The sequence below is a fragment of the Diabrotica virgifera genome, chromosome 3, assembly GCF_917563875.1.
Source record: "Diabrotica virgifera virgifera chromosome 3, PGI_DIABVI_V3a".
In the NCBI taxonomy this organism is placed as follows: Eukaryota; Metazoa; Arthropoda; class Insecta; order Coleoptera; family Chrysomelidae; genus Diabrotica; species Diabrotica virgifera.
In genome coordinates, this window is record NC_065445.1 from 132958504 (window position 1) to 133230936 (window position 272433).

A 272433-nucleotide genomic window follows, 5' to 3' on the forward strand; every position below is an offset into this window, starting at 1 on the left:
TTTTGTAGTCTAGATATAATTGGTTTGGGGAATTTTTAAACTGGCCGTTAGTACAGGTGGCCAGTAACACAGGTTGTACTGTATATCTAGGCTACAAAAACTGGCAATAACGACCACTTTTCTATATCGGCCAATAGTTCTTTCATTTTAGTGGCCGTTAGTGACAGGTTTGACTGTATTTCATTAACGTAAAGTTAACGCAAGTTAATATTTTATTGAATTATTTTGCTATTTGATCTCGTAATTGGTATAATGTGTCCAATATAAGCGTTCATAAAACGTCCGTATTTCGTCCAGTATGGACGTCCAAAGTCGGACGTCCAAAGGACGTCCATATTTATTCCGTCCGAAGGACGTCCATATTTATTCCTTCCGAAGGACGTCCAACATGGGACGTCCGTTTATAGTCCATGGACGTTAGGACCAAAAATGGACCTATTTTGGACGTCCAAATGACGTCGTGTGCTATTAGGGAATTGTCCGTATTTCGTCCAGTATATATACGTCCATATTTGTTCCATCCGAAGGACGTCCAACGTCGGACGTCCATTTTTATTCCGTCCGAAGAATGTCCAACGTCGGACGTCCAAAGGACGTCCATATTCATTCCTTCCGAAGGACGTCCATATTTATTCCTTCCGAAGGACGTCCAACGTCGGACGTCCAAAGGACGTCCATTTTTATTCCGTCCGAAGGACGTCCAAAGGACGTCCATATTTATTCCTTCCGAAGGACGTCCAACGTCGGACGTCCAAAGGACGTCCATTTTTATTCCGTCCGAAGGACGTCCAACGTCGGACGTCCAAAGGACGTCCATATTTATTCCTTCCGAAGGACGTCCAACATGGGACGTCCAAAGGACGTCCATTTATAGTCCATGGACGTTAGGACCAAAAATGGACCTATTTTGGACGTCCATTGGACGTCGTGTGCTATTAGGGATGGCTATCTATAGCCACACCAGGGGGTGTAGTGGAGATTGGTGTTTGGTGTCATTGGATAGATTTTTAAAAATGATTAAACATGTTATTTACATTGAACATGATATTTAGTTTGCGAAATATTCGACCATTCCGCTACTTTTGGGACACCCTATATATTAAATTTCGCATTTTAATTTTGAAACAAGATATGCTTTTTCAAAATGTGACATATACACATGCAACTAAGTGGAAACCATATGGAAAACTTTTTTATTATTAACTTTGTGAAAAAAAAAATCATTCTTTATCAAATGCTCTGCATAGTCTAAGACCTAAGATGCAATCATCAAATATCAAATTTTATCAATAGTGTACGATGTATGTTAAAAAATATATTTCGCTCAAGAGTAAAGTACCTTTATATTTCACAATATCGAAAAGTGTTATTAAGAGCAAACAGTAGCGATCAACAGGTAGCAACAAACGCGTTCCAAGATTGCGGCTCTAATTTTGAATATTTTGTCGAGATATTTGGCATATATATTCGTAATATAATAAAGAATGGCGGTACAGAGCCCAATTTCAGAAATAAGTTAGTATGTGGAAATTACTCTACATACAACTAAATAAAATATTGAAAAAAGGAGCCTGTGCCGCCATTAAGAAAGACAAAAAAATACACTTTCTTCCAATAAACTTTTTTTATCCCGTGCCTAGATTTTGTGTCACTGGAACTACTAAAAATCTATTTTTTTATAACAAGAAATCGAACGTCACTGACTAGGCAACATTTCGCTCCTATGTGTATCAAAATTATTGTTTTTGGTAGTATAAACGTCACTGTCAGTGTCGAATTACCGACGCACTGTTGCCTCACTTTCGAAAGTTCGCAATCTTGGACCGCGTTTGTTGCTACCTGTTGATCGCTACTGTGTGCCCGTAAGAAAAGTTATTTGGAATTAAAAATTATGTTATAATATGTAATTATATTCTTCTAATTGAAAAAAATAAAAAAAATTTTAATTTTTTTCAAATTACGGATATTCTTGGATATCCTACGGATATCTTGTTTAAAAATAGTCCTAGAATTTTTTGCTATACACCGTTTTGAAGAAAAAAATTAAGCTTTTTTTATTCCACAATGTATATACTTAAATGTACAAAAAAAGTCATAATGAGACATTTTAAAAATATCAAAAATTATTAAAAGTATAAAACCTTGAAAAAGCATCACTTGCTTAAAAAGAGCCATAATAGCCTTATACAATAAATTAATAGACCAGGGGTCACCAATTAGTTTCCCTGAGGATCTGATTCGAAAACCTATGATACTTCGGGGGTCCGGATTTATGCTGCCTGTGTCTGACTGTTCTGATTCGGTTTCTTTGTGGATTCTTATTAAATCATCTCCTATAAACAAATCAGAAGAGTGCCGGGCGAAATTTTTGAGCAGAAATTGTTTAATATTTTTTAACAAATTCAAAACATCACTTTTTTTGCCCGCGAAAATATGTTTTTAGCATTTTTGGGTCATCTTAAATAAAAAAGATGTTTTTGCCAAACATTTTATTAAAACTTCAGAGTGTTCAAGCATCGCAAAATGCATATTTTCTCGAAACTATCAACTTTTCAGAAATATGACAAGAGACCTTTATTGTTTATAATACCCAAGAAACCTAAAAATACATTTTTCGAGGCAAAAAAAGTAATTTTGAATTTGCTTAAAAAATTGTTTCACCCGGCACCCTTCTGATTTGTTTAAAGGGGACAATTTTGAACAGGAATCCGCAAAGAAATCGAGTCGAGAAACATTTTTCATACGAAAGTGGCCTCACATGGACTAATATGAAAAGGAAAACTAATAATAACTGATTGTTTTTTGGTTACTGTATACTTTTCTGTAAGTTTTCCGGGTACAATAAATATAAATTCATTGTATATTGTTTTGATGTTATTATCAGTATATTTTGAAAACAGCAGTATTGTAAATTGTTACTGAGAATATTTTAAAAATTAAGAATTTATATTTTGAATGCTAATATACCTGGATCCCGCATACCAAAAAAAGTTGATTAATAGCAAGCTGAAAATTTGTTAATAGTATGATAGTCCAGGATTACTAGGGCTATCTTCTTCCGGTAAGGGTGGTTAACCCTTATCCGAGGGGTGGAATGATTAATAGTCGTTTCACTGTTGAAGTTGTTTTATTATACTCGCATGAGTACAAGCTAGTTAACTACGTAACGTCGTCTCGCGGAGTGTAGATGACACTATCTTTTAATGTGAATAATCTTACATCTAATAAAATAGAATGACGAACGTGGAATGTGTAATGAGGATTCCCTTATTATGTTTTGGTTGTATAAATATATTTAAAAGTGCAAAGTCAGCGTCGACCCTGAAAAGTGTTTATAGTGGCTGTATGTATAATTACACCTCACGATCTAGGTCAACAATGTTTATGTAACGAAAGAAGGTTGGAATTGTTTATGATGACATTTAAATAACCGAAAGAAATTAGCGTAGATAATTAAAGGGTGTTTTTAAAAGATATCTAATGAGTACAGATGAATTCTTGTACACCTTTCCCTCCTAAGAATTTTCTGACTACGGGCAGAAAATTTTGCAAGTAGTGCTACCAACGCATACTGTGTTGTAATCAATACAAAAAATTTATTTTATATACAAACTTCCTAAAACTACGTAAATACATAAATAAAAATAAAAATGTTCGTTTAACAACATTGTTTCATCACACTTGTCACTCACTGTGTTTTCGGATTGTAAGCATATAATCTATTCTTATGTATTTCCTTGATTTTATTGTTTTCTATTCTGATTTTACAATTAACGTTATTTACTTCTGTTATTGTGAAAGGACCTACATAAAGACTATCAAACTTACCATTCTCTTCCCTTTTTACCAGGACTAGGTCTCCTATTTTAAAGTTTTGAGGTGTTGCTTTGAGCTTATTCTTTTCTTGCCGCTCTTTTTTGTGTTTTAATAAGAAGGTTCTGGCTCTCTCGTGTGCGCTTTGTAGTTTGTATCGTAACTCATTGTAGTAGGCATCTATATTGTAACATGGTTGAATCTCCTGTGTAAGGTCTTCCGGTATGTTAACCTTCCTGCCATATAGCAGTTCGAACGGTGTGTATCCATGATACGCGTTAGGGGTTGTATTGTAGCAGTATGTGAACATTCTGCAACACACATCCCAATTTTCTCTGTCTTCATCTATGAATGCTCTTACGTACTCGTTCAACGTTCTGTGTAGTTTTTCGCAACTTCCAATGGACTGTGGGTGGTATGCCGTTGAAAAGTTGTGCTCTATTTTTAATAGCTTTGTTAATTCCTGCATTACTTCGTTCTTATACTCTGTGCCTTGGTCTGTTCTTATTTGCTTCATGAGTCCGTATGTTGGTATGAAATGATCAAAGATTCCTCTTGCTATTGTCTCTGCTTCTTTATTGCACACTGGTATGCTGACCGCGTATTTTGTCAGTTCACACAACATTGTGATACAGTATCTATTACCTTCATTACTTCTAGTGAATGGACCTATTGTATCTATGTATACTATGTCCCATGGTTTGGAAGATGTGTCCGATATCACGAACTCTTCGACATGTGTTCTTTTCGGTTTGTTAATTTGACATTTGTGGCATTGTTTAACGTATTTTCTTACGTCTTTTTCCAAATTTTTCCATCGGAATCTTGCCTTTAGCTTCTTTATTAGTCTATTATTCCCTACGTGTCCTCCGAACATCGGGTGATTATGGTATTCTTCTATTAATCTGTGTTTTTCTTTGTCATCTTTTATTGTTTCTGGTACTTCACATATGTATATTTCTATATTCTTCAATTTTTTATTTCCTTCTTTAATAAATTCATCAATTGTGCACAATTTAAAAATAATATCATTTACGTATATCTTTACTTTACGTACTGCATTCTCTACCGCCAGCTTATCAAGCTGTGCCAACGCTTGGTTTAAATCGAAATGATCCAATCCTGTGGCTATGCTTTTGCTGCATTTTATTTTGTTTTTGGCCCTAATGCTCAGTCTTGGTGAGATTAGTTCTGCTCCAAAGGACAAAATTGGTAGTCTATGCGCCTCTAAATTATTTAGTACCTTCCTTACTGTCTGTTTGGTGGCTTCTGGCTGTAGTGCGAGTTCACTTTCAGCCTTTGTTTGTCTTGCTTCCTTCTCCTTTTCTCTTGCTTGAGCTCTTGTTATAGCTAGTATATGGGTGTTGTCTATGTATAGGTTCTTTAGTTGATGCAATGTTATTCTTGAAAGGCTGTCTGCGTAGTTACTTTTCCCTGTTATATACTCTATTTCGAAGTCATATTCTTTTAGGTCTAATCTGATCCTCGTGAGTTTTGAGGTTGGTTCTTTCATTGCAAATAGGTGTGTCAAAGGTTTATGGTCTGTTTTTACTTTGAATGTTGGTGCTCCATATAGATAGGTAACATTTAAAATAATTAATTCCCCAATGAATCGCTAGTAATTCCTTAACGATTATAGGTTTATTACATTCTCCTTTACTAAAACTTCTTGATGCATATGCTATAGGTAGGTCTATTCCGTTGTAATCTTGACTTAGGATTGCTGAACAACTCTCATTGGATGCGTCTGTTGTTAGGATAAACTGTTTGTTGAAATCAGGATATTTTAAAATTGGTGGTTTCGTCAGAGATGCTTTAAGCTTTTTGAATGCTTTTTCACACTCCTCAGACCAAAAAAATTCTACTCCTTTCCTCGATAATCTGTTGAGTGGTCTGCATATTTCCGCAAAATTTTTAATAAAACGTCTATAATAGTTGCAAAATGCTACAAATCTCTTTGTTTCTTCCGCTGTCTTAGGTGTCGGATATTGTTCAATTGCTGCATACTTCGCTTTGTCGGGTGATACTCCCTCTTGAGAAAGATCATGTCCTAAATATGTTACTTCCCTTCTAAAAAATTGACATTTTAATGGGTTAAGTTTCAAATTGAATTTTCGACATGTCTCAAATGTCTTTTTCAGGTTGTCTAGGTGATGTTTTTCGGATATTCCAATTACTACGATATCGTCCATGTAAAGAAATGCTTTGTCTGGTGTTAATCCTGAAAATGCTATTGACATCATTCTTGAAAAGCTATTCGGGCTTACATTTAATCCAAAAGGTAATCTGGTAAATTGAAATGCTCCGTTTTCCGTGCTAAACGATGTGTATTTCCTCGATGACTTTTCTAATGGTATTTGATGAAAACCTGACATTAAGTCTATAACTGAAAACCATTTTGCTCTTCCTAGTTGATCTAATATCGAATCTATTCTTGGTAATGGGAATTTGTCTGTAACTATCTTCTTGTTCAATTGTCTAAAATCTATGCATAATCTCCATGCTTTTCCTCCATCTATAGCTTTTTTCGGTACCAGTACTACTGGGCTGTTGTACTCGGATGTAGATGGTTCTATGATTCCTTGGTCTCTTAGTTTTTGTACTTGTCGATTTAATTCCTCTGTTTGCGCATGAGGTATCCTATAATTCTTGATATATACCGGAGTTTGGTCTTTAACTCTTAGTTTCTGTTCGTAGAAATTGTTACAGGTTAACATATCATGCTTTAGGGCGAATATGTCTGCATATTCTTCGCATAACGATACTAAGTTATCTCGTATATATTCTGGTATGTCTAATTTCAGTGATTCTCGTAATTCTTTTTTCCTATCCTTGCTGTCGTTGACTAGTCTATATATATTGAATAGTTTAATGTCCAACGTCCTGATTGTGCTTGCCTCTACATTTACTGTTTCGTATGTTGTGTTCAAAATTTTGATGTATGGATTATTACTTGAAATAATTGCTCTTGCTATGAATATTCCTGGTTGTATTTCTTGTTGCTCCACTATCCTGTCGTTCCTTAGCGTTTGAAAAATTTTGACTATTCTGTAAATTTCACATCGGGGTGGTATTATTATGGTGTCATTATCTATATTATCCAGAATTTTCGTACTAATGTAACAATCGTTGTCCTCTTTAATGTGCATTTTAAGGTTTGCGTAGTCCAGTATACATTGAAAGTTAGAAATAAAGTCTCTCCCAATGATTCCGTCTGTTGGAATTGGAAAGTTAGGTTCTACCAATTGAAAGATGTGTTTTCTTATCGAGTTCCTTTTACTTCTAGTGTTGTCTCAACTTCTCCCATTGTTTGCAACTCTCCTTTAGTGACTCCTTTTATTTTCGCCTTTGTGTTTGGTTTCACCTGTTTCTTCATAAAATCTTGTGAACATTTTAGTATTGAAATATCAGCTCCTGTGTCTATGATAAAGGTGCTTGTGTTTTCAAGGATTCCTGTTTTCATTCGTACAAAGTTCGTTAGGTTCAGGTCGAAGTTGTAAATGTTATATTTTATTTCTGCCTGTGTGCTTCCAACTTCTTGTTCATTCAAAACCCCAACTGCTGGTTTTCTTGTTCTTCTTGACTGTCCTCTATCTCTAGTAACCTTACGTTCCTGTTACGTCCTCCTCTCTGGTTTCCTCTGTATGTTTGATTGTTAAATTGTCTGTATTTTCTGTTCGAATAATTTCGTTGATTGTCCGTTGCTTCTCCTTCGTTCCGTTGTCCGAAGTTATTTCTTCTTCCTCTGTCATATTTGTTATGGTATCCTCTTCTGTATTGCTGCTGTCCTCTCCTATTCTCGTAGTTTGTCCTATAATTTAAGACTCTTCCTTGTGCATTTTCTTCAGTCGTATCGATCGATAAAAATTTAGATACTACTTCCTGCGGTGATGTAAAGTTACCTGCTTCCAGTATTAGCTTAGCTTTCTCTGCATTAACGTTTCGTTTCATTGTTGTTACTACTGTTTCCGTCGTATATTTCTTCGCTAACTCCAGTGGCATTCCTTCCGCTATGTATGCTACTTTTAATTGTTCTGCTAACTCTTCCACTTCAGATGCGTACACTGCTGCATCTCTATGCCCTTGCCTTTTCTTGGCTAATTTGGCTATTAAATTCTTCGGATTATCACCTCTTAGTTCTTTCTTCAGTGCTTCAGCTATCCGTGGAATCGTATCTTCCGTGGTTATTAAGTTCCTAGCCTTATTGGTAAGTCGTGTTTTTATTAGCGTTACAGCTGTGTCTTCATGACCTTCTGCCAATTTTCCAAGTAGTTCTAATGCGTCCAAAAATGGTTGTAATTTCCCTGCGCTTCCATCGAACTCGTTGGGCAATATCTTGCTTGCGATATTCAAAAATTCATTGATTGTCAGAGCCATGTTTAATATTGTTATATCTTGTTTTATGTCACCTTTTTCCTCTTTTATTTCGTCGTTAATTATTTCTTCTTCTACTTCCTCGTCGCTTTTTCCTTCTTCTACTTCCTCGTCGCTTTGTTCCTCTTCAACTTCCTCGTCGATTGGTTGATGTATTGAATTTGGAACCACTGTTCTTACATTTACTGCTTGAAATGAGCGTATAACTTTGTCTCTGATTTTTCCAAAATATTTGTTGCACGCTTCCCTCTGTTTGTCCGAAAGTGCTTCCCAGTTTTTCTTAGTTAAGTGCGTGAACTTGTTATAGGATTTAATTAGCTGTGTCGTTACTTCTTCCTGTATGTCCTTAGATTTCGGTACTTTTTTCTTTAAGACCCTTCTGCTCTGTCTTCCTACTTCTTGTGCAAGTTCCTCAACTATTTTGACAAAATCTTCCCAAGTAACTTTGTTGCTACTCATTTATACATAATTTTCTATCCTCAGTTCCTGCACTTCTTAGCGAAAATATAAATTCGATAGTCTTACGGTGTATATAGATATGTAGTGTTGTTCTGAAGCTATTTCCTTGTGGCATTTTTATAATTACGTATTTTTTATGGGAAATAAGCCACAATTTTACTAAAAAATGAATTTATTAACGTTTCGAAGCCCAAATCGGGTTTCGTTGTCAAAATACAAAATACTATTAAAATAAAACAAACATTTTGTTGCTAAGTAAAAAAATTCTTCTAATAATTTATTTAATCTGACTCATTTATATTGGCAATTCAGACGTATATTATACATTTTAAAGTAGAAGACTTTAAAATGATATCGCCAATATTTATGAGTTGCGTTCCTGGGACGACTTTACTAAAAGATAGTTCATTCGATTACATGAAATCAATCCCAACTCAAGAATATCCGTCGCAAAAAAAATCATAGCATGTGATATTCTTGAGTTGGGATTGATTTCATGTAATCGAATGAACTATCTTTTAGTAAAGTCGTCCCAGGAACGCAACTCATAAATATTGGCGATATCATTTTAAAGTCTTCTACTTTAAAATGTATAATATACGTCTGAATTGCCAATATAAATGAGTCAGATTAAATAAATTATTAGAAGAATTTTTTTACTTAGCAACAAAATGTTTGTTTTATTTTAATAGTATTTTGTATTTTGACAACGAAACCCGATTTGGGCTTCGAAACGTTAATAAATTCATTTTTTAGTAAAATTGTGGCTTATTTCCCATAAAAAATACGTAATTAGATATGTAGTATATAGATATATAGTAAAAAATAACGAGATAAAATAATACGTCAATATATGGTAAAAATATGTAAAAAAAATTGCAATAATAATAAATAATAGTTCAAAAATAAATAACGTTATATTAACCCTTGTAAATAAGTAGTTAGAATAATAATGTAAATGTATTATGCATATAGCGTATATTTGTTATATATTTATATCGTATATTTATATTGATAGTGTATATTTACGATAGCAAATATTAAAATCATAAAAAAAAATTGCAAAAATGTACCCTCGTAATAAATAATATAAATAATATATACCTCAAATAATAATGGTAATATGCCATGTGAATAACTTTAACATGTGTTAAAAAAAAATTCCAATAATACCCATAAAGATAATTAAAAATAAATAGATAAAAATACTAGAAATATACCTTACATTACTGCTATATCATTCATTTGTTAAGAAATGTCGTGGAAATACCATAAGAACAAAATATAGACTCACCACTTTAAACGCTTGTGTTCGTATCACCAAAAGTTCTCGATCCACGTTCCATGTCATTGTCCATTGTCCCACGATGTTCCATCTCCATACCATTGTCCATTTAGCTCCATGTCAGGCCTGCTGTCTCCATCCTTTCTACATACCACACTGTATTCTAGGGTGGTCGAGGTACCAGATCCTCAGCCATAGACGTTTTTCTTTCCATTTCTCGTTCCAGTTTACTTCAGTTTCTTCCCTGGTCTTGGATCGCCATATGATAGTCCAGGATTACTAGGGCTATCTTCTCCCGGTAAGGGTGGTTAACCCTTATCCGAGGGGTGGAATGATTAATAGTCGTTTCACTGTTGAAGTTGTTTTATTATACTCGCATGAGTACAAGCTGGTAGCAACCTACGTAACGTCGTCTCGCGGAGTGTAGATGACACTATCTTTTAATGTGAATAATCTTACATCTAATAAAATAGAATGACGAACGTGGAATGTGTAATGAGGATTCCCTTATTATGTTTTGGTTGTATAAATATATTTAAAAGTGCAAAGTCAGCGTCGACCCTGAAAAGTGTTTATAGTGGCTGTATGTATAATTACACCTCACGATCTAGGTCAACAATGTTTATGTAACGAAAGAAGGTTGGAATTGTTTATGATGACATTTAAATAACCGAAAGAAATTAGCGTAGATAATTAAAGGGTGTTTTTAAAAGATATCTAATGAGTACAGATGAATTCTTGTACAATAGCTTACCGGTGTCTAGTCGGACAAACTTTAATGTACGGGAATACTGGAACAGGGGAAGTTTTAATTGTGGAACAGTTTAAAAATTTGGAACGTAAAATTACGAAAACGTTCTATGTATTTTGTCGGACAGAACTTCCAATTGATTTGTTACCGTTTCATTAAACTCTCGTGCAAAAATCGGACTGGTGTTTATCACCAAGTGAGAATTTTAATAAGTGGAACACGAAGAACATATCAAATGACAAGAATCATGTTGGTTAGTAATAGCAGTCTGATTTTTGCATGAGAGTGTAATAAAAGGGTAACAAATCAATTGGATGTTCTGTCCGACAAAATACATGGAACGTTTTCGTAATCTGACGTTCCAAATTTTTAAACTGTTCCACAATTAAAACTTCCAGTGTTCCCATACATCAAAGTTTGTTCGACTAGACACCAATAAGCTATTAACAAATTTTCAGCTTCCTATTAATCAACTTTTTTTTGTACGCGGAATCCAGGTCTATAATGAAGTTTTTAGATATCTTCAATTTTGTAGAATGAACAGGAATTTATAATAAATAATCATAGTACAAATTGCTAATTAACATCTTATCTTTTCTACATTAGTTTCAATGCAAGGTGTTTGTTGCAAACTTATTAAATCTGAAAATTATTTTAATTAAATGCACATCTGAAAAGTACCCCTACTTAACATATAGTAGAAAGGAAATGAATATAAAAAAATGCACATGACAATTTTATATTATAGCTTACTTAATTTCAAAATTAATGATTAGTAAGTATAACAATAAGGGGGAAAACTCTTTACAAAATTAAATTATCAGAGAGAAAAATGACATTTTTTTATGTACAACCTGTACGCTTGCAACCAAGCGGCTTCGCACACATAAGTTGAGCCAAACATAGTACACAATTTCATGGCCAAACATTTTCAAAATTGCCAAACACTAGGTAAGTATATTCTGAATTTATTGACGGTCCGCACAAAACTAGCTCACGGTTGGGATGCGGACCGCGGTCCGCTAATTGGTGACCCCTGCAATAGACCATGTTAAAGGTATGACTTCTCTTTCTACTAAATGTACCATTGCATTACTTAGAAATGCGTAGAAAAATGTTTACGAAATAATGGAGAAAATGGCCCAAAAATGCTGTGAGCGGCGAACTTTGAAAAATCCTATATCGGAAACTAAATCCTATAGACTTTTTCCAAACTTCATTTTAAGGCCATTGGTACATAATTCGCAATTATTTTACGGCTATTCCTACCTTTTTTGTCTTTACACGGCAAATTACGTGTAGTAAAATTCACACTGGTATGGATATGTAAACATTACTAGAATGTCATTCTACTTGAGAATGACATCAATAACTTGAAGAGATGGCTTTTGAATGTTCTTGGATAACTGTTATTTGTATAATTGCAAATTATTATTTCAGTTAATAAATGTGATAATTTTTTCACTAACTTCCTATTCAGTGATTGTAATAATTTATATGTACAACAAAAACTAATACTCAATCGAGAAAAGAGGAAAAGTGTTAAAGTGATTTTTTAATAATATATTGTTACTATGGAACGCTTACAATTTTGAACATTTTTAACAACAAAATACTTGGATCACAGAATATATTTTCCTCATGTATTCTCTGCTTGGATCTTCCACAAATAATACACAATAAATAACTTTTTATTAAGTTCACGTCTTAAATCAATTATTTATCAAATACACTATATTATCAATATTATTTAATCAACAACTCAAAATATTCCCGATTCATGTCAAATATTTAAAATTGTCACTGATTGTCAGTGTCTGACTGACAATATTCTATTCGACTGAGTGCGTTGTAAGACAAAGATAGATTTGGAAAATATTACCACGGACATTGTGTTCATTTTTTTCGAATCCTGAAAAAACCAATAAATATTTTTGAAAAATTTAAACGCAGAATGAAAGACTAAATTATTACCGAGGGCCGAAAGTCCCTTAGAATAAATAAAAAGTTTATTTTGAAGGAGATATTTGAAATTAAAAATCACACTAAATTTTCTCTTAGTTTTTCAGCCCTGTAACTTAATAAAATAAACATTATAGAAGTTCTCAGGGACTTTCGGCCGTCGCTAATAAAGTAATCTCTTTCATTTTGCGTTTAAATTTTTCAAAAATATTAGTTTTCTCAGGATTCAAAAAAAAATGAATCCCCATGTGAATAGCATTGCAGCCGAAAATACGTACCCATCCCCTTAAAGAGGAAGGATGGAAGTTATTTTTAGCTGAAGCAATGCATATACCTATATCCCTGTTGAAAAAAGTTATGGGGCAAAAAACAAAATTGCTTTCTTTCGTGTTTTTTTCTTGCTTTTCTTTTGAATATATTTTGTACCAAAAAATATTTTTGAAGTTAAAATGCGATATATCGATAGTAAATTTAACCTGGAACAATTTTCCTGTAGACGTGTTTGTACCAAAAGTGCATAGAACTCACCCTAAATTACCCTGTGCCTAGGGACTAATTCACCCATTTAAATGGTAGCACTCCGCGTTTTTTTCAAATTTAGAGGTCTATTGACCATATGAGACAATAAAATCCCTTTAACGTTGTAGTTCCTTTTAGCTCTTATTTTGAACATAATCAATAGCCTAATAGTAGAATACTAAGATCCCGTGGACTGGCCGAAGCACAAATGAGGAGGTCCTCAAAAAAATAAAGAAGAACTGAGAGCTACTGATCACCATCAAATCTCGAATGTTATAATACTTCAGACATATTATTGAGGTCCAGGAAGAAGAACGTCCTGGTTAAAGAACCTCAGAAGCTGGTTCAACATCTGTGCAGCTTTTCCGCGTTGCTGTAGATAAGATAAAGATTGCTATGGTAATCTTCAACATTCGTCATGGATAAGCACATCAAGAAGAAGAACGTAATATGTAAATGCTTCTTGATGTGCCTGTCTGTGTGTATGTTGCGATTATCGTGGCAATCTTTATCTTATATGCAGCAGCGCGGAAAAGCTACAAAAAGGTTGTATTGAACCAGGTTCTGAGGTTCTTCAACCAGGATGTTCTTTTTCCTAGACGCCGCTCTCCAAATACGTTTCCTTGCAGGATTCATTTCGCATAATGTGTCCGAAGTATTGTAACTTTCGAGATTTTATGGTGGTGTTCCGTTGGTGGTTCACGGAAACAATTATGAAATTAAAGTAAGTGTAAAACAACGAACAGTTATATATTTATTTATTTTGGGTAAACAAGCGTGCTTCGTTTATATCTCGTAAGGGTTTGTTATTTTAGCGAGGGTGTGACTGAACTGCGTGCCCGTTGTGACGTAATGACCGAGACCACAACACTATTATGTCATCATGTATGCGGTTCTACCATGTGGCCAGAAAAGGCGATAAATTACTAAATCTGGCGTTTTAAAAGCTGAGAACCTTTCTGTAGTTTTTAAGAAGTTGACATAAAAAGCGTGGCCAATCTGGCATCGTAATCTTGTGTTTCCCTGAAAAATCCATTAATTTTATACAATCTGGTTTTGTATTTTAGGAACGAAAAACACATGTGAATTTAACATGAGACGTATTCTTTCGTTTTATGAAAAGTTAATATTTAAAATTAGCAATTAAAAAATAATAAATGAAGCGTGTCGCTATAGTGGTAAGTACGGTTCTTCTTCATTCTTCCGAGGACATCCCCACTTGTAACTAGATCATGTCACGGGATTTTAAGTAGTCTCCGATATAATATTAATAAATGCTAGGAACTGCTAAGTATGTTTGGGCGTAGTGTGAGAAAGTAAGGGATGTAATAAAAAGTAATAGCCGCGAGGAGGCCAACTCTTTGGGAATATATAATTTATAGACTGATTGTTAAAATCTAATTTCCGACACTACTGATATGTAATTTCAGTTTCTTACTCATAGAGTATTACGAGCTCATATTCTTGAATATGAGTTTCTATTGTGTACTATTCAAACCATTTGTAGAGTACCGTTTACGGCTCTTCGATATGGTCAACGCCATTGTTGTTGGACCAGTTCCATAATATGTTTCTTAACCAGAAATGTTTTCTTCGTGGGCCTCCTTGTACCTTTCCATGCAAATTTAGTTTGAGAATGTACAAGAAATGTAGTATTTACTTCGCCTAAGAATATGGCCAAAGTAGGAAATTTGTTTTCTTAACGTTGTTGAGTAGTTCTAATCCGCAACCTGTAGTGCAGCGCAACCTCTCCTTCCATTAACTTTTAACAGCTCTATCCTTCGTCCCACATAGTTTTCATTCGTACGTATTCGCGGTGTGCAAGTATTTGGAGGGGATACGAGAAACGATCGTGCGTGAACAGCGGAGAAATCTTGCAACTTTCTTAAATAATTCATATTGTAAATTGAAATTGTCAAATTGACGTATATTTCATACCTACTGTCATTGAAGAAGAAAAATTATATGTTGCTCACAATATTGCTATGATATGCAATTATTATATAAAAGTACATTTAATTAATTGTATTTTGCTTGCAGTACTGCAATTTAATTGTTAATTTTATTTACTACATAGAATTGTTTACCTTTTAATAACATAACCTAAATCTTAATTTTTCTTCTTATAATTTTTTTTGGCTATGGCCTTGACAATTATCCAGCAACCAGGACTAATATAATTGGCCAACATAATTAAAAGTGCGAAAAATGTTGCCGAGCTATGAAACCAGGTGTCGCTTTTCCGAACTTGCACGGTCCCAATAACGTGACCAAACCATTGCAGTTTTTGTTCATTTCTTAGCTCTCTTCTACTAACACGATATCAACAGCAAAGAGCATTAACCAAGGAGCCTCCTCCCTTAGTATGTGTAATGTTTGTACATATCATGTATCAACAACCTTGTCGATGGAGCAAAGTTTCCGGCCTAAGGCACGGCTGACATTGAACTAACTAAATAAAAACGCGGTGATGTAAACATACAAAACGATTACCCTAAGTTGTTATGAAGCTATTTCTTTGTAGCATTTTTGTAATTAACTATTCTAATTGGGAAATAAGCCACAATTTAACTTGAAAAAATAATTTTATTAACGTTTCGACTTTCAATTCGGACGTCGTTGTGAAAATCCAAAATATTAATAAATTAAACAAAAATGTTGTTGCTCAGTAAAAAAGTCTTCCAATTTAATTTAATCTGACTCATTTATATCGGCAATTCAGACATATATTATACATTTTAAAGTAGAAGACTTTAAAATGATATTGCCAATATTTATGAGTTGCGTTTCTGGACGACTGTATTGAAAGATAGTTCATTCGATTACATGAAATCAACTTTAACTCAAGAATATCCGTCACAAAACATTCTTAGCATATGTGATCTGTCTTTAAAAAGACAACCACATGCAACAGTGACAGTAAAATTCTCGTGTTAGTTTTGAGCAGTGGCGCACCCAGGGGAGGTTTGGGGGTTAAAACCCCTCCCAGGGCATATAAAAAAGAAATATAAAGAATAGTAGTAAGCGAGGAAATAAAGCATTAAAATCGCCTAAACCTCTAACTTTTTTAAAGTAAGACGGATTATAAAACCTTTTGCATTTGATTCGGGAGAGCTTCAGGAAAATTCTTGAATACTTGGCATGAGGGAACAAATGAAAATTGCATTCTTGTAGGCGGAAAATGCATTTTTCAAAGTGCATCTCAAAGTGTTCACAAAATAAATATTCACAACTCGGAAAATAATCATGGGAATGAGTTCAATTTTCATATTCGGAGGATTTTGAGATCGCTAAACAGGAATATAGGGGCATAAAAGCTCTACAGGAGGTACCTGGTGCCAGGAATCTACGTCATCTCGTGGAATTTTATAGAAATTCGCTATGAAAATAGTTGAATTTTATTATCTCGGCGTTTTGAGATCGCTGAACACGAATATTGCAACGAAGATGCTATACGAGATACCTGGTGCCCTGTATCAACGTCGTCTCCGGGAATTTTATGAAAATTCTTAATAAAATTTGTTGAAACTTGTTATTCCGGGGTTTTTAAGGCAACTAAAAAAAATATTAATAGTGAAAAAAAATTCGATTTATTTTTTTTTCATAGTTTGCGCTCTGAACTAAAACAACTTACTGTTATTGTTACTCACCGTTGAATTTTATAACGAATTTCTATAAAACTCCAGAAGACGAAGTAGAGTCCGGGCACCAGGTAACTCATACTTATACAGCATCTTCCATACAATATTTATTGCAAAACTCCAGGAGATAATATAGATACCTACCAGGTAGTGTTCAGCGACCTCAAACACCTCGGAATAACAAGTTTCAATGATTTTCATAATGAATTTCTATAAAACTCCAGGAGACGACGTGTCTACCGGGATACCGGGCACCAGGTACCTCTTACAGCTTCGCCGACCCCATATTTCTGTTCAGCGACCTCAAAACCCCCCGAGTAGGTATAAACATTGAACTCATTTCCATAATTATTTTCCGAGTTGTTAATTTTTATTTTTTGACACTTTAAGAAGCACTTTGGAAAATGCATTCTCCGTTTACAACAATGCAATTTTCATTTGTCCCTCATGCCGAGCATTCAAGAATTTTCCTAAAGCTACCTCGAATAAAACGCAAAAGGTTTCATATCGTAATGCTTTATATCCTCGTCTATAGGAAAATGTAACTTGTTTTTCACAAACAATACAAAAAAAAATTCGGTGTCCAAGCCAACCCCTCCCAGAGGAAAATTCTAGGTGCGCCACTGGTTTTGAGAGTAAACTAAATGTAAGACCAAATACTTACAATGTCGGGATAGTATCACGAGGTTTTTTCCTGGTTTTTACTCGTGATTTACTATGGAATCACTAACACGAAAATTTTACTGTCACCGTTGCATGTGGGTTGTCTTTTTAAAGACAGATATATTACATGCTATGAATTTTTTATGACGGATATTCTTGAGGTAAAGTTCATTTCATGTAATCGAATGAACTATATCTTTCAATAAAGTCGTCCCAGGAATGCAACTCATAAATATTGGCAATATCATGTTAAAGTCTTCTACTTTAAAATGTATAATATAATATGTCTAAATTGTCGATATAAATGTGTCAGAACTAAGCAACAATATTTTTGTTTAATTTATTAATATTTTATATTTTGACAACGACGTCCGAAGTAGAAGTCGAAACGTTAATAAAATTATTTTTTCAAGTTAAAATGTGGCTTATTTCCCAATTAGAATAGTTGATTACCTTATTGTACAAGTTATTATTATACCCTTAATTATTTCCCAATAATAAATTTTTTCTACGACCGTTTAATAACATGCTCATTATTCGCTATTTTTTCATAGATAATAGCACCCATTACTGTATCCGTGAGTAATAATTCATTACTCACGGGCTGAAGTTAGATTCAAGTGGCGCATGCCACTTTTAATAATAATCGTATATAAACTGCAAATAAAATTACTTAAACTTGTTTATTTAATACAATAATTATTGTATTTTATACCAATAATTAACTTCGAAAAATTTTTAAACAAATTTTAACTGTAACAATTTAGAAATTTTAACTGTAACAATTATATTTTTTACGTTTATATCTTGTTTACTAAAAATTTTGACGTCTATAATTTAATTTAGTGACAGTGACATTAGCGCATTTTGTTTATGGTTATAACTATGTGGAATTTATAACTAATATTGTGTTTATTTTTAAGTTATATTGTGTTAAATATGTTATAACATATTATGTCTAGTTATATTATTATATTATATATAGTTAAATGTAAATATACATTATAACTATATTATATATGTAGGTATATGAAATACGTCCACCGACAACAGCCATTACATATTAGATTCACTGCATGCCCCGCTAACTCTAATAAAAAATATGTAATCGTATTTATTTTCCTTCCGTTTAGTCAGAGGCGCTGATGTCGGCATTGTGATTGGTGGAACATGACTTTTGACAAATCCTGCGCTATCTGTGAATCTGTAATCTGTGTTCGTGTTCGTTCGTTCGTTGTCGTTCACTTATTTTATATGGTCGGTTATGTGAGTTATGAGATGTTAGCACCTCATTGATCGAATTTCGTAAAAATAATTATACCATCCTTTTGCTCACGGTTTGTACAGCAATGATCACTAGGTTTCAGATTTTGATCACCTGTAGTTTATTTTTTATTAAGGGTTTAAAATTCAAGGACGAAAAAAAAGATGTTGGCACCTCATTGATCGAAATCTTTAAAACAAATGACTGTATTCGATAGGAAATAAAGCGCTGAGGAATGATCACCTATTTTGAACATTGATCAGGCTTTTTTTTGCACTGAAAATAATTATTAAAGTTGCAATAACATTACCACGCACGCGCAGTCCATTAAAAATTTTATATCTAACAGGAGCTCTGTTCTTTATTTGAAAAATTTTCAAGGACAGTCACTCTTCGGTCCGAGTAAAATTATTCTGTCTAAATCTTGACCCGAGGGGTAGCGGCGTGTAATTTGGGTTGCCTATATATTATATAAACATCGACGAAATTTGAGTTATTTAAAACGCTGAAAAGACTAGTTAGTGAATAAAAACCGATATTTACTGCGGTTACATGATATTTAATATTAAAATATTATTGGATGTGGTAGAATGTAGACTCTTTGTATAATTACCAATTGAACAGTGAAGCTGTTAGATCAATTTTCCGATTCAATCATTTCTACTGTTTACAGTTCTGTGTTTGTGTTTGCTTTTGAGTATGTATTTCATTTTCTTGACATCGAAAATGTTAGGTGTGGAAAGAATTAATAAGTGCGTGAAATGCGAAAAAGTGTATAAACATAAACATGATTTAAAAAGACATGTAAAAAGTTCGCATCCCGACAAATTGGATGCAATTGCCCCTTTAAAAGTGCTTAAAGGCAACGTCTATAAGTGCACACATTGTGATAAACAATTTAGATATGTCAAGTTTAAACTTTCATGTCAAAAAAGTGCACACAAATGTATCAGTTTCTGCAGAAACTAAAACATTTCATCATAAATGTTCTCTGTGTAATTATCATGCAACTTTTAAAAAGGACTTTATTAAACATTATGAAACTTCTCATAGCATTCCTATGCAATGCGATACAATAGAGTTTTCCAACCATGATGACTTTATTTCTTGGAAGAATAAAATAGAGCTTGAAACAAATGCTAGTGTAGTTTTATTGCTGAAAAAGTGAACTACATAATTGCCACCGATAATAAACAGGCCATTTCGCGATTTAAGGTTATCAACACAAATTACATGCCGCTAATATTCGGGTCAGGATCTAGAATCGAGTATCAAAATTGTTGCAAGCTTTTTACTCATCGAACGAACCGTTTTCTTACAGTGTTGCGCGATTTTGAATAAGTAATAAATTATAAGTTCTGACCCAGAAAACTCAGAATTGATTTTTACATTATAATCAAACGAAGCGGTTATAGTTAAATTTGTTGCTATCTAGAGAATGTAAAGATTATTCGTGATAATAAGAATTGTAATAGATTTCTTTGTTGTGGATATTAGGACTATTTTATTCCAAGGAGATAGTCAGATCACACTATTGGCAACTGAGCATCTTAGAACATGTCTTATTATATGCATTGTTGTCAGGTCTAAAAGTTACTTTTTCTCTTAAAGTTTTTTATACCTACCTAATAATATTAGTATAATTATTATATTATATTATATTATATTAGATTATATTATATTATATTATATTATATAATTATATTATATTATAATAATTATACTATCATTTTTTAAAAAGGAATTTCTTTTTTAAGGAATGATAATATTATATAAAACTGGTGATTTTTTCCTTCGCCATGCGACGGGGGATACAATCAATTGCCATGTACAGTCGCTGTACTCAATTTTTTCTGGCATCCTCTAATTTTATTTGACAACCTCAACTATAAGAAAGACTGGATTGATTTCGCTAATTTTGATTTTGAAATATTTTTAGAAGTCATGTTCTCACCATAGGTATAATAACACAATAGATTAGGCCAGGTCCGAAAAATAGCGTAACGCGGAGCAGTTCGGGTCGGTGGTCTATCTATCTCTCTTTACCGGCGCTTAGCTTTCTCTCTCTAGCATATGATGGCTGCAGCCTCTGTGTCACTCAAGGTTCATAGATAGTATGCAATAATCTACCTTGTGTGTCACTATCGTTCCATTACTCCCACCTCTTGGTAGATACGCTCACACTGGCACGACAGACAAAGATAGCTAGACCACTGTACTTAACCCGCGAGTAGTCACGCCGTTAGATAGAATCTCACATTTTATCCTTTTTCGCGATAACTTGATGAAAAATTTTGAAATTTTGAAAAAAATTCGTAAGTGCCTCGAGGAAGGGTGTAGTAATACGTAGGATTTTTTTATTTATTTATTTATTCTTCTTCTTCTTTTTGTGGAATTTATGGCTATGGGGACAGCCAATTCGCTTTAATAATTGTTAGAAATAATATAAAATAAAAATTTGTTGTAAATCCGTATTTAAATTCCAATTTTGAGATAGAATCTAACACGCGACTATTCACGTTACAGAAGTGAGCGCGACTACTTCCGGGTTAATATTGGCGTTACACCCAGAGATATGTCAAGAATAGATCCGGCTAGGGATATGCTAAATAATGCATCGGGGTGTAACGTCAATATCAAGTACGGTGGTCTAGCTATCTTTGTCTGTCGTGCGAGTGTGAGCGTATCTACCAAGAGGTGGGAGTAATGGAACGACAGTTAAGGCCGCGTCCCACCATCAAATAATTTGATCAAACTGGTTTGAGCAAACTGAAAGTGACAATTAGTGACGTCACATCCTGAGTGTTCATTGTGGATAATGAAAAATTTTAATTTTAAATAAAGTACAAACAAGTTAGACAACTCAATACACAAAATTTGATTAAACTAGACTGATAGTGAGAGCACAGATTTTTAGAATTTCAAAAAAACTGCAATTGTGACGTCACTTTGACGTACTTCCGGAGTTTGCTCAAACTGTTTGATCAAATTATTTGATGGTGAGACGCGGCCTTTACACAGAGGCGGCAGCCATCATATGCTAGAGAGAGAAAGCTAAGCGCCAGTAGATAGAGATAGATAGACCACCGACCCGAACTGCTCCGCGTTACGCTATTTTTCGGAGTTGACCAAATCTATGTGTATAATATCTTTGGTTACCCCCCGATGCCACAGTATAGGAGGCCGATGCATTGAGTAGCATATCCCTAGCCAGATCTATTGTTGACATATCTCTGGTTCTCACTATCAAATAATGAACCGTGATAGTGCGACGTCAAAAGGTCCAAAAAGTTTCCAAACAAAGCAAAGGTTTGACGTCTGTGAATTGTTTATACACGTGATTTGTGTAATCCATTTTAATTTTATTTTATTTTAACAATAATCTGCACATTTTTTCTTAAGACACAATCCTTGTTAGTCATATCAATCATATTGCTTTTAATTGTATAAATGTCCTTACACAAAATCAAGGATTTACACACTACATAGTACTTACTGCTCTTCAGGTTCTTAACCAGTCCTATATGGAAATATGGTGGGAAATATACTATGAGCATTGATTACAATCACGGGTACCCACCACCCAACACATTACCATTTTGTAAAAATTAAACATCTTACAATAAGCAATATATTCCAATTATAAAAACCAAAACAAACACCACGTGTGAATTTTTGCTTTGTTTGGAAACTTTTCAGAGTAGCCAACATTGATTTGACGTCACGACTATCAAGGCCGCGTCTCACCATCAAATAATTTGATCAAACAGTTTGAGCAAACTTGACGTACTTGAGGAAGTACGTCAAAGTGACGTCACAATTGCAGTTTTTTTGAAATTCTAAAAATCTGTGCTCTCACTATCAGTCTAGTTTGATCAAATTTTTTGTATTGAGTTGTCTAACTTGTTTGTACTTTATTTAAAATTAAAATTTTTCATTATTATCCACAATGAACACTCAGGATGTGACGTCACTAACTGTCACTTTCAGTTTGCTCAAACCAGTTTGATCAAATTATTTGATGGTGGGACGCGGTCTTTACGGTCCACTTGATCAAACTGGTTTGAGCAAACTGAAAGTTAGTGACGTCACATTCTGAGTTTTCATTGTGGATAATAAGGATAATAATGAAAAATTTTAATTTTAAGTAAAGTACAAACAAGTTAGACAACTCAATAAAAAAAATTTGATCAAACTAGACTGATAGTGAAAACACAGATTTTAAAATTTTAACAAACTGCAATTGTGACGCCACTTTGACGTACTTCCGGAGTTTGCTCAAACTGTTTAATCAAATCATTTAATAGTGAGAACACGACTTAACGCTCGGTTTCATAATCAGATAAAGTGAACTTTAAATTTTAAGTTGGTACCTTTATCAATAGCTAAGGCCATGATACTATAAATAAAGGCTAAGGCTAATAAATAAATGGCTAAGGCTACGCCGAGGCCGGCGTAGCTAAGCGGTAGTGTGCTTGGCTCGCGTGCCGGTGGTCCGGAGTTCAAATCCTACCGCCGGCAAGAACAACTAGACATTTTTAAAATTTTTATAGGCCCCAGGTCGACTCAGCCTGAATAAAATGAGTACCTTGGGTAAAACCAGGGGTAATAATAGGCGGTTGAAGCGTGGCACGCTGTTGAAGGTGGTTGAAGGTGTTACCTTCCTTGTATACCGTAGGCCCTAGATATTCGCTCTGAGCGTTAACAAAGTGTCAAAACAAAATCGACCGACCTGCTCATGGTGGCGGTTTTTTGAAATTTTATCAGGACGCTTTGTGTATGTTTAAATGAGACATTTAAAAAAAATTCCTTGTCACGCTAGTGATATTATGTATTAATATAAACAGAAAATAAAAACGCACTTAATCTGATATAAATTCTTCTATTTCCAATATTGATTATCAGTTTGATTTTGTATACATAACCTCACTATCGCAGTTTATGTCAATAAATCTTTGTTAACGAAAAAGAAAATATTTTTGTTGCACTATAAATTACAGTATAAATTAATAACTAATGAATTCTAACAATTGTATTCGGTTATTATCACTACAAAATAAAATATTCAAGTTTAACAAAATAATCCCATAAGACTCAATGTTAAAACGTCCTGACAAAATCTGACAGTGTGTCACGTGACTGTAAGTAGAGGGGAGACGCACGGAGCCAATAGCAGACTACCCTGCTATACTCCCAAAGCCACGTGAGCGGTATAAAACGGGAGACTATTCATATTACCTTTATCAATGCAATAATTCATATGGGTAAATGTCAACGTTAAAGTGAACTTTAGTTGATGTTTAACACTTTAAAATTGACATTTACCCATAGGGCTTTTCATCGATTGGCATTTGTTTCGAGCTTCTGTCAGATGTTGTATAATCTGTGTACAATATTAATATACACGGATTATACAAAATAAGACAGAAGCTCGAAACAAATGACTGTGAATGAAAAGCCCCATATGATAAGGTTACCAACTTAAAATTTAAAGTCCACTTTAACTGATTATGAAACCGCACGTAAGGAGGAAGATCTCTATACCTACTCTATACATTGAATCTCATCAGATATCAAATGCGTTATTAGTTGTATAGAAAGTGTCTAAATAATGTGCTCCTTGTTCAAGAATATCTCTATTTTTGACAATATCGAAAATTAATATACGGAAAATATGTTTATAAATAAAAATAAGTTTAAAATATTGTTTATTTATTAGGTATAATAAAAAGTGTTTTTCAACATTTACTCTGCGATAAAGTTTAAAATTCAAAACCTTCCAATGATTGACAGACGCCTAAAAAGACTTTGGCCAGAAGCAGAAGACCAAGCTGCTAGGTCAATTCCAGAGAGTCGTCAATGGACGACACCTGCCACAAGCCAAGAATTTATAAAATATTCAGTGATGAGCGCGCTAATAACGGGCAAAATAACGTAAAAGAGAGAAAAGATAACACGTTGTGAAATAAAAAGAGATGACACTAGTAGAGATGTAAAATTATCAATAGGAAGCTATACTTAAATTTATATTACATAGTTTCTCACCTTTAGACGTCTGTGACAGGAGAATTTTATAAAATTGTGTAACAGTGGCACTTGTCATACTCCTTTCATACTAAAATTGTCTAAAGATGGTGAAGTATGTAATGTAATGTAAATTTATAGGTTCCTATCGATAGTTTAACACCTCTGCTAGTTTCAACTCTTTTTATTACACAACGTGTTATGTTTTCAATCTTTTGCGTTATCATGCGTAAGCAAGGTTTGATAATTGAATTGAGTTGAAGCTAGTTTCTATAATAAGAACATTGAGGTGGGAAATTATCAATAGACATCTATAAATTTACATTATATTCATAGTTTCTCACCTTAAGACGTATCGGATGAGTTTGGCGACGTATAGGAGTCAAACTGTGGCAGGAAAATTTTATAAATTCTGTCATAATTTGACTCCGATACGTAGCCAAACTATCAATATAAGGTAAATTTCTAGGTTTTTATATATAATTTCCCACCTCTACTGGTTTCATATCTATTTATTTCACAACGTAATATGTTTTCCGTTATTTTGCCAGTTATTAATGTACTCTTCACCGTATATTTTTACCACCAAACTCTGAACAATGTTATCTCGTTCAAATATTTTAATCTGTTTGTCCTTTGTCCAGTGTATGTTATTTGTATCGTTAATTTTAAGTAAATGTCTTCATTCTGGGAAGGTATACTTAGATCGAAAGTATGCTTGGGCAAGATAATATTAATAAATAACTATGCTCAATATTTGCATTTTATTTTTAAAAATAAAAAAATATACCTATATATAGGTGCATATTTGCCTTTAATCGGTTTAATAAATACATATATTATATGTTCGATAGTTAATTTGCAAGTAAGGGGCTTATTGTTAAAATGTTAATAAATGGTGAACTTATATCTAATATGGAAAAAACATTAATCGAAGCCATCGAGATAAACTTCTAAATATTTACATTTATATGTAATATTTCAACCAAGTTCGTTGATTTAAATAAATATTGAAACTCAGGCAACACTGCTGATGGTAACAACAATTTGCATTAGAAGTAATTTTTTTCTCTCTCTGTTAATAGTTCTATCCCTTCTACTGGAGTATTATGAATGTACAAGTTGGCTAACTTGATAGACAGCTGATTATACAGTGTTGCCTTGTTGCCTAAGTTTCAGTATATATCGTTAAACCAATTATAATTTACTATTTTATTTGGCTATCAGCCACAATTTAAGTGTGAAATTAAATTTATTTGGCGTTTTATCCTAAGTTGCCATAAGAAAATAGTTTCAGAACAATACAGTATAAAATTGTTTGAAATAAGTTACGTTTTTAAGTAAATATTTATAAATAATATGTAATAATTCATCTCGATGGCTTCCATTAACGTTTTATTCACTTAGTAGGTATAACTTTCAGCATTTATTAACATTGTAATAATAAGCAGCTTACTTTGAAATTAACTATTGAACTTGTTATTTGAAAATTATCAATACAATTCTGATTGAAAACAAACATATTCTGTAACAAGTTGCTTATTTTGGAAGCTAGCTTATTTTCTGGGTTGCAAATTGCAATGCAATTATCAAACCTCGCTACCGTATCAGCGATTTAAAGGACGAATCCTGCTTTGTTTTATTTCTTATATTCAATCTTTTATATTTTGAAACAAGGTGGATAACAGAAAACAAACGTAATTTTTAAAATGTGGTTGCATTAAAAAACAACGTGTACTACTTATATAGGTATTTATGGACAAACTAGGGATTCCAAAAAGGTAATTTTCATGATAATAATGACGATTGGGTACGTAGATCTTATCAAACAAGAAAATACAGAACGATATTAAATATATAGATAGAGTGAGATCGACAGACAGAATAAGTCATGCCCTGCGAACTCAATGGAAAAAATTGGTTCCATATATATAGTGAGCTTCCGGAATTAGAGATGGCGACACATAATGTGGATCGCTAATATATGTGGTACAAGGCTAATTGAAAAGAAGAAGAATATTTGACAATTGAATGTCGAGTTGGACAGTTGTGTTTATTTGGTAACAGCGTTGCCACATTCAGCAGATTTCTACTTTTTTAATAGATTTTTGATACATATTTTTTTAATTCTAGTAGGCAATATTTTTTAGTAGGTTTTTGGTATACAGTGATGAGCACGCTAATAACCGGCAAAAAAGCTCAAAAGATGGAAAACATAATACATTGCGAAACAAAAAGAGATGAAACTAGTGGAGGTGGAAATTATCGTTATAAACGTACTATTAATTAACATTACATTACATAGTTTTCCAACTGTAGACGTCTGTGACAGCTGTGACAGGAGTATTTTATAAAATTCTACTGTCACAGTGACAGTTGTCATACCTCTTATACGTTAAAGGTGGGAAACTATGTAATGTAATGGTATTTTAGACGTTTATAACGATAATTTCCACCTCCACTAGTTTCATCTCTTTTTGTTGCGCAATGTATTATGTTTTCCATCTTTTGAGCTATTTTGCCGGTTATTAGCGCGCTCATCACTGTATATCAACATTTTCTGTGCTATGCATTATGACTAAAATGAAATTAACTCTTTAATAGTATTTACATTTGACATTTTGTTACAATTTCCTAATGTCATTACCGAAAATAAGATTCAGGACGTAGGTATGAATACAGAGATTAGAGAAATAAATGAAACTGGTGTCTTGATACCAAACTTTCTTGTTTCAAGCAGCAGTGCAGTAGTGTTTCGGGTAATATTTATATAAGTAATATTTATATTTAAGAGTTTTGACATTCGGTGAGGCTATTAAAATTAAACTAACGACGGAAAACTAAAATATGTATGTAAAATGTAACTTTGCAAAAATAATGTGTTTACCCGTTTCTATTAACGTAAAATGAAAAAGATTTTTTTCCGTTTTTAACCGTATTACAACTGATGATCGCAATAAACTTTTGAATAAATAGTTATTTATGATATAAATGTTAAAAGTACACGTTTAAGGCAAGCATGTGAAAGTAAAGCACATGAGTGCTTTAAAAATGTACTTTTTAACACGCATATCATACAATATTTTTTCTACAAACGTAATTACAGGACAATATCTACAAAAACTTTTAGAACTTGACTGACATTCCATTTTTATATTTTTTTGACATTACATCAAATTGCCTATACGGTCAATACGAACTGCAGTGCCTTAAAAATTTTAAAGCACTAGTGTCTTGAAGTAACATTTTTAACGCTCGTATGGAGTGCTAAAAATTGCATTTTTAACACGGTTGTAGAAAAAATGTATTTTCATGATTATTTGTCAAAGAAGGTATGAATGAGGTTGGGAATTGTACCAAATTTGATCCAGACATGCATAATATGTTAAAATCAATGGATGACAAAATATTAAATATAAAACTGATAAAAATTAATTAAGTACCTAGGTCATTTTGTTTCCCTGTTAACATGTAAAAAAAGTTTGGTTTTTTTACATTCACGTTATATTTATTTCTAGTTAAGTTAGCTGCTGTTTTTATTATAAAAAAACCTAAATTATACTTAAATAAGTTAATAAAGTTTTAGTTCTTGATTTAGTAGATTTTAGCCAAACATGCAATATATTTCCTAAATAAAATATGGCAACGTTGTCTTGTATTGAATTAAGTGCGTCATTTTGTAATTTTTGTGTTGTGTATGCGTTTTATATCAATTTTATATTTGTGTATTAAGTTTTTATCCCGTACCCAAGTGATTAGTGAAGTGAATGTTTCAAATTTTAGTTACTAATAGACATTTTTTCAGTGTATAAATTATTTTTCTTCCCTCAGCTGTACCTAGTTGTTTCAAGGTAATGTGAATAATTCCTAAGGTAGAAAGACATTTTACATTATGTTATGAAAACAATGAATTCATGTCAAGATTTATATAAATAATAATTATTACTGTCATTTGTTGGTTTCATTATTGTTCTTACATTGTCCATACATACATACTTATCATTTTTTAAATATAATCGCTGCTCATGCTAAATTCTATGCTTGTGCATGTTATTAATTTTTTGTTTTTGCAATAATTATTTTTATTTTTATGGTTTCTGTAATAAAAATATTTTATTGCAAAAACTAAAAATTAATAACGTGCACATTATAGAATTTGGTATGCCTAGCGAAGCTTCCAAAACGGTACAGATATCTTCCAAAACGTTACAGAGATCTTCCAAATCGTTACAGAAATCTTCCAATTTAAAACGCTTAGTTGGCTTCCAAAAATATCGATGGTGTTGGAATACGGGACCAGTTCTGCCTATAGAGTTCCCTTTCTACCCCACCCACTCTTCTATGGAATAAGTCTTCTTAACAGACCTTAAGCTGCGACAGAAACATCCTGTATCCTGTTATGGCTGTTACTCATCTCATACTAATGGCACCAGTGGCGCACCCAGGGGGTGGTTTGGGTGTTAAAACCCCTCCCACCGGCCACCAGTACATACAAAGAATAGTAGGAAAATGTAAGTTGTCTTTAACAAACATACAAAAAAATTGCTGTGTAATATGTAAAAAAAGTAGAAAGAGGCTTTTCATCGATTGTCATTTGTTTTGAGCTTCTGTCATGTGTTACATAATATTAATATATCTACGTCATACGTCTTTGGTTTGTATCATTGGCAATACCAATAACGTATGACGTAGATATATTAATATTATGTGACACATGACAGAAGCTCGAAACAAATGACTGAATGAAAATCCCCATGAACGATCACATCAATCACTTATTTTGTATTTGCTGTCTTTTTCTATAAATAACAAACTTTTGTTATAGAAAAAGACAGCAAATACAAAATAAGTATTTAAGGTCAAATGTCTTATTCTTTTTTTTCTCAAAATGTCATTTTATGCGATTTTACATGATTTGGGGCGATTCTAATTCATTTCGACAGTCGCAATTTCATTTCGACACCGCCATGACAGCCGCAGAGTATAGCGATTCTTATTCATTTCGATATTAGTTACAACTGGGGATATTAACCTTATCATGTTGAGACTGCTCAGAATTTGGGTTGGCGCTCCGGTTTATTGGAATTTGTTAACGAGAATAGTCTGGGAAAATTATCGAAAAAATGCCATATTTGGGAAAAATTATTTACCAGCTATTTTATTGCTAAAATCGAATCTTAAGATTGCATATATTAGTAATATGGGTATGACAAGTCCGCAGAAAGTGTGTTATTTTATTTATAAACAAATTAGCACTCCTAAATCTTCTTTTTTTTTTCAATTGGTGGTCTGTAACTCCTAAAATTTTTCCTTTGAGCCAAAAACACTCAAATAAAAATTCACCCTAATTTAGTTCTGCACAAAGTTATTTTTTTTCCGATTTCCTTCAAAAAAATTTTACTCAGAAAATCCGAGTTTTCCCAAAAAATCTGCAATTTTCAATTAAAATTTTAGGGAAGTACCTAATTATTTATCAATAATTAAATAATAATTGATGACATGAAAGATTTATTATAGTAGATTATACAGAGGGGCTAAATTATAGAATAAATTCATTTCTTTAAAACGGACGATTTTGGAGCAAAATCCCGAAAGAGGTCGATTTTTATTTTTAAATTACAATTTTTTGGCATATATTTCATACTAGTGACGTCATCCATCTGAGCGTGATGACGTAATCGATAATTTTTTGTTAATGGGAATAGGGGTCGTGTGGTAGGTCATTTGAAAGGGCGTTCAATTCTCTATTCAGTAATATAAACATTAATATCATTAGGTATTTATACAGGGTTGCCAAAAAAATTTTTTGAATTAAATTAATTGGCGCAAAAAGAAGAATGTATGTAATTTATTTAACTCAAAATACATTGTACTGCTGTCAGAAAATAGAAAAAAAGGTTTATTTCACAAATAAACATTTCTTTTCGCTTAAATTAAATCACAAACAGCCTCCCTCTTACCTATTGGCAGTTTGAACATTTAATTTAAGCTAAAAGCAATGTTTATTTGCAAAATAAACATTTTTTCTATTTTCTGACAGCAATAGAATGTATTTTGAGTTAAATAAATTACATGCGTTCTTCTTCTTGCGTCAATTAATTTAATTCAAAAAATTTTTTGGCCTCCCTGTATAAATAATGATATTAATGTTTATAATACTAAATAGAGAATTGAACGCATTTGTAAATGAGCTACAACACGAACCCCTATTCCTATTTAAAAAAATAATCGATTACGTCATCACGCTCGGATGGATGACGTCACTAGTTTGAAATATATGCCAAGAAATTTAATTTAAAAATAAAAATCGACATGTTTCGGGATTTTTCTCTAAAATCGTCCATTTTAGAGAAAATGAATTTATTCCATAATTTAGCCCCTCTCTGTATATCAGGAGACCGGCGACAATCTAACCAATAGTTTAGCAATAATTAAAATGTTAATTAAAAAATTTCGGTCGAAATAATAACCAGCAAGATTATGATACACCAGAATAACTATGATTTTCGTATAAAAAAGCACTATACCTATTCAACGTACCTTACAGGATTGAAATTGGACCATTTGAGCGGTCTCAGGAATGTTATAAAGAATCAATTTTTTGGCTTATAAACAAATAGAACCCCTCAGAAAATATTAGATTAAATTAAATTAAGTTAACGCTGTTGAAAAGGGCACGGCTTCTGTGTCCTTTTCGAAGAAAAACAAATTGAATTGCGAGGACTGATTCCAGGTATAGCCGGTCAAATTTGACCGGCATTTGCGACCGAGTTATAAACAACAGGATTTTAATCTTTGAACCATTAGATACCTTTTAATTCCGGTCCTCTTTGTACATACAAATTTTCATATCTTCAAGACACTCATAACAAAAAAGATTTATGTCACTGTCACCAAATTATTTAATTATTGATAAATAATTACTTCCCTCAAATTTTAGTTGAAAATTAAAGATTTTGTTTGGAAAACCCGAATTTCCGAGGAAAATTTCCGTCGAAGGAAATTGGAATAAATTATCAATGTGCAGAATTAAATTACTGTCAATTTTTATGTGAGTGTTTAGGTTTAAAGTTAAAATTTTCGGAGTTATAGGGCTTTTTATCGATTGTCATTTGTTTCGAGCTTCTGTCATGTGTCACATAATATTAATATATCTACGTCATACGTCTTTGGTTTGTATCATTGGTACATACCAATAACGTACGACGTAGATAAATTAATATTATGTGACACATGACAGAAGCTCGAAACAAATGACTGTGAATGAAAAGCACTATAGAGCAATAATATAAAAAAAGATTTCGGAGCGCTAATTTGTTTATAAACAAAATAGCACACTTTCTGTGGACAGCTATATTACTAATATAGGAAACCTTAAGATTTGATTTCAGCATGTCCAGCAATAAAATAGCTGGTAATTAATTTTCCTTGTTTTTTACTAATTTTCCCAGATTATTACCTTACATCTTTCATTGAGTTGATGATTCATGTTGTGGACATTCTTAATTATTATATTTCTAATTTAATACTATTCTACCTAATTCCTCAAAACAAGCAAATTTCAATTAAACCCAGCTATATTATAATACCTTTTGCTTTAGTTTTCCTTGCAAGAAATAAACAAAACACATCTAAACTAAACCTAACCTCGCTTTTGGCCATTCATTCATCTCCGTGTCAAATAATTTCGACAGTCGAAATTATAATATCAACACCCTTTTTAAAGTCGCTATTAATTTCGATAGTCGCTATTTCATGACGTCACTTCGTTAGTTCAACTAAAATCCACAAGGCTCGCACAATCGCATTTCAACCGTCGCCATATTGAAAGCGACTTGTTTTTGGTCGAAATTTGATTTAGAATCAGGGCCTTGGTGTTTATTTAAACAAATTTGCATTTTACATCGTAAAGTATCAATGAAAAAAAATATATTTTAGTAGAAGGGACTCAAAAATATCATTATATGGCATTATAACAAGTTATTTTGATGGAAAATCAGTTTTTGATCAAATTTTATAGTGTATAAAACGTTTAAATATCGTTTTTCTACAACCGTGTTAAAAATGCAATTTTTAGCACTCCATACGATCGTTATGCCACTTTAAGGCACTAGTGCTTTAAAATTTGTATGGCACTGCAGTTCGTATTGACCGTATAGGCAATTTTGATGTAATGTCAAAAAAATATAAAAATGGAATGTCAGTCAAGTTCAAGTAAAAGTTTTTGTGGATATTGCCCTGTAATTACGTTTGTAGAAAAAATATTGTATGATATGCGTGTTAAAAAGTACATTTTTAAGGCACTCATGTGAATTGCAGAACTCGCTTCGCTCATTCTGAAAACTTTCACATGCGTGCCTTAAACGTGTACTTTTAACACTTATATCATAAATAACTATTTTTATATTTTCCTCCATTCCCAAAATACATTATAATCGATTTGGCTGAAAATATGCCCACAGATAGACTTTAAGTGGTTAGAATGATTTGAATTAGAAAAGAAAATAATCGTTTTCGTTTTGATTCAATTCGAGTCTCTTGCCATCCTCTGACACCGTGTTTCGGGGTCTCTACCCCTTATCAAAGAGGCTATGCAAGTAGACTGAACTGAATCAACTCGAAACGAAGAAGAACTGCATATATTAAAATATCTGCAGCAGAGTGTGGTTAGACTATCCTCTAACGGGGAATGACAAAATGAATAAAAATAAATTTCGACCAAGAGTCAGGATTCTGTTAACCGAGATACGATAGTACACTTCGCGTCAAAAAAAACTGGTACAACTCTTATAACCGAAAATCGTGTTTTTCAAGTTGTGTAAGTTGATCTTGTCACAAGTGTCATTCCAATTTCTAGGGCAAAGTTGCCAGTTCAACGAAAATATTATATCAAACTAGGTAAAAACGGGGCTGTGCGACAGACCGCATTTTTTAATACACTAAAAACTAAAACAATTGTAATTTTCCGTCATCTAAATTAAGTATCCATACATTGATTCGGTTTTTATTATAATTTATAAAAATATTTCAATTCAAAAATAATGATAGATAATAAATCTTGGCATGACTTTAAATTATTATGTTTAATGTCAAATCGAGAGGTGTGATTGGTTTCTCGTAAATTGTAGGACAAAACTGCATTAAGTTGTGTAGAATACATAAAACACACTGGAAAAATGAAAAATTTAATTTGAAATTAATACAAAATGAATAACTTTTACAGTGAACAAGTGTGTAATTTAAATATATGTATTACAATTATTCGAAATATACATTTTAAACGTTATTTTTTTGTATTTAGATTTAGTGCAATTGCGTTATCTGTGATGGCAACAACGAAGTGATTCACGAACAATAATTGTCAGTCTGAACACAGGTTTACATTGGGAAAAAAAGTGTACCAGTTTTATATGACGCGAAGTGTACCAAGCGGCGCCGCTAGGAGGAGCATTGAATTACATTACAATACAAACTCAAAATACTCAAAAGTATAATTAGTCCAGTCGGGATAGCATTTGACCTTGCATGCCGAGCTGCTCAAAATTTTATTTTTCTTATCTTTAGGGGGGTCAAAAGTAGTCTAAATTTAAAATCGCGAATGAATTCCTCCGTTACGTTAGCCACCATCTTGATTTTAAAGGAGAACCGTTTTTGTACAATATCTCCGCCATTTTTAACTTTTCCACAAAAATGGTAGAAACTGAAATTGTTAAAAATAAATCGTATTTACAATTATTACAATTTCTTTTTAAAAATTTTTGTCGTGAGGTCGATATTTTCTGAGTTAATTATACTTACAGTAACCGCCTATATTTTTGACCATGATATTGCATGTAACTTTTTTATTATTGTAATATAATTCAAATCCTTCTAACCACTTAAAGTCCTATGTTTTGGCTATCTGTGGGCAAATTTTCAGCCAAATCGATTATGATGTACAGTCGAACCCGCTTATTAGAATACCCCTTAAAGGAATATCCCGGTTTAAGGAATAGAAATTTGAGGTCCCGAAACATTTATAGTAGCAACCAATGATCGATTATTAGAATATCCCGGTTATAGGAATACTTGTACTTGGCACAAAGGCTATTCCAATAAGCGGGTTTGACTGTATTTTGGAAATGAAGGAAAATGACGGTATTTTCACGATTTCTACACTATAAAATTTGATCAAAAACCTGTTTTGAATCCAAATAACTTGTTACCTATACCTATAATGCCATATAAATGACATTTCTGAGTCCCTTGTATTAAAATAGTATGTTTTCCATTGATACTTTACGATAGAAAATGCAAATTTGTTTAAATAAATACAAAATCACTATAAAATCGCTTAAAATAACAATTTGAGAAAAGAAGAAGAAGACAATTCGACCTTAAATGTTTTATTTCTACATCTCTCAGATGCTATATATATACAAATTTTCAGACAAATCGGAGATCCAAAAGTTTTTTTGATCCAAAATTGAGTGATTTGAAATGGAACCACCCGTAATTATATGGTATAAGTTCTTGGCTTGTGGCAGGTGTCGTCCATTGACGATTGACGACTCTCTGGAATTGACCTAGCAGCTTGGTCTTCTGGCCAGTCTCTTTAGGCTTAGGAGTCTGTCAATCACTGGAGGGTTTTGAATTTTAAACTTTATCGCAGAGTAAATGTTGAAAAATACTTTTTATTGTACCTATTATATTATATAAACAATGAAATATTATTCTGGTCCAGATAATAAAAATATTATTTATAACAATTATTAAAGCTAATTGGCTGTCCCCATAGCCATAATTTCCACAAAAAGAAGAAGAAGAAAAAAAATAAAAAAAGTCCTACGTATTACTACACCCTTCCTCGAGGCACTTACGAAATTTTTTCAAAATTGCAAAATTTTTCATCAAGTTAATTATCGCGAAAAAGGATATAATGTGAGATTCTATCTAACGGTGCGACTACTCGCGGGTTAAGTACAGTAGTCTAGCTATATTTGTCTGTCGTGCGAGTGTGAGCGTATCTACCAAGAGGTGGGTTTAATGGAACGACAGTGACACAGAGGCGGCAGCCATCATATGCTAGAGAGAGAAAGCTAAGCGCCGGTAAAGAGAGATAAATAGACCACCGACCCGAACTTCTCCGCGTTAGGCTATTTTTCGGACCTGGCCTAATCTATTGTGTTATTATATCTATGGTGAGAACACGACTTTTAAAAATATTTCAAAATCAAAATTAGCCAAATCAATCCAGTCTTTCTCATAGTTATAAAATAAAAAAAAAGTACGAGTCAGAAAACGTTGGTTGTCAAATAAAATTAGAGGATGCCAGAAAAAAATTGAGTGCAGCGACTGTACAGGGCAATTGATTGTATCCCCCGTCGCATGGCGAAGGAAAAAATCACCAGTTTTATATAATAGTATCATTGCTTAAAAAAAGAAATTCCTTTTTAAAAAATGATAGTATAATTATTATAATATAATATAATATAATATAATATAATATAATATAATATAATATAATATAATATAATATAATATAATATAATATAATATAATATAATATAATAGTTATAATAGTATTATTAGGTAGGTATAAAAAACTCTAAGAGAAAAAGTAACTTTTAGACCTGACAACAATGCATATAATAAGACATATGTTTTAAGATGCTCAGTTGCCAATAGTGTGATCTGACTTAGTCTCCTTGGATTATATTAGTCCTAATATCCACAACAAAGAAATATATTACAATTCTTATTATCACGAATAATCTTTACATTCTCTAGATAGCAACAAATTTAACTATAACCGCTTTGTGTGATTATAATGTAAAAATCAATTCTGAGTTTTCTAGGTCAGAACTTATAATTTATTACTTATTCAAAATCGCGCAACACTGTAAGAAAAAGATTCGTTCTAAGAGTAAAAAGCTTGCAAGAATTTTGATGAGATTGAAGAGTGACTGTCCTTGAAAATTTTTCAAATAATTAATACAAAATTATCTGCTAATGACTAAACCCTGGAAATGTGTGGCCTTTCGTGAGCACTTTGTTAACTTTCAGATGGTATAAATATATTTCAGAAATACTAGCCGTAACATAGTAATTTAGCAAAACTCGGGAAGGCACTGATTTCACAGTAGGTTTAAAATTTTTACCGCGCTAAAGAACTGGGCTCCTGTTAGATATAAAATTTTTAATGGACTGCGCGTGCGTGGTAATGTTATTGCAACTTTAATAATTATTTTCAGTGCAAAAAAAGCCTGATCAATGTTCAAAATAGGTGATCATTGCTCAGCGCTTTATTTCCTATCGAATACAGTCATTTGTTTTAAAGATTTCGATCAATGAGGTGCCAACATCTTTTTTTTCGTCCTTGAATTTTCAACCCTTAATAAAAAATAAACTACAGGTGATCAAAATCTGAAACCTAGTGATCATTGCTGTACAAACCGTGAGCAAAAGGATGGTATAATTATTTTTACGAAATTCGATCAATGAGGTGCTAACATCTCATAACCGGTTATGTGATGTGTTTGGTGTTTGTGTTTAGTTTGTGTCACCATAAAAAGCTGATATTCAGTCGTGTTTTTTGATATTTTTGTTATTTCATAATCGAGTACCTTTTTAAAGGTAAGTTTTTCTGATTGTAGGTACTGTTTATCCAACAGTTTTAAAATACACATTTTATTTCGCGTTTTGTTGTTGGGTCTAATGGCCGATCAGCTGTTGTGTGCAGCCGATAAATTCAACAAGTAAACATATATTTAATCGAAATTAAATATTCATATTTCTATGTAAAATGTCACATTATTGTATAAATAAATAATTAAGAAACAAAAGTTGTTTGTGTTTTACCTTTACTGTCCACTTGAATAAAATAATATTAAATATTGGAAGTACCGTATGGAGGCTATGGTGTACCTAGCGTGGAGGCTAGATAACGCTACCCTTCCTATCCAATCAACAGCAAGAACGTTTAAAATTTCACACCTATCATGTCGAAGCTACAGACCACTTATGTGGAGGCCAGATTTGTAGTATCCTTCCAATTTTCCAGGTGCTGAAATACGTGACATATTTTTTGAAGGGTAAGATCGCATTCTACCAAATCACACAACACTTTTTTCTATGATTCACTGACAGTAGGTACAAAAAGCTTATAATTTCTGGGAAACGAATAGAACTTATATTGGGTGCGTTCGGACGACCATAGCGGCTGGCTGCCAGCAGAAATCGGCTGAGTGGTTGCATCCAGCCGTGATAGGGAAAGCTTAGTAAATCTCTCAGCGGCTGGCTTCCAGCGGTGACGTCTGACAGCTACTGCTGGCTCAGCTGTCCAGCCGCTGTGGTCGTCCGAACGCACCCAGACTATTTCTAGTTGTATTTTTACAATAAATAAGAATTTAGTAATAGTAGGCAACCAATTATTCAGCCACGTACTAGGGGTAAATAGCATTTAGGTATTTTTGTAAATTATTCTAATTTAAATCTCAAGTAGTTGATAATTAAATTTTTTACTAATTAAAATAAAAAAGGGTCGTAAAAAAAGTATAGTATTCTACTCGCATGTAATGGCTATTACTCACTCTGAAACTTCATCATCGTGAGTAATAGCCATCATTACATGCTCGTTGAATAATATACTATTACGCACACACGTGTATACTATTTGTGTGTGTGTGTGTGTGTGTGTGTGTGTGTGTGTGTGTGTGTGTGTGTGTGTGTGTGTGTGTGTGTGTGTGTGTGTGTGTGTGTGTGTGTGTGTGTGTGTGTGTGTGTGTGTGTGTGTGTGTGTGTGTGTGTGTGTGTGTGTGTGTGTGTGTGTGTGTGTGTGTGTGTGTGTGTGTGTGTGTGTGTGTGTGTGTGTGTGTGTGTGTGTGTGTGTGTGTGTGTGTGTGTGTGTGTGTGTGTGTGTGTGTGTGTGTGTGTGTGTGTGTGTGTGTGTGTGTGTGTGTGTGTGTGTGTGTGTGTGTGTGTGTGTGTGTGTGTGTGTGTGTGTGTGTGTGTGTGTGTGTGTGTGTGTGTGTGTGTGTGTGTGTGTGTGTGTGTGTGTGTGTGTGTGTGTGTGTGTGTGTGTGTGTGTGTGTGTGTGTGTGTGTGTGTGTGTGTGTGTGTGTGTGTGTGTGTGTGTGTGTGTGTGTGTGTGTGTGTGTGTGTGTGTGTGTGTGTGTGTGTGTGTGTGTGTGTGTGTGTGTGTGTGTGTGTGTGTGTGTGTGTGTGTGTGTGTGTGTGTGTGTGTGTGTGTGTGTGTGTGTGTGTGTGTGTGTGTGTGTGTGTGTGTGTGTGTGTGTGTGTGTGTGTGTGTGTGTGTGTGTGTGTGTGTGTGTGTGTGTGTGTGTGTGTGTGTGTGTGTGTGTGTGTGTGTGTGTGTGTGTGTGTGTGTGTGTGTGTGTGTGTGTGTGTGTGTGTGTGTGTGTGTGTGTGTGTGTGTGTGTGTGTGTGTGTGTGTGTGTGTGTGTGTGTGTGTGTGTGTGTGTGTGTGTGTGTGTGTGTGTGTGTGTGTGTGTGTGTGTGTGTGTGTGTGTGTGTGTGTGTGTGTGTGTGTGTGTGTGTGTGTGTGTGTGTGTGTGTGTGTGTGTGTGTGTGTGTGTGTGTGTGTGTGGGTGTGGGTGTGGGTGTGGGTGTGGGTGTGGGTGTGGGTGTGGGTGTGGGTGTGGGTGTGGGTGTGGGTGTGGGTGTGGGTGTGGGTGTGGGTGTGGGTGTGGGTGTGGGTGTGGGTGTGGGTGTGGGTGTGGGTGTGGGTGTGGGTGTGGGTGTGGGTGTGGGTGTGGGTGTGGGTGTGGGTGTGGGTGTGGGTGTGGGTGTGGGTGTGGGTGTGGGTGTGGGTGTGGGTGTGGGTGTGGGTGTGGGTGTGGGTGTGGGTGTGGGTGTGGGTGTGGGTGTGGGTGTGGGTGTGGGTGTGGGTGTGGGTGTGGGTGTGGGTGTGGGTGTGGGTGTGGGTGTGGGTGTGGGTGTGGGTGTGGGTGTGGGTGTGGGTGTGGGTGTGGGTGTGGGTGTGGGTGTGGGTGTGGGTGTGGGTGTGGGTGTGGGTGTGGGTGTGGGTGTGGGTGTGGGTGTGGGTGTGGGTGTGGGTGTGGGTGTGGGTGTGGGTGTGGGTGTGGGTGTGGGTGTGGGTGTGGGTGTGGGTGTGGGTGTGGGTGTGGGTGTGGGTGTGGGTGTGGGTGTGGGTGTGGGTGTGGGTGTGGGTGTGGGTGTGGGTGTGGGTGTGCGTGTGGGTGTGGGTGTGGGTGTGGGTGTGGGTGTGCGTGTGGGTGTGGGTGTGGGTGTGGGTGTGGGTGTGCGTGTGGGTGTGGGTGTGGGTGTGTGTGTGTGTGTGGGTGTGGGTGTGTGTGTGTGTGTGTTCACAAAGAGGGGATGGCATTAGATAAACTTTTTGCCACAGATATTTGAAAGTTGAAGATGTCATATATTAAATTTTTATTTTAGAATCTTTAAGAAATTGTATGATAATATCATTAATAGTTTTGGTGTGGAAGCTTAGTAGGTGTGAAATATTCAGTGGTAAACTTACATTCTCCTCCTGAAGTCTAGCAATTAGGGCTTTCGTATGGTTTTTATTAAGTTCACAATTAAAGATTATATGATTTAAATCTGCAGTAGAGTAGTTATCACATGAACAGAGAGAGTTGATACGCATTTCTATTTTAGCTGAATGTGCAGGAAAATTGTCATGGTTTAATCTTAAGCGACTTAGGGATGTGGAATAAAATCGAGTAACGTGATAATCAAATATATGTGGGATATTTTGTGGAAGTTGTGCCAAATAGTTTCCCATTTCTTTCTTAAATTTTTATGCAATTCTGGAATATAATCACTGGAGATTGTCAAATGTACTATTTCATTTAAAGTTGCTGAATTCTTTGCCATTTCATCCACTATCTCATTTTCTTTGATTCCGGCATGCGTACCGTCACTTTTTAGTGGCGCATCAAACTCTCAACTTACGGGATAAATAAATTAAAAGGTATACCCTCCCTCACTATCAGAATTAAATTTTTTCATTTTTTAAGTTTTATGTGATTAAAAAATAAGACTCGAATTACACGCATAGTTGAGGCTTTTACAAAACATGTCTATTTTTATAGACCCCTAGGTTGGGTTGGATGTGCATGTGCATAACCTCATTTTTTTTATTTTTTGAAAAAAGTGTATAACTTTTTTTGTCTTGTGTATTTTATCAAATGCTATATTTATAATTTTTTCAGATTTTTCCGTAAGGTTCGCCAACTTCAAAAATCCAAAAAAACTGTTTTTTATGGGGGTTTGAACGTGTTTCTCCCATTTTTAAATGTTCTAAACGACTCAGTTATTTCAATTTACATATAACCTATAAAAACATTGATTTGATCTATTTTTAACTCTACAAAAAATAGGGAAAATCTCCAATAACCCCCTAAAAAACATAGTTTTTTGTATTACTGAAGGCAACTGAAGGTGGCGAACCTTTCGGAAAAATCTGAAAAAAATTAGAAATATGGTGTTTGATAAAATACAGAAGATATTAGGTTTGTTCTAGCATCAGTTTCAAACGGTTTGAAACCATCAGCGAATAGTGGAGCAGTGCGAGTAGAGGGGATAGCACTGGTGACTGAATTATGTTCTCTCACTGACCAACTGTTTGCTGATGGTTTCTGACTAGTTTGACTGTTTGCTAGAACAAACCTAATCAAAATTTGGACCTGCAGCCATCCCAAAAAAGAAGTTATACTCTTTTTTCCAAAGTAAAAAATTTGTTTGAGGTTATATACACTCAACCTACGGGTTTATACAAAATAGTCATGTTTTGTAAAAGTCTCAATTAGGCGTGTGAATTTGTTGAAATTTTAAAATTGATTGCATCCCACCTAAAAAAAAATAAAAACGAAGATTTTGATGGTGGGAAAAGGGGGTGGTGGGTTAAAATTGCGCTGAAGGCGCATTCTCACGGTTCGATTTTAGTTGAGCAACTTTAGTGGATCAACTAAAATCGAATGAGAATAGCTGTGAGAACATATGTTTCAATTTTAATCGGTCAACTTATTAGTCCAGGGCGGATCTGTTTTGAGATGGACGTTGAGAGGTGACTCAAATTTTTTTGCAGAAATTGCTTGAAAATAAATCAAATAATAATATTTGAGTTATCCTCCCTCTCAAAAAGCTCCGGACATTGTTTAAATAATCAAAATGTCAAGAATTGAAGGAAAAATTCGATTTTTTCTTGGTTTTTTGATTATAACCTTAAAAGTATTCATTTCCGAGAAAAGTTGTACTAACATAAAAGTTGCATAATTTAATTTACTACAATATAGAATTGGTTAAAAATTTAAAAATAGTCACCCTAGTTGCAAAATAGCAATAATTGCGAAAAAACCATACAAAAACAAGTATTTGCATTTTACGTTTTTCAACCATTTTTGCTAGACTTAGAACCTTCATATTTCACCCAGAAAAACTTTATGATACAGTAAAACAATACTGTAAATTTCATTAAGATCGGTTCAATAGATTTTGCAAAATAAATTTTGCAATACAGTTTTCGCAAAAAAAAATTCATTTTTTCAAAATGTTACAGGACTGAAAATAAAGCAGATAGCAAGTTGAATTTTTATTTACTTATAGAAGTGTACTGTACCTTTCATTTGAAATTTTCAAAATTAAAATCGATTAATTACCACGGCGTCAGAAAATTTTTGAAATAAACAATAATTTTTGGTGCTACGCGCAGGACAGCGGTGTTCGATTCACACAGGTTGATTTCAACCAAAATTTCTTCCAATCTTTATCTAATATGTTATTTTCTTACTCTATATTTTGTTGTATTTTAATTTTTTAATTCCACAAAAATCAAACTAATTTTATTATTGTTTTTGAAATATTGTTTAAACAATTGCATATGTTTAAAAATAATAAACTTTTATTAATTTAATTAAAATATATGAACAAAGAAAGTTTTTGCTAATAAAAGTGTTATTTCAAAGGATAGAGTATGTGTTTTTATTTTGCAATAAACAAATTTATTTATTTATATCGAAATGTCATAAAAATTAAAATGTATCAATCATTATCAAAAGACATTGGAATGCCCAATCAGAGCAACCTATCCGCTGTCCTGCGCGTAGCACCAATAATTAATGTTTATTTAAAAAAATTCCTGACGCCGTGGTGTTAAGCGATTTTAATTTTGCAAAATTACAAATAAAAGGTACAGTACACTTCTGTATGCAAAAAATTTTCAACTTGCTATCTGCTTTATTTTCAGTCCTGTAACATTTTGAAAAAATGAATTTTTTTTACGAAAGCTGGATTTCAAAATTTATTTTGCAAAATCTATTGAACCGATCTTAATGAAATTTACAGTATTGTTTTACTGTATCATAAAATTTTTCAGGGTGAAATATGAAGGTCCTAAGTGTAGCATAAATGGTTGAAAAACGTAAAATGCGAATACTTGTTTTTGTATGTTTTTTTCACAATTATTGCTATTTTGCAACAAGGGTGACTATTTCTTAAATTTTTAACCAATTCTATATTGTAGAAAATTTAATTACGCAACTTTTATGTTAGTAAAACTTTTCTCGAAAATGAATACTTTTAAAGTTATAATCAAAAAACCAAGAAAAATATCGAATTTTTCCTTAATTTTTTGACATTTTGATTATTTAAACGATGTTCCGGACCTTTTTGAGAGGGAGGATAACTCAAATATTATTATTTGATTTATTTTAAAGCAATTTCTGCAAAAAAATTTGAGTCACCTCTCAACGTCCAAATGTACTAATATTTTTACAGATGCGCCCTGGTCTATATGTCGATTCAACAAAAAATTAATCGAGTCAAACTTTATCGTTCAACTCGACATTTTTCAGACAAGTTGAATCACGTTTGAAGCCTATGAACATTTGTTGGTCGACTTGAATCACTATTATCTCGTCAGTCTGCGTAAAAGTTATCCTTCAAATCAACAAAATGAGTTTAAAGTGGTCAGAGAGTGTTATGTTCAGATTTTTATATCCTTCTCTAGTTCTTTTAGCAGAGTTTCTGAAACACCACATCCATTTCTTCTTTTAATGCAATTTCGTATCCAGAAACGACGTTTGTTATGTTCTTTATTCCGTCTTAACATAATTTTAATGCAATTTGAATATATTTGTTAATGTAATTAATAAAAGTCACATTTTTATTATATCTTTTTTGAACAATAAACATGATTGGTTAAAAATACTGTTTTGTTTGCTTCTATTCCGAATTTTCATAGTTCATTTCTAAGATTAGGGCAAGACAAACACACCTTTAGAGACTGAGCTAAACTAAGGGTGTAGCGATGGCTATCTTGGATGATTGAGGTAATATTTTCGAATAATATTTCAATTAGCTGGGGTAGTCCATCGCCTATTTCGTCACCATCACCTAGAGACGTAACTTGCGATATTTATGCATGCTTCATTGATTACCATAAAGTGTTCGATACAGTAAAGCACGACAACCTGATGGAGATACTAACCAATATTGGAATAAACACCTGTGATTTAAGAATTATCAGCAATCTGTACTGGAATCAAACATCAACTATCCGGGCAGAGGCAGGAGGATCTGACGATATCAAAATCAAACGTGGGGTCCGTCAGGGATGTATATTATCACCACTGCTGTTTAACATCTACTCTGAGCAAATCTTTCAAGAAGCAGTGGATGATGTTGAAGCCGGAATTAGAATTAACGGAGAATGTATCAATAACATAAGATACGCAGACGACACGGTGGTATTCGCTGACAGTTCTGAAGCCCTCCAGGTGTTAATGAACAGAATCACAGACGTCAGCAAGAGATACGGACTTTCACTAAACACTAAGAAAACAAAATGTATGATAATCTCTAAGAAGGAACAGCAATCTGGACGAATCAGTGTGAACGGTCAACAAATAGAAAGAGTAAAAACATACACCTACCTTGGTACGAACGTCAATGAAAACTGGGACCATTCTGAAAGCAAGATCTGCATTTCAAAAAAATGGCTAAGTTATTCAAATGTCATGATTTATCATTGCCCATAAAAATCAGGTTACTGCGATGTTATATCTTTCCTATACTGTTGTACGGAGTTGAGTCGTGGACTCTCGCAGACACCACCTGCAAGAAAATTGAGGCTTTTGAGATGTGGCTTTATCGTCGAATCCTGAAAGATGACCACGTTACTAATGAGAGTGTTTTGCTGAGAATGCAAAAAGAAAAAGAGCTGTTAACCACAATAAAAGCAGCCAAAATCGAATACCTCGGTCACATCATGAGAAACAGCGAAATATATGGACTACTGCAACTAATCTTGCAAGGAAAAGTGGAGGAAAAACGAGGACCAGGAAGGCGAAGGATTTCCTGGCTGAAGAATCTACGCACATGGTTCAACACAACAACCACAAGTCTTTTTAGAGCAGCAGTGTGCAAAGTACAGATTGCCATGATGGTCGCCAACATCCGAAACGGATATAGGCACTACAAGAAGAACATAATTTTCGTGAGTTGCTGAATCAGTAAACTACTAATAATATTTATCCTTTTATGTATAACTACACTTGGCGGCATTTTATTACAACTAATTGCTCCAATTTTGTTTGAAATGTGTGAAAAAAAACTTGAAACCTGGGAGTGAGAGAGGGTACCTTTTAATTTGTTTATCCCGTCCATAAGTGGAAAGTTTGATGCGCCACTGTCGACGCATGTACCACTAAAAAGTGACGGCACAGTGTTCCATGGTTCATACGTTTTCTTTTAGGTTTTACTATTTAAGTTGTAGACTCTTATCGTGCCTAAAGTGATTAGCAAATTTCACCTATAGCGGCTCTTAGTCTAGTATAGCCATTACACATTATTTAACTTAAGGTACTAATACACTTTAGAAGACCAAAAATAATCATTTTTTTCTCAGAACCATTATTAAAAATGAACATAAAACTTTTTACATATTAATATCTAACTCTTAGAGAGTACAAAAAATATATCTTCTTTCATTTATGCACGTATACTAATATTGTAGAGGGCGCAAAAGTCGAGTCCCCGAAAAATGATGGCGGACAGTTAATCTCAGGATTGGGATACCTGAAACAAAAAAATCGTACTGCATTTGAAAAAGGAAGGTTTCTTACGTGACAATTTACCACAATTTGACCAAAAAATAAAAAAATTTTAACCATGAAAAACTAAAGGAAAACGGGGGATTTTTTCACAAATTTTTTTCAAATTTCGGTAAAATCTATTTTTTTGCGGAATTTTTCACTAACGGTGGTAAATTGTCACGTAAGAAACCTTACTTTTTCAAATGCCGTTCGACTTTTTTGTTTCAGAGATCCCAATTGTGAGATTAACTGTCCGCCATCGGAACTACTTTTTTTTCGAGACGACTTTGCCGCCCTCTACAATATTAGTGTACGTGCATAAATGAAAAAAGAAATATTTTTGAAGTTATACTTCTTTACCGGCGATATGAGGGTGAATTTTTATATGTTAAAACCTATGATCCCGGCGCATGCGCATTATAACTTTGTTCTGATTGGATGTTCAAATGACATGTCAAAAATTATTCAATATGGCGGCTGTGGTACAGCTGTAGTTTGATTATTTATGGTTGTTGCGTTTTAAAATTTGTGTGAAAAGAAACAACAAACAAAAGTTAGTTAATAGTTATACAGCCTTTTTAAATAGTTTTCATATACCTATACTTTTGGACTATTTTGGACAAGGAAAACTCATTCTAATTTGGTAAGTAGTTTTTATTATAATCATATTGTAATTATACATTTGGATTAGGTTGAAATACAGTAGATCGTCGATTATCCGAACTAATTGGGGGACATAGGTGTTCGGAAAACCGATTTGTTCGGATAATCGAACTATATTGAATATATTGATACATATTTATAGTCATACATATTTATCCACAAGTGAATAAAAGCCATATTTATATATACCTACATATTTATTTATATCTTGATAATGACAACTAGCAACTAAACAAAAAAGTGCAGTCTTTGCAACAACATAATTATTTTTGGATACAATATTGAAGAAAATTGAAGATATTTTAAGCGTCAATTACTAACGCTTGTTCGGTATTCGAGTGCGGGACGCGGGAGTCGATAGTTCGAATAAGCGGTCGTTCGGTTGATCGACGTTCGGATAATCGACGCTCTACTGTACATTTATTTTCTCAAGAATGGGGATTTTAGAGAGAAATCCCAAATTAGGTCCGATTTTTATTTTTAAATTATGATTTTTTGGCGTAGATTTATTTATCTAGTAGGTATGTAATGCTTTGATTTACATACTTAATTTGATTACCAACAAAAGTTCTACCAATCTTCATCTAATATATTGTTTTCTTACTGTTTTGTTATATTTTAATATTTTCTTCCACAAAATTTAAACTACATAATTTAATTATATTCAAAACAACTGTCAAACAGTAAAACGTTCAGTTACCCCATTTTTCCACATGACAAATAATGTGGAATTGGACGAGTGAGTCTAGGCTTCGATTACGAATCAAAGCGCCCCGAAAGTCACGGGTTCGATTCCCGATGCAAGTTTTTATTTTTTTATGCATTTTATGATTGTAAGTATATTTGTTATATATATTTTTTTTTTCAGAAAATGCGTATTTAAAATTTTTGCCAACAATTATTATCGTTCAGAAATCATTTTTTCTTTGTGGCATTTTTCAATGTGTTTGTGTGCGTTTTATTCTTTTATTTTTTTAAATGTTTGGTATTGCCTTAAAAATCACATAATATGTAGTAGAAGTATAACTTCTTACGTGCGTACAAAGTACACACACATTCTTTTTTTTGTATTCTCTAAGAGTTAGATATTGATATGTAAAAAGTTTTATGTTCATTTTTAATAAAGGTTCTGAGAAAAAAAATCCTGAAAAAATGCTTATTTTTGGTTTTTTAAAGTGTACTAGTACCTTAAGAATTTTAAATTAAACCAGCTGTTAGGGAAGTATATGGTATACGCTCTGAGCTTCGCTGGTGTCGCTCCTAGCGGATTAGTAATGCAACTTTCACCGGTAATTTTTAAATTTATTATTAAATTGTTATCGCTTAATATTTACAACGCAAAAAAGTAATTAAATTGTAATCGATTTTTTTAGATTTTGCTAATCATGTTGACGTTCTATTGATGAAATATTAATTTCTTACTTCGGATACTTTCACAATTATCGTGTAGATGGCGCTAAGATTAATAGATTAATTTATAATTACATATTACGGAACATTAAAAAAACTTAAATTCAGTATTGAAAACGTAAGTATATTTAAGGTAAAAATATATACCATAGCTTTGACCAACTAATATTTTTTATAATTAATGTTTTTATTTTTAATTTTAAATTAATCACTTTGACATTTATGTCAAATTTCCAGTAAACGTTTACAGCCTTGTCACTACTTTCGCTCGCGAATTTTTAAATATCCCCTCTACGTACGAGCTTACAGCGTATAGCTGCTTCCTAAAAAACTGATACGACTCTTAAAGCGTATTTTGTAGAAAATTGAGCAGTGTACTTTGAAGGAAAAACACTTATTATTTACATACGTCACTGTCACTGCCAAATCTTAAAATTTGTCAGATAACTTATTCTGTTCAACCTCAAATGGGTCCACATGCTAGCAAAGAACTAAATTTATGTAAAATTTTATGTAAAAACTAACATTTATATACTCTTTATAAAATGTAGGAATTCAAAATAATATCAAAATTTAGACCTTATAATTATTACAATTTATGAATTAACATAATGTAATCAGTTGTTTGTTTGTTTATTTTATTATTTGTCTGTCATAATAAATATAATATAATGTAAAATCAACCAAATACACTGCTCGAAATGATCAAATCTTACTAAGAGCCGTATGTATCAGTTTTTTTAGGAACTAGCTGTACAAAGAAGTTTATGAATTTCAGAAAGTAAAAAAGTACACCAAGAATGATACAAATTTTTATATACTTTGATTACAAATACGTGAACATTAAATATAATTAAGTAATGTTCAAAAAATTTTAAGTTTTTCCAATTCTTTGATCCTTTGAATCACTGATTTTTTTCTCTCTTCCAAGTCGTCACAAATAGGTCTGGCAACTTTGGCAACGATGTGAACTAGAGCTAATGTTTTAAATGCATCATTGTGTAGACTACTTAATTCATCCTGAGTGTCATTGTCTTGAATGTCATGGCAATCAACTTCTTCTTGAACCAGGATTTTTGGAAGATTTGCTATTCCTAAAAAATCCAAAATTTAGTATTGTATTGCATTATTATTTATTAAAAGATAGACTATGTTTCAGAATTGCGCGTGTATACTTTCTATTAACTAGGTAAGGAGTTTAATATAGGTACAGGGTGTAACAAAAAGGTAGGTCATAAATTAAATCACATATTCTGGAACCAAAAATAGTTCGGTTGAACCTAACTTACCTTAGTACAATGGTTGCACATAAAAATATGTGCGCATAAAAAAAGTTACTTACAGCCCTTTGAAATTCCAAAATTAAAATCGATTTTTTTTTCGATATATCAAAAACTGTTAGAAAGTTTTTATTGAAAATGGACACGTGGCTTTCTTATGACAGGAACATCTTAAAAAAATAACAGTGAAATTTGTGCACCCCATAAAATTTTATGGGGGTTTTGTTCCCTTAACCCCTCCCTCACCGCAATATATATGTATGTTCCAATTAAATTATTATTGTGGTACCATTAGTTAGACGTAATATCTTTAAAACTTATTTGACTCTTTGTACTTTTTCGATAAACCAGTTTCTATCGAGATATTTTCCATATTTGTAAAATCTACCACATATTTGTAAATGGTTAAGTACGATGATAGATACCTGGTGATAATATTATGAAAATAATATTCTATATAATAATAGGGAACTTGCATAAAATTTTAAATTCGAAAAAAATGGTATAAATCACAACAGAACATAATTTAGAACCTGTATCAAAGATAAAAAAGTTTTGTTTGTCTTTCGTTTGGCCCCTAAAGACGACTAAAAATTCAACTTATACCAGCCACCCCAAAACGCGTCGTGACGTCACGGGGTTATATGTTTACATTCTACACCAATAGGGAACTTGCATAAATTTTTAAATTCGAAAAAAATGTTATAAATCACAACAGAACATAAATTAAAACATTTATCAAAGATAAAAATTTTTTGTAGGTCTTTCGTTTGGCAAATAAATAAATGTCAAAAAAATGTTATAAATCACAACAGAACATAATTTAAAACATGTATCAAAGATAAAAAATTTTTGTAGGTCTTTCGTTTGGCCCCCAAAGGCGATTAAAAATTCAAATTAAAACAGGTGGCCTAAAACGCGTCGTGACGTCATTCGTTTGTACATTTACATTTTTCCAACAAAGTAAACAGAATTTTAAATTAGACGTAATAAACGTCAGTAGAAAATACATTTATTTGACGTTACAAGTGTTTTGATCGTTTGAACTATTCATAGAAAACTGTACTTTTACAAAATGGTTTTATTTTCCGTAGTAAACCTTCTTTCCTTTCCTTCAATAACTATATCAAACTCCAATGTCAACAAACTGGTATATATTATTACAATGACATACGATAAATGTTAATAGAATATAAATATTTTTCCTTTATTTCGCGACGAGGTATACCAAAATAGGTGGAGGCCAATAAACTACAGAAGAAGAAGAAGAATATACCTAATTATAACCATAAACGGAACCATATAGTTAAACTGAGTGACGTCACGGGCCGTTTGACCTATTTTAAGATACCGAAGACTTTAAATTTGTACTTCAGTTATTATGAGTTTTTGAAGCGTGAAATTTTGGAAATCTCATTTTTATACAAAACTGAACATTATTATGTAATAAAAAAAATGTGCAAGTTCCCTATTGTATATATAATTTTAAATTAGACATTATAAACGTCAGTAGAAAATACAGTTATATGACGTTACAAGTGTCTTTGATCGTTTGAACTATTCATAAAAAATATGTTCTTTTACAAAATGGTTTTATTTTCAACAGTAAGCCTTTTTCCTTTACTTCAAAAACTGTAGCAAACTCCAATCTCAACAAACTGGTATATATTATTACAATGACATACGATAAATGTCATTAGAATATAAATATTTTTCCTTTATTCCCCGACGACGAGCTGGCCTAATACCCAAGTAGGTGGAGGTGGAGGCCAATAAACTAAAGAAGAAGAAGAAGAATATACGTAAATATAACCATAAACGGAACCACATAGTTAAACTCTGTGACGTCACGGGTCGTTTGAACTATTTTAAGATACAGAAGACTTTAAATTTGTACTTCTAAGTTATTATGAGTTTTTGAAGCGTGAAATTTTGGAAATCTCATTTTTATACAAAACTGAACATTATTATGTAATAAAAAAAATGTGCAAGTTCCCTATTGTATATATAATTTTAAATTAGACATTATAAACGTCAGTAGAAAATACAGTTATATGACGTTACAAGTGTCTTTGATCGTTTGAACTATTCATAGAAAATTTGTACTTTTACAAAATGGTTTTATTTTCAACAGTAAGCCTTTTTCCTTTACTTCAAAAACTGTAGCAAACTCCAATCTCAACAAACTGGTATATATTATTACAATGACATACGATAAATGTCATTAGAATATAAATATTTTTCCTTTATTCCCCGACGACGAACTAGCCTAATACCCAAGTAGGTGGAGGTGGAGGCCAATAAACTAAAGAAGAAGAAGAAGAATATACGTAAATATAACCATAAACGGAACCACATAGTTAAACTCTGTGACGTCACGGGTCGTTTGAACTATTTTAAGATACAGAAGACTTTAAATTTGTACTTCTAAGTTATTATGAGTTTTTGAAGCGTGAAATTTTGGAAATCTCATTTTTATACAAAACTGAACATTATTATGTAATAAAAAAAATGTGCAAGTTTCCTATTTAATTGGAACGTACACAAAATATTTGGGGAACATATAAGCCAACAAAACCCCCATAAAATTTTTCTGGGTGTTTTGATACCTTTACAAATTTTACTGTTATTTTTTTTAAATGTTCCTGCCATAAGGAAGCCACATGTCCATTTTAAATGTAAAATCACTAAGAGTTTTTTATATATTGGAAAAATCAATTTTCATTTAGTAACTTCAAAGTCATTCATTTAGTAACTTTTTTGAAGTTATACTTTTTTAGGCGCGATTGGGAGTGAATTTTTATTATTCTGCGCGCACGCGCACACAGACAGTATGGCGTTAGTTGCTAAATCTTTCAAGTTATGTATAAATATATCAGTGCAAAAAAAGGTGTGAAAAAAATATATTAGTCTTTTTAGTAAATATATTTATTATAATTTTTGTGTCTTTGGATTTGTCTTCCTCGGGAGTAAGACAAGTATTATTAAAACATTTATATTCATTATACATACTTCACTTCGTCTGTTTGTTACCGTGAATTGTCATTATGTCCGAGATTGTAGAAACTGAGAGCTCGTAGCGTTATTGGTATAGCACTCGGCTAGGGATCGAGAGGTCTTTGGTTCAAATCCGGACTATTCCTATTCTTTTTTTATTTATGGAAAGTGGCAAGCATTAAAATTAGTTTAATATTTAAATAAAATAAAAATAAACTGTTTAAAGTATATTTATTTCGTTAAAATCATATAATAGAAGTATAACTTCTTAGGTGTGTACAAAGTACACACACATTCTTTTTTTATGTACACATTTGTACTAAGGTAAGGTAGGTCAATTGAATTATTTTTGGACTTTTCTGGATTTTACTCTGCGTTGAATAATTTTGAATTTTAGAAAAACCATTGTTTTGGCGACATTTCCGCAAGGTCGCACTTGCCATTGTTAAGTCAGGTAGTTCCACTTCTCGCTGCCGCTTGTGAAGTAAACTTAAGTCATACAGTCTTTCAATTTATGACTCTTTTAATTTAATTAATTATGTTCTTTTCAAGATAACATTTTATAAAAAAAATTGTGTATGGTGCTTCTCAGAGGCTTTTTTCAGTGCGCCACAAGTGGCAGAAAAAAAGGTACGTCCGTGATTATACACATTTATAACATTTATTCTAGTTGTTGATAGATGACGATATAATCAAAAAAAAAATTATTTAGGTACCTATTACATATCTATACGACTAAAATCTAAAGTTCTTCTCAGTCTTTCATTGTATCATTAATTTTGACGTCATATATCATTTTAAGAATGTAGATTCAAAGATTCAAAATTCAAAAATTTATTGACTACGTTTACAAAAAAAAATTGAATTGTAGCAAGTCAATTTTATCCATGTAGAGAATCATTGCATGACATTTTAGTTAAATCAGCCAAATATAAAAAGGGTATTGCAGTATAACCCTTTTATTTGCAATTTGGTATAAAAACAAATCAATCGTGTTTATTGCATTTATAAAAAGGTATGTTCTTTGATTTGTATAGTCGTATAATAGGCCAATCAAGTTAGGTTTTTTCTAGACATAACGGAAAAGACGAGGTTTGACAGTTGAAATGTGTAGTATGAGATATTACAAAAAGACTACCATCTTGGGATTCATCAATTTTTTAGTGGAACATTTTTTAAATAAACAATCAAAACGTCAAACTTAGTTTTTTGCTCATAACTTAAAAACTTGTTTATTTAGAAATTTGACGTCCACAGGTAACTTTTTCAGAAAAAAAAAGATACATCGAATGAGATAAGCTAAATGAAAATCGGTTAATAAACAAAAAAGTTATTGCAAAACGGGAGACAAAATCACTGTTTTTGAATATTGTTAATAACAATTTTATTGTTTATTAGAATATGTTTTAATATAACTAAAATTGAGGCCATTATGGTGTTTGAATGGTGTGCAAAAAATGGTCCAGATCTGTTAAATAGTTTTCGCAAAATTGAATTTGTTTATAAAATTTTTTGAAAAACGAGCTAATTTCTGAGGCTGGCCCAGTTAATATGGCTGAATGTATCTCAATAATCCGGGGCTCATTTCCTTCGTTAAGATGTATACTAACAGCGTATGAAAAAAAAAGTAAAAAAAAAATTACATATACGTACACAAAATTATTTGTTTATTAATAGCAGTTTTTAAGCTTATAAACAATTACAATAATTTCGTAGAAATTAGATCAAATTAAATGGCAATAAAAAATACGGAAAGCTGGTTAAAATACACAACTTGTAAAAAAAAATTTTAGGTCGTACGACCCTTGGGGTCTGAGATAGCCCCTTTTTTTGAAAAAATCACTGTTACGTTAATTAACAACACTAAGATCTGAAATTAACCAATATTTTATAAGAAAAGTCAAAGTTTTTAACAAAGTTTTTAGCAAGAAAAAATGTTAAAAATTGTTTAAACAGTAGTGTTATAAACAAAAAGTATTTTGCGTTCCGACTAAAGTAAAAAATAGCGGGCGTAGTCGACTGACTGAATAGTGGGCGCGGTTGGTGACCGGCAGCAACTCCTAAAATTACGTTATACCGACCACAAAAATCAACTTTAAAGTGAATAACAAATTTTCGTCATTCCTTATGTTTTCGAGGTCTCCGAATCCGAATATGGAGTTTATTTTTTTCTAGAATTAGTGGAACATGTTCAAAAATCAAATTTTATGCCAAAATGCGATCAATCAATTTTGATGATTTTTCAATTTTAAGGCTACGGCTCCACGGGCGGCAAATTTACGCTAGCAGTAGCCGTAAAACGAACTTAAGGTTCCGCGGAACGGAATAGGAATAGCCGAACTGTATTGACTACAGGACTTGTGCGTAGTCGGTTCAGTTCGGCTATTCCTATTCCGTTCCGCGGAACCCAAGTTCGTTTTACGGCTACTGCTAGCGTAAATTTGTCGCCCGTGGAGCCGTGGCCTAACTCACTCTATTTTTGGTCGCTGTAAATATTTCCTTTTGAAAATTTTACTGTGTTATCTTTGAAGCATTTAGATAACAATGAGATTTGTCCAAAATGATTAAACACATTAAAAGAGAAGTTGTTAATTTTTAAACATTTTGTCGTCAGATTTCGTTAGTTTCATGCTTACTTAAAAAAGTTGAGTGACAAACTTTTTAGTTTATAATTTCAACTAACACAGAAATAAAATATAATTAATGAAGAAGTTTTCCAAAAAAATTTAATTTAAAATATGCAATAGGAAAAATGTTATGTGACTTTATAGACGAGCGGCACACTGGCACACCCCAAAAAAAGCTTATTTCTCGAGATACTGATACTAATTTTGGTAATAGGTACTTTATATTTTTGATGGTGCTGAAAACGAAAATTAGGGTTGTTTTGAATTTTACGTGGGGGAACATTATCAAAATCGCAACTTTACCCTAAAAATAAAAATCACGGTTTTTGCGTTTAACTTGCTACAACTCAGTTCCATTGTAATATTTTTTTCTGAAATTTTTATAGTATATATTTCTCACCACTGTGAAGACAATGGGACCTGCTTCAATATTTCTGTCTTGCTACAAAGAAAGTTATAAATTGTTTGAAGTAAAAGGTGCAGATTCTTGAATTGCAAAGTTTAATCGCAAAAGTTGAGTGACAAAATGTGAAATTTAGCTGTTCAATTAATTTTATGTTAAAATCTAGAGTACAGAGAAAAAAATGTTTTATAGAAAAAAGGTGGTGTAACTTTTAATTTTAAGAAAAACGTGATTTCATTTTTTTTATTTTTAGGGTAAAATTTCGATTTTGACAATGTTTCCCCATCTAAAATTCAAAATAAAACTCATTTTCGTTTTCAGCACCATGAAAAACATAAAGTAAGACCAAAATTAGCCATTCACCACAGTGTGGTTAATATCTCGAGAAATGAGCGTTTTTTTTGGGGAGTACCACTCGTCTATAAGATCGCGTAACTTTTTTTCTGTTGCATATTTTGACTTGAAATTTTCCAGAAAACTTCTTCAGGACCTATGTTTTAATGCTGCGTTGATTAAAATTATAAACTAAACAGTTTGTCACCCAACTTTTATAGGTTAACAGAAAACTAATGAAAAAATTGTTTAAACAATTTTCCGGCCGCGGTAGCTCTTGGTACCCTTTGGATTTGTTATAAGGAACTTTTTTTTGAGTAAGTTTGTGCAAAAAATAAGAATCGGAATAATTTACCTAACGGGGTCGACGATACAGCCTGGACTACACACGGATTCAAAATAGAGAATAAAAAATGGCCTATACCTACCAATCGGGTTCTACTGTACCAAGTTTACTATTTTTTTTTATCTATGGTACCACATTCAAATAATAATGTTTATCTTATTTTCATTGCAAAATTATCCAAAACAAAGCAGCTAATGGGATGTATAAACCTTTTTTAAGTGGCCTTTTTATTGTCATTTTTTAAATTTATTTATTTAAAATATAATTTTACTAAATAAATGTGCAAGATAATAATATTCATAAAATGCAAGTTTCTACCAAAATATATAAATATAATATTAAGCTTCAAATCCGGTATACTGTCAATGTTAAAAATGGGCTGCAACGGTCTAGCGCTAGCGAATGGTAGTCCGCGAATTTATTCTCATTCGGCTACGCCCATTATTTTTTTTTACTTTAGTCGCAACGCAAAATACTTTTTGTTTATAACACTACCGTTTTAACAATTTTTAACATTTTTTCTTGCTAAAAACTTTGTTAAAAACTTTGACTTTTCTTATAAAATATTGGTTAATTTCAGATCTTAGTGTTGTTAATTAACGTAACAGTGATTTTTTCAAAAAAGGGGCATTTTTTCAAAACAACCCTAATTTTCGTTTTCAGCACCATCAAAAATATAAAGTATTACCAAAATTAGTATCAGTATCTCGAGAAATAAGCTTTTTTTGGGGTGTGCCAGTGTGCCGCTCGTATATAAAGTCACATAACATTTTTCCTATTGCATATTTTAAATTAAATTTTTTTGGAAAACTTCTTCATGAATTATATTTTATTTCTGTGTTAGTTAAAATTATAAACTTAAAAGTTTGTCACTCAACTTTTTTAAGTAAGCATGAAACTAACGAAATCTGACGACAAAATGTTTAAAAATTAACAACTTCTCTTTAAATGTGTTTAATCATTTTGGACAAATCTCATTGTTATCTAAATGCTTCAAAGATAGCACAGTAAAATTTTCAAAAGGAAATATTTACAGCGACCAAAAATAGAGTGAGTTAAAATTGAAAAATCATCAAAATTGATTTATCGCATTTTGGCATAAAATTTGATTTTTGAACATGTTCCACTAATTCTAGAAACAACTAAACTCCTTATTCGGATTCGGAGACCTCGAAATCATAAGGAATGACGAAAATTTGTTATTCACTTTAAAGTTGATTTTTGTGGTCGGTATAACGTAATTTTAGGAGTTGCTACCGGTCGCCAACCGCGCCCACTATTCAGTCAGTCGACTACGCCCGCTATTTTTTACTTTAGTCGGAACGCAAAATACTTTTTGTTTATAACACTACTGTTTAAACAATTTTTAACATTTTTTCTTGCTAAAAACTTTGACTTTTCTTATAAAATATTGGTTAATTTCAGATCTTAGTGTTGTTAACTAACGTAACAGTGATTTTTTCAAAAAAAAGGGGCTATCTCAGACCCCAAGGGTCGTACGACCTAAAATTTTTTATTAGAAGTTGTGCATTTTAACCAGCTTTCCGTATTTTTTATTGCCATTTAATTTGATCTAATTTCTACGAAATTATTGTAATTGTTTATAAGCTTAAAAACTGCTATTTATTAACAAATAATTTTGTGTACGTATATGTAATTTTTTTTACTTTTTTTTTTCATAGGCTGTTAGTATACATCTTAACGAAGGAAATGAGCTCCGGATTATTGAGATACATTCAGCTATATTAACTGGACCAGCCTCAGAAATTAGCTCGTATTTCAAAAAAAATTTATAAACAAATTCAATTTTGCGAAAACTATTAAACAGATCTGGACCATTTTTTGCAAACCATTCAAACACCATAATGCCCTCAAGTTTAGGTATATTTAAACATATTCTAATAAACAATAAAATTGTTATTAACAATATTAAAAAACAATGATTTTGTCGTCTGTTTTGCAATAACTTTTTTGTTTATTAACCGATTTTCATTTAGCGTATCTCATTCGATGTATCTTTTTATTCTAAAAAAGTTACCTGTGAACGTCAAATCTCTAAATAAACAAGTTTTTAAGTTATGAGCACAAAACTAAGTTTGACGTTTTGATTGTTTATTTAAAAATTGTTTGACTAAAAAATTGATGAATTCCAAGATGGTAGCCCTTTTGTAATATCTCATACTACACATTTCAACTGTCAAACCTCGTCTTTTCAATTATGTCGAAAAACGGCTTATTTTTTACTAACTTGATTGGTCTATAAATTGGACAGATTATATTCGAATGGATAATACATAAATCATTTTTTGTTATTGTTGTTCGAATGCTAATCAAAAATGGAATCAACTGATCATTATCAAATACATATTTAATTACTATTATATTAATTTATACCTCCTTTATTACCTACTTAGAAAATTGATTACAATCAACTGATTGACGTACGAATAAGGGGTGTTGTTATTTGATGGTTGTTAAGGGACTTGATTATAATCAACTTCTTGATTAGCGTCCGAACAAGCGGTCCTAGAGCTATTTATTAACAACTAAAATAAATGTTATAAATGAGTACCTATAATCACGGGCGTACCTTTCTTTCTGTCACTTCCAACTTAATGAGTTAGAAAAAAATCGAAAAACTGTGATGCACTGAAAGAATCATGTAAGAAAAAGTATAATTCCGTTATTTTATTGATCAACTTACTGACGGTTATCTTAGTAAGTAATGAAATTTTGCTATACTTCCTTTGTCTTTTGGTTGTTACATTCCAGCAATTCATTGTTTTTATCTATTCATTAATACTTTGCTTATCACTTAATGATCCATAATAAAAAAAATAAAACTCACCTTCTAAATTGTAATTTTCAAACGGTGAGGGTTTTATCACTAACTCAACTTCTCTCCTTTCAAGTTCAGATGTACTATTGTGGGCCTGGAAGCAAGTTACTTGTATCTGATTCCTACGAGATCTAGTATCATTTTGAAAAACAGAAAAGATTAATCCCACAAATAAGGGATCCATTGTTTGATATGTAGCTTGAGTTCTTATATCTGAAACATAAAAAAGTATGTATAATAAACATTATAATAATAATAAAATGTGTGCCTCCTAGTGGCAGGATACAGGCAAAAAGACATTGGCTTATAGAACAGTCCTTATAGTAGAGATGCTAGACTATACATAAAAATGCAAGCAGGTGTGGGGTAATACGGTTGCATTGGAGGTGTATTGGTTAACTCATGTTTACGGGCAAACCCAATTCTATAAAAATACATTACATTTTTTTAATGGACATAAAGTGTTACATAAATACGTAGTGTACAGATAATAACAATAACATAATGTAATATAAAAAACAGACATACAGAAATATAAATATAATATAGAAGTAAATATGTAATAGGAAATAATAACATAAAAACAAGTTAACTAATTACAGACGTTTCACTCAAATATTGATCCCATGTAAATTTATTTTAAAATGACTGATGGAGTTGTCAAACAGTTGTAAATTGTAAAGGGAGTTTGCTAAATTCAAGACTCTGGGTACAAACGAAAAAAGTGAATAATTAAACCTATGGAAGGGTACATAAAATGTTCGCACTTGTCTAGTGGTGCGAGGTGGTACAAACAGTGTGATCTTATTAAGTAGTTGAGAACAACTGCATATACCATTAAATTTAAGATCTTGAATAATAGCAAAAGGTCCCTTTGTTTTCTCCGGCTTGCAAGAGAGGGGACCTGTAGTTGATGCTGCCATACAGTGTAATCTTGATAGGTATGAAGCTTAAAAGCAATGTAATGGAAGAAACTATTTTGGACTTGTTCAAGTTTCCTAATGTAGACCAAGTAGTGTGGGGACCACACTGAAGAACAACACTCAAGGTGAGACCTGACCAAGGAGAAGTAAAGAACTCTAATACGGGATACATTTGTAAAATCACGAGTTGTTCTTTTTACAAAACCCAACATTTTCATAGATGTTTGAATAACATTGATGATGTGAGTATTGAAACAAAGAGAATTTTCCAGTGTAATCCCCAAGTCCTTGATTTTATTTACAGTGTTGAGCAATTGGCCATCAATGTAATAGTTTGATAATATTGGGTAGTGAGTACAGTTAAAGTTAATTACATGACATTTGCTGGAATTAAGGTTCATACCGTTAAGTGAACACCATACAGATAGGTCTGGATCCCGCGTATGAAAAAAAAGTTGATTAATAGCAAGCTGAAAATTTGTTAATAGCTTAAGGGTGTCTAGTCGGATAAACTTTGATATATGGGAACACTGGAACAGGGGCAGTTTTAATTGTGGAACAGGTTAAAAATTTGGAACGGTCAGACCACGAAAACGGCACATTTATTTTGTCCGACAGAACAGACTTAAACTCTCCGAACAGAGAATAAACTCTCATGCAAAAATCAGACTGCTATTTATCACCTGTCATAATTCCTGTCATTTGACATATTCTACATGTTCCACTCATTAAAACGCCCATTTGGTGATAAATAGCAGTCTGATTTTTGCATGAGAGTTTAATCTCTGTTCGGAGAGTTTAAGTCTGTTCTGTCGGACAAAATACATGTGCCGTTTTCGTGGTCTGACCGTTCCAAATTTTTAACATGTGCCACAATTAAAACTTCCCCTGTTCCAGTGTTCCTATATATCAAAGTTTGCCCGACTAGACGCCCTTAAGCTATTAACAAATTTTCAGCTTGCCATTAATCAACTTTTTTTTCATACGCGGGATCCAGGCCTAAGAGAGGTTAGTCAGTTCTAATTGCAATATGGCAGCATCATTTATATGATGCTGATAGATAGAAAAGGCATTCAGGCACAAAACGTCAATGAAAAAACCTTCTCCACTGTAATGAAAATTATACTTAAATGCTGAGCTAAAATACTCCAGAAGCAAACTGAGCTCCCATTCAGATTTTCGAGTGAGGACTATTTCAGGGGAAACATCATTACAGGTTAGAAAAATTAGGATGGGATCTTGGAAGTCTTACAGGTAAGAGTGTGGAGTTGGTAGATGCACTTAAAAGAAAGAGAGTATCAATTGCTTGCATTAAAGAAACTAGGTGGAAAGGCTAAAGGGCTAAAGTACTAGGAGAAAGATACATATTGTAGTATATACGGAAAAGTAACATTAGGAATTGAGTTAATAATTTTTGAGAGTGAAATGAAAGATAAAATATGAAGCGATATAGGAAAAGGTTCAAAGAAACTCACACCATAACAATAACAGAATCGTGTACAAGACAACCATTATGTCGAAATAAAATATTTTGAAAAGTTAATTGCATAAATCGTCGCCTCAAAGCAATAGTAGGATATGTAAAAAAAATTACTTTTGGGATAACCATTTCAAATGATTGGAAATAAACCCTTCTGTTGAGTGTAACACTAAGATAAATAAAAAGTGGAATATTTTTTCACAATATTACATATCCTTGTGTAGCTTAATTTTTTTTAACTCATATGCTATAATGTAACACTAAGACAACATACATATCCTACTGTTGTGTTTTGTCGTTTACTAATTTTGGTCACCAAATATTAATGCAACACTAAGTTATCTTACGCGCACATCCTACTGTTAATGTAGTTATTGCCGAATTGCGAATATTTGTCTTTGTTTATATTAATTAAACGGCTTGCTCCCACAATATTTATTATCTTCATAAATCTTACCACAGTTCTACTATTACATTCATATTAAAAGTTGTATTGTGAGAATAAAAATGAATAATTCAGCCTCAGCCAATTTAAGTTATAAAAAATCTAAAATATCTAGTATTGGGACCGTGCAAGTTCGGCAAAGCGACCCCTATTTCTTCGCTCTCTACTTTTATTCGCACGTTTAATTATATTGGCCAATTATATTAGTCCTGGTTACTGGATAATTGTCAAGGCCATAGTCCAAAAAAATAGTAAGAAGAAAAAATAAGATTCAGGTTGTTATGAAAACGTGAACAATTGTATGTAGTAAATAAAATTAGTTATTAAAATGCAGTATTGCACTCAAAATACAATTAATTAAATTTACCTTTATATAATAATTGCATATCATATCAATATTGTGGAGCAATATATAATTTTTCTGCTTCAATGACAGAAGGTATGAAATATACGTCAATTTGACAATTTTAATTGACAATATGAATTATTTAAGATAGTTGCAATATTTCTCCGCGACTCGCGCACGGTCGTTTCTCGTTTCCCTTCCAAGTACTTGCACACCGCGAATAAGTCAATATTTAGTCTGCATCCGATGTGACCACAACTAATTCTGATTAATTTTCCATTCTCTTTTGTTTGTCATTTTCGCTGTCGAGTTTTAAAATTGTCGGAAAGCATGTATATTGAAAATAAAAATGTATACCATTTTTATTCAGTTGCAATGCGAAGGCAAAACAATCTTACTTCGTTTTTCATGTATATTGAGTTTATAATTTATCTAATAAAATGTTTGAACAAAATTGTTTTGTTTTTTATAATAAAATGTGTAAAATTTTAAATAAAACTTCAGTACAAATATAAGTTTATACAGTGAGGGCGTTTGCGTTGGAATAAATTAATTATCTCGAGAACGGGTGAATTTGGAGAGAAATCCTGAGACAGTTCGATTTTTAATTTTAAATTATGACTTTTTGCCATATACACCTGGTTCCAAAAAAAACTGATACGACTCTTGAAGCGTATTTTGTAGAAAATTGAGCAGTGTATTTTGAAGGATAAATACTTAATATTTACATACTGTCAATGTCACTGCCAAATCTTAAAATTTGTCAGATAGCTTATTCTGTTCCACGGTTATTAGACTTTATTATTAATCTTTATTATTAATACTTTCTCCGCAACTGAGAGTATCTTATCAACTGTATTGTTTTTAAACAATAGATGATAAAATAAAAATATTGACAGTTCAAAAATGTGAACATTATTGCATTGTGTGTGGCCTAAGTTTGGGCTGAAAACTGAAATGTATTACATTTTTACAAAATTTTGGAATATGTTTAATTACGTAGACCAATTTTAACAGTTGTTTTCAATACAGATTTCAATCCTCTACAAATAGTTTCTAATGTCTTTTGATGTCAAATAATTAGGGAAGCTGGAATTTAACAGTTTAGAATTTTACATTGAGTTAATGCAAAATTGTGACGCATGTCAAAATTCTTAATGTATTTTAATTGTATTCATTTTCTTCGAATCCTGAGAAAACTAATAAATATTTTTGAAAAATTTAAACTCAGAATGAAAGACTACATTATTACCGAGGGCTGAAAGTCCCTGAAAACTTCTATAATATTTATTTTAATAAGTTACAGGGCTGAATTGAATATTAATTTGTTTTGTTGTATAATCCACGTTTACAATAATTATGTGATCTATTTGATGTAAAAACTATCATTTAGATAGTTAATATAAAAGTTAAGATAGATTTAAAATAATATAAACATTTAGACCTTAATAATTAGTACAATTTATGAATTAATATAATATGTAATCAGTTGTTTGTTGTTTGTTTATTTTATTATTTGTGTGTCATAATAAATATAATGTCAGATCAATCAAATACACTGCTCAACATGATCAAATCTTACTAAGAGTCGTATCAGTTTTTTTAGGAACCGGCTGACATCATACTACTGACGTCATCCATCTGGTTGTGATGACGTAATCGATGATTTTTTTTAATGAGAGTAGGAGTTGTGTTATAGCTCATTTGAAAGGTTATTTAATTCTCTATTCAGTAATGTAAATATTAACATAATTATTTATAAAGTGTGTTCAAAAAATATTTTTTTTTATAAAATTATATGACACAAAAAGAAGAATGTAAGTAATTTATTTAATTAAAAATACATTTTACTGCTGTCAGAAAAACAGGTGATAATGTTTATCTCAAAAATAAACATTACTTTTCGCTTAAATTCAATGTTCAAGTTGCTAAGCGACAGGTGGGTGGCAGATTTAACATTGAATTTAAGCGAAAAACAATGTTTATTTATGAAATAAACATTTCTTTTTGTTTTCTGACAGCACTCAAATGTGTTTTAACGTACAGTCAAACCTGTCATATCCGGATCAATGTGGCGACAGACCGATCCGGATATGAAAAAATCCGGATATCAAGACCACTACTTCTTTTGCAGTCTCTGAAACGTTTTCTCCTTCATACATTCCAGTAATCAACGCCGTCAATAACTTTCGTCGATAGACACGTTTTATAGATTCGATAATACATTATTTCGCCATCTTTTAGTTCTTCTTTTAGTGCGTTGTCAAACAGCAGGACTGCCTTTCTCGGTAGATTTCAGTAGATACGGACGGGGCAGAACCGTCCGGATATGGGGAGGTCCGGATATGACAGGTCCGGATATGGCAGGCTGTACTGTAAATGAATTACATACACTCTTCATTTTGTCTCAATTAATTTAATAAACAAAAAAATTTTTTGGGCACCCTGTATAAATAATTATGTTAACGTTTATATTAATTAATAGAGAATTAAATAACCTTTCAAATGAGCTATCGCACCACCCCTACTCTCATGTAAAAAATCATCGATTACGTCATCACGACCAGATGGATGACGTCATTAGTATGATATATATGGTAAAAAGTCATAATTTAAAAATAAAAATCGACCTGTCTTAGCATTTCTCTCCAAATGCTCCCATTCTAGAGATAATGAATTTATTCCAACTCAAACGTCCTCACTTTATAACACATATTTACGGATATCGTTAAAAAACAGATTAACTGTTAGAGCAACAGTAGGACAAGTAACTTTTTTTCCAATTATTTTTCACTTTTTTATGAATTAATATAAATATTTATGCAAGGCCTGTAAAGTTATATACTCAAACAAAATTCCATGTAAATCCATTCAAATATAAAAAAGTTATTAGGTAATGAAAAATTCGTAAAAATTTCAGTTGCGTTTTTCTCAAAACTACAATATTTGACATATCCTACTGTTGCTTTGAGGTGACGAAATGATGAATATGATGGTTGTGATATTTTTAAAAAATCTGAATCTAAAAAAAGAAAGAAGGAAAGGAACTAATCTTCCTTTTTTATTAGTTTCTTTGGTTGCAATTTTAACTAATAGGCCTGGATTCAGCGTAACAAAAAAATTGATTAGTAAACTCGACCTCTTGGTAGATACGCTCACACTCGCACGACAGACAAAGATAGCTAAACCACCGTATATGATATTGACGTTACACCACGAGTGGCAATTGCCCATTGAGTGGCATATCCCTAGCCAAGTCTATTTTCTTTACATGTCTCTGTACAGCCTACACGGTTTATCTTTGTCTTTAAGAGTGTAAAACAAGGATATAGTTGGTTCGCTAAACTCAGACACAACTGGCTAGTGATTTTAGTAGGTAATCTTTTTGTTTTTGGCCAAATTTGCCAAAATTACTAACTATTTAGTAATTATTAACTATTTAGTAATTATTTTTTTGCCAATTTTACGAAATTGGCAAAGTTCCTTACTAAAATCACTAGAAAGTTGTGTGTGAGTTTAGCGAACCGACTATAACTATCAAGTGTCTATTAAGTGTCAAACTGACATTGTCCGATATAAGGTTATGTATGATTTTTGATTCGTTTATTTTTTCTTCTTCTTTTACGGCCTTTGTGAGCTGTGCCCATTTAGCCAGCAACATTTCTTAAAATTTAACGCCTAATTAAACCTACCATACAACAAGACCAGTCAAGCATATGGCAGGGAAAGTGAAGTTGGTGAAAAAATAAACTGTTGTTAAGATATCAACTAAAAATAAAATATAATTTGAAAACAGTAATTTGACATTATATTTACCCTACAATATTAAGACAGACGTCAGTTACCATTTACCATCTGACCAAATATAATAATGACGTCATATATAATGGTCACTACTTCTAGCCAATAAAATGCTCGCTGTAATAGGAATGGCATGTCAAAAAATCTGAGTATCCCTTATATATTTTTTCAAATTCAAAATATGGCAACAAGGGGAAAATTACGTGCATTCCTTATTGTTTGACTTCGAGTATAGCAAGCTGAAAATTCGTTAATAGCTTAACGGTGTCATCCTGACAAGTTTATGATTGTGAAACTAGCAGGTTGTTTTTAAGTTTATTCAATAGAAAACTTTATATAATACATGAATAAATATTTGTCTGACAAATATGTTGGGCATTTTAATAAGTCCAACACGTAGAACATGTCAATTACATGACAGTAATTACGTTGGTGGTAAATAGCAGTCTGATTTTTGCATGAGAGTTTAATAAAAGAGTAACAAAGCAATTGGAAGTTCTGTCCGACAAAATACATGGGACATTCCCGTAGTATGACATTCGAAACCTCTATATCAAAGTTTGTCAGACTAGACACTGTTAAGCTAGTAACAAATTTTCAGCTTGCTATTAATAAACGTAACGGGGTGGCAACGTAGCGCTAAGTGTGTGAATATTAATTGTATTTTGCTCCTGCATTAAACCCGTTTTTCGCGAAATGCAGAGTAAATAAATTATAGCAAACGCATAAAGTGTGAAGTTAAGTGAGTAATCTTTGTGCAGAACGAAAAATAATAGACTAAATATTGAAATTGTGCTCCAAATTGGCAAAAATAAAAGGTAAGCGTAACACATAAGCAAACAAAACGTCATCGATATTACGATATTCGAAGTGGAACCTTGTTCGATTGGAATGCGGCGTTGCCAAGTCGACAGGGAAGTCCTGTAACTAAGGAGGATCGAAATAGTATATACTGCTCAATATAATTTTATCAAAAAAAAAACAGAAATGTAAACATTTTAGCCCTAGGCCTACAGGGCCTGTTGCGCTTAATAAATATGTATTAATAAACTTTTTTTGGTACACGGGATCCAGGCCTGTAAATATATTATATCAATTCTAATTTTTAAATTAAAATATATATTTTAAAATTGATCATTACCAACATGACTTGGCCAAACAGTAATATGTGGGTGGGAATGATACCATCCAAGTACCCTCATCGGTCTATTAAGTTTTTTAGCTAACTGATCTGCATGCATTGAAGCATGACAAAGCTGTTCTGGTGATATTTCCACTCTGTCTGGCTGTTTATCACTTCTATGTAAAATAACACAAGCTGAAATATTGGAAACACGTTCACTTTCATTTACCTACAAAAAATAGTTTAAGGAAGCAATACATGTAAAGTATAAAATAGTGTATAGTTAATTAATGCATAGTTAAAAAAATATGTCAATATCAACTTAACAATTGAATAAGAGGATGCTATACTTCATTTACGTTTAAATTAATTCATTTCAAGTAAATTCTCATATATACAGTAAAACCTCGATATAACGGACCTCTATATAACGGACTTTGGATATAACGGACGAAAAATCTGGTCAAATGTAAAAAAATTAAAAACGTCCTGTTGATATGATACATGCTTAACCTGTCACATGCCAAGATACATTGAATACCAACGGAGTCCCAGTGGACCCCAAATGCTACACCTACCTAGAAACTTTAGTTGTATGTTTTTGCCAAAAATACAACATCGCATATTCAACACATGGATCAGGGAATAATTTTGGAATCCAAACGAATATTTAGTAAAAAAAATTGTCTGTTGGCCAAGATGCAGACATAAGATTAGAAGGGTTGATCTTAACGATCTAATAACATTTATTGATTATTCAGACAACGAAGTTCAACTGTATTATACGCAAGTTCGTAATTTTAGAGAGTTGATTAAAAAAAACAGCACACTTCAAAAGTGCAAACAAAACTTGATTCCTTTTTCAAAGCAGGGTTACCGAAAGCAAGCGTGTCGATATCAAACAACGTCATTTCACGACGAATTTCTGAAGAAAATTAAATAGAATTTTGTTTGTGTTTTTTATTTATATTTAAATATAGTGTATAGAATATTTTCAAAAAAGAAGTTTTTTTATTTATTTTAAACCTATTTTTGTGTAACAAACTTTCGGCTTTAACGGATACCCTGTCCCCCAATTAGTCCGTTATATCGAGGTTTTACTGTATTTGTAAAAAAAATTGCAATTTTAACATAAAATCTGTTAATCTATAACAATTCTGGACCTGAGGTAAACTACACGATGTCATTTCGAACAACTATGTTTAGCGTGTGTTTTCAACAAAGTTTAGAGTACTTAGGGTATTAATAAAAATCTGATATATCCCATAATTGGTTGAAAGACAATATGGCCATATTTTAATAATAATATACAACCAATTTGTATAATCCAACTAATAAAATAAGTAGATTAAAGGAACTTATTTAAAACAAAACCATGTCGATATAGTGTAGTTTGGATACAATTTTTAAAATATATAAAAGTTAAATTGATTTGGTCCTGGGTAGGTGAAGTACCAATAGTGTTGGAAAATTCTCGAGAATGAAAAATCGGAGAATATTCTCGAGAATATTCTCAATATGGAGAATTTTCTGAGAATGAACCCCATGACGCACTTAAGAATATTGTTGAAGATGAAAAATAGGGTTTTAAAAATCATGATCTTATATACAAAATTGTGAGACGAAACAACAGTGTTCTTTGTATATAAAAAAATACAAAAACAACAGAAAACACAAAATTTCTTTGATAAAAAAATGAAATTTTCTTCTTAACAGCAAATAATCGATGTGGTATGATAAAAGATGAGACCTCAGATTCAAAATCTATTTCTATCATTAGCTCATCCTAGTCATCTACAATCTGCATTTCAATGTACTGATGGTCTACGCCTTACAATTTTAAATTAAAATTTAACAATTTTAAATTGTGAGCAATAAAAGTTACCTTACGAGCCCTTTCAGCAGTGAGCCGGTTTCTTTTAGAGGAGAGGATAAAAAAAACCATAAGTACTGAAACTTCTTCAGTCGCTGCACTGGATGAAAGCATGCTTAATAATATATCAACTACTATTTTAGTTAATTTTGTTCCGAAACATGTACCTTTTCACCATATGATTAAGTCTAGTTTTTCAATTGATTTTACAAAGTATGGTTTTCCAAAAAATCCCTCCTTAGACCGATAAAGTGCCAAATCTGTCATTATTTCAGCCGACTCATCACCATATTTTAAAGTTGCTAAATTATCTACAAACTCAGTTTCCTCAACTTGTTCTTCTCTCCTTGAATGAACACCATTCTAAATATTTGCATGTTAATATTGCACTAAAACTATAAATATTGACACTGTCAACACCCTTGCTAGTGGTTCATGGGATTGGCAAAAACAATATATCTACGTATTTTTTAAATTATAGTAATTTGACCCGTATCTAGTTTTTATTTTTGAAAATATAGAAAAATTTCCTATATTTTCAAAAAGAAAATTTTGAGAATATTCTCGAGAGAATTTTCTGGCCAAGAATATTCTCTTGAGAATATTCTCTTCTGACATCACAAGTACCAATACGTGCAATATTTATGTTGTTCTGAAGCTATTTTCTTGTGGCATTTTTATAATCAAGTATATTCAAATGGGAAATTGAATAAATAAATAAAGCAACAACATTTTTATTTATTTAGTATTATTTTGTATTTTGACAACGACACCCGACTTGGGCGTCGAAACGTTAATAAAATCATTTTTAGGTAAAATTGTGGCTTATTTCCCATTTGAATATACTTGATTATAGTGCAATATTTATATGTGTGTATGTATAGTGTTCAGGCCTTTTAGGCCCATTAATGGATGGATAATTTTAGTCGTTTTCTGTTCTTAGCTATTAACTTTGAATCTGATTACCATCTCTCTGACCTCTTCCATTACTACATGTCTCCATTTCGTTAATGGTCTTTCTTTCTATTGTTTGCCCTTACGTACTCTCCAGCCAATATTTTAACTTATCTATTACCTTGTATTCTTTCTACATATCCAAACCATTCTAGTCTATGTGTTTCACTACTTTTGTTATTGGAAGGTTAGCATACAATCGGTACACTTCTACATTAGTTTGCCTTCCCCATTCTCTCTCTACTACTTTTCCACCAACCATTCTAAGGAAGTATCTTTCTTTCCCATGTTTCCAATCTGGTCTGTATGGTTTTGTTCATAGTCCATATCTCAGCAGTATATAGCATTGTGGGTCTAATTACAGTTTTGTATACTCTTATTTTTTTATTATGAAATATATCTTTGCCCTTAATTATTTTGTTCATGGTCTCAGCACATTTGATGATCTTGCTCAGTCTCAGGTTGATTTCAGTTTCTTCCTAAAATGTCTGGTTGATAAGAGTATTTAAGTACATACATTCATGCACCTTTTCGAATTCTACAACTGATCCATGAAATCCTAGTGTTTATTCCTTTTTTGCTCCGATTTTCATGTACTGGGATTTATTCATATTAACTGTCAGTCCGATTTTAGAGCTTTCCCGAATCAGTCTAGACCTGCCAGTTCCTTTCCATTGCTTGAAATGAGAACCAGATCATCAGAGTATACTATGCATTGGTGCTCTTTGTAGAAAAGAGTACTGGACCTATTTATCCCACCACCCCTTACAATTTTGCCAGAACTATATTAAATAGCAAGATAGACAATGGATCTCCTTGGTGAACACTTTTTTCCCCTTTAAATTCTTCTGAAACTGTACCATTGCATTTCACAGTACAAATCGTTTTTCTAATTGTCTTTTTCATCAATCTTACTGTTTTTTCTGGTTCTTGGAATTCTTTTAGCATTTCTATTAATTTATTTCTGTCTATTGTATCATAAGCGGCCTTGTAATCAATGAAAAGTATTTGTGCTGAAATGTTGTATTCATAGCAATTGATCAGGATTTCTTTAAATATAAAAAATTGATTGGTTGTTGATCTTCCCTTGCGAAAACCTCCTTGGTATTGTGTAATATTTAGTAGTAGAAAAGGCAAAAAGCTCGGGATTTCACCTTAGTATTTACTCACAATTATCAAGTAGGTATCTTCTTAGCTTGAAAGTCACACATCTTGAACTCATAACAGAAATACTTTTGTACAACAGCAAAAATGTGCAAAGGCATCACAGGTTTGAATGAAGGACAGACCTAGGGACAGAAGAATTGAGATGAGTAAACTTACGCATATTCTGGTAAGGAATGGATTTAGTAGAACAAGGAAACAATACCAGTAACCAAGAGAATCCTAATAAACTCTATACCTACATTTTCCAATATATATTTTAAGCTCAATTACATTTTTTATAATAATATAAATACCTCTCCAATAAGTAGACCCATAATTTCTTGTTTTTCAGTTGTTAAAGCATGTTGAACACATATAGCATACACATCTGCGGTAATATTTACCCGTTTAAGGTAATTTTCGGAAATCATTTTATCAAACAGAAAAAAAATCTTATTCAATAAAGCTAATTAATCATCAAAAGAGCAAAAACAGAACACGAACATAGTGACAGTTACTGTCATAAGTCATAACAAAAAAAAAGATAAAATCTTCTTTTATTTCAATAAGCATAATTGTTAACTTGTCCAGCCAAGATTTTAAAGTTTGTGTAGGTAGGTCTTTTGCGATAGCCACTTCTTCTTATTCTATAATTGGGCTGTGTCCTTGACCCTTGACAATTTACTAAGACAGCCACTTCTATAACATTCTGTTTTTGACAGATCATCACATCAGTTAACCTAGAGATACATTTGGATTATAATAATAATTCAGATGAATTTTTTTATGGAATTATGAATTTGTATATATTTGTAATAAGAATTTTATAATTCCCTTTAATTACTATTAGTTATGTAAATATGTCCGAATTGGAGTTACAAGAGGAAGAGAGGGAAGCTCTGTCATCAATATATGAAGGAGATGATCTGTTTAAACAGATTGATAAGTGTACATATCAATATAAAGTAAGTATTTCACAAAAATATGTAGCCAAATAATCCATTACACCATTTTTAGTATGGTGAGCATGATACAAATAAATCCTTTGTATTGGAAATTAAATGGGTTGAGCAGTATCCAAATGAGTTACCAGTTATGAATATGGACACATTTTACAATAATCACATGTAAGTATCAACATCGTAATTTTTGTATTTTTGCTAAAATCGCATTGACTTTAATTAATTAATTCTATTGGTTTAATAACTCATAATATGCTAGTCAGGATAACAGTTAACACATTCAAGTCTGCCACTGCCTCTAAGATATTGACCCGATTTCCATAAAAACGCCACGACCGCCCGAAAGGTGTTTGTGTGTGTACCTGATACAATGGTCTATTAATTTGTGTGGCCACTTGAGCTTTGTTTCTAATGAGGCCCAAAGTGTAATGTGTTAAGTCACAAGAAGTTTACTCAGTTTGCTGATCCCAGTCCCAACTGTATTTATTCTTAAATTTAGTAATATTTTTGCTATGTTGGTTAAATTTTGATGATACTGGCAGTGACTGGAAATTCCTATACAACCAACCATAATATGCTAAAGTTCTTTTCATGAGCATTTTTCAGTGCGTCACAGTTTTTCGATTTCTTTCTAACACATTAAATTGTATGTGACAGAAAAAAGGGATGTCTGTGATTACAGACATTTATAACATTTATTCTAGTTATTCTAGTTGTTGATAAAAAGAATTATTCACGAATTATATAATAATATCTACGAATATATTCTGTACAATTTATAGGACTATACAAATCAAAGAAAGTACCATTTTATAAATGCAATAAACACAATTGATTTGTTTTTATGCCAAATTGCAAATAAAATGTGACAACTGTCAGGTTTAACTAAAATCTCATGTTAGAATAAATGTCATAAATGTGTATTATCACGGACTTACCTTATTTTCTATCATTTGTGACGCACAGAAAAATACTCATGAAAAGAACTCTAATAGCCAATATTTAAACAAAAAATATTCACATGCAGTGAATGTCAACAAGGCTCTGGCTCCCTAAATCCCAAATCAGTAAGAACCCTCACTTACTTTCTCAGCAAACTAAATAACCTGTGGGTCTAAGGTTCGAGACCCCATATAATGTATAGTGATAACATATAAGTTAGTTGAACATAAATTTTTAAAGCAAATTGCGTATAGACTTAATATCTTGGACAACTACAATGATGCAGATATTCTTAATATCCTAAATATGGCACCAATCACTGCTCGTCATAAGAGAAGGGATCTCATCACTTTCTACAACATCCTACATGGAAAAATTGGAACTCCAGAGCTTCTTCAAAAAATTAATATTCATGTCCCACTACGAAAACCCAGGGCTACAGTTAGTTTCCATTACCCAATCTACTATACTAACTATGGTCTTAACAACTTCCTCACTAGAACTGCCAGACTAGCAAACCAGCACCTTAACATTGACCTTTTCCAAACTTACAGCAAATTCCTGAGTCAGATTTTAGTAAACATTAAACTAAGTAAGACTTATTATTCTGTAATTTCTTCTTTCTTTCTCATAATCCTTAGTGCCCTTCAGGGCGTCGGATGTCGGGTTCCGCCTTTTATCCACTTCTTCCAATTGCTTCTATTGGTGGCCAGGTTCTTCATATCCCTCATACTGATGTGTCTCCTTTCACCTATATCCTGGATCTGGTCCATCCATGTCTTCCTCGGCCTTCCCTTTTTTCTTTTGTTTCCCATTTTGGCTTCATGTACCTTCTTTGTAAGTCTATTTTGCTCCATTCGTTGTATGTGTCCAAACCAGCTTAATTGTTTGTTTTCAATCTTCCTCATTATCGGTTCTTGTTCCAGCTCTCTTCTTATTTCTTCATTTCTGAATCTATCAAACTTCGTAACTCCGGCTATTCTTCTCATGTATTTCATCTCGGTCCGTTTACCATTGATTCATGTTTCTTTTGGACAATCCATGTTTCCGCCCCATATGTCATTATCGGATTTACTATGCTGTTGTATACTCTGAGTTTAGTTTTGTTGCCTATTTCTGACTTTCCAAAAATTGTATTATTTAAAGAGTAATACACGCTAGTTGCCTTCTTCAGTTTATTACTTATTGCCAAGTCCGTTTTCCCAAATATTCAAAAGTAGATACTTACGTGTTCTATTACTTTTTCCCTTACTATTATATTAGTATTCCTTTCTTTTTTCTCATCTTCATTTATTATCATAAGTTTTGTTTTGTTAAGATTCATTTCCATTTTTAATTTATGTATCTCTTTTTGCCAAATATCTATTAGTTTCTGCATTTTCTCTACTGTGTCTGTGATTAAAACTATATCATCAGTGTATAGAAGGGAGTTTTAGTATCTTTATTGCATTCAAGTTTTTATATCCTACTATGTATTGAAGGTTTCTTGTTTGATCTTTGGTATTTTTGATTAAAGTATCCATGACTATTATAAACAAGAGGGGGCTTAGTCCATCTCCTTGTTTAATTCCCTTATCCCATTTAAAAGTGCCTGATCTTTCTCCATTTATTTTTACTTGGCCTTCTACTTCCATATTATATAGATTTTATGACTTTTATCATCTTTTTTGGTATATTATAGCTTTCCAATATTCTCCACAATATTTCTCTGTTTATCATATCAAATGCCGCCTTCAGATCGACGAACATGAGAAATAGTTCATTCCCTTTACGGTATTGTCTCTGTATTATATTTCTTATGATGTAGACGTTATCGTTTGTTTGACAGTTTGATCTGAATGCAGCCTGTTCGTCTTCCAATTCTTTCTCTATCACTGATCTTAGACGCTTCTCTATAATTCTCGTGTATACCTTGAAGGCGACTGATGACAAGCATATTGCTCTATAATTCTCGCATTCATTATGTTGTCCTTTTTTGTATATCGGTAGGACTATGTTCTTCTTCCAGTCATCTGGGATTTTCTCTGTACTCCATGCTTCCTTGCATATCTGTAATAGCCAGTCCTCTCCTTTTTCACCCATCCATTTTATCATTTCTGCATCTATTTGGTCCTCTCCTGCCGCTTCTGTAATTTAAAAGTTTAAAATCTTAACATAAATGCTTAGCAAGCTTATGAGAAAAATATGAAGACGCAACTACAAGACCGGACTTCCAAGGGCGAACAAAATTTAATAATTAAGTATATTCGTGGTGTACCTCAAATTGTTACAAAAAACTAAGTTTTAACCATCTTCATAAGTCTCCTTTTTCTATCTTTTATCAAAATTGTCGTGGATTGCGCACTAAACTTCGTGTTATTAGAAACAATTCGCAGGGTGTTTGTTATGATATAATTATATTTACTGAAACTTGGTTAAATGACCAAATATTTGACTCAGAACTTGATCTTACTGATTATGTAATATATAGAAAGGACCGTTCTCACCTCACTAGTACTGCGAGCAGAGGGGGGGGGGGGGAGTTCTAATTGCAGTACGCTCATCTATCCCTAGTAGACTGCTGGAATCTTTTCCAGGTATAGAACAAATATATGTGGCTGTTGGCAGTACTAATTGTCCGCTTATTGTGGGAGCACTTTATTTTCCTCCTAAGTCTGCTTTAGAAAAATATATCTCTTTCAATAACAGTATCGATAATCTTTCAAATACATTTCCCACCTCTCATTTCTGTATTGCAGGGGACTTCAACCTACACTGTACTTGGTCTCATGATAATTTTTGTTCTACGGCAATTCCTGCTCCAGACATTCCTTTAATCGAAGAAGATGCTATAAATATTATGAATCATATATGTTCCTATCAAAATCTTTTCCAACGCAATAACATCTATAATAATGTAAACTCATTACTTGATCTAGTTTTGGTTCATGATGAAAATTGCATTGTCGCAGAAGCTGATGAGGGATTAGTTGACCCCGATAGTTTCCACCCTCCTTTATGCTTTAATTTAAACCGCGGAGATGTTTTAACTGATGAAATGAAAGCTGAAGGCTTTTTCTACGACTTTAAATCAGCAAATTTTCAAGGTATTTCTGATTACTTAGACACAATATACTGGGATGAAATTTTCAGAGACAAAAGTTTAGATGATATGGTCAATATACTTTATGATGTCTTATATGGCGCTATCGATGTTTATGTACCAATGAAAAAGTTTTATACCGGCAATTTTCCTAAATGGTATACCCGAGAGTTAAGAAACTGCATCATTGCTAAAAAGAAAGCTCATAAGAAATTTAAAGTGACCAGGTTACCTCAAGACTATAATGAATTTTCTAGATTGAGGTCGATATGCAAGTCCTTATCAGGTCAAGCATACAATCAGTTTGTAGCAAACGTTGAACATACACTTCCTAGTAACATTAAAAGCTTCTGGAGGTTCGTAAATTCTAAAAGGAACAATAATAGCATTCCGAACACTTTAAACCATAATGGCCAAACCAGTTCCGATGGTCCTACCATAGCCAAGATGTTTGCTCAGTACTTTGCTGCAGTATATAGTGAGGACGAATGTCCTATTCCAAATAGTGCAAGGGCTAACACTAGTTTCAACATTACTGGTTGTGACTTATCTATTTCAGAGGTATATACCAAATTATCCCAGCTAAACATACATAAGGGTCCAGGGCCTGATGGAATCCCACCCAAGTTACTGAAATACTGTAGTTTTAATCTTGCTCGTCCCTTATTCTTTATTTTTCAAAAATCATTACAAACGAGTGAATTCCCTCCCGTTTGGAAAGTTAGTTTTATATCACCGATATTCAAGAATGGAGATATAAGCAGGGTACAGAGCTACAGACCTATTAGTATCCTTAATACTATACCTAAACTATTCGAGAGTTTAATATGTGACAAAATTAAGCCTACTATACAAAATGTAATCATTGAACAACAGTATGGTTTTGTTATGGGGAGATCAACTGAAATGATGGTTAAATTATACCTCCTTCTTAAATGAAGCATTGGAAAGTAAACAACAGGTAGATGCGATTTATACAGATTTTTCCAAGGCATTCGATAGAGTCAACCATACGTTATTGTTACATAAGATCGAACAGTTGGGTTTCTCTGATCCTCTGCTTAGTTGGATTCGAAATTATCTATTAGATAGAAGGCAGATAGTTCGTATTAAGAATTATTTCTCTAATGAAATTATAGTTACATCGGGTGTACCTCAAGGCTCCCACTTAGGACCTATCCTTTTTAATTTATTTATAAATGACATAAATAAAAGCTTCAATTTTGCTCAATTTCTTCTACTGATGACCTTAAATTATTTCACATAATTACCTCTGATTTGGATCACTACAATTTGCAATCAGATCTTAATGGTCTTGTGGAATGGTGCTCACTTAATGGTATGGACTTAAATGCAAACAAATGCCATGCTATAACTTTTACTCGACTAAGACACTTTGAGAATAATTCTTACTTTATACGGGACACTAGGTTACAATTAGTTGACTCAGTTATAGATCTGGGTGTTATTCTTGATACTAACTTGAATTTCAACCTACACATTAATAGCATGGTTTCTAAGTCATTAAAGATGCTTGGCTTTGTTAAAAGATGCAGCTATGACTTTACGACTGGTCGTTCTTTAAAATTTCTTTATTGTTCTTTAGTTAGACCACATTTAGATTATGCATCATGTGTTTGGTCACCTCAATATAACTGTCATATTAATAAAATCGAACAAGTTCAGCGTAAATTCTTACGTTATTATGCTTATAAGATGCATCTCACTGGTCAAAGTTATGAGTCTTTACTGCAAATTATTCGACTTGACTCATTACAGAGTCGTCGTCAACATAAAGATCTTTGCTTCTTATATAACTTAATTCATGGTCATAAATTCTGTATCCCACTTTTAAATAAAATTGGTCTACATGTACCTTCAAGAACCACCCGTTCTGTGACCACCTTCCACGAGGTCATTAACCGCACGAATTATGGTTCAAGTTCCTATCTCTCTAAAACTATTAAATTAGCAAACACATTATCTCCGCAAATTGATTTCTTTGTGAACGACTTTACTGCGTTTTCCACACAATTACATTTATACTTAACTTAATAATCTAATTTCAAGACTGATTTGTCAACTACTGTTATTGTCTTTGTTCTAGGATAAGTTGTATTTGTCAATTTCAAAATGTTCTAGCTCTCAATTGTTAAATGAGAGCAAGTAATTTTATTCTTTATTATTGTTTGTTATTGTATTTACCAATTTTGTACCTACTAGATCTTATTTTTCTAATTTGTGTGACATTTTAATTGTATCATGTACTAATGGACTTCGGTCCGTAAATAAATAATAAATAAATAAATAAATAAATTGTATTTGGGCTTTGTCCGTTCATAAATAAAATATGTAAATAAATTAATAGATACCTACACACACCGGCAAAATTAGCCGAACACCTTAAAAAGTGGGACATGTTTCTCGAATTTCATAAACCAGTGGTCCGATTTGAGTGTTTCTTTTAGTATGTTATCGCCTTATTATTTAAGAATATCGTTGTAATAATATTGTTGCTAGACAGGTAAATATCATTTTATACCGGGTGTACCAATCATACTGTGTTTTTTTCTTAAAGTTTGGAACACCCTGTGGAATATTCTAGCATATGTAAAATATTAAAATTAATACTCGATTGTAGACCTAGGCTTTCTTTCCTTTTTGATTCATTTACTTTTTGATTCATTTACTTATGTGAGATAACAAAAAAAGTTATGTGCGTTAACAACTATCCTTGTTTTTCATCAATAAATCCTCATAGTAGGGGAGGAAAGTATACTAAATTTGCAGTTACTCGAGCGTTATGGGGACCTATTGGATTGTGCTAGTAGTGGAGAGTATGTGCTAAAATCAGAAAAAGTTTAAGTTAAGTTTTCCATAAAGTGGGGGACTTTTCATTTTTTAATTTAATTTTCCATTTGAAACAATCATTTTTCTCTGATTATAGCGCTATCTATCCATAATTCGAAAAATGTGTCGAATAAAAGTTGCTTATTTTACGTAAAGAATCCAAATCTGCAATAAAAATTGGGGGCTCCTATTTAAGATTTTAAATTAAATCCCCCACCCCACCTTCGTGGGGGCTCGTGACACCCCACGGAGAGGGGTGAGGGGTTAATTAAAAATTTTAAATACGAACCCTGCGATATTTCGCGAAATGAACATCAGATCGTAAAACTGCAAAATACATCTATTCAATATTTTTCAAAAATCTACCGAATGGCACCAAACACGACCCCCACGGAGGTGGGGTGGGGTTTACTTTAAAATCTTAAATAGGAGCCCCCAATTTTTATTGCAGATTTGGATCCTTGACGTAACAATAAGCAACTTTTATTCGACACATTTTTTCGGTGGAAATGGAAAATTAAATTAAAAAATGGAGAGTCCCACACTTTATGGAAAACTTAACTTTTTTTTGGTTTTAGCACCCACTCTTCACAATCCAATAGATCCCCATCACGCTCGAGTAACTGCAAATTTAGCAAACTTTCCTCTCCTACCATGAGGATTTATTGATAAAAAACATGGCTAGTTGTTAAAGCACATAAGTCTACATTAGAGTTTTAATTTTAATATTTTACATATGCTAGAATATTCCACAGGGTGTTCCGAACTTTAAGAAAAAAACACAGTATGATTGTTACACCCGGTATAAAATGACATTTACCTGTCTAGCAACAATATTATTACATCGTAATTCTTAAATAATAAGGCTATAACATACTAAAAGAATCACTCAAATCGGACAACAGGTTGAGGAAATTCGAGACATCAAACATGTCCCATTTTTAAGGTGTTCGGCTAATTTTGCCGGTGTGTGTATATATTAAAATCTTAAAACAGCCGAATTTAACTTATTTTATACTTTTTAACTTTATTATTTATACTGAACTCTTAATATTTCCACGTAATTAAAGAACATTAAAAATTTCTCATCAATTGCTTCAATATCCCACATACCAATTTTATTTCCAAATTTGGTTAAAGGACTTATTTACAAACTATAGATACATAATGGGGAATACTACTAAACACATAAGAAATTAAATCCTTTTCGGATGAAGAATTACCCTTTTGGGTAGACGTTCAAAATTTAAAATTAGGAGATGGAATAGGTACAAATGTTCAAAACTTTAATAAGTTTTGTTTTAATCTGCTTTGTATTTCACATTCGTCAGAGAATGTCGAAAGAATTTTTTCTGCTATAGACTTAATGAAAACAAAACAGCGAAATTTACTTATACTGAAATTGTTTACGGACTTTTCCATACATAACTCTGTAACGGAGACCAAAACTGTTATGATTTTATAATAGAAAACTACCACTTAAACCGAATGAACGACAGAGCATTATTTTATGTTTGGAAAAGGATTGATGGGAATTATAATGTGATAAGTGGCAAGTACATTTCATCAGTTAATTTTTTTCTGTTGTATAGTCGGTTCGCTAAACTCGGACACAACTGGCTAGTGATTTTAGTAAGTAATTTTGCCAGAAAAAAAAGGTTGATTTTGACCGACATAAAAATAATCAAAGAAATGCGAAAAACTTTTTTGTACTAATACATGAACATTATTTAATGTACAGTAGTATCCTCGGACAACGGATTAGCAAGACTTTCTTTAACACCAATAACTGGATAAGCATCTTGGAAATACAGAAGTACAATGCACACCGCTGGCATGTCCTTTCCAAAAGTATCTGACGATCCTTCTGCAGTACAGGATGCAGAAGAAATGGAGCAAACGTCTTGCCATCATGCTATTGAGGCTTCGAAATGTATAGACCAGGGACGACTGCAAAATTGCGCGATCATCACATTTCACTACCTGGTGATTCCGCGTTCAATTCGATTTTGTAAGCATATGACGAAAAAATAAATACTCGTAACGCCGCTTTTCGGTTGAGTATCGCGCGTTTGCCGAGAAAATAAATACACGTGATGTATTACTACAGCCCCTCACGTGTTTACCCCTCCCCCTTTCGAGCCTCACGTGATTAGAGAGAGAGAGAAAATTTATTGTTTCTAAAAATGAGTTTACATTAATTTATAAAACACAACGTGGTATAGTACAAACACAGTACAAGATACATTAAAATACTAACTATAAAACTTCCATAATAAAAAAATAAAAACGCCATCAATTAGCGCAACTGTACTCAAAAAATTCCTCGATACTATAGTAACGTTTAGATAATAAAAACTTCTTGATTGCTCTTCGGAATACAAAAATATTGCTTGAGGATCTTATATTGAGTGGTAGGTGATTAAACACTTTCTTTCCAGTGTAAATAAATTATTTTTTAATTAGTGTAGAAGAGGGAATTGGAAGTGGAATAACGTAAGTTAGATTAATGGACAGTCTTTAATTTCCTATTGATAAACTTGACCCGAACGTGACACATTGAACTTGGTGGTAAAATTTATTAGTGCATGGTCCAATGTATGGGCCATAGTGAATATGTAGTTTCAACTTTCAAGTTATCATATGTAGTTTCAAGCTAAGATATCAACAGCAGAGATAGTCCTACTTCCTTTGGATATTCATCATCCACCTATATCTTTTGAATTTAAGTGTGAATCATGTGTTAACAACCCTGGACTGACTGGTGACGCTTTTTATAGAGATTTCCATGCGATGAACGTTGTGTAAATACGTAGGATGTAAAAGACGTGAGTAGCGATAAATACGTTTATTGATATAGACGAACACAAGGATATATTTCAATCCCGGGAGAACCGCCGAACACTGTAACTGATAATTGATACGCGATTAGCTGAAGACTGAATGAGAACTCTCTTTTCTAGGCCCAAGAGTCTAGTTTTATAGAAGCTTAAATTGGGTCATAGGTGACGCTAGTCCCCCGTGATTTGTATATCTAATTAAGGTAAATAATTCTACTTTTGTCAGCAGTTTCGTGACATTTCCAAATTATATTGTTGATAATTGACCAATTTGTATCTAAACTAATTAATCTACGTGCGTGAATATAAAATAAATAAATTCGTGCGGTCTACTGGGTGATAAAATAATTCTGTTCAATATCGAATATGAATTCTGAATATTTATTATTGGACATACTGCCCGCCGGAAGCTGTCCCAAGTATCAGTATTCGAGGTTTACAAGTATAACATAAATATAAAATATAACAACCATATCTCCAATATGACAACATACATAATTTATTAATAAGTAGTTTAAGAATAATCAATATTTTTCCAACTGTTAACTTAGCTTTCACCGTCCGACTCTATATTTAGATCAAAATTGGGACTACTAGATGAAAAAGTGTTGAGGGGGATGTCGGCTTTGGAAGTCGACGGGGAGGCGTCTTTCCGGTTACGAGCTAAAGAAGTTACCTCGTGGTCGGGTGTCTGCCTAAGTGCTTTGCCTGAGCGACATTTTCGTATACCAGGACAGTATCTCCACAATATGAGCAGACCAATCACCACAATCGAAGTAATGACCCCGGTGGCCGTTAAATAAGTCCAATGTGACTCATGTATCTTTCGCCAGGGCGTATGCGCTACTTCTTGCTCCAGACTTTCTTCGTCCAATAGTATAGTACGGAATTCATCGCCTTGTGTGTTAATGTGTGTGGGTTGAATCGTATTTAACAGATGTCTTGGCATCGTCAGCAACTGCGCTACAGGAGTGATCGGAGTCTTCAGGTAGCTGGTTATCGCTGTCTCCACCCCGCTGCTAGTGGGGAGTAATGTAATGTTTTTCGTTTGGGCGATGCATCGGGGCGAGAGTTTCAGAAATGAGACTCGCTCCAGAACTCTTTCGTTTCGATTTCCATCACAGATAATGGACAGGTGTATCGGAATCGGTGTGATTATTAACCAAAGGTTGGGTGTACCCATCTTACTCCACTGAGCTTGATGTATTGCCCGGGTAACCACTGGACATGTGCTATTCTTAGATCGCTCATAAATTTCTTCCAGTATACAGTTTGGTTTGGTATCCATGTTAATTACGGCCGTTGGAGAGCACGCTATCTGTGCCCGTGCCAGCTGTAAGCATCTTGCTTTATCTTCTGCGGTCAATTCGAAGTAGTGGAGAGTGTTATAATCTACAATCAGTAGATTTCTTGGGGCGACAAACGAATGCAACACTGACCCCTCGACCTTAAGTGGTATCGCGGTGATCTTGAGCATGCTGTAATTATTTCTCCCTGTCACTATGAAGTAGCCGATGACCTTTATATACTTGTCGTCATGGCTGACCTCTGTTTCTATAATGGGTTGTCGTCGTATTTCCACTCCTTGTGGTAGTATCTTCCCCGCTCTTTCTATTAACTTGGTTATTTGACCCGGCTTTATTATATCAACGAAATGGCCGTGGTTGTAGTGCAGGTTTAATATTCCCTCGTAAAATTGAATATATTCGTTTATGAACTCCGTAACTTGTAATGCTATGGTTTGTATTCGTAACGTGCTATATTCGGTTTCTAGTCTTAATGCTTTGTCTTCTACTTCATTGAGTCCTTTTGATATTTCTTGTAGGCCTGTGAATAGTGCTTTGTTAAACTTGTTCATCTGTTCATTTATCCTCATCTCCGTGTGGTTTATTGACGTTATTGTCTCTAACATTATCTTTGCCTGATGCTGTGACCCCTTTATTAATTCTCTCTGGTTTTTGTCTAGTGTCTCAATGTCACTATAGGCTTCGTCGTTCACTCCAAATATGGAGGTTAATATTGTGCCTAATATTCCTCTTTTTTCTCTTCCTTTTATTTCTACTGTCAACGCTTCACTTATTGACTCCGCCTTCCTTTGTCCTTCCTCTAACTTCCCTATTATCTCCTTACAATTTACGATTTTTGTCTCTTGGCACAGATCCCGTATGCCTTGTATCATACTTCCTATCAGTTGATGCTCCTTTTGAACTCTTCCTTTTTCGATTAGCACTTTTATTCGGAATGTTCCTCGATCTATGTAAACCTCTCCAAGGTCTTCAGTAAATAACCCTGGTTCCGGATTATATATTTTATACAGTTCTGCATTCATGGGTTTCAATAGTGTTAAAAACATTATTGCGATTAATATTTTCTTCCATCTTGATCCTGATGAATTCTTTGGTTTTTCCTGTTTCTCTTCTTCTAATTTTATCAGCTTATGTATAGGTCTTTTTGTTATTTTCCCGTTTGCCTTTCTCACTGACACTACTCTGGTTAATCCCTCCGCTCCAGGGTGTGTTTCTATTACCCTTGCTAGTGGCCATCTACCTGGAGGTGTATCCTCTTCCTTAATTATGACTATTTCTTCTTTTTTTATGTTTGGGTGTGTTTTATGCCATTTATTCCTTTGTTGTAACTGTTGCAGGTACTCTTGCCTCCAAATCTTCCAAAAATCCCTTTTTATTTTTTCCAATATTCGCCACCTTGCTGGCATCTTCAAGTACGTCGTGAGCTCTTCTTCCCGATTCGGTGATACAATTTCTTTCCCTATAAGGAAGTGAGCTGGTGTGATTGCTATTTTTCCTTCTGGGTTTCTGATGATTCACATAATGGTCTCGAATTCATACAGGCTTCTATTTGTGTTAGCACCGTACTCAGTTCTTCATATGTCAGTACTGTTTCCCCTATGATTCTTTTCAGATGATATTTCATTATTCGCACGGCGCTTTCCCACAATCCTCCGAAGTGTGGCGCATATGCAGGTATGACGTGCCACTGGGTGCCTAGTGCAATTAATCCTTGTTTTATCTCGTCCTCTAGGTTTTGATTTTCTTTTTTTAGTAAGTTTGCCGTTCCTACGAATGTGGTTCCGTTATCACTGTAAATGTTGACGCACTGTCCTCTGCGTGCCGTAAATCTTTTGAACGCCGCAATAAATGCATCTGTAGACATATCACTTACTACCTCAAGATGTACTGCCTTTGTTGACAGACACACAAATACTGCAATGTATCCTTTATAACTCCTTTGTCCTCTGCCTTTCGTAGTACTTATTTTTATCGGCCCGGCGTAATCTATCCCTGTATTCGTGAAAGGATGACTCGGGTTCACTCTGTCCTCCGGCAGGTCTCCCATTAACTGTTGTGGTACTTGTCCTTTATACCTCCTACACTTTATACATTTAGTTAACTGACTTTTCACGGTTCTTCTTCCGTTTATTATCCAATATTTCCTCTTTATGTATTGTAATGTCTGTTGTAGTCCGCTATGTAGATTTTTTGTATGACTGTCCGATATAATTAACTTTGTTAATGCGCTGTCCTTAGGTAAAATTATAGGATGTTTTTCCGCGTACTGTAGCTTCGTGTGCCTTAGCCTTCCGGTGACTCTTAGAATCCCTTGTTTATCCAGGAACGGTACCAATGATGCTAATTTGTTCTTCCTGTCTAGTTGCTGTTTCTTTTCCAGTTTATTTATTTCTAGCTTGAAGTTGTTAATTTGTGTGAGTTTTATCACTTTTAACAATGTTTCCTCTAATTCTCGGACTGTAAGTTGTCCTTGAGTTTTGTCCTTCTTTCTGCAGTTGTTTGCAAATCTCATACAATATGATACCACTCTTCTCATTTTTTCTAAATTCGAGAATCTCTCGCATATGTCTTCCTTTATCGTTACCATGTGCGTCGTTACTTTCGTTTTGACTTCCTCCTCATTTGTTTCAGGTATATCCTCTGCCGGTAACCTCAGTGCTTTTTTACTCGTTAGCCAAGTTGGTCCCTTCCACCATAACTCTGCTTCTAATAACTCTGCAGCGGTACTTCCACGTGAGAGGATGTCCGCTGGGTTTTCTTTCGTATCCACTTTATGCCAATTTTCTGGCGCTATAACTCCTTTTATCTCCTCTACTCTGTTGGCGACGAACATTTTCCATCTTTTTGATGATCCCTTTATCCAAGCCAGGGTTATTGTTGAGTCCGACCATGCATATATTGCCATGTTCTCCCTGTTCAATGCTTGTAGGGTTTTCTTCATTAAATTTGCTAATAGTACCGCGGCACACAATTCCAATCTTGGCAATGTCGTTTTCCCTTTCAATGGTGCGACTTTAGATTTTGCTATCAATAGATTTGTTTTAATTTCCGGGTCTAATACCCTAGCATAAATAACCGCTCCATATCCTTTCAGAGACGCATCTGCGAATCCATGTAGTTCTACTCTGTTTGTTTTATTTAAATTGTTCCACCTGGATAATGTTATTCTCTCAAGATTTATTAATTGTGCCTGATATGCTTTCCACCGGCTTTGTTGCGCGCTAGTTAATTCTTTGTCCCAACTGGTCTTTTGCTCCCAAAGTTCTTGTATGAACATTTTCGTCTGAATTACTACTGGTGCTATCCATCCTAATGGGTCATATAGTTTTGCTACTTCTGACAGTATGTGTCTTTTCGTTATTTTCTTTGTCGTCGTTATTTCTATCTTGAATCTGATTGTATCTTCTTTGGGTGACCAATGTATTCCTAACGTCTTTCGTATTTCTTCTTGCTTGAATGCTTTTGAGTCTACATTCCTCATTTCTTCCGGTACGTTCTCCATTATTTTTTCTTCGTTGCTCAACCATTTTCTAAGTGTAAATCCACCTTTCTTAAAAATTTGTATTAGTTCCTTTTGGGCTGCTTCTGCCTCTTTTAACGTCTCCGCTCCTCCTAATATATCGTCTACATACATATTTTCTTTTATTATTTTCGCTGCTGTAGGGAAATTCCCTCCTTCATCCTCTTGTAACTGTTGTATTGTTCTTAATGCTAAAAATGGTGCTGCGGCCGTGCCGTATGTCACCGTCTTCAATTTATATTCTTGCACTGGATCCTTTGTGTTCTTTCTCCAGAGTATTTTTTGATACATTTGGTCTTCTTCTGCCATTCTGATCTGTCTAAACATTTTCTCCAGATCCGCTGAGTATGCTACCTTATGGGATCTCCATCTCAATAGTATATCTGTCAAATCCTGTTGTAATTTTGGCCCCGTGTGCATAATATCATTTAGGCTTACTGTTGATGAGCTTTTACTTGATGCATCAAACACGGCTCTTATTTTTGTTGTAGTGCTGTCCTCCTTTCTCACTGGATGATGAGGTAGGTAGTAACCTCCTCCCTGGACTTCCGCTATTGCCATATGACCTTGGTTTTCATAATCTTCCATGAATTGTCTGTAATTCGTTTCTAACTGTTTGTCTTTTGTGAACGTCCTTTCAAGTTGCATCAATCTGGCGAATGCCTGCTGCTTAGATTCTCCTAACTTTGTGACGTCTTCCTTAAACGGAATTCTCACTTCGTATCTACCTTCTTCATTTCTTTTTACTGTCTGACGATACATTTCTTCACATTCTTGCTCTTCTACTGATAAACTTGTTTCTTGATTCACTTCTTCTAATTCCCAGAATTTCTTTATTTGTATGACCATTTCTTGTCTGGATATCATACAGCATACTTCTGCTTTAGTAGTCTCCCTTTCTTTCGCTATCCCCGAAATTATCCATCCTAGTTTGGTGTTTTGACTTAGTAGTCCATTACTTCTTCTGTGCATCCCTTCTGTCAATATGTAACTATATTCTTTTACTCCTAGCAATAAGTCTATTTTTCCTACCCTGTAGTATCTTGGGTCTGCCAGTAGCACATTCTTCTCGTTGTAATCCTGTAGGACTATGTCCTGTTCCGGTAAATCCCTTGTTATTTTCGGTAGTACCAGTGCCTCTATTTCCATCTCGAAGTCACTTTGGTAATGATTTCCGATCAATAGTTTCATACTCCAGTTGGCTGTCTTTTCCCCTGACGAGCCTATTCCGGATATGGTCGCCTGTATTGGCTGCCTTTTTGTTCCTAGCGCCGTCGCCGCTTGTTCCGTTATAAATGCACATTGTGACCCTTGGTCGATCAATGCTCTCATTATGTGAGGTTCTCCATTCGCATCCCTAACGCGTACCACTGCTGTGGCTAGTAATGCTTCACCTTCCTTATGGCTTGCACAGTTAACTGAGTTCTGTCCTCTTTGCTGTGTGTTGTTGTTTCTTTGCCCATTGTTCCCTTGCGTATTGTCTCGTCTTCCGTTATTTTGTTCTCTGGCGTTGTTGGAATAATTATTTCCTCCTCTGTACCTGTCCGATTGGTACCCGTTTCTTCTACTGTTTGATTCTCTTCCATTTCTTTCCTGTATTTGTTCTCCTCTTGTTTCATTTGTGTTTCTTCTGTTGCCTGTGTTTCCTGTTTCATAATGCAACGTTTGGTGGTGGTCTCCGCCACAGTGTTTGCACCTAACCTGTGAAAAGCATTGTTTCTCCTTCTTATGTGCTAGACAATTCGCACACCATTCTTTTTCTCGTATTATCCTGTTCCGGTCTTTTACCTTGAGTTCCAGAAATTCTCTGCAGTATGGTACTCCGTGATCTCCGTTGCATATCACGCAACCCATTCTTGTTTTCTTACCCGTTCCTCCTTGTTTCTCTTGTCTCTTTTCTGACTCCAGCAGTTCCAGTGTTTGGAATCGTCGCTGTAGAAACGTTTGTGTTGACTTGAACGTCGGTATCTCTCTACTGTCTCCGCTGTGGTTTTCGTATAGTCTCCTTGTCTCATTGTCCCATTTTGTTATGCTAATTCGCGCTGTCAATGGGCTCCACGCTTCCGTGTCTGTTCCCAACCCTCCTATGGCTTCCAGGCACTCATGGAAGGTGTCATGTAGTGATTTCAGTGCTCTAGCGGAAGAATCCTTTACTTCCTGTGCTAGTAACATCCTGTCTATTAGTTTAAACAGTATCATCCTCGGATTCTCATATCTTTCCTTTAACATGTTCCATGCCACTTCGTAGTTGGCTTCGGTTATGTGCAAGTGTTGTATCATCCTGTGGGCTTCCCCTCTTACTTGTGTTTTGAGGTACTGCATCTTCTCTGCTCTCGACAACTGTTCGTTTTCATGTATTACCTTTGTAAACAGATCGTGGAAAGTTCTCCACGTTTCATATCTTCCTTCATACACAGGGATTTTTACCTGCGGTAATGTTACTCCCTCTCTTCTCTGTGTGCTGTCTGGTCGTTGCATTGCAGGCCGCATTTTCTTTATCGTTTCCCTGACCTTCCTCCTTAGCTGATCTATCCTCTCTACTTCGTCACTGTCTATAACGTCTAGCTCATCATTTACTGTTGCTTCTATGATGAGTGTGTTTATTTTCTCCATGTGTTCTTTCAATTCTGCTTGCAGTTCTTCATCGTACTGCAACTCCTGTTCATATTCTTGTAATAATTCCTCGATTTTTTGTTTTCTTATTTGTATCTCCTTTCCTTTTGTTGTCTTTCCTCTTTTCAATATTCTTCCATATTCTTCCAATAGGGTTTTTCCCTCAATATATGTCTTAAAAACCTGCTCGTAGTATTTTGTTTCGAAGTACTTGTCTTTCGTTACTCCGCTATCTAATAATTTCTCGTGGTTATGCCCAAACCTTGTCCAATAATCCTCTAATCTATCCTGACGCTCTTTAATGTATTGTTGATTCTTGCGAGATCCAGGGTCTCTCTTAAGAGACGACACCTGTTTAGAAATCTCTCCTCCAAGCTCAGCTTGCTTGTTCTGTAACGCTTCCATGTTTAAATCCACTTACTTTCTATTTTATGCAGTAATAAATGTTTTTACCGTATTTTTTCGTAACTATTTATATTTTCAATTTACTGTGATTCACCTTTTGCTGAATCGTAAATAGTAATTCTGTAGACCTTGCTGAGGTTTGCTTATTTATCTGTAGGTCAGTGTTATATGTGGGTTAATGTCAATCAAAGTATTATGTTGCACAGTTATAAATAGAATAATAAGAATACAACCTCTGTATTACGATGAGTATTTAAAATAATGCGATCTAAAATTATGTAAATGAAATACCAAGCATTATGAAATTATTAGGGTATATGTAATGTTTTTTCTTTATCAACTTGTAACATAAAGAAATAGGTAGGTAGTAAATATTTGTAGGGCTAACCGTTTATTATTATTATATAGTCAAAGTATAGTTAATATATAAGGCAAATATAGTTAGAATCAATAAATAAATATAGGCAAATATAGTTAACAAAAATAAAAGTAAATAGTTAGTAAATATTTAAATTTATTTGAATGGCAACTATTGTATAGAATGCACTAAAATTTTTGTAAATATGTATAGGTCGAATAATTCGGTTTAAAATTGGAAAGAATATTGCGTTATACGATACGAAATAGTTGGAAAAATGTTAATTTGTTCAAAAACTTACGGTTTTTTTTCTTTTTTATGTTTCTGGACTGGCTCTGCATGCGCACCTGGATATGCCCTCTGACCTGCAGTTTTCTTTCTGGATCTGCAGTAACTCTTCTGGGTACGGCTTCTGGCCTGTAGTTTTCTGGATACGGCTTCTGGCCTGTAGTTTTCTGGTTACGGCTTCTGACCTGTATTTTTCTGGATACGGCTTCTGACCTGTATTTTTCTGGATACGGCTTCTGGCCTGTAGTTTTCTGGATACGGCTTCTGACCTGTATTTTTCTGGTTACGGCTTCTGACCGTTATTTTTCTGGATACGGCTTCTGACCTGTATTTTTCTGGTTACGGCTTCTGACCGTTATTTTTCTGGATACGGCTTCTGACCTGTAGTTTTCTGGATACGGCTTCTGACCTGTATTTTTCTGGATACGGCTTCTGACCTGTATTTTTCTGGATACGGCTTCTGACCTGTATTTTTCTGGATACGGCTTCTGACCTGTATTTTTCTGGTTACGGCTTCTGACCGTTATTTTTCTGGATACGGCTTCTGACCTGTATTTTTCTGGTTACGGCTTCTGACCGTTATTTTTCTGGATACGGCTTCTGACCTGTAGTTTTCTGGATACGGCTTCTGACCTGTATTTTTCTGGTTACGGCTTCTGACCTGTAGTTTTCTGGATACGGCTTCTGACCTGTATTTTTCTGGTTCCGGCTTCTGCTTCGCTCTAGTACTGTTCTCCCGGGCCTAGTGTCGTCTATTTGCTACTGATTTCGATTGGTGTGGACTGTACTTGTAGGCCTCCTTTTTTCTCGATAAGGACCATGTGTAAATACGTAGGATGTAAAAGACGTGAGTAGCGATAAATACGTTTATTGATATAGACGAACACAAGGATATATTTCAATCCCGGGAGAACCGCCGAACACTGTAACTGATAATTGATACGCGATTAGCTGAAGACTGAATGAGAACTCTCTTTTCTAGGCCCAAGAGTCTAGTTTTATAGAAGCTTAAATTGGGTCATAGGTGACGCTAGTCCCCCGTGATTTGTATATCTAATTAAGGTAAATAATTCTACTTTTGTCAGCAGTTTCGTGACATTTCCAAATTATATTGTTGATAATTGACCAATTTGTATCTAAACTAATTAATCTACGTGCGTGAATATAAAATAAATAAATTCGTGCGGTCTACTGGGTGATAAAATAATTCTGTTCAATATCGAATATGAATTCTGAATATTTATTATTGGACAACGTCCTAGATGTGTTACAAGTTTTCTTTCTCAATTTAATTGGGATAATTTGTTTAAAAATAGGTCTCTTGATGACATGATCAGTATTTTTTACGATATTATGTACTTAACAATTTGATCTTTATGTTCCTATTAAGAAGTATTCAGCAAAGAAATTTCCGGTGTGGTTTTCTCCAGATCTCAAAGTTACAATTATTCAGAAAAAGAAAGTTCACAAAGAATATCTGAGAACTAAATCCCCCACTCTCTTTAATGAGTTTTCTGCATTAAGGGCTCAATGTAAACGCTTAAAACAACAATGTTATCGTGAATACATTGCATTAACTGAATCATCTCTCAGGGATAATATTAGAGATTTTTGGAAATTTGTTAGTAATAAAAATAGCAAACCTAATATACCATCAGTTGTACACTATAATAATATCACTGGTTCTAGTGTTCTGCACTAAGTTCTAGTGGAAATTGTTAATTTGTTTGCTGAATACTTTTCAAAAACTTATAGTGATAGAGATTGTGTTTTGCAGGATAATATTTTAAATTCTGGTGACATCAACTTATCACAATTTACTATATCTCAATTTGGCATTTCTATTTCGTCTATATATGAAAAACTTTCCATTTTGGACAGCAACAAGGGGCCAGGTCCTGATGATCTTCCACCTTCTTTTCTTAAACACTTAAGCTTTTCACTTTCTAGACCTCTTTTTCACATTTTTAACCTGTCATTAAAGACCGGGATGTTCCCAGCCTACTGGAAAACTAGCTTTATTACCCCAATACTAAAATGTGGAGATAAGTCTCAAGTGAACATTTATCGTCCTATTGGCATTCTGAGTTGTATTCCCAAAGTTTTTGACAGTCTTGTTTGTGACTATTTGTCAGCAAGTTTAAAATGTTGTTTTATCGACCAGCAATTTTGATTTCTCTCTAGCCGCTCCACTGAACTTAATTTATTGACATTTACCGACTTCCTTGTGGAATCTCTTGAAGGTGGCTTCCAGGTTCGTGCTGTATGTATACACAGACTTTACAAAGGCGTTTGACCGGGTAAATCACAAGATTTTAATCAATAAGTTGAGAGGTCTGGGTATCCAGCGTGAACTTTTAGAATGGTTGTTATCCTACCTATCTGAAAGAATACAAATAGTACGTGTTCAGGGTTTTCAATCGTTTGAAATTAAGGTACCTTCAGGAGTGCCACAAGGGTCACATCTTGGACCCCTTCTATTCAATATCCATGTTAATGATATTGCCTCCTGTTTCCACTTTGCTTTTTTCCTAATGTTTGCTGACGATTTAAAATTATATTTGAAAATCGAGAATGATGGTGACTATCAAAAATTACAATCTGACTTGGATCGGTTGAGCTATTGGTGTGATAGCAACGGAATGGAACTTAATCTTAAAAAGTGTCACTTAATGGTTTTTGGTCGAAATAGAACTCCTACAAATCATATCTATACTATTAAGGATTGTCCTTTAGACTCTGTATCTCAGATAAAAGACCTAGGTGTTGTGCTCGATTCCAGCTTATCCTACATCCCCCATATCTCATATATTGTCTCAAAAGCACTTCAACTTTTAGGGTTTATCAAACGTTGTGCAAAAGACTTTCTAAATATCCCATCCATAAAAGTATTGTATTGTTCACTTGTGAGACCTCACCTAGATTACTGTTCATGTGTTTGGTCTCCACACTATAACACCCATATTCTAGCTATTGAGAGACTTCAGCACAAGTTCTTAAGATTTGTTGCATTTAAACAAAACCAGGGGGTTGATGAAATTAACTATTCTAATATAAAAAAGTCTCTCAACATAACCTCTCTCCAAATCCGACGCATGCATAAGGATCTCACAGTGTTTTATAATATACTACACTCCAATAATTTTGGTCCTCAACTATTGGAGAAAATTAGCCTCCATGTTCCCAGTAGACAAACGAGACTAAATCAACCTTTTTACATTAGACCCCATCGCACTAACTACGGACACAACTCCTTCATGTCCAGAACACCTAGATTTGCTAACCAATGTTCGGAAGGTTTAGATTGTTATAGTTTTCCAAATGAATTTAAAGCTCAGCTTAAAAACTGTATGTGATAACTTGATATCCTTGTGTTTTGTACATTTTTTGTTAATGTTTGTTATTTATTTAATGTTCCTAGTTTGTATGATTAAATTTTTTAAATTTACTTTAGGTTAGGTTATAAATCTCCTGTGATTAATGTTTATACTGTATTTTAATTGGGTGATTGCCCGTTGATAAATAAAATAAACAAAACTTTCTCAGGGAGAGGGGAACATGAACAATAACATTTAAGTACAGTCACGTCACACCAGATTTCCAATAAAGTGAGCTTATAAATCATGTACCATATTTAAATTTTTTCAGAGTAACATCATTAAAGCAGAAGATAGTAGAAATGTTAAGGACTGAAGCTGAACAATACTTAGGAATGTCTATGACTTACTCTCTATTTGAATTTTTAAAGGAGAAATTCGATGAACTGATTAATGATCAGCCTGACGAACCAGAAAAATTAGAAGTTGAAAAATTATGTATTTCTGAAGGGGACCAACAAGTAAGTTCTGAATTAGATATCATTGTATCAATAATAATGGTACATTATGATTCTTCTTTGCTTTTTTCCTAATGCTGACGATTTAAAATATGATCGGTTGAGCAATTGGTGTGACAGAAACGGAATGAAACTTAATGTTAAAAAGTGTCATTTAATGTAATGGTTTTTGGTCGGAATAGAACTCATACAAATCATATCTACACTATTAATGGTTGCCCCTTGGACTCTCTATCTCAGATAAAAGACCTAGGTGTTGTGCTCAATTCGAGCTTATCTTACATCCCCCATATCTCATATGTTTACCCAAAATCGCTTCAACTTTTAGGGTTTATCAAACATTGTGCTAAAGACTTTCTAAATATCCCATCCATAAAAATATTGTATGGTTCGCTTGTGAGTGTGAGTCCCCACCTAGATTACTGTTCATGTGTTTGGTTTCCTCACTATAACACCCATATTCAAGCTATTGAGAGAGTTCAACACAAATTCGTAAGATTTGTTCCATTTAAAGAAAACCAGAGGGTTGAGAAAATTTACTACTCAAATATGGAAAAGTCTCTCAACATGACTTCTCAAATCCGACGCAAAAAGCACAATGATCGCACTATGTTTTATAGTATACTGCTCTCTAATATTTTTGGTCCTCAACTATTGGAAAAAATCAATCTCCATGTTCCCAGTAGACAAACGGGGCTAAATCAACCCTTTTATGTTAAAGCCGGATTTATGTTACGACTGGGACGTGGACGGCATGGGGCGCGTTGAAGAATCGTCTTATATGAAAAGCATTGGCTGGTTTATCTTACAACGGAAGGGGGCGACACCGGGAAGTGTAAAGGACGTGCGCTTTCATCTATTGTTCTACTCGCCGTGCCGTCCACCTCCCAATGTAAGATAATCAGCCTTAAACCCCATCTCTCTAACTATGGACACAACAGTAACTTAATTTTTTAATGAATTTGCCGAAAACTCCAGAAGACGAGGTAAACAGTTGGTACCCTGGGCACCAAGTATTTCAGAGATCGCTTCCATGTCATATTCGTCGTTAGCGACCCCAAAAACCCCCCGAGTAATGATTTTTGACTAATGTTTTAATGCATTTGCCGAAAACTCCACAAGACGGGGTAAACCCTGGGCACCAGGTACCCCGGAGATCACTTACGATATCATATTCGTTTTCAGCGACCCCAAAAACCTCCCGAGTAACAAAATTGAACTCATTTCCGCCGATAATTGACGAGTTCTGAATTTTTTTTATTGTCTGTTTGAGATGCACTTTAAGAATGCATTTTTTGTATGCAGTTTTTCAATATTATCTCATGGCTAGGGGTCACAAAGTTTCCTGGCGCATTCACGAATCGAATGCAAAAAGAATTATTAAGATCCGTCTTGTCGTTTTTTTTCCGAGGTTCAGTGCTTTATTGCTTCGACCATTTACCACCAAATTCCTGTCATTTGGCATGTTCTACGTGTCGGACGTCGGACATATTAAAATGCCCAACATATTTGTCGGACAAACATTTTTTCATATATTATATAAAGTTTGCTATTGAATAAACTTAAAATTAACCTGCTAGTTTTCACAATCATAAACTTGTCAGGATGACATGATCCACAATTAAAATCACGTTCCACAATTAAAACTTCCCCTGTTCCAGTGCTCCCGTACATCAAAGTTTGTCCGACTAAACACCGTTAAGCTATTAACAAAATTTCAGCTTGCTATTAATATTATTTTTTGTTACGCGGGATCCAGGCCTATAAGTATTTTTGAAAAATTTAAACGCAGAAAACTTCTATAATGTTTATTTTAATAAGTTACAGGAATGAAAAAAAAAAAAGAGAAAATTTAATATGATTTTTATATTCAAATACCCAATCAAAGTAAACTTTTCATTTATTCCAAGTTCTAAGGGACTTTCGACCCTCGGTAATAATTTAGTCTTTCATTCTGCGTTCAAATTTTTCAGAAATATTTATTAGTTTTTTCAAGATTCGAAAAAATTGAACACCATGTCCCTGGCGATATTTTCTAATTCGAACATTCGCTATCTTTGTCATACAATTCACTCAGTCGAACAGAATGTGCTGACAAGACAGAGACAAACAAGACTACTAAGTATTTGACTATATGTCTAATTTTAAATTCTGTTTACTTTTTTGGAAGAATGTAAACATTATTTAAACGAATGACGTCACGACGCGTTTTGGGCCACCTGTTTTAATTTGAATTTTTAATCATCTTTAGGGGCCAAACGAAAGCCAAACAAAACTTTTTAATATTTGATACATGTTTTAAATTATGTTCTGTTGTGATTTATAACATTTTTTTCGAATTTAAAATTTTATGCAAGTTCCCTATTTTACTAAACGTAATTTGCCGTGTAAAACTAAAAAGTTCAATTCCCATGTGTCTCAAGCGAAAGGTTTATAGCCAATGTGTTTTGCATGTACAAACTTATGGAGCAGAGACTAACACTGACGCAAAAATCAGCAAATAAACTAAATACACTCAGAGTTACACAACAAGCCATGGAACGTGCAACTCTGAATGTGAGCTTTCGAGACCACATAACAAACCAACAAATCAGGCAAAGATCAGGAGTTCAAGACGTCATCGAAAGGGCTACGGCGCTTAAGTGGAGCTGGGCAGGCCACTTAGCTAGAACACAAGATGAGAGGTGGACATAACGAATCATGGAATGGACGCCCAGAAACTATAAAAGAAGCCGAGGATGACCACCGACTAGATGAACTGACGACATAGAAAGAGTGGCAGGAAACTGGCTACAAGCGGCCCAGTGTAGAGAACACTGAAAAGAACTGTGGGAGGCCGATGTCCAGCAACGAACGCGATTAGCTGATTGATGATGATGATGATGATGATGAATTTGCCGTGTAAAGAAAGAAAAAGTAGGGATAACCTTAAAATATTTGCGCCTACGCTCTTAACTAAAAAAGAGCGTATTAAGTAATGCATCTAGTGATGGATTAAGACAATAGGAAACTAAGCGGAAGGTTTTGTTCTAAAAATATGTACAGTCGAAAAAATCAAAGATTACCCATGAACGATCGTATCAAGCACCTATTTTGTATTTGCTGTTTTTTTCTACAAATAACAAACGAGAGAGATAGATTATTAATAATATTAATAATCTATCTCTCTCGTTTGTTATTTGTAGAAAAAGACAGCAAATACAAAATGTGATAGATAGATTATTAACAATCTATCTCTCTCGTTTGATATTTATAGAACAAGACAGCAAATATAAAGTACCTATGTGCTTGATATGATCGTTCAATCGTTCATAGGTAATTTTTCATTTTTCCGTTTTTATTTTCATTTGATATTTATAGAAAAAGACAGCAAATACAAAATATGTGCTTGATATGATCGTTCATGGGTAATCTTTCATTTTTCCGACTGTACATAAACTTATGTGCATAGAAATCGGTGCACTTAAAAATTTGGTCATTTTTGATGTCTCATATTTCCTAAACCTGGTGGCCGATTTAAGTGATTTTTTGAATATGTTATAGCCTGATTCTTTAACAATGCCACTGTAATAATATTGTTGCTAAACATATAAATATTCATTGTATACCGGGTGTACCAATCAAACTGTTTTTTTCTCAAAGTTCGCATCGCCCTGTGGAATATTGTGGCATTTATAAAATACTGAAATTAAAACCCAACTATAGCCTCAGGTTTTCTTAACATGCTGTTTTTTGATTCAGTCGTTTATGTTGGATAATAAAAAAGTTAGGTACTTTAACAACTAGACATGTTCTTCATCAATACACGGTGTTTCTAAATAAGTGCGACAAACTTTAATGGGCAATTCTGCATGAAAAAATAATCACAGTTGGCTTTATAATAACGATGTCCACAAATGTTTCGTTTACGAGATACGGGATATTGAATTTTTTCTTACAAACTGACGATTTATTTATTGCTTTAAAACCAGTTGAGATATGCAAATGAAATTTAGTAGGTTTTAAGAGATAGTTATTGCGGATTTTCGACATAAAATTAAGAATGTTATATTCGCGCTAATGGTGAATATTAAATTCTTAATTGTATGTCAAAAAATGAGCAATAACTACGTCTTAAAACCCACCAAATTTCATTGGCATAACTCAACTGGTTTTAAAGCAATCAAAATAAGTCGTCAGTTTGTAAGAAAAAATTCAACATCCCGTATCTCGTAAACGAAACATTTGTGGACATACTTTTATAAAGCCAACTGTCATTATTTTTTCATGCAGAATTGCCCATTAAAGTTTGTCGCACTTATTTAGAAACACCGTGTATTGATGAAGAACATGTCTAGTTGTTAAAGTACCTAACTTTTTTATTATCCAACATAAACGAATGAATAAAAAAACAGCATGTTAAGAAAACCTGAGGCTATAGTTGGGTTTTAATTTCAGTATTTCATAAATGCTACAATATTCCACAGGGTGATGCGAACTTTGAGAAAAAAAAAACAGTTTGATTGGTACACCCGGTATACAATGCAAATTTACATGTTTAGCAACAATATTATTACAGTGGCATTGTTAAAGAATCAGGCTATAACATATTCAAAAAATCACTTAAATCGGCCAACAGGTTTAGGAAATATGAGACATCAAAAATGACCAAATTTTTAAGTGAGCCGATTTCTATGCACGTAAGTTTATTTTTGGAACAAAACCTTCCGCTTAATTTATTAATAATCTATCCTGTGGTAGTTTTTTGTCGGTTCTTCTATCAGGCGCGGCCCTCTGCGAATGGGGGATGCTTTCTGGTGTGGTATTATAATATCACCCTGTACAAAATATGTTTAAAACTCATTCAAAGTCATTAATCCATGTAGTATCTGTTCTTGTATCAATAACCGCAAGTAACATTGAATTGTCATGTTTTGTTATTATTTAAATGTGTATATAAACATTAACTCGGTGGAGAAAGATTATTGTACTCAGTATTTAATTAATATAAGGTAGGTCGCTACTGATATACTATGTAAACAGATTGTTATGGTTAGTCATTGATGGAGTTGAGTGTAAATAATATAACGTATTTGAACTAAGAAGAGAGTTTTAATTAATTACGACCTAGAAGACAGTAACATCACACTATTTATTACATGGCGCTCCTGTAAATTAATTGGGAGAATCTTCTGAAAATGGGCGACAAAAATTGGAAACACCGACGGCGGAAAATGGACCAGACCAGGACAGGAAGAATGCAGAGAATGGAGTTGAGTGTAAATAATATAACGTATTTGAACTAAGAAGAGAGTTTTAATTAATTACGACCTAGAAGACAGTAACATCACACTATTTATTACATGGCGCTCCTGTAAATTAATTGGGAGAATCTTCTGAAAATGGGCGACAAAAATTGGAAACACCGACGGCGGAAAATGGACCAGACCAGGACAGGAAGAATGCAGAGAACCCAGTGAAAAAAGACACAAGTGATAAAATGTAAGTAAGAATGTCTATCTTTATTAAAAATGCTTCCCTCGTTTTATATTATTATTGAACATTGAATATTTATCTTTGCTGATTTTTGAATAATTTATGAAGTATCGATTTTTTTTAGAATATCTATGAATTTTGAAACATGAAGTGATTTTTGAGAATATTTTTATCAAAGTTTATTATATATGCTATTACTGAATTTTTATTGAATTTTGAATCTATTGAATTTATTTGAAAAATCTCTATCCGATTTCGATTTTTAGTACGGTTATTTTTGAATATTTTATGGAATATCGAATTTTTTTCAAAAATTTCTATCGAATTTTGAGATATGAACTGATTTTGAATATTTTTATCTAACTTTTGCATATGCTATTTTTGAATTTTTATTGAATTTTATTAGCAGTTGTTTTTATTATTGATATTTATTGATTATATAGATACATTTTAATCGATTTTGTGTTAAATTTTGTATGATATGAACCTGAATTAATAATTTTTGTGTGATTAATGATATATAAATGATTTTTTTTAATGAATAATGATTAGTGATGACATACGTTAATATAAGAGCTTAAGACAAACATTGCTATAAGCAAGAGATTTATTTTTAACGAACCGACCGGATGAGTCGAGATAAGGAATTTGGAGAAGAACTATATAGATAAGAAGAAGAACTAACAATATTATAAGCTAAATATTATGAGGCAACTTGAGACAATAAGAAACCCACTGCTCTTGTCAAATTAGGAAGGTACTAAGTGATTTATAGAAGCTTGAAAGCTTATTAGAGACCCACTCTGTGTTTTGAGAGTACCTATTTTATTCATGATTATTCGTGAATAAACAACGGCCTCAAAGCAAGGGATTGAGGTTGTGATATTTTTAGAAGAATTTGAACCGCATAAAATACCTATTTCGTGTTTTGAGTTAACTATACCACCTTAATGGTGCGTACAGATCAGGGCGAAAATTCGGGTTAATATTGGCGGAGAACTAAGACATCCGAGTGAAACCTCTTTTATTAAGGTAAAACGAAGGTATCGGAGCTAGTATATGAAGTGATGATTATGATGTTATATGAAATGATATATGAGATAAATGATATATGATTGTTATATGAAATATGTATATGAAGATGAATTATGTACACTGTAGAAGTGCTATTATATGAAGAAAAATGAATTATATGAGTTGTAGAACCAGACAAGAAGAAAAGAAAGGAAAAAGAGAATTTTATTAAAATATGTGGGAAAAATGAAAGAAGAGACATAAAATTTGTAAGAAATGTCAAAATAAACAAGCAGAATTAAGAATAATATACTAATCAAATAAGTAGCTAATCATTGAATTATGTCTAAGAATTAAAGTTGTAAATTTTTTTTTTCTCTAAAGTAATGTAAATTATAAATAACTTATTTTTAAATTCAGGTTAAATTTTCGCGGAAAATGGAAGTATTTGAATTAAGGATAGACAATATCTTACAATAGTGTTAGTAGATAGTAAGTAAAGGGACGCAAAAAGTGAAGTTCTTAGAGAGATTAAATCTTTATTATAGGTACAAGAGAGTTATTAGAAGTTTTTAGAGACACATTAGAAGTTTTTTAGAGAGATTACATTTTTATTATAGGTACATTATTTTAGAGTTAGTAAGACATATATAAATAAATCAAAAGAAGACGGAAATAGGAATTATTAATAGAGTAAAGGATACATTTTTTTTACTTATTCGAGTAATATTAGCTTAGCTTAGGACTTTTAGGTAGATACGAGATTTTTAGTTAGGTATTCCCCCGCTTATATGAGATGCCTATAGGCACTAAAAGACTATTTAAAAGTAAGGATCAATTTCATTCACTGTGGACACTGTTTTGATGAAGTGAATTAGTGAACGAAAAAAAAGGACGAAAAGACACGACGTGAAAGTACGTGAACTAGTAATAGGTTATAAAATACCAGTTTAGTATAGGGAAAATATGAACTTTTGTGTAAAATAGGCAAAAGAATATACATGTTTAGGGAAAAATTGATTGATCTGAAATGTACCATGTTACAGTTAGTTAGCATAGTTAGGAAATTTAATTTTTCAAAATAGTATTAGGTAACCATAAACATTTTTGTAAAAGGGAAAGAGGAGCATCACATTTTAAAAATATGTAATTTTAACAAAACGGGGAGGTGTGGTATTATAATATCACCCTGTACAAAATATGTTTAAAACTCATTCAAAGTCATTAATCCATGTAGTATCTGTTCTTGTATCAATAACCGCAAGTAACATTGAATTGTCATGTTTTGTTATTATTTAAATGTGTATATAAACATTAACTCGGTGGAGAAAGATTATTGTACTCAGTATTTAATTAATGTAAGGTAGGTCGCTACTGATATATGTAAACAGATTGTTATGGTTAGTCATTGATGGAGTTGAGTGTAAATAATATAACGTATTTGAACTAAGAAGAGAGTTTTAATTAATTACGACCTAGAAGACAGTAACATCACACTATTTATTACCCAGAGCGTATTCGTAGCGTCAATACCCAGAGAGTAGCAGGGATACTTGCCGTGGAACAAAAACTGACACCTGGCAGTGGGTATAAAATGCACACCAATTAATATGTAGAATTCTGATTTAGGTTTAGGATCGCTGCCTGGGGATCGCCAGGGCACGTCTGGAGCCGGTGCTGGACGTGACAGCATGCGGGACGTCGGTGGAAGGGTGTTGAGGAGGCGGGCCCCCTGTCATACAATCAGATACAGCCCAACCACAACAACCACAAACGAGCCAAACAACAAGAGCTACACCTGCTGAAGGTGCTGAGCTGGAACATCAGCCGGCGCTCACTCAAGCGGGACGACCGAGGCAGCGCATGAAATGGACTATGTCTATTAACGAAAATATTTTGCGCATCTACTACAAGGTGACAAACCTCGGTCAGGAAACAATCGGCTACCGACGACAGCTGTATGCTGAATTTTGCAGGACGTACCCAAATATTCAAGTATCGGAGCAACGAGTATCAGACCAATACCGGGTAATTCTAAGAAACAACCTTATCCCAGATACCAGACGCAATGCCATCAGAAGCGAGGTCGAAAGGGAGATTAGTAACCAAGAGCTAGTTTTAGATCAAGTGTCTAATGAAATCCTCGATGAGTAGATTCCTGAGATCCCCATACCAGAAACTCAACCTGATAATACACAGCAGGAAAACAACGAGTTGCGCGATAGTCTAGCAAACGAAATGGCTCGAGCCGTACAAGAGTTTAATGGAACAAACCCACTTAGCAGACCACCGCTACCACAACTAAACTCTTGTAACTTGTAAGAAACTAGGTGCGCTGTTACAAATTGTGAACACTGAAGTCCGACCCAACTATATCATAGAAGCTTACACGTTAGAATATTTGCATATGCTAATCTACTGTGCAGCAACAGCAATTGCTAATGAAATGGGCGTTAAGATCAGAACACGACGGGGTACTAATAACGGAAGGGCTGGTAACAGAATTGCACCCTGGGAAAAAAGACTGCTCAGAAAGATTGAATTACTACGTAGGGATATTGGTCAAGTCACAGAATACATACGAGGTGTAACAAGTAGAAAAGTCATCAGGAGAGCGGAAGATTATGTAATGCTGAATACCGCAAGACACTCAAGATATGATCCAGAAAACAACACAGCCCAACAGTGTCTGGATACATTAAAACAAAAACTCTCCGTTTATTCAGGACAACTACGGAGGTACAAAGTTAGTAACAACAGCAAAAACGACAATGTACTTTTTGAAAATTCTGAGAAGGCGTTCTATCGAAAACTCAATTCCACTGTAGAACGTGTCGATAAAACTTACCCAAGCCAAGAAGAAATTCATAAGTTTTGGGGAAATCAACTTTCCACACCAGCTGATCTTAACAACAATGCTGGATAGATAGAAGATACGACACAGAACTGCCAACACTGCATTACTACTCTTTTCGAACCCTTCACTACTGAAGAAGTCTCAAATACCATCAAAGAGCTTCATAACTGGAAATCTCCTGGGCCAGACGGGGTTCAAAACTTTTGGCTCAAGACGTGTTGGAGTGTTCATGAATGCTTATCAACAATAATTAATCATGTTATTTCTAATCCGCACGAATTGCCATCATTCCTAATTCAGGGAACCACTTATTTAATACCGAAGGATCAAAATAACACCCAAGATTCAGCCAAATACCGCCCAATTACTTGTCTTCCAACTTTGTACAAATTGGTCACATCTTGTGTAACCCGGCGTATCTACCAACACTGTGCTCTGAACAATATTATAGAGCCTCAAGAGAAAGGATGCGCTAAGGGTTCCATGAGTTGCAAAGAACAACTTATCATCGAATCAGTCATTTCTAACCAGGCATATTCCAAAAAGTGGAACCTTTTTACTGCGTTTATTGATTACAAAAAGGCCTTTGATTCAGTGCTGCATGAATGGCTTATAGATATACTGAAAATATATAAAGCCGATGATAATATAGTGGCCTTTTTAGCGAACGGCTCCACGGTCGACAAATTTACGCTAGCAGTAGTGTAACAAAAATAAGAAAACTTCTGTTGGAGTGAAAGTAAAAAGAAAGATATACTCCAACAGAAGTAAGGAAAAAAAAAGAAGAAAAGAAAAGACTAAGGTAACTAGTTGGGGCCTCTTATGAAAATAAAAATGAAGGGGCTTCAGCGGTTGAGCCGAAGTAGGAAAAATAAAAAATACTACTTTGCAGTAGTACTGAAGAAAGGGGAATTAGAAGGGATAATAAGTAGACGTGGGAAGAGACAGAGGCAAACTGAATAGAGTTGGCTAGCTATAGATGCAAGAGAGCAACTTGACACTCAAGGATGGATACGGCTCGTTTGCATGCCTGTCGAAGAACAGTAGCTCTATGTAGATAGTAATAATGACTAAAATATGAAATAATAAAATAAGAATAATGTACTGAAGAGGAATGAAGATGAATAATTTCTAAAGACGAACAAGATAAATAAATCTAACAAATCATGGGCGCCATGAAAATGATCTTCGATCATTCTCCCAGGTATCTTATACTGCTGTCAGATATTAAATATATCAAACCTGTAATAATGAACATAAAGGAATAATAAAAATAAATGATATACAAAATAAATAAACATATTTATTAAAAATAACTACCAGATTTTTAACAATCTCTGAGTTAAGCAAGTTCATATTATGCTGTGACTCTAAAATGACATAAGTTATACAAGAAGATATATATCTTTTAAAGATAACAACAATAATGTTATCTGTTACAAACTTAAATATAAGTACCTCTTACTAACATATAGGGTACAAAATTACATAAGTCTTCTACCAAATGGTTATAGTACGCCTGCTACGTACAACTAAAGGAAACCGACGAAGATGAAAATAATACAAATAAATAGGCCCAAGCCTCACTAAGAGAAAATACAATACTGAATAAAGCAAAATTAAATATACAAATGAATAAACGTTATAGAAGTGAAGTTAAGAAAAATACCGACAAAATGACCTAAATTAACCGAGCAAATGCAATGAAATAAAGTAACGACGAAGTAACCGAACAAACGAAATAAAGCGAATAAATACAATATTTGGGAAACAAGCAAGTAATGTTACAAAATAAATTTACCCGAATTACATAAACCAATATCAAAGCAATAATAAAGTATTAAAAACCTAATTTTCTCTAGGCTTATTCCTGTGCACAAGAAGTTACCGTAGATACAAAGTTTGGGAACCAAATAATCTAATATACAAATACATATGTCAAAAAAAACAGAGGTAACCTAAATCTGGAAAAAAACATAGTGTATTTAACAGATAGTCTGAAATATAAAAAAAACCAATAGTTACTAAAACTCCTCACTAAATGTTCCCAAACGAGGTTGCGGTTGCATCCTAGAAAATGAGCATCACTATGATGCACCTCCATGCCCCCCGTAGGCCCAGGTGGCAGGACGAAAAGGAGCTGGAATGTCCCCCAAAAAGCTTGTTCCCAAAACATACTCCCAGTTTGACTTGGCGGTAGCTGCAATAAGGTCAAGGTGGCTTCCCTAGGTAGTCAAGGTGGGTACGACATCACATGAGGGTTAGTTTTCTTCCAAACGGCTAAAAACATATACTTCGTTTGATTTCTCATATAAACCGGTAAACAAAAGTAAAGAGAAGAAGAAATAATCGAGGAAAACTTTTTAGAAGCAATAACATAAAAAAACAACCATTAAAAATGGAACAAAAACTAATCTCAGGTAACCTTGAACTATTTTGAGTTTGAAAACATGAACAAATAATGGCATTGCATTTGAAATAGGAATATAAAATATGACTTATCTGAAATAACATGAGATTAAGATAGTAATAGCCATCTACATACATTTTATATACCTTAATGAAATGGTATTGAACCAGACAAAGATAGTTACATGACAATTTATAGATATATTGGACATGAAAATTTATAGATATATTGGATGTTCAATCGGTTTAAAACGTACAGAGAAATGGTAATTATTTCCAATATTAATTTGAGGACTTCAAAAATGTTTGGTTATGTAAAACCAAAAACCCCATTAATATAAAGATCGATATAAAGATAATATAAAGATCGAAATAATCTACATCCTTCACCTAAGGGACTGGCTAAGAACATTTAACAATGAACCAACTATTTCATATATTCAAGGTTAACTAAAAAACATTAGTAGAAAAAACGATTTACCGGTTAATTTTTTTATTCCTCTTCCACTGATGGTACTCCCATCCTTACTCCAGGAAACCCGTACTCCAGGAAACAAGTGGTGGTAACTTTTTACTATACTTCCAAACTTAGTTGAAATAAAAATTAATTTCGAAGAAATTAACCGCCATTTACGGTACTAACCACCAACACCAACCTGTCAACCTCGCAGCCACCGGCCAAGTGCCTCTCATTCCTCCCACAGTCAGCGAGGAAAACGTCAAACTCTCACGGAACACGAATTAAACGACAAGGAACGGTTCAACAACTATGTTCCGTACAGTGTGACGTCACATGAGAAGTCCTTTACGATAAATTAAAGAATTTAAATGGGAGGTCAAGAGAAAATAATTATTTTTTTAAAAATAATTACAGCGCTAAAAATGATAATATAACGGGTGGACCGTTACAATCCCCTCCTACTCGGGAAAAAAAAATTTTTAACCAAAAAATTTTTTTTTTTTTTTAAACTTCAAAATATTAACAACTAAATTTACAATAGTCTAACAATCCACGTTGATTCGCAAGATTACTTCTAAATATAAACTAATGGTCAAGGAAAAATAAATCAATACATGACTCAAACTCATACTAAAATGTTACTATGTTACTCTCTGCTACCAAATATTAACATATATTGCTCAAAAGTCAAAACAAAACTAAATATTGTACTTAAGTTCATAATAATAACTGAGTGTCGAATTGGGCACTAAAACCAAAATTGAACTATCCATGGACATCAGATTTATAAAGGGTATATCCAAGAACGGAACAACCAGGAAAAGGTGTGAGCCAATTTGAACCATATCAAAAGTAAATGTACCAAAGTGAATAAAAAAAATCAGTAACTAAAATAGGTAAAGAATTGAACACTTTATCCAAAACTGAACTAACAATGGACACCAGATTCATAATAGTATATCCAGAGAAGAACAATCAGGAAGATTTATGGAACAATTCTCACTAATGTCAAATAATACCAATAATACACATACCAAAGGAATCCAAAACTCAATAACCAAAATAAATGTGGAATCGGACACTTAATCCAAAGTCGAACTATCAGTGGACACCAGATTCATAAAAGGCATATCCAAAGAAGAACGACCAGGCAAATTTATGGACCAATTCACACCAATACTAAACCACATAACAGATCAGGTCTACGTACACCCACATCCGGTAATACGAACCTATCCAACTAAATACACAAAATAAATGAAGAATCGGACACTTATCCAGAATCGGACTATCAATGGACACCAGATTTATATAGGAGTATATCCAAAGAAGAACGATCAGGCAAATTTATGGACCAATTCTTACTAATACTAAATAAACTAAATTATTGGATCCAATGGTAACTAATACTGAACAAAATAAATAAATTAGGTCTACATACACCCTCATCCGGTAATATGAACCTATCTGAACTAAGTAATCCAAAATAAGTCAGAAAAAAATTACTAACAGACTAAGTAACAGAGATGTAACCAAACTAAATCAAAGGTAAGATAAATACCTAAAGTGTATTGACTAAAGTATTCTAGAAAATACATAACTTAATTCATGCTGGTATTCGCGAACTATAGCATGTTGCTACAACAGATGTATGAGAATAACCAGACACAGATAAGGTACTAATATAAGAATAAGTAAGAAAGAAAACAGAATGAATAGTGAACTTACAAGGTCTATGGCACTATGATAAATAATAGGAAGAAAAAAAAAATGATAAGTGATAGGAAAAAAAAATTGACGAGAACAGGCAACCAATTTTAAATAAAACTGCAAATTCATGCGTTCTCACATACGTGGAATTATTCAGGAAATATTCCAGAATCTGAATAGCAAAACTAATGCTTAAGGAAAGAAGTGGGAATATACTCAAATGAACAACTCATCTGTCTAAACACTCCAAATACTGACTTAACGAACCTACTATGTATAGGGATGGCCTAAGCATTGATTTATAAACAAGTGCGCAAGATATTTATCCATGTTTACTCATCAACTCAAAGTACAAACATACTATGAAGCAAAAGGCCTAATATGAACTAAATACTTTCCTATTAAATTGTAAAAAAACTGAAATAAGTAAACTGATTACAGAAAAATGTTTAGGAAATGTAATGATGAAAAGACATCTGCCTACTCTGCCATGAGGACATAGATTACGAAACCGGACAGCAGTGATCAGTTGCTGAATTTCGAACCCACGTATTCACCAACTTTGAGCATCAACAGACTAAGTAGTTTCTAAGAAGAAATATGAAAGACTCAAGAATTCATACATACTTACATCAAAATTCCAAACTAATTCCAGAATCATACTGTGTAGGATAGAAGGATATAAATTATTATAAAGTGTTTAAGATATTGGAGACAAATAATGTTAATAGAGTAACCCAATAACAAATTAAAAACCACATCTTTCCAATATGGCAAATTCAATAATAAGATATAAATATGATCAAAAAAAAAATTAGTAAGTAATCAAATATTCCAAATAATATAACACATAACCTGAGATAAGTAGTGCATAACATACAGTTCCATAATAATATCCATATTAAACAAGAGTACTTGTATGAGCTTACCTGTCCAAATAAGTATATAAATATATAATAATTCAACAACCCTTCTAACTTAAGGGGTTAGGTGTGCAAAAACTAAACAAAAATACAAGTGAAGTTCTGATTAATTGTATAATCCTACTGACAGGATTAGCAATTAATAACATTGACTCATAATAATAATTACAATGCACCATGCCTAATACCAAAAAAAAAGTTAAACTCATACATAAAGTACTACATAATAATTAAATTAATAAGTAATAAATTAAAAGTCATCAACAACAAAGCCAAAGATGAAATCAAGCAACGTATGTAGGTATCTGCATTATCACATTATCAGATGACAAAAAAAATATCAGACTAAAATTTCTAACCATACTAAAGATTGAGCTAAGCTAAAGACAAACAGAAGAAGAGATTAGCTTGAACAACACTGTTAAGGTAATCTTCTTCTGAAGACTGTTCTATAACTTAGTAGGAAAATAGTATCAATGTTTCCTAACTAATAAAGAATTTATATTTAAATCTCAACCTAAAGTATCTGATTTCTATGAGCATTATATTATGGTACCCACATTGATATAATATTATTATCAACAATAATAAAACTAGAAACTGAGATGGATAATGGAACTACTTTACTATACAATAATTATAATTGTTATATTTAACACTACCAATTAAAGAAAAATAGTTTGGATGACCATCTGTAACCATCCGAACCATGCGAATTCAACGTATCATGTATAGAAACTAATGTCTGGACTGATATTGCTTTGTGGTGTGTGCCTGTCTTACCAAACAACCCAAATATCAAAAATAACAAATATAAAATATAATCTAAAGTTTGTAAGACAAATATACATATGGAGAAAATATTAGCGACACACCAACAAATCAAAATGCCAGCAAAATATATAAAAATCAAATCAATATAGTAAATAAAGTACCTAAATCCTGAAAATAATTTCTAGTTAGGTGTAAAATATAACCGCACTAGAAAAAAAAATATATGCATATAGTCAATAATTAATTGTACGTGCAAACATACTACCATTGGTAGAAGGACTAAAAATCCATAATAAAAGAACATATGTCAGATATGTATACTCAGTCTAAATACACAAATAAGTTTCCAATAAAAATACAAAATTCAAACTAAAATATGAGCTGTACCACTATAACTGAAAATGAGGTATCAAAAATAAACTAACCAAAACCAAAAGAAGCAGTATAAGTCTACCTGTTTATTATTAAAAAAAATTAAAGACAAAAATAAATCAGAAATAACATATATACAAAGATATCAAAAAGTTAATAAAACAGAAAATTCCAATAAAAGAAAATTGAACTAAAAGAACTACTGTCTTAGAACCATAAACGGTTGGCACCACGCATTGGGCAGCCAGTGTAACAAAAATAAGAAAACTTCTGTTGGAGTGAAAGTAAAAAGAAAGATATACTCCAACAGAAGTAAGGAAAAAAAAGAAGAAAAGAATATGAGGTAACTAGTTGGGGCCTCTTATGAATCTGGTGTCCACTGATAGTTCGACTTTGGATTAAGTGTCCGATTCCACATTTATTTTGGTTATTGAGTTTTGGATTCCTTTGGTATGTGTATTATTGGTATTATTTGACATTAGTGAGAATTGTTCCATAAATCTTCCTGATTGTTCTTCTCTGGATATACTATTATGAATCTGGTGTCCATTGTTAGTTCAGTTTTGGATAAAGTGTTCAATTCTTTACCTATTTTAGTTACTGATTTTTTTTATTCACTTTGGTACATTTACTTTTGATATGGTTCAAATTGGCTCACACCTTTTCCTGGTTGTTCCGTTCTTGGATATACCCTTTATAAATCTGATGTCCATGGATAGTTCAATTTTGGTTTTAGTGCCCAATTCGACACTCAGTTATTATTATGAACTTAAGTACAATATTTAGTTTTGTTTTGACTTTTGAGCAATATATGTTAATATTTGGTAGCAGAGAGTAACATAGTAACATTTTAGTATGAGTTTGAGTCATGTATTGATTTATTTTTCCTTGACCATTAGTTTATATTTAGAAGTAATCTTGCGAATCAACGTGGATTGTTAGACTATTGTAAATTTAGTTGTTAATATTTTGAAATATAAAAAAAACCAATAGTTACTAAAACTCCTCACTAAATGTTCCCAAACGAGGTTGCGGTTGCATCCTAGAAAATGAGCATCACTATGATGCACCTCCATGCCCCCCGTAGGCCCAGGTGGCAGGACGAAAAGGAGCTGGAATGTCCCCCAAAAAGCTTGTTCCCAAAACATACTCCCAGTTTGACTTGGCGGTAGCTGCAATAAGGTCAAGGTGGCTTCCCTAGGTAGTCAAGGTGGGTACGACATCACATGAGGGTTAGTTTTCTTCCAAACGGCTAAAAACATATACTTCGTTTGATTTCTCATATAAACCGGTAAACAAAAGTAAAGAGAAGAAGAAATAATCGAGGAAAACTTTTTAGAAGCAATAACATAAAAAAACAACCATTAAAAATGGAACAAAAACTAATCTCAGGTAACCTTGAACTATTTTGAGTTTGAAAACATGAACAAATAATGGCATTGCATTTGAAATAGGAATATAAAATATGACTTATCTGAAATAACATGAGATTAAGATAGTAATAGCCATCTACATACATTTTATATACCTTAATGAAATGGTATTGAACCAGACAAAGATAGTTACATGACAATTTATAGATATATTGGACATGAAAATTTATAGATATATTGGATGTTCAATCGGTTTAAAACGTACAGAGAAATGGTAATTATTTCCAATATTAATTTGAGGACTTCAAAAATGTTTGGTTATGTAAAACCAAAAACCCCATTAATATAAAGATCGATATAAAGATAATATAAAGATCGAAATAATCTACATCCTTCACCTAAGGGACTGGCTAAGAACATTTAACAATGAACCAACTATTTCATATATTCAAGGTTAACTAAAAAACATTAGTAGAAAAAACGATTTACCGGTTAATTTTTTTATTCCTCTTCCACTGATGGTACTCCCATCCTTACTCCAGGAAACCCGTACTCCAGGAAACAAGTGGTGGTAACTTTTTACTATACTTCCAAACTTAGTTGAAATAAAAATTAATTTCGAAGAAATTAACCGCCATTTACGGTACTAACCACCAACACCAACCTGTCAACCTCGCAGCCACCGGCCAAGTGCCTCTCATTCCTCCCACAGTCAGCGAGGAAAACGTCAAACTCTCACGGAACACGAATTAAACGACAAGGAACGGTTCAACAACTATGTTCCGTACAGTGTGACGTCACATGAGAAGTCCTTTACGATAAATTAAAGAATTTAAATGGGAGGTCAAGAGAAAATAATTATTTTTTTAAAAATAATTACAGCGCTAAAAATGATAATATAACGGGTGGACCGTTACAATCCCCTCCTACTCGGGAAAAAAAAAATTTTTAACCAAAAAATTTTTTTTTTTTTTTAAACTTCAAAATATTAACAACTAAATTTACAATAGTCTAACAATCCACGTTGATTCGCAAGATTACTTCTAAATATAAACTAATGGTCAAGGAAAAATAAATCAATACATGACTCAAACTCATACTAAAATGTTACTATGTTACTCTCTGCTACCAAATATTAACATATATTGCTCAAAAGTCAAAACAAAACTAAATATTGTACTTAAGTTCATAATAATAACTGAGTGTCGAATTGGGCACTAAAACCAAAATTGAACTATCCATGGACATCAGATTTATAAAGGGTATATCCAAGAACGGAACAACCAGGAAAAGGTGTGAGCCAATTTGAACCATATCAAAAGTAAATGTACCAAAGTGAATAAAAAAAATCAGTAACTAAAATAGGTAAAGAATTGAACACTTTATCCAAAACTGAACTAACAATGGACACCAGATTCATAATAGTATATCCAGAGAAGAACAATCAGGAAGATTTATGGAACAATTCTCACTAATGTCAAATAATACCAATAATACACATACCAAAGGAATCCAAAACTCAATAACCAAAATAAATGTGGAATCGGACACTTAATCCAAAGTCGAACTATCAGTGGACACCAGATTCATAAAAGGCATATCCAAAGAAGAACGACCAGGCAAATTTATGGACCAATTCACACCAATACTAAACCACATAACAGATCAGGTCTACGTACACCCACATCCGGTAATACGAACCTATCCAACTAAATACACAAAATAAATGAAGAATCGGACACTTATCCAGAATCGGACTATCAATGGACACCAGATTTATATAGGAGTATATCCAAAGAAGAACGATCAGGCAAATTTATGGACCAATTCTTACTAATACTAAATAAACTAAATTATTGGATCCAATGGTAACTAATACTGAACAAAATAAATAAATTAGGTCTACATACACCCTCATCCGGTAATATGAACCTATCTGAACTAAGTAATCCAAAATAAGTCAGAAAAAAATTACTAACAGACTAAGTAACAGAGATGTAACCAAACTAAATCAAAGGTAAGATAAATACCTAAAGTGTATTGACTAAAGTATTCTAGAAAATACATAACTTAATTCATGCTGGTATTCGCGAACTATAGCATGTTGCTACAACAGATGTATGAGAATAACCAGACACAGATAAGGTACTAATATAAGAATAAGTAAGAAAGAAAACAGAATGAATAGTGAACTTACAAGGTCTATGGCACTATGATAAATAATAGGAAGAAAAAAAAAATGATAAGTGATAGGAAAAAAAAATTGACGAGAACAGGCAACCAATTTTAAATAAAACTGCAAATTCATCGCCCCACGTTGGGCGCCAGTGTAACAAAAATAAGAAAACTTCTGTTGGAGTGAAAGTAAAAAGAAAGATATACTCCAACAGAAGTAAGGAAAAAAAAAGAAGAAAAGAAAAGACTAAGGTAACTAGTTGGGGCCTCTTATGAAAATAAAAATGAAGGGGCTTCAGCGGTTGAGCCGAAGTAGGAAAAATAAAAAATACTACTTTGCAGTAGTACTGAAGAAAGGGGAATTAGAAGGGATAATAAGTAGACGTGGGAAGAGACAGAGGCAAACTGAATAGAGTTGGCTAGCTATAGATGCAAGAGAGCAACTTGACACTCAAGGATGGATACGGCTCGTTTGCATGCCTGTCGAAGAACAGTAGCTCTATGTAGATAGTAATAATGACTAAAATATGAAATAATAAAATAAGAATAATGTACTGAAGAGGAATGAAGATGAATAATTTCTAAAGACGAACAAGATAAATAAATCTAACAAATCATGGGCGCCATGAAAATGATCTTCGATCATTCTCCCAGGTATCTTATACTGCTGTCAGATATTAAATATATCAAACCTGTAATAATGAACATAAAGGAATAATAAAAATAAATGATATACAAAATAAATAAACATATTTATTAAAAATAACTACCAGATTTTTAACAATCTCTGAGTTAAGCAAGTTCATATTATGCTGTGACTCTAAAATGACATAAGTTATACAAGAAGATATATATCTTTTAAAGATAACAACAATAATGTTATCTGTTACAAACTTAAATATAAGTACCTCTTACTAACATATAGGGTACAAAATTACATAAGTCTTCTACCAAATGGTTATAGTACGCCTGCTACGTACAACTAAAGGAAACCGACGAAGATGAAAATAATACAAATAAATAGGCCCAAGCCTCACTAAGAGAAAATACAATACTGAATAAAGCAAAATTAAATATACAAATGAATAAACGTTATAGAAGTGAAGTTAAGAAAAATACCGACAAAATGACCTAAATTAACCGAGCAAATGCAATGAAATAAAGTAACGACGAAGTAACCGAACAAACGAAATAAAGCGAATAAATACAATATTTGGGAAACAAGCAAGTAATGTTACAAAATAAATTTACCCGAATTACATAAACCAATATCAAAGCAATAATAAAGTATTAAAAACCTAATTTTCTCTAGGCTTATTCCTGTGCACAAGAAGTTACCGTAGATACAAAGTTTGGGAACCAAATAATCTAATATACAAATACATATGTCAAAAAAAACAGAGGTAACCTAAATCTGGAAAAAAACATAGTGTATTTAACAGATAGTCTGAAATATAAAAAAAACCAATAGTTACTAAAACTCCTCACTAAATGTTCCCAAACGAGGTTGCGGTTGCATCCTAGAAAATGAGCATCACTATGATGCACCTCCATGCCCCCCGTAGGCCCAGGTGGCAGGACGAAAAGGAGCTGGAATGTCCCCCAAAAAGCTTGTTCCCAAAACATACTCCCAGTTTGACTTGGCGGTAGCTGCAATAAGGTCAAGGTGGCTTCCCTAGGTAGTCAAGGTGGGTACGACATCACATGAGGGTTAGTTTTCTTCCAAACGGCTAAAAACATATACTTCGTTTGATTTCTCATATAAACCGGTAAACAAAAGTAAAGAGAAGAAGAAATAATCGAGGAAAACTTTTTAGAAGCAATAACATAAAAAAACAACCATTAAAAATGGAACAAAAACTAATCTCAGGTAACCTTGAACTATTTTGAGTTTGAAAACATGAACAAATAATGGCATTGCATTTGAAATAGGAATATAAAATATGACTTATCTGAAATAACATGAGATTAAGATAGTAATAGCCATCTACATACATTTTATATACCTTAATGAAATGGTATTGAACCAGACAAAGATAGTTACATGACAATTTATAGATATATTGGACATGAAAATTTATAGATATATTGGATGTTCAATCGGTTTAAAACGTACAGAGAAATGGTAATTATTTCCAATATTAATTTGAGGACTTCAAAAATGTTTGGTTATGTAAAACCAAAAACCCCATTAATATAAAGATCGATATAAAGATAATATAAAGATCGAAATAATCTACATCCTTCACCTAAGGGACTGGCTAAGAACATTTAACAATGAACCAACTATTTCATATATTCAAGGTTAACTAAAAAACATTAGTAGAAAAAACGATTTACCGGTTAATTTTTTTATTCCTCTTCCACTGATGGTACTCCCATCCTTACTCCAGGAAACCCGTACTCCAGGAAACAAGTGGTGGTAACTTTTTACTATACTTCCAAACTTAGTTGAAATAAAAATTAATTTCGAAGAAATTAACCGCCATTTACGGTACTAACCACCAACACCAACCTGTCAACCTCGCAGCCACCGGCCAAGTGCCTCTCATTCCTCCCACAGTCAGCGAGGAAAACGTCAAACTCTCACGGAACACGAATTAAACGACAAGGAACGGTTCAACAACTATGTTCCGTACAGTGTGACGTCACATGAGAAGTCCTTTACGATAAATTAAAGAATTTAAATGGGAGGTCAAGAGAAAATAATTATTTTTTTAAAAATAATTACAGCGCTAAAAATGATAATATAACGGGTGGACCGTTACAGTAGCAGTAAAATTACGGCGGAAGAACAGCTGTAAAATTATGGCTCCACGAGAGCGACAATTTACAACGTGCATAGCGCCGCATCTTCGTCTTGTAGTGGCTCCATGCAGGGCTGAGGGCCGGCGATAACGGGCCTACAAGGGATGCACTGCAGACGGGCATCCGTCTGCTACATGACCTTGACGACGCGTCTTTTTCCAATCTTGAGCGACAGTTTACAGCATCGTGGAGCCGCCCAGTATTATCGCTGTTGATTTCATTTATCACTCTTCATTTTACTGCTATTGCTGGCCTAAATTTGTCGCCCGTGGAGCCGTTCGCTTAAAGCATATAATGACAGAGTGTAGGACTAGAATTCACCTTCAAATACCTGGTGAAAATAACATCGAAACTGAAAATATCGCAATCAGCCGGGGTCTGTTTCAAGGAGATTCGTTGAGTCCTCTGTGATTCTGTCTAGCTATGAACCCACTATCTCAGCTATTGAACTCCACTGACGCAGGTTTTAGCATCAAAAATACCAACAATGTGGTGGCGAAGCTTAATCATCTATATGGATGATTTGAAATTAATGGCTTCCACTCGAAACCAACTCGATGAAATGCTAAAAACTGTAGAATCTTTTTCTAATGATATTAGTATGCACTTCGGACTAGACAAGTGCCGTATTTTAAATATATTCAGAAGAAAAGAGCATCGAGGCCATGGGTGAAAACGATATGTATAAATATCTTGGAGTAAAGCAAGCGCAGAAAATTGACCGTAAGCAAATGAAAACTGAGATAACTACGGAGTTTATACGAAGGGTAAAACAGCTGCTTCGCTCACACCTTAACAGGAGAAATTTGTTTAAGGCTCTAAACACCTACGCATGTTCCGCGCTTAGCTATTCATTTGGCATTGTTAAGTGGACAAAAACGGACATCTTCAGCGACAAGTAAGAACACACCTCACAAAGGCACAAAAACACTATCCTCGAAGTGCAGTAGAAAGAACGACATTACCATGGAATTTAGGAGGAAGAGGACTTATGGATATAGGTGAACAATTAGATAAACAAACTGCTAATTTAAGAACTTATTTTCAGTTGCAGGCTGAGACATCTACTCTACATCGCGCTATTTGCGCAGTAGATGACACAACACCGATCACACTGAGGGAACCAGAAATGCGCATAAACCACCTAAAAAATGCGCACCTGGATGGGTAAACTTCTGCACGGGCGACATCCCAATGAGGTCAGCCAAGACTATGTCGACAATACAGCGTCGAACTATTGGTTGACATCAGGAAAGATGTTCCCTGAAACAGAAGGTTCATTACTGGCCATTCAGGATCAGGTTATACCAACCAAAAATTACCTGAAATATATCGTCAAAGACCCTCAGTTCCAAAATGACAAATGCCGGTATGGATGTCAAACCCAAGAAACCATCCAACATCTTACAGGGGGCTGCCAGGCATTTGCTGCAACTGAGTACAAGACGGCATGACGCAGTGGGAAAAATCCTTCATCAAGAGATAGCTATCAAGCTGGGACTTCTCCAAACGGACCATCTCCCATATTATCAATACGTCCCTGAGAGTATGAGGATGGCAACTACAAGCTATACTGGGACTGCACTGTACTCACAGACCAAACAGTGGCACATAATAGACCAGATCTCATACTAGTTAATAAGTTAACAAGACAAATAACACTAATTGATGTGGCGATACCTAACAACAATAATCTACGTAGTAAATTTACGGAAAAGATCTCCAAGTACAGAGATCTGGAAATTCAAATAAGAAGACAATGGAGAATGCAAAGTACCCAGACGATACCTATTATTATGTCTGCTACTGGAGTGATTTCAAAGAACCTCCTCGAAAGCATAAAAAAGCTGGGTCTAAATGAACATCTTTACAAGACCATGCAGAAAGCTGTACTACTTGTAACTGCCAGATGTGTACGAAAATTTTTGGGAGATACACCTGCATACCAAGTCACCTAGGGCTCGATAACACGGAAAGAATCCCACCAGAGCTCAATCCTTTTGATACTAAGGTATCTGGGATGAGTCAATTTTCCCCTCAGAGGGAGTGTGAGCCGTATGGCTAAATCTGGATCTATAGCTCTCGTTTGATATTTATAGAAAAAGATAGCAAATACAAAATATGTGCTTGATATGATCGTTCATGGGTAATCTTTCATTTTTTCCGACTGTATCTAGGTTTTTTAAATCTTATGTTATGTAAGTTACTTCTTCTTCTTTAAGTACCGTCTCCCAATCGGAAGTTAGATATCATCATCACTATCTTTACTCTACCTACCGCTGCTCTGAAGAGTCCTATAGAACTGCATTTAAACCTGTCCCTTAAATTCTTCAACCATGACACTCTCCTTCTTCCTATACTCCTTCCTACTCTTATCTTTCCCTGTGTAATCAGTCTTAGCAGTTCATATCGCTGTCCCCTCATTACCTGTCCCAGATATTGTAACTTTTTTATTTTTATTGTGTTTATAATTTCGTATTCTTTGTCCATTTCTTGCAATACTTTCATTAGTTTTTTTCTGTGTCCATGCTATTCTAAGCATCCTCCTGTAACACCACATTTCAAAGGACTGTAGCTCATTTATGTGTTCTTGCTTCAATGTCCAGCTTTCAAGTCCATATTGCAGTATTGAAAACCTGTAGCATCTCAAAGCTCTTACTCTCAGTTCTAATCGAAGGTCTTTGTTACAGAGAATTGTTTTCATTTTTATAAATTCATTTCTTGCTATTTCTATCATAGCCCTTATTTCTGTTGTTTGATCATTATTGTCTGATATCCAGGTTCCTAGGTATTTGTATTTATCAACCTTTCTATCGGTACACTTCCCAAATGTATGTTTGTTTGTATATTTGTTTTCTTTGTTATTATCATGTATTTGGTCTTTTTTATATGCATTTTTAGTCCATATTTTTCACAGAAACTGTTTGTTTTGTTTAGCAGTAATTGGAGTTGTTCAAAAGAGCTTGCCATAATCACGGTGTCATCAGCATATCTTATGTTGTTAATAGATCTTCCATTAATTATTATTCCTTCACTTCGAGAAAGTAGTGCTTCTTCAAAAATGGCTTCACTATATACATTAAATAGTAAGGGAGACATAATACATCCCTGCCTAACTCCTCTCCTGATTTCAATTTCTTGATTGGGTTCGTTATTTATTACGTTTGTTATTATCTATATCGTTTGTTATTATTCGTAAGTCCTAAGTTTTAAGACATAGACAAACGTTGTCTATGTCTATAACATGTAAGGCCACGTAAGTTACTTAGCATGGCATTATTCTTTTAAACATAAATTGGAATTAAAGTTGTTTACATTTCTGGTATTTACACGTTTATGTTTAAAAAAAATTTCAAAATTTAACTTGTTTTCTAGGAAAATCTAAGGAAAGAAAAAAAGGAACAACTAACCAAAGCGCAAAAGAGGAGGCAATGGAACAGAGTAGATGCCAAAGGGGAAAAACCAAGAGGATGGAATTGGATGGATATTGTAAAACATTTATCTCAAACTGGCCCTAAAGAAGAGCAACCTATTTCATAAAGTGCTATTTATTTTATATGATGTTATCATATTTAAATAAAATTTGTTGTTTTTCTAGATTTTTTTTTTCATATACAAGTTCTTGTATAGGTTCCGTCATTTGGGAAGTCACTAATTTGCATATTATTGTTTCTTTAAATTTATAGTTTCTTTAAAATTAAAAATTTAAAATTATAAGTTTCTTTAAATTTAAATACTCAAGAACAATTTCAAGTGTCAGTAACCAATCACCAACTTTAACACGTTCCGTGCGGATGGCATACATGTGAGCCACATGATGCCTTTCATGTTTCATGTATGCCGGACGACGCACATGTATGCCATTGATTATACACATTTTAAATATGAAGGGTCAGGGGGAATGACGATGAATGTCTATCTGCAAGCATTTTCGGTAAAATGAGAAACAAAGTTACATATTCATTGTTTTCCCCCTTGCGTCCAATCTTGTGACGCGATTTTAAGACGATTATCATCTTTATTTCACCTTGGCCATTTACTGGTTGATAGTACTCTTTCTAAGCTAAGAGATTGCACAAAAATCGGAAAATTACTAAAAATTGACATTTATCGTTTTTCCCTCTGACCCTTCATATGTATTTTTTTGTCAGTCATTGGTATACGTCTTAAGTCTCTCTGAGTATCAGACACCCGCACGCAATGCGTTAAAGACGATTCCTAGACAATTTCTAGATGCGCCATAATATGCAAATTAGTGTCGTCCCCCATTAGACAAGCCCTCTACTGGCAGTGTTGAAATACAACAAACGATGGACAGTGTTTGAGGTACACAAAATTAACGAGGCTGCATTGCTTAAAATCTAAAAAGATGTGGAGGTAGTTCTCACTGCATTCTTACTTTCACATAAACAAAAGAAAAGTTGAAAAGAAGAAAAATTAGGACATTATAGCTACTAGAACTAAACCGCAAGCATTGAATACACAAAACAAAGAAAAACGATAAACAATTTGCCAAAGGGGGCACCACCATATTGGAGAAAAAAATACTAGATATCTTCCCGTTTATCCATTAATGTGCGCCGTTAGGATAATGTGTAGGGGGGTGCATCTGAATATATACATTCTATAGTCCGTCCCACCTTGACTTTACAGTATAGGGAACATATGCAATGCAGTTGAGGAGCAGATTCTCTAAATGCATTTTGTCCATTTTTTGTAATTTTGGCAAATCGAGAAAAACTGCTACGCGTTTGGCAATAAATTAAAAGAAAAACTGATATACCTAAAATGTGGATAAAAAATCATGCAGATATTATACCCATATGCCAAAAATCTAGTATTGATAATGTCCCAAAAAACTTGAAAAAATTGTTGGACAAACTGCATTTAGATTGTCATCCTAGGAGAAAACGCTTTTTGATTGTCTACACAAAGCGGTATGAACGACTTTTGGTAGTAACGATGTAAAAAACTCAAGTAGCTTCATAAAAATAGTCTTTAATTTTTAAATACAAAATAATGTATAAAAATTAAATGAACAATAATGGCATTTTACATGTCCCCATGGTCATCATTGCAATCGTAGCACTCAGTTCCTTCGATAACGTCGTCATCCTTAGTTTCACCGAGGTTAGCTCGATTTTCATTTTGGTAACCAGTGTCAGAAAGAATTGGTTGTAACCTTGTTAGTTCAGGATCGTTGACCCAGTTCGCCCCTGACAGTTCCACTAAGATTTTTTTGGTTTATTTAATTTTTCTACAGCAGGTAAATGTAAAGTAAAAACCTTCTTTTTAACGTTTCAATAACGTTTAGAATTGTTTGAATGGATTATTATTTCTGTAAAACAGCTCGGTCTTAAGCAAAATATTCTTGTCGTTTTGTGATCTCTTAATAATAATTCGTTTGGCAACACTGATACCTTCAATTTTTTAAAGAGGTTAATGCAGTTTTTATGTCATAAACAATCCACCAGTCTCTGCCAAGTTGTTTAACTTATTATTAAACACTACAGATACCTACTACTATGCAACGACAACGATCGCCAACGACAAACAAATCGCAATTAGTCCACAGCGCACGGACAAACTTCGGTTAGTTCGTCTTCCGTCAATGGACATACAGCACATAGAAAGTCCAAGGTATTTTTTTTTCATTTAATTTGAAGACAATAGAATACACTTAGAACGTCTTTCGTGGCACAAAATGGTGGCTCTATACATATAGTTTGCGATGCCATCTTTGGTTGGAAATTTGAAAAAATGGACAAAATGCATATAGAAAGTCTGCTCCCCAGTTATTATGACAGTTTTTAACGCGGTGATGCCGATTTTATCAAAAATAACTTGTAATCGAACATTAAAACGATTAAATTAAAACTGTTTTAAGAAGACAATCTACAATTTTAGGATTCGTATGCATTTAAGTTCATTTGATATACTATAGTTATTACGCATATTAATCCTAAAATTGTAGATTGCCTTTCTAAAACAGTTTTAATTTAATCTCTCTAATGTTCGATTACAAATTCTTTTTGATAAAATCGGCATTACCGCGCTAAAAACTCTCATAAGGGCTGCATTGCCTCTGTTCCCTATACTGTAAAGTCAAGGTGGGACGGACTATAGTAACCAATATAAAATATAGAACTACATGTATAGCGATTTACTTTCTTTCCGGACAGGAGATTTTATTTTTATTTCTTGGTGAGGATTATTTTGATTCTTTTTCTTTTCCGTGACTTCATATAGCTTTACTTCCGGTTTCATAATTTTCCTCACTTCACTTTTAATCCTGAATCCAACTTTTCTGTATTTGTAAAGAATTTTTATTATTCATGTCTTGATCCAATTTTATATTGTGTTGAAGCAGTAGATATTTCGAATTAATCAGATTTTGTTTCATTATTAAGTAAGTATATTCCAGTGGTAGGTGTATAATAAGAATAATGCAGTTATAAAGAATATTCATCAATTTATTAATAATTAATACGGTAAAATTATAAAAAATTGTATATACCTAAACCTAAATCAATATAACAGTTATTGAGATGTTAGTTCAGAGAAATGAGGAAAAAAAATATCCTGTTGGTGACACAACCCCCTCCAGGCCGAACCAAATTTTTTGAGTAGTATGGACATCTATAATAATACCCTATATGTTTCCTGCAGCCGACTTTGATGATATACATAGTTATAAACAAATGAAGATCAAAAAACGGTTTTTCGCTTTTTTCGTCTATTACCAAAAAGTTAAGCATTTTAAACAAATTTGAGAGAAAGAAACTCATAGATCGTATAAAAAACTTCAATATGGTGTTCGCTGAATATGTCTATCCTTATTGGTTGCTTAGAAAATTGCAAAATAAATCATAAATTTTGAGTTTTTATAAATATTCATAACTTATGTAAAAATTAACTTAGAACTTTCTTATTAAACGGAATGCTGAGACTTCTGGTGCTTAAATCATACCCTAAATTTCAAAGCAATTGGTCAAATAGTTTAAAAGTTATTTAATTTGTTTATCCCAAATTAATTTTGCAACACTATAAGTCAGAAAATGATGAAGTTACAGTAATACTTTGGATAGTTTATGAAAGAAGAAGATTTACACTATTAATTTAATTAAAAAAAAATTACAAAAAATAATTCTAAATATTGCAAAATTATTTTGCAAGAACATGTAAATTAAAAAAGGGGGGCTATCTTGGTCCCTAATTGTCCTAGGACAATTGTTTTTCTTTCTACATGTGTATAAAAATTCAGTCTTTCTAAATATGAAAAAATAATTTTTTTACGGGTAACGGTTAAAAAGTTATTCTAATTGTTTATATGTAAGCAAAAATCGACATGTTTTGCAAAATAATTTTACACTGTTTAAAATTACTTTTTTTAAATTAGAAGATTTACACTATTAATTTAATTAAAAAAAAATTACAAAAAATAATTCTAAATATTGCAAAATTATTTTGCAAGAACATGTAAATTAAAAAAGGGGGGCTATCTTGGTCCCTAATTGTCCTAGGACAATTGTTTTTCTTTCTACATGTGTATAAAAATTCAGTCTTTCTAAATATGAAAAAATAATTTTTTTACGGGTAACGGTTAAAAAGTTATTCTAATTGTTTATATGTAAGCAAAAATCGACATGTTTTGCAAAATAATTTTACACTGTTTAAAATTACTTTTTTTAAATTAGAAGATTTACACTATTAATTTAATTAAAAAAAAATTACAAAAAATAATTCTAAATATTGCAAAATTATTTTGCAAGAACATGTAAATTAAAAAAGGGGGCTATCTTGGTCCCTAATTGTCCTAGGACAATTGTTTTTCTTTCTACATGTGTATAAAAATTCAGTCTTTCTAAATATGAAAAAATAATTTTTTTACGGGTAACGGTTAAAAAGTTATTCTAATTGTTATATGTAAGCAAAAATCGACATGTTTTGCAAAATAATTTTACACTGTTTAAAATTACTTTTTTTAAATTAAGTTAACAGTATAAATGTTCTTCTTTCATAAACTGTCCGAAGTATTACTGTAACCTCATAATTTTCTGACTTATAGTGTTGCAAAAAATGAATTTGGGATTAACAAATTAAATAACTTTTAAACTATTTGACCAAATGCTTTGAAATTTAAAATATAATTTAAGCACAAGAAGTCTCAGCATTCCGTGTAATAAGAAGGTTCATTTATGACTTATTTTGCAATTTTATAAGCAACAAATAAGGATAGAGATATTCAGCGAACGCCATATTGAAGTTTTTTATATGAATTATGATTTTCTTATTCTCAAATTTGTTTAGAATGCTTCACTTTTTAGTAATAGACGAAAAAAGCGAAAATTTACCGTTTTTTTATTTCCATTTGTTTATAACTATGTATATCATCAAAATCAGCTGCAGGAAACATATAGGTTATTAATATAGATGTTCATACTACTCAAAAAATTTGGTTTCGGCATGAAGGGGGATGTGTCACGAGAAAAATCTTATTTCTCTGGACTTTTAATGTATATAAATATTAAATGTTTATATTCTGATTATTATTGCACAGTCGGCCATGCAAATTTTATTTGATAGTATGTATTCAGTTCGTGCAAATCATATAGGGCTTTTTATTCACAGTCATTTGTTTCGAGCTTCTGTCATATTATGTCGTATAATCCGTGTATATTAATATTATACACAGATTATACAACATATGACAGAAGTTCGAAACAAATGGCAATCGATGAAAAGCCCTATACATTTAGATTTACATTTTTGAGGATTGTCAACTAAAATTTCCATGGCGCGCTATGTAATACAAATGAATATGGACCGCGTTATGTAATAGCGGATTAAGCGCCAAAATGTAGTTTTGAGATAAATCGGTTTAAAGATTTTAAATTTGTTTTTGGTACTATTTCTAAAATATAGTACTGACATGTTTCATATTTAATATATTAATGCAAATGTAAATAGACTTTTACATGTGTTTAAAATTTTTTAAAAATAATTTATATTTTAAAAGTTATTCGATCAAATGTCGCTTAATTCGTTAATGATTTTTTAAGATATGCATGGGTTAAGATCCGAATACCGGATTAGGAGACATATTTGGCGCTTAATCTGATGTTACCTTACAAAGGATGTCTTTTAATTCGATATCTTTAACGTTAGTAAATATGTTATGGTTTGTAATAAAGAATTAACCGACTATTCGTGGCGCTTGATTCGTTATTACACTTACAAAGATGCGGATTTTTGTTTATGACAATGGATTATGTACCATTATTGGCGTTTAGTTCGATATTACAAATCCTAGTGTGGGATTTTTTTTAAGAAAATAAAAAATGTCGCTTAATACAGGCATTTAAAAACAGCTTTTTTTTTTAATTTTTTTACAAAAAACATATTTTTATACATAGATTTGCACCCTAGCTGCAAGATGGCACTATTATCTCGATTTTGGACTTTTGGCGGTTAATCCGTTATTACATAACGCGGTCCATATTATACACTTGAGAGCAAAATAATCGACTCACTTGCTGAATTGTACACGTTAGAAGGCTCGAATTTCCTAAACCTGTTGTCCGATTCGACTGTTTTTGTAGTATATTACAGCCTTATTATTTAAGAAAAATCGATGTAATATTATTATTGCTAGACAGGTAAAGGTCATTTTATACCGGGTGTAACAATCATAGGGTGTTTTTTTCTTAAACGTATCTAACTTTTTTATTATGCAACATAAGCAAATCAGTCAAAAAAAATGTTAATAAAGCCTAAGCCTACAATTTAATTTTAATTTAAATATTTTTTATAATATGTTAGAATACTCCACAGGGTGTTCCGAACTTTAAGAAAAAACACAGTATGATTATTACACCCGGTATAAAATGACCTTTACATGTATAGCAACAATAATATTACATCGATTTTCTTAAATAATAAGGCTACAACATACTAAAAAAATCACTCAAATCGGACAACAGGTTTAGGAAATTCCACGTGTACAATTATTCAGCAAGTGAGTCGATTATTTTGCTCTCAAGTGTACTAACATTTAATGTATAGTCCATTTAAAGCTAAATATCCTCGATAACTGTGAAATTTAGGTATAGTAGGTAGGTGTATATATCGCTCAACCGGAAAAAGTGTCCCAACTCAAAAAACAACTTCTTTTAGGGGAGACAAAATAGATTTTTTAGATCTTAATTTAACTGTAAGTTTTAAAAGGTGATAAAATTTCTAAATTAAAAACGAAGCATATGGATAAATGAATGTTTCTAATTGTGTAAGAGGCAAAACCAAAAAACCGCGATATCTTATTTAACAAGGAAAAAGATCAAAATTTTGAATTATGTCACTTTTCTTTTAAAATATTGGTCAAATTTTTTAAAATTAAACAAAAATACCTAGGACACTTCTCGAAATACAACGGTTTTTGTGATAAAATAACAATATGTTCAAGTCGAATGTCAGAGCATAACTGAAAAGTGTCATTGTTCCACAATAAAAATATTCATTTTACTGCCAAAGGAATAATGACACTACCGACATCTTCCGAGGTTGGAAGTAAACATCTATGTGACATTTTTCCTGGTAAAAGTATACGATATTTAGAGTCAATTTAACAAGATAACTGGAATTATGCATTTTTGAGTTGTGTCACTTTTCTTCCAGATGGGCGATATATGTAAAATTTACCATACCTTAGCTATCACATTACAATTATTTTCTATGTACAATAAAAAAAAACATTAAGATGTGAAATTGAAAGATGTCGATCTTCTTAAATATGATGATAAATTTGAAGAGTTTTGGGAAGCTTTCAGTCTTCTGCTCTAAAAAAGTAAAAAATTATTTTACAAGCCTATTTTTAAAAAACCAATTACACTTACTGATTTGATTCTGTATAATTGATCTAAAGCATGTGGGAGTATTGGTCGCATTGAATTAATTTCCATAACTGTTAAATTATCTACAGCAGCATAAAATTCACTGTTTTTCACCAACTTTGTCACTGAAGATCTAATTTTTGACATTCTGATATCCCATATATCTTTTATAACAGTTCTTACTTCATCCGCTTTAGGAATATCATCAGATGCACAATCTAAAAGCACTTTTGCTTCTACCATGTAATGGTCACTTGGCATTTTTGTGAAATTTCTAAAAAATTAAAAAGGATAAATGTTTTTAAGAGCGTAGGCGCAAAATTTCAGGCCAATACTTTTAAATGTATTTTTTTTTCGAATTCTGAGAAAACTAATAAGTACTTCTGAAAAATTTAAATGCAGAATGAAAGATTACATTATTACAAAGGGCCGAAAGTCTCTGAAAGCTTCTATAATGTTTATTTTAATAAGTTACAGGGGTGAAAAAGAAGACAAAATTGAGTCTGATTTTTAATTTCAAATATCTCATTCGAAAGAAACTTTTTGTTTATTCTAAGGGACTTTCGATCCTCAGTAATAATGTAGTCTTTCATTCTGCATTTAAATTTTTCAAAAATATTTATTAGTTTTCTCAGGATTTGAAAAAAAAATGATGCATTTAAAAGGATTGGCCCGAAATTTTGCGCCTACTAAATTTACTATTTTTAAGTATTAAGCACAATTTTAATTTAAAATACGTTTATTTTGACTGTTCGATTTCCACTTAGGAAATCGTTCTCAAAATATGAATGAAACAAATTTTAATTTGTTATTCATATTGAAAATTCAGACATACAGGGGGTCGGCATGTCAGGCAACAAACTTGCATTAAGAGAAAAAATGCGGCGTCAAAATGAATTTATTTAAAGAAATTACAAAAGGGATTCGAAAAAAGGTTACTGTATCAGTGTCAAATTGATGACCAGGTTCATCAATGCATTTATTTCAACGTTTCGCAACAGAGAGGCAGGTCCGGCGAATCACGTCAATCTGTCCGCGAAGATTTTTAAATTCTTCTTCAATTGCAGTTCGGAGGTCGGGAAGGGTGCGTACTGCGTAGTCCTCTTGCAAAAGCGCGGTTCTTGAGAAGGTCCCACAGGAAGAAATCACAGAGTGTCCGGTCACATGACTCTGCGGGCCACTCAACGATTCCTCATCTGTCTATTTATTCTACAAAATGAACATTAAGGTACTCCCGCACACATGCCGCGTAGCTCTACGCCCACTTGCTCTCATGACATCGACGACGAACATGCTTTGTTTTAATCTTTTTCGACAGTTTTGCCGGATTTATGCCGACCTCCGTACCTATATTATATATTTTAACATATTATGACCTAATATAAGATAAGCAAATTTGTATTTTGTTTAATCAATTTTTTTTGTGATGTACTTAAACATTATCTTTTATCATAATTTGATACCAAAAACCTCATTATATGTGTATAGACCAGAGCGGATCTGTGAAAAAACGTCTGTTTTTGGATGTGCGAGGTGGCATTCCGATTTTTGTAGATAAAGTTAGGTGACAACTTCAAAAATAATAATTGACTTATGGTCCTTCTCAAATATGCCCGGAACATTAATAGAAAAATTAAAATATTTAAAAATTTTGAAAAACTACTACGATTTTTTTCTACTATCTTTGCTTATAACTTTAAAACGATTCATTTTGGAACAAAGTCATAGGGAAATAAAATAAAGATAATTGAATTGATATGTTGAATGCCATGGCCCTGAATGCATCCAAGTGTCATGCTATTTCTTTTGGACAATCGAGAGACCCAATAGAATATAATTATAATATACAGAATATTCCTGTTGACTGGGTTACTGAAATTCGTGATTTGGGAATTAATTTGGACTGTTAACTTTTATTTGAATCACATTATATGTCAAAAATTTTAAAATCTTTACAAATGCTTGGTTTTATAAAAAGATGCACTAGAGACTTTCAGAATATTGAAGCAATTAAACTACTATATTGTTCTTTAGTTAGACCTCATCTAGAGTACTGTTCTTGTGTATGGTCTCCATCTTATAATACTTACATATCAAAAATCGAGACAGTCTAACACAAGTTCTTAAGGTACGTAGCATATAAACTGGGTATACCTTTTGAGTTAAATCATGTAAATTATCATCAAATTGAAACTCAATTGGGTATTCTCTCATTGCGTGACTGACGAGTAATTAAAGATGCAAGGATGCTTTATGGCATAATTAATTCAACAGTTTTGTGTCCTCAGCTACTTGAGCAGGTTGGTCTCCATGTACCTCTCCGTAGAACTCGATTGAACCAAACATTTTATGTTCCTATCCATAGAACCAACTATGCTTATAACACCTTTTTATCTCGAGCACTAAGATGGGCAAATATTCACCCTGATCTAGATTTCTTTGCACCGAAGTCTGAATTCATTTTAGGCCTCAGGCGTATGCTTGAGTAGTTGTGGAATAGGTAGTCATTATTGTGATATGTAAATCTGTTTGTGATATTTATATTTTATTGTATTATTATAACTATTTTATTATATTTTAACAATTATTGACACTCATAAGTAGATTGAAATATTATTGTGATATATAAATCTGAATTATGTAATTAAGTTTGTGATATTTATTGTATTATTGTTTTACTATTACTATTTTATTGTATTTTAATTATTGACACACGTATTATGTATATTGGAATATATTATAAACTTGTAATCTTATTGGGCTGCAGCCCGTTGAAAATAAATAAATAAATATATGAATTTTGTATGATAAACGACTGGTTAAACATGTCTTAAATTATAACCCTTTCTGCAAAATAGCAATAAATACAAAATAAGGGGGCAAATGATACAAAATAAGGGGAGTGACAGTAAGTGACTTGTTGCGTTTAGTAAATTTCAATTTCTGACTTATCATCAACTTATTTTGTATGATTTAAATGATGACGCACAGGTAACGATTCGCGGACTCAACTGTGGATTATTTTGTTCTAAAAATATTATAAATAATATCACAAATATACTTGTAACTCCAGATCTGGGAAGTGATCACTTGGCTTTGCAATTTGATTTTAATATACATTATGATCCTGACCACATTAATGAAATTAAGCTTCCAAATATAGCAAAATGTAATGTACCAGGTGTCCCAATAAGCATAGGCGTAACCAGGGGGTGGTTTTGGGGGTTATAACCCCCCTTTTGGATGTACTTTGAGCTCTATCCACTTAACACCATTATTATTCCATACCCCCAGAGACCTTCGTAGATGTAATGAAGTATGTAGATGAAACGGGTATTATGACCCATAATATTACCCGTACGCACGCCAATGGTGAATATAAAATTCGTAATTGTATGTCAAAAAATGTGCAATAACTATGTCTTAAAACCCACCAAATTTGATTTGCATATCTCAACTGGTTTTAAAGCAATAAATAAATTGTCAGTTTGTAAAAAAATATTGAACATCCCATATCTCGGAAACGAAGCGTTTGCAGACATTATTATTAAGCAAACTGTCATTATTTTCAGGTGTAAAATTACCCCTTAAAGTGTGCCTCACTTATTTCAAAAAAACCCTGTACTGATGACGAACATGACCAGTTGTTAAAGTACCTAACTTTTTCATTATCCAATATAAGCGAATGAATCGAAAGACAAAATGTTAAGAAAACCTGGGGCTATAGTTAGTTTTAATTTCAGTATTTTATAAATGCTAGAATAGTCCAAAGGGTGATGCGAACTTTGAGAAAAAGCCCATATGTCTCTCTCTCTCTCTGTGATATTTCAATAGTGAATTTAACCTTGGAACAATTTTCCTGTAGACGTGTTTGTACTAAAAGTGCATGGGACTCACTCTAATTCACCCTGTCCCCAGGGACTAATTCACCCCTTTCTCAAAAATGCACCCATTTAAATGGTAGCACTTGGCGGTTTTTTCAAATATAGAGGTCCATTGACCATATGAGACAATAAAATCCCTTTAACGTTGTAGTTCATTTTAGCTCTCTTATTTTGAACATAATCAGCCTATCAGGAGATGATTGTAACATGGTTCTGCCTAGCCTTCTCAATAATGTCAATATTTCTGGTGTGACTTAAATGCCTGTCAGAGACTAGAAGAACTGGTGATTCAGTTGTAGGTTTTGTAGTGCTTAAAAAATGGTGAAACCATTTTGTAAACTTCTGTTGTAATCCATCCTGATGCTGCACATGAAAAATAAGTCCACTTTCATCAACATTGAAAATTATGTTTGCTGGATAGCTGAGTTTTTCAAACTCATATTCAAGGTTGTCAAAAATTGTTAACACCATTTTATTTGTTGAACCCTACAACAGCTCTTGCAAATGAGGTTTCTGTTGGCTTACAAATTGAAAGTCGGCCCTTATTCCTTTTCATGAATAGGTCTAGCCACTCTCTATCTGCCATGTTGTGCTTGGCAAAAGGATGCGTTATGCAATTCCTTTTAGCCAGTTGATAGGCCATGCGCCGAAGGTCTCGCCTAGTCAAACCAAAAAATGTAGATTTCATGACCAAACAATGCTTAACCAACTGTTCTTTCAATTCGGCACCCAAGACAGTAGCTTCCTGCCCTAACATAGGCGTAACCAGGGGGGGGTTTTGGGGGTTGTAACCCCCCCCATTGGGATGTACTTTGAGCTCTATACGCTTAACACCATAGCCCTCAGAGACCTTCCAGTAGTTGTAACCCCCCCCCTTTCAGGTAGTTGTAACCCCCCCCCCCCTTAGGATCATCCTGGTTACGCCTATGTGCCCTAACAGCTGCTTTTGGTGGTTCGCCATATTTTTCCATTGACAAATGCATCAGTGTGGACTTAGGTACTTCAAAAGTCTTATAAGCCTTTTTTCCATCCCATTCTTTTTGTCCTAGTGGCTTCTATAACTTTTATCATATTTTCCTCCAACCACAACCTCTTCTTTTTTCTTTAGTAGTCTTCTGCATGGCTTTGTAATCTACAAATATAACATTCAGAATTCATTTTTAATAATGGAATGTTTTTACTGGTGGGTCTGAATTAAAAGGGGTCTGAATTAAAAACTCCAAGGGGTCCGGATTAGGAAATAACACATGCATATCAAAACTAACCTCACTAAAAAATTTAGCTATAAAATTGTTTCTCCCTCACTTAAATAATGCATCAAATTATTTACTACATACTATGTTGGTATTAAGTTCTTACCTTCTTGAGAACTATCATAGGAAATGATAAGCAGGAACATTGCAAATATTCCAGGAGTAACAAAATTAAAAAACAGTTGTCACTGTCTGAACTGAGTCACTAACTGAACAACGACAGAGCCTCGACATCAAGCAATGCCAAGGAAAGGCTTACCCTGTTTTCCCATTAGCAGCACCTCCCTATAAAACTGCACTAGGTTTCCGAATTATCAGCAGGTGTCCTTCCTTAATTTACCGCGCTTGCTCTATGATCTAAATGTACCAGACAAGGATATTGGAATATTAGAAATACATTACAATGAAATGAAATTGATGAACATTGGTATTGAAATAAAAAAAATGGATTGTGGACTACAGGAATTATAAAATAGGGGTTAAGAAACTATAAATAATATCAACCAATGACTACACAAACAGTAATGCAAAATTAGTAACAATTTAAGCTTTTTCCATGGTATAGCATTAGAGTCTACCAGCTGCATTTAATTATGATAACTTAAAGTACAATCTTACGCTGACTGTTTTTCGTCCTCTTTTATTTCCTCTAACTTTTCCACAGTCATCCAATCTGGGGGCTGAATTTTACACCTCTGTTGTTGTTTTAATGTCACTGCCATCCAAAGGGGCACCCTAGTTGGAATGCTAGCTCGAAATGGGCCTACATCACCAGTTATTAGATGAATGACAGCATTATTAAATGTAGGTATTATTGTAATATACTCCTTTTCTGCTAAAAATTCTATCTCCTCTGGATCCATTGTTTTTGTGCTTTACAATTTTTACAAAATATGTTCCCGCCTCCCGCTATTTATTCGACAAATACGTCAAACACAGATCGATGTCACTTTGGATGTCACTTATGTGTCACTGTCACTGTCACATATCTTTTCCTCTTTTTCATGTTTTCAACCTAGGACAATGGGACAACTACAGAAAACTGAGTTGGTAGCTATGATGAAATTGTTGTAACTACAATACAAATAAACAGGTTGATACAAGTTTAAAGTTAAAAAAGAAGTAGTTGTACGAGTTGTACTCAGTTGACATCATTTGCATTTGACAGGTTGAATTGTTCATCAAATTGCAAATGGCAGTAGTGTCATGTTGTTCTAAGGTGTTACGTTATTTATTTGGTGAAAATTAACATTAAAAACGTTGTTTGGTATTGGAATAACGAGGAGTTTGTAAAAGCATTGCTATGAATAACAAGGAAAAGCTACCGAAACTGGTGGATGTACATCATCAGTCGAATCCTCTTAGTAGGAGGCAATTGCCCCTTGTTGTTGACGATAATTTAACGGTAAAGCATTTATGTATTTTCTAACATAGTTTTTAAATAATTTTAAGCTATATTCTTTACACTTGTGCTATCGGTTGATGTTCAAATAATAATTACATCTATTGAAGTGATTTGACCTAGAAAGTTCAAACTCTCCCTTTTTTTACTTCCCTGTACACATCTGATATTTCACCTAAGAATATTTGCGGTCCTGTTTGGTTTACTTTTAAAAAGATTAGTTATTTATAAATATCGATCAGGACTAGTTTATTTTCGTGTGTTAAACTCTTTATTAATTATAAAAAAGACAGACATATTGTTTTATACAGGGAAGTATTGTAAAGGTTAAAAGTAAAATAAATGTTTATACAAATATCTGCTTCGGTTTTTTGTTTCAACATATTTTGAAACGACTATCAAATGTATTAAAAAGCTATTAAATTGCACTTAAGTTTATTAGAACTAAGTGTAAAAAAAAATAAACAGGTGGACTGCAATATTCTTCAAAGTATGATTATTAGGATGCACCTATTTTTACCATCATCTGTGACTAATTAAAATCTTCCAATTTACAAATTATCATAAATAAAATTAGTGAAGTAGGCGACTGAAAATCTGGACTTTGTAAAAGAGCGTAGATAGTTTATCACAGCCACAATATCATTCTAAAGTTAAGAACTATTTCAATGTATACTGTCAGTAATGATTTGCATGTCCCAAAGATAATTGATGACAATTATACAAGATTCAAAAGGATTATGACAAAATGATACAAAAATAAAATAAACAATAACCAGAAATTGTAGAGTTGGAGATGAAACCAAATGGAGGAAGGCAAATTAAAATGAGAACAGAGCACAAGATGAACATGCATGACAACTAGAAACAGAACATTTTATCCAATATATTCTGCTACGCATTTTAAAAATATTGTTAAATATTGGAAATTTAATATATAAATTTGTTTTTCCAATATTTAATATGTATATAGTGTCCCAAATAAAGTATGTGCCTCCTAGCGGCGGGATATGGGCAACAATACATTGGCTTATAGGGCAGTCCTTACAGAAGGGTCCTGGCCTATACAGAAAGATGCAGGCGGGGCAAAAAACTAAAAATCAACAATAGTTGACTATATCTCTTACACATGTTTTTGTTCCTATTCTTGCCCGGATTTTGTCAACTGAAAAAATGGGAAATCAAAATTCGGCCACGAATACCAATTAAAACATTTGCAAGCTATAAAAAATGGTCAATTATTGTCTATTTTGGTATTTTCGGCCAAATGTTGGCTGATAAAAATCGGTCAGTGAGAATGCGTCATTAAAACAATAAAACATTTTGTGTCAAAAAATTTATTATGTTACAATTAACAAAAAAAGATACTTTAATTTTTTCCAAAGAAATCCGAAATTTTTCACTTTTTCTTCTTTTTGTAGTGCCTATCCATTTCAGATGTTGGCGACCATCATGGCAATCTGTACTTTGCACACTGCTGGTCTAAAAAGATTTGTGGTTGTTGTGTTGAACCGTGTACGTAGATTTTTCAGCCAGAAAATCCTTCACCTTCTTAGTCCTTGCTTTCCTTCTACTTTTCCCTGCAGTCCAAATCTTTTACTGTTCCCCATGATGTGACCGAGGTATTTGATTGTGGCTGTTTTTATTTTCATTAGCAGCTTTTTTTCTTTTTGCATTCTCAGCAAAACACCCTGATTAGTAATGTGGTTGGTATAAGATATCTTCAGGATTCGACAATGAAGCCACCTTTCAAAAGCCTCAATTTTCTTGAAAGTGGCGTCTGTGAGAGTCCACGACTCAACTCCATACCACAGTATAGGAAAGATATATCATCTTAGTAACCTAACTCTTATGAGTATCAACAAATCATGACATTTGAATAACTTTGCCATTTTTTGAAATGCAGATCTTGCTTTCTCTATCCTACATTTGATTTCTATGGAATTTTTGGCTCCTTTTTATGTTTGTTCAAGATTTTTTATGATGCCCTGGCCCATAGGTGGGAGAACTGAAGTCATATTGGCAAAAAAAATAACTTACATTTTCCATCAGTGGGATAGTGTTTTGTGCCGAACAGTTGTCAATAAACAAAGTAACTATTTTCTTTTATGAACTTTTTGTCTAATTTCATCAGCTATTTCTCGAAAAGATCGCTAGTTATCCAGGCTTTTGTGCTGTTCACATATTCCACTGGTTCGTCTCATCAATATTGAGAATATCTCTTTCAATTTCCTAAACCTGCTGTCTGATTTAAGTGATTTTTTAAATATGTTATAGCATTCTTCTTTAACAATATCGCTGTGATAATATTGTTGTAAGCAAGTAAATTTTTTTCACAGCTAAAACTGTGTTTTTTTCTCAAAGTTCACAACACCCTGTGGAATATTCTAGCATATATAAAATACTGAAATTGCAACCCATCTATAGCCTCAGGTTTTCTTAACATCCTGTTTTTTAATTCATTCGCTTATGTTGGATAATAAAAAAGTTAGGTACTTTAACAACTAGCCATGTTCTTCATCAGTGTTTCTAAATAAGTGCGACAAACTTTAAGGGGTAATTCTGCATAAAAAAAATAATGACTATTTGCTTTATAAACATCGGAAATGCTTCGTTTCCCAGATGCAGGATGTTAAATTTTTTCTTACAAATTGACAATAATTTATTTATTGCTTTAAAACCGGTCAGATATGCAAATGAAATTTGGTAGGTTGATTTGATTATAATTTGTTATTAATTTTAAGAATAAATTATAGGTTTTTCTTGGGATAAATAGTTATGTTGAAGTGACAGTGAATGTACACAATTTTCTTGTATTTTGTTTATTGAATTTTTTTATTGTTAAGCATTGTATTGATTGATTTTCTTTCGTTTACGGTAAAAAAAATTTTGTATATTAGGTTACCTATTTGGAAATTGAAATAAAGATAAATCTATAGATTTTAAGAGATAGTTTTTGCACATTTTGTGACATACAACTAACAATTTTATATTCACCATTGGCATGCGTATGGGTAATAACCCTTAGGCACGCCAATGGAGAATATAAAATTCTTAATTGCATGTCAAAAAATGCTCAATAATTATCTCTTAAAACCTACCAAATTTATGTAATTTGCATATCTCAACCGGTTTTAAAGCAATAAATAAATTGTCAGTTTGTAAGAAAAAATTCAACATCCTGTATCTCAGGAACAAACAGTCATTATTTTTTCATGCAGAATTACCCCTTAAAGATTGTCGCACTTATTTAGAAACACCCTATACTGATGAAGAACATGACTAGTTCTTAAAATACCTAACTTTTTTATTATCCCACATAAGCGAATGAATAAAAAAACAGGATGTTAAGAAAACCTGAGGCTATAGTTGGGTTTTAATTTCAGTATTTTATAAATGCTAGAATATTCCACAGAATGTTGCGAACTTTGAAAAAAAACACAGTTTGATTGGTCCACCCAGTATTCAATGAAAATTTACCTGTTTAGCAACAATATTATTGCTGCGATATTGTTAAAAAATAAGGCTGTAACAGGTTTAGGAAATTCGAGACATCAAATATGACCAATTTTATGGGCTGCCTGTTTTTTTTGAGGCGCAGTGTATATAATTTAGATAATTTATAGAATAGTATTACAGATAAAGGCATTTAATATATAATTGGTCGTAATATTTACTATAGTCTCCTGAAGATAACAAAAGTTTGAAATGGTCCATAGAGAGATGGTAACGATCACTGAATCGAAATTAAATATTAAATGCCTTTATCTACCTGCGTTTTTACTCATGTATTGAGTACTAGGAAACAGATTTGTTGATTGTTGCCTCGTTGAAGTGATGTGTTGTGGAGTGCAATTATAGACTCCCATGTCTCTGCATTCATCACCCTTTATTCCTTGCACATTTTAGAAGGATGGGGAATAGGTGTAAGAGAGAATCTGTTTCCGACTTAAGAAATCCAAAGATTTTATTTTTAAATAATTATTTTTTTGAAAATGGAGTTGCTTGGGTTTCACATTTCCAATAGTATTACACTTTTATGAACCAGTACTTACGATTTTTTTATAGCTTGTTATGGATATCAAAGGGTCTGGGATTATATGTGATAATCAAGTTTTACGTGGGAAAGAGCTTGAAGAGTTTGCTTGTAAATGGAGTGTCCTACCACCTTGTGAATTACGAAATGCTCTTCAAATCACTAAATCAGAATTAATGCATGTTTTAAATCAGAATGTGCCATGTGTTGGATGCAGAAGAAGGTAAGTTAACACCTAAACCTAAACCATTAAATTACAATCCTAATTTAAGCAAAAACCATTACTTTATGATATAAGGAATAATATTTAATTAAGAAAATGAAGTATTAGGATGGAGAAGAGTTTTTTGAAGTCATATGTTATACTGCTGCCAGCTGGCTTATTGTACAACTTTCATTTACCCATGATAACAATTACCAATTGTGGAACTTTGTACTAGCGTGTATAGGTCTAAGTGATGGTGTCAGAATGTTTTTGGAGTCTCTTCTTAGGTTCCAAAAAGTTTTTTCTGTCTGTGACCTGAGTCCTCAAAGTCATGCAATTAATTTCAAACAAGGTTGACTGTTTCAGGATGTCTGTTACAGAGTTTGCAGCTTAAGTCTCCATGAAACAGCAATAGGGAACTTGCACATTTTTTTTATTACATAATAATGTTCAGTTTTGTATAAAAATGAGATTTCCAAAATTTCACTCTTCAAAAACTCATAATAACTTAGAAGTACAAATTTAAAGTCTTCGGTATCTTAAAATAGATCAAACGGCCCGTGACGTCACTCAGTTTAACTATATGGTTCCGTTTATGGTTATAATTAGGTATATTCTTCTTCTTCTTCTTTAGTTTATTGGCCTCCACCTATTTTGGTATACCTCGTCGCGAAATAAAGGAAAAATATTTATATTCTATTAACATTTATCGTATGTCATTGTAATAATATATACCAGTTTGTTGACATTGGAGTTTGATATAGTTATTGAAGGAAAGGAAAGAAGGTTTACTACGGAAAATAAAACCATTTTGTAAAGGTACAGTTTTCTATGAATAGTTCAAACAATCAAAACACTTGTAACGTCAAATAAATGTATTTTCTACTGACGTTTATAACATCTAATTTAAAATTCTGTTTACTTTGTTGGAAAAATGTAAATGTACAAACAAATGACGTCACGACGCATTTTAGGCCACCTGTTTTAATTTGAATTTTTAATCGCCTTTGGGAGCCAAACGAAAGACCTACAAAAATTTTTTATCTTTGATACATGTTTTAAATTATGTTCTGTTGTGATTTATAACATTTTTTTCGAATTTAAAAATTTATGCAAGTTCCCTATTATATGCAGATGCCCCTTGACACATGTACACTAGAAGCATGCTATAACTGTGAGTTGATTCCAGCTTGTTTTCGGTAGCCCAATTATCTCATGTCTGTACAATACAGGGATGAGCGAGCTAATAACTAGCAAAATAGCACAAAAGATGGAAAGCATATTAAGGTGTAAGGTAAAAAGAGATGAAATTAGTAGAGTGGGGAAATTTAGCGGTAGAAACCTATAAATTGACATTATATTGATTGTTTCCCACCTTTAGACATATCAGACGAGTACGGCAACTACTACTGTGATAGTGACAGTTTTAGTTGACATACTCCTCTGATAAATGTAAAAGTGGAAAACAATCAATTTATAGGTTTCTATCGCTAAATTTCCCACTTCTACAAGTTTCATCTCTTTTTATCTCACAACTTAATATGTTTTCCATCTTTTGCATTATTTTGCTGGTTCTTAGTGCGCTCATCACTATATACATTTAATGTACGATATATTCTCAGTGAGAGTTATGAAGAGTTAAGTTCTAGCGGGTTCTTCTTATCATTGCTACATTAGTCTAGAGTTCACATTAAGACTTTTAAAGGTTTCTATGGCTTCTTGATTATCTGTGCATGTATTGGTCTGCTTTGGTTAAAAAATGAAAATCTTGCATAGTGTAAGATTACATAAATATGTATCTGGAATATAGAGGTCTAATTCTAAACATCAGTCAGTGGCGAAGGAAAGTATCTGACAGGGCAGAATGGAAGAACATTGTTAAGTAGGCCAAGATTCACAAAGGGTTGTAGAGCCATTAGAAGGAATACAGAGGTATATTCATCTAGTTAAATAGAAATGTTTACAATATCCACTACTACTGAATATTCTTGCATTCAACTCTTCTGAAACTAAGGGGATGGGTACGAACTTTCGGCTTCAATGCCATCTAAATGGGATTTATTTTTTTTTGAATTCTGAGAAAACTAATAAGTATTTTTGAAAAATTTAAACGCAGAATGAAAGATTACGTTATTACCGAGAGCCGAAAGTCCCTGAAAACTTCTGTAATGTTTATTTTAATAAGTTACAGGGGTGAAAAACTAAGAAAATTTAGTGTGATTTTTAATTTCAAATATCTCATTCAAAAGAAACTTTTTATTCATTCTAAGGGATTTTCGGCCCTTGGTAATAAAGTAATCTATCATTCTGCATTTAAATTTTTCAAAAATACTTATTAGTTTTCTCAGGATTCGAAAAAAATGATTACATTTAAAATACATTGAAAATTTTGACAGGCGTCAAAATGTTCCTTTCCTCTTAAAGATCTGTGTATGTACCAGATATAACCCTGCAGTATGGGTCATGTGTTTCATCTGCCCCACCCCTCTCTGAAGCAAATGTTCACTTGGAAAGGTACTGGAAAGGTCTGTATCTAGATACCATATGGTCAAAAATCATACATTTACTAGTATCCCTAATTTCATTTGTTTTACTAATTTAAGATTATGTTGCTCACTTAACTTTTCATTCATCACACTTATAGCAATGTGTAAAGGAGGGAGGTCTAGTAGGGCATCTACAGCTGCTATTGGTGTGCCCCTCAGAGTTCAGAGCCCATGTAATTCCTAGTCTTACAAGACTTTGCACCTTGCTTAGATTGAGGTTTGCACTTTTTGCTGTACCTTTGGACACCATACCCCTGATGTATATTCAATTTTTGGTTTTACCACCATGTTATAAATACAATATAACATGCAATACTACACATCAAGTAATATTTATTGTGAAGAGAAATGAGAAGTCCCAGATCTAAACATTAGTGAAACTTCTCGTTTAACCATTTTTTGGTAACACCCTTAATCTTTGCCTTTTACAGTTATAAGTAGCGTTGCCAGGTGTCCCGATTTGCGCGGGACGTCCCGATTTTCAGGGGTCTGGGGACGCGTACCGATTTGTACGTGATCGGGACACTAAATGTCCCGATTTTCACCCACGAAAACCAATTTCAGGACTTGCAGTAAATTTTATAACTATGTTATAAAAACAAGGCACTCCTAAACGCGGCAAAATCGAATGAAAAATATAATTTTAATAAAACATAAATAATTTACTTAATCTATGATTTTTTCTGTAATTTCGTCTGATTATTATTATTATTATTATGTAGGATTAAATGCAGATTATAGAAACACCCTGTAGTCCAGTAAATGAACGGAAAATACGGCGATACCGTGTAATTTTCAGGATCAACTCCGAACTGCATGAAAATTTGGACGGATTGTGCCATTGGTTGCTTTTACTCGGGGGGTGACAGTCACCCCTAGTTGGGGGTGAAAAACCGCGCGTTTAAATAAGTCCGGAGATGGATAAATTGACTAATTCTAAGCAATTTTAGTTCTATAGAATTAATTTTAACTTAGTTAATACTTTTCGAGTTATTTGCGATTGAAAATGTTTATTTTTAGACAAAAAATTACGTTTTCAGGCGATTTTCACAAATAACTCAAAAATTAAGTATACTTTGATCGAAAAAATATTCTTAGCAAAAATGTAGCATAATATAAAAAAATGGAAAAAATTGTGAACTCATAAAGTCCATAGACCCAGCAAAAGATAAGTTGTAGCTCATGAAAAATATGTTCTTATTCATCACATTCCAAATCAAATATTTCAACGTGAAACAACCAAGAAATGAAGCACTTTTCGGGAAAAACCAATTAAAACTTTTTTAATAAAGCTTTATTTTTATGTTTTAAAAAAGTTTCTAGCATCAAAACTAAGCGAGTTATGCTCAAAATCAAGTTGACGCCTTTTTTTTTTGGTAAAAAAATTCGTGAAAATCTCCCCCTACTTAGCACCCCAAATGAAATTAATCGTTACCCCTTTACAAACAGTTTACTTTACTTATGTATTTTTAACATGATTGAAAGGGCCTGAACGAGTCACTAATCACGAGTGTATGTAAAATATGAACAGCCATATTTGAACCAATTTTTGTCTTACAGAAAAACAAAATGAATCTATCATACATGTTTATAAAAGCAAATCCTACTTACTTTTTACTCCTTAAGATTTTTAGTATCCCTAATACTTCTTAAGTTATTTTGAAAAAATTGCATTTTCCAATATTTTAGGATTTTTTTTGCTATAAAAACAATTTTTTTCAAAACTAAGCACTCCCAACCAGTAAACCTTACAGGTCGTATAAATAATACACATATAAAGTAAATGGTAAAGCGGTAACGATTAATTTTATTTACGGTGCTAAATAGGGGGAGATTTTCACGATTTTTTTTTTACCAAAAAAAAGGGGCCAACTTTATTTTGAGCGTAACTCGCTTAGTTTTAATGCTTACTCGCTTTAAAAAGACTTTTATATAAAACAAAATTAAAGATTTTTTTAAACACTAAAAAATTTTAATAGGTTTTGCCCGAAAATTGCTTAATTTTTTGGTTATTTGAAGAATAAGAACGTATTTTTGATGGGCTACAACTTTGCTTTTACTGGTTGTATAGACTTTCTGAACATACAATTTTTTTGCTTTTTAAAAGCTACATTTTTGCTAAGAATATTTTCTTCGATAAAATTATTCGAAAAATATTGACTTAGTTTAAAAATTATATAGAACAAAAGTTTTTTAGAGTTAGTCAGTTGATCCATTCTGGGACTTAATTTAAACGCGCGCTTTTTTACCCCCGAGGAGGGGGTAACTGTCACCCCCCAAGTAAAAGCAACCAATGGTACAAGTTTAACTTTGAAATAGACAGTAAGTAGAACCTAAAATCAGATTTTCATGCAATTCAGAGTTGACTCTGAAAATTACACTCCAAAACGGTCATTTACTGAATTATTGTTGTTTATTTGTCCCGATCTACAACTCTAAATCCCGATTTGTTTTTGCTTATGTACCGATTAAGAACAAATCGGACCTGGTAACACTAGTTATAAGGCAAGGAGACGACAAATAAAGAAGACGAAAGGGACTCTACAATATGCAGTCACATTCCGTCTATTTGTCTAGGAAAAATTCCAACATTTATTAGCTTAGCTTCCGTAAATAAATGGTAGTTAACCAGACTAGGCAATTAAAATTATAAGGGCTACTTAAAATTATCTATACACAAAAAGTAAATATTTTTTAATTTATTTATGTATGGGACGTCCAAAATATAATAGATTATGTCCTCTTACACAAAATATGACTTCTATTAGTAAAATATAAAAACAAAATAATATGCAATTTATCACACTTTGAGATTTGTGATTTGCGGAAAAAAAGTCTCTTCTCATAATCCTTTTTGGAAATCTCCGAAAAAGTAAAACTTAGATTTTTTGCACATTGTTTTTATCAAACCGGATAAGTAAATAATAAATTTAGATTCATCTTATTTGAATAATTACATTTTTGATAATTTTGTAGTAGCTATAATTACTTATCTTGAGATGACTAAAAAAATCTGATAAAAAAAATGATTTATCTTGACATATCTGAGTACACAGTAACATAAAAAACAACAATAACAACCAACTACTTTTAATAAAAGTTATACTTTGACATGACGTTACTGACATAACCATTCTTTCTGAATGTAAAAATAAATGAGACTTCTTCTTCTTCTTCTTCAGGTGCCATCTCCGCTACGGAGGTTGGCAATCATCATAGCTATTTTAATTTTTGAGGCAGTAGCTCTAAATATGTAGTTGTTTTGAGCTACATCCAAACCATTCTCTCAGGTTCTTCAGCCATGAAATTCGTCTTCTTCCGATGCTTCGTTTGCCATCTATCTTTCCTTGCATTATGAGTCGTAGGATGCCATACTTCTCGCCCCGCATCACATGTCCGAGATACTGTAGCTTTCTTTCTCTAATTGTAAGTTCAACTTCCTTCTCTTGTATTTCTAAATACTACCTCAGTATTTCATTGTTCGTAACTCTATCTACCCAGGAAACCCTCATAATTCTTCTATAGGTCCACATTTCAAAGGCGTTAAGTCGTCTCATTGTCTCTACATTTAACGTCCATGATTCCACTCCATAATATAGTACACTGTAGACGTAACATTTTGTTAGGCATACTTTAAGATCTAATGTTAAATCTTTGTTACATAGGACCTTTTTCATTTTTATAAAATTAGAATGTGCTTTTTCGATTCTGACTTATTTCTGTAGTGTAGTCATTATTTTCTGTTATAAGTGTTCTTAGGTAAGTGTACTTTTTTACTCTTTTGATCTGCTGGCCCTCTACTATCAAGATTTCGTTAGTATTATGGTTGTTTTTACTAATTTTCATAAACTTCGTCTTTTTGATATTGAGAGAGAGTCCGTACTCCCTACTACACTTTACTATTTTACTCATGAGTCTTTGCAGGTCTTGTAAACTATCGGCTATTATCATCTGCATATCTGATGTTGTTAACTAAGACTCCATTTACTCTTATGCCGAATGTTTCATCTTCCAGAGTTTCTCGCATTCATCATCATCATCAGCCTCTCTCAATCCACTGCTGGACATAGGCCTCCCCTGTTTGTCTCCAAAGTGTTCTATCTTGTGCTTGCTGTACCCCGTTTTTTGTTGTCCTTCGTAAGTCATCTTGCCATCGTGTTGGTGGTCTTCCTCTGCTACGTTTATCGGCTCTTGGTCTCCATTCAACTAGTTTATGAGTCCATCTTCCGTCCTTCATTCTGACAACGTGTCCAGCCCATTTCCATTTTAAGTTACAGCTTCTTTCAATGACGTCTATGACTTTGGTCTTAGCTCGTAGATCTTCGTTTCTAATCCTGTCTCGCAGAGTGGCCCCTATCATTGATCGCTCCGTTCTTCTCTGCGCTACTCTTAGCTTTTGTGCGTTTTTCTTTGTGAGCAATAATGTTTCTGCACCATAGGTCATCACCGGTAGCACGCATTGGTCGAAAACTTTTTTCTTCATATTAGTTGGAATGTCACTCTTAAAAACGTTCCTAAGAGCTCCGTATGCTGCCCATCCTTGTATTATTCTTCTGGATACTTCGGTTGTTTGATTGTCCTTACCTATCTTAATTTCGTGACCTAGATATATATATTTGTCTACCAGTTCTGCTTGTTCATTTTGTATTTCAAGGTGTTTACTTGGTACTAAGTACGTCATATATTTTGTTTTTGTTATATTCATTTTTAAGCCTATTTTATGACAGGCTGTACTAAGTTCTTCCAACATTTTCTTTGTTTGTCCCAAATCGTCTGCAATCAGGACTATATCGTCTGCGTAGCTTAGGTGGTGTAGCATCTCTCCGTCCACATTTATTCCTTTGTCACCCCATTCGAGGGTTTTAATCGCTTTTTCTAGAGCCGATATGAAAAGTTTAGGTGATAAAGTATCACCTTGTCGGACTACCTCGTATTACCTTTTCAGAATAAGCGTTAAATAATAGAGGTGATAGTATGCAGCCTTGTCTGACTCCTCTCTTTATTTCCATTTCTTCAGATGTTTCCTTTTCAATTCTTACTATTGCTCGCTGATTGTAATAGAGGTGTGTTATTAGTCTTAAATCTCTTTCATCTAGGTTTTTATTTTTTAGGATTTCCATGAGTCGATCATGTTTTACTTTATCAAACGCTTTATTGTAGTCTATAAAACAGACGTAAAGAGGATGGTTAACATCCAAACATCTCTGTCAGCACGTTGAAGGAGAATAATGCCTCTCTGGTACCCATACCATTGCGGAGCCCATATTGAATGTCACTAATATCCAGCTCCAGTTTAGAGTGTATTCTGGCGTGGATAATTTTCAATAGAATTTTCAAGGTATGTGCATTAAGCTTATGGTTCGATAGTCACTGCATTCTTTGGCATTCACTTTCTTTGGCAAACACACAAATGCTGATGTCAACATTTCTCTAGGGATGATTCCTGTAGTATAGATAGCGTTGAACAGTTCTACTATTATGTCCAGGTTTTTCTCGTTGACCAACTTTATCAGCTCGCTAGGTAATTCATCTGAACCAGCAGATTTATTGGTTTTCATAGAGTTTATTGCCTGACTAACCTCTGATTTGGTTATCTCTGGGCCTACATCTCCCGTTTGGCTATCTACGGATGTACTAGCTTCTCTCTGGTCATGAAATAGTTCCTCGACGTACTCTTTTCATCGTCGTAGTTTTCGTTCTGTCTCCATTATAAAATTTCCATTTTTGTCGAGCAATATATTTGAGGTTCTTCGATTTCCTATTCCGGCTAGTTCTTTGACTTTTTTATGTAGGTTGAAGTTGTCATATGTGTTTTGCAGTTCTTCTATCTCTTTACATTTTTCAGAGAAGTAGGTTTCTTTAGCCTCCCTAATTTTTCTTCTTATTTGGTTTTGAAGCTGTTTATAGCGGGTCTTATTAATGGTTTTGTTTTTTCTTCTTTCATTCATCAACTCTAGAATTTCCTCCGTCATCCATTCTTCTTTCTTACATTTGGTTGTAGTAAGTACTTTCTTACTTGGCTCTAATATAGATTTGGGCTTCGAAACGTTAATAAAATCATTTTTTTGGTAAAATTGTGGCTTATTCCCATTAAAAATAGTTGATCTAATATAGAGGTTTTGAAGAATTGCCACTGCTGTTCTACGTTACAATTATTTCCTGGGTTTCTGTCTAGATTTGTGTTGATTTCGTGTTTCAGATTTTCTTTTGTTTCTTCTGATTTTAGTTTCTGTATATTAAGTTTATTGTTGTTGCAGCTTTTTTGCGTCTTTTTAGTTGAACTTGAAACCTAGCAATAGGAAGACTGTGATCAGAAGATACGTCTGCTCCTGGATATGCCTTTACTGCCTGAATTGAGTTTCGATATCTGTGCTTTATTAGGATGTAGTCAATTTGATTTCTGACGATTTTGTGGTCTTTGTCAGCTGGCGATTTCCATGTATAAAGGCGTCGCTTAGGTAATTTAAAGAATGTTTTGCGGCTATAACATTATGCTCCTGGCAAAATTCTATTAGGCGATCCCCTCTGTTGTTTCGTTCGCCAAGCCCATATGGTCCTACATTAGGGTAGCATTTTCCTTCGCCAATTTTTGCGTTGAAATCACCCATGATCACTGTTGTCTCTAGATGCTGTGAGATGTAATGTTTTTTGGAGTTCGCTATAAAAGTTTTCTGTTTCTTCTTCATTTTTGTCAGCAGTTGGCGCATAAATCTGGATTAGGTTCATTTTTCCATGGGTTGTCAATAACTGCAACATTACGATTCTTTCGGACATCGGAACGAAGCCTGTTACTGATCTCGATACTTTTTCGCTGAGGATCACAGCAACTCCATATCTATGTTGGGTGTAGCTGCTTCCAGAGTAATAGATTCGTCCATTTTCTGTATTGAGTTCGCCAGAGCTGACCCATCTGGTATCGCTTATTCCTAATATATCGATATCTAGTCGCATCATCTCTTGCTGTATATTCTTTAGTTTCCCAGGTTCATACATACTTCTTACATTCCATGTAGCGATTTTGTAGGTAGATTTGTCTATATTGTGTGAACAGGGATTTCGCTGACTAACGGCCTGGGAAGCCCTGTCGTTACTGTTGTTTCTTCCCCTGCCGAATCTTGGCATCCGAGAACCATGATTAGTAGGTTGTTGATTGTCATTTCTGTAAGCCATGACGATTTCTAGGGATACTCCATGAGTCTTTAATGCAGTGGTTTCCCGTTGCCTTCTGCATCCTTATACCGTTGACCATTCTGTAGGGTTCCTCCGCCTTCGAGACGGATTTCTCAGTCTCAGGACAAAAGAGTGCCCTGGCACTTACCAACTCATCCGCCCGAAGCCGTTGGTCAGTAAGTGGGGGATTGCTTATACCGGCAATCATTCGGTGAAGAGTAGGTATGTAGTAGAAAAAAATATAGTGACCCGTCTGCCCTCGGAAACCTAATAGCCATTCGGGGTCGGAAGAACAAGAGGTAGCCAAGAGAGGCCGATAGGAAAGATTAAAGACATTTCACTCAAGACTAGTTGAAAAAGAGTAAAATGTGAAGGCCCTTATGATCCGCCAGGTGCGTTTCATAAGTGTATGAGTATTCATATAAAAAACCATATTTCATAAATACACTTTGTATTCCCGCTCATACTTCGAGGTGTTGACTACAGGCTGTATGGCTCGTCCAGCATGCCATAACATGGAGGATAGGGTGCACGCCATTTTACAATGTAAACACCCCAACTCCATGCCATGGCCTAACACACTTCGAGACTTATCCTCAACATATTGATTCCACAGATTTGATATTAGTTTGATAATTGATTTGATACTGATATAATATCCATTTCATATTGGAACAATAAGTCAAATGTCTATTACATAATTCATGTAGGGAGAAAATACAATGAAGTTTGCCTTTAACCCTTTTGCTGCAGATGGCGTCAAAAGACGTCATTCGCTTCCTAAGTCACAGGCGGATGACGTCTTTCGACGCCGTCAGCACGGGCACATGTACTGTACAATTGTATAAACCAAAATTTTATCAATTAGATGAAGGTTTTTTTATATCTGTCTCAAAAGATTATAACATTTACTGGTTTTCTTAATCAAATTTGATGACACACATGATTTATTAATTAAAAAGTCAAGGATTTTTTTTAGAAATTTATGACTCATTAATCTCGAATTAACTCTTTTATTATTTTGGTTTTTAAGAAATAAATGATGATATTAATTGTATAATATAAGATAACCAACCATATGTCAACCATCCATTTTGGTCCAAGGGTGTGGATTTTACGGCCCTTTCTATTTAGGATCTGTTTTTCGTTCTCGTCCCCAAAACCCCCAAAAACTTCAAAAATTTATGTCCGACCTTTGCGGCTTCTAATAGTCTGATCATTAGTCTTCTGATCATTACATTTCCAACGCATGTCTAATTTTGAAAATCGGTTATACCATTCAAAAGTTACCGAGCTCAGAAGTATGACTTAATTTTTATTTAAAAAAGCGAAAATGTTTGTGGATATGTATGTATGTATGTGTGTTTAAAATTTAAACCGATTTGAATTTTTTTTTCTGTGTTTGAAGAGGAGATCAGGGCCGATTCAGAACCGGTGTAGTTTGTGACTTTTGACGGATCAAGAAGAGACAGGAGAACCGCAAATACACCAAATCAATAGTGTCAAAAAACCGCTAAACGCCTTAAAAATGAGTGGCGCATACAATATTCCAGCTACAAAAGATCTGATACGAATATTACGTGGCGCGAAAATGTATTTTCATTTTGATGTAAAACAAAATTCTAGTTTTATTTTAAAATATTTTTTCATAATATGTGCTAAATTTGAAGTAAACGCGCCACAAAAGAGTTTCAAAATTCAAACTGTATCAAAGTTACTCTTTTGTGGCGCGTTTTACTTCAAATTGGGCAAATATTATGGAAAAATCTTTTAAAATAAAACTAGAATTTTGTTTTACATCAAAATGAAAATACATTTTCGCGCCACGTAATATTCATATCAGATCTTTTGTAGCTGGAATAGTGTATGCGCCACTCATTTTTAAGGCGTTTATCGGTTTTTTATTCTTGTTTTAAATAGACGAGGACAGTTTGAGTTTACCAATTTGGAATTGAAAAAAAAAAAAAATAGAATATCAGAACTCTCAAACTATTGTCATTACGACTTTCAAAGGAAGTTTTTGGTGATGACTATCTGAACCCAGATTTCCAGTAAAATGAACTCCTGGAATGAGTCCATGCAACCAGAGACGAACTGAGTTCGGATTTATGCTTAAAGAGGTTAATAATTATAATTATTTCTTGATAATTATGTGCTATGTATTTATTACTTTTTTTATTTTGCAGTGTGGATAGACTTTATTTTCAGTTATTCAATTATGGGCATCCAACCTTGGATCCACTGATTGTTAAGCCTGATGGAACTATCACTATCAGAGAAGATAAACAGGCTTATCCAATTTTGGGATCTATTTTTCATGACCATTCGTAAGTAATTTAAAATTGTGTGTTTGTATATATCAATTTAAAAACAAAATCTGATATTTATTTATTAAAATAAAATTTGCAATAATTATTTTCGATTATATCATAATTTAGATATAGAAAGTAGACAAAAATTTTATAAATGTACTGATTCAAGTAGAATGTAATGAAATTAGATGGTTAATTAGTTAAAATTGTAAGAGAACCGCACTCACCATATGTGTTGACATGTGTTAATTGACAGGCAGAGAATAGGATCGAAGCTCATTGGCAGGTACAAGATCGGTGTCGGCAGCTCGCGTCGCTTAACATCACAGCGCTAAGGCACGACTCCTCTGTGCTTAACACATTCGCGGACACGCTGTCATTTTATACACGTATTCTTATGACGTAAATGACTTCATATGCAGTCATGACCGCGAATGTGTTAAGAGACCTGCTCGTCTCGACGGATGGTGAAGCTCTGCCCTTTCATGGGGTCAAAATTACTTTAGAAAACCCCTTTCATATGTTCCAGGGATCTGTCTTGAGATGTTCGCAGAATTAGCGTGCAAAAATAAATTAAAACTACTGTATGAACTGAATCGAAAGCAAGCAAAAACCATCTTTTACTAAAACTATTGTATTGCGTATCTAATGCTCTTTTGAAATGCAATAATTTAGATACACCTTCAAGAAATTTGATCATGTCAGAGTGTTTTGAGCTTTGTAACTAATTTAAGGACAAGTGGTAATATCGATACATTAAATGTCATTAAATTTGGAAGACAATGGGAACTTTGAAAGATATATAGAATCGAATAAAAAAAGGTGCAGTAGAAATTTAAAAAAAAAATATTCCGTATATTTCAATTCCAAGCGTATTTTTAGGTGTAATCTGTTCGCCTAAAAGTTTTACAATTTAAATGTAAAATTCGAAATTCTTAACGTTTAGGTGCAGTCGGACAAAAAGACAGGAACAAGGTAAACCATTGTTTTTGGTACAGCAAATGTAAGATGTACAGGGTGTTTCATTAATAATTGTCCATATAGTAACTGGAGAAACCTTAGCAGAAAATACGAAGATTTAACCTAAAACCCTTGAATAAAATGTGGTTCCTTACCGAGTTACAGGGTGTTTTATCTAAAAATTTAAAAACTATTTTTGCTCAGCATTTTAAAACTATTTGACGCATCCTTTTCATACTTGGCAGGAAGTATTGGTACTGTACAAACTACTAAATTATGTTAAACAGACGTTTCTGTCTATTACCAGAGGCGTACGATGGGAGAAAGTGAATGGTTGACCCTTTCCAAATTCTACGCCACTGGCGGAATTTCTATTTTAGTTCCATTTTTGGATTCTCCAATACTTTATATGAAAATAATATACTCTTCATTCGTAACGATACAGTCATTAGTTTTCGAGATCTTTGAAGTTAAACATGAAACGACAAGGTTATTTTTTGATTAATGTATTATGTCGCTTCATTTTTAATTTCAAATATCTCGAAAACTAATAATTTTATCGTTACAAATGAAGAGTATATTATTTACATAAAAAGTATTAAAAAATCAAAAAATTACACTAAAATAGCAATTTCGTCAGTGGCGTATAATTTGGGAAGGATCAACCAGCCACTATCCCCTGTCGTACGCTTCTGGTAGTAGCTAGAAACGTTTATTTATATTAATTTAGTAGGGTGTACAGTACCTTCACTTTTTGCTAAGTATGATAAGTATACGTCAAATAGTTTTAAAGAGCTGGGCACAAATAATTTTTAAATTTTAATCATATGAATCATATCCTAAATTAATCAAAATAACTGTGCCGTTTCATATTTAACTTCTAATATCTCGAAAACTAATGACTTTATCGTTACCAATGAGGAGTATATTATTTACGTAAAAAGTATTGGAGAATCTAAAAATGGCACTATGATAGTAATTCCACCAGTGGCGTAGAATTTGAGAAGGGTCAACCATTCACTATCCCCTGTCGTACGCCTCTGGTATTAGCTACAAACGCTTGTTTATCATACTTTAGTAGGGTGTATAGTAGTCGCACTTTCTGCCAAGTATGAAAAGGATACGTCAAATAGTTTTAACATGCTGAGCAAACAGTTTTTAAATTTTTAGATAAAACACCCTGTAACTCAGTAAGCAACGACATTTTATTTAAGTGTTTTAGGTTAAATCTTCGTATTTTCTGCTAAGGTTTCTCCAGTTACTATATGGACAATTGTTAATGAAACATCCTGTATATCATAATGTATCGGTACATTTTATGAAAGACTATAAGTACCCATCAGAACTGTATTATACAGTTAAGAGTAAACTATTTACATAGAAAGTATTGGAGAATCGAAAAATTGCGCTAAAATAGTAATTCCCCAGTGGCGTAGAATTTGGGAAGGGTCAACCATTCACTATCCCCTGTTGTACACCTCTGGAGTAGCTAGAAACGTACACTTATCACAATTTAATAGGGTGTATAGTAGTCACACTTTCTGGCAAGTATGATAAAGATACGTCAAATAGTTTTAAAGTACTGGGTAAAAATAGTTTTTAAATTTTTAAATAAAACACCCTATAACTCAGTAAGGAACCATATTTTATTTAAGTAATTTGGGGAAAATCTTAATACTTTGAGGTCTACATAGAATCTACAACTCAGAGATTGGACATTCTTAATAATAAACCCTGTATATCATATTGTTTCGGGCAGATAAAATGCCAGTTAAAAGTGCCGCAGAATTAATTTATAAAATAATAAATCATCATCATCATCATCATTCTCTTTGCCTTACCCTATGCGGGGTCGGCTTCCCTAATTGCATTTCTCCACACAATTCTATCTTGGGTCATATCAATATTAATCCCCTTTACCAACATGTCCCGCCTAATCGTCTTCCCCCACGTCTTCTTTGGTCTTCCTCTCCTACTCCTTCCAGGAATCTGCACTTCAGATTGGTGCCACACCTAGACTTCCCCTAATATACTCATTTTTAATTTTATCCTTTTTTGTCACTCCACTCATCCATCTAAGCATTCTCATTTCCGCCACATGCATTCGTTGTTCCTCTTTCTTTTTCACTGCCCAACATTCAGTTCCGTACATCATAGCGGGCCTTATGGCTGTTTTATAGAATTTTCCCTTCAACTTCATTGGAATTTTCCTGTCACACAGCACACAACTCGCTTCCTTCCACTTCATCCATCCAGCCCTAATTCTACTGCATGCATCCCATATATTTCTCCATTACTCTGTATTGCCGATCCCAGGTACTTAAAACTATTGCTTTTTACAATCAGTTCACCATCCAAAGATACCATTTTATTTGTAGTAATTCCATCTTTAAATGAGCATTCCAAATACTATGTCTTTGTCCTACTAAGTTTTAAACCTTTTTCCTCGAGAGCTTGTCTCCACTGTTCCAGTTTTTGTTCTAAGTCTCTTTCACTATTTCCTACTAACACGACATCATCAGCATACATTAAGCACCATGGAATGTTACCCTGTAGTTTCGCTTTTTATAAAATAATAAATAAATAACAAAATTACTTTATTTAATTTTAAAAATACAACATTAATAACTAGGTGAAAAACAGAAGAGTAGAATGGAACAACCACATAAGCCGAATGACAACAAACAACAAATAGAATAGTAAGGACGGCGAGAGACCTTTTCGCCAATAGGAAGACGATCAGTGGGAAGACCACGAAAAAGATGGAATGACAACTTACTGGAGGCACATTGAAAAACAATGTCATGAGTCATGTCTACATAAAAAGAAGAAGAAGAATTTTAAAAATATTTAAATTTTAAAAATACAGAAAACATATTATGAACTTAACTCTAATCTAGATGTACCAATTTTTAAAATTAACCTGAAAGAAAAAGATTGTCACTGAAATATGAAAATGTATAATTTTAACCAAAATAATTTTTTTTAGTGTTCGCTTGGCAAAATTAATTGAAAATCAACCAAAGAGAAACAAAAAGAGCGTTAGATGTCTATTACATTCTTTAGATTCTCAACGTAGCAGACCTCTAACTCCGGTTTGGAGGGATGTGTGGGAGTGCATGAAGCCAGAGTGTAAGAAAGATGTCTGCTTAATCAAAGCATCTAGTCTTCATACTACATTGGAAACATATTTGCGTAAGCATAGATTCTGTGGTGAATGTAGAACAAAAGTTCTTAAAGGTAAGCAAAAAATAGTTTTTTCTTGTCACATTTTTAGTTTTATGGAACACAGTTGAACACATATGAATTTCTATTTTTTTAATTAATTTTATCATTACTACTTTGTTTTTGATTTAGTAATCTTTTTTCATTTATATTGATCAAGGTGGTTATATTATTAGTTTACATGGAAATATTAGAAGGTTGTTGTAAATTTGAAATTTCCATTTTCCTTGAATTAAAGTTTTTTGTGATTTTAGGAAAATGTTGCTTCTTATTCTACTTCTATTTTGACATTGAATTTCCTTTTTTTATTTTCATACCCCCTTATGTTCATCATTATTTGGCATGTTTGGGGGTTTCCTATGTTCTGATGTTCTACTAGTGCAAGCTATTCTCACTATTCTTTCTTTTTCAGCTATTTTAATGTCTTCATTTCTGTCTTTTTTTTTAATATCGAATTATTATTTTCAATCTTCTCATCCATAAAAAGATCCATCACCAATATGGATCTAGTAGTCTAAGAGCTACTGAACCCTCCGACTAACGGTCTTCCTGTAAAGCTAGAAATTTGTATAGTGATAATTCATAGCACACCAAGGCTAAAAACCATGACCTGGCAGGCATCAGCCTTGCACGTGTATCTACCAGGTGAATCGAAAAGTGCATAGTTTAGGGGTAAAATAAACTTTCTCCTTCCTGTAAGGTTTAAATTTAAGTATGTGTTTGAGTAAGTCATTTAGAAGAAATTTGTATAATGGCAGGCGATTCTGAACAGCATAAGACCTTGCCAGGCGAGGGGAAAGATTAGGGTTTTTTCCTAAAATTATTTTGTTTGCATCGAATAAAGTTATTTTAGGTTTTTTGAATCATTTCAAACAGAAAAGGTCTTTAGTGACTTTTCTCTTAGGTTAATAGCTTTTGACATATAAGCGATTAAAAAATTGAAAATTTGCGAAATCGGCCATTTTTAACCCTGAATCGGACATTCAACTGAAAATTTCAATATTGCCAAGGTAGGTAGATATTCTTTAAACATCGATTGATGAAATCCCAAAGAGTTTTTTGCAATACAATATCGAAAAACCCTTTGTTTCTTAATTGCCAATCAAGCGGGCGCGACACGGTAGTATAAGTGAGGACGTTTGAGTTTGCATAAATTCATTCCCTCGAGAATGGGCGAATTTGAAGAGAGATCCTCAGACAGGTCGATTTTTATTTTTAAATTAGGACTTTTTGGCATATATGTAATACTAGTGACGTCATCCATCTGGGCGTGATGACGTAATCGATGATTTTTTAAATTATTGTAGGGATTGTGTGATAGCTCATTTGAAAGGTTATTTAATTCTCTATTCAGTAATATACACATTAACATAATTATTTATACAGTGTGTACAAAAAAAATTTTTTTAATAAATTAATTTACACAAAAAAAAAGAAAATTTTTTAGCACACCCTGTATAAATAATGATGTTAACTTTTATATTACTGAATAGAGAATTAAATATCTTTTCAAATGAGCTATCACACGACCCCTACTCCCATTAAAAAAATTATCGATTACGTCATCACGCCCAGATGGATGACGTCACTAGTATTATATATATGCCAAAAAGTATTAATTTAAAAATAGAAATCGACCTGTGTGAGGATATCTCTTCAAATTTGCCCATTCTGGAGATAATGAATTTATGCAAACTCAAACTTCCTCACTTATACTACAGTGTCGCGCCCGCTTGATTAGCAGTTAAAAAAGAAAGGGGTTTTCGATATTTTATTGCAAAAAACTCTTCGGGATTTCATCAAACGATGTTTAAAGAATATCTGCCTACCTTGGAAACATTGAAATTTTCAGTTAAATGTCCGATTCAGGGTTAAAAATTGCCGATTTCCCAATTTTTAAACTTTTTAATCGCTTATATGTCAAAAACTATGAACCTAAGAGAAAAGTCACCAAACACCTTTTCTGTTTGGAATGATACAAAAAACCTAAAAAAACTTTATTCGATGCAAAAAAAATAATTTTATGAAAAAACCCTAATCTTTCCCCTCGACTGGCAAGGTCTTATGCTGTTCAGAATCGCCTGTAAACATTTCTTCTAAATGACTTACTCAAACACATACTTAAATTTAAACCTTACAGGACAAAGTTTATTTTACCCCTAAACTATGCACTTTTCGATTCACCTGGTAGATACACGTGCAAGGCTGATGCCTGCCAGGTCATGGTTTTTAGCCTTGGTGTGCTATGAATTATCACTATACAAATTTCTAGCCTTACAGAAAGACCGTTGGTCAGAGGGTTCATAGATAGCTCTTAGACTATAGAGGTAAAGGGCCTAGCCGGGTAAGATGATGAAAAATGCCCCCAACTCGATTCGAATTTCATATAGGTCACCGTTTAGCACATATAGAGAAACTCACTCTCTGAAATTTTTAGCCCCCTAGGTGGTCACGTGGTAGCCTAGAGCCTAATTAGGCTTTTTATGTTTTTATTTTTTTATCTCAGCCGCATCAAGAGCTAACGAAAAACTTTAAATAAAAAAGTTGTAAGACTCAAAAAGTTCTGTCCGAAAAAAAATTTCAGATTTTTTTTTAATTTTTGGAGGGAAATTTAAATTTTATAAAAATACTATCGTATAAATAATACATTCGTTTTCACGAAAAAAATTTATAACGTGTATTTTTGCATAATGTTTCACTCTGAATTTTTTTAGATCTTTAAAATTGGTGAAACATACTTTTAAAAAATTAAAAACTGCATTTTTTTGTTTTCTTTTCGCTTTTTGATACAATTTTATACATGGTGTTTAAAAAAGGTAACAACGTCACTAGGATAGATTAAAAACTGAAAAACAATTGGGGTTTGCTTAACCTTTCCGTGGCCGTGCGGGGCATCTTAGGTACCCCAGATGTGGTTTTGTCTTTATAATTTTTCAAAATATTTTATTTCTTTTTATCCCTCCAGGTAATCTTAGAAAATATATTACTAAATCGTTTTTTTATAAAAATTATCAAATATAATTTAAATTTTATACTAAAATTGAAATTAACTCCTCGGGGCACACAGTGCCAGAAACCCCTGCCAGAGACATTCAACAATATACAAGTCGAAGATGCAGCTTTTGTGCCAGGGCACGTGATAGAAAGACTAAAATATCATGTAGTACATGCAGAAAACTCATTTGCACCATACATCGAGAAGAAAGTAAAACATTTTTATGCCCTGACTGTAAAAATGATGAATTAGATCAAATTGCAATTACAGGTAAAAATAAAAAATCGTAAATTTTTTTAGTAATAAAAACAAATTATTTCAGTTACTAGTATATAACTTTCCAAACAATAATGTAAAATTTAAATGAATTATTAAAGTATTTTAGTGGGGTACCATAGTTGCCCCGCACGGCCTGCGGCGTAAGTTTTTATAGCACGGTCCCGGAAAGGTTAATAAAACATTTTGTAATGCCATCCATCTTCAAGATACAGGGTGTTGAAGAAAACAAAATTTTACACATTTTTTACGATTTTGCCGAAACTGGCAACATTATAATACAATTTGGCAGGTTTTAAGAGGTAGTTATTGTGTATTTTTTGACATACAATTAAGAATTTTATATTCATCATTGGCGCGCATACGGGTAATGGTCTGAACTTTTTAAAGAAAAAGAGATAGTACGGCACTGACATATTTCAAATTAACATTCATTTTTGAATTCTTCGTTGCATTTGTGAATAATTTCGTAGTTTTACGGAATTACTACCACTTTAAGGTATTACTCAAGTTTGAACAGATTTATTATAATTTTATAGGTGTTTTTTTAAGCTTAGGATGTAATCTTTAAAATGTACTAAATTATTTTGCTTTAGAAATTAAACAAACAATTTCTTTTTGAGAAAATTAAGAAAGATAAAAAAACGTAATACAAAAACCGAAAATTACCAGCTAAAAAATGTTTATACAAAGTGATCAAAACTTTTTTCTGTAAAACTTATAGTCTAAGATCCGAATATAAGTCGATCTGTACCCATCTGCGTGCCGGATGAAACATTGTTTTTATTAAATCTCTCACTGACAAATATTTCTAGCATGGGTTGCCTATCAAAATCGTGTCATAGCTATCCTTAAGGGGGGCCGTGGGGGTTGCAATCAATATTTCAAGCACATTTTTTTTGAAAGTATGGTAGAATTATTTTATTTTTAAATTAAATAGGCATATTCAGTACAATTCATAGATTATTCGAGAAAAAATTCAAAGAAAAATATCGAAAAATAAGCCAACGGTGGCAAATTTTTGAAGACCTCAAAATATAGTGAATTTTGCGGTGGACATCAGAACTCATCATTAGCTCATGGTAAACAAAAAATTCAAAAATATTTTATTAGCTTATGAGTTTTTCGAGGTAAGGCTGTGAAGTTTTTTAGTTTTATCGACTTTTGATCTCACTCAGAAGTCAAAACGACGCACAGTGTGTCGATTAGAACAAGCTAGATGGACAAAATTATTTTTCATCATATTTACATTTGTATTGAGCAATAATATAATTTGATAATAAAATAAATCATTTTTATTAGTTAAAAACTGAATCAGAGATGTCTAGAAGCCTATAAAATAAATAAAAAATTAAAAACAAAAGTTTTCTATATTTACTACATTATAAATACAAATACATAAATATATAAATAAATATTCGTCTGATTTTGAAGTAGACTTGACAGAGGTTGATATTCAACTGTAGGAGTTATAATCAACTTTAAAAACCTCTGGGTACAATTGACCAACGTTTTTGTTTATAATTCCTCTAAGGCTATTTATCAGTAGATGAGATGTTATGATCAAGATTGAAAGTAAATCTGTAGTCGTGGAAATATGTGAACAGTTTTATGGTGTATTGCTCCCGGAACTTGCGGCAATCTTTGTTCCTTGTTTCTTGAGCTTCTTTTGAAAGCGGTCCAAGTGGAACTAATGGTGATTTGATTACTTCCATACTATGTATAAGTATTTTATGTACAGTGGCTTTCAGTACCATGAAATGGCTCTTATGACCAAGAAAAAGTTCTCTGCATTCAAGACAGAAATTTTCAAATCCTTAAACAAAAAAACGTTGTGCTCGAGTGTGTTGGTTATAATAAGTCTTATTATCAGTGGAAAAAGTGCAAATATTACATATAGCAAATTTAGCCCTGGTACAAAAGGGTACAAGTCATTGCCATCATTTGAAAATTTCGAAACGAATAAAATTCCTTCGTTCATTATACAAAGTTTTTTTAATATTGTTTGTTTATCAGATATATTTATTAAATTATAAAAGTTAGCATAAATATTATCCATCTTCAACAATTAATCTATATAAATTAAGGAAAACTTTAATTTCGTGTGAAAAAAATGATGAACGGAACTCAAACGATTTATAATCTGAATAAAAATACGTACCTTTGGACGCTATTACTAAAAAAAAATGATGTGCAAGCGCTTGCAAGTTACAATAAGTATTTTTATTAATGGAAAAAGTGCAGCTATGACATATAGAAAATTTAGCCCGGGTACAAAAGGGTACAAGTAATTGCCACCCATCCAAAGTTTCAAAACGAAGAAAACTTCCTTCGTTCATCATAAAAACTTTTTTTAATATTGTTTGATTATCAGATAGATTTATTGGATTAGAAAAAATTAACACTTAACAGCATAACTATTATCCATCTTTAACAATTGATCTTTAAAAATTAAGGAAAACTTTAATTTCGTGTGATTGAAATGATGTACGGAATTCAACTGATCTATTCTATTGCAATGAGAATACATACTTTTGGGCTCTATTACTCAACGATGGGATGTGTTAGACATAAACAAATATTAGAGTAACATGTTTTGGGGTAGTGTTTACAATATTCCAATAATATTTCTTTTAGTTTTGAATATGACTTTTGTCCACCTAGCTAGGCTCATGGACACACTGTGCGACGAAAGTTTGCACCAAACAGTGAAAAATCAACATATTTATTATTGTTAAATAAAAAATAAGCACAAAACAAAAAATATCTCGACAGCGTTACCTCAATGAATGCCTACAGAAAATATATACAAAATTCCAGGTGGGTCGGTCAAGTAGTTTTTGAGATACAATGTCCTACAGCCTTTGAAAAAGCAGCTTTGAGGAAAAAGCGTTTAAAGTATTGTCAACTTTTATTTTCAATTTCATTTTTGTCTGCCAAATCGTAAAATGATGCACATCGGAATATCTTTTTGAATAGCGGAGTAATTTACAAAAGAAAATGAGAACAGCTGTTGACCGTTGTTCACTACGTTCAAGCGTGCTGACGCGAACCTGCTGCAAAGCGAGTCGAGGCTAGGGATATTCAACACTATCTCCCTACCTCCCTACCTTTGACTCACTTTGCAGCAAGTTCGCGCCAGCGCGCTTGAGCGTAGTGAGAAACGGTCAACAGCTGTTCTCATTTTCGTTTATAAATTATTCCGCGATTCAAGAACATATTCCGGTGTGCATCACTTTACGATTTGACAGATAAAAAAAATTGAAAATAAAAGTTGACAATACTTTAAACGCGTTTTTCTCAAAACTGCTTTTTTCAAAGGCTGTAGACAGTATAACTCAAATCTACTTGACCAACCCACCTGGAATTTTGTATATATGTTACAGTTCAAGTTGATTCTCAGTTAGAGTTGACTCCAACTAGTTGGAGTCACCTCCAACTGAAACGAGCAGTAAAAGTTGATTTTAAAAATTTAAATCAACTTTTACTAGTTGGAGTTGACTCTTCCTGGATCGATTCAGTAAATGTTGATTATACGAGAATCTCAAGTGCATTTTTGATGAGTGTGCGTTTCTTTGTTTTGACCGTTTCAACTATTTATTAGTATAGTCTGTAACGTCGCCCCCGTTAGGTAAATTATTCTGATTCGATTTTTTGCACAAACTTACTCAAAGAAATACATCCGTATAACAATCCTTATAACAAATACACAGGGTGTCACGCGGTACCGCGGTTGAAAAATTGTTTAACCAATTGCAGTAAAGTGACTCTTTATCGAACTAGTCTGATATTACGAGCAGAGGAACAGACGCGTTCGATAAAGAGTATTGAGGTGGTGCGTACAAAATTGTATTGTCAATCATAAAAAACATTAACACTTACATACTTACAACTTTGAGGAAATTTTTTTAATTTTAGACGAAATAAAAAATTCGTATGACAGTAATGACAGATGACTTTTGCATGATGGCCGGTTTTGATGTTTAATCGATAGTTATCAATATTGTATACCTACCTAATTACTAAATCTGTAAAGTTTTGATTTATTTTGTATGAATATAATTGCGAAACACTACAGAATTTTACTTTTTGACATAAATTTTATTAATAATAAGATAAATTTTGTACAATATTTTTAATAATTAAAGTAAGTAAATTTTAATTTCACTCAAATAAATAATCGATTGCTGCCATTGACCACTTACATTCAATCTCGGTTAATTTGATTAATTATCGCGGCAGGTAAAGTAACATTCTTCTTTCAATACAAAAAAAGTGTTACTTTACTGCCGAAAATGAGGGCAAATTAGTACAATAATGAATGATTTTAGTGAAGTTTGGCGATAAACAATGATTTTAAACAAATTCGCAAAAATACATAATTTTTTCACTTCGTACAAATTTTTTTTTAGCTCCGTTGGGCCTTTTTTTTCTCTAAAATTGACTGTTGTCGAGTTATTAGCGACTTAAAATTTGAAAATCGCCAAAATAACCATTTTCAAGGTTTAATAACTCGGTTAAAGATAATTATTGTGAAAGTCGAGCGAGCGGCCGTGGAGTAACGGCATAATCGCTGGCCTCATACGCCAGTGCACGTGGGTTCGAGCCCTGCTAAAGACAAACCATTTTCAGTTTCAATAATGACACGAGCCGTCCCACCGTGCCTCGGAGAGCACGTTAAGCAGTCGGTCCCCCTGGGCTAGTGTACATCGACACTAGTTACTTGAAACAGGGTTAAAGATGTAATTGGCGCCGGAACTGTCCGAAAGGCAAAAATGCCATACGATATTATACCGGGTGTCCACTTATATTTTCCCCCATTTTAATTGCCTATAACTTCTAAAGGGTTCAAGATAGAAATATGCAGTTTTCGCTGAAATGTTTTATTTTAGTAAAAGTTTTGTCTGAATGGATTGAATTTTTTATATCGCTTTCAAATACGAAATAAAAAATGGCGGATTTTTGAAAAAAACTTTGTTGACTTTTTTTTTAATGGAACACCCAGTATATTTTTTTGTAAATTGAAAGAAAGGTCATTCACCTATCCAGCGATATAAAGTTTTTCAAAATCGGTTGTCAAATCACTGAGTAATTAATTTTTAAAATGAGGGGTGCAACGTGGATATCACATACCTAAATAACATAACTGAGTAAAATGATATTATGTTATGTGATTTCCACATTGCATCTCTCATTTTAAAAATTAATTGCTGTCATTTGGCAACCGATTTTAAAAAATTTTATATCGCTGGATAGGTAAATGACTGTTTTTTCAAGACAAAAAATATACTGGGTGTTTTAATAAAAAACAACGTCAACAACGTTTTTTTTTAAATCCGCCATTTTTTATTTAAAAGCGACATAAAAAATGGTCATTTACCTGAAAACTTGAAAAAAACGGTCATTTATCTATCCAGCGATATAAAATTTTTTAAAATTGGTTGTCAAATGATTGAGCAATTAATTTTTAAAATGAGAGATGCAATGTGGAAATCACATAACTTGCTTAGTTATGTTATTTAGGTATGTGATATCCACGTTGCACCTCTCATTTTAAAAATTAATTACTCAGTGATTTGACAACCGATTTTGAAAAACTTTATATCGCTAGATAGGTGAATGACCTTTCTTTCAATTTACAAAAGAATATACTGGGTGTTCCATTAAAAAAAAGTCAACAAAGTTCTTTTCAAAAATCCGCCATTTTTTATTTCGTATTTGAAAGCGATATAAAAAATTCCATCCATTCAGACAAAACTTTTACTAAAATAAAACATTTCAGTGAAAACCGCATATTTCTATCTTGAGCCGTTTAGAATTTATAGGCAGTTAAAATGGGGGAAAATATAAGTGGACACCCGGTATATTATGAAAGTCAGAAACTAAAAAAAATCAAAGATTAAAGCTACCTCTATAAGATCTTTAAGAAATTTTTGTCATTATTTCATTAATAAGATATTATTTTTAATTATCAACAATGAGCGCTAACCGTGTATTGAGGCGGCCGTCAATGTGAGTGCGAGTGAGATTCACCATTGGACGGCTGGAATGGTGCATCTCTTTAGCACTCACCATTGACGGCCGCCTAATACGCACTTAGCGCTCATTGTTAATAATTAAAGATAAAGCTTAGTAATAAAATAGTGACAAAAATTTCTGCTGGATCTTGTAGAGGGGGCTATAAACTTTGATTTGGTCACTTTCTGACGTTCATAATAATGGATTTTAACCGAGTTATTAAGCCTTGAAAATGGCTATTTTCGGATTTTTCAAATTTTAAATCGCGTATAACTCGACAACAATCAATTTTAGAGAAAAATCACAAAATACCTTTTTTTGCTCAGAATAACCCAAATGATCTAAAAAAAATTGTTCGAAGTGAAAAAATTATTTTTGTGAATTTGTCTAAAAAAATTGTTTAAACAATTTATCGATCAAGGTACTGCCTGGCACCCAGTAGATTTGTTATAAGGACCTCTTTTTGAGGAAGTTTGTGCAAAAAATTCGAATCGGAGTAATTTACCTAACGGGGGCGACGATACAGCCTAGACTAATTTGAACATATTCAGTAACATTTAATTTCTAGAATCGGCTGTTTGTGTGAATCAGAATCAACTTTTACTAAATGGCATTGGGAAGAGTATACTTTTCCTAGTTGGAGTTTACTTTTACTAGTAAATGTTGAATATAAATCTTCATTTTATATTTATAATCAACTTTTACTGAAACCAGCCGTTAGAGTTGACTCCAACTAGTTGTAGTCAACTCCAACTGGATAATCAACTTGAACTGTAACATATACATATTTTCTTTAGACATTCCTTGAGGTAACGCTGTCGAGATATTTTTTGTTTTATGCTTATTTTTTTTTAACAATGATAAGTATGTTGATTTTCACCCTTTTTTGCAAAAAAATTCGTTGTTTTGATATATCAAAAGTGATATCAAAAAGTCAAAATTCGATAAAACTAAAAAAATCGAGAGCGTTACCTCGAAAAACTCATAAGCTAATAAAATCTCTTTGAATTGTTTGTTTACCATGATCCAATGATGAGTTCTGATGTCCACCGAAAAATTCATTGTTTTTTGAGGTGTCTTTAAAAATTTGCCTCCGTTGGCTGATTTTCCAATATTTTTCTTTTAATTCTTTCTTGAATAATTTATGAATTACTGAATATGCCTATTTAATTTAAAAATGTGCTTGAAATATTGATTTCAACCCCTACGACCCACCCTTAAGGATAGCTATGACACGATTTTGATAGGCAACTCATGCTAGAAATATTTTTCTATGTATGAAATTTAACAAAAACAATGTTTCATCCGCAAACAAACGGGTACAGATCGACCTATAGTCGGATCCCGATTCGGATCTATTAAATAAAATACATTTATAATAAGCTTCAACAATAATAAATGTTCAACAAAAAAAATTTTTTGAGCTCTTATACAGTATATCTGCTTAACTTGGAACCTATTGTTAAGTTTTTTATAAATACTTTTTTATAAAAACTTTCTTTATAAAATACTCTGCATCGTATAGAATCTAAGATGCAATCATCAGATATCAACTTTTATTAATTTTATACGAGGTATGTCAAAAAATATGAATTTCACTCAAGAGTAAAGTACCTTTATATTTCACAATATTTACCAATATCAATTATCTCCCCAGTCGCCAATCCAATTCAAAGTTTTTTCTTATAAATTAAATTAGAAATGTAAAAAATATACTCAACGTAATTATATTTTTAGCTTATTCTCTGTTGGTGGAAGAACCCGAACCTACAAAAGAAAAGGGTTACGTATCTTCATTATATGCAGGTATTAAGAGATGCTTGCCTAGTAAACATCTCCATCTACAAGCTAAGACTGATATCATTACTAAGTTAATCAGTCGGGCAGAGCCTGAACTATTAGGAAGGTAAGTTTGAGTAATAATTTAAGTATTAAAATATTGTCATTTGCATGAATAACTTTATTTTTCATTATTGTATGACAATTCCTGCACAAAATTAATCAACACACAACCTATGTTTGTCATTGCCATTGCCACACGACCTCCCTGGGAGGCCGTGTTTGGTGTCATTCGATAGATTTTTGATAAATATTGAACACCTATTTTTCAGTTTTTCTATCCGATGTTCATTTAGCAAAATATCGCGGGGATTCTATTTAAAATTTTAAAGTAACCCCCACCCCTCTCCGTGGGTGGTCGTGTTTGGTATCATTCGATAGATTTTTCAAAAATATTGAACACGTATTTTTCAGTTTTTCTATCTGATGTTCATTTCGCGAAATATTCGCTTTTTTGTGAAACTTTGTGATTCGCTCATTTCCTTACTACACTGTTCGTCATGTACTTACATACCTTGTCTTAATCTGACGACTTTGAGTTTTTCTATGGATAGATTTTTTTATGGACTGCACCCAACGCACGCCCCTGTATTAAGAGTCCATATATGGTATGGGTACATTTACACGGTACTATCACAATTAATAAATCACAAGGTTTCTCACCATGTGATTTTTGACGTGCTCGAGTAACTGCAAAAATCCCCGCTTGGGCTCCCCTACCATGATGTACAAGTAGAAAAAACTTGAAGCTATTTCCTTGTGGCAACTTATGTAATTTACTATATTATGTGGGAATAAGCCACATTTTAAGTTTGCATTAAATTTATTTCTGTTTCTTAGTTTTTTACTGACCACAAATGCAGTTCCATTTTGTGCCTGTTTATTTTCTACAGAATAATACAAAGTGAAGTTTTTCTTTTCCATTTTTCCCTCCTTTTTCATCTTATTTCTTGAAGTGCTATGATATCTAGATCATGTTTTCTCATCTGCTTTATGCTGTATTAATTATCTTACAAAATTTATATTTGATAATACTAAGGTACATTAAATATTTCTTCTTGGTATTCCTCTTGATAATACTAAGGTACATTAAATATTTCTTCTTGGTATTCCTCTTCCCAATCGAGGTTGGCTTTTACAATTGCAAACTCCTGTCTGTCTTCAGCCGTTCTTATTAGGTGTTCAAAATTTAGCCCTGTCTATTGTCGGATGTTTGTTACCCACCATAGTCTTTTCCTTCCTAGTCGTCTCTTTCCCTCGATCTTTCCTTTCACTATTAGTTGAGCATATTGGTACTTATTATCTCTCAGTATGTGGCCTATACTACAATCACAATAAAGATGCACTAGAAATTAACCAACCAAGATACGTTAAATGTTATGAGGAGCATTCCCGAATCATGATTTACGATGTATATACAATCATGATTTACAATGTATATGTTACAGTTCAAGTTGATTATCCAGTTGGAGTTGACTTTTACTATTTAGAGTCAACTCTAACGGCTGGTTTCAGTAAAAGTTGATTATAAATATAAAATGAAGATTTATATTCAACATTTACTAGTAAAGGTAGACTCCAACTAGGAAAAGTATACTCTTCCCAATACCATTTAGTACAAGTTGATTCTGATTCACACAAACAGCCGATTCTAGAAATTAAATGTTACTGAATATGTTCAAATTAGTCTAGGCTGTATCGTCGTCCCCTATAGGTAAATTACTCCGATTCGAATTTTTTGCACAAACTTACTCAAAAAGAGGTCCTTATAACAAACCTACTGGGTGCCAGGCAGTACCTTGATCGATAAATTGTTTAAACAATTTTTTTAGACAAATTCACAAAAATAATTTTTTCACTTCGAATAATTTTTTTTTAGATCATTTGGGTTATTCTGAGCAAAAAAAGGTATTTTGTGATTTTTCTCTAAAATTGATTGTTGTCGAGTTATACGCGATTTAAAATTTGAAAAATGCGAAAATAGCCATTTTCAAGGCTTAATAACTCGGTTAAAATCCATTATTATGAAAGTCAGAAAGTGACCAAATCAAAGTTTATAGCCCCCTCTACAAGATCCAGCAGAAATTTTTGTCACTATTTTATTACTAAGCTGTTATCTTTAATTATTAACAATGAGCGCTAAGTGCGTATTAGGCGGCTGTCAATGGTGAGTGCTAAAGAGATGCACCATTACGGCCGTCCAATGGTGAATCTCACTTGCACTCACATTGACGGCCGCCTCAATACACGCTTAGCGCTCATTGTTGATAAAAAATAATATCTCATTAATGAAATAATGACAAAAATTTCTTCGGGATCTTATAGAGGTAGCTTTAATCTTTGATTTTTTTTAGTTTCTGACTTTCATAATATATAATATCGTATGGCATTTTTTCCTTTCGGACATTTCCGGCGCCAATTACATCTTTAACCCTGTCTCAAGTAACTAGTCTCGATGTACACTAGCCCAGGGGGACCGACGGCTTAACGTGCTCTCCGAGGCACGGTGAGACGGCTCGTGTCATTATTGTAAATGAAAATGGTTTGTCTTTGGAGGGCTCGAACCCACGTGCACTGGCGTATGAGGCCAGCGATTATGCCGTTACTCCACGGCCGCTCGCTCGACTTTCACAATAATTATCTTTAACCAAGTTATTAAACCTTGAAAATGGTTATTTTGGCGTTTTTCAAATTTTAAGTCGCTAATAACTCGACAACAGTCAATTTTAGAAAAAAAAAAAGGCCCAAAGGATCTAAAATAATTTTGTACGAAGTGAAAAAATTATTTTTGCGAATTTATTTAAAATCATTGTTTATCGCCAAACGTCACTAAAATCATTCATTATTGAAGAAGAAGAATTTATTCAAAAATTAGGTAACCCTAATATACAGTTAAAATTGACATATTTTATAATACGTATATACAATTTAAATTATTTGACAATAAAAAAGTGTTATTAAGATACAATATCCAAGTCATAATAATAACAATAAAACACTTAAAATATTCCATTACAATACAAGCATTAAAAATACTACATTACTCAAAATATTACATTAAACTACACGCAGTTAAAAAACACATTTAGAAGCCACATGAGACATTAAATACGATTTGCAACATAATTCTTTAAATTTTTCCTATACATGTTCAGTGAGGTCTTCAACTTGAGTTCCGTTGGCAATTTATTGAAATTATCAAAACCCTTATAGAGAAGTGAGTTCATAGCACCTGTAGTATTGGTTCTGCTGATGTAAATATTATTTGAATTTCTCGTAAAATAAGGGTGAATATCTGAATTGTAACTAACAAGATCGAGAAAATATTTAGGTGCCAATCCATGTACAATTCTAAAAATCAATATCATGGTCAAATAAAAAAGACGTTGCGATACCGAAAACCACTGCAAAGTATTCAACATCAATGTAACAGGTGTTAATCTACTTGTACGTAAAATGATCCTCATTCCACGATTCTGTAATTTTTGTAATTTGGCTAGTTGGTTAAGATTTAAAAGATATAAGATGGATGCACAAAAATCAAAATGAGGTTGGATTATCGATTTATATACAGTGATCCTTGACTGAAGTGACAAATTCTTAGAAATTCTTGTAAAGAAATACAATTTTTTTGTTAGTTTTTTACACGTATACTCGAGATGCTTGTCGAATGATAGAGTATTATCTAATTGAAAACCAAGATATTTAATTTGTGTCACTAGTTCAATTGGTTCCCCATCAATGTTTAACATTATATTGTCAGTATTAAGACTCCTGTACTTAAATTTAGATGTAACTATCATGGCTTTTGTCTTACTTACGTTTAATTTAAGTTTATTAAGTTTTAAGTATTTAGACACTGAACATAAAACGTGATTCATTTTGACAACCACCCCTTCAATAGAACTATCGCTACAAGCCAAAAGGGTATCATCAGCAAAAAGGTTAATAAATTCACAGTTCACAAACAAATTTATATCATTTAAATATAATATAAAAAGCAATGGTCCAAGTACACTACCCTGCGGTACACCAACATTATTACTGACAGTTTCGGATAATACATCAGAGATTTTTACTCTTTGCTTTCTGTCAGTTAAGAAGTTCCTTAGCCAATTCAGAACAGCTCCATTAATGCCATAGGTTTTTAGCTTATCCAATAAAATGTATCTATCAATCGTTTCAAACGCTCGTTTAAGATCTAGAAAAACTGCAACTGTATAATTATTTCTATCTATTTCTTGTTTAAATTTACATATTGAGAGTTGAACAGCCGCTTCACATGAATGATTCTTACGAAAACCAGATTGATGATTAATTAAAATATGGTTCAAATCTATGTGATCAAGAATTTGCTCGTATACAACCGTTTCCAATACTTTCTCCAAAGCCGGTAACATGTTGATAGGTCTAAATTCGCTCGCCTTAATAGTATTTGTCACTTTAGGGATAGGAACAACTGTACTTATTTTTAAGTCAGATGGAACAATGCCACCATCTAGGGAAGTATTAATTAAATTTAAAATAACATGACCTATGGTTTCAAATACTTCTTTAATAATTTTACCACAAAGAATGTCTTGTGGATTGTACTTACTATCAAGAGAGTTAATGATGTGTCTTAGGTCAGAAAGTGATATTAATTTAAATTTTGTAAAGGGCATATATAAATTACTATTAACGTTAATCCAAGAATCTTGTAATTCCATACTGTTAACTATATCCTCTATGCTATTAACATAATACACATTAAAATTGTTTGCAATGTCCACCTTATCCTGACATACGCTTTTCTGACCATTAAACTCAAATTCTATATTATTTGGAAAATCCCGACCGTTCCTGTTAACTAATTTTTTTAAAGTCCTCCACATTAATTTAGAGTTATTTTTATTTCTGTCAATTTTATCAAAGTAGTATTGGTCCTTTTTGACTTTCAACACATTCACAACCTCATTTCTAAGTTTTTTAAAAGTTAACCAATTATTATCCCTCTCTTGACCCAAAGAATTCTTAAACACCTTGTAGCTGCTATCCCTAGCTTTAATTTTATTGGCTACTTCATTATCAAACCATGGCAAGTGATTCCTATAACTACACGTTTGGATGGGAGCTACATTATTTAATGTTCTACCACAAGTATCATGTAACTCTTGGTATAAAATATTTACATCAACATTATCCAAAGTCCAACGGTATGCAATCAAATCAGTTTTAATTTTATTCATATTAGTACTACTTAAGTTCCTAAAAGATCTTGATAAATTAGTAAAGTTATTAATACAGTTTGAAAAATTCACTGAAATTACTGAATGATCGGTAATTGCAGGTGAAGAATGGATATCAGATACGCAATTATTTTGATTAACTAACACATAATCAAGAAGAGTTTTACTTACATTAGTAATTCTGGTGGGCTCAGCAGTTAGCTGGCTAATCCCATACATTGTTAGTATATTTTTAATTTTATTAGTATAAAAACTGTTGCTTAAGTAATCCAAATTAAAATCCCCTACTAAAATACATAAAGAATCAGATGCAAAAAGTTCACAAATATCCACAAATTTATCCAGAAATATTGCATCAGAGGAAGATGGAGAGTGGTACAGACAACCAACAACCACTAGAGACGAACCAATTGCTATTTTTATAAATTTGCACCAATAGTTTCCCTCCAGAGTAAAAGTTTTAAAAACAGAGTACTGAGTAGTGAAAACAGTTTTTTACATAGATATTAACACCACCAGTATGACGACTCGTCGAATCACATCTTACTGCATTGTACCCCTCAATGTTAATTTCGACATCTTCAATGTCATTGGTTATTCTAGCTTCACTTACCAAGATTAATTTAGGATCATATGGAACCAAACATCCTTCAATTTGATCTTTATTGCATAGAAGACTTTGGGCATTTAAATACAATATATCAGTATTAAGACGTATACGTATACTAGGGTCATATTTTAGTTTTTTCTTCTAATAAGTCGATTATTATTAACAATAGTGGGTTTGTTATTAATGTATTTAATAGTTTTGGTATTATCCCCTGCTGCAGTGATGTTTTCAAGGTCTTTCTTTATTTTCTGGAAGTATTCTCTTTGAAGCTTAGTTTCATCTGCCGAAATTTTTACTCCAGGAACTTTAATCTCCTTTTTATTTTTTAATATTTGTTTAACATCTTCATTAGATTTTAAAATAACTTTAACTGGCCGAGCTTTGTTGACCGTGAATTTACCAATGTGAAATACTTTTAGATTGTCTTTTTCTATTGAAAAATTTTCCAAAACCTTTTTAACCACTGCATTATCCTCTTTATTACGTTCGCTCTGAATGTTTTTGTTCGATTCATTGATGTTGTATATAATTATATTGTTTGCTCTATTTTGTCTGTCCCACAACTCCGAAATAACATCCTTCATACTACAATTATCAACAGTGTTTACCGGACTGGCAGTACTAGTGTTACGTTGATCTAATAATTTATTAAGATTTTCTTTCATCTCAACAACCTCCTTAATAAGCATTGGAACTTTATAAAAACCTTCCTCACAGGCATCACAATAAAATTTCAATTTTCGTTTGGTTTTTAACTGTAAACACTTGATCTCTGATGCCGTTAGATCACCACATTCCATACATAATAGATTTTTACAGCTATCACAGGAAAATATCTGATTCATATCAAAATCACCTTTACAATTCGAACACTTTTCCATTTTAATGACCGGACACCACTGGAGAAACTAGTTTAGCAAATCCAACAGAAGTAATTAGTTATCTTATCATCAATTAATAATCACTCGTTTTTCTTGAACAGGTTTAGAATCATAAATCACGCTTTAGTTACGTTATATGGCCTTATATGTCGTTAAAATACTAAACAATTTTTATACACAGATTCAGAATTTCAAACTCTATTTATTGATACTAAAATCACTTTTGTAACCCGTTGTAAACTGATATATTTCATTCAAATACCATGACACGATGTGACTCATTTGCCCTTATTTTCGGCAGTAAAGTAACACTTTGTTGTATTGAAAGAAGAATGTTACTTTACCTGCCGCGATTAGTAACCCGTTCTCAGTAGTTACTGAGAGTTTCTCAACTCTCAGTATCCCTATCCAACAGTATCTGCAGACTATGGTCCGAGTCAGTCATGAATACTATGTCGTCTGCATAGCGGATGTTATTTACTCTCTGACCGTTTATCCTGATTCCTTCTGAAGAGTGCGATAAAGAGTTCGCAAATATTACCTCAGAGTAGACGTTAAAAGTATGTGTGATAGCACACAACCCTGTCTAACACCTCGTTGTATTTCAATTGGCCTTGACGTATTACCATTGGTCTTTATGATTGCTGTCTGATTCCAATAAATAGCCTCTATAATTTTAGAATCTCTTTTGTCGACTCCGATGTCGTTCAATCTTTCTATCAAGGTCTTGTGCTTCACCCTATCGAACGCTTTCTCAAAATCTATGAAACAGATAAAAAGGTCTGCTTGCTGATCTTTGTATCTTTGTGCCAGAGTTTGAAGACAGAATATTGCTTCTCGTGTCCCCATACCTTTCCTGAAGCCAAATTGTTCTTGACCGGTGACCTCATCACATTTTTTATAATATATTCTGTTCTGTATGATACGCAAGAAAAGCTTCAGAATGTTATTTAATAGACTTATAAGGCGGAAGTCCTGGCATAATTTGGCGTTCTTCTTTTTCGGCAGTGGTATGAAGACTGATTCAAGCCATATTTTAGGGATAGTCCCTGTATTGTAAACATTATTAAATAGTCCAAGAAGAAGGTCTAAGTTTTCCTCGTTGATTAACTTCAATAGCTCAGCTGGTATTTCATCTTTACCTACAGATTTGTTGTTTTTTAGTTGACGTAGAGCATATTCCAGTTCGGACTTCAGTATTGGAAGACCTTCGTCGTTTTCGCTATTTAATGTAGGAGATTCTCTGATGTCATAGAAGAGTTCCTTTATATAGTCTTCCCACATGTTTATTTGTTCTTCAGGGCTTGAAATTAGTTTGCCTTCTGCGTTGATTAGATTATTTGGTCCTTGTGAGTATGTCGTGCCTGTGAATTCCTTGAGTTTCTTATACAGATGGAAGTCATCATGTTTTTTTATATTATTAAGTTTTCGATTTCTTCACATTGTTCTGTTATCCATTTTTCTTTTGCAATTTTTATTTTTTGTTTAATGGTTCTATTTAATACTTTGTACATTGCTTTGTGCTGTTTGCATTTTCTTCTTTCATCCATTAAATCCAATATTTCCTCTGTCATCCATCTTTGCTTCCGTGGTCGCTGTTTTGTGAGCATTTCAGTTGCCGTTGCAAGGGCGTGTCTGATTTCCTCCCGAAGGCGAAAGTTAAGGGTGTTTAATTATATGAAAGTGTGCTAAAAAACAGTGCGAAAAAGTAAAACCTATTTAAAATACATTGTTACTTCAGACACACTTTAAACCCTTCATGTACTGCTATCTATATTTACAATTTTCACACAATAAAACCTTTACATTTTTACATAATATGAGATAGAGTAGATAAAAATTATTTTTGTGAATTTGATTAACAAAAATTGGTTAAACAATTTTTCGACCGCGGTACCGCGTGACACCCTGTGTATTTGTTATAAGGATTGTTATACGGATGTATTTCTTTGAGTAAGCTTGTGCAAAAAATCGAATCAGAATAATTTACCTAACGGGGGCGACGTTACAGACTGTTCAGTAGTTGAAACGGTCAAAACAAGAAACGCACACTCATCAAAAATGCACTTGAGATTTTCGTATAATCAACATTTACTGAATCGATCCAGGAAGAGTCAACTCCAACTAGTAAAAGTTGATTTAAATTTTTAAAATCAACTTTTACTGCTCGTTTCAGTTGGAGTTGACTCCAACTAGTTGGAGTCAACTCTAGTTGGAGTCAACTAGTTGGAGTCAACTCTAACTGAGAATCAACTTGAACTGTAACATATGTTCATTGTAAATCATGATACCAAATCCTGATTTGCAAATTTTATACTGTAACGAAAGAGAACTCTTGGCCGATCCCCCGTATATCAGTACACAAATCGAGACGTGTAAGAATGACGTAATCGAATATTCGTGGCGGCGGCGGCGGAGGGGTAAAGAACGGTGTTCGAGAACCTACCTCAGTCAGGTGGACCGAGCTGATAGCTAGAGGTGGCGAAGTCTGGATTGTTCCAGAATAACGGCTAGAGTATATAACGACACGGATTTTGTAAATACAGTTCAGTTTAAGCTAGAGATTTATAAAGAAAGCTTATATAAATAAATAATAAAGTCGTAAATAAATACGAAATCGCTCGTTTTATTACAATACATTGTATGTAAATCATGATTCGGGAGTGCTCCTCGTAACATTCAACGGGTCTTGGTTTGTTTATTTCTAGTGCATCTTTATTGCGATTCTATTATAGGTATGATGTTTTTCTAACATTCACTGTCTTGAAAAGTTCTTGTTCCCTGTCTCTTATATACAGCACTTAATTTGAGGTGTTTGAGGATTCTCCGGTAAATCCACTTTTCAAAGGCCTACAATTTATTCACGGATGATGTTTTAAGGGCCCACGTCTCAACTGCATAGAGAGGAGTTGACCAGACGTAGCATTTTGATAAACGTATTCAAATTTCGAGTTTTATTCGAAAGATGTTCTGACATTCGTTCTCTGGCTCATAGTAGACAACCGCGTATTACTTACAGAAATGTAAAGGAAGTTGTTACAATGTTGTGGATCGATATTATTTTGCTTTTCTTACTAATAAATTTGATTCGCACCTCGTACCATTAGTAGATTCTGTTACATGTATACATTCTTCTTAGGGTGCCTGTCCGTTCCGAACGTTGGCGATCATTCTGGCTATGATGACTTTGTTAGTTGCTATACGGAATAGTTATGTTGAGGTCTTTCTATACCATGCTCTCAGGTTAGCAAGCCATGATATTCTTCTTCGTCCTGGGGCCCTTTTTCCTTCAATTTTACCTTGTAAAATGCACTGGAGTAGCTCGTATCTGCCTTGATTTCTCATTATATGCCCCAAGTACTGCAGCTTACGGCCCTTCACGATGTTGACTAAATCTGCGGTTGTGTTCATCCTCCGTAGTACTTCTTCATTGGTGACTTTGTCTGTCCATGGTATCTTCAGGATCCTTCTGTACAACCATAGCTCAAAAGCTTAAAGTTTCGATAGAGTTTCCGCCTTCAATGTCCACGTTTCTACTCCGTATAGAAGCACTGAGTACACGTAACATTTAAGGAGCCTTATTTTTGTTTTTAGAGTGATGTCATGGCTCTTGAACACAGAGCTCATAGTCAATAATGCACTCTTTGCTTTTCCGATGCGACATTTAATCTCTTGAGTATTGTCCCACGACTCATTGATTATAGTTCCCAAATAGTTGTATTGTGAGAGACGTTCAATGCTCATTTGGTTCACATACAGATTTACTCCAGTTATGTTTTGCTTGCTGATGATCATTAGCTTGGTTTTGCTGGTGAGTCCATATGTTCCACTGGTTTCAGTTATTTTATTCATTAAGTTTTGCAGCCTTTCTATGGTATTGGAAAACACTATTGTATCATCTGCATATCGCAGGTTACTGAGCTTGACTCCATTTATTGAGATGCCTTCATCAATATCTTTTAGAGCCTCTTCAAAAATGTGCTCTGAGTACTGATTGAATATCAGCGGAAATTATGCATCCCTGTCTCACTCCCCTTAAGATTTTGACCTGATCTGTATATTCTCCATCTATTTTCGGAGCACTGCTGATTGATTCCAATACAGGTTAGCTATTATTTTCAGGTCTCTTCCGTCAATCCCTGTCCTCTTCAGCACTTCCATCATTTGTTCATGTCGGACTCTATCGAAAGCCTTTTTGTAGTCAATCAGGCATGCAAAAACGTAGCTGACATCTCTACATTTCTGAAACAACACCTGCACGCTAAAAAGCCTCCCTCGTACCAACGGCGTTCACAAATCCGCAGACGTTCGGATACAATTAACGTCTCTTTGCAAAGACAATGACGTCGACTTTGCAAAGTAACAAGACACTTACTCAACACACACACTACAGATTACTCCCCTGAGCTAGTGATAAGTTATAGTCTACAAAAACTTGAAATTGACTGGCCAGTTGGTTGTGAAAACCAGTGCCAATGAAACACAAAAACACACAATCCAAACTGATTGGGCGCAATTTGTTCTTCGCATTTTCGGTAAATTCTATTATGGATGACTTTTAAAAACAGCTTGAGAAGATGGCTCATTAGGCTTATGGTCCTATAGTCTTCACAAACTTTTGCTCCTGGTTTTTTGGTCAACGGAACAAACTCAGATTTGAGCCACTCTGCTGGTATTTCTCCAGCCTTGTATATGTTATTAAATATTTCAGCTATTATTTTTATTTGTGCTCCATCTAATAGCTTTAGCAGTTCTGCAGGTATTTCATCAAGTCCCGGTGCCTTTCCATCCTTCATTTGTCTGATGGCTGTGGTTACTTCTTCTGGTAGGATTTCGGGACCTGAATTATCTTCAATGGTGGGTTCTTTTCCTGTTCCAAGGTAGTGGAAAAGTTTCCCCAAATATTCTTCCCATACTTTCTTTTTATCTTCTTTGGTTATGGCAAGATTGCCTTCATCATCTGTTATTTTTCCGCTGCTGCGTTTTCGGAACTTTCCAGATATTTCCTTCACCTTTCGATGTACATTGAAATTGTCATATCGACTCTGATACTCCTCTATTTCTTGACATTGCTCTGTTTTTTGTTTCTCTTTTGCTTCTCTTATCTTTCTTCTGACGATGGTATGTATTCTTTTATATTCTTTGAGATTTTCTTTGTTCTTTTTTCTCTGATCCATAAGCTCGAGTATTTCATCGGTCATCCACGATTTCCGTTTCTCTGTATCTTTCTTTTATTTCTCTCACTGTTTCTTGTATGATGGTTAGACTTTCATCTATAGTTCCTGCATTTCTGCATTTTAGCATCTTTGTATTAAGATTTTCACTCACCTTCAGTTGAACATTGGGATCTTTCATTTTTCTAATATCATACCTCTTCATCGACTTACTTGTAACCCTCTTCATTCTGACTTTGAAATTACCTACAACTGGTACATGATCAGAATTTATGTCATGTCTACATGATCAGAATTTATGTATACATCACACATCACCCTCCTCAATTTTTTGTTGTAATATATAAAAAAGAGAATGTAAAAGACAACCATTAAAACTGTTATAAGTGATGCATTTATTCTGTCCAGGTATTTGTAAATACATATGTAAATACAGATTTGTGAATACATATTTATTTTCCTTTTTTCTTAGATAACCTTTACATGTTAAAAATAAATTACAACAGTTATTTCATTTATTTTTAAAGCTCATAATTAAATCATTTTTTGCAGTCGTAGAGAGAGACATGCTAAAACTCTTGAAATCGCCCAAGAGGAAGTACTGACATGTTTAGGTATTTGCATGTATGAACGTTTGCATCGTATCTACATGAGGATGCGTGAAGAAGAATGTACCTGTCAAGTGTTCGCTGCCGTTGCTGTTCACACGTTAAGCCGTAGTTTCGAGACTGCTGTAGAACGGATAAGGGGCGTATCGCAATTAGAATTACTCTATGCGGAGTTCGAACGTGAAGAACAACAGAAACAAATCAGAAGGGAACAGAAGAAGATCAAACGCAAGCGTAAAAAGGGTAAGTAAAACTATAGGACACATGCCCGTCCCTCATCTGAAGGTCCGACAGAGAGATTGATGCGATAATGTTATTTAAAATTCTTTTTTCTTGCGGTATCTTAAAGCAATTTACTGTTTTTATTGGGAGTAAACCATAATTTAATTTTATAATAAGTTTCTTTTGCCGTTTCGATTTCAACTCCGGAAATTGTTCTCAAAATACAAAACATTAGTAAATCTTATTTTTTAAGCTGCCATATAAATCAATTCCCCAAATTTTATTGTCTTGGCACATTTTTCAAATGTTAAAAAAGACGACAATGTCAAATAAAAACAATGTTTAGCAACAATGTTGAACTTCTCTTGAATTACTTCCACTATTAAATTTTGTCAAGGAATTTGAACGTAATATCACTATGTCGTTTTAAATACATATTATGATTCTCTCACTTCCTACCGTTTAAAGTGCATACCTACTACCTACGTTAAATTCTTTTCGATTCTGTATAATACACTAAGCACCAAAATTAACGCACGAGCTAAAAAATGGGACACTTTTGATGTCTCGTATTTCCTAAACCCGTTGTCCGATTTTAGTGATTTTTTAGTGTGTTATAGCTTTATTCTTCAAGAATATCGATGTAATAATATTATCGCTAAACAAGCAAATGCCATTGTATACCGGGTGTAACAATGATAGTGTGTTTTTTTCTCAAAGTTTGGAATACCCTGTGGAATATTCTAGCGTATATAAAATATTTAAATTAAAACTCAACTGTAGCATTAGGCTTTCTTAACATTTTTCTTTTTTATTTATTCGCTTATGTGGGATAATAAAAAAGTTAGGCACTTTAACAACTAGCCATGTTATTCATCAATACAAGGTGTTTCTAAATAAGGACAACAAACTTTAAGGGGTAATTCTGCATAAAAAAAATAATGACCGTTTGCTTTATAAACATATGTCCACAAATGCTTCGTTGTCGAGATACGGGCTGATGAATTTTTTCTTACAAACTGACGATTTATCTATTGCTCTAAAACCGGTTGAGATATGCAAATAAAATTTGGTAGGTTTTAAGAGGTAGTTATTGCGCATTTTTTGACATACAATCAAGAGTTTTATATTCACCATTGGCGTGCATACGGGATGTATCTAAAATGTTTATACCCATATGCACGCCAATGATGAATATAAAATTTTTAATATACAGTATGTCCCTGTAAGTTGTATCCATATGGAAAACTTTTTTATTATTAATTTTTCAAAAAAAAGTTATTCTTCATAAAAAGCTCTGCATGGTCCAAAACCTAAGATTTAACCATCAAATATCAAATTTTTTGAATATTATACGAGATATGTCAAAAAGTTTGAATTTCACTCAAGAGTAAAGTAGCTTTATTTTTCACAATATTGAAATTTCCTATTATGAAAAGTTGTTTGGAATTAAAAACTATATTCTAATATGCAATTACATCCTTCTAAGTGTAAATTTTTTTTTTTTTGAAAAATTATGGATAACTTACATTATTTTCAGTTATTTTAATTCTGATAACTCTTTTATTATTAATTTTACGAAAAAAAGTGATTCTTAATAAAAAGTTCTGGATGGTCTAAAACTTAAAATACAACCATCTTATATCAAATTTTATCAATTTTATACGAGGTATGTCAAAAAAGATAAATTTAGATCAAAAGTAAAGTACCTTTATAGTTCAGAATATTTCAATTAGAAGGATGTAATTACATACTGAAACATAGTTTTTAATTCTAAATAACTTTTCATAATAGGAATTTTCGATATTGTGAAAAATAACGTGTGTTACTATTGAGCGAAATTCATATTTTTTGACATACCTCGTATAAAATTGATAAAATTTGATATAAGATGGTTGTATTTTAGGTTTTAGACCATGCAAAACTTTTTATTAACAATCACTTTTTTTCGAAAAATTAATAATAAAAGAGTTATCTAAATTGAAATAACTGAAAATAATGTTAGTTATCCATAATTTATCAAAAACTTTTTTGAATTAGAAGGATGTAATTGCATATTAGAATATAGTTTTTAATTTCAAACAATTTTCCCTAATAGCAATTTTTAATATTGTGAAAAATAAAGCTACTTTACTCCTGAGTGAAATTCAAACTTTGTGACATACCTCGTATAATATTCAAAAAATTTGATATTTGATGGTTAAATCTTAGGTTTTGGACCATGCAGAGCTTTTTATGAAGAATAACTTTTTTTCGTAAAATTAATAATAAAAAAGTTTTCCATATGGATACAACTTACAGGGACATACTGTATATATATACAAGCTATACGCTCCCGAAGCAGCTGAAGCTGTTTTCACTTGAAGATCCTTTTTGTGGGGGATCATCCCATTCTGAGTTTGGTTTTACAGTTGCTGGTGTGACTTCGCTGTTTCCACTACCTTTCTCCATTCTTCTCTTTCTCTGATTTTCCTTCCTATATTTCTAATTTCCATACTTCTTAAGTCTTCTTCCACTTGTTGTCTCCATCTGAGTTTAAAAATTTTTAATTGTATGTCAAAATATGCTCAATAACTACCCCCTTAAAACCTACCAAATTTCATTTGTATATAGGGTGAGGCAGATAACTGGTCTATTAGAAATATCTCGAGAACTAAAGGCAACAGAATCATGAAAATTGGAATAAAGGGGTTTTGAAGGATGATCTATTAAATGAAAATATTTTCATCTCTTTGCAACTTCCGGTTATACCGGAAGTTGCTTATAACTTCGTTTTTTTAAATGGGACACCCTGTATATTTTTACATTTTTGGATTCTCTTCGATGTCTTCTTTCTTAAATATAAGGTTTTGTAATATTATACAGGGTACATATTTTAAAAGATAATTACGTTTTTTTTATTAATTTCGTAGCAACATTCACACCCTGTAGAATTGTAGTAGTTTGACATCTAAAACTCTACTTACGTTCAAATGATTTTTAATATACTCTACTATTGTTAAGAATCATTAGTATAGCTAAATTTTTAATTTTAGTATACAGGGTTGGTCGAAACTCGGAATGAGTATTTTCTGAGTTTTCTTAAATAGAACACCCTGTATTTTTGTATTGTAGTGAAATGATATTTTATAGTACTTTTTATTTCTTAAGCATTCCCTATACCTAACTGCTTTAATTTGTGAGTTATTGGTGATTCAAGCTAAACATTAATTGCAACAAAAAATACGTAAAATTTTATTAGGTTGGCCGTGAAAATACTCAATCCCAAATAATTTTTCAGAAATAAATACATATTAATCCAGACTGGTCCTTAAAATTACCAATAATGGTTTAGCTATCGAAATACCTACTTAGTTAAGATTGTTGGTGCGATTAACAATTAAGCACAAATTAAAGCAGTTAGGTATAGGGAATGCTTAAGAAATAAAAAAGTACCATAAAATATCATTTCATTACAATACTAAAATACAGGGTGTTCCATTTAAGAAAACTCAGAAAATACTCATTCCGAGTTTCGACCAACCCTGTATATTAAAATTAAAAATTTAGCTACACTAATGATTTTTAACAATAGTAGAGTATATTAAAAATCATTTGAACGTAAGTAGAGTTTTAGATGTCAAACTACTACAATTCTACAGGGTGTTAATTTTGCTACGAAATTAATAAAAAAACGTAATTATCTTTTAAAATACCCTGTATAATATTACAAAACCTCATTCTTTAAGAAAGAAGACATCGAAGAGAATCAAAAAATGTAAAAATATACAGGGTGTCCCATTAAAAAAAACGAAGTTATAAGCAACTTCCGGTATAACCGGAAGTTGCAAAGAGATGAAAATATTTTCATTTAATAGATCATCCTTCAAAACCCCTTTATTCCAATTTTCATGATTCTGTTGCCTTTAGTTCTCGAGATATTTCTAATAGGCCCTTTATTTGCCTCACCCTGTATATCTCAGTTTTAGAGCAATAATTTAATCGTCAGTTTGTAAGAAAAAATTCAATATCCCGTACCTCGGAAACAAACCATTTGCGGACATATGTTTATAAAGCAAACGGTCATTATTTTTTCATGCAGAATTAGCCCTTAAAGTTTGTCGCACTTATTTAAAAACACACTGTATTGATGATTAACATTGCTAGTTGTTAAAGTACCTAACTTTTTTATTATCCAACATAAGCGAATGAATCAAAAAGCAAAATGTTAAGAAAACCTAAGGTTACAGTTGAGTTTTAATTTAAATATTTTATATACGCTAGAATATTCCACAGGGTATTCCAAACTTTAAGGAAAAAACGCACTATCATTGTTACACCCGGTATACAATGACACTTATCTCTTTAGCAATAATATTATTACATCGATATTCCTGAAGAATAAAACTATAACATACTAAAAAAATCATTCAAATCGGACAAGAAGTTTAGGAAATACGAGACATCAAAAGTGTCCCATTTTTTAGCTGGTGCGTTAATTTTGGTGCTTAGTTTATGACACTAAGAGCCGATACAGGTGAAATTTGCTTATCATTTTAAGCACGATAAGAGTCTATAAATTAAATAGTAGAACCTAAAAGAAAACGTATGAACACTGTACCGTCACTTTTTAGTGGCACATGCGTCGACAGTGGCGCATCAAACTTTCCATTTATGGACGGGATAAATAAATTAAAAGGTACCCTCCCTTACTACCAGAATTCAATTTTTTCATTTTTTTAAGTTCTATGTGATTAACAAATAAGACAGCCTAATTTTAACCCACCACCCCTTCCCCCACCATCAAAAACTTCATTTGTTGTTTTTATTTTTTTAGGTGGAATGCAATAAATTTAAAAATTTCAAAAAATTTACAGGCGTAGTTGAGGCTTTTACAAAACATGTCTATTTTTTATGGACCAGTAGGTTGAATATACGTAACCTCAAAAAAAATTTTTTTTTTTTCGGAAAAAAGTGTATAATTTTTTTGGGGATGGCTGCAGGTCTAATTTTTGAAGTTGTACTTCTGTAGGCGCGATTGGGAAAAATGTTGGGATTGTGGGTAAATGTGCGCGAATTCATCAAAAATTGTTAACCCTACGCGCAGATACGTTATACGTTCGGTCTAATTGGGCATTCCAACGACATGACAAAAATTATTCAATATGGCGGATGTGTTTAAAGAATGTATTGTTGTCATTTTTATTTATGGTTATGTTTGTTAAGTTTGTTTTAAAAGTTGTGCAGCCAGAGACAAAAGTTAGATTATAGTTGTACTGACTTTTTAAATAGTTTTTATATATAGGGTGAGGCAGATAACTGGCCTATTAGAAATAGAGAACTAAAGTCAACAGAATCATGAAAATGTGAATGAAGGGGTTTTGAAGGGTGATCTATTTAATGAAAATATTTTCATCAATTTTCCACTTCCGGTTATACCGGAAGTTGCTTAAAACTTCGTTTTTTTTTTAAATGGAACACCATGTATATTTTTACATTTTTAGATTCTACTCGATGTCTTCTTTTTTAAAATATGCGGTTTTGTAATGTTATACAGGGTAGGTTAAAAGCTAATTATGTTTTTTTATTAATTTCATAGCAAATTTCACACCCTGTAGAATTATAGTAGTTGGATATCAAAAACTCTATTTATGTTAAAATGATTTTTAATATAGTCTATTATTAAAAATTATTAGTATAGCTAAATGTTAAATTTTAGTATACAGGGTTGGTCGAAACACGGAATGAGGATTTTCTGAATTTTCTTAAATGGAACACCCTGTATTTTAGTATTGCAATGAAAAGAGATTTTATGGTACTTTTTTATTTCTTAAGCATTCCCTATACCTAAATGTTTTAGTTTGTGCTTAATTGTTAATCGCGCCAAGAGTGTTAACTAACTAGGGATTTTGATAGCTCAACCATTATTGGCAATTTTAAAGATCAGTCTAGATTAATAGGTATTTATTTTCGAAAAATTATTTGTGATTGAATATTTTCACGGCCAACCTAATAAAATTTCACGTATTTTTTGTTGAAATTAATGTTTGGCTTGAATCACCAATAACTCACAAATTAAAGCAGTTAGGTATAGGGAATGCTTAAGAAATAAAAAAGTAGCATAAAATATCATTTCACTACAACAATAAAATATAGGGTGTTCCATTTAAGAAAACTCAGAAAATACTCTTTCCGAGTTTCGACCAACCCTGTATAGTACAATTCAACATTTAGCTATACTAACAATTTTTAACAATAGTAGACTATATTGAAAATCATTTGAACATAAATAGAGTTTTTAATGTGAAACTACTACAATTCTACAGGGTGTGAATATTGCTAGGAAATTAAGTAAAAAAACGTAATTATCTTTCAAACTACCCTGTATAACATTACAAAACCTCATATTTTAAGAAAGTAGACATCCAGGAGAATCCAAAAATGTAAAAATATACAGGATGTTCCATTTAAAAAACGAAGTTATAAGCCACTTCCGGTATAACCGGAAGTAGCAAATCGATGAAAATATTTTCATTAAAGAGATCACTCTTCAAAACCCCTTCATACCAATTTTCATGATTCTGTTTCCTTTAGTTCTCGAGATATTTCTAATAGGACTTTTATCTGCCTCACCCTGTATATTTTTGGACTTATTAACATAGAAAAAAGAGTGTGTGTACTTTTTACGCACGTAAGAAGTTCACGTAAGTACTTCTATTATTATGATTTCAACGAAACAAATATATCTAAACAGTTTAATTGTATTTTTATTTAAATATTAAACTAATTTTAAAATTTTAATACTTAAAATAATACCAAAAATTATTTTTGTACTGTAGAACTGTGGCCTCCCCGCAATTGCTTTTCCCTTGAAGAATCGTAGAACATCTAAAAAAACGTCAGATTTTCTACACAAATGTTTCTACACCTAAAAAAAATAAAAACGAAAAATGAAGTTTTTGATGGTGGGGGTAGCTGGAAGGGGGTGGTGTGTTAAAATTAGGCTGAGTCTGATTTGTTAATCACATAGAACTTAAAAAAATGAAAAAAATTGAATTCTGGTAGTGAGGGAGGGTACCCTTTAATTTATTTATCCCGTCCATAAGTGGAAAGTTTGATGCGCCACTGTCGACGCATGTGCCACTAAAAAGTGACGGTACAGTGTTCATACGTTTTGTTGTAGTTTCTACTATTTAAGTTATATGCTCTAATCATGCCTAAAATGATTACACCGGCTCTTAGTCTATATGTATTATCTATGTATTCTCCTTTTCATGACCATTTTTCAGTGTGTCACATATTATAGAAAAAGAGGTAAGTCCGTGATAATACACATTTATGACATTTATTCTAACATGACATTTTAGTTAAATCTGACAGTTGTCACATTTTATTTTCAATTTGGAATAAAAACAAATCAATTGTGTCTATTGCATTTATAAAATGGTATTTCCTTTGATTTGTATAGTCTTATAAATTGTACAGATTATATTGATAATATTATTATTTTATTTAATAAATAATTCTTTTTTGATTATGGCGCCATCTATCGACAACTAGAATAACTAGAAAAAATGTTATAAATGTCTGTAATCACCGACGTGCCTTTTTTTCTGTCACATACAATTTAATGCGTTAGAGAGAAATCGAAAAACTGTTACGCACTGAAAAATGGTCATGAAAAGGAATATAGTATAGTCCGTCCGCTATAACTTTTCCCATGCGGTACGATTCAATACAAATTAAGTCAAAACATAAATTGAAACGAACGTCGATGTGTATATACATTTTGTATACTGTATACTATATACTACACACATCGGCGTACGTTTCACTTTCTGTTTTGACTTAATTTGATTGAAAATGAATCGTACCGCATGGGAAAAGTTATAGCGGACGTACTATATATTACTCACATTGTTTAGTGTAGTTTATTTGATATATTATTTTATTTTTTTTTATGTAGGCAAGGTAGTAGATAAAGAAGGCAAGGAAAATTGTAATGATTTTGATCAGGATGATGATGACAAAGAAGATACAGACAAAGAGTGTTCTTGTTCCAAAGACAAAATGAGCGAACATGAAGATTCTTTAGGATGTTACAGCTGCGAGCAGTTGCAACCGGGGGGCTGTGGTGATACCAAAGTTCCAAGAAATTTCGAATATGAAGATTTTTCTAAGCTCAATAATGGAGGTAAGTTATATGTATAGTTATTTCTTATGTTTATCTTTATTTTTTTCGGCACGTTTTTTATCGTCCGTTCATTTTTCTCTACCTTTTTAAAAAATTTTGTTTAATTAACGGTTTGGTGATTAGAGCTTGTTACTCCATATTAGTACATTGAATCACGGTTTTTGCTCTAAATTTTAAAGAACCGCTTGGATTGACATGAAATTTGGCATACACATAGCTAACATGTCAAAGGAAAAAATTGATATTGTGCCGATGTGTGCTTTTGCCCTGGGGGCGAGTTTCACCTTGTCTCGGGGGTGAAAAAATATACGTTCAAAATAAGCCCGGAAGTGGATAAACTGACTGATTCTAAGCAACTTTTGTTCTCTAGCATTTTTTCACTAAGTTAATATTTTTGAAATTATTTGTGAGTAAATATGTTCATGTTTCAACATAAAAACACGTTTTTAGGCGGTTTTTTTTATAAATAACTCAAAAAGTATTTTATCGAAAGTAAATTTTTAGTAAATAAGTATGTTATCGAAAAAAACATTCTTAGAAAAAATATAGCTTCTATAAAAGTGAAAGAAATGGTGTATATATGAACTCTCTAGACCTAGTAGGAACATAAGCACTTTGAACCGATGAAACTTACAGATTATATAAACAATACATACACGAGTAAAGCAACTTGTGAAATGGTAACGATTAATTTCGTTTGAGATGATAATTATTAGGGGGTGATTTTCACGATTTTTTTACGAAAGAAAAGAGACCAACTTTATTTTGAGTATAACTTCCTTACTTTTAATGCTAGAAATTTCTTTAAAAAAACAAAAATAAAGCTTTTTTAGACACTTTAAAAAAGTTGTAATGAGTTTTTCCCAAAAAGTGCTTCATTTTTTGGTTATTTCACGTTGAAATATTATCTTTGGAATTTGGCGAATATGAACCTATTTTTCATTAGCTAGAGACCTCATACATACATCATTTTTTTTACTTTTTTATAAGCTATATTTTTGCTAAAAATATTTTTTTTTGATAATTACTTTTTGAATTATTTGCGAAAAACCGTCTAAAAACGTAATTTTTTTTTGTTGAAAAATGAACATATTCACTCGCAAATAACTCTAAGGGCCGGTTGTTCGAACGCTAATCAAAAATGATCATTATCAAATATTTAATTACTGTCACAACTGTCAATGTCAACTTTGTTTGGGTTGCTGGAAACATAATTATGGATTACAATTATGAAATTAGTAAATCAATTATATTATGTTAATTGATTAACTAATCTCATAATTATAATAAATTATGTTTTCAGCAACCCAATCAAAGTTGACATTAATTAAATATTTGATAGTGATCATTGTTGATTAGCGTTCGAACAACCGGCCCTAAGGGCCGGTTGTTCGAACGCTAATCAACAATGATCATTATCAAATATTTAATTACTATCATCAACTGTCAATGTCAACTTTGTTTGGGTTGCTGAAAACATAATTAATTATAATTATGAAATTACTTAATCAATTATGTTAATAATTGTTATGTTAATCGATTAACTAATCTCATAATATATAATCAATTATGTTTTCAGCAACCCAATAAAAGTTGACATTGACAATTTTGGTGACAGTAATTAAATATTTGATAGTGATCATTGTTGATTAGCGTTCGAACAACCGGCCCTAAAAGTATTGACTTTAAGTAGTCTGAAAGTAGTGAAAACATGATATAGAACAAAAGTTGCTTAGAGCCAGCTTATCCATATCCGGACTAATTTTGAGGGTATATTTTTTCACCCCCGAGAAGGGGTGAAACTCTCCCCCATGGCAAAGCACACATCGGTACAATATCACTTTTCTTCTTTGACATGTTACCTATGAGTATGCCTTTCATGTCAATCTAAGCGGTTCTTTAAAATTTTACCGTCAGTGAACGGACCATGTATCATTATACTAAAATCACAATAAAGATGCACTAATAGAAATAAACAAACCAAGACACGTTGAATGTACGAGGAGCACCCCCGAATGATGATTTACTATGTAAAAAATTTTGTATTAATAAAACCTATAGTATAACGTATGTCTTTTTAAGAATTCGATATTGTAAGAATGTTTAAATAATTCTGTGTCAACGATTTACCAGACAATTAAAGAGTACGAAAATGGTACACCATGCCTTAAAGTTTTTGGAAAATTTTAGATTTAAAAGTATTATTGGTAGGAAGCATTGGATCCAGTTGCCATTGTAAACCAAAGTTAGTAAACATCTTAAACGAAATAAACAATGTAAGTTTTGACAAATACGGTTCGTTAAGATGTTGTACAAACTTAATATTCATCAAAGTATTTATCATTTGGTTGGACATGTACCAAAATTCGATATTGTAAGAATGTTTAAATAATTCTGTGTCAACGATTTACCAGACAATTAAAGAGTACGAAAATGGTACACCATGCCTTAATTTGCCCAAAAGTGGAAGACCAAGAGTTTTAACTTCTGCTCTGGAACAGAGATTAATTCAGAGTATAGAGAACCAATTAGGCAAGTCTTTGCGAAATGTTGGCCGAAGATATAATGTTTCACGAATGACTGCAAGTAGAACAATTTCTAGAAATAATTTAAAGCAATATAAAAGAAAAAAAAAGCCCCTAAATACACACCAGCCCAGTTAGAAAAAAATCCTAAATGTTGTCGTGCATTAAGACGTATTCATTTTCCTTGTAAAATTCAAATTATGGATGATGAAAAGTATTTTACTTTTTCTAATTCCGAAATGAAGGGCAACGACGGACTTTATACACGCAATGTACAAGATGCACCGGACGAAGTTAGGTTTAAGGGAAAAGTGAAATTTGCCGATACAATTTTGGTATGGTGTGCCATCTCAGAAGCTCGTGTTTCACAGCCGTTTGTTGGGCGTGTTCGCGGCGAAGCTCTCAATGCTGACATTTACGTTGACAGGTATCTTACAAAGCTTGTTCAGTTTATAAATACTCATCACCGCAATGATGGAATCATATTTTGGCCCGACCTAGCGTCATACCATTACGCCAAGAGAACGACAGATTAGTCAACTGCTCAAAACATAAATTTTGTTCCCAAGCGCGGCAACCCTCCAAATGTTCCTATAGGCCTATAGAAGGGTTTTGGGCTGTTTTGAGTCAAATGGTGTATAATAATGGCTCGGAAGTCCAAAATGAAGATCAGGTAAGGCGAAGAATTTTGCAAAAAATTTCGTGAGATCGATTTAGAAACAGTCCAAAGGCTTATTGCACATGCAAGACCAAATTTACGTGCCATCAAAGATCACGGGCCTCTTTCTGTTCTAAAAAATACATTATAAACCTGAAATATGTAGACTTAATTTCCTGTATTTAGTTAATTAAATAAACTTAATTTACAACCAGAAAATACATATTTATTTTTTCCGAAAACTTTGGGGACATACGTTAGTACAGTATATAAAAATTCTAAATCATGATTTACAAAGTTTAGACATTGTAAATCATGATTCGGGAGGGCTCCTCTTAAGATTCAACATGTCTTGGTTTTTTTATTTCTAGTGCATCTTTATTACGAATGTAGTATAGTCTTTTCCACATTTGTGCTCTATATTTAAATATCTTACTATAAGAGTGGCCAGCTTAACTTTTCTCTAAACGATTCTGAGGCCATTTCTTCTTAGGTCCCTACTAACTTTTATTAGTAAGAAATTTTTCTTTTAATTTATTCCCTTTGTTGATGCAACATAACTATGGCTCTCAATCCGACTTAATACTGTCCAAAAGTGTGAAATAATTTCGTTCCTCCTTTTTTCAGTAATGCTTGAACAGTATCTTTTATTTTATTTTTCATACATTGGTGATTTGTTACTAGGGCTCAGCTTCGTTTCCTTTTTCCATAACTTTGTGAATTTGTTCCTTCTGCATCCATTTGGGTCACATAATCGTTCCCTAGTTGATATACTGTCACAATTTTCAATATATTCCGGTCCATGGTTTATTTCACTTTTAACTGATTTATTTTTACTCCTTTCCTTTCAGTGTCTGCCCTTCTGCTAGTTTTAAGGCTTCTAAAAAAGAGAATTATTTAAATTTTTATAATAATCTGTGTTGTATATAATATAATAATATATCGTTTTTTAGGTGGTGGTGGAGGCATAGGAATGGCGGGCGATAAAAAAGAGAAATTAAGATGTAACAGCAATGAATTATGGATAAATGATTGCAAATGTGAAAATGATGTCAAGGAAGTTAAAAAGTCAACGTGTGGTGCCACCTGTAAATGTGATGATAGGTAATTTATATTTTAATCCTTACTATTTTTTTTTCTTGCCAAATATTAACAGAACAGGTATTGTTAACTATTTAAAAAAAATATGATTTAGTTTTAAGTTCGTTGTTTTGCAGTATGACCTGAAAATAGTAGTTTCGTCTAAGAGGCAGCTTGGAAGTTTACAGTAAATTGAATTTCAGTTCAGTTTCAGTTCAAACTACTGTCAACACTGCAAGCATGTGTGATAAAACTGTAATACCAGATTCAATCTGTTGAAAGCAATTATTTTACTACGTAATCTTCTTAGTTTTCAAGTAATTTGTAATTTAAATAAAACAAACTTGATGCTAATTAACTTTAGTTTAGTTTAATTAGTGTAAAAAAAGAATGTGTGTACTTTGTACGCACGTAAGAAGTTATACTTCTATTATATGATTTCAACGAAATCAATATACTTTAAACAGTTTATTTATATTTAATTTAACTATTAAACTAATTTTATTACTTACTACTTTCCAAAAAATTTTATTAAAACAATACCAAAAATTAAAAAAATAAAGTATAAAACACACAAACACATTGCCACAAAGAAATGCCACAAAGAAATGATTTCTGAACAATAATTGTTGCCAAAAATTTTAACTAAATACGTATTTTCTGAAAAAAATTATATAATAATATATGTACTTACAATCTTAAAATGTATAAAAAAAATAGTAACTTGCATTGGGGATCGAACCCGCTTCCCGTCGATCCCGCCGATCGAAAATCGAAGTGCTTTCCTATTGCGCCATCTTCGAGTTTCTGTCATGTGGGAATATACACCGACTGAACGTTTACACCATAAACTTTTGGACAGTTATTTATTACTTATATGAATTTAATCAAATTAGTTTGATTTTTGTGGAATTAAAGAATATTTTGTGGAATAACAATATATTAGGTGAATATTGGTAGAAATTTTGATGGTAATCAAATTATGTAAATCAAAGCATTACATACTATTTTGGTAGATTCATTTTAAATTTTCCAAATAGGTAGGTACCATGTATGTAATTTTTTATTAGGATACTGAAACATTTACAATTATTACGTACCTGTCGCTTTTAAAAACTATTTAAAAAGTCACTACAATTATAAACTTGCTTTTTTCTCTGCCATCATAACAATAAAAACTAATATACACTTGTTTATCCATAATCTCCATATTGAACAATTATTGACAGCAGATGATTTTAACACCCAATCAGATCCCGTATAACGTTTGAGCGACTATAATACCATACTGTCGGTGTGCGCATGCGCCCGGGAAAATAAAAATTCACCCTCGAGCCTAAAGAAGTATAACTTCAAAAATTTGTAAAATTTATAACTTTGCAACTGTTTTGACGTTTCGGTCTCCAGGTTTTCAAAGTAAAGTAGTTTTACGTTTCCAGAGTAACTAGGTTCAATATAAGTGGGCGGACAACCACCTATCCACTTGGCCTTAAAGGTCTTCATATTGTAGCTCATCCCTAGGTTGTTCTTTCAGCCCAGCCTTTTTAACAAAGTCTATTATAGTCTTTGGTGACACTTCTGCGGTATCGAAGGGCTCGAGTTGATAATGCTCAAATGTATTGAGCCTCATCATATCCAACTATTGGCAGTTACACAGAATGTATTCCGCCATCTTGTCTTCAGCCTAAAAAATCTGCAATTCGCAGTTCGGAGTCTTCCTATTCTTATAAGAGATACTACGTCTTTACCACCAGTCTTTACCACCGTCTTTACCAGATATATGTTTATATCTGTGGTATACCTCGTAGTTGTACCTCCTCCTCCAAATACCTTTTTCACAGATGCCACCGAATATTCCTCTCAGGATCCTTCGTTCAAATATAAGCAGAAGGTTTTCATCTGCCTTGGAGATGATCCATGTCTCCGATCCATATGTCAACACTGGTTGTATAAGGGTTTTGTATATGGTTATTTTTGTTTTTTGTCCTACTCAGTCCAAAATAGCATTTGTTCGCTAGGATTATCCTTCGCTTGATTTCTTCTGTCATGACGTTCTGTATAAATATTAGTATACTTGTAATTTAATACTTGTATTTTTGAAATCGTTTTCAACGTGGAGATGGAAAAATCAAAATAAACTATTTGCTACATAGAAAACTTTAAAAATAAGAAGTATCAAATTAGAGACGGATGATTAAGTCAAACTGCATGTATCATCTATAATGGAGCCATCAACACTTTGTACAGATACTACTTATTTTCAACTAGATAATGATTTTTACAAACAAGATTTTGTATTATTAAATTTCTGACGAACAACAACAGCAAAGAATAATAAGGCAAATTCACCATGAAAAAAGAAAACAACACACTTTCTTTTCTGGATGTGTTAATGACAAAAGAGGATACAGGCTAGGCAACCAAAGTTTACCGAAAACACCAAAACACCTGCTCCAATCTAACATAACCTAACCATTATCATTTATAAATAAGGAATTTCACAGGATTGAAGAAAGGAAACAACAAAAGACCATGAGCAATCTAGAAACACCCACAAGAAGGGATTTGAAGATAACAACAATACCATATGTAAAGCTTTATCAAGAAAATTAAAAAAAAAATAGGAAATACCAGATGTAATACATAATAACATCCAAACAACATTCAAAAAACCAATACATTGAGGCCTATTCTATTCAAAACCAAACATAACAGTGTAAATACAACCATTTTTATGTGGGAGAAACCGCAAGACCACTAAGTGTCTGGACAAAAGAGCATGAAACTTACATCAAAAACAGAGACTTTGACGAATCACAAATATGTAAACATGCCTGTGATAATCAGCACACAGCACAAGGAAAAAATGCATCAATAGTCATCATGAAAGAAACAGACATGAAAAAGAGAAAAATCGGCTAAGAAGCAGCTCTCATCTTATTTAATGAAGAAAAACGAGTAACTAACCCATCAGCTGAATAGTGCAGTCTCTGGTTGCCAATATTAAAAGAAGAAGCCAGCAGCAAGGATATACCAACATCAGCGGATTAATACAAAGTCAGGTTCACATCGTCTACAATTATACTTTTTGTAGGTTATGTACCTACAAGATCGAGGCCAAGTAAGGCACTTGTCAATTGGGAAAACAGTAACCGCCAAATAACTATTGGTTATAATATCAGCTCACTATTTTAAAATAATCTTTTTTGAAAAGGATTTCCAGAATCGAAACGCCAGATAACAATTATAAAATGTAATTTTCAGTAGTAATTGCACCAGCGCTTTAAAATTATCGATTTGTTGCCCGAGTGACACTTTGGACAGTTTTAATTTCACGACCCGAAGGGGAGTAAAATTATTTCGAAAGTGTCACGAGGGCAACATGTCGATAATAATTTTAGAGATCAAGTGTACTTCGCCGAGATTATTTCATGAATAATCAACTGTCTTTTTAAAGCATTTTAACTAATATTTTATTGATATCTTTACCTGAATATTTGCTAAACCTGTTTGTTGGTTCACAAGGAAAAAGTTTTCCTGTGGTTGGCTGTATACCATGTTATACAAAAAACAGTAAAATCCTGTATAAAAGGTATATTTAAAAACCCTCAAAAGGGCCACATCAAAATCACATAACTAGTTTTCGACTGGTTTACCAGTCATCATCAGTGCTTACGTGCAATGTACATGCTAACCACCAAGATAGTATTTAACAAAAATATGTGGGTCAAAGCCCAGTAAAAGAAGTCCGTCAAGGAAACATTGGTTTAAAAAGCTACATTAAGTATGGATGTTTAAAATGACTTGCCGTCATACTTTCAACATGTAAACAAGTCAAATCCACAGCTCAGATGTTACCTGGGGCAGATTAGCCAAATATTTTAAACATCCATACTTAATGTAGCTTTTTAAACCAATGTTTCCTTGACGGACTTCTTTTACTGGGCTTTGACCCACATATTTTTGTTAAATACTATCTTGGTGGTTAGCATGTACATTGCACGTAAGTACTGATGATGACTGGTAAACCAGTCGAAAACTATTTATGTGATTTTGATGTGGCCCTTTTGAGGGTTTTTAAAAAGAGGATTTTACTGTTTTTTGTTTGTTGGTGTTCTCTGTGACAAGTTGTAAAACATTAATTGTCATTAATGTCACTGAATGTTCATTTTTGCGTAGTAACGAAGGGCATCTGATGTAATGCTTGACGACGGGATGCTATCAAAAATTATCAGTAGTAATTGCACAAGAGCTTTAAAATTCTATATTAATTTTAGAGATCGAGTGCAATTTGTTGCGATTATTTCATGAATAAAACTGTTCAAAACCAAAATTTTATTGTAATTTATTTATGTAAGTACAAATTAGTACAATTAAACACACAGTTGTTATAAATTTTTGACGGTTGAAAGTCATCACTTTTATAATTTTTAAAACATTAATTGTCATTAATGTCACTGAATGTATTTTTTCATAGCAACGAAGGGCATCTGACGTAATATACTTGACGACGGTAAATTATCAAAAATTCACAAGAAAAAAGTTTTCCTGTAGTTGGCTGTATACCATGTAATACAAAAAATAGTAAATCCTTTATAAAAGGTATCTATTTAAAATCCCTAAAAAGGGCTACATCACAATCACATAACTAGTTTTCGACTGGTTTACCATCACGTAAGCACTGATGATGACTGGTAAACCAGTCCAAAACTAGTTATGTGATTGTGATGTAGCCCTTTTTAGGGATTTTAAATATATACCTTTTATAAAGGATTTAAAAATTATCAGTTTAATTTTGATTTATGTAGCTTTCGATTGGTCAGAATCTCCTATGAATGAAATAATCAGTAGTAATTGCACAAGAGCTCTAAAATTATACAGTGCTAGTCAAAAGTCCGTACCCCCCCTCTTATCTTTTGAACGGTTTTACCTATAATAGTGAAATTTGGATGGAGGAAATTAACTGACGTAAGCTTCTTAACTAGTTATGACAGGTGACGTAATAGTGACAGATGACGTTACAGAGCCACTGTGACCGATAATTTTAAATGGGACCTTATGGCAAGTGATACCTCGTTTGAAAGGTATTCAAAATACCTACTCAGCCATACTAATTTTTTTGTGTTTTAGTTGATTTTGATTTTGGTGAATAAATTAAATAAATATAATATTGTAGCTTCGCATTTAATTAATAAAAATTCAAATGTACGCCTATGGTTTTTTTTGTCAAAAAAGTTGACGTTTTTCGATTCTCTAGTAGTTTTTACGTCAACGTCAACCTTTTTGACAAGTAATCATAGGCGGAATTTTGAATTTTGAATTAATTAAATGAAACTACAATTTTATATTTATTTCATTAATTCGTCAAAATTAGCTTAAACTTAAACAATATTAGTATGACTGAATAGGTATTTTCAATACCTTTCAAACGAGGTGTCACTTGCCATAAGGTCCCATTTAAAATTATCTGTCACAGTGGCGCTGTAAAGTCATCTGTCACTATTACGTCACCTGTCATGACTAGTTAAGAAGCTTACGTCCGTTTATTTCCTATCTCCAAATTTCACTATTATAGGTATAACCGTTCAAAAGATACGAGGGGGGGTACGGACTTTTGACTAGCACTGTATATTAATTTTAGAGATTAAGTGCAATTTGTTGCGATTATTTCATGAATAAAACTGTTCAAAACCAAAATTTTATTGTAATTTATTTATGTAAGTACAAATTAGTACAATTAAACACACAGTTGTTATAAATATTTCACGGTTGAAAGTCATCACTTATAATTTTTAAAACATTAATTGTCATTAATGTCACTGAATGTATTTTTTCGAAGCAACGAAGGGCATCTGACGTAATATACTTGACGACTGGAAATTATCAGTTTAATTTAGATTTCTGTAGCTTTCTATTGGTCAGAATCTCCTATGAATGAAATAATCATTACAATCATTTGTGGCTCAATACCATATAAACATAACATATAATTTAAAAAATAATGTGTGTGTACTTTTTACGCACGTAAGAAGTTATACTTCTATTATTACGATTTCAACGAAATTAATATACTTTAAACAGTTTATTTATATTTTATTTAAATATTAAACTAATTTTAAAACTTACTATTTTTCAAAAATTTTTATTAAAACAATACCAAAAATTTAAAAAATAAAAGAATAAAACACACACAAACACATTGAAAAATGCCACAAAAATGATTTCTGAACAATAATTGTTGGAAAAATTTTAACTAAATACGTGTTTTCTGAAAAAAATTATACAATAATATACTTACAGTCATAAAATGTATAAAAAAATAAAAAAAAAATAAAATAAATAAAAGTTTGTATTGGGGATTGAACCAGCGTACATTGGCGCGGTTAGTTTAGAAATTCAAGCATCTTTAGATTTTGGCTACGGAGACAAATATGCATCATGTTGGAAGATAGACCAACTGAACGTTTTAAACTTTTGACAGTTCTGAATTTAACCAAATTAGTTTGATTTTTGTTGAATTGAAATATTAAAATACAACAAAACATAGAGTAAGAAAACAATATTTGATGAATTTTAGATTACAATACTTACAATATTTGTAGAAATTTTGTTGGTAATCAAATTATGTAAATCAAAGCATTACATACTAGGTAGGTTTATTTTACATTTTCCAAGTAGGTACGTATGTAATTTTTTATTACGGTACTGAAATTAATTACTTTTAATGGGAAATAAGCCACAATTTTACCAAAAAAATAAACAAAATGTTGTTGCTAAGTAAAAAAATTCTTCTAATAATTTATTTAATCGATTCATTTATATTGGCAATTCAGACGTATATTATACATTTTAAAGTAGAAGACTTTAAAATGATATCGCCAATATTTATGAGTTGCGTTCCTGGGACGACTTTACTAAAAGATAGTTCATTCAATTACATGAAATCAATCCCAACTCAAGAATATCCGTCACAAAAAAATCATAGCATGTGATCTGTCTTTAAAAAGGCAACCAAATGCAACGATGACAGTAAAATTCTCGCGTTAGAGATTCCATAGTAAATCACGAGGGAAAACCAGGAAAAAACCTCGTGATACTCGTGATGACATCGTAAGTATTTGGTCTTACATTTAATTTACTTTCAAAAAACTAATACCAAATTCTGACTTTAATATGTTTAAATTATAAATAATATTAATAATACATAGGTATACAATAAGTAATACTAAAATATAAAATGTGTACTAACTCTATATGTTATTGACTTACTAATCGTGGTATTTTCTTTCTATTGACTTCCTCTTTCAGTATGTGTAACCACATCTTACTGCATTCTACCGAGGAATGTGCGACACAATTGATTTTGACACAATTTTTGAAAGTAAATTAAATGTAAGACCAAATACTTACGATGTCGGGATAGTATCACGAGGTTTTTTCCTGGTTTTCCCTCGTGATTTACTATGGAATCTCTAACGCGAGAATTTTACTGTCATCGTTGCATTTGGTTGTCTTTTTAAAGACAGATCACATGCTATGATTTTTTTGCGACGGATATTCTTGAGTTGGGATTGATTTCATGTAATCGAATGAACTATCTTTTAGTAAAGTCGTCCCAGGAACGCAACTCATAAATATTGGCGATATCATTTTAAAGTCTTCTACTTTAAAATGTATAATGTACGTCTGAATTGCCAATATAAATGAGTCAGATTAAATAAATTGTTAGAAGAATTTTTTTACTTAGCAACATTTTGTTTATTTTAGTAGTATTTTGTATTTTGACAACGAAACCCGATTTGGGCTTCGAAACGTTAATAAAATCATTTTTTTGGTAAAATTGTGGCTTATTTCCCATTAAAAGTAATTGATTATAAAAATGCCACAAGAAAATAGCTTCAGAACAACATTACGATACTGTACGTACTTACCTGTTGCTTTTAAAAACTATTTAAAAAGTCACTACAATTATAATCTTGCTTTTTTCTCTGCCCTCACAACAATAAAAACTAATATACACAACATTTGTTTACCCATAACAGACATATTCAACAATTATTGACAGGTCATTGTAGTTACCCAATCAGAGCACGTTTAACGTTTCAGCTGCGCCCAAGACCAAGACTTTTGATGAATTTGCGCACATATAAATTTACTCCCAAAGCGCATAAAGAAGTATAACTTCAAAAAGTGTAATAAAATAGCTTTAGAACAATATATCACTACTATTGCAGTTTACAATTGAAATGAAATAATATAATAATTGATATGTACCTAAATAATTTTCTAAATTTCTTTCCAAACATATTATAATGTGTAAATAATGTTTACAATTTTGTTTTCAGTTTGCTCAGACCCCTAACATACATTGGTGATTTTAACAGTAGCATCAAAAAAGAAAGTGGTTCCAGCAGCGACCATTCCCATGACTGTGGTTATTCATCAGAAAATAATAATGGTTGCTGCGAAACCGGTTCACTTACCTCCAGTCTCTCCAGTTCGCCAGAAGGTTCCGAATTGGCGTGTTCAGATTCTTGTTGCCAACACGATAACGAGTATATATCACATTGTAGACTTTCCTATGGGGGGAATGGACATCAGCTCAGTTTACAAGAAATGTTAGAGGTGAGTGATATTAAAAAAATTACACACGGAAACTCCGGAAATAATACCAACAGCTAGTAACTGATATTTTCATTGCATAGATTAAAGGTTAATTGGTGTATTATTAATTCTTCTTCTTCCTGCTTCCTAATAGCCTCGCGCCTGTTCCCTTCGGATGCCTAATCATCAGATATCCAGGTATCTGATGAGGAGTACTATTAATTTGTAACATTAATTATTCATAGTAGTCCAGGGGCCATAGCTAGGTCACCGTGGCCTTTTGGTCCACCCAAGTTTTTTATGTATTTTTTGGCTGCTGATTACGAATTTCTATCCGAGTGGTAAATAAAAATCGCTTATTTTTTTATTACATAATACTGTTCAGTTTTGTTTAAAAATGAGATTTATGATTGAAAAGCCAGCTCATGGTCGAGGAATAAGGGAAAAATATTTATATTCTAATGACATTTATCGTATGTCATTGTAATAATATACAGGGTGTCTGCGTAACTTGGAACCATATGGGAAACTTTTTTAATATCAATTTTACGAAAAAAAGTCATTCTTTATAAAGTGCTCTGCATAGTCTAAAACCTAAGATGCAATCATCAGATATCAAATTTTGTCAACAGTATACGAGGTATGTCAAAAAATATGAATCTCGCTCAGGAGCAAACTATCTGTATATTTCAAAATATCAAAAAATTTTATTATGAAAAGTTATTTGTAATTAAAAACCCTATTCAAATATGCAATAACAGCCTTCTACTTAAAAAAAAAATTCTGAAATTTTCCTAAATTACTGATTCCGAACATCATTTTTATTTATTAGACATGTAATAACTCTTTTATTAATAATTTTAGAAAAAAAGTTATTCTTCATAAAAATCTGTGCATGGTCTAAAGCTCAAGATGCAACCATCAGTTATCCAAGTTTATTAATTTTATACGAGGTGTGTCAAATAATATGAATTTAGAAAGAATTTAGAAATTCATATTATTTGACACACCTCGTATAAAATTAACAAACTTGGATAACTGATGGTTGCATCTTGAGGTTTAGACCATGCACAGATTTTTATTAAGAGTAACTTTTTTTCCTAAAATTATTAATAAAAGAGTTATTACATGTCTAATAAATAAAAATGATGTTCGAAATCGGTAATTAGGAAAATTTCAGAAAAAATTTTTTTTCAAGTAGAAGGCTGTTATTGCATATTTGAATATGGTTTTTAATTACAAATAACTTTTCATAATAGAATTTTTTGATATTTTGAAATATAAAGGTAGTTTGCTCTTGAGCGAAATTTATATTTTTTGACATACCTCGTAAACTGTTGACAAAATTTGATATTTGATGATTGCATCTTAGGTTTTAGACTATGCAGAGCACTTTATAAAGAATGCCTTTTTTTCGTAAAATTGATATTAAAAAAGTTTCCCATATGGTTCCAAGTTACGCAGACACCCTGTATACCAGTTGTTGAGATTGGAGTTTGATACAGTTTTTGAAGGAAAGGAAAGAAGGTTTACTATGGAAAATAAAACCATTTTGTAAAAGTACAAGTTTTCTATTAATAGTTCAAACGATCAAAAACACTTGTGACGTCACATAAAAAGAGCATTTTTTATGATCCAATATAAATAAATTAATTATTCAAATTCTCACACCATGCCCAGTAGGTCTGGATCCCGCGTATGAAAAAAAGTTGATTAATAGCAAGCTGAAAATTTGTTAATAGCTTAAGGGTGTCTAGTCGGACAAACTTTGATATATGGGAACACTGGAACAGGGGAAGTTTTAATTGTGGAACAGGTTAAAAATTTGGAACGGTCAGACCACGAAAACGGCACATGTATTTTGTCCGACAGAACAGACTTAAACTCTCCAAACAGAGATTAAACTCTCATGCAAAAATCAGACTGCTATTTATCACCAAATGGGCGTTTTAATGAGTGGAGCATGCAGAATATGTCAAATGACAGGTGATAAATAGCAGTCTGATTTTTACTTGAGAGTTTAATCTCTGTTCGGAGAGTTTAAGTCTGTTCTGTCGGACAAAATAAATGTGCCGTTTTCGTGGTCTGACCGTTCCAAATTTTTAACCTGTTCCACAATTAAAACTGCCCCTGTTACAGTGTTCCCATATATCAAAGTTTATCCGACTAGACACCCTTAAGCTATTAACAAATTTTCAGCTTGCTATTAATCAACTTTTTTTCATACGCGGGATCCAGACCTATAGGATAAATGTTATTATGTTAGTAAAATTTGTGTGTTTCTGTTTAGTGCATTTTTTATATGTATATTTTTTTTATTTTTTTTTGTTTTTTTTTAATGCTTTATTTATGTAGTGTTTTGTTTAGTTTTAATTCCTTTTTTTTTCTTTGTTTTTTTTTTGTTTTTTTTTATTTGTTTATCATTATTTTACTTTTTTAACATATTAGTTTTTTTTATGTTAATTTTTTCGTGAACACACTTACAAAAATATTTTGTATCGCATAATTGCTTCCAATGGTGTTAGTTTTTTACAATTTCATTTTGCAACGAATTAAATGATTATACAAACATTGATATTAGTCCAGAAAGCCACTGCGCATCCGCTAGGAAAAATATTCTAATTCGGATTTTTTGCACATTCTTACTCAAAAAGGACTCCTTTTAACAAATTTGCATGTTGCCAAGACCAAAAGGTGGTCAAACATTTTTTAAAGGTTTTTTTTTTGTTTTTTTTCCTAAAATTATTTTTTTTGCATGGAAAAAAGTTTTTTTAGGTTTTTTGGATCATTCCAAATAGAAAAGGTCTTTAGTGACTTTTTTCTAAAATTGATAGTTTTTGACATATAAGCGATTAAAAATTGAAAAATTGCGAAATCGGCCATTTTTAACCCTCAAAAACTATGTGAAAAACTAAAAATTTGAATGTTGCCAAGGTAAGTAGATATTCTTTAAACATCGATTGATGAAATACCGAAGAGTTTTTTGCAATACAATATTCAAAACTCCTTTGTTTTTTAATTGATAATCAAGCGTGCACGACACTATTTTCCACCGACAGTATGGTGCAAATGAAAGTAATAAATTCGTTATTTCGTAAACCGGCGACTTTAGGGAAAAATCCCGAAATAAGTCGATTTTTATTTTTAAGTTATGATATTATGGCATATATGGTATACTAGTGACGTCATCCGTCTGGGCGCGATGACGTAATCGACGATTTTTTAAATGAGAATAGGGGTCGTGTGGTAGCTCATTTGAAAGGTTCTTCAATTCTCTATTCAGTAATGTAAACATTTATATAATTATTTATACAGGGTGTCCTTCTACTTCTTTTTTTGTCAAATAATTTAATTTAATAAAAATCTTTTGGACACCCTGTATAAATAATTATGTAAATGTTTATATTACTAAATAGAGAATTGAATAACCTTTCAAATGAGCTAGCATACGACCCCTATTCTCATTTAAAAAAATCATCGATTACGCCATCACGTCCAGATGGATGACGTCACTAGTATACCATATATGCCACAATATCATAACTTAACAATAAGATTTATTTTGTATTTTGACAACGAAACCCGATTTGGGATTCGAAACGTTAATAAATTCATTTTTTAGTAAAATTGTGGCTTATTTCCCATAAAAAATACGTAATTAAAAATAAAAATCGACCTGTTTGGGTATTTTTCCTTAAAGTCGCCGGTTTACGAAATAACGAATTTATTCCTTTCATTTGCACCATACTGTCGGTGGAAAATAGTGTCGCGCACGCTTGATTAGCAATTAAAAAACAAAGGAGTTTTGAATATTGTATTGCAAAAAACTCTTCGGTATTTCATCAATCGATGTTTAAAGAATATCTACTTACCTTGGCAACATTCAAATTTTCAGTTTTTCACATAGTTTTTGAGGGTTAAAAATGGCCGATTTCGCAATTTTTCAATTTCTAATCGCTTATATGTCAAAAACTATCAATTTTAGGGAAAAGTCACTAAAGACCTTTTCTGTTTGGAATGATCCAAAAAACCTAAAATAACTTTTTTGCATGCAAAAAAAATTAATTTTAGGAAAAAACAAAAAAAACGTTTAAAAAATTTTTGACCACCTTTTGGTCCTGGCAACATGCAAATTTGTTAAAAGGAGTCCTTGTTAAGTAAGATTGTGCAAAAAATCCGAATTAGAATATTTTCCCTAGCGGATGCGCAGTGGCTATCTTGACTATATAAGTGTTAATATTATTACTAAAAATTATACAATTTAGATTAGTTGGCAAACAGAATTTGAGATTTACCATATCTACGAAAAATGATTCAATGCTCTTCTTATTTCTTGAACATTCTAGGATTACATGGTTCATATCACCAACTTCTAAGGTCTAATTTAAAATTATATATAATTTTGTTTACTTTGTTGGTGCAGAATGTAAACATTAACCATATGACGTCACAACGCGTTTTGGGCTAGCTGCTTTAATTTGAATTTAAAACCGTCTTTAAGGGCCAAACGGAACACAAAAACAACTTTTTTATTTTTGATGCATGTTTTAAATTATGTTCTGTTGTGATTTAAACATTTTTTTCGAATTTAAAATTTTATGTAAGTTCCCTATTGTTATAAAGAATTTAATTGTTTATAAAGCTCTAGCTAGTAAACTAAAAGAGATAATTTTTTTAAATAAGATTTGTTCCTTAAACAAAGAAAATGGCGTTTACTAAAGTTTAATTCAATAATTAGAACTAGACATAATGTAAAATTAGTGCAAAATGGTCGCAAAGAAGTAATTTTTGAAAGCTTTTTCAATCGCAACTCGACTTTGGCGCATGCAAATGAGCTTTTTTAAGTCTCATTTTAAAATTTAACTTATAGGCTTTCAAACAAAATTTGACAATTGTAATTTTCTTTAAAAAATTGTAAATTAATTTGTTTACAAGGGTTTTAAGCAATTTTGATCAATTGGCATTTATAAACTGCTCGTTAAATGTTAAGGATATTGGTATTATTCAAATAAAACTTGTAATATCGAAAAAATTAGGTTATTTTCATATCAGTTGGAAGTAAACAAATTAAATCCTTTTTTATTCACAAAAAATTATCAGTACATTTTTATTACAATAATTTAGAAGACATGAATTACCATGTGTTCAGTCTGTCTCTGAACTGTACAAAATTCTAAACAATCCTTAGTAATTCGAAGTTTTTTAGTATGGAGATATGGAAAGAAGAAAGTTAAGTGTTTCAGAGGCAAATATGGCTATTTTTATGATTCAGGCTGGGACTAGGCAAGTGGATGTAGGTGAAAGTTTTAATGTATCGCAAGGTCTAGTCTCTCGGTTAGTCAATCGTTTCAACGAAACGGGCAATGTTGCCGATCGGCTCAGAACTGGAAGGCCGAGAGTTACTACGCCTGCCTAGGACTGTTATATTACTCTATCAGATCGAACAACGCCACTCGATACCTACAGAATCATGTAGCAACTGTAGCGATTTCAATATCAACTTTACATCGAAGGCTCTCTGAGGTAAATTTAAGATCAAGCCGTCTTTTAAGAAGAGTTCCACTTATCGCAGAAGATGCCGAAGACTAGCTTGGGCTCTGGAACATCAAAATTTGTAGGAAGTATGGAAATCTGTAGTCTTTACCGACGAGTCTCGCTATAAAAGGTATTCTGATAGTCGTTGCTTATGTGTTTGGACCAATCCGTCAATTTCGAGGAGGTACTGTTAAGGCCGCGTCTCACCATCAAATAATTTGATCAAACTGGTTTGAGCAAACTGAAAGTGACAGTTAGTGACGTCACATCCTGAGTGTTCATTGTGGATAATAATGAAAAATTTTAATTTTAAATAAAGTACAAACAAGTTAGACAACTCAATACAAAAAATTTTATCAAACTAGACTGATAATGAGAGCACAGATTTTTAGAATTTCAAAAAAACTGCAATTGTGACGTCACTTTGACGTACTTCCGGAGTTTGCTCAAACTGTTTGATCAAATTATTTGATGGTGGGACGCGGTCTTTACAGTATGGGGTGAAATTTCTTTTGACGGTCGGACAGACCGAACCGTTTTGAACAGGAATAAGGCCAGTGTGATTTATTGATAGTCGAGGAAATGAAGCATTTAGGCTCGCAATTTTTTCGTCCAGCATGGATTTACTTGAAATTTTCACAGAAGGTAGGGTATAGTTCAAGGATCATTTTCTATATCATGTCGCTGTACGCTAAAACCTTGGGGGTGGTTGCCACTCCATCTCGGGGGGCAATTTTTTATTAAATTTTAATCATGTAAATCGATGTAAAACGTGATTTTAAGAAAAAAATGTGTTTTACATTTTCTTCGTAAAACTAATATCTTTCGAGTTATTCGCGGTTGAAAGTAACAGTTTTTCGACGAAAAAATCCACTTTTTTAGAGAGTTTTTTGAGAATAACTCCAAAAATAAGCATTTAATCAAAAAAACTGTAGATATCAAAATTGTATCTTTTAGTAACACAAACCAAATTATTTTCCAATAATATCTTTAAGACCAATACAAACCGAGATACGGCATGTTAAAGGTTAGCTTTTTTCGTCAAATGCATAATTTGAAATATTCAAAGCCAAATATGTAATGGGAAAAATTTGCATTTTTTCGAGGAAAACTTACATAATCTTTTTTCAAGTATACAATTAGAACTTTCAAAAAAAAATAATAAAAAGTTTCTAGCATAAAAATTAAGTGACTTATAATCAAAAAAATGTCCCCCCTACCCCCGAAAACAGCCCCCTAACTACCCCTTAATTCAAAATTGCTCTTCACCTTTCTGTAGTTCCTTTTATATTTATATTATCAATACACTCAAGAAGTTTGACCTATTTAAAATGCCTAATTTTGGAAAAATTGGAGTTTAAAGAAAAATTGATTTTTTGCAATTTGGTATTTTTCACCTTTTACTTCAAAATATCTCCGAAAATACTGAAGATACGAAAAGAATTATAAGCTACTAAATTGTAGCTTTTTTAATGACTAAAATTATCCTGTGCATACCTCTATTTACCAGCAACACCCCCTTATTCGAGCCCTTTAAACCCCCCCCCCCCCCATTAAAAACTAAGGGATCTTACGGAATTTAATTTACACAGTCTTATAGCTCTTTAACAATCTTACAAAATCATTTTTGAAGAAACTTTTTATCGCCAAAAATATATAGAATATTTTTCGATGTATTCTCAAAAAAACCCTCTAAAAAAGTCGCTTTTTTCGTCGAAAAACTGTTATTTTCAAGCGCGAATAACTCGAAAAATATTAGTTCTACGAAGAAAATGTAAAAAACATTTTTTTCTTAGAATCACTTTTTCAATCGAATTACATGATAAAAATGTAATAAAAAATTCCCACCCCCGAGATGAGTGGCGACCACCCCCAAGGTTTTAGCGTATGATAGCGGCATGATATAGAAAATGATCCTTGGACTATTCCCTACCTTCTGTGAAAATTTCAAGTAAATCCATGCTGGACGAAAAAATTGCGAGCCAAAATGCTTCATATCCTCAATTGACTATTGGGGCCGACCGACCGGCTGACCCGTCATACAGTTGACCGACTATAATAACTTTTATTTTTATTTAATTTAGAATGTGTGTACTGATTTTCAGCCTTAGTAAAAGGATTTAATTATCTTCGTAGGATAGCAACTTTGATACCCTCTCAGTAACTCCTGTTGTACGTTTCGCTTGACCGACCGCAGTATGTTTCTCTACACACTCACAGTAATCAGCTGAGAAAAATCTATCTTTAGTAAATTCAAAGAGATTTTTCAGCGCTGCCTCTTGGTCTATTAGAGTTGTTAGATTTTTGATACAGAAGAGATGGAGTGATCTTAATTTATTTTTTAATAAAGAATTTTTATCATTTACGTTTGAATATTTTTGTTTTAAAGCATTTTCTGATAATGTCCCAAACTTTTGACGAGCAGTTTACTTGAATTAACAATAATGACAGAAGAACTCAAAAGGAACATTTTGACCTTAAGGAAATGGGCATTTTCTTAAGATATCGTTAACAATTTTCTCATATAATTCTTATAATTAAATCATCATAAAGTAGATCTCTTTCATTGTGATTTATTTAACAAATAAGAAAATTGAAAAAGTATCAGATAATTAAAAATAAAATTATAATCTCTTTCAGGGCCATAGCGATGATGACGATGATGAGTGTTATATAACTCCAGAAGAAGTTAGAGAATTCAAAAATAACAATAGCCGAGTATATGAGAAACGTCTAGAATTGCGGGAAACGCTTCAGAAAAGGTTCGCTCAGTTCTGCGCATCTGGGCCAGTGCCACGTATACTCCTGCAAACCAAATATGCTTCAAATTAAGTTTTTTATGATCTACTAGATTTTCCATGATTTTATATCGTTTTATTTTTTAAATTACATAAATGGTCCTTTTCTTTTTTTATTAAATAATATAATTTTATGTTTCAATATACAGTTGCACAAATAAACGAAATGTAGGAAATTCTAGTATGAGATGTATTCGTTTCAGGTACTGGTTACCACAAAACTTTGAATATCATTGAATAGTGTTCAAACACCATAAATTAATGGTTTTTACTTTGTTAGTTTTTTTGGCATTATTTGTATTTTTTTATTTGCTGCAGTAATTGTCCAGCTTTTAGTATTGTGTTATTGGAAACCGTCTTTCAAAAGTAGTTTTCTACCAGACCAAGGTATCGTGTATGTCATGACATATTGTCAATAGTTTCAAAACCATACTAATCATTTCCGTAGAAAAGACGCATAACATGAAATTAAACAACTAAACTTACGTGATATGCAAATGAAATTTGGTAGGTTTTAAGAGATAGTTATTGCGGATTTTTTGACATAAAATTAAGAATTTAATATTCACCATTGGCGCGCATACGGGTAATATGACCAAGACGCATAACATGAAATTAAACAACTAAACTTGCGTGCATAGAAATCGGCCCACTTAAAAATTTGGTCATTTTTGATGACTCATATTTCCTAAACCTGTTGGCCGATTTAGGTGATTTCTTGAACATGTTATAGCCCGATTCTTTAACAATACAACTGTAATACACTTGCGATCCTAAAAAGCGGGCCACTCGATGAATTATTCAAGTTAGATGTCTCGAATTTTCTAAACCTCTTGTTCGATTTGAGTGATTTTTTTAGTATGTTATAGTCTTATTCTTTAACAATATCGCCATAATAATATTGTTTCTAGACAGGTAAATTGTCATTGTATACCGGGTGTAACAATCATACTGTGTTTATTCCTCAAAGTTCGAAACACCCCGTGGAATGTTTTAGCATAGATAAAATATTGAAATTAGAACTCGATTGTAGCCTTAGGCTTTCTTAACATTTTCTTATTTGATTTATTTGTTTATGTTGGATAATAAAAAAGTTAGGCACCTTAACAACTAATCATGTTCTTCATCAATACAGGGTGTTTCTAAATAAGTGCGACAAACTTTAAGGGGCAATTCCGCATGAAAAAATAATGACCGTTTGCTTTATAAACGTATTACCGCAAATTCTTCGGTTTCGAGATACGGGATGTTGAATTTTTTTTTACAAACTGACGATTTATTTATTGCTCTAAAACCGGTTCAGACATGAAAATGAAATTTGGTAGAGGTTAAGAGGTAGTTATGGCGCATTTTTTGACATACAATTACGAATTTTATATTCACAATTGGCGTACATAAGGGATGTATCTAAAATGTTTATACCCGTGTGCACGCCAATGGTGAATATAGAATTATTAATTGTGGGTCAAAAAATGCACAATAACTTCCTCTTAAAACCTACCAAATTCCACTTGCATATCTCTATTGGTTTTAGAGCAATAAATAAATCGTCAGTTTGTAAGAAAAATTTCAACATCCCGTATCTCGGAAAAGAAGCATTTGCGGACATATGTTTATAAAGCAAGCTATCATTTTTTTTGTCATACAGAATTACCCCTTGAAGTTTGTCGCGCTTATTTAGAAACACCCTGTATTGATGAAGAACATGGTTGGTTATTAACCTGCTTAACTTTTTTATTATCCAACTTAAACAAATAAATCAAAAAAGAAAATGTTAAGAGTGCCTAAGGCTATAATTTAGTTTTAATTTTAATATTTTATCTATGCTAAAACATTCCACAGGGTGTTCCGAACTTTTAGGAATAAACACAGTATGATTGTTACACCCGGTATACAATGACAATTTACCGGTCTAGCAACAATATTATTATAGCGATATTGCTAAAGAATACGGCTATAACATACTAAAAAAATCACTCAAATCGAACAACAGGTTTAGAAAATTCGAAACATCTTACTGGGATAACTCATCGAGTGACCCGCTTTTTATGATCGCGAGTGTAATATTTTTGCTAAACAGGTAAATTTTCATTGTATACCGTTTGTACCAATCAAACTGTGTTTTTTTCTCAAAGTTTGCATCACCCTGTGGAATATTCTAGCATATATAAAATACTGAAATTAAAACCCAACTATAGCCTCTGGTTTTCTTAACACTCTGTTTTTTTATTTATTCGTTTATGTTTGATAATAATACGATGTTTAAGTGCAGCTAATATTGGAAGCGATCACAACCTAGTACTTGGAAAAATCAGAATAGAGCTACAAAGAAACAGGAAAGAAAACCCTGTTGAATGTGAGACAAGAATAAAGGTAGAACAGCTACGAGACTTGTCAACACGAGATCTATACCAGAGAAGATTGCAAAAAGTACTGAATGAAAACTACATTACACCGGATGAAGACTTAGAAGAAAGTTGGAGGAAGATCAGAGATAATATCAAAATGGCAGCAACGGAAGCACTTGGAGAACGTAAGATAAGTAAACATATACGAAAGAAAAGGAGAACTCCATGGTTCTGTGAAGAAATAAAAATAAAATGCCAAGAAAAAAAGAAAATCTACCTAGAATATAAGTCCAAAAGAACGAGACAAACATATGAAGAATATAAAAGAGTACGAAATGAATTAAACTCAATAGTAAGAAGGAAGAAAACAGAACATTGGGAAGCATTTTCAAAAGAGATGGAGCACGACTTTTATGGGATGCAAAGGGCAATGTGGAAAATGATAAGAGGTCAAAGAGCAGAGATGAAGGAATTGATAGAGGTAAAACATACTGATACAAATACATGGACAACTTACCTAAAAAACCTTTATCAAACAGCTAATCACAAAGAACTGGAAACACCACGATTAGAATCGGATGAGAAAACAGAAATTAAAGAGGAGGATATAAAGAACGCCTTAAAAAAGATGAAAAATCGAAAAGCTCCTGGGAAAGATGGAATAGCTAATGAACTTTTAAAGTACGGAGGAGATAGACTTCACAAAGAACTGAATATCCTTATAAGTAAAATAATAAATACAGGAAGAATTCCAGAAGAATGGAGAACCACTCAAATGATAGCGTTATTTAAGAAAGGTGATAGGGCAGACCCCAGTAACTATAGAGGGATAAATTTACTGAGCACTATACTGAAACTCACAACAAAAATACTTATGGAGAAAATAATGGCGTGCATAAATATATCGGATGAACAACAAGGATTTAGAAGTGGAAGATCATGTAACGATGCAGTTTTTGTGATAAGGCAAATAGCGGAGAAATCATTAGAATATAACAAACCAGCCTTTTTCTGTTTCATAGACCTAGAGAAAGCGTTTGATAGAATCCAATTAAAAGATGTGATACACCTTCTATATGAGAAAAATTTACCACTGGATATCATAAAACTGATAGAAAACATATATGTAAGAAATAAAATAGAGATGAAAGTCAATGGAATAATAACAGAACCCATAGAAACAAACACAGGAATCCGGCAAGGAGATTCACTAAGCCCTCTACTGTTTAACATAATGTTGGATGCAATAATAAAACAAGTGAAGAAAAAAAGAGGGTACAAAATGGGCAATAGAGAGATAAAAATACCTGTTACGCTGATGACACCGTGTTAGTAGCAGAGTGCGAAGACGACCTACAAAGATTATTGCACGAGTTCAACATTAACGCAAAAGAAATGAATATGAAAATATCAGTCCAAAAAACAAAAAGCTTAGTAATTGCCAAAGAACCAATAAGATGCAAATTGGAGTTAGACAATCAAATTATACAACAAGTAATGACTTTCAAATATCTGGGAATTAATCTATCAGCCGACAACAATATCGAAGAAGAGGTAAAAGACCAAATAATTAAAGCCAGTAGAACGGCCGGGTGCCTAAACGACACAATTTGGAAAAACAAACACCTAAGATTGGAAACAAAGGCCCGAATATATAAGTCAGTTATTAGGCCAGTTATGACTTACACGGCCGAAACAAGACCAGATACAAGCAAAACACGAAGACATCTGGAAACCAACGAAATGAAGATCTTAAGAAGGATTGCTGGAAAAGGACTACAGGATAGGGTAAGAAGTGAGGAAATCAGACGCATATGTGGAGTAGACAATATAAATACCTGGGTAAAGAACAGGAAAGAAGAGTGGAATGAGCACATAAGCAGGATGTCTGAATCAAGGATAGTAAGAATAGCCAGGGACAAGTAACCGTTAGGCAGGAGAAGTATAGGACGCCCAAGGAAAAGATGGAATGACAACTTAGGGGCAGAATGAAAAGCACCGTTGAAGAAAAACAGACAGTACTGCCTATATAAAAGAAGAAGAAGAAGAAGATGTTGGATAATAAAAAAGTTAGGAACTTTAACAACCAGACATGTTCTTCATCAATACACGGTGTTTATAAATAAGTGCGACAAACTTTAAGGGGTAATTCTGCATGAAAAAATAATGACAGTTAACTTGATAAACGTTTGTTCGCAAATGTTTCGTTTCCGAGATACGGGATGATGAATTTTTTCTTACAAACTGACGATTTATTTATGGCTTTAAAACCAGTTGAGATATGCAAATGAAATTTGGTAGGTTTTAAGAGATAGTTATTGCGGATTTTTTGACATAAAATTAAGAATTTAATATTCACCATTGGCGCGCATACGGATAATATGACCGATCATATTACCCGTATGTACGCCGATGGTGAATATTAAATTCTTAGTTTTGTATCAAAAAATCTGCAGTAACTATCTCGTAACACTTACCAAATTTCATTTTCATATCTCAACTGGTTTTAAAGCAATAAATAAATCGTCAGTTTGTAAGAAAAAATTCAACATCCCGTATCTCGGAAACGAAATATTTGCGGACATACGTTTATAAAGCAAACTGTCATTATTTTTTCATGCAGAATTATCCCTTAAAGTTTGTCGCATTTATTTAGAAACACCGTGTATTGATGAACATGTCTAATTGTTAAAGTACCTAACTTTTTTATTATCCAACATAAACAAATGAATCAAACAACAGAATGTTAAGGAAACCTGAGGCTATAGTTGGGTTTTAATTTCAGTATTTTATAAATGCTACAATATTCCACAAGGTGATGCGAACTTTGAGAAAAAAACACAGTTTGATTGGTACACCCGGTATACAATGAAAATTTACCTGTTTAGCAACAATATGATTACAGTTGTATTGTTAAAGAATCGGGCTATAACGTGTTCAAAAAATCACTTAAATCGGCCAACAGGTTTAGAAAATATGAGACATCAAAAATGACCAAATTTTTAAGTGGGCCAATTTCTATGCACGTAAGTTTATATACCAGAATATTTTTTACCAATATCACTGTATCAGCAGCACATCGTAAATTAGATTTTTCGGATTATTTTTGTGCCATCAATTGTAATCACTGTAATAGGCACAGTCGTAGTTCAACGGCCAAGATACTGGCATTCTAAGCCAGAGCGCACGAGTTGGATCCTCGTCACCAACGTTTTCCCCGTGCTTCTGAGGCCACGTAAATTCGTCGATCGATAAGGGATACAGAATGCAACCTTGTCGTACTCGCTTTTCCATACTAATTGAATTAGTTTTTTTCGTTCTCTATTTTTATTTTCGTCGGTTGTTTCGTCTATTAGATGTTTGAGATAACTACTCTTCCCATCATGTTATATTATTACAGTCGATTAACGAGTATCTTGTTTACCTTGTCAAATATCTTCTCGCACTCTATGAAGTACAACTTAGTATACGTCAGAATTTAAATCTCTCTTCATTACTGTTATTGATCAAAGTTTATTCTTTTCGCGAACAAAATCATTCATGAAGCCAAATGTATGTATCATCAGTAGTCCAGGGCCCATCTGTTTTGAGATGGACGTTGAGAGGTGACTCAAATTTTTTGGCAGAAATTGCTTGAAAATAACTCAAATAAAAATATTTGAGTTATCCTCCCACTCAAAATGGTCCGGAACATTGTTTAAATAATCAAGATGTCAAAATATGAAGGAAAAATTCAATTTTTTTATTGGTTTTTTTTATTATAAATTTAGAACTATTCATTTCTGAGAAAAGTTGTACTGACATAAAAGTTGCGTAATTAAATTTCCTACAATATAGAATTGGTTAAAAATTTAAAAAATAGTCACCCTTGTTGCAAAATAGCAATAATTGCGAAAAAAAACCATACAAAAACAAGTATTCGCATTTTACGTTTTTCAACCATTTATGCTACACTTAGGACCTTCATATTTTACCCAGAAAAACTTTATGATATAGGAAAACAACACTGTAAATTTCATTAAGATCGGTTTAATAGATTTTGCAATCCAGCTTTCGCAAAAAAATTCATTTTTTTTAAATGTTGCAGGACTGAAAGTAAAGCGGATTGCAAGTTGAATTATTTTTTATAGAAGTGTACTGTACCTTTCATTTACAATTTGCAAAATTAAAATCGATTAATTACCACGGCGTCAGGAAATTTTTCAAATAAACATTAATTTTTGGTGCTACGCGCAGGACAGCGGTGTTCGATTCACACAAGTTGATTTCCACCAAAATTTTGTTCCAATCTTTATCTAATATATTATTTTCTTACTCTGTATTTTGTTGTATTTTAATATTTTAATTCCACAAAAACCAAACTAATTTTATTATTGTTTGTGAAATATTGTTTAAACAATTGCATATGTTTAAAAATAATAAACTTTTATTCTCTAAGTTAAAATATATGAATAAAGAAAGTATTTGCTAATAAAAGTGTTATTTCAAAGGATAGAGTATGTGTTTTTATTTTGCAATAAACAAATTTATTTATTTACATATATCGAAATGTAATAAAAATTAAAATGTATCAATCATTATCAAAGGTCATTGGAATGCCCAATCAGAGCAAACTATCCGATGTCCTGCGCGTAGCACCAATAATTAATGGTTATTTAAAAAAATTCTTGACGCCGTGGTAATTAATCGATTTTAGTTTCGCAAATTGCAAATGAAAGGTACAGTACACTTCTATACGCAAAAAAATTCAACTTGCTATCTGCTTTATTTTCAGTCCTGTAACATTTTGAAAAAATGAATTTTTTTTGCGAAAGCTGCATTGCTAAATTTTTTTTTTGCAAAATCTATTGAACCGATCTTAATGAAATTTGGAGTATTGTTTTACTGTATCATAAAGTTTTTCTGGATGAAATATGAAGGTCCTAAGTGTAGCATAAATGGTTGAAAAACGTAAAATGCGAATACTTGTTTTTGTATGTTTTTTTCGCAATTATTGCGATTTTGCAACAAGGGTGACTATTTTTTAAATTTTTAACCAATTCTATAGTGTAGGAAATTTAATTACGTAACTTTTATGTCAGTACAACTTTTCTCGGAAATGAATACTTTTATAATCAAAAAACGAAGAAAAAAAATCGAATTTCTCCTTCATTTTTTGACATTTTGATTATTTAAACAATGTTCCGGACCTTTTTGAGAGGGAGGATAACTCAAATATTATTATTTGAGTTATTTTCAAGCAATTTCTGCAAAAAAATTTGAGTCACCTCTCAACGTCCAAATGTACTAATATTTTTACAGATGCGCCCTGGTCTACAGCTTTACAAGTCAATCATTAGAATGGTCCTGTAGTTCCCACATTTTCTCGGATTTTTCTTTTTTAGTATTGGAACAAGTATTTGGCTCACCTAGTTTTTAAATCTTTCACTACATATTATAATGTTTATTCTCTACTAGTTATTAAATATACGGACTAACTTTTTCATGTTCGCCATTGTAGAGTGAATCAGTGAAAGCAAATAGAACGGCAGGTGTCATCGATAATAATAAGATGTGAAGAAGAAGAGAACAATAAACGCCGCATACGTCAAATACAAAAAGAAGTGCAGATCAAAAGAGCTTAACTGATTCAAGAACAAGTTAAATAAGCTGGAGAGGACAGAAATACAGTCACTGTGGAAGCCACGTATTAAAAAGCTAGAAAAATAATTTCACAAGTCCAAAAACAGCAAATTTGTAGTCTGCCTGCGTAGATTTGATGAAGAAGTGGAAGACCTCCATTTGCGTAAAATGACGGATAATAACTCTGAAATAAGCTAAAGAAAACAGAAAAAGATCAGCTGTGAAAACCGCAAAGAAACACAGGTATCTTATAATTGAAAAACTAGAAAAATAATTTAATATTTGCTTCCATTGATTCACTGTGCAATAGCGAACATGAAGAATCTAGTCCAAGCGATTAATCGGGTTGATTATTCAAAAAATCGGGCTTCAAAATTTTTTTTAAGACAAATCAACCAATAACGAAAATTCTATTATGCTAAAAGAATATGAATATTTCATATTTTATGAAAATAATCCACAATGGTTGTAACTAATTACATATTTTTTAGGTTTCGTAATCAAAACATCAAAAACATCTGATTTTAATAATAATTATTAAAATCAGATGTTTTTATTACAATTACAATAAATAGAAAACATTACAATAAATATTGTTTATTTTCATAAAATATAAAATTTTCATGTTCTTTTTGCATAAGAGATTTTCCGGTAAAGGTTGACTTTGTTAAGAGGAAAAATATATACAGTGATGAGCGCGCTAATAACCGGCAAAATAGCTCAAAAGATGGAAAACATATTACATTGCGAAACAAAAAGAGATGAAACTAGTGGAGGTGGAAATTATCGTTATAAACGTCGTAAATAACATTACATTACCTAGTTTCCCACCTTTAGACGTATCAGAGGAGTATGAAAACTGTCACTGTGACAGTAGATTTTTATAAAATACTCCTGTCACAGACGTCTGAAGGTGGGAAATTATGTAATGCAATGTTAATTAATACGTTTATAACGATAATTTCCACCTCCACTAGTGTCATCTCTTTTTGTTTCGCAATGTATTATGTTTTCCATCTATTGAGCTATTTTGCCGGTTATTAGCGCGCTCATCACTGTATTTTGAAAATGGCAGAACAACCAGATCAAATCGCTGGCTTGTAAAAATTTCTTCATGTACGCCATTGTCGAGTGATCAATAGAAGGAAATATGCCGAAAAACCATGCAGGCACAGCTATTTACAATGTACAAGAACAAGTGACAGAAGCTGAACAAGACAAAAAGTATGTCAACTACAATAACAAATTATAAAGTCTCCAGTGGAGTACTACCCTGTTCATTAAAAATTGCCAGTTTTTGGATAGTATATTAATTTAAACGTTTTTCGCTACATTTTTCTGGACTTGTGGCTTTTCTTTTCTATCACCAAATGCCTCATTTGACTCCAGTATTAGTGTACTAGTTGGATAAAATCATGGTATGAAAGCTTTTTATTTGTTCGAATGATCTATTTTTGATGTTATTCAATTTTTTGTGTCAACCTAGAATAATAAAGGTTCAAGAAAAGGTTTAAAGAAAATATAATAACGTTACAATATATTTATGATGTATTTGTTGCATTCCATAATGGGTTAAACATTGTTACAAATGAAATAGAGATGTTTTGTATAGGTTTGTGAAATGCACTATACGCATATTCATACCTACTTCTATGTAAGACAACCAATATAAATGATACAATTATCTGCTTTTATTTCTTATTTTTTAAACCAATTCGTTAACCAAACTGATACAAGAATTTTTAAACCTTTTTTGTAACGGAAATAAAAGAACCGTATGTATTGAAAAAATCCAAACCGTCTGAACCGTAAACAAACTCCTGGAGGAAGGAATCATGAAAATGCATGGCCGCGCCTGTCCTGTTATATTAGTGCTGAAAAAATATGGTGGTCGCGACTTTTCTTAGATTATAAGTGTTTAACACTATAGCTACTAATGATTCTTATCCATTACAGCTTATTGACTGTTTGTTACATACCACTAACTGATCATGAACTCGATGTAGTTGAACTTGACCATGATAAAACTGTAATTGTGACACATTTTTGGACTTACCGGTACGTCCTTATGATTGCCTTTTGGACCTGAAGGAGCCCAATAGAGATTGCAATTGCTGGATCCAGCAATATTGCTGGATCCAGCAATCCAGCGCTTTTTTTACATGCTGAATCCAGCAGCGCGGATCCGCAAACGTGTCAACTTCGAAATAAGTTACTTAATGTCTTTATTAGTCTCTTTATTCAAAGCAGTGAGTCGGCAACTTGCCATTCTATCGCGCTGGCAGTAGCTCAGTATGCTGGAAAGTTTATATAGCTTAAAAGTTTGCATCGATAAAGCGTTGATATACATTGATTCTGCGATAAAATTCTATGCTGGCGAGTGGTCAATAATCAATGAGTTAATCGCCACTTTTAACCGGCTGTAGAAGCTCTTTGCAGAATCGAGTCCACTTTGATAACGGCCGACACAACCATGAAATTTGTCTTAACAAACTAAATAGCCAGGACTCTAGCCTTAATGCCGATCTATCGGAAGCACTACGCAACTAGGGAGGACTAAACAACCCTGGTTACTTCCCCATGCCGAAAAAGAATGCAATGCGACAAGAGATGAAAAATTTGTTGATTCGTATAAATAATCAAGTAACTGTGGAACCAGTGCAAGAGATAATGGAAGAAGATTGGCCAACTAATCCGGAGCCCGTGAATTTTACTTTGGAACAAGAACTTGAGATTGAATTGAAACGAGAAAGAGAAAACATTTATAGCCAAAAAAACTGGTCTCAAAAAGATTACGAAAAGATTTTGGAAAGAGAAATAGCGGTTTATGAGATCTAAGGAGTGGAAGGCGATCGTTTGTCAATGGTCTATGACTATTTGATGACCTTAAAACCGACCAGCATAGATGCAGGAAGGGCTTTCTCCTCAACCGACTATATGCGTAGTACTGTGCGAAGTAGCTAAGGCCTATGTTTTTAAGGTATCACTTTCAAAAAACTAAATAATTCATGTTTCTGTTGCTTAGAAACTTGGCATATAGATAAAAAACATTAAAATCGTGTTTTTATTTTGATTCCACATTTTGCTGGATTCAGGCCAATCTTGCAAAAATCCAGCTGGATTGAAATTGCTGCTGGATTGCAATTCCTAGAGCCCAATGACTTAAAAGATTTATGTACCCTTTTCGCCGTTATTTTAACTCATTTAGACGATCTATTGTAGAGTCCTTCAGACATACTATCTATCTTTGAATCATTTGTCAAATAGTTAAACGAATTTTAAATTAACCTTAAGTTTTACGAAACTTCAACTATGTGTGAAATTTTCTTGGTAAAAACCTGCAAAGTATTAGAAAACAGCAAAAAAGATGAATGAAACTGATAGTCGTTCTCAGGTTATGGCATGACCAAGGGAAATAGGGATACATTTTTATACAGTACGTAAATCATTCAGCTGGACATAGGGAATACACATTGAGATAATTGTGGCAACTGCGCTAACCTGTGTTAGTTGAAGCTTCTGTTCGAGTACGAGTTTTTGGTGCAATAGAGCTGTTAGAACGAATATAATGAGTGAGTTTGGAAGCAAGGCTGTCCATACATAAATCAAAAACAAAGATTATGATTAATACGTTAATTTTACTTTAATGTTTAAAATATTTTTTATTTAAAAATTAAACAGACACAGTTTTCCCATTCCTTACGCCAAAAACATTTACTGTATTGTTATGTTTCGACGTTTATTTGTGTCAGCCGAAATGAATTGTTAATTTTGAGGTTAATGCCCCTTAATGCTAACAACCATATTGTCATCGAGAGAGTGTAGTTGCCACAATCACAGTATAAAGAGGTTCCACTGGAACCTCTATATACTGTGCCACAATCATCTCGAATGTATATTTCCTATGTCCAGCTGAATGATTTACGTACTGTATAATAGATCTATAGATATTTCATTATCATCTATCAAAGTATGAGGCAATGTTATGTGTAATAAATGAAAATATACAGTAATGAGCGTGCTAATAACCGGCAAAATAGCGCAAAAGATGGAAAACGTATTAAGTTGTGAGATAAAAAGGAATAAAACCAATCGAGCTGGGGAATTTAGCGATATTAACATTTAAATTCACATTATATTGATTGTTTCCCACCTTTACACGTATCAGAGGAGTATGTCAACCAAAACTGTCACTGTGACATTGGTAGTTGCCAAACTCGTCCGATACGTCCAAAGGTGGGAAACAGTCAATATAATGTAAATTTTTAGGTTAATATCACTAAATATCCCAGCTCGACTAGTTTCATTTCTTTTTAATCTCACAACTTAATACGTTTTCCATCTTTTGTGCTATTTTGCCGGTTATTAGTGTGCTCATCACTGTATAGCATGTGATACATTGGTTGAAAGCTCTTGTGTCACTTAATATGTTGCTACCTGGACTGGTTCTATCAAAGAAATATATCATTCGAAGACAATATTTTGAAAGTAGAATTGTTAAATATTAAGACATATACCTAAATACAAGAAATATGTTGTTGACGAGATGACTCATAAAAAGAATGTAATTGATATGTGCCTTTATTATTATTGTAAGCTGAACTACAGTAGGAAAAATAAAAGAATACCCATGAAGGAACATATAAAACACGCTGTATTTTCCTGTCACCGTGTTACACAAAAAATTAGCCAGCGCAAGTACATGTAATAATTATTGCTACATGTACTTGCACTGGACAATTTTCTTTGTGACACGGTGACAGGAAAATACAGCGTGTTTTATATGTTCGTTCATGGGTATTCTTTCATTTTTCCGACTGTATATCGAGTGTATATGGGATCAAAAGAAAAAAAACCCAGTAGCAAGGGAAAACTTTTGTTATGGATGATGTGAAAGGTCTGCTATCTACTGCTATAGAAAGCATCACGCTCATGAAAAATTGTATTACACATATTAGAAAAGAAGAAAGCAAAATGTGGAATCTAGACAGTAGAGTAGTTGTTTTTAGTAATTATGCGAATAATATTGATTGCGATAGTTCTTCATCATCAGATGAGTTTTCTTCAGATAATAGTTAATGTGTTTACCTTTGGTGGATGTAAAACTACTTGGTTAATATTACCTCTTATAATTATAGGTAAGTTAATTTTGTTTATACATATTTTGAAATTAAAATACTCACATCTTCTATAACTGCAATTTTTTCAGTTTTTCATTGCATACATATTTTTTAGGAAGCATATACAGGTGTTTCTAAACAAGTATGACAAACTTTAAGGGGCAATTCTACATAAAAAAAATAATGACAGTTTGCTCTATAAACATAATGTCCGCAAATGCTTCATTTCCAAGATACAGGGTGTTTAAAAATTTTTTTTCAAGCTGCCAATTTATTTATTGAGTTATGGCTACGAAAATGAAACTTGGCAAGTTTTAAGAGATAGTTACTGCGCATCTTTTGACATACAAATAAGAATTTTGTATTCATCATTGGCGCGTATATGGGTTATGGTCTGAATTTTTTAAAGACAAAAGTAGTACACCACCGAGATATTTCAAATTAAAAATTATTTTTGAATTCCTCATTTAATTTATGATTAAAAACCTCTCGTCTTATCTTCTCTCCTTTCTTTATTTTTATAGCTCAACCGGTCTTAAAGCAATAAATAAATTCTCAGTTTGAAAGAAAAATTTCAACACCCCATCTCCAAAACGAATTGGCATTATTTTTTCATGTTAAATTGCCCCTTAAAGTTTGTCATATTTATTTAGAAACACCCTGTATTTGAGGAAGAATATATTTTTAATACAGTTGAACCTCGATAACTCGGATTAATCGGGACCGCGGCCAATCCGGGTTATCGAAAATCCGAGATAGCCGGAGAATATGGTAAAAATTAATAAAATACCCTATACTTACAGATAAACTCCGTTACAATTGAAATAACATGAAATATATTTATAAATATGCACAGTACCTACTCATTAAAATTACTAAAAAAAACACCAAACACAAACGTAAGCGAACAATACAAGACACACAATACAGTCACAACGATGTAATGTTATTTAAGAACAGTGAAAACTAAAGACCGTTGTTTATAAAAGAATTTTTTAAATAGTCTTTCCTAAACAATGCTAAGACAGTTTGAAATAAAAAGGAATAGGTACTACAGACAGGTGGCTGGTGTTTCTGCGGCGTGTGCTATGAGTCATTTTTAATATCGTATAGTTCAAATTACACACATACACATTATCTCTCAAATATTATATTACATACATTTTTATTGTTGAAAGGTTTGTCTGATAATTAACTATTTTGATGGGAAATAAGCCACAATTAAATTGAAAAATACAAAATATTGATCAAAATGTTTATCTGATGAAAATCGGTCCGGGTTAGCCGGACTTCCGGGTTATCAGGGGCCGACTTATCGGGGTTCCACTGTACTTAGTAAAAATCAAAGTAAACTACAGTAAAAACAATTAAAAATAACTTTATTATATTAATTATCTAATAAATTGTCCAAAACATAAACTAGCATTAGTACCTCCAAACCCGAAAGCATTTTTTAATGCTATTCTTCTATCACACTTTTTCCACTTTTGACTTATAATAGGAACAAAATTAATTTCATTGTCTTCTATATTTTCCAAATTTACTGTAGGAGGCAAAACCCCTTCTTCTATAGCTTTTATAGTAAAAAGAGCTTCTAAATTACCAGCAGCCCCTAATAAATGCCCATGTGCTCCCTTTGTTGAAGAAACAGAAATATTATTAGTGGATGGACCAAATAGATCCTTGATAGCTCTAGTTTCTATTGAATCTCCAATTGGAGTTGATGTGGCGTGTGCATTTATATATGTAACTTGCTTAGAATCTATCCTAGAGTCTTTTAATGCTCTCTCCATAGCTGAACGGGCTCCAGCACCATCAGATCTGGGAGCTGTCAAATGGGATGCATCTCCAGATAAACCATAACCTACAAAACACAAATTTAGGTTAAAAGGTAAATGTTAAGTTGCTTGTTAAAGTAACCTAAAAGTTCCGCATAAATGTGAGCATTCCTGTCTAAAGCATGTTGCAATTCTTCTAGTATTAAAACTGCACTTCCCTCTCCCATAACAAATCCTTCTCGTAATTTGTCAAAAGGCCTAGAAGCTTTTTCGGGTTGATCATTAAAAGAAGTACTTAAAGCCCTTAGCCTAGAAAATCCAGCTATTGACAGAGGAGATATACAAGATTCGGTGCCTCCACAAATCATAATATCAGCATCTCCATTTCTTATAAATCTAAATGAGTCTCCAATGGCATGTGCACCAGTTGCACATGCTGTGGATACTGAATGATTAGGTCCTCTTAAACCATACTTGATGCTTATTTGTCCAGCTGCCATATTGGGAAGTATTCGGGGTACAAAATAAGGGCTCACATGATGGTAGCCTTTTTTTAAAGCATCATAAGTACTACAAATATCTTGTAGATCTACCATACCCATTCCGACAGCTACTCCAGCTGTGTTTTTAGTATTCTCATCCATTTGGTCTAATTTTGCATCTTCCAAAGCCTCTTTGGCAGATATAAGTGCAAATCCGGTTGCAGGAGCCATTGTTCTTAATTCTGATTTACTAAAATAATTTGATAAACTTATTTTCTCCCCCTTGTCTTTGGCGTAGCCCCCAATTTTACATGGTAAAGATTCATATTCAGGACCTTCTAACCTTGTTATTCCTGATTTTCCTGAAATAATATTTTTCCACGCTTCTTTGACGCCGGTACCAACAGGGGACACTACTCCAAGACCAGTTACAACTACTCTTCGCTGCATTTTCCTATTTTATTTATATAATTTATATTTGATTCAGTTTCATTTTTAACTTTGGTATGTTTCTTCTTCTCACAAACAGCTGATAACGATGACAACAGCAAACACGCACACGAGACTTGGTCACACAGTCACTCCACTCGGCACACTTGGTTTTGTGTTCTGTCAGTTCTGTGTATACGTAGACTTACAGAATATACAAGATATGACAGGAGAAACATTTTATGCGCATGCGTCATTACTGGTCATTCATTATTCGATTCGCCATCGCCATTTTTCGTACTGTTTTTTGTAAACAAGCATGTTAGTGTACCTGTCAACACAAAATTAAGATAAAAAGCACTTAAAGAAAGTATAATTACTGAAAAAAAAGAAATACTAAAATAAAGAAGAACGTGCCTTAATTGTTTTTAATCGATTATTATTATGATCTCTGCACGAAAAGGAACAACGAAGCGGTGTTGTTATGGAGTGTGTAAGAGTGATACACGCTATAAATCATTTAAAGACAATACATATTATTTTATAAGTTTTCCAAAGCCTTGTTTGGAATATCGTAAAAAAAATATTAAAGCACCAGTGAAGATACATATTAAAACATGTTTACAATGTGCGAAATGTAATTTATGGGTAAAAAAATGTGGCCGAGGTGACAGTGGTTTTAGGTCGATTGATGATGTTACTAAAGATACTTATATTTGTTCACTACATTTTTATGGAGAGAGTGGCCCAACAGAAATGAATCCAGATCCTCTAAGCTGCCAAGAATTTCATGACATTGAAAAGTTAATTAGTAAGGTATAATTATTTGTATACAAAAGCACTTTTCTACTATTCACTATTTTTCGGAGGTATAACCCCAAACATGTTTTCAGGCGGTTAAAATAAGAACTACTTTAATGGAAAAGTATAAAACAGATAATTTGGAAGAAGAAAATGAACCTGATAAAATTGATATGAACATGGAAACCATTGATGATCAGGTAAATTTATACTATAACACGTATTAAAAACGTTTAGATTTAGATCAAATTTAAATATAATAATGGTTTTGTTTACAAATAAATAAGTGTAATGCCTAACCTCTCAATCAACTCTTTTCTTTTTGTGATTGTCCATGACATTTGAGGCATCCAGTTAATGTTAATTGAGTAGACTTATGGGCTTCAACGGAATTATAAATAAGAAGACCGTAAACGATTTTTTCTAGTGATTGATTCAATTTTGGAAATACCTCAAAACAGTTCAAAACTATTGAATTGCCGCTGTTTTTACATAGCGACTGCGCTTGCGCACGTCTCATGAAGAAATCGCCTGTCTGTGTAGAATCACAGAACACGAAAACAATTTTCCTCATTTTCTTTTTGAAACTATTTTCTCGTGACATATTTTTAACATGGGCACACATTGGATTAAACCATAATTAAATTGTAATCAAAATACTAAAATTCAGTGGGATTTTTCTTTCTAATTCTGTCATAGAATTTAAATTAAAAATTTATATTTTATGTTGGATATACTGAGGTGTGACATTTGTTTTGACATATTTGACAGAATGAGAAAGAAACGCCACCAAATCCAAAATTTTGTTATGGCGAAGTTTTTGAATTGATTATAGTTAAACATGGGAGAACATTCACATAGTAGATTTGAGAAATCTCTTGGATTGTTAACGACAAAGTTCGTAGGTCTGTTAAAAAGAGCGACAGGTGGTGTACTGGATCTTAAAGTCGTAAGTATGGTGACAAATTAATTAGGCAGAGAAAAAAAACATTTTTTTAGGCTGCTGATTTGCTGGCTGTTAGGCAAAAAAGGAGAATTTATGATATAACTAACGTATTAGAAGGAATCGGATTAATAGAAAAGAAAAGCAAAAACAGTATTCAATGGAAGTAAGTAGAAAATAAGTAATGATTCAAGGCTTAACTACATTTTAAAAATAAACAATTTTAACTGACAATCAATTTAATTGTATTCCAATTGCAGACCCTATTTTTTAACCAGCTCAGATCAAATAGTTTTCTCTACACTTTATTGAATATTATGTATACATTTTTTTGCTACTGATGACAAACTTAATTATACTGTAAAGTTATTGTACAAATTCAAAACAAATTGATATCTGTAACTTATTTTGTTTTTTTAAACTTTCTAGGTTAGCTACTACAATTACAAATTCTTGTCTTTTTCTTCTTCTTGTGCGTCTTCTAACAAACTTTAGCGATAACTTCTTTAAACGCTTCTCTATCTTTTACAACGTGAAATATCTGTTCAACACTGAGGTTAGTTCAATCTCTGATATTTCTCAGCCAAGATTTCTTCTTCTAAAGCCTTTTTCCCCTCTACTCTTCCTTGCATGATGGAAGGTCTGTCTTCAGCTGTTCTTATTAGGTGTTCAAAATTTATTCCTGTCCATTGTAGGATGTTTCTTAGCCACAATAGTCTTTTCCTTCCTATTGCTTGTTTGTAATTGGTCCAGCCCCAGGCAAGTTTACTCCACTGTTATAAAATTTTGACACTCGTGACATTTCATAGGTTAATTAAGTTATATCAGCGATTTGTGTTTTCTATGTTATTCCTTTAATTTTTAGATTGTTAGTCTGCTTTTATATAAAAAGCAGTTGTTTTTGGAACTCTTTAGCTACATATTAATTTAATATAATATTTATGGAATACCGTTGAGTGCCGACTAGATCAACCAAAAAAGAAGATGTATTTGGTTATTATTCTAGTGACTTTCTTGGGTGTGATTCTGTTTTTTAGTCTACTCCTTGTAGTAAAAATGCCTTTTACAAAATTAGGCTTTTATTCACATAAAACTTAACAGTAGAATTAATTTGAATGACAAAACAATTAATCAATAAAATAAACAATGACAAAAGAATACTAAATTATACTACATTCACCCGGCCCTATTTTTGAACAAAATCTTGCAAATATCGTGGTTTATTTTTAGTTCTAGCTGATTTACGGCTAGATTGAAAATCTGAATTTTCCAATCTTGGTTCATGATTATCATCAGGTACTTGATTGGGTTCTTGAATAGATAAATTTTCTATGTTCTCTGGTATTGATTCAGTAGTGGAATTCTCTAGTGTATTATTTGGGCTTTCATTTTCATCTTCATCATTATCTTGATTCAATAATTTCAGGTCACCTTTAGGAGCTAAATGCTTCGTTGAAACTGTACTTTTCTTTCCGTTTGGATACTGTATTAAGGCGTAATCTGAATTGGCTTCTAAAAGATCAACCTCTTCAACTAAAGGATCAAACTTACTTTTTCGTACAAATTTTCTTAGTAATACTTTGTCTGAATCTTTAAGCCATGATGGAATAGAAGTTCCGCTAGTTGATCTTCGCTGATATGTAAACAAACGTTCATGAGGTGTACAATTGGTTGCTGTACACAGTAAACTTCTTATAGAGTGCAGAGCATCTGGTAGAACAGTCTCCCATTTAGTGATGTCTAAATTTTTGGTTTTCAATGCTAGATTCACTGCTTTCCATATAATTCCATTGTATCTCTCGACTTGACCATTTCCTCCAGGGTTATATGGTGTTGTTCTACTTGAAGATATTCCTTTAGAGCAGCGTTTCCCAACCGGTGGGTCGCGACCCACTAGTGGGTCGCGGACAGATTTTAGGTGGGTCGCGGCGTGGCTCTTACAGTAGCTGAGTAGCGAACAGAGTACAGAATAGCGTATCATCAATATCATCATGGGTGAGGGATGGGTCACGAATATGAAAAAACATCAAAAGGTGGGTCGCCAGACATAAAAGGTTGGGAACCACTGCTTTAGAGTGTAGATAATTAATAAATTCTTGTGAAGTAAAGCTAGTTCCCCTGTCAGAATGTATATATGCCGGCATTCCATATAAACAAAACATTTGATTCAAACATTCAATTACTGTCTGACTGGATGTATCTGAGCATGGAAAAGCCCATGGAAATCTTGAAAATTCATCAATGATTGTAAGCATATAAGAATTTCTAGAAGAACCGGGTATTGGACCTTTAAAGTCAATATTCAATCTTTCGAACGGAGCTGTTGATTTAATTAAATGTGTATCATCTTCTTTCTTATAAAATCTGGGTTTAATTTCTGCACAGATTGGACAAGAGGTAATTACGTGTTTAATTTCATCTAAAGAATAAGGTAAATTTCGAATTTTTACAAAATGGTGCATACGAGTAATCCCAGGATGCGATAAATCTGAATGTAATTGATATAACTTGCTTGTATTATTTATATTATTGCATATTCTTGACAGTGCATCAGCTGCATCATTAGCCTTTCCTGGACGATAGATAATATCATATTTAAAACAAGAAAGCTCCAAACGCCAACGCAAAATTTTTTCATTTTTGATTTTACTTGTATGGTTTGTATTAAACATGAACGAAACTGATTTCTGATCTGTGATTAGTTTGAATTGTCTTCCTAAAAGATAGTGTCTCCATTTTTTCAATGCTTCAACGCAAGCATATGCTTCTTTTTCAATTGCAGAATGTTTTCGTTCAGAATCTGTAAGGGTACGTGAGAAAAAAGCAACGGGTCTTCCAGATTGACTCAGAGTGTCAGCAATAGCAAATTCAGAAGCATCAGTTTCAACAATGAGAATTTCTTTTTCATCAATTGTCCATAGAAGTGCATTAGCTATATCAGTTCTCAACTCCTCAAAAGCAAATACCAAGTCAGGACCTAATGGAAATTTCTTGCAATCTATAAGACCTCTAATTTTTGCTGAAAAATTATTAATCCATTTTGAGTAATGTGAAAACATTCCAAGTGCCCTCTGAAGACTTTTAGAATCATTCGGAACTGGTAAATTTAGTAGAGGCTTCAATCTGTCTGGATCAGGTTTCATTGTAGAGTTTTCTATTGTATATCCCAAAATATTTATAATTTTTTGATTGTAGTTACATTTATTTTGATTTAAAGTTAACCCATATTTTTTAACAGCATTTAAAAAATTCTGTAAATTTAAATCATGTCTATCTTGATCCTCACCACCAACTGTTACATCATCTAAATAAGCGTAAACACCTTGTAGATTTTCTTTTTTTATGATAGAATCAATGGCTCTCTGAAAACATGATACTCCATTGGTAACTCCAAAAGGAATATGACGGAATTGGTAAAGGCCTCCACTTGCCTCGAAAGCTGTAAATGGTTTGTCAGATTCGTAAATTGGTATTTGATGATATGCGTATTTTAAATCAATTGAGTTCAAAATTTTATATTTTGCTATCTTAGAGACCAGTGAATCAATATTCGGCAACGGATAAGCATCAAGTAATGTGAATCTATTTATTGTTTGAGAGTAATCAACTACCATCCGACGTTTATGATTTTCGTTTTTAGTTACCAACACTTGGGCCCTCCAAGGTGATTTACTTTCTTCAATAATTTCTTCTTTAAGGAGACGTTTTATTTCTTGTTTAATAAATTCTTCATCTTCCTGTGAATGCCTGCGAGATTTAGTAGCAATAGGGTGACAATTTTCTGTTAAATTGGCAAACAACGAAGGTGGCTTAATTTTAGCTTCAGTAAGACAGCATATCTTAAGAGGTCTTCTTGGTCCTCCAAATTTAACTTCTAAGCTTTCATGTTGTTTCATAATATCTTGACCCAAAATCACATCTGTACAAAGATTGGATAAAACTAAAACTTTTGTTTGATCATATTTTTCTTTATCAACCTGAATGTTTATTAAACAATAGCCTTGAATATTAGCTGAGAATGACATAGATGCCATAGAAACTTGGACCCCTTGTATTGGAAAAATTTTAAGCTTATTTTCAATAGCGAATTCATGATCTAAAAAAGTATCTGAGCTTCCAGTGTCTATTAAAGCGTTGGCATCAATTTGGTTAACTGTTACTTTGGCTATACATTTTGAAAGCGATTGAGGTGTTTCCATTGAAGAAGCGATTACCATTGTAGATGCTATAATTTAGTATTCTTTTGTCATTGTTTATTTTATTGATTAATTGTTTTGTCATTCAAATTAATTCTACTGTCAAGTTTTATGTGAATAAAAGCCTAATTTTGTAAAAGGCATTTTTACTACAATTTTATTCACATAAAACTTGACAGTAGAATTAATTTGAATGACAAAACAATTAATCAATAAAATAAACAATGACAAAAGAATACTAAATTATACTACACTCCTCCTGGTTAAAAAATAAACTTTAGTTCCCTCTTCCCTCAATCTTTCCTTTCACTCTTAGTTGAGCATATTGGTACTTATTGTTTCTCAGTTTGTGGAGTAGGTATGATGTTTTTCAACTTTCACTGCATTGAAAAGTTCTCATTATTTGCCTATTCTATGCACTACTTCCTCGTTTGAGGAATGTGATATCCATGAAATTTTAAGGATTCTCCTGTAGATCCACATTTCAACTGCATAGAGAAGAGTCAACCAGATGTAGCATTTTGATAATCATAGTCGAATTTTGAGTTTTATTCGGGAATCACTAGCAGGCTTTTGATTTTTTAAAAAGATTTCTGGCCTGTTCTATGCTCAATATAATTTCTAGATCAGGATTTAGTCTGCTATTGAGCTATACTCCAAGTACTTAATATTGACCTCTTCTAAAATGTGCCTGTTTATTATGCAATGTTGAGGTACATTCTGGTTTTTTCGGATTAACATCACCTTGGTTTGCTTAATGTTTATTTTCATGTAGAATTGCTCACAGATCGAGTTGGTCCTATCGATGAGTACTTGTAGAGCCAAGGTGGAATCCGTTTTCAACACCGTGTCATTGGTGTATCTAATGCTATTGATATTTATGCCATTCGCCTTGACTGCATCCTTGGAATCCTCCAGTGTCTGTTTAAATAGAAATTCGGACTAAAGATTAAATAATAGGAGTGACAGAACTCACCCTTGTTCAACTCCCCTCCTAATTTCTACTTTTGTGGATGTGGAACCTGGAACCTCAATCTTAATTCTGGTGTTTTGGTCCCAGTATAAGTTCTTTATTATAGTAGTTTGATGTCTTTCCCATCTAAATCAACTTCTTGAAATCATTCTAATAATGTCTTAGTCTATCGAATGCTTTTTCGAAGTCTATGAAGAATAAAAATATATCTCTCCATTTTTACAATAGGTATCTTCTTCTTTAGGTACCGTCTCATTAAGGAGGTTGGTAATCATCACAGCTATTTTCACTTTTGAGATTGCAGCTCGGAACAAGTCGACGGAACTGCAATTATACCACTTTCTCAGATTGTTGAGCCAGGAGATGCGTCTTCTTCCGATACTTCGTTTTCCCTGCATTATAGTTTGTAGCAACACATATTTATCCGCTCTCATAACGTGGCTGAGATACTGTGACTTTCTTATCTTAATCGTATTCATAATTTCTTTATCCTTTTGCATCTTTCTGAAGACCTCAACATTGGTTATTCTATCTACCCAACTTATTTTTGAAGTTATACTTCTTTAGGTGCGATTGAGAGTAAAATTTCATAATTCTGCGCGCATGCGCACACAAACAGTATGCCGTTTAGTTAATAAACTTTTCAAGTTATGTACAGTCCGTCTAATTTACTTACCGTTGCACATCATTATCTACGCCAGAGATCTAAGTTGACATAGTTGCCAAAGTATAAAAAAATCCTGAATCCATTTTAAATCAAATAGATCACATAATTATTGTAAACGTTGATTATACAACAAAACAAATTAATATTCAATGTAAATAAATAAAAACTTAAGAGAAATAGAGAACAAGAATTAAGTTATAATCATTTAAGATTTGCAGTGCAAGCGCTTTTGCACTGCATTGTTTAATTATTAAAAAACGGCTCCGAACTCTTGGGAGAAGCCGATAGGTTTCTTTGTATATGTCTACAATAACAACTAAAAAAGTTGTCAGATACCTCGATTATTCCAAGTCGTGATAAACTTAGGTGAAATTTGTATTTTTATAGTAGAAGATCTTTTTATAGTAAAGTAAATAATAAAAACAGTAAATATAATAGAACAAATACTTATAGTAAAGAATATAAACAAATATGAAGTGTTATCACCGCAACTGTCAAATAAATGTTACCAATTTATTCTAAAATGTCACCTTCATTCGATTACAGTGACAGTGTGTTCCGAACAAATGTGCTTCATAAAAACGCTTTATAATCCATTTATACAAATTAAATGAAACATATTATTGTGTATTTCTTTAGGTTAACATTAATAGAAATCTTCAAATATTATTTCTACGCGTATATAATAAAATATGTCTAGTGGCTGTAATTCCAGTGTACTCGGCAAAATGATTCTAAACATTATTTCCTACCGCCAAATATTTCGTGTTGGTATCATGCGACGTCACAGGCTATGACGCGGATGACGTGCAACGGTTAGTAAATTAGACGAAGTATATAAATATATCAGTGCAAGAAAAGGTGCGAAAAGAATATATTAGTGTTTTTAGTAAATATATTTATTATAATTTTTGTGTCTTTGGATTTGTCTTCCTCAGGAGTAAGATGAGTATTATTAAAACATTTTATTGTATATTTATTATACTTCACCTTGTCTGTTTGTTACCGTGAATTGTCATTAGGTCCGTCCGAACCAATACAGACACAGTCCTCGTAGCGTATTTGGTATAGCATTCGGCCAGAGATCGAGAGGTCTTGAGTTCGAATCCGGAGCAATCCTATACTTTTTTTTATTTTTTTGAAAGCGGTAAACACAAAATTAGTTTGGTGTTTAAAAAAAATTAAAACAAACTGTTTAAAGTTAATTTATTTTTAAGAAATCATATAATAGAAGTATAACTTCTTACGTGCGTACAAAGTACACACACATTCTTTTTTTAATATTCTTCGGTAGGTATTCAATAGGTTACTTGATTTTCTAACATTTTTTAGGCCTTACACAAGTAAGTATCTACCTGGATCAGACACTGAAGAATTTTCCTCCAAGATATCTGAATTAAAAAAGAAAGTAGCGAAATTAAATGATTATGAGCGTGAGCTGGATCTACATAAACTATGGATTGAACAAAGTATAAGGAACACTACTGAAGACTTAGAAACTAGGCAATATTTATATTTAACAGATGAAGATTTTTCAAATCAGTTTAGCAGTAGTGACACAGTTGTGATAGTTAATGCACCTGTAAATAATAGTAGCGTAACATTTGAAGTAAGTAGTTTTGTCATTTATTCAGAGTAAAACTCATGAATTTTAAGAAAAATTGAGTTTAGCTTAAAATTTAATAGTTTTTACTAGTGATGGTTCTCGAATACTAAAAATCAACAAGTATTCAATTCCTGAAAGTTCTCGAGATGTCTTAAACGCTTAAATCAAAGTATTCAAATACTGACTGAGGAAGCTGTAGCTATATTATTAACATGTTAATCGCCCAAATGAAGCGAAAAATATCACACCACCAGGCCGAACTTAGACAGACTTTAATATTCACCCTAGTAGTGAAGGTTGCTGTATGTGTGTAAGAGAGTGTATGAGCACAGGTTCTGAAATCCAACTGTTGGGTGTCATGGCAATTAACATGTTAAGGTAATAGTTCGTGGGTATTAAGGTATTAGGTCTTGGTACTCAGATGTCAGCAGTTATTTTTAAATGCTAATATAAGCAGAGAAGTTAGTTTTACAGAGAAATATTTTTGGGGGTCAAATAATATAATAGTATAGTATATGGCTTCTCCAACTCACATGGAACAAGATCTGAAAACACTTGAGATTACCAATTGGAAGAACAAAGCAAGGAACAGAACAGAATCGCGGAAAATCCTAAAACAAGCCAGGACCCAAAAAGTGTTGTCGAGCTATTGATGATGATGATGATTAGTATATGGCTTAACGCCCTGTTTTCTAGATCCATTTTACGGGGTAAATCAGTCCCCATGATCATTGCATTTGTTCACTAATATGTCTCCATTTCTTCCGGTCTATTGCCTTCTCTTTCCATTTTGTAATTCCTGCCCCTCTTAGGTCCTCCTCTACTTCAGTTACCCATTTCGATCTGGGTCGACCATGTTTCCTTTTTCCTCCTGGTTGCCATAATATTATGGCTTTCGATACTGATTGTTGTCTCCATATATGACCCAGCCATTTGGTTCTTTGTACTTTTATTTTCTTTACTATATCTTCTATCTTCTCCATCTAATTCTTCTAAAATTTCTTTATTCGTTCTCCTTCTATACTCTTGTTCTTCGATTCTCACCGGACCCAGTATTGTCTTTATTATCTTTCATTCGTTTATCCTTAATTTCTTAAATTTTTGAATTTCTGTTGTATGTATTTTTCGTTCTCTATTTCCTGAATCTTTAGATCTATCCATTGTCGTTTTTGTTTTCTGTTTATTTTTTGCTCTCATTTCTCAGTAATTCGTAGTTTTCCCTGTCTTCTTCCGTGTTTGTTCTTATCCATTTTAATCTCGCTTCCACTTTTTTTCCATAATTTTTTGACATTCAATATTGTACCATTATTTTTTCTTTTCCTTCTTTTTTTTGCCAATTGTTTTTTCTGCTGCTTCCTGTATGGCGTCTTTTATGCAGCTCCACTCCCGTTTCACATCAACACATTCTTGATTGTCATCCATTATTAGATATTTTTCCAGTTCTTTCTGATATTTCCTTCTTACTCTTGGTCTTCTTTTAGTTCTTCAGTGTCCCATTTCGTTTATTTGCTTTTATTTTTTGCTATTACCATGAAATGATCTGAGTCAGCACAGACTTCTCTATAAGATCCTTACATCCTTAATTGATGATTGCCTCCGCCTGTTTATCAAAATATGGTCTATCTGAGATTTAGTTTGCTGATCTGGTGATATCTATGTTATTTTGTGTTTGTCAGAATGTGGGAACTTTGTACTGCTTATGACCATATCTGTTCTTGTTGCTAGGTTGCATAATCGTTGCCCATTGTCATTTGTCCTTTCATGTAGGTATTGTGTATCTTCCTGCTACAATTTCAGTGTATTGTTCTTTCCCTATTTGGGCATTGAAGTCTCCCAGTACCATGATCGTGTCCTCTTTGGGTATCTTTTCTATTTTTCTTTCATTTTCTATAGGCGCATATACATTTAGTAGTGACATATTGCTTGGTTTTGCTTCTATGCGCAAATATGCAAGTCTGTTACTTATCGGTCGAAATTGTAGTATTTTTTGCCTTACATCTCCGAGTATCATAAATAGTCTGGGCAGATTATCGGCGAATAGGCCATTTTTGGGAAAAGTTATTTACCAGCAATTTTATTGCTCTTTCTCAACACAAATTTCCATATCTTTAGAAGACTCATAACATATATTAAAATAACAAAAACTATCCATATTACGAGTAAAAAATGCCAAAAATACCAAAATTCCAATCAAAAATTAGGTTGGAGAAAATGATATCTCAAAGTTCAAAATCGGCATACGTTTAAAAAAATGCATTTTCTCGGCTTCCCATGGAGCAATTTTCTTCATTTTTCTTTTTTTGTTCCCAAGTAACTCGAGTAGAGCCATCTAACTAATGCATTATTAAATGTGAAAGTTGCTTTTGTTTTGTTATAATAAATTAATTTATTTATAAGAAAATAAAACTACATATTTTTTGCAGTTGTAGACTTTTTTAGATACACTTAACACAGTTGTACCTTTTGACGTTTAAAATACAAAATATTCTCATTTGAAAGCTGTATAATTATTTAACAATCTTTGTTTAAACAAATTAAAAATTTATTGTGGCTTATTTCCCATCTAAATAGTTGATCATAAAAATGCCACAAGGAAATAGCTTCAGAACAACAAACTAAAAATTTTTGTTATAATAAATAAATTAATTTGTTATAACAAAACAAAAGCAACTTTGACATTTAGTAATGCGTTAGTTAGGTGGCTCTACTCGAGTTAGTTGGGAACAAAAAAAATGAAGAAAATTGCTCTATGGGAAGCTGAGAAAATGCATTTTTTTAACGTATACCGATTTTGAACTTCGAGATTCCATTTTCTCGAACCTGATTTTTTATTGAAATTTTGGAATTTTTCACTGGTAATGCCGATAGTTTTTATTATCATAAATGTTGTGAGTCTTTCAAAGATATGAAAATTTGTGTGGAGAAAGAGTACCGAAATAAAAAGGAGATGACATGCCGGTCAACTTTGACCGGTTGTATCTTCGGAACCACTAATCGCAATTAAACGTTTTTTCTTTTAGAAGAAGTGTCCTGCTACGTTCTTTCCAATACCGATTTCATAATTTAATTTAATGTAACATTTACCGAGATATTCTATTTGTTTATAAACCAAAAAATAGTTTATAATTTTAAAATATTCCTGAGGCCGTTTATTAAGTCCAATTTTAATTCTGTAAAGTACATTAGATAGGTATAGTGCCTTTTTATAAAAAAGTATAATTATTCTTATGTATCATAATTATTATGGATATTATTGTGACCGTAAATTTTTAATTAACAATTTAATTGTTGCTAAACTGTTCATTCAATTTCCATCGGCTTCTGGAAATATTATCTATACCAAAAGGGCTTTTACGTCACCAAGTTATTTAATTATTGATAAATAATTATTAACCTAAAATTTTAGTTAAAAATTAAAGATTTTGTTGGAAAAACCCGCATTTTCCGAAGAAAATTTTCATCGAAGTAAATCGGGAAAAACATATCTCCATGTAGAATATAACTACAGTGAATTTTTATTTGGGTATTTTTGGTGTAAAGTTAAAATCTTTGGAGTTATAGAGCAATAATTGAAAAAAACACGACTTGGGGCGCCATTTTGTTTATAAAAAATGTAGCACACTATCTGCGAACTTTGCATATCTGTATGATTAATATATAGAATCATAAGATTCGACTCCAGCAATAAAATTGCTGGTAACTAACTTTTCCTTGTATTTTGCTAATTAGCCAAGAGGAAAATTCTACTCGATATTGCCCAAAATTTTTGTCAAATTATGGATACCCTACGTATTGTATATCTTGTTTAAAAATAGTCCTAGAATTTTTTATAATACACCATTTTAAAATAAAGACAATAAGCTTTATTTTTATTGGACAGTGTATATACATAAATGTACAAGAAAATAAGTTATAATGAGAAATTTAAAAAATAATCGTAAAAATTATCAAAAACGATTAAAAGTATGTATAAAACTTTGAAAAACCATAATTAACTTGCTTAAAATTAGTCGTACAACCTTATACAATAGACCATTTTAAAGATAACTGATTTCTATTTCCACTATATGTACCATTGCATATACCTAAAGCTAAGTAGAAAAAAGTTACAGAACAATGTTTGAGAACTAACAAGGAAAATGGGTTCGGAAACTGTAAATTCTAGAGACTTCTACCAAATGTCATTTTAAAGTGGAAGAATGAGTTTTTTTCCATGAAGCATTGCCTGTACCTATATTCCCGTGGACAAAAGTTATGGGGCAATAAACAAAATTGCTTTCTTTCGCGTTTTTTTGCTGTTTTTTTAATATATTTTTGTAAAAAAATATTTTTTACTTTAAAAGGTGATATTTTGGTAGTAAATTTAACCTGGAACAATTTTTCTGTAGACGTGTTAGGGACTAATTAATCCCTTCCTCAAAAAGGCACCTCTTTAAAACTCCTCGGTTTTTTCATGTTTAGAAGTCCATTTACCACATGAAACAATAAAACCCCGTTAACGTTGTAGTTCCTTTTAGCTGTCTTATTTTGAACATAATCAGTAGTCTACTAAAGCGTGTGATACACACGCGAGTAAGTACGCGAACTTATGGCTCGGCGACCTTTTTCGCGCGTGTATCACAGCAAGTACGCGTACTTTAAGTCCGCCGAGTAAGTACGCCGTCGATCCAACAAGTTTGAAATCTTACTCGTAACCCGTACGTGTATCACTGCCGCGAGCCTCGAGCCATCATGTTATTGCGTTTAAAGTTACACTTATTAAGCAAATTGCCTAGAAAGAATTCAATCGTTTATTGTTGAAAGGAGACAAGTTACATTTTATAAGTTTTGAGTAACCCGTAAAACACCATTTTAAGCTTTTTTGATTATTTGTTTTTGAGTAAACCTAATTATTTATACTCTGTTTTATCCTCCTGATGAAAATATTAAATATAACCCTCTTATCTATGATATTTTGTTTGTTACCCACACTTTTCGATTTCGTCTTTTTTTATTAGTACATATTAAAAATATACAGTATGTCCCTGTAAGTTGTATCCATATGGAAAACTTTTTTATTATTAATTTTACGAAAAAATGTTATTCTTCATAAAAAGCTCTGCATGGTCCAAAACCTAAGATTTAACCATCAAATATAAAAATTTTTGAATATTATACGAGTTATGTCAAAAAGTTTGAATTTCACTCAAGAGTAAAGTAGCTTTATTTTTCACAATATTGAAAATTGCTATTAAGAAAAGTTGTTTGGAATTAAAAACTATATTCTAGTATGCAATTACATCCTTCTAATTGAAAATTTTTTTTTGAAAAATTATGAATAACTAACCTTATTTTCAGTTATTTCAATTCAGATAACTCTTTTATTATTAATTTTACGAAAAAAAGTGATTCTTAATAAAAAAATTTGCATGGTCTAAAACCTAAAATACAACCATCTTATGTCAAATTTTATCAATTTTATACGAGGTATGTCAAAAAATATAAATTTCGCTCAAGAGTAAAATACGTTTATTTTTCACAATATCGAAAATTGTTATTATGAAAAGTTATTTAGAATTAAAAACTATGTTTTAGTATGTAATTACATCCTTCTAATTGAAATATTCTGAACTATAAATATACTTTACTTTTGATCTAAATTTATTTTTCTTGACATACCTCGTATAAAATTGATAACATTTGATATAAGATGGTTGTATTTTAGGTTTTAGACCATCCAGAACTTTTTATTAAGAATCACTTCTTTTCGTAAAATTAATAATAAAAGAGTTATCAGAATTGAAATAACTGAAAATAATGTTAGTTATCGGTAATTTTCCAAAAAAAAATGTTTTCAATTAGAAGGATGTAATTGCATACTAGAATATAGTTTTTAATTCCAAACAACTTTTCATAATAGCAATTTTCAATATTGTGAAAAATAAAGCTACTTTACTCTTGAGTGAAATTCAAACTTTTTGACATACCTCGTATAATATTCAAAAAATTTGATATTTAAAGGTTAAATCTTAGCTTTTGGACCATCCAGAGCTTTTTATGAAGAATAATTTTTTTCGTAAAATTAATAATAAAAAAGTTTTCCATATGGATACAACTTACAGGGACATACTGTATAATACGATAGGATAACGATACGAAGTACCTATATAATACGATAAAATTCCTAAATAGCACAAAGCATATTCTCTCGACGACATCGCAATGAGTTATGAGTAAGTCTGCCGTGTATCACCGACGGCGAGCCGAGTAAGTCCACGATCTTTAAACCCGCGTACTCAAAGTTTGCGTGTGTATCACACGCTTAAGAAATCCAGTTACTTTGACAATGGGAGAGCTAAGGATTGCAGCACAAGAAATTTCATTTTACACGATAATTTCAAAATATTCCAAACTTTTGTCCATGAGTGTATTTTCTGTTAATTTGCTCTATCTTGCATTCAAATTAAAACTGATTTTTTTACCATAACCTATCAGAAATGTTTATGGACCAATTAAAAACCTATAGGTAAGTGGTGGATAGTTTTTAAACAGAAATTTTAATAAATTTTAGAATGTAGAAGATTCATTCCAGCTACATTTCAACTCAAGTACAACACCTATAACCACAAGACTTTTGGGAGAGGTTCCTAAAGATGATCAGGGAAATTCTAAAAAAAGGAAAAGGGTACGTATGCCAATAAAGTTTATGGTCCTTTTGTGTTTTTGACAATTTAGGTTGTTAATGTAGTATAAAACAATATAAATTTATTTTGACAATTACACTCTTCTTCTTCTTCTTCTTTTTGTATAGACGTGACTCTATGTTTGTCTTTGTCTGTTTTTTCAATGTGCCTCTAGTAAGTTGTCGTTCCATCGTTTTCGTGGTCTTCCCACTGATCGTCTTCCTATTGGGAACCGTATCTCGCTGTCCTGACTACCCTATTGTTGTCATTCGGCTTATGTGGTCATTCCATTCTATTCTTCTGTTTCTTACCCAGTTATTAATGTTATCCACCTTGCATCTCCGTCGTATATCTGTACTTCTAGCTCTGTCCCATAGTCTTACCATCGATTTTTCGAAGGGTTTTCATCTCCGCTGTTTCGAGCCATCTTTTTGTCTCTTGTAAATTCTGCCTTTCATTTCTTTTCCGATATTTTTATTTCTCCATATTGTGTCATTCAGGCAACCTGCGGTTCTATTTGCTCTATTCACTTGATCTTTCACTTCTGTTTCGAGCCTTCTGTAGCTAGATAGTGTGATGCCTTGGTATTTAAACTCCATCACTTGTTCTATTATCTGACCTTCCAGCTCCAATTTACATCTTATTGGATCTGCTGTTATAACCATGCATTTTGTCTTTTTTGAGGAAATTAACATGTTAAATTTTCTGGAAATTATGTTGAATTGGTGCAGCATACGTTGTAAATCATCTTCACTTTGAGAGATTAGTATTGCAACGTCCGCATAGCAGATTATTTTAAGTTGTTTTTCTCCCATTTGGTATCCTTTTTTAGTTCTTACTTTTTTTATTATTTCGTCCATGATCAGGTTAAACAGTAAAGGACTCGAGGAATCCCCCTGTCTTATCCCATTGCCGGCTTCAATTGGGTCAGTTAGTTCATATTCCACTTTTACTTTTATTGTGTTGTTCTGGTAGATGTTTTCTATCGTTTTAATTATTCCCAGAGGTACCTCTCTCGAGTATAACAAGTGGATAACGTCCTTTAATGTGACCCTGTCAAATGCTTTTTTAAGGTCAACGAAACATAAATATGCTGGTTTGTTGTATTCCAACGATTTCTCTTGAACTTGCCTCATTAAAAATTTAGCGTCAGTGCATGACCTTCCCGACCTAAAACCTTGTTGTTCTTCCGCTAATGTTATAATTTCATTCAATTTGTTTGTTATCACTTTTGTTGTTAATTTTAATGTTGTGTTAAATAAGTTAATCCCTGTGTAATTCTTCGGGTCTGATTTGTCTCCTTTTTGAAGAGAGGTATTAGGATGCTTAATCTTCATTCTTGTGGTATTCTGTTTTGTTCTATTATTTTTTGTATTAGTTTTAGTAGTTGTTTAGTTAGATCTTGTTCTCAGTACTTTAGGAGTTCGTTCGATATTCTGCCCTCTCCTGGAGATTTTCTATTTTTTAATTTTCTTAAATGCTTCCTTTACCTCTCCCTCCTCGATGTTTATTTCTTCATTTGTCGTAACTTCAGGTGTTGGTGGTTCATTATCGTCGCCTTTAGCAAATAGAGATCGGAAGTAGTCTGCCCATGTTTCCTTCTGAATGTGTTTCGCTTTTATTAATTCGTTCACCTCCTTTCTTTGCCCTCTGATCATTCTCCATTACATGTCATTCTTCATTGACAATTACACTGGGGTGCAAAATTAACCGGACACCTTAAAAATGGGTCATTTTTGATGTCTCGAATTTCCTAAACCTGTTGTCAGATTTAAGTGATTTATTTAATATATTATAGACTTATTCTTTAGCAATATCACTGTAATAGTATTGTTGCTAAAAAGTTAAAATTTCATTGTATACCGGGTGTACCAATCAAACTGTGTTTTTTTCTCAAAGTTGGCATCACCCTGTGGAATATTCTAGCATTTATAAAATACTGAAAATAAAATCCAACTGTAGCCTCATGTTTTCTCAACATTTTGTTTTTTGATTCATTCGCTTACATTAGACCATAAAAGCCATATTAGCCACGTTTCTACGGGTCATATTACCCGTATGTACGCCAATGGTGAATATTAATTTCTTACTTGTATGTTAAAAAATGTACAATAACTACGTCTTAAATATTTCAAACCAAATTACGTCACCAGATTTCATTTGCATATCTCAACCGGTTTTAAAGCAATAAATAAATCATCAGTTTGTAAGAAAAATTTCAACACCCTCAGACATCTCTTCAACATCTCAGAAACGAAGCATTTGCGTACATAGGTTTATAAAGCAAACTGTCATTATTTTTTCATGTAGAATTACCCCTTAAAGTTTGCCATACTTATTTAAAAAAACACCCTGTATGGATGAAAAACATGGCTAATTATTAAAGTACCTAACTTTTTTATGGCCGGCGAACGAATCAAAAAACAGAACGTTGAGAAAACATGAGGCTATAGCTGGGTTTTAATTTGAGTATTTTTTAGAGTATTCCACAGGGTGATGCGAAGTTTGAGAAAAAACAATTTCATTGGTACACCCGGTATACAATGATAATTTAACTGTTTAGCAACAATACTATTACAGCGATATTGCTAAAGAATTATAATGTATTAAATCACTCAAATCGGACAACAGGTTTAAGAAATTATAGACATTAAAAATGACCCATTTTTTTAATGAGCGGTCGTGGAGTAACGGCATACTCGCTGGCCTCATACGCCAGTGCACGTGGGTTCGAGCCCTGCCAAAGACAAACCATTTTCATTTCCAATAATAACACGAGCCGTCTCACCGTGCCTCGGAGAGCACGTAAAGCCGTCGGTCCCCCTGAGCTAGTGTACATCGGCACTAGTTACTTCAAACAGGGTTAAAGATGTAAATGGCGCCGGAACTGTCCGAAAGGATCTCCCCGGCAAAAATGCCATACGATATTATTATTATTGCCCATTTTTAAGGTGTCCGGTTAATTTTGCACCCCAGTGTATTTGTAAAATACTACTGAATTGGATTTTACCTAACTAACCTTTTCTTTAACTTATAGTGGAGTCAATGGAGTTTTTACTTACGAAAAATATCAAACAAGATAGAACTTTTTATAATTTCATTAAGAAATGTATAATAAACAACTTATCAAAAAGTTTTACTCCAAAAGTCGGTGCTTAATTTTTTATTAATCAAATGAACTGCGAAATTAGTTGTTTTTTTAATACCTAGGAAAATATATTGTGAAATATAAAGGCACTTTATTCTTGAGCGAAGTTTGATATAAGATGCTTCCATCTTAGATCTTTGATCTTTCAGAGCATTTTATGAAGAATAACTTTTTTTCGTAAAATCGATAATAAAAAAGGTTCCCATATTTGCAATTGCATCAGATTCGGATTCAGCATAATCAAAAACAAAATAGAAACATTTTTGACCAAGGTAAAATGATGAATTCAACGATATTTTTAAAGTTGTTTATACAAAACAGATTTTATTGTTTTAACAATTTAATAAACAATTAGCGGCTAAATCTGTGAGAAGAACTTTTTACTCCAACATATTCATAAACCAACAAAAAAGGTTTTAGAAAAAAAAGCTTGTTTGATTTTTCCGAAACAATGAAGATTTCCGATCTTCATTGACTCCCCTGTTATTAAATAATCAAAAAATCATTTACCTATTTACTTTCAGAATTTTCCACTAAACGCAAAACTTTATTCCCGTGTGCATTTAATTTATTATTAAAATTATTGTTAAATAAAATATTATCATTTGGATAATTAAGATAATACTTAGTATTTATTTTTATTTTAGCTTTTAATACAAACAGAAGATGATTCAAACTCATCGGACTTAAAATTTATCGACGAGGAGGATTCAGATATAGTTACTGCTCAAATATTGTTTAAGAAACATAAAAGTAGTTACTACAGTCAAAATAAAAGGACAGTAGATCAAGATCTGGACGGTAAGTATTTTACCATCCTTATTGATGGCAATACATCAAAAACTAAATACACAGCTTTTAAGTTTAATAAGATATGCCTTAGATTTATCAGAACAAGCCTTAGAATATGCCTTCCTTTTTGTGGATGATTCATCATCATCATTCAACCCGGATCTATCCACTGCTGGATATAGGTCTCCCTGTTTTGTGCTGTTTGTGTGGATGCTTAGTCACAAGTTCACAAGGAATTCATAATAAATGTAAATAAATGCTGGTCCTAGCTTGCGTGGGGGAGGAGCTTTGAATTGAGTAGGGGCTCTTCAGTACTTCACGGAAGACGGACTGGGAGGGGGATGTCCTCAACCCCGACACGGCGCGTCCCAATGGCTGATAGGGAACGTTCCTGTAGATATGCAGGTCAGGTACGAATAAGGTTAAACCGAATAAGTACCCGCGGATCAACTGAGGGCATGACATAGGGCAGCAGCTACGTCATTATTGCACTGGGGCTGTGTGATTCATACAGGTCTGGTGTAAAATACTCACAGGCGGCAACTACATCTTAGTTCAACCGGCTGTGATACTGCGATCAGGCAGGCAACGGGAAACCACCTGATTATCTTCCCAGAGAGCGTTATGAAATGACGACTAGGCAAGGAAATTCTGTGCTTTACAAACCGGCTAGCAACCGGCGCCGCCCGTATCGATTCCGGGTCGAATGGTGTGAAATGGGCGACCGGGCAGATGATTGTGGACGACCAGGCAATATCTGCGAAATGGGATACTGGAAGATCAAACTTAGCATTACGTAAAAAACACCGCATAGCAACATGGAATGTTAGGGGGCTGCTAGAGCCAGGTAAATTGTATATATTAGAAAATGAACTGATCAAGGAGAAGATAGATATCTGCGGGATATCTGAGACACACTGGGAAGGCCAAGGACATTGGGAAGCCACTCACTATAAAGTTTTCATGTCAGGAGCTAACAAATCAGGACAAAAAAGCGTAGCAATATTAATTCAAAAACGTTGGGCAAAATATGTACATGAATACCTTCCAGCAAATGATCGTATAATAAAAATAGCCCTAAACGCTAAACCAGTCAAAATGCACATTATACAGGTATATATGCCAACATCCGAAGCGACAGAAGATATAGTAGAAGAAACATACCATCTGATACATGAAACCATCTCTAATATACCTAAGAAAGAACCAATGATGATAATAGGAGATTGGAACGCAAAGTAGGAAGAACGAAAGTAGACGAACATTTGAAAGGAACGATAGGTGAGCATGGCTTAGGCGAGCGAAATGACAGAGGTGAACGGCTCCTTCAATTTGATATCGATATGGATCTCAGTATAGTAAACACAATGTTTAAACATCATCCGCGAAGATTATCAACATGGTCTTCGCCTGGAGGACGATACAAGAACCAAATAGATTATATTCTTATCACTAAACGATGTAGGAGCTCTGTAACCAATGTGAAGACAAAACCAGCTGCAGACTGTGGTTCGGACCATAAAATGCTACAAGCAGAATTTCGCATTAAGTTGCACAGTAAAACAATTGCAAAAAAAAAAAGACAAAAATTGGTTCGAAAACACCCGGAAAAGTTTAGAGAGGCACTAGCAAAAGCTGACCTACCAGTGACTACCGGAGACCCTGAGAAAACGTGGGAATACACAAAGAAGTTGATCACCGAAGCCATCAACAACACAAATCCCAAAGAAAAAATAGATATGAAAAAAACATTGGATGACTGAAGAAACTCTCAACCTTGTAGAAGAAAGACGAAAACTTAGAAACGGCACGTCAAATTCAATACAAAAAGAAATAGAGATAAGCACCATAAATACAACTATAAAACACTTGTGCAGAAGGGACAAAAATAATTATATAAAAAGCATATGTGAACAACTAGAGGAACATGCTGACCGCCAAGAATCTAGAGAACTTTTCTCCAAAGTCAAATATCTAGCGAGAGAATTCAAACCACAGACACTGATCATCAAAGATAATAGTGGAAATACCATAACAAACCCAGACGGTATCGCAGAGGTTTGGAAACAATATTGTGAAATACTATTCTCTAACAACGACCCAGGCCATAATACAGAGAAAAGAAGTTATGAAAAAGAACCTCAAATATTGAAATCTGAAATTGAGTCGGCAATAAAAAAGCTAAAATGTAGAAAAGCACACGGAGAGGATGGAATAACAGCTGAAATACTCAAAGAAATGGGAGAATTAGGGACGGAAGTAATGCTTAGAATTTGCAATGAGATCTGGAATACCGGAAAGTGGCCAAATGACTGGGGTAAACTCACGTTTATTCCCATATACAAAAAAGGTTCTCCGACAGATTGCAGTAATTAGCGTACAGTAGCGTTGATATCTCACGCGAGCAAAGTACTTCTAACAATAATCAATGAAAGATTAAAATCCATTCTCTTACCGCAAGAGCAACAATGCGGATTCGTCACAGGTAGGGGAACAAGAAAACACATTCTTAATATTCATCAAATTATCGAATAATCTCGAGAGTTTAACATAGAAACATATTTGTGCTTTGTTGACTACTCCAAGGCCTTCGATAACGTAAAATGGGATAAAATGTGGCATATACTTAGAGAAATGGGTACGCCAGAACATCTAATCTATCTATTACAAGCACTTTATGTAAATAACACCGCTAATGTAAGAGTTAATAATGTGGTTTCGAAAAAGTTCAAATTAAAATCTGGAGTGCGGCATGGATGTATAATATCCCCCATACTATTCAATATATATAGTGAACACATTATGCGTCAAGTTTTTGAGGAATGGCAAGGTGGAACAACGATAGGAGGAAGAAAAATAAAAAACCTACGTTATGCTGATGACACTGTTATCTTGGCGTCTTCACCAGAAGAACTGGAAGAAATTATGAATAGGCTAGGAACGGTGAGTACAGAATATGGTTTGAAACTAAATATACAGAAAACCAAAGTAATGATCATCGATAGAATCAGAAACAACCAACCGGAGATAAGAGACTTGGCAGGTTACGAAGTGGTCAGACAATTTAATTACTTAGGCTCCGTTATTACTAACAGTGGAGGATGCGAAGACGAGATCCGTAGGCGCATCATAATGGCCAGATCAGCAACAGCCAAACTCACAAAAATATGGAAGAATACTGACATTACAAAAAACACAAAATTACGCCTTGTTCGAGCGTTAATATTTCCTATCGCCACCTACGCTTCAGAGACTTGGACCATCAAAAAAGCAGATTCAAAACGTATAATGGCATTTGAAATGTGGGTCTACTGGAGAATGTTGCGCATACCGTGGACCGCACATCGCACAAATAATTCAATATTAGCCGAACTTAACATAAAAACTAGACTCGGCATAACTATCAACCAAAATATACTGAGATATTTTGGACATATAATTAGAAGAAGGGAAGGCATGGAACGAATGATAGTTGAAGGCAACGTAGAGGGCAGAAGATCCAGAGGAAGATCTCCATTACGATGGTCGGACCAAATAAGGGATATGACTGGTTACTCGTTCTCCGAAGCAAAACAACACGCACAGGAGAGAGAGGATTGGATAGAAATAGTCAAACGACTTACATGACGCCACTACATCCTTACGAAGGAGAAAAGATAGATACTTCGAAGAGTTTCTAAATGAAATACCCACAAAACAAAATATGAAGAAGACAAAGAACTGAAGGAAAATACCGATCAAAAACGAACAGAGGAAAGACCGCCTAATGAAAAATAAATGAAAGAAATAATAAAGAAACTAAAGAAAAATAAGAGCCCAGCAAAGGATAAAGTAACAGTTGAAATATTCAGATAAGGAGGACCGGTACTAATTAAGCATTTGGAAAAGTTGCTGAAAGAAATATTGAAAGGAGGACACATAACGAAAGAAAAGACTGAAGCCATACTGCCCAATTCATGAAAAGAGGTGAATAATGATAGGAGAATATCAATGTGGATTCAGAAGACGAGGCAGCGCAGTTGATCAAATTTTCCTTCTGCACGAAATACAAGTAGAAAGCTATGAATATGGGAAATCTACAGTGGCCCTATTCATCGACATAACAAGCTTTGATTTAGTAAAACGGAAAGAAATATAAAAGGCATTACGTGAAATGGGAATTAGTTAAAATTTAATAAGGATGATAAGTGACACCCAGAAAAACAGAGAATAGGGTTAAAATACATGAAAAAAAAAACAGATTGATTTAAAGTCAGTGAGCGGATGCGACAAGGGGACCCACTGTCATCACTGTTGTTTAGTATTCTTCTTGAAATTGTCGTCAATGAATATAGTTTTGAAAAACATTGAATAAGAAAAGACTTGTTTCCCCCTTTTTGTATTTATTGCTATTTTGCATCAAGGGTAATAGATTTAATCATTTTTAGCCAGTCATATCTTTAGAAAATTTTAATAACGCTTTTTTTCATTACGACTTTGCTCCAAAATGAATTATTTTTAATCAATTTTTTATTTAATATTCCCGACATATTTGAGAGGGAGGGAAAGTCAATTATTACTATTGAAAATATCACAACGTTTTCTGCAAAAATCAAACAGAATGCCACCTCTGACATCCAAATGTACCTAAATTACGTGCATAGAAATCGGCCCATTTAAAAATTTGTTAATTTTTGATGTCTCGTATTTTCTAAACCTGTTGACCGATTTAAGTGATTTTTTTAATATGTTATAGCCTGATTCTTTAACAATATCGCTGTAATAATATTGTTGCTGAACAGTTAAGTTTTTATTGTATACCGGGTGACGAATCAAACTGTGTTTTTTTCTACAAGTTTGCATTACCCTGTGGAATATTCTAGCATTTATAAAATACTGAAATTAAAACCCAACTATAGCCTTAGGTTTTCTTAACATCCTGTTTTTTGATTCATTCGATTATGTTGGATAATAATAAAGTTAGGTACTTTAACAACTAGACATGTTCTTCATCAATACACGATGTTTCCAAATAAGTGGGACAAACTAACGGGTAATTCTGTATGAAAAAATAATAGACAAGGCGAAATCGGCGGGTTCGAAGGGAAAAATATTCCCATGAGATTTTTTTGCATAATCACATTCGTGAGACATCCCAGAATAAGGTTCAAGAAGTCGCCTACGTGAAAAGTGTCCCAATTTTTTTTAACAATTTTTTTTAATCAAATTGCAAGAATCAATATTTTTGGCTTGAACCATTTTTTCTTTAATTTTTTGGACCATTCTGGACAAAAAAGGTCTCCAATAACTTTTCTCTAAAGTTGATCGTTTTCGACTTATAAGCAATTTAAAATTGAAAAAAACGAAAAATGGCGATTTTCAAGGCTTAATAACTCGGTTAAAAGTTATTATTATGAAAGTCAATATATGACTAAATCAAAGTTTAAAGCCCCCCCTACAAGATCCTGAAGAAATTTTTGTCATTATTTTATTACTAAGCTGTTATTTTTAAGAAATAATAATAAGCGCCATGCACGTGTGCGGAGGCTGTAAATGCTGAGTGCGAGAGAGAAGCCATTACAGCAGTCCAATTGTGCATCTTACTCGCACTCACATTTACAGCCGAGTCAATACGATCTAACCGCTCATTGTTTTTAATTAAAAATAACAGCTTAGTAGTAAATTGATGACACAGATTTCTTCAGGATCATGTAGCGGCGACTTTAAACTTTGAATTAATCACTTTCTGACTTCCATAATAATAATTTTTAACCGAGTTATCGAGTCTTAAAAATGGCCATTTTCGCGTTTTTCAAATTTTAAATTGCTTATATCTCGAAAAAAATCAACTTTAGAGAAAAATTATAAGAGACCTTTTTTGTCCAGAATGGTCCAAAAAACCTAAAAAAAATAGTCCGGGCCAAAAATATTGATTTTTGCAATTTGATTAAAAAAAATTGTTAAAAAAAAATTGGCCCACTTTTCACTTGGGCGACTTCTTGAACCTTATTCTGGGATGTCTCACGAATGTGATTACGCAAAAATATCTCATGGGAATATTTTTCCAAACGAACCCGCCGTTTCCACCTTGTCTATAATGTCAGTTTGCTTTATTAACGTATGTTTGCAAATGTTTCGTTTCCGAGATACGGGATGTTGAATTTTTTATTACAAACTGACGATTTATTTATTGTTTTAAAACCGGTTGAGATAAGCAAATGAAATTTGGTGGGTTTTAAGACGTAGTTATTGCACATTTTTTGACATACAATTAAGAATTTTATGTTCACCATTGGCGTACATACGGGTAATGATCGGTCATATTACACGTATGCACGCCAATGGTGAATATAAAATTCTTAATTTTGTGTCAAAAAAGTCTAATAACTACGTCTCAAAACCCACCAAATTTCATTTGCATATCTCAAAAGATATGCAAATGAAATTTTTAGTTGAATGATAGTTTTAAAGCAATAAATAAATCGTCAGTTTGTAAGAAAAAATTCAACATCCCGTATCTCGGAAACGAAACATTTACAAACATACGTGTATAAAGCAAACTATCATTATTTTTTCATGCAGAATTATTCCTTAAAGTTTGTCCCACTTATTCAGAAACACCGTGTATTGATGAAGAACATGTCTAGTTGTTAAAGTACCTAACTTTTTTATTATCCAACATAATCGAATGAATCAAAAAACAGATTGTTAAGAAAACCTAAGGCTATAGTTGGGTTTTAATTTCAGTATTTTATAAATGCTAGAATATTCCACAGGGTAATGCGAACTTGTAGAAAAAAACAGTTTGATTCGTCACCCGGTATACAATAAAAACTTATCTGTTCCGCAACAATATTATTATATCGATATTTTGAAAGAATCAGGCTAACATATTAAAACAATCACTTAAATCGGTCAACAGGTTTAGAAAATACGAGACATTAAAAATGACCAAATTTCTAAGTGGACCGATTTATATGCACGTAAGTTTTGTTGTTTTTTCACAGATCCTCCTGGTCTAGTTACAAAAGTTTTCAAAAGGACTTAAACGTATATTGGACCATTTTTTTAGTACAACTATTGGACAACGTATTTTTGGCATTAAAAAAATACTTACCTAATAAAATATTGTTTAAATAAATGCTCCAATATGACTATTGTTTTTTGGAAGTAAATAGGGGAAGGGGGTATGATGGGGTAGCTAAGGAAAATAACAAAAATACAACATAATTACTACGTTTATTACTATTACTAATTGATGGCGCGTTACGTCATTAATCTAACTATGATTTGGTACAATCTTTGGAAAATCAACCTATTCCACGAACATACGCCTGTTTTGGATTACTTCGACAACGAATATTTTACTGTGCAAAATAAGAAGAACGAAAGTAAATTGCAAATTACATTGTTGTTTATTGGAATAATTATTAGCGCCATTTACTTTCGTACTTCTTATGTTGCACAGTAAAATATTCGTTGTCGAAGTTATCCAAAACAGGCGTATGCTTATGGAATGGCCCATATCACATTTTTCAACAATTAGCCATTAATAAGAACATTATGAAAAACCATCTTGCCCCATACTATGGGGTATGATGGGGTAATGGAATTGGGGCATGATGGTGATGCTAATTAATTCTCACAAAACAAACAAAAATGTGTATTTGCTCCAGATTTCATTGTCCACCCTAGCACAAGCATTGTGAGCTCAACATTCACAGATCTGGCAACCTATCCAGAGTTCTGACGATGTTACTTTATCTATGGCTGTTTTCATAGCATCTCTCGACCACTCTCCTCTTTTTGTTTTTTTCTTGTAAGTACGTACCATGGTATTATCTAAAACAATAATCCAATGTTATTTATTAAGAAATTTAAATTAACCCAGACTTACCACCAATTTCCCATCATACCCCGCACCCAATACCCCATCTTGCCTCAAAAGGTAACTTTGAACAAAAAAAAATTCACTAATTAAATGTTTAACGTATTCACACAAACAATATGCCATTATCAAAATAAGAATACTAGTAAACAACGATAAAAAAGACATTAATGAGGTGATCATAATTACCTTAAAATAACGATGGTTGTCCTTGCACAAAATTAGATCAACGGAGCGCTAAAACAGTTTTCCGTTTGTAAACAAAAAACGCGTGCACTCTCATTCACGGTTTCTCTTGCAGTGACCGTTAGTCGAATGACTCTTCCTATTGAGTTACTGCATGTTATTCACCAACGTGTAGTTTCTTGTTTGTGTACGGTACCCCGTCTTACCTCGCGACCCCGTCATGCCCCCCATTCCCCTACCAAAATTTTTTGGAAGACCAAAATTTTCAGAATTTAACAATGTTTTGTTAGGCTTAAGTAATCATTTTTTTATTTTTAGTTCATAGTCCGTTTGTTACGTTGAGTAATACATCATTTCACCAGGATTATAACTTTGGTCTTCTAGAAACTGAAGGTGCTACCGATCTATTTGACGAAATTATTTCGTCGAGCGTGGTTGAATTTACAGCGTGACTCTTTTTGGATATAGTTTTATAATTTATACTTTCTTTTGTATAAGACAATGTTATGTTAAAGATAATTATTATATTGAATAAAAATTGATCATGTTTTGCTTGTGTTTTAATTGCATACAGTGTTTCAGTGTCCAATACATCACATGTTAATTCAAAAAATCTAAATGGGTCTAATAGGCCTTTATCCCGCGTACCAAAAAAGGTTATTAATAGCAAGCTAGTATTCATTAAACCTCGTATCATAAAGGTTGTGTGTTTCTGTGTCTGCTAATTATCATTTGATAATTAAGTCGAAAAAGATATCTAATGGCCGGTTTCACCAACGACAAAAATACACTTGAGAGCAAAATAATCGACTTACTTGCTGAATAGTTGTACACGTGGGATTTCCTAAACCTGTTGTCCGATTTGAGTGATTTTTTTAGTATGTTATAGCCTTATTATTAAAGAAAATCGATGTAATATTATTGTTGCTATACAGGTAAAGGTCATTTTATACCGGGTGTAACAATCATTATGTGTTTTTTCTTAAAGTTCGGAACACCCTGTGGAGTATTCTAGCATATAAAAAATATTTAAATTAAAATTCAATTGGAGGCTTAGGCTTTATTAACATTTTCTTTTTTGACTCATTTACTTATGTTGGATAATAAAAAAGTTAGGTACGTTTAAGAAAAAAAACACCCTATGATTGTTACACCCGGTATAAAATGACCTTTACCTGTCTAGCAATAATAATATTACATCGATTTTCTTAAATAATAAGGCTGTAACATACTAAAAAAATCACTCAAATCGGACAACAGGTTGTAGTAGTTTAGAGAAAGAGAACAAAAATAAAAAGGTGTTGGTTTGAAAATTATGATCCTATTGTTTATATCTTTTCCGTAAATTCCGGTCAACTTTGACCGGTTGTATCTCAGGAACCACTCGTAATAATTAAACGATTTTTCTTTTAAAAGAAGCGTCCGGCCGCTGATTTTCGAATACCGTTTTCATAATTTAATTTAGTTTAATATTTCCCGAGATATTCTATTTGTTTATAAGCCAAAAAAATGTTTATAATTTTAAAATATTCCTGAGGCCGCTTAAATAGTCCAATTTCAATTCTGTAAAGTACATTAGATAGGTATACTGCCTTTTTATGAAAAAAGTATAGTTATTCTTATGCACCATAATTATTGTCGTTATTATAGCGACCGTAAATTTTTAATTAACAATTCAATTGTTACTAAACTGTTCATTCAATTTCCATCGGCTTCTGGAATTATAATCTATGCGAAAAGGGCTTTTACATTACCAAGTTATTTAATTATTGATTAACAATTACTTATCTAAAATTTTAGTTGAAAATTAAAGATTTTGTTGGAAAAACCCGCTTTTTCCGGGGAAAGTTTTCGTCGAAATGAATCGGGAAAAACACGTCTCTATGCAGAATTTAATTGCGGTGAATTTTTATTTGGGTGTTTTTGGTGTAAAGTTAAAATCTTTGGAGTTATAGAGCAATAATTGAAAAAAACACGATTTTCGGGCGCCATTTTGTTTATAAAAAAAGTAGCACACCATCTGCGGACTTTGCATACCTATATTATTAATACATAGAATAATAAGATTCGATTTCAGCAATAAAATTGCTGGTAAATAACTTTTCCTTGTATTTTGCTAATTAGCCCAGAGTATTATAATGGAAATTATTTTATGCGGGATGTTTCTTAGCTCTAAAATTTTTCATATAGCAGCATAAGATAAGCTGTCAAAGGCACGTTAGAAATCAACAAAAACCATGTATAGAGGTTTGGTCTATGCAGGAGGATTCTGATCTAAAGCCTGCTTGATTTGCTCGAAATTCGACCTTGTTTGTTAATCTTTTAAGTATGATGGTTGTGAAAATTTTAGTTATGGCGGTAAGCAATGTTATTCCTTTCCAATTTTTGCACAGTGTGAGGTTGCCCTTTTTTGGAAGCTTAATAATGTTACGGAATGCGTTTTGTTCCCCACACCTCTCGGATTATGGGGAGCAAAATTTCAGCAGTTAGATGCGGATCAGTTTTAAGTATTTCGGTAGCAATGTTGTCGATTCCCGGGGACCTGTTATTTCTCAGAGATTTGATAGCTGTTATTATCTCCGTTTTGGAAGGGGCCTCGCAAAATATATGCAAGCCTATATTCTGCGTTTTTTCAACAAATTCATCTGTGTTGTCCCTGGGCGTGCCTAGTAGTAAGTAATTCGCCTGTCTTGGATCTTACAATATTCGAACAGTTGGGTCCATTTTTTGTTAGTCGTCTAGTAATTTGGTATAGCTCTCTAGTTGTTTTTATTAATTGTACTTTTATCTCTTTTTCTTTATAATAAAAAATATATTCACATTTATTAATTTATGTTTTCAGTTCTCAATAATTTTGATTGCATTTCAAATATGAAAAACACAAATTGAGCGAAAAGCAAAACGAAAATGAGCCTCTTCCTTTTCTGTGTCCCGGTTTGGCTCTTCGTAATTATGGTAAGCCTATTAGTATGATAAAATTGATCCAAATAATGGCATAACCCAGACATCCAAAGTGAAAGTTATCCTCCAACACCAAATTGTTCTATATGGTCCACATAATGTTCAGTAAAAAGTTACATCATTTTGAGCGTCCGGTTTGGGGGGAGATGGGAGGGAAGTCGGTAAATTAGTAGTTTTTTTACGTTTTTCGTCAATAGTTATAAAACTATGCTTTAGCGTAAACAATGTTTTATACAAAAATGTTCTACATAAAATTTAAAACAAAAAGGTCCTATACATAATTGTTATAAAATCAACGGTTCCAGAGTTACGGAGGGTGAAACGTGGAGGTTTTCGATACTTTTTATATTATTTGGACAATTAATGATTATTTTGGGTGGTGAGGTTGGCGTTTCTTCAAGGGCTTATCACTAACATACCATCGGCTACTGAAATAGCAAATGTTATTTGCAAAAGAATTTCTTTCATCGGTAATATTATAAATTTCCCAAAGAATATAAAAAGTATCGAAAACCTCCAATTTTCACCCTCCGTAACTCTGGAACCGTTGATTTTATAACAATTATGTATTGGACCTCTTTTGTTTTAAATTATATGTAGAAAATTTAAGTATATAACATAATTTACGCTAAAGCATAGTTTTAGAAATATTGACGAAAAACGTAAAACAACTACTAATTTACCTACTTCTCCCCCATCTACCCCCCCCCCCCAAACCGGACGCTCAAATTGGTGTAACTTTTTACTTAACAATATGTGGACCATATAGAACAATTTTGTGTTGGAGGAAAACTTTTATTTTGGATGTCTGGGTTAGGCCTTTATAAGAACAGAAAACTACATATTTTTTCCAGTTGTAGGCTTTTTTTAGATAAACTTACTATAAGTGCACCTTTTAAAGTTAAAAACATAAATATTTTCATTTGAAAGCTGTATAATTATTTAAACAATTTTTATTTAAACAAATTAAAATTTTGTGTTATAATAAATAAATTAATTTATTATAACAAAACAAAAGCAAGTTTGACATTCAATAATGCGTTAGTTCGATGGCTCTACTCGAGTTACTTGGGAACAAAAAAAGAATGAAGGAAATTGCTCCATGGGAAGCCGAGAAAATGCATTTTTTTTAACGTATACCGATTTTGAACTTTCGAGTGTTACATTTTCTCCAACCTAATTTTTGATTGGAATTTTGCTATTTTTGGCAATTTTCACACGTATTATCGATAGTTTTTATTATAATAATATATGTTATGAGTATTTTAAGGATATGAAAATTGGTGTGGAGAAAGAGGACAAAAATAAAAAGGTGATGGTTTGAAAATTATGATCCTATTGTTTATATCTTTGTCGTAAATTCTGGTCAACTTTGACCGGTTGTATCTCAGGAACTACTCATCATAATTAAACGTTTTTTCTTTTAAAAGAAGAGTCCTGCCGCTATTTTTCGAATACCGTTTTTACAATTTAATTTAGTTTAATATTTTCCGAGATATTCTATTTGTTTATAAGCCAAAAAATTCTTTATAATTTTAAAATATTCCTGAGGCCGCTTAAATAGTCCAATTTCAATTCTGTAAAGTACATTAGATAGGTATACTGCCTTTTTATGAAAAAAATCATAGTTATTCTTATGCACCATAATTATTGTCGTTATTATAGTGACCGTAAATTTTTAATTAACAATTCAATTGTTGCAAACGGTTCATTCAATTTCCATCGGCTTCTGGAATTATAGTCTATGCAAAAAGGGATTTTGCATTACCAAGTTATTTAATTATTGATTAACAATTACTTATCTAAAATTTTAGTTGAAAATTAAAGATTTTGTTGGAAAAACCCGCTTTTTCCGGGGAAAGTTTTCGTCGAAGTGAATCGGGAAAAACACGTCTCTATGCAGAATTTAATTGTGGTGAATTTTTATTTGGGTGTTTTTGGTGTAAAATTAAAATCTTTGGAGTTATAGAGCAAAAATTGAAAAAAAACACGATTTTCGGTCTCGTGGTCATTTTGAGGGCGACGGCTCTGACATTCGAGGCAATTACAGGGAATTGTTAACATTAATTGCCAAAAAAGATCAAAAATTTTGCCAACATCTAGAAACATCAACTGTTTTTTCGAGAGTTTCAAGTGATATACAAAATGATATTATTGAAGCTATATGTATATACATTTAGCCATATCTTCATTTTTTAAATAAGATTTTTTACATCTGGTTTTGGTAACACTTTAGAAAAAGTCACGCGTCGCCACTGTCGTCAAACCATGTTTTTTTGTTAATCCGGACCCGGATTTTCTTGTGATTACTAAATGGGTCGTTCCAATGTAGTAAATAAGTGTTGATTATTTTTATTTGTTCATTAGTTTTAATAATTTATTATTAAAAGTTAATATTTGTTTTTCAATTTCAGAGTTCTTAAAAATTTCAATATAAATTCAAAATTAAAGTAATTATATTGTCTGGCCAAAAAATTGAGGCGAACCATTAAACTTAGTTTTTTTGTGCTCTTTTCAAATATGCACACGAATTTTGAAAATTTCAATATAAAGGGTCACAATGAATTTATATTGTTTTTTTAGTCCTTACCTGGATTTTTCTTGTGATTATTAGTTGAGTGCTGAATCGCCATATTAGAAGCTCTCCTGTATATACGTAATATGAAAATTACAGCAGAATCATTTGCAATTTGTTCTGATAGTAAAAGTGCTATTATGAAAATAAAAAATATCCCACCAAGTTAGTAGTAGTTATATTTTGACCAATATAATTATTAAACTTCATGAATTACAAACAAGAAAAATCAATGTATCATTAGTTTGGATTAAAGGACATTGTGGAATAAAAGAGAATGAAGAAGTGGACGAAGATGCTAAGAAAGGAAGTAGAATAGGAGAGCTTTTAAGCTATAAGTGTCCCTACAGTGAAATTGCCTTCCACGTAAAACCCATAATACTAGCAGAATGGATAGAAATGTACAGTAACAGTCCAAAAGGAAAATTTTATAAAAACATAGTTACCAAGCCTCCTGGCCAGTCTTGGTTCTCAAGACTGTCGGGAAGCAAGCGGTTTTTCTCTGTTTTGTGCAGGTTAAAGTTCAACCATGTTTTAACTCCCCAGTACAAATTTAAAATAAAATTGAGTGATTCTCCTAATTGTTCATGTGGAGAAGAAGGTACAGCGGAGCACATGATCTTAGGCTGTTCTAAAATAATAAACGAGGTTAAAGTATTAAATGAAGAAATGGACAAAATACCCAAAATCAACAGACCATATAACCTAACTCAACTATTAAGAGCAGAAGATTACAATATTTATCAAATTTTGTACAAACATATTTTATGTATTAGATTAAGTTTATAACATATGTTTTTTCCCTTCGTGTTAAGCCCTATGTCTATCCGAGGTCCACCTGTCTCGTCTAAATGCTCTGATCGACCCCTGAGCGTCAAATTGTGTCCTAGTCTAATATCACAATTTATATTGGAAAAAAGACAATGAAAAAAAAAATGGAAAATAAAAAATAAAAAAAAAATAAAAAAAAATACAACGAAAGGAAATAATTCCAAATAGAAATAAAAATCGTTGAAAAATTAGATATAGGTATATAAAACAGTTCTTTGTAAAATTGGAGCAGGATTGTGATTGGATACCTACGTAAACAAACCAGTAGAAAGCAGGAAGCACTCCTTTAGAGCTTCCGCATAAATAATACAAACAATTCCAAAAAGGTAAGATGGCGAATGGACATTGACTCCGAAGCCAATAATGCTCAAACACACACACACACACACACAGTAGTTGAGTGGTTTGAGTTCTAAATGAGATATATGTGTACCAAATATCAAAAAAATATACAAGGTGGTTCTAAAGTTATGGGTCCAGAAATAAATGGACAAAATCAATAAAACATTTTGTAACTCGGTTATAAAATTGGTGAGGCAGTAAATGTAGTATATCTAGACAGGGCCAGCGATAACGGGTCTGCAATTAAAAAAAAAACGAAGGGCGTCTGTGCTAGTTTTGCAGGCGGGCACCTTATACTCTAGAGCCGGGACTGTATCTAGATCTCTTTCATTCATAAGTTATATCCGTTTCCCAATGAAACACCCTGAATTAGAAAATCTTTAATCAAAATTAATGGATATACACTCCCATTCTTTATTATTCTTCTTCTTTTCTTCACGAACAAAAAACTGAAACAATAAGTAGTGTATTTGAGTTATTATTAGCGAGAGCTACGAATTTTTGTGTTATAATGTTTTCGACAATAAAGTGTCACACAAAATATAATACAATTCATAAAATTATTGTAAAGTGTAAGGACTGCAAGAAAAAACATGCTTAAATAAAATAATATATTTGTAACAGTTTTAATGGACTATGCGGACAATTAGAATAAGGGGGCGCATAAATTACAAATCGAGTACAATAATAGTTTAAAATAAGAAAAAATATAATAATTCTAAAGGTAGTAAATTAATTATTAAAAATATTCAATCAGTAATTACAAATGGCGGTTCTGACTAGAAAAATATATATCTATCCTGAATTAAAATTAATAGTAACCTAATTGATTAAGGTCTGCTCAGTTATCCATGTCCAAATTATTATTTTTTTTTTTAAATTAAATTAATTGACATAAATGAGGTGTAAGGAAGGTATGTCATTTATTTAATTAAAAATACGTTTTACTGCAATCATCAGAAAATGACATCAGAAAACAGAAAAAAATATTTATTTAACAAATAAACTTTGGTTTTCGCTTAAATTTAATGTTCAAGCTGTCACCGACCCGTCTCTTGTCAGTTTGAACATATTTAATTTAAGCGAAAAACAATGTTTATTTGTGAAATAATCATTTTAACTGTTTTCTGGTAGCAATAAAATGTATTTTGAATTAAACATGGACGTATAAACACAGAAACACACGTCCATGGAATTAAATCAATGAAATGCATTTTTTTCGGTTAATTAAATTAATTAAAAAAATTTATGGACACCCAGTAGAAATAATTATGTTGATGTTTATATGACTATAATATATAAAGAATTGAATATTCTTTCAAATGAGCTAGTATACGCCTGTTATCATTTAAAAAAATCATCACGCCCAGACGGATGACGCCACTATTATGATATATTTATAACATATTATGCGAAATATGTACTCATAATTAAAAAAAACTGACCTTTTTCGGAATTTTTCCTTAAAGTCGCCGGCTTACGAAATAACGCATTTATTACAGACATTTGCACCTTACTGTATGGTAGAGATCGGTTGTTTCAATCAGTTTTTCGTCATCTGTTGTGTTATTAATTCTTCTTAGCCTTGTCTATGCTACAATATTGAGAAGCCGTTTTTTCTTAATTCTGATTTTCACATTATCCATTTCTTTCTTTGATGTTCTTCGTCTGTCAGTTTTTCGGATCTTCTAATCAGGGTTTTAATGACTGAATGTAATTGTGTAGAATGGTGCTGGTGAAGCAGAGTGTATACGTCTGTCTGTATGTGTGGGTTTTTGGTATGCTGTATATCATATTTAACAAATGCAGATGGTACCACTATAACTGAAACGCAAGAAAAATTACGTAGATGGAAAGAATACATTGAACACCTATTTTATGACCAAAAAGTAGAACAATTAGAAGTTGACGGAGAAACCACGGGACCAGAAATAATGAAAGAGGAAGTTATTTATGCCATAAAACACACAAAAGGTAGAAAAGCTCCAGGAACCGATGAAATAAGAATTGAACTATTGAAGATAATTGATGAAGACAATATTGATGTCTTGGTAGACCTTTTTAACTCCATATACAAGACGGGACACATTCCCAAAGAATGGCTTCTCTCAACTTTTGTAACGATTCCAAAAATCACAAATGCTAAAGATTGCAATGACTATCGGACAATTGCATTAATGAGCCACAAATTGAAAACCTTCCTTAAAATCATACATAACAGAATCCACGTGAAATTAGAACAAGAAATAAGTGATTCTCAGATGGGTTTTAGAAAGGGTCTAGGAACTAGAGAAGCATTATTCGGAGTCAATGTTCTGACACAACGATGTCTGGATATGAATCAGGACATATATATGCTTGCTTCATAGATTAAAAAAAAGCTTTTGACAGAGTTCAACATGAAAAGCTTTTAAGTATTCTTAAGACCAAAAACATAGATAGTAGAGATCTACAAATTATATCGAATCTGTATCAAAATCAGAAAGCAAGAGTAAGAGTCGAAGGAGAACTGACAGAGGAAGTAAGTATACTTAGAGGAGTTCGACAAGGGTGCATACTTTCACCACTCTTATTCCACGTCTACAGTGAAGTGATATTTCAAGAAGCTTTATTGGATATTGTGGAAGGTATTTTGGTCAACGGAAATAGCATTAATAATATTAGATATGTGGACGATACGGTCATATTTGCAAGTGACAAAGATTTACAGTACATAATACAACATGTATACAATGCATGTGAAAGGTACGGACTGCAAATGAATCTCAAGAAAACGAAATCAATGATATTCTCAAAAAAAAAACCACAAAATGTAGATAACCTGATCATCAATAATACAACGACCGAAAGAGTAACAACATATAAATATTTAGGAACGTGGCTAACCGAAGATGGAAATCAAACAAAAGAAATCAGATCTAGAATAGAAATGGCAAGAAACACGTTCATAAAATTGAAGAACTTACTTTGCAACCGTAACCTTAATCTAGAGATCCGCACAAGAATGCTACGTTGTTACGTTTTTTCTACTTTACTATACGGCATGGAAGCGTGGACAATAAAACAGTCTGGAATCAAAAAATTAAACTCCTTTGAGATGTGGTGCTACAGGAGAATCCACAGAATATCGTGGACTGAAAAAGTAACTAATATAGAGGTGTTACAAAGAATGAAGAAAGAATGTGAAGTCATAAAAACTGTTAAAATTAGAAAGATTCAATATCTGGGTCATATAATGAGGGGCGAGAAGTAAGTATTACTTAGGTTAATTATGCAAGGGAAGAGAAACCCAGGACGACGCAAAATATCCTGGCTAAGAAATTTGAGAGAGTGGTTCGGTTGCAGCTCATTACAATTATTCAGAAGTGCGGCCAATAAAATTAAAATAGCGATGATGATTTCCAACCTCCGATAGGGGAAGGAACCTGAAGAAGAAGAATATCATATGTGTTCATCCTACTTTATTGTAGTAGCGATTGGCGGTTTGGCAGGAAACCGGAAAAAGTTGAAGCGTTGTAAGCCGCTTTAATTATCGATTTATATTATGTATTAAACTTTTCGGTAGACCATGGACCCTTTATGTGAAGTTGCCGATAATGTTCTTTCATTGTGCTCATTATGTGAGGGCTATTTGTCTTTTCTGACAATCATTGTAAGGTTATCTCTGATATCAATGGTGAATTAGCTGGAATTTTAAAAGTGTTTTGCAAGTGTCGTTTTCTTTTGTTATCTCTTATACATAGCCTTAGTTTGGTTTGAAAAAGTATCCATAGTATATCTAGGAAAGGAACAGAGTAAAAACTGAGCCGACCTTTAAAATTACATATGAAAATACTGTTTTTCACTTAATTACCTATCCTTAAATCTCTTTCAAGATAGCGAGGAATGCAAACATTGAAATTTACAGTGAATGTTCGTCAAAGCTATTATTTTCAACTATGAATTGAATATTTCGAATACAAACTTAAGGCTGTATGACACTATGCATTTTCTTGTATCATTTCTAATATCGTTTCTGATATCGTTTCTTGTATACATTTTCTTGTATCATTTCTTGTACGTACATTTGTGCCCTGTATGACACTATGCAAGTTCTTGTATCGAAAACTGTATGAAATTCGGCACGTGATTGGTCGAAATTTTGTTTGTCACCCTGTCACGTTACATTGGTATATGGTATGGTAGTACTGCGTCTACAGCTGATTTTAAGGATTTTATAAAATTTATAAACTTTTAAAAACAAATATTTTAATGTTATAATAACTAGAATTTTTACGTTGACTTGATTATTTGTGTTTTTTATTTTGTTTTGATATTTGTGCTAAAATATTTGCATTATAATTATCTTCAGTTTGATCCAAATTGGAACTATTGTATTTTCCTCTATTAAAAAATTATGCAATATGAAACCCAAAGTTATTCTAAATAAATGGTTATTAGTAGAACAGTAGTCCATACCAAACGGTATATTAAGTATCAATAAAATATTTATAAATAATACCTACAAAACACAAATAAATTCATCAAGACATAAATCATATGATCTCATTTTCAGCCGCCATTATGACATTTAGAAGTTTTACCAGCAGGTTTTACGTTTTTGCTCTCTGCGCAGAAATTGGCGCAGTTATTGTACAAGAATCTGTGCCTGACACAAATTCTTGTATCGTTTCTGATATCGTTTCTTGTATCTGTGTATGACACTATACATTTTTTTGACATATCAGAAACGATATTAGAAATGATACAAGAAAATGCATAGTGTCATACAGCCTTTAGGGCGCTCACAAACACAGCCACTTGTGGTCACCACCGGTGACTACTGCACGCTAGTGCTGTTGATTATAGTTACTTTCGAGTATTCGTTACAAATCGTTACTTTTGTATAAAGTAATCATTTACAGTATTCGTTACTTTGATTACTGTGATTACTTTTGTATTTGAGTACCGGTATCATATCGAGAATCGTATTTCTCAGTAGGTAGGTATTTTGTATAAAGTAATCATTGACAGTATTCGTTACTTTGATTACTATTATTACTTTTGTATTTGAGTACCGGTAACCATATCGAGAATCGTATTTCTCAGTAGGTAGGTATTTTGTATAAAGTAATCATTTACAGTATTCGTTACTTTGATTACTATGATTACTTTTGTATTTGAGTACCGGTAATCATATCTAGAATCGTATTTATCAGTAGGTAGCCATTTTGTATAGGTATCCCGATGAATTGGGATACACAGCATCTCAATAAACATCATATTACAAATAAACCTTTTAATAATTAAATGCCCGTGGTAATGTTTGTTTAATAAATACGAGTAACCTAGTTTTGCATGCTAGTATTTGATACAAGGTCGAGTTGCAATAATATTCAGTGGGTGTTTATTAACAGTCAGCACTTTAAATCACGGTCACCTCGGCTTACCAAAACAGTAAATAAACAATAACCGACTTTAATTATATTTTTACGAGAACAGATAAATCAATTAGCAGTTGAGATTCGACGGGGTAACATCGATTTCAAGTAAATAATATACCACCAGTTATTTTCTGTGATATATTTAACGTGTAAATAAATGTCTTAACAACGAACTATATTTACTACATCAACCCTCATAGTCGGGGTAACCACCCCTAAGTATCCAGGGTGGCTCAGAAGGCGGGAGCCACCATATGGCGATCCAAGACCAGGCGAGAACATAAGGAACAAGCAGTCTAGAACGAGAAATGGGAAAACACGTCAATGTTCGTGCTCCTCGACCACCCTAGACAACAGTGTGGTACCTACATGGAAATAATGGAGACATCAGGCCGACGCGGAGCTGAATGGAATGGAATGGAGACGGAACTACCATATGGAACATCGTGGGACAATGCTATGGAACGTGCAGCGAGGACTTTTTGGTGATACGAACACAGACCGTGTAAAAGTGGTGAGTCCATATTATCTATTTTTATGGTATTTCCTGATTCGTATAATATAAAATATAAAGTATAAAGTAATATTCACGTAATTATCATTTAAGACGCACATTACCTTTTAAGTTTTACCTATTTTTACTTAATTATTCTATTTTAATTTCCTTATGATACCAATATTTATCAAAATATACAGAATTTTTTTTAACCCTGATATTAGTTATTATAGGACGTAATGATACATTTTATTTGATACTGATTTTTATATGATTTTTTATATATTTACCAACATATTTTATCTTTGCTGATTCTTATCCATTTATTATGTGACTACTGATTTTTATTACATTTGTATTGGCTAAGCAGTAGACCCCTTTTTAATGGTGATTTATATTGAGTGATATACTGATTTTTATGGCAATTTACTATATTTTTACTATTTTTGACATAATATTTTTCATATATATTTACTATACCTCGTAAGACTGTCAAATTTATGCGTTCGTTACGGGTACAGGAATAAGAAAATTATGAATAAATGAGTAGCAACAAAGTTACTTGGGAAGATTTCATCAAAATAGTTGAGGAGATTACGCAAGAAGTAACAAGACAAAGTAGAAGGGTCTTGAAGAAGAAAGTACCTAAATCTAAGGATATACAAGAAGAAGTAACGACACAGCTAATTAAATTGTATAACAAATTCACACATTTAACGAAGAAAAATTGGGAAGCGCTATCGGACAAACAAAGAGAAGCGTGCAACAAATATTTCGGAAAAATAAGAGACAAAGTTATACGCTCATTTCAAGCTGTAAACTTAAGGACAGTAGTTCCAAGTTCAATACACCAACTAATCGACAAGGAAATAGAGGAAGAACAAAGCGACGAAGAAGTAGAAGAGGAAAAAAGTGACGAGGAGATAGAGGAAAAAATTGATGAGGAAATAAAAGAGGGAAAAAGCGACATAAAACAAGAGATAAAAATATTAAACATGGCTCTGACAATCAACGAATTTTTGAATATTGCAAGCAAGGTATTGCCCAACGAGTTTGAAGGAAGCGCAGGGAAATTACAACCATTTTTAGACGCATTAGAGTTACTTGGAAAAATAGCAGAAGGACATGAAGAAACAGCAATAACATTAATAAAAACAAGATTGACTAATAAGGCTAGAAATCTGATAACTACAGAGGATACGATCCCACTTATAGCAGCGGCACTGAAGAAGGAATTAAGAGGTGACAATCCGAAAACGATAATAGACAAGTTAACAAAGAAAGGGCAAGGAAACAAAGATGCAGCAGTGTACGCATCCGAAGTAGAGGAATTAGCGGAACAGTTGAAAGTAGCATACATAGCGGAAGGAATGCCATTGGAGCTAGCGAAAAAATACACAACGGAAACAGTTGTAGCAACAATGAAGCGAAACGTTAATACGGATAGAGCAAAGTTAATACTGGAGACAGGTAATTTCACAACACCGCAGGAAGTAGTATCTAAATTTTTATCGATTGATACGACAGAGGAGAACACACAGGGAAGAGTGTTCAATTATAGGACGAATTATGAAAATAGGAGAGGACAACAGCAATACCGAAGAGGATACCACAACAAATACGACAGAGGAAGAAGAAATAACTTCGGACAACGGAACGAAGGAGAAGAAACAGGAAACCAACGGAATTATTCCAACAGAGGATATAGACAATTCAACAACCAAACGTACAGAGGAAACCAGAGAGGAGGACGAAACAGAAACGTAAGGCTACTTGAGTTAGAAGACAGCCAAGAGGAAACAGAAAACCAGCAGTTGGGGTTTTGAATGAACGAAACAAGGAAAGTACACAGTCAGAAGTGGAATATAATATTTACAACTTCGACTTAAACCTAACGAATTTTGTACGAATGAAAACAGGAATCCTAGAAAACACAAATACCTTTATCATAGACACAGGAGCTGATATTTCAATACTGAAATGTTCACAAGATTTTATGAAGGAACATGTGAAACCAAACACAAAAGCGAAAATAAAAGGAGTAACTAAAGGAGAATTACAAACAATGGGAGAAGTTGAAACAACACTAGAAGTAAAAGGATCTCGATTTGAGCATATCTTTCAATTAGTGGAACCTAGCTTTCCTATTCCAACCGACGGAATCATTGGGAGAGACTTCATTTCAAATTTTCAATGCATACTAGACTATGCTAACCTTAAAATGCACATTAAAGAGGACAACGATTGTTACATTAGTACAAACATTTTGGATAATATAGATAATGACACGATAATAATACCGCCCAGATGTGAAATTTACAGAATCGTAAAAATTTTTCAAACGCTGAAGAACGACAGGATAGTGGAACAACAAGAAATACAACCAGGAATATTCATAGCGAGAGCAATTATTTCAAGTAATAATCCGTACATCAAAATTTTGAACACAACCTACGAAACAGTAAAAGTAGAGACAAACGAAATCAAAACATTAGACATTAAATTATTCAACATATATAGACTGATCAACGACAGCAAGGATAGGAAAAAGGAATTACGGGAATCATTGAAGTTAGACATTCCAGAATACATACGCGATAAGTTAGTATCTTTATGTGAAGATTATTCAGATATATTCGCCCTAAGGCATGACATGCTAACATGTAACAACTTCTATGAGCAGAAACTGAGAGTTAAAGACCAAACTCCGGTATACATTAAAAACTATAGGACACCTCATGCACAAACAGAGGAATTAAACCGGCAAGTGCAAAAACTGAGAGACCAAGGAATAATAGAACCGTCTACATCGGAATACAACAGCCCAGTAGTACTGGTACCGAAAAAGGCGATAGATGGAAATAAAGCATGGAGATTATGCATAGATTTTAGACAACTGAACAAGAAAATAGTCACAGACAAATTTCCTTTACCAAGGATAGACTCGATACTAGATCAACTAGGAAGAGCAAAATGGTTTTCAGTTATAGACTTAATGTCAGGTTTTCACCAGATACCATTAGAAAAATCATCGAGAAAATACACATCGTTTAGCACAGAAAATGGAGCATTTCAATTTACCAGATTACCTTTTGGATTAAATGTAAGCCCAAATAGCTTTTCAAGGATGATGTCAATAGCATTTTCGGGATTAACACCAGACAAAGCATTTCTTTACATGGACGATATAGTAGTGATAGGAATATCTGAAAAACATCACCTAGACAACCTGAAAAAGACATTTGAGACATGTCGAAAATTCAATTTGAAACTTAACCCAGGAAAATGTCAATTTTTTAGAAGAGAAGTAACATATTTAGGACATGATCTTTCTCAGGAAGGAGTATCACCAGACAAAGCAAAATATGCAACGATTGAACAATACCCGACACCTAAGACAGCGGAAGAAACAAAAAGATTCGTAGCATTTTGTAACTATTATAGACGTTTTATTCAAAATTTTGCTGAAATATGCAGACCACTCAACAGATTATCAAGAAAAGGAGTAGAATTTTTTTGGTCAGAAGAATGTGAAAAAGCATTCAATAAGCTTAAATCATCTCTGATGAAGCCACCGATCCTAAAATATCCAGATTTCAATAAACAATTCATCCTAACAACAGACGCATCCAACGAGAGTTGTTCAGCAATTTTAAGTCAAGATTATAACGGAATAGACCTACCTATAGCATACGCATCAAGAAGTTTTAATAAAGGAGAATGTAATAAACCTATAATCGTTAAGGAATTACTAGCGATTCATTGGGGAATTAATCATTTCAAATGTTATTTATATGGAGCACCAACATTTTTAGTAAAAACGGATCATAAACCACTAACACATTTATTTGCAATGAAAGAACCAACTTCGAAACTTACAAGAATCAGATTAGATTTAGAGGAATACGATTTCGAAATAGAATACATAACAGGGAAAAATAACTATGCAGATAGTCTTTCAAGAATAACATTACATCAACTAAAGAACCTATACATAGACAATACCCATATATTAGCTATAACACGAGCTCAAGCAAGAGAAAATAAGAAGGAAGCAAGGCAAACGAAGGCAGAAAGCGAACTCGCACTACAGCCAGAAGCCCACAAACAGACAGTAAGAAAGGTACTAAATAATTTAGAGGCGCATAGACTACCAATTTTGTCTTTTGGAGCAGAACTAATCTCACCAAGGCTGAGCATTAGGGTCAAAAACAAAATAAAGTGCAGCAAGAGCATAGCCACAGGATTCAATCATTTCGATTTAAACCAAATGTTGGCACAGCTTGATAAGCTGACGGTAGAGAATGCAGTACGTAAAGTAAAAATATACGTAAACGATATTATTTTTAAAGTGTGCACAATTGAGGAATTTATTAAATAAGGAAACAAGGAAACAAAATATTAAAGAATGTTGAAATATACATATGTGAAGTACCAGAAACAATAGAAGAAGACAAAGAAAAACACAGGCTAATAGAAGAATATCACAATCATCCGATGTTTGGAGGACACGTAGGAAATAACAGACTCATAAAGAAGCTAAAAGCAAGATTTAGATAGAAAAATTTGGAAAAAGACGTAAGAAAATACGTTAAACAATGTCATAAATGTCAAATTAATAAACCGAAAAAAACACATGTCGAAGAATTCGTGATATCGGACACTTCTTCCAAACCATGGGACATAGTATATATAGATACGATAGGTCCATTCACTAAAAGTAACGAAGGTAATAGATACTGTATAACAATGTTATGTGAACTTACTAAATACGCGGTCAGCATACCCGTGTGCAATAAAGAAGCAGATACAATAGCCCGAGGAATTTTTGATCATTTCATACCAACATACGGACTCATGAAGCAAATAAGAACAGACCAAGGCACAGAATATAAAAATGAAGTAATGCAGGAACTAACAAAGCTATTAAAAATAGAGCACAACTTCTCAACGGCATACCATCCACAGTCCATTGGAAGTTGCGAAAAACTACACAGAACATTAAGGCTATGGGTACATAATTCGCAAATATTTTACGTGTATCCCTACTTTTTCTGTCTTTACACGGCAAATTACGTGTAGCAAAATTCAAACTGGTATGGATATGTAAACATTACTAGAATGTCATTCTACTTGAAAATGTCATCATTAATTTAAAGAGATGGCTTTTGAATGTTCTTGGATAACTGTTATTTTTATAATTGCAAATTAATAATTCAGTTAATAAATGTGATAATTTTTTCACTAACTATGTATTCAGTGATTGTAATAATTTATTTGTACAACAAAAACTAATACTCAATCGAGAAAAGAGGAAAAGAGTTAAAGTGATTTTTTAATAATATATTGTTATGGAACTCTTACAATTTTGAACATCTTTAACAAAAAAATACTTGGATCACAGAATATATTATCCTGATGTATTCTCTGCTTGGATCTTCCACAAATAATACACAATAAATAACTTTTTATTAAGTTCACGTCTTAAATCAATTATTTATCAAATAAATTATATATCAATACTATTTAATCAATAACACAAAATATTCCCGATGCAATGTCAAATATTTAAAATTGTCACTGATTGTCAGTGTCTGACTGACAATATATGCTGACAATATTATATTCGGCTGAGTGCGTTGTAAGACAAAGATAGATTTGGAAAATATTACCACGGCATTGTGTTCATTTTTTTCGAATCCTGAAAAAACCAATAAATATTTTTGAAAAATTTAAACGCAGAATGAAAGCCTAAATTATTACCGAGGGCCGAAAGTCCCTTAGAATAAATAAAAAGTTTATTTTGAATGAGCTATTTGAAATTAAAAATCACACTAAATTTTCTCTTAGTTTTTCACCCCTGTAACTTATTAAAATAAACATTATAGAAGTTCTCAGGGACTTTCGGCCCTCGCTAATAACGTAATATTTCATTCTGCGTTTAAATTTTTAAAAAATACTTATTAGTTTTCTCAGGATTCGAAAAAAATGAATCCCCATTTGAATAGCATTGCAGCCGAAAATACGTACCGATCCTCTTAAACGAGTACGTAAGAGCATTCATAGATGAAGACAGAGAAAATTGGGATGTGTGTTGCAGGATGTTCACATACTGCTACAATACAACCCCTAACGCGTACCATGGCTACACACCGTTTGAACTATTATATGGCAGGAAGGTTAACCTACCAGAAGACCTTACACAGGAGGTTCAACCATGTTACAATATAGATGCTTACTACAATGAGTTACGTTACAAACTACAAAGCGCACACGAGAGAGCTAGAACCTTCTTACTAAAGCACAAAAAAGAGCGACAAGAAAAGAATAAGCTCAAAGCAACACCACAACAATTTAAAATAGGAGACCTAGTCCTGGTAAAAAGGGAAGAGAATGGTAAGTTTGATAGTCTTTATGTAGGCCCTTTCACAATAACAGAGGTAAATAATGTTAATTGTAAGATCAGATCGGAAAACAATAAAATCAAGGAAATACATAAGAATAGACTATATGCTTACAATCCGAGAACACCGTGAGTGACAAGTGAAACGGGAACAGTCTAGATAACGAACATTTTCACTTTTATTTTTTGTATCTAATTAGTATTTATAGGAAAAATGTATATATTGTACTTCGTAAAACGCAGCAAGTAATTAGTGGTACTATTAGAAAAATTTTCTTCCTTTTCCGTAGTCAGAAAATTTTCGGGGGAAGGGGAAGATGAATTGGGATACACAGCATCTCAATAAACATCATATTACAAATAAACCTTTTAATAATTAAATGCCCGTGGTAATGTTTGTTTAATAAATACGAGTAACCTAGTTTTGCATGCTAGTATTTGATACAAGGTCGAGTTGCACTAATATTCAGTGGGTGTTTATTAACAGTCAGCACTTTAAATCACGGTCACCTCGGCTTACCAAAACAGTAAATAAACAATAACCGACTTTAATTATATTTTTACGAGAACAGATAAATCAATTAGCAGTTGAGATTCGACGGGGTAACATCGATTTCAAGTAAATAATATACCACCAGTTATTTTCTGTGATATATTTAACGTGTAAATAAATGTCTTAACAACGAACTATATTTACTACATCAACCCTCATAGTCGGGGTAACCACTCCTAAGTATCCAGGGTGGCTCAGAAGGCGGGAGCCACCATACCGATATAACAACGACCTTCACCAATCTGTTAAAGGGATAAAAATGATTTGATTACTATGATTACTTTTGTATTTGAGTACCGGTAATCATATCGAGAATCGTATTTCTCAGTAGGTAGGTATTTTGTATAGGTATTCCGATATAACAACAACCTTCACCGATCTGTTTAAGGGATAACATGATTTGATTACTATGATAACTTTTGTATTTGAGTACCGGTAATCATACCGAGAATCGTATTTCTCAATAGGTAGGTTTGTATAGGTATTCCGATATAACAAGCACCTTCACCAATCTGTTTAAGAGGATCGATACGTATTTTCGGCTGCAATGCTATTCAAATGGGGATTCATTTTTTTCGAATCCTGAGAAAACTAATAAGTACTTTTGAAAAATTTAAACGCAGAATGAAAGATTATGTTATTAGCGAGGGCCGAAAGTCCCTGAGGACTTCTATAATGTTTATTTTAATAAGTTACAGGGGTGAAAATCTAAGAGAAAATTTAGTGTGATTTTTAATTTCAAATATATCATTCAAAATAAACTTTTTATTTATTCTAAGGGACTTTCGGCCCTCGGTAATAATTTAGTCTTTCATTCTGCGTTTAAATTTTTCAAAAATATTTATTGGTTTTTTCAGGATTCGAAAAAAATGAACACAATGCCGTGGTAATATTTTCCAAATCTATCTTTGTCTTACAACGCACTCAGCCGAATATAATATTGTCAGCATATATTGTCAGTCAGACAATGACAATCAGTGACAATTTTAAATATTTGACATTGCATCGGGAATATGTTGAGTTATTGATTAAATATTATTGATATATAGTGTATTTGATAAATAATTGATTTAAGACGTGAACTTAATAAAAAGTTATTTATTGTGTATTATTTGTGGAAGATCCAAGCAGAGAATATACAGTACGTAAATTGTTCAACTGGACATAGGAAACATACATCGTATATATTTAGATACATAAATCCATACATTGTATTATATTGAGATAATTGTGGCAACTGAGCTACACATACAACTTGTCAGGAATTGTTTATTCTGGATGTTAGCATTAACTTCAAAATTCGTTAAACGTCAAGTATTATTGGTTTGTCATCTGAACCCCGAAGCGAAGAGTATTGTTTAAAATGTTTATTTATACTTCTCCAGAAAAGATGCAAATATAATTAAATGGTATTATCAAGGTAATTCGTTGGCAGAATGTGTAGATCTATTTGCTAATACTTTCGAAACTAGACCCATACCTTGTAGACAAACAATTGCAAATGTTATAATAGTATTGAAACACAATATTGCTTAAAAGATTGTACAAAATGTCACAAAAGAAAAGAGATGTCCCCGGAAAGACAGCAGGAAATCGAAAGAAGGGATGAAGATATTTGTTCTACAATTGAGGTGGATAACGATTTTTCGTTGGGCATAGTACACAATAAAATTTTTGAAAGGTTTTAACTGCATTTTAATAGGGAGTTTTTGTGTACACAAATACGTAAACGTAACCCATCTTTTTGACATATACGCTTGCGCATTAATGGTTGAACTCCCTTATCTCGATGCGTATTACCTAAAGTAGCGCTCAGATCCGTACGTGAGAACGCATCCCTATCGAGACGAAAGTCACCGAATGCACACGAGGATCTTGCCCGATTGGCGATTACCTACCAATGGCTACCAAATGAACATTTCATCAGCGTACTACCCGTTTATAAATATTTAAGGT

At 32.9% G+C, this 272433-nt stretch overlaps 6 protein-coding genes and 2 long non-coding RNA genes across 8 annotated transcripts; 4 read left to right on the plus strand and 4 right to left on the minus strand.

Moving 5' to 3' along the window:
- The first annotated feature begins 28294 nt into the window (after positions 1–28294).
- LOC126881327 (uncharacterized) lies at positions 28295–35506 on the plus strand. The gene is made up of 2 exons (XR_007696801.1): positions 28295–29266; positions 35185–35506. It is a non-coding gene; the product is annotated as an uncharacterized LOC126881327 (long non-coding RNA).
- A 13192-nt stretch (positions 35507–48698) lies between these two features.
- Positions 48699–71332, minus strand: LOC114336386 (lys-63-specific deubiquitinase BRCC36). Its single transcript, XM_028286745.2, has 4 exons — positions 71130–71332; positions 66861–67071; positions 58734–58937; positions 48699–48993 (listed from the first exon to the last, which is right to left on the minus strand). Exons 1-4 carry the CDS (start codon positions 71244–71246, stop codon positions 48764–48766), a joined length of 762 nt encoding a protein of 253 aa, XP_028142546.1. The 5' UTR covers positions 71247–71332; the 3' UTR covers positions 48699–48763.
- A 183-nt stretch (positions 71333–71515) lies between these two features.
- Positions 71516–119764, plus strand: LOC114336387 (RWD domain-containing protein 4). Its single transcript, XM_028286746.2, has 4 exons — positions 71516–71780; positions 71833–71942; positions 93631–93820; positions 119543–119764. The coding sequence occupies exons 1-4, from the start codon at positions 71676–71678 to the stop codon at positions 119705–119707; spliced, it is 570 nt and encodes a 189-aa protein (XP_028142547.1). The 5' UTR covers positions 71516–71675; the 3' UTR covers positions 119708–119764.
- A 2855-nt stretch (positions 119765–122619) lies between these two features.
- Positions 122620–133128, minus strand: LOC114336385 (DNA replication complex GINS protein PSF2). The gene is made up of 3 exons (XM_028286744.2): positions 132812–133128; positions 127060–127330; positions 122620–127002 (listed from the first exon to the last, which is right to left on the minus strand). The coding sequence occupies exons 1-3, from the start codon at positions 133054–133056 to the stop codon at positions 126919–126921; spliced, it is 600 nt and encodes a 199-aa protein (XP_028142545.1). The 5' UTR covers positions 133057–133128; the 3' UTR covers positions 122620–126918.
- Positions 133129–133222: 94 nt separating this feature from the next.
- On the plus strand, positions 133223–207454 carry LOC114336388 (gametogenetin-binding protein 2-like). Its single transcript, XM_050646907.1, has 10 exons — positions 133223–133598; positions 137664–137854; positions 149739–149879; positions 153814–154064; positions 165076–165244; positions 177623–177921; positions 185846–186073; positions 190210–190360; positions 198682–198961; positions 207116–207454. The coding sequence occupies exons 1-10, from the start codon at positions 133497–133499 to the stop codon at positions 207305–207307; spliced, it is 2004 nt and encodes a 667-aa protein (XP_050502864.1). The 5' UTR covers positions 133223–133496; the 3' UTR covers positions 207308–207454.
- Positions 207455–221725: 14271 nt separating this feature from the next.
- LOC114336384 (3-oxoacyl-[acyl-carrier-protein] synthase, mitochondrial) lies at positions 221726–223189 on the minus strand. The gene is made up of 2 exons (XM_028286742.2): positions 222284–223189; positions 221726–222227 (listed from the first exon to the last, which is right to left on the minus strand). Exons 1-2 carry the CDS (start codon positions 223071–223073, stop codon positions 221755–221757), a joined length of 1263 nt encoding a protein of 420 aa, XP_028142543.1. The 5' UTR covers positions 223074–223189; the 3' UTR covers positions 221726–221754.
- Positions 223190–223364: 175 nt separating this feature from the next.
- Positions 223365–251444, plus strand: LOC114336383 (transcription factor E2F5). The gene is made up of 8 exons (XM_050646908.1): positions 223365–223868; positions 223946–224053; positions 224689–224802; positions 224853–224962; positions 231965–232241; positions 238789–238902; positions 242696–242849; positions 251212–251444. Exons 1-8 carry the CDS (start codon positions 223497–223499, stop codon positions 251343–251345), a joined length of 1383 nt encoding a protein of 460 aa, XP_050502865.1. The 5' UTR covers positions 223365–223496; the 3' UTR covers positions 251346–251444.
- On the minus strand, positions 250040–251173 carry LOC126882078 (uncharacterized). The gene is made up of 2 exons (XR_007697116.1): positions 250897–251173; positions 250040–250661 (listed from the first exon to the last, which is right to left on the minus strand). It is a non-coding gene; the product is annotated as an uncharacterized LOC126882078 (long non-coding RNA).
- Positions 251445–272433: the final 20989 nt, after the last annotated feature.

Coding starts and splice junctions, on each gene's coding strand:
- LOC114336386 (XM_028286745.2), bottom strand. CDS start 71,246: ATGATTTCCGAAAATTACCTTAAACGGGTAAATATTACCGCAGATGTG. Junction 58,938..66,860: donor TGTTTGGCCAAGTCATGTTG/GTAATGATCAAT, acceptor TTTATGTTTCAG/ATATAAGAACTCAAGCTACA. Junction 48,994..58,733: donor TGAAAATTACAATTTAGAAG/GTGAGTTTTATT, acceptor TGGATTTTTTAG/GAATAGCAAATCTTCCAAAA.
- LOC114336387 (XM_028286746.2), top strand. CDS start 71,676: ATGTCCGAATTGGAGTTACAAGAGGAAGAGAGGGAAGCTCTGTCATCA. Junction 71,943..93,630: donor ACATTTTACAATAATCACAT/GTAAGTATCAAC, acceptor AAATTTTTTCAG/AGTAACATCATTAAAGCAGA. Junction 93,821..119,542: donor TTTCTGAAGGGGACCAACAA/GTAAGTTCTGAA, acceptor CTTGTTTTCTAG/GAAAATCTAAGGAAAGAAAA.
- LOC114336385 (XM_028286744.2), bottom strand. CDS start 133,056: ATGGATCCAGAGGAGATAGAATTTTTAGCAGAAAAGGAGTATATTACA. Junction 127,331..132,811: donor GAGGACGAAAAACAGTCAGC/GTAAGATTGTAC, acceptor TTAATTTTTTAG/AAATTTCACAAAAATGCCAA. Junction 127,003..127,059: donor AATTATACAGAATCAAATCA/GTAAGTGTAATT, acceptor TTACTTTTTTAG/AGCAGAAGACTGAAAGCTTC.
- LOC114336388 (XM_050646907.1), top strand. CDS start 133,497: ATGAATAACAAGGAAAAGCTACCGAAACTGGTGGATGTACATCATCAG. Junction 133,599..137,663: donor TTGTTGACGATAATTTAACG/GTAAAGCATTTA, acceptor ATTTTTTTATAG/CTTGTTATGGATATCAAAGG. Junction 165,245..177,622: donor GAGCCTGAACTATTAGGAAG/GTAAGTTTGAGT, acceptor CATTTTTTGCAG/TCGTAGAGAGAGACATGCTA.
- LOC114336384 (XM_028286742.2), bottom strand. CDS start 223,073: ATGCAGCGAAGAGTAGTTGTAACTGGTCTTGGAGTAGTGTCCCCTGTT. Junction 222,228..222,283: donor CATTTATGCGGAACTTTTAG/GTTACTTTAACA, acceptor TGTGTTTTGTAG/GTTATGGTTTATCTGGAGAT.
- LOC114336383 (XM_050646908.1), top strand. CDS start 223,497: ATGATCTCTGCACGAAAAGGAACAACGAAGCGGTGTTGTTATGGAGTG. Junction 223,869..223,945: donor TTGAAAAGTTAATTAGTAAG/GTATAATTATTT, acceptor ACATGTTTTCAG/GCGGTTAAAATAAGAACTAC. Junction 232,242..238,788: donor ATAGTAGCGTAACATTTGAA/GTAAGTAGTTTT, acceptor AATAAATTTTAG/AATGTAGAAGATTCATTCCA.